At 39.5% G+C, this 288,358-nt stretch overlaps 2 protein-coding genes, 1 long non-coding RNA gene and 1 other non-coding gene across 6 annotated transcripts; all 4 read left to right on the top strand.

Moving 5' to 3' along the window:
* Positions 1–41,988: 41,988 nt before the first annotated feature.
* TRNAR-CCG (transfer RNA arginine (anticodon CCG)) lies at positions 41,989–42,061 on the top strand. The gene has a single exon. It is a non-coding gene; the product is annotated as a tRNA-Arg (tRNA).
* Positions 42,062–87,193: 45,132 nt separating this feature from the next.
* On the top strand, positions 87,194–124,148 carry API5 (apoptosis inhibitor 5). Of its 2 annotated transcripts, none has more exons than XM_067749345.1 (14): positions 87,194–87,416; positions 101,292–101,453; positions 102,545–102,638; positions 103,136–103,201; positions 103,714–103,865; positions 105,097–105,303; positions 106,238–106,342; positions 107,460–107,549; positions 112,009–112,190; positions 113,474–113,567; positions 114,394–114,450; positions 116,781–116,857; positions 117,381–117,517; positions 122,004–124,148. In XM_067749345.1, exons 1-14 carry the CDS (start codon positions 87,348–87,350, stop codon positions 122,024–122,026), a joined length of 1,515 nt encoding a protein of 504 aa, XP_067605446.1. In that variant the 5' UTR covers positions 87,194–87,347; the 3' UTR covers positions 122,027–124,148. The 2 variants fall into 2 exon arrangements, with proteins under 2 accessions (XP_067605446.1, XP_067605445.1); XM_067749344.1 differs by having other exon boundaries at positions 121,999–124,148.
* An 8,127-nt stretch (positions 124,149–132,275) lies between these two features.
* TTC17 (tetratricopeptide repeat domain 17) lies at positions 132,276–287,490 on the top strand. Of its 2 annotated transcripts, XM_067749342.1 has the most exons (25): positions 132,276–132,452; positions 158,983–159,072; positions 170,381–170,550; positions 171,669–171,780; positions 172,014–172,145; positions 181,815–181,924; positions 182,503–182,647; positions 183,090–183,229; positions 184,671–184,831; positions 186,536–186,648; positions 190,726–190,872; positions 192,222–192,337; positions 192,494–192,659; positions 193,823–193,900; positions 194,038–194,262; positions 201,650–201,836; positions 226,073–226,243; positions 239,887–240,146; positions 240,628–240,781; positions 245,487–245,607; positions 247,489–247,648; positions 248,568–248,651; positions 283,271–283,390; positions 284,609–284,752; positions 286,351–287,490. In XM_067749342.1, the coding sequence occupies exons 1-25, from the start codon at positions 132,294–132,296 to the stop codon at positions 286,480–286,482; spliced, it is 3,597 nt and encodes a 1,198-aa protein (XP_067605443.1). In that variant the 5' UTR covers positions 132,276–132,293; the 3' UTR covers positions 286,483–287,490. The 2 variants fall into 2 exon arrangements, with proteins under 2 accessions (XP_067605443.1, XP_067605444.1); XM_067749343.1 differs by lacking the exon at positions 226,073–226,243.
* Positions 231,091–236,978, top strand: LOC137230274 (uncharacterized). The gene is made up of 2 exons (XR_010946071.1): positions 231,091–234,979; positions 235,018–236,978. It is a non-coding gene; the product is annotated as an uncharacterized lncRNA (long non-coding RNA).
* Positions 287,491–288,358: the final 868 nt, after the last annotated feature.

Below are 288,358 nucleotides of genomic sequence, written 5' to 3'. Positions count from 1 at the left end.
ACAAGCACTGAAATTGAAACTGTGATTAAAAATCTTCCAACAAACAAAAGCCCAGGACCAGATGGCTACACAGGCGAATTCTATCAAACATTTAGAGAAGAGCTAACACCTACAAACATTTAGAGTAGAGCTAACACCTATCTTACTCAAACTCTTCCAAAATATAGCAGAGGGAGGAACACTCCCAAAATCATTCTACAAGGCCACGATCACCCTGATACCAAAACCAGACAAAGATATCAAAGAAAGAAAACAGCAGGCCAATATCACTGATGAACATAGATACAAAAATCCTCAACAAAATACTAGCAAATGGAATCCAACAGCACATTAAAATGATCATACACCATGATCAAGTGGGGTTCATCACAGAAATGCATGGATTCTTCAATATATGCAAATCAGTCAATGTGATACACCATATTAACAAATTGAAGGGGAAAAATCATGTGATCATCTCAATAGATGCAGAGAAAGCTTTCGACAAAATTCAACACCCATTTATGGTAAAAACACTGCAGAAAGTAGGCATAGAGGGAACTTACCTCAACATAATAAAGGCCATTTATGACAAACCCACAGCCAACATCGTCCTCAATGGTGAAAAACTGAAACCATTTCCACTAAGATCAGGAACAAGACAAGGTTGCCCACTCTGACCACTCTTATTCAACAAAGTTTTGGAAGTTTTAGCCACAGCAATCAGAGAAGAAAAAGAAATAAAAGGAATCCAAATCAGAAAAGAAGAAGTAAAGCTGTCACTGTTTGCAGATGACATGATACTATACATAGAGAATCCTAAAGATGCTACCAGAAAACTACTAGAGCTAATCAATGAATCTGGTAAAGTAGCAGGATACAAAATTAATGCACAGAAATCTCATGCATTTCTATACACTAATGATGAAAAATCTGAAAGTGATGTTAAGAAAACATTCCCATTTACCATTGAAACAAAAAGAATAAAATACCCAGGAATAAACCTACCTAAGGAGAAAAAAGACCTGTATGCAGAAAATTATAAGACACTGATGAAAGAAATTAAAGATGATACAAACACCTTTTGTATATATACAAAAGAGATATACCATGTTCTTGGATTGGAAGAATCAACGTTGTGAAAATGACTCTACTACCCAAAGCAATCTACAGATTCAGTGCAATCCCTATCAAACTACCAATGGCGTTTTTCACAGAACTAGAACAAAAAATTTCACAATTTGTATGGAAACACAAAAAACCCCGAATAGCCAAAGCAATCTTGAGAAAGAAAACCGGACCTAGAGAAATCAGGCTCCCTGACTTCAGACTATACTACAAAGCTACAGTAATCAAGACAGTATGGTACTGGCACAAAAACAGAAATACAGATCAATGGAACAGGATAGAAAGCTCAGAGATAAACCCACGTACATATGGTCACCTTATCTTTGAAAAAAGAGGCAAGAATACAAGGTGGAGAAAAGACAGCCTCTTCAATATGTGGTGCTGGGAAAACTGGACAGCTAAATGTAAAAGAATGAAATTAGAACATTCCCTAACACCACACACAAAAATAAACTCAAAATGGATTAAAGACCTATATGTAAGGCCAGACACTATCAAACTCTTAAAGGAAAACATAGGCAGAACACTCTATGACATAAATCACAGCAAGATCCTTTTGGACCCACCTTCTAGAGAAATGGAAATAAAAACAAAAATAAACAAATGGGACCTAATGAAACTTAAAATCTTTTGCACAGCAAAGGAAAACATAAACAAGACAAAAAGACAAACCTCAGCATGGGAGAAAATATTTGCAAATGAAGCAACTAACAAAGGATAAATCTCCAAAATTTACAAGCAGCTCATGCAGCTCAATATCAAAAAAACAAACAACCCAATCCAAAAATGGACAGAAGACCTAAAGAGACAGTTCTCAAAAGAAGATATACAGATAGCCATTAAACACATGAAAGAATGCTCAGCATCACTAATCATTAGAGAAAGGCAAATCAAAACTGCAATGAGATTTCACCTCACACCAGTCAGTATGGCCATCAACAAAAAATCTACAAACAATAAACCCTGGAGAGGGTGTGGAGAAAAGGGAACCCTCTTGCACTGTTGGTGGGAATGTAAATTGATACAGCCACTATGGAGAACAGTATGGAGGTTCCTTAAAAAACTAAAAATAGAACTACCATACAACCCAGCAATCCCATTACTGGGCATATACCCTGAGAAAACCACAATTCAAAAAGAGTCATGTACCACAGTGTTCATTGCAGCTCTATTTACAACAGCCAGGACATGGAAGCAACCTAAGTATCCTTTGACAGATGAATGGATAAAGAAGATGTGACACATATATACAATGGAATATTACTCACCCATATAAAGAAACGAAATTGCGTTATTTGTAAAGAGGTGGATGGACCTAAAGTCTATCATACAGAGTGAAGTAAGTCAGAAGGAGAAAAACAAATACCATATGCTAACATATATATATGCAATCGAAAGGGAGGGATGGTTCTGCTGAACATAGCGGCAGGACAGGAATAAAGATCCTGTCATAGAGAATGGACTTGAGGACACGGGAGGGGGAAGGGTAAGCTGGGATGAAGTGAGAGAGTGGCATTGACATGTACACACTACCAAGTGTGAAATAGATAGCTAGTGGGAAGTAGCTGCATAGCACAGGGAGAGCAGATCAGTCTTTGTGACCACCTAGAGGGGTGGGATAGAGAGGGGGAGAGAGAGACGCAAGAGAGAGGGGATATGCGGATATACGTGTGATTGTTAAGCATATCTGTAAACAAAAATAAAATTGTAAAAATAACCTAAAAATAAATAAATAAATAAAAGTCACTGGCATGTAGGACCATCACACAGAGCTGCACAAGCTGTGTACTACACAACCTTGGGGATGCTGTTCACATTTTAACTTATGTGAATGGCACTGCGTGGAGCTGTAGAGTGTGGCAACCCTGTTGACACCCCCTTGTTCAACCTTGCTTTCTTGCCATATTCCTCACACCTAACTGGTACTTGAAAAATATTTGAAATGCTCAGCCAAGTGGCTGGAAGCAACATAAAAGCTGAACATATTCATACACAGTGCATGTGCGTGCACACACACAGGTCCACGTGACCATAATGGCACAGTGATTGTATTTAACCATTTTCCTAGTTGTTAGTGGAAACTCAGTATACCTACATAAGATATGGAGAAAAGGCCATCTTTAGTGACATTACCATCTGGACTCAACACTCAAAAAAGGTGTCATTTAAAAACTTTCTCTAGGATCTCAAGATTATTCTGGTGTATTAGCAGTCAGGACAAATTCAGAAGTTTTCTCAGGAAGAGTCACGTAAAGCAGTAAGAGTTTTGACTCAATCTTGCAGCCAGTAATTGTGGTATATCAACTGCCAAGTTCATCTGTCACTTTACTAGATGTTTACTCTGTAAACAGGTATTGTGCTGAGTGCTTTACATACATTATTTTATTTAATATTTTCTGAATATGTGACATAAGCATATGATACTGATGGAAAATTTGAAACTCAAAAGAGGTAACAAATTATAACATAAACTGTTGGCTGTCTGTCTCTTCTAACACAGAAACAACTTTGTTCAGGTATCCACTCCTCCCTCAAATTTCTCAGTGTGATCCTTATCTCACGCTCCCAGACGGGAAAATTTTTAGCCTAAGTTCATCACAGTAATCTTGTTCCCCTGTCATGATTGGTTTAGAAATGGGCATATAAGCTTATTCTGTGGAATGAAAAGAGGAGTTCACTCTGAGGCTTTTAGGAAAGGTGTTATCGCTCCTACAGAAGAGATAGAGAAATAAACTAGTCTGCCTTTTTCTTCTGGAGATGATGTGGTACCCAGAATCACTTCTGCCATCTTTCTACCCTCTTGAAAATTAAGCCAACTGCTTGGGAAGGACAGAACAAAGAGATCACAGAGGTGGAGCCAGAGTCCTGACGTACTGGGCTTGCAGCCTACCTTGCCTCTGTATTTCTTGATGTGTGAGACGATAAATAGTCTTATCTAAAAATCCAATCTGAGGTGGATTTCCTATTAAGTGCATTTGACAAAACAAGTGGTAGAGCTGAGATGTGAACACCAGTCTGTCCATCTCCAGTGCTGGAGCCATTAACCATGACACTGTATTTCCTGTGAGTGCTGAAGATTTCTAGAATGTCTGAGGCATAAGCATATGCACTTGCTCACATCCTTCCAACACACCCCCACACAGGCGCGTTTGTCCCAGTCTGTGAAACTCAGCCTTGGACTTGCTGCTCCCCACCTCTGCCCAGCACCCATATTCCCAACTACTTGAGCTGCTCCAGAAATCAGCCTATTTGGTGGAGACAGAAACTGATTTAGGCCTAGTTCAAAGTGCAAGCTCCGTCTCAACCCTCTCAGTCACTGGAGTAGCTGCTTCTTAGAAACACCACCAATACCACCACCAGGGACTGACTGATCATTACAATCTCAGGTGCACTTACATTGTTGAGCGTATGCTGATGTCATTCAGCTCGTATCTGCCACCACTGTTTGACCTGCTATGTCTTTTTGCCTTTTTTTAAAATTTATTTTATTTTTGGCCGCACCACATGTGGCATACAGGATCTTAGTTCCCCGACCAGGGATCGAACTGGTGCCCCCTACAGTGGAAGCATGGAGTCCTAACCACTGGACCGCCAGGGAAGTCCTGACCTGCTGTCTTACCTTGTTTCTTAACCCAGATGATATAGAGCTTTTTCTCAAATAAAAATGTTCCCTCACTACTATATGCTTTCTTTAGAAAACCCAAATAGCAGATCTTAGATCTGCTGTAATTTGGAATAATTTCATTTAAAAAATACAAGAACCTAGACTCCTAACCTTGTAATCAAGAATTACCAATGTCTCTCAGGAGCATTAAGACAGCATCCACTGCTACTCAAAGAAGAGAAGGAAAACAGCATTAATTGAACATCTATGCCAGGCTCTGTGTTAAACTTTTCATGTTATCTCATATACTCAGAACAATCCTATGAGATAGCTATTGTTAGTCCCTCAAATGACAGATGAGCAAATCAAACTAAGATTAGGTAATTGCCTTTAGGCAATATAACTAGTAAATTTAGAGTGAGAATTGGAACCCATGTCCAGCTTAGGCTGGTCTCTGCAGAGAAGAAGGCCAACCATGAGCATTCTGAACCATCCCAGCATACTTCTCTGATTAAGTAAGAACACTTACTGGGTCTTAGCTATGCCCTTTGATGTTATTTTAGCCAGAGATACTGCCTGTACTTTTCCTGCCAAACACATTGCCCAGTGCATTGGTGAAGGGGAAGCATAAGAAGAAATTAGATGTGACTATTGTAAAAATTTTAGTAATAGTCATGACTGCAGTGAAAGAAGTAAACTGAGTCATTATCCACCTTAAAAGAAGGTGTGGAGGTCAGGAAATAGTTAAGGTTAAAAGTCTGGGTCTCATCATAATTCAGCACCATGGGCAGTGAAAGAGGGGCAATAAAACTGAAATATGAGACAGACAAGAGATAAAGGGAGAAGAAAGAAAATGCTTAACTCCCAGGTTCCTCCAAAGGAATTCAAACTGTCGAGGGTTTTATTCACCCATTCATTCAGGGCAATTTATCTTCCTTATGCCATCCAAGCTCCTTCCTGTGGGAAAGCCATTCTCTCTCTTCCTTGACAGTGCAGATTACTTCCTCCGTGAGGCCCAAACCAGTTTGTTTAAGTTCCTCGGCGGCTTTACTGGCACAGGAGTCAAGCATCTTTCTAAGAAGCATTTTGAGGAGCATGACGTAGGGGCTGACCACTTCCTCCTCTGGTAGAGTTCAAGCAGCACCTAAGACCGGGGAGGGTGTGGCACCAGATTCATCTGTATTAGTTATGCAAGCAACAACTGTTTCCATTTTACTAAAACCACAAGGAGTACTTTAAACCTAGTGAAGTTGAGACTCTGATAGAAAGCTCATTGTGACTCTCCATCCTTCATAAACTATAGAAACAGTTCATCAGGCCAGAGGAAGGAGCGCTGGGAACAAAAATGAGGTTAAATAAGGGTACATTGTGAAGACAGGCAGGGATACAGACGAAAAACAAAGATGACATTTTTTGGAAAAGGATAATGCTTTATATGAATTCACCAAGTGATCTGTAAATACATTCAACCTATTGTGAAGCCAAGCTACAAATGTGTAAGAACATACCCAGAGCAGTCTTAAAGAATTTCTCTAGTGTTCACATGCTAATGGATCCCCAGCTCCACTATAACCAGCCAACCTTCACTGGGTCATCACGTCCTGTGCTTATACTATTCCTTGAGAATTGTACCATGATTATCTTTTAACTATACCATTATACTATATTATATGATATTATTATACTGTATATACTATTATAGTATATATTTTGTAGTATAATAGTATAACATATACTATTATGTTATATGTTATAATATACTAATCTTTGACACTTATTGGGCAAGGGTATCACAACAATTCATTCCTAACAAGCTTATGAACAAATGTCAGAATCAAAGTTCCATGTTTCTCCCAAAATGAGCCTAATAACATATTTGGATTTTAGCAGGAAAAGAGAACAATTTTATGCTTTTTTCCAAAGAAATGTTTTCTTCTAAGAAAGTTGTCCTCCTCAGTGGAATAGAAAGTTGTACCTGAAGCATTGCAGAAAGAATAGAATATCTACATTAGCTATCAGACTAGTGAAACAAACCACAGTGGAAGTCATCCATAGGGTCACAGATATCATGAGCTGACATACACTCTCATTCCCAGAATTAAATCCCAAGCTGAGTTATGAGTATTAGGAGAACCTATATTCAATAGCTTGGACTAAAAGAGCAACTTCCATAGTGGGATACTATATGGTATTAATGAAAGTGGTTCAAAGGTCAACTTAGTTTAGGAAATCCTGGGTTAAAGAAATTATTTTTTTTTTTACTGAAGCACTTCTTGGAGACCAATCTGTTCACCTGTTATGAATTTCCAAGAGTGGTGGTAGCTTATGCAGAATTTTCCAAATAAAAACTTGTTTGGAAATTCCTTTAACATGGAGCAAGTTTCTATTCAATTGTTCTGAGGAAACACTGGGAAATAATTGTACATGATTCAAAGAGAAAATTATTATCTTGAAGCTTGCGTTTAATCGTAGATGTAATAACCAGATGATAAAAGGCATCTTTACTGACCAAAAAAGAAAAAAGAAAAAGAAAAGAAAGAAGAAAAGTGGGGAGGGGAGCTAAAAAGCCTCTCATACTTATGATTTCTATGACTCATAATGTTTGTTGATGTGTCAAGTGGAGATAGTATAATATTTAAACAGAAGATAATTTAACTGAGAACAGCCTCAAAGACTGTGACTATAATGTGAAATGATCTGAGATTGACTAAAAGGTTCAGACAATTAGAGCCCTTAATACAGATGAGGAACTTGGACTTCTTTTTGTAAAACTCACTAGAATGAAGGCCTCTTTGATGAGAGACTACTGCATGCAGTTCAAGAATTGGACAAAAGAGGTGATTTATCATAAAGTTACTTCTATGCAAATTATCCTTTCCTGGGGGAATGGAGGAACACTCATACCCTAAGCCCTACTTTTCTTCCCTAAAATTTCAAAACTCTACTTTTAAATTGGTGTTATAAAGTTACACGTCTGGCGTGAATGACCAATCCTGTGACAATTTATTACCGTTATTAGCAGAAAATAATATTCAGGGTAGTCACACTCAAATTAGTTGTCTTTTAGAAAAAAATAAAGAAGCAAATCAAACAGTAAATATATATATATTTACTAAACATTTATCTGTTTCATGTACATGCTGTCAATACAAAAAAAAAAAAAAGAAGAAATAAAAAACTTTCCCCAAAAGCCAATTTGGATCAAATCATGTAACAGATACAAAAGAAACAGTAAATTGTTCTTCAATGATAATCCCTCTGCAGAATAGGTCAGTTCTAATTTAGCTTCCTCCAGATACCCCTCTGTTCTACTACACCAGGTCCCTCTAGAAGAGATGGTAATTCTGCCACTATTTGCCAAAGAAGCTTTGAACACTTGAGCACTTCATTTATAAAATGACACAGTGAAGCATCTAAAGTCCTTCAGACCTAGAACAGGCTTTCATAACAGTCCATGGTTTCATTCCTCTTATGCCCAAGATAAAAAAATTAGGGGTCAGGAAATGAGTGAGGGTAGTCTCAGGTCTCTTCACTTAAGAGCCTCAAGGTAGCACAGACATCTGTTATCTCTTCATATGCTACTCTTCAAGCATGAATATGGCAGACATTAGTAAACATTGTGCTTCACCTTTGTTTTAAAATCATCTCTAGGACTTCCCTGGGGGCGCAGTGGTTAAGAACCCAACTGCCAATGCAGAGGACACGGGTTCCATCCCTGGTCCTGGAAGATCCCACATGCCGCGGAGCAACTAAGCCTGTGCACCACAACTACTGAGTCTGCTCTCTAGAGCCCGCAAACCACAGCTACTGAAGTCCATGCCCTCTAGGGCCCACGTGCTGCAACTACGAGCCCACGTGCTGCAACTACTGAAGCCCAAGCGCCTAGAGCCCGTGCTCTGCAACAAGAGAAGCCACCGCAATGAGAAGCCAGCACACTGCAACGAAGACTCAACACAGCCAAAATTAACTAATTAATTAATTTTAAAACATAATAAAGCATCTCTGCCTCCCTGGAAATTAAATCTTGTGTCTAGTCTAAAAGCAGCAAAAAGGTAGAGTTTTACAGTTATACTTTCCACCGTTCTGCATATTAGATCTCCAAATCTATCTGAAACTGTAACCTACTCTGAGGCCATCCTTAATTCTCAACAGCTCGGTTATTGTACATTGTAAGTGTCGTTTAGCAGTGCCTAGCACAGTGTCTGGCACATAGTAAGTACTCAATATATTTTTGTGTAATAAGGGACAATAGCAGAAATGGGGAAGTTTCACCAAAACTAACTAGAATGGCACCAACATTTTCACTCATTCCTTCTTTCATTCATTCATTTAAGAAATATTTGTCAATCATGGCACAGTGCTAGGCACTAGAAATACAACAGTAAAGAAAACACAGAGGATGACGGGAAGATGGCGGAAGAGTAAGAGGCGGAGATCACCTTTCTCCCCACAGATACAACAGAAGTACATCTACACGTGGAACAACTCCTACAGAACACCTACTGAACGCTGGCAGAAGACCTCAGACCTCCCAAAAGGCAAGAAACTCCCCACGTACCTGGGTAGGGCAAAAGGAAAAAGAATAAACAGAGACAAAAGAATAGGGACGGGACCTGCACCAGTGGGAGGGAGATGTGAAGGAGGAAAGGCTTCCCACACCCTAGGAAGCTCCTTCGTGGGCGGTGACTGCGGGTGGCGGAGGGGGGAAGCTTCGGAGCCACGGAGGAGAGCACAGCAGCAGGGGTGCGGAGGGCAAAGCAGAGAGATTCCCGCACAGAGCGACCGGCACTCACCAGCTGGAGAGGCTTGTCTGCTCACTCGCCGGGTAGGGCGGGGCTGGGGGCTGAGACTGGGGCTTCCGTCGGATCCCAGGAAGAGGACTGGGGTTGGCAGCGTGAACACAGCCTGCAGGGGGTTAGTGCGCCACGGCTGGCCGGGAGGAAGTCCGGAGGAAAGTCTGGACCTGCTGAAGAGGCAAGAGACATTTTCTTCCCTCTTTGTTTCCTGGTGCGCGAGGAAAGGGGACTAACAGCGCCGCTTAAAGGAGCTCCAGAGACGAGCGCGAGCCGCGACTAAAAGCGCGGACCCCAGAGACGGGCATGAGATGCTAAGGCTGCTGCTGCCGCCGCCAAGAAGCCTGTGTGCGAGCACAGGTCACTCTCCACACCCCCCTTCTGGGGAACCTGTGCAGCCCGCCACTGTCAGGGTCCCGGGATCTAGGGACAAGTTCCCCGGGAGCACGCACGGCGCGCCTCAGGCTGGTGCAACGTCATGCCGGCCTCTGCCGCCGCAGGCCCGCCCCGCACTCCATGCCCCTCCCTCCCCCCCGCCCCCCCCACCCGAGTGAGCCAGAGTCCGCGAATCAGCGGCTCCTTTAACTCCGTCCTGTCTGAGCAAACAACAGACGCCCTCCAGCAACCTACACGCAGAGGCGGGGCCAAATCCAAAGCTGAGCCCCGGGAGCTGTGAGAACAAAGAAGAGAAAGGGAAATCTCTCCCAGCTGCCTCAGAAGCAGCGGATTAAACCTCCACAATCAACTTGATGTACCCTGCATCTGTGGAATACATGAATAAACAACGAATCATCCCACATAGAGGAGGTGGACTTTGAGAGCAAGATTTATGATTTTTTCCCCTTTTCCACTTTTTGTGAGTGTGTATGTGTATGCTTCTGTGTGAGATTTTGTCTTTATAGCTTTGCTTCCACCATTTGTCCTAGGGTTCTATCCGTCCTTTTTTTAAAAAAAATTTTTTTTGTAATAATTATTTTTTATTTTAATTATTTTATTTTATCTTACCTTATTTTATTTTACTTTATCTTCTTTCTTTCATTCTTTTTTTCTCCCTTCCCTCCTTCCTTCCGTCTTTCCTCCCTCCCTCCTTCCCTCCTTTCTTTCTTTCTTTCTTTCTACTTCTACTAATTCTTTCTTTCTACTTTTTCTCCCTTTTATTCTGACCCGTGTGGATGAAAGGCTCTTGGTGCTGCAGCCAGGAGTCAGTGCTGTGTCTCTGAGGTGGGAGAGCAAACTTCAGGACACTGGTCCACAAGAGACATCCCAGCTCCACATAATATCAAATGGCGAAAATCTCCCAGAGATCTCCATCTCAACACCAGCACCCAGCTTCACTCAACGACCAGCAAGCTACAGTGCTGAACACCCTATGCCAAACAACTAGCAAGACAGGAACACAACCCCACCCATTAGCAGAGAGGCTGCCTAAAATCATAAAAAGTCCACAGACACCCCAAAACACACCACCAGACGTGGACCTGCCCACCAGAAAGAAAAGATCCAGCCTCATCCACCAGAATACAGGCACTAGTCCCCTCCACCAAAAGCCTACACAGCCCACTGAACCAACCTTAGCCACTGGGGACAGACACCAAAAACAACGGGAACTACAAACCTGCAGCCTGCGAAAAGGAGACCCCAAACACAGTAAGATAAGCAAAATGAGAAGACAGAAAAACACACAGCAGATGACCAGACCTAACAAATGAAGAGGAAATAGGCAGTCTACCTGAAAAAGAATTCAGAGTAATGATAGTAAAGATGATCCAAAATCTTGGAAATAGAATAGACAAAATGCAAGAAACATTTAACAAGGACCTAGAAGAACTAAAGATGAAACAAGCAATGACAAACAACACAATAAATGAAATTAAAAATACTCTAGATGGGATCAATAGCAGAGTAACTGAGGCAGAAGAACAGATAAGTGACCTGGAAGATAACATAGTGGAAATAACTACTGCAGAGCAGAATAAAGGAAAAAGAATGAAAAGAACTGAGGACAGTCTCAGAGACCTCTGGGACAACATTAAATGCACCAACATTCGAATTATAAGGGTCCCAGAAGAAGAAGAGAACAAGAAAGGGACTGAGAAAATATTTGAAGAGATTATAGTTGAAAACTTCCCTAATATGGGAAAGGAAATAGTTAATCAAGTCCAGGAAGCACAGAGAGTCCCATACAGGATAAATCCAAGGAGAAATACGCCAAGACACATATTAATCAAACTGTCAAAAATTAAACACAAAGAAAGCATATTAAAAGCAGCAAGGAAAAAACAACAAATAACACACAAGGGAATCCCCATAAGGTTAGCAGCTGATCTCTCAGCAGAAATTCTGCAAGCCAGAAGGGAGTGGCATACTGAAAGTGATGAAGGAGAAAAACCTGCAACCAAGATTACTCTACCCAGCAAATATCTCATTCAGATTTGATGGAGAAATTAAAACCTTTACAGAAAAGCAAAAGCTGAGAGAGTTCAGCACCACCAAACCGGCTTTACAACAAATGCTAAAGGAACTTCTCTAGGCAGGAAACACAAGAGAAGGAAAAGACCTACAATAATGAACCCCAAACAATTTAGAAAATGGGAATAGGAACATACATATCGATAATTACCTTAAAAGTAAATGGACTAAATGCTCCCACCAAAAGACACAGATTGGCTGAATGGATACAAAAACAAGACCCATATATATGCTGTCTACAAGAGACCCACTTCAGACCTAGAGACACATACAGACTGAAAGTAAGGGGATGGAAAAAGATATGCCTTGCAAAAAGAAACGAAAAGAAAGCTGAAATAGCAATTCTCATATCAGACAAAATAGACTTGAAAATAAAGACTATTAAAAGAGACAAAGAAGGACACTACATAATGATCAAGGGATCGATCCAAGAAGAAGATATAACAATTGTAAATATTTATGCACCCAACATAGGAGCACCTTAATACATAAGGCAAATACTAACAGCCATAAAAGGGGAAATCGACAGTAACACATTCATAGTAGGGGACTTTAACACCCCACTTTCACCAATGGACAGATCATCCAAAATGAAAATAAATAAGGAAACACAAGCTTTAAATGATACATTAAACAAGATGGACTTAATTGATATTTATAGGACATTCCATCCAAAAACAACAGAATACACATTTTTCTCCAGTGCTCATGGAACATTCTCCAGGATAGATCATATCTTGGGTCACAAATGAAGCCTTGGTAAATTTAAGAAAATTGAAATTGTATCAAGTATCTTTTCCGACCACAACGCCATGAGACTAGATATCAATTACAGGAAAAGAGCTGTAAAAAATACAAACACATGGAGGCTAAATAATACACCACTTAATAACGAAGTGATCACTGAAGAAATCAAAGAGGAAATAAAAAAATACCTAGAAGCAAATGACAATGGAGACACGATGACCCAAAACCTATGGGATGCAGCAAAAGCAGTTCTAAGAGGGAAGTTTATAGCAATACAAGCCCACCTTAAGAAACAGAAAACATCTTGAATAAACAACCTAACCTTGCCCCTAAAGCAATTAGAGAAAGAAGAAGAAAAAAACCCCAAAGTTAGCAGAAGGAAAGAAATCATAAAAATCAGATCAGAAATAAATGAAAAAGAAATGAAGGAAACGATAGCAAAGATCAATAAAACTAAAAGCTGGTTCTTTGAGAAGATAAACAAAATAGATAAACCATTAGCCAGACTCATCAAGAAAAAAAGGGAGAAGACTCAAATCTATAGAATTAGAAATGAAAAAGGAGAAGTAACAACTGACACTGCAGAAATACAAAAGATCATGAGAGATTACTACAAGCAACTCTATGCCAATAAAATGGACAACCTGGAAGAAATGGACAAATTCTTAGAAAGGCACAACCTGCCAAGACTGAATCAGGAAGAAATAGAAAATATGAACATACCAATCACAAGCACTGAAATTGAAACTGTGATTAAAAATCTTACAACAAACAAAAGCCCAGGACCAGATGGCTTCACAGGCGAATTCTATCAAACATTTAGAGAAGAGCTAACACCTATCCTTGTCAAACTCTTCCAAAATATAGCAGAGGAAGGAACACTCCCAAATTCATTCTACAAGGCCACCATCACCTTGATACCAAAACCAGACAAGGATGTCACAAAGAAAGAAAACTACAGGCCAATATCACTGATGAACATAGATGCAAAAATCCTCAACAAATTACTAGGAAACAGAATCCAACAGCACATTAAAAGGATCATACACCATGATCAAGTGGGGTTTATTCCAGGAATGCAAGGATTCTTCAATATACACAAATCAATCAATGTGATAAACCGTATGAACAAATTGAAGGAGAAAAACCATATGATCATCTCAATAGATGCAGAGAGAGCTTTTGACAAAATTCAACACCCATTTATGATAAAAACACTGCAGAAAGTAGGCATAGAGGGAACTTTCCTCAACATAATAAAGGCCATATATGACAAATCCACAGCAAACATCATCCTCAATGGTGAAAAACTGAAACCATTTCCACTAAGATCAGGAACAAGACAAGGTTGCCCACTCTCACCACTCTTATTCAACATAGTTTTGGAAGTTTTAGCCACAGTAATCAGAGAAGAAAAAGAAATAAAAGGAATCCAAATCAGAAAAGAAGTAAAGCTGTCACTGTTTGCAGATGACATGATACTATACATAGAAAATCCTAAAGATGCTATGAGAAAACTACTAGAGCTAATCAATGAGTTTGGTAAAGTAGCAGGATACAAAATTAATGCACAGAAATCTCTTGCATTCCTATACACTAATGATGAAAAATCGAAAGAGAAATTGAGGAAACACTCCCATTTACCATTGCAACAAAAAGAATAAAGTTCCTAGGAATAAACCTACCTAAGGAGACAAAAAACCTTTATGCAGAAAGTTATAAGACACTGATGAAAGAAATTAAAGATGATACAAATAGATTGAGAGATATACCATGTTCTTGGATTGGAAGAATCAACATTGTGAAAATGACTCTACTACCCAAAGCAATCTACAGATTCAGTGCAATCCCTATCAAACTACCACTGGTATTTTTCACAGAACTAGAACAAAAAATTCACAATTTGTATGGAAACACAAAAGACCCCGAATAGCCAAAGCAATCTTGAGAACGATAAATGGAGCTGGAGGAATCAGGCTCCCTGACTTCAGACAATACTACAAAGCTACAGTAATCAAGACAGTATGGTACTAGCACAAAAACAGAAAGATAGATCAATTGAAGAGGATAGAAAGCCCAGAAATTAACCCCCATACATATGGTCACCTTAACTTTGATAAAGGAGGCAGGAATGTACAGTGGAGAAAGGACAGCCTCTTCAATAAGTGGTGCTGGGATAACTGGACAGGTACATGTAAAAGTATGAGATTAGATCACTGCCAAACACCATACACAAAAATAAGCTCAAAATGGATTAAAGACCTAAATATAAGGCCAGAAACTGTCAAACTCTTAGAGGAAAACATAGGCAGAACACTCTAAGACATAAATCACAGCAAGATCCTTTTTGACCCACCTTCTACAGAAATGGATATAAAAACAAAAATAAACAAATGGGGCCTAATGAAACTTAAAAGCTTTTGCACGGCAAAGGAAACCATAAACAAGGCCAAAAGACAACCCTCAGAATGGGAGAAAATATTTGCAAATGAAGCAACTGACAAAGGATTAATCTCCAAAATTTACAAGCAGCTCATGCAGCTCAATAACAAAAATACAAACAACCCAATCCAAAAATGGGCAGAAGACCTAAATAGACATTTCTCCAAAGAAGATATACAGACTGCCAAAAAACACATGAATGAATGCTCAACATCATTAATCATTAGAGAAATGCAAATCAAAACTACAATGAGATATCATCTCACACCAGTCAGAATGGCCATTATCAAAAAATCTAGAAACAATAAATGCTGGAGAGGGTGTGGAGAAAAGGGAGCACTCTTGCACTGCTGGTGGGAATGTGAATTGGTACAGCCACTATGGAGAACAGTACGCAGGTTCCTTAAAAAACTACAAATAGAACTACCATATGACCCAGCAATCCCAGTACTGGGTATATACCCTGAGAAAACCAAAATTCAAAAAGAGTCATGTACCAAAATGTTCATTGCAGCTCTATTTACAATAGCCCAGAAATGGAAACAACCTAAGTGTCCATCATCAGATTAATGGATAAAGAAGATGTGGCACATATATACAGTGGAATATTACTCAGCCATAAAAGGAAATGAAATTGAGCTATTTGTAATGAGGTAGATAGACCTAGAGTCTGTCATACAGAGTGAAGTAAGTCAGAAAGAGAAAGACAATACTGTATGCTAACACATATATATGGAATTTAAGGGAAAAAAGTGTTATGAAGAACCTAGGGGTAAGACAGGAATAAAGACACAGACCTACTAGAGAATGGACTTGAGGATATGGGGAGGGGGAAGGGTAAGCTGTGAGAAAGCGAGATAGAGGCATGGACGTATATACACTACCAAACGTAAGGTAGATAGCTAGTGGGAAGCAGCCACATAGCACAGGGAGATCAGCTGGGTGCTTTGTGACCACCTGGAGGGGTGGGATAGGGAGCGTGGAAGGGAGGGAGACGTAAGAGGGAAGAGATATGGGAACATATGTATATGTATAACTGATTCACTTTGTTATGAAGCAGAAACTAACACACCATTGTAAAGAAATTATACTCCAATAAAGATGTAAAAAATATAAATAAATAAATGAAACATAATCTCTACCATCCTGGAATTTCCAAAAAACTAAAACAAGGCCAGTGTTTCTGGACTGCAGAGTTTAGAGAGTAGTACGCAGAGGCTACGTTATTACAGAGCCTTGTAAGCCATATTACCACCCTCTGTGTTTTTCCTGAGAGTAAAAGAAAGCATTGAACAGTTTTAACTAGGTGAGAGAATTAAATATGAATTGTATTTTTAAAAGCTTCCTCTGGCTCACTGTAACATAGAGTGTTGGGAAGGCAAGAGGGGGTGCAGACTCCAGCCATTACTAGATTTTCTAAAGATTAGCTCAAAAATTTCCATATCATAACTGAGATGCTCTTAGCAAGTCAACTGAATGACTTCATGGGCACCAAGATAATCCTCTTGCTCAGAAAACCCCTAATCTGTAGTTTCTGCAATCGTGTTAAACACAAAAAGGTCTTTAATTCCATAATTCAAGGGAATCTTTCAAATTCAAAACAAACCTGGGCGGGCTGGCTTCATAAAAGGGAGAGAAGAGAATTGAGGATGGTTTTCTCCACTATTGGAGAAAAAAGGTGAATAAAGTAGAGGTATTAAAACACACTTCTCACCCTGGTGCCTTTAACCATGTACATTTCTCTGTCTTAGAAGAGAATGGCACCAAAAGTGGTCTGAGAACAAAAAGCAAGCACCTTGACATGCCAAAACTCTCATCTCTTCTAAGGTTCAAAATATGTTTTCTCCGATCCCATTTCTGTTTGCTTCCTTTTATGAGTTAAGACACTTTCACTACTTCTGAAATTACATTGTTCTAAACACAATAAAACACATTTCTACATGAAAGGACAATTAATAAGCCAACTTTCGTGTAAGTTAATTTCTTATTTTTTCTTCAGCTTTTCAACGTTTCTACTGCATTCATAAAAATAATGTGAAGAGCCCTCCAAAGGATAATTAAATACATTACTTTCATTTTACCCAGTGACTATGTAGCCTACAAATAATTTCTCTTTAGTATCTTGTGAATTATACTGGTCTGTTCACCGCGTATATGGAGTATTACTGATAGTCTTCTCTCTTTCACATCTTAAACTACAAAAACATCCTCTTAATACAGGAAAATCTATTTGATACAGGCGCATTTAAACCTGGAATTTGTCTTAAATGAGTTATGAGCACTTCAGGCAATTGATCCTTTGGTTTTGATCCTGTGGCTTCTGCTCTTGGCAACAGAACAAGACTGCTTCAATACCATGGATAGAACCTGGCTCCCACCTTTGGTTGTATATCCATATCTATAGCTTTCTTAGGCTGCCACAACTTCTAGCAATAAATACAGAAACTTGGGCTTCCCTGGTGGTGCAGTGGTTGAGAGTCCGCCTGCCGATGCAGGGGACAGGGGTTCGTGCCCCGGTCCGGGAAGATCGCGTGCCGCAAAAATAAATAAATACAGAAACTCAATACTAAGTGTAAACTCAATACTAAGTGTAAGAATAATATTTAGGTGTGAGTAAGAAGTTTAAGAGTCAAGAGAGTACTTGATTTGCCTTTTTTAATAACAAATGCAGCTTTTCTAAAATAAAAAAAAAGAGAGAGACCAAAAGCTGAGCCAAATATGTAAAAGCCTTGCAGAAATTATACTCTCTTGAAAAGATGTCCAATTGAAAGATATTCCCAGAAGCTGAGAATCTATTAAATTTCATTCGTCCAACTACTGTCATAGTATCATAAGGTTCATGCATATTTTTTGGAATTTAAACTCTTCTCAATAATGTTTATTAACCAACTACTATAGGTAATGTGAATTAACCAACTACTATAGGTAACAATGCCTTGTTAACTTAGTCAAACTAAACCAAAGTGTGGAATATTTTTTATCTTATCATAAGACTCGCTGGGTTCTAGGTATTAAGGTCTTTGTCAAATTTGACCTCTGATGTGGTTCTACTCATAAATCTTAGTTCAGATAATATGAAAATATTCCTTCAAACAATATAGGAAAAAATCCTAGAGATTATTTTACCAAAATGACCACATGTGATATTAACTAGAATAAGCCAATACAAAAATGTTTCCATATTCATTCATTCTGAAAGCAGGAAATAAATATAGGCCTAAAATCCCTTATCAGAAATCCTTGGGGCCATGTACATTTCAGAATTCAACAAATTTTAAATTTTAAAAAGATATTAAATTGTACATTATATACCCCCTAGAGTGGTCTGAGACAGCACAAATTATCAAACACTTATATTTATGCAGTAGAGTATATGAATATTCACCCCGAGTAAGGTAAAGACTGTAAATAGTTTCACATGATCAGGTAAAAATTTCTACCAAGTGAAATCAGATCAGACAGTTGAGGTTTTGCCACCAAGGGGGTTTCAAGAAAATAATTTTTACAACTTTTAGGTTGCAAAATTTTGAGTATGAAGCTGTGGACCTAGACTGTTTGAGCAGTAACCATCACCTGTATGTTAAAATTTAATATTTTCAAAAAACCTCTGAGGAGCATTTTATTATTTTCATTTTATAGATGAGAAAATGTAGGCTCAGAGAAATTAAATAACATGATTAAGCTCACACACCAGTAAGAGGGGTAATCAAGAACCTAAGGAAGTCTTTCTGCATCTACCACCTGTGCATTTCCTACCACACCTCCTCAAAACCGCTGTGGCGCCTAACTGGACAGTCATTATTCTGTCTACATTCCATTCAGGCTCCGAGAGTAAAGGAAAGGAGTGCAATATTATTTTTATAAGCCAGAATTGTAACTGGAGATTTTTTTATACTTCACTGAACATGTTTGTGGCAGAGAACTTAATTTCACTTTATTCCACTTCACACATGAGAAATGGGGTCCAGTTCCTCACCTCCTATCATTTTGATGTTTTTACTAAAAGTCAGCTTCCCTCCTGATGTCAGTTTGTCATGAATATTACCTGACACTCATCAATTGATGAAAATCACAAATTCCACTCTCTGCAGCTGGCAGGAAATGAACTAGCAACATTTCCTGGAATACACCCAAATTTGCTGAAAAAAAAAATTGTTAATGTGATCCCAGGTCCTGAAATTTCTTCCACTGTTGTGACTAATGGAAAGTTTAAGAAACCTGAGAGATGGAAAAGTCTTCAGTTATCATCTAACCTAACCCATAATATTATGGATGAAGGGGCTGAGACCCTGACATGTATATTCTCCATCACTTTATAGGGCTTACTCTGAACTTAATTGTAAACTAAAAAGAGAAGTAAACCAATATTTACCAAGGAAACTAATGTGATGATGTATTTATGCAGGCATCATCTTAAAGTATGATTCTCAACAAAGCAAGCAAACACCCCCATCAGCAGAAATAGAGCTTGGGGAAACACAAGTAAAGGAGGTGGTGACCTTGGACCTCCCCTGGCCGAACAGTATACCAAAAATTTACTAATTTGCATATAATATGACAGCATTGCCATCAAGCTAAACATACATTTTCAGATCACTAGATAGTCTCTGAAAGGAGACAGTTTATCACGTATCATTCCATTTGCCTCACTGGCTTCTCCAGTTACATTTGCTATCATGAAGATGTTACTACTATCCCCCAATACTACTACTATTGGCTGCCTATTTGGCCAAGAGAAGTTCCATACTGTTAACCTATGTTAAAGACAGATGGAACTGTGCAAAACAAACAAATGCCCTGGACTGAGATGTGCCAGTATGTTAAATAACAATGAATTTGACCCCGTATGTGAATCAGCCAAAGGAGACCAACATAGGGAAATGGTTTCAGACAAAACTGTGGCTGAGAGCACAGATTCTCAGGGAAGGTTAAGCCTTGACTGTGCCACTTATTAGACCAGCCTGACCTTAGGCAAGTCACAAATCTGCTGTTTCAAAATTTCATATATTGATTATGTATTACTTTCATAGTAAGAAATAATTAAATGTGTCAACTGAAAAAAGCTTCCTTTATTATCTATGACTGAGGTATGCTTCATACACATGTTTAGGGCATCCAGAGGTCAGAAAAAAAGATCAAACTAATATACTGGAGAAAATTGTGTCAGAGAAAGAGCATGAACTAGCACTGGCTTTTATAAGTCTCTCATTACTGTGCATTTCAGTTTCCTCATATTTCCTCATCAGAATATTTATCCAGCAAGATAGCTAAAATATCTGTATTTTTAAAAATCCAGCCTGGTACTTAGTGTCTGTTCAAAAAAAATGATAGCTCTCATTTTTATGATGCACATAAAGCCTATATATTTTCTTTAAATCTAATCCAAATAAGTTCACAAAGATTGTTAGGAGTAATATTTTCTTTTCATCCAATCTATTTTTCTGAACACCTTAAACCCCCAACTCTCTCCTCCTGTAGGGAACACCATCTGTTAACTTTGGATTCAATTGAATTGAAACAGTCTGTATCCAGGTGATATCCAGGATGTCTACTCAGGAGGAACCCAGACACCGAGGAAAGCCCAATCTGGTGCTTGGAAATAACTTGGCAAGCACAGTGATATATAGAAAGGAAAAGAACTACAGACAAAAGCAGCTTAGTGTCCAGCTGTAGGAGAAAGCTGCTGAAGGAACAGGGGCAAGAATTAGATGATGGTGATGAGGGGGGTGAGGATTATGGTGATGATGGAGAAGATGTCAACAATGGTGATGAGAAAACGGAATCACAGAGCGGTTAAGGGAATTGGCCAAGTTAATACAGCAGGTAAGAGGTAGAATTTAGGGCTTCCCTGTCCCTGCTGGCGCAGTGGTTGAGAGTCCGCCTGCCGATGCAGGGGACACGGGTTCGTGCCCCGGTCTGGGAGGATCCCGCATGCCGCGGAGCGGCTGGGCCCGTGAGCCACGGCCGCTGAGCCTGCACGTCCGGAGCCTGTGCTCCGCAACGGGAGAGGCCACAGCAGTGAGAGGCCCGCGTACCGCAAAAAAAAAAAAAAAAAAGAGGTAGAATTTAAATTCGAATCTTAGAAATCTAGCTCCAAAGCCCTTGCTTTTAACTGCAAAGCAATGAGTTAAGTACAATTCCGAGTTCACACAAGTGGAAGGCAGCCCACTTCACTGCCATGGGAGCAAATCCAGCTGTTTCTGTAACAAACCTGCCTCATGTCTACCACTCAGAGGTTGGCTTTCAGACTCAAACGCTGTTTCTGACTCCAAGCCATTTTTTTCTGACCCTGTGCAAAGTAATCCACCCTGTTTGTAATGATTTAGGTAGAGCACTTCCTAGAGGTGGAATAACCTGTCAAGGCTCTCTACGTCCCTATAATCCTAAGATTTGGACAACATTAAAATGGGAGTGTAAACCAGGCCTGCTTTTACTTCATTGATAGTTACTCATTCTGAAGTGCTTTAGGTGGACAACAACCTTGGCTTGTTTCCAGTATAACTACAGCCCACAGCGTTGATGAAACAAAATTTGAGGAACAAAATGAGTTTTTCTTAATGATTGACATTTTTCTTAATGTGCCTGTAACCACACAAATGCACAAGATCTTTTGGGTATGTCTGCTTGTGCATGTAGAAAGATAGAGGGAGAGAGGTTTTCACTGAAGATATGCCTTGAAAACTGAAATTGGGCCACTGTTAGCCCCTAAGTTTCCATTGTGTGAATTCGAAAAGGCGCCCCTTTTGGGTGATTGCAGCCACAAGGGAACATGGCTTGACTGACATAAGTTGTTTCTGGCTAAATTAGAAAAGGACATCTCTTTCCCCAGATGGACACTGCTCGATGACAGGGAACATGGCTTGGCAAGTAAACCAGAGAGTGAAGTTTAGTTCCCACTTGACCCTTGGTTAGGTCTCCTTGTGTGTGGTACAATCTGCACGGCATACATGGTGCCCCTGACTGGGGACATTTAATTGTCCTGGAGATTAGAGGAAGAAAGAGTGAACTAAGGAAATGGCATGGCACTCTGGGAAACAAGTGGGGTCATTCAGACAATGAGTGTTGACAGATAGAGCTTAAGAGTTACAAGCACTACATAGTTCAAAGAAATACGCCAGCCCTCACCTTGGTGTCAGAGACATAATTACCAAGAGTTTATGAAAAAAAGACTGGACATCCAGAAGTAAGGATATCATATAAGAAATACTAGAAGCCACTCATGGTTCCTCCTCACTTCCTCTATCAACCCAGAGAGACCTCCTTAGTTACACTTCTAACCTTTATTTTTAAGTTTGAATCATGGGAACATAGGATCATTATTAGACTTACAGAGAACCAGATGATGCCCAGACCCCGCACAGATTCAAAGGTCTAAAGAGACATTGCTGAAGCCAAGTTAAAAGTTAGAAAGATGACTGTAAAATAAAGTCGATTTTTTTTTTTCTCTTCTTGATGTTTAAATGTCTTCTGGCATCCTACCATGTTCCTGGGAGCCTTCAACTTTTTACCTCAGATCCATTCATTGGCTCTCACTTGCCAGGTAGTATAGCCTTCACCTTTGGAAGAGCTACTCAAAACCCCTCTCCTAGGTTGGCCTTTCCCACTAGCAGTTCTGGCAGTGATGTGCATGGCATGATTCACAGGACTCCAAGAAGGTCTTTGCACCAAAACCATCTTCCTAATTGACATCTGAAATGCCATTATTTACATTTTATTTCTACGAGTTGAAGATTTCCTTCTCCCCAGTTCTCAAGCAAAGATAATAGAGTACCTTCCCCAAGATATCTGCACAACTCTCTTCTTCACCTCCTGATCTTTGCTCAAATGTCAGTGATACTGTCCCTGATGACCCTATTTAAAATTCAACTCTACCACAACCCCCTTTCTTGCTTTATATTTTTCCATAGCACTTACCAACATCTGACACATGTGCACCTTTTTTATATATTTCATTATTTTTCTAACTCCTTCTCCCCACTTCCAACTTGAATATAAATTCCATGAAGGCATAAATCTTTATATATTTTGGTTATACTTATATTCTCAGAGCTGGAACTGTGCCTAGCACATAGTAAGCATTCAATAAGTATTTGTTGCATGCATAAATTAATCATCAACCAATAATAAATTAATGAATGATATATTCGGTATAATTTTTTTTAGTGGAGAAGATCAGGCAGATTAAGAATCTGGAAACCTGGGGAAAGTAATCTGAAAAAGAATTTGAAAAATAGAGAGAAGAGAACTGAAAAGCCCATCTCACATCTTTTGTTGTGAGATTTTTTCCAACATTGTATAGGACTGCTTAAAAATCACAGTTTTTGTAAATCAGGAAAAAGATATGACTATCTTCAATAGATATGACACATTATAATTGAATTGTCCCCCATCAAGTGTGGATCCCAATGAATGTATTTTAACATTGCTTTCTTCAATGATGAATATATTAATTATCGTATCTCCTCACTACTTCCTGTACGTTTGTATGTGTGACTATGAACGTGTCCCCTTGTGCATTTAAGGTTGCATTTTTATTTCTTTCTTCTACTGCCCTGTGTCTTCCTTTCAACCTCTCAAGCCAAAGCCACCTATCCAGACCTAAAATTCTGGAGGTTCCACAGACAGCCCAAACAGAAGAACCCATAAATAAAAGAGGTCTGTGTATTCCATCTTATGGACTGTTGAGATGAGGGTCTATTAGAAGTTTAGAAGCATAAAAAACATTTAATCTAATATTATTATTATTTTCAACAAAGCTGTCACTGTTTTGAAATTAAGTCCAAAATTAAAAGCACTTAATATTTTGCAGAGTTGTATATAAATTAATATTATTTAGGTCAACTTTCAAGTTTTTAAATCATAATTAGTAAATCCTTTTATGTGTGTTTTTTAAAGATTTCCCTATTATTTAATATGACTTCATTATAACTTTGAGCCATCTGTTTCCCATAGGTGTTCCAGATTCAGGCTCAGCCCTCTTCTCTGTATTTACACGAAGGAGAGACTCATTGTATTAGAAAACGTTTATATGCTAAAATCAAATGCTGGAATGATGGTCACCAGGAGTTGAGGGGGAGGGGGGAATAGGGAGCTATTAATCAACAGGCATAAAATTTCAGCTAAGATGAATAAGTTCTAGAGACCTGCTGTACAACATTGTACCTATAGTCAACAAGAATGGATTGTAGACTTAAAGTTTGCTAAAAGAATAGATCCCATGTTAGATGTTCTTATCATAATAATTTTTTAATTGAAGTATAGTTGATTTACAATGTTGTGTTAGTTTTGGTTGTACAGCAAAGTGATTCAGTTATACATATATATATATTCTTCATATTCTTTTCCATTATAGGTTATTACAAGGTATTGAATATAGTTCCCTATGCTATACAGTAGGACCTTGCTATTTATCTCTTTTATATATAGTAGTGTGTATCTATTAATCCCAAACTCTTAATTTATGTCTCCCTCCCCCTCATAATAATTTTTTTAAAAGATGGTATCTATATGCTGCTAATTCCCTAATATTTATTTACCCCTAAATCTCATCTTCCTCCTGAGTGCCAGGCTCACAGATTCACTTGCTCCCTGGACATCTCCACTCAGATATATATTAAGCAATTCAAATGTAACAGGTCCAAAATGGAGCTCTGGATTTCTTACCAGTATTAAACAGTTTATCAGGTATGTGAAGTGCAGCATTTTTCCAAGCCCTTCATAAGCTAGAATATGGTGTTATTTTTCAAGAGTTTTCCAGACTTGGGACTACAGTTGAGAAATGATGCTCTGGAACACCCTTGGGAAATGTCGTTCCGGACCCAAACAGCTTTGACGCAAAACCTATGATTTTCAACGAGAACTAAACTACAGAAGCCAAGTTTGTGCCTCTCGAGTGAAGGCATTCCTAGAAGCATTAGCATGGCAGAGAGAAGCTGGACTGCCTACATTGGGCTGATATTGTTACCAAACACAAGTGTGCCTGACACACAGTGAGGCCAAACAAACAGAAACGACGGACTTTGGAGCAAAGAAAGATTTACTGCAGGGCCATGCGAGGAGAACGGGTGACTGATGTCCCAGAAAACGCTGAACTCCCTGAAGGGTTTCAGCAATTCATTTTTAAAGGGAAGGTGAGGAGGGATGCCCCAGGGTATGTGATCCCCTCATGCACGATTCTCTCATTGATTGATGTTGAGGTAACAAGGCAATTAACATTGTCAATCCTTAGGCGCCAGAAGGTCTTGGGGCTACTACGTGCTCATAATCATCAAGTATTTAATTTCGTTAGAGCAGGCAGATAGCTAGATATGAGCAGAGAGCGGAGGGCATGGGCCAAATGGCAGGAAACCATATGTCTTGTAAACAATGAGGGGCCTTGGGCAGACAAAAGCAGGAACCTCTGGACTGACAGGGAACCACACATTTTGGGGTGACAAGTGTCCTGGAGGCAAAGAAAGGTGGGAAAATGAGGGAATCTCCATTATCTTAATGTAACCTTTTGCTCATTATGCTCTCATTACAATAAAATTAGCCTTGCAAATAAGAAGTAACCATCAGGCGCTGACGCCATGACATTTCCAATCAAGGCTAAATAAGGACCAAAATCCCTCCTCCTCTAGGGAAATTGCACCCTTCCAAGATTAACAGAGAAGCGCCTTTCTGATTCTTCCTACCCACTTCATATCCCTCACTTGGTCAGTGCCTTTCCCCCAAGTGTATGCAATGTCTATCATTCCAATCTCATGTGAGTTTTTAGAAGATGACTTCTATCTTGTAGCCATGCCATGAAATCATAATGATGGGGAAGTGAGGGCATCAATATCCCTACTGCTTCCAGGAGAAAGTAGTACATTCCTTCCAAATGATAGTAGCAGTGACTCAGCAGTCAAAGGCCATTATCACATTAAGAATCCCATTGTATTATGCAAAGAACTAGCTCTGTAGTCGGGCTGACCTTGGTCCCCAGTCTGGTTTAGTGGCATAATGATTCCATGCTCTTCTAAGTAAGTTACTTAACTGCTATGAGTCTTAGTTTCCTCATATATGAAATAGGAATGATCAAACTACATGGAAGGGTTACAGTGAGAAAAATTTATTTATGTGTTCATGTATTTAAAGTGCCGTGGAAGTGCCTGTCTCATAGTAGGCTCTTATTATTAGAAGATTAACTCTTAAGCCCCACAGTATATTTTTAGGGAATTACCATTTTAATACTGGCTACATTTTGAGTCTTATAGGAAGCTGCCTCCAAAAATGAGAAGAGAAGATTTATAATCTGAGTAGATTAGAGTTTCATAAAGCACAATGAAGGATTCAAGGGGCTCTATCAAAACCCATAAATATGCAAACATGCATGAACTATGCAGTCAACTCTCAAAATTCATGTAAGGAAAGAAAGTAGATGGGGACATTCCAAAAGAGTGAGTAATCTAGAAAAATCATCGAGGTTTGTCTTGACATTTGCAGTAAATTCAGATGCATGTGGTGTTTGGGGAAAGGGATTTTTAATGTGTCTTCCATACGAAATCCTGACTCAGGACAATCAGCCTGACCATGGCATTTTCCTACATCTCTAAGAACTAAACAGATCTTCAATGAAGCTGATTCAAAAAGAGCAGTGTAAGCCAGGCTTCACTGACTCAGACTTCCCCAACAATAGAGATAGCTTCATTCCCTGCATAACATCTGTATGTACGATAAGGGCAAGTGGAACTGTTAAAGAGAAAAGGCCCAAAATGGGATCACTTGTGCTGAATACCAGGACAACAAACCTACAGTTAAAAACACCTAACCTAACTGCAGTTTCAAACATCCCCAGAAACGTAATCTTAATCAACCAGTTTGGAATTTTCTGGCCAGCACCAATGAGATAACATCAATTGAGCCTTCTCCATCCCCCCAGAAGAAGAGGTAATCTGCATGATAAAACCCTTGCTTTCCCTTTCCCAAAAAAGATGTCCTGGCCTTCAAAGAGCCCTTTCTTTCCTTTTGCTAACAGCTCCCTTGCGCTCCCCTTCTTCCTATAAACCTTTCCGTTTTCATACAACCCCTCAAGTACCCTACTAATTGCTATATGGAAGCTGCCCGATTCATGAATCATTCATAAAGCCAATTAGATCTTCGGATGAATTTTGTTTTTTAACAGAGCGAATATGGAAATACCAACAGAGCAAGCACTTGAGTTACCACAGATAAATCAAAACATGTAATCAAAACACAGGTAATGAAGATTTGGGTGTGTTGTCCTTTGGCAATATTTCACAGTATTAGTTGTGGGTTGAGAGAAGCAACAGAAATGATATTAGAACTAAAGAGAACATCCATGGGAACACAGCTCCATAAGCACTTGCATTGGGCATTGCATTGGTAATTGGTGACAAAATGGGCACTTCCCTCAGTACCATGGAGACTGGTAAACTCTAAAGCTATATTTTGAAATTCTAAAAAATGAAGTCTAGTGTTTTTCCCAGGCTCACAGAGACCCAGCCTCCACTGGCTTGAAAAACTGTCCCAAGACTTCTCCAGTCTGTGGAATACTGCTTGAAAAACATGGTCTCAATTACTCCCCTCTCTGTATCCACACTCCTTGCATTGTGACTTTGTAGATTCTTCTGTCAAAAGGTAGATTCTATTTCCCCACCTCTCGAATCAGGGCTGGCCTTGAAACTTGCTTTGATCAATAGAATGCCACAGAACAGACTGTGTAAGTTCTAGAGCCTAAACCTTAAGAATCCTTGCCGCTGCCAGACTCTCAGAATCTTACCCAGAGGCCTGGTGAGTTAGCCTGGGCTAATCTGCTGTAGGATGACAGTCCACAAGGAGCAGAGATAAGCTCTCCCCACTGAGGCCATCCTAATTAAGCAGCCACAGGACATTCTGGCAGTTAAGATAAATGAGTGAGACCAGCGGGGAATAGAAAAGCCACCTAGATGAGCCCAGCCCAAATTTCCAACCAATAGAATTATAAGGTAAATAAATGGTTGTTGTTTTAAGCCACTGTGTATTGGGGGTAATTTGTTACATAGCAGAAGCTAACTGACACACCATCTCAGGAAGTGATGTTTGAAGAACAAGCTTCAATATGCACCAAGGATAATGGCTTCCTGAGTCCACTGCCTGCCTCTGTCAAGAGCAGCTATTGCCATCCAGGAGATCATGATAGGAGCACTTGCTAAAAGGTAGTACATCTTGCTCAAGGTCTCATTAGCTCTTCTGATCACAAAGTCCAGAGCCGGAATTCACATGTATCCTATCTTCCTAATGCCCACCAGTCTCCTGTGAGGGCATTACCAACAGGTGCTCCAAATGGAGTCTCGACCATTCAGTGGTCAAGTGTGCCTGTCTGGAATCAGTCACCCCTGGATTAAAATAGCAATTCCACCTTTGGGCAGGCTCCTTTATCTCACTAACCTCAGTTTCCTCACATGTAAAAGAGGAAAAATCACATTGCCCCACCTCCCATAGGATAGTTTTGGATGATTAAAGGAAATAATAGAGATGAAGTGCTTTGCTGGCATAGCACCTGACACTGAGGTTCAGTAGATGGAAATCAGGTATGTTGGCACTGGAGATATGGAGCAACATTTTCACACAGTGAAAATCAGATGTACAGAAAAAAATAATTAGTTTGCTTTCCTTTATTGGACATTAAGTAGCATCATATTAGGTGACCCCATGCCATTAATGATTGAGGAAGTAGTGGAGTAGAGGAGTTTCTGTCCTCTCTGCTCTGTCCCCTCTAATCTCTACAAGAAAGACTTCTACCTCCCCTTCTTATTGGGTAGAAATTACTCGTACATCATACCTTCCTTCATTCTTACTTTGTGGACATTGCTGCCCAGGCAGCCCTTCCTCTCTTCTCTCACGTGACACCAACTCTCACAGCTTAGGCTAAATGGCAGACAGGACGTAAGGAAAGAAGTGGGAGTACCAATAAAGCTATCAAGATTAAAGGGTACTTTATAACCAAACTCCTTAATTTAAGACATTCCATATTAGAATGGAGATGAGAACCATCTCATATTTATCAGATTTGAAAAATTATATAGTCTAGGTAACACCAGCATTACAGAAGCTATAGGAACTCCTTCATGTGACTGAAAAAAATTACAAATTGGTATAATCACCTTGAAGAGCCACCATCTACCATGTGATTCTGATCTACCTCTTTCCCAACTCTGTTCGAGAATCACTGATATATATACAGAATATACAGAATGATATATATACAGAATATATACAGATATATATACAGAATATACACATATACACACCTATATATGCATATATATACATATATACACATATATACATATATATGTACATATAGATACACATATATACGCATATATATATATTGCTTCATTGACCTTCACAGATACTGTGTTTCGTACAAATTAAAAGTCTGTGGCAACCCTGCACTGAGCAAGTCTAAGGCACCATTTTCCCAACAGCATTACTTTTAATTAAGGGATGTCTATTTTTTTTAGACATAATGCTATTGCACACTTAATATACTACAGTATAGTGTAAACATAACTTTTACATGCACTGGAAAACCAAAAACTTCTCACTTTATTGTGATATTCACTTTATTGCAGTGGTCTGGAACTGAATCCACAGTCTCTCCAAGGTATGCCTATATATATATACATATATACTTTCTACTATTTTCTCTATCCCACAATTCTTATCTATTGTAATCCAGTGGCGTATCCAATGTAATGCAATGGAAAAACACAAATTTAATCCAAAATTGGATTACAAGTGTAATCTAAAATTACATTTAATTTTTAAACTTTAGTTCGTAAGAAGTTTGATGCTTAATTTTTAAAGCCAAAAATGATTAGCCTTTTTAGAAATAACTTCTAATACACATTAATGAGGATTCAAAGGAGATGAACTAATTTCTTAACACAATGTCTATATTTTCTCATAAAATCAGATACTATCACCTATAAGAAACTCTATACATTTGAGCATTTCTCAACTAACCCTCCTCTTTGGTTCTTTGCTAAATGTTAGTGTTTTTGACAGAATAACTTCAATTTATATAAAATATAACGTTCTATATTTTATAGAACAGAGTCGATGAAGTGGATTCTAGCAAAAGACATATTCTCTCACGACCCTCTCCCAGACTCAGGAGAACTGTCCAGTAGGGTTATCATTTAATACAAAATGACAAAATGAGCAATACTAAACACACTTTTTCACCCAGGCAGTATAATATTTAAGAGAGCGGGCTCTGGAGTCTGACAGCCTGAGTTCAAACGCTGACTTACACCACTTACTAGCTGTGTGACCCTGTAAATTAGTTAACTTCCCTGTGCACATATCTCAAAATGGAGATATTAACGGTACCTGCTGTAAGGCCAACTGGCCCGAGGCAGGGGAACGCAATCAGACTCACAGGTTGCATCAGACCGAAACTTTCCGGACCACCCAGTTCCAGAAACTGACCTGGAGACTTTCCGGACCACGCAGTTCCAGGAACTGACCTGGGGACTTTCCACCCGGCCCAGCCTTCCCGCCTTTCGAGGGGCGGGACTAACGGTCCCAAGACTGATGCAACCGGCACCGGATATTGCCACGATACCCGAAGAGATCACCAAATAAGGAATAACCCGCGCCCTCCCGGATTCACCACACCCCTTTCCCTTCTTCCCCTATAAATTCTGCCCAAACCCTCGCCCGGGCGCGACTTCTCTGTTCCCTTTCTCTCGCACCAGTGAACCTCGCCCGGGAGCGCTCCCTAATAAAGCTCACTTGAAGCTTTCCTCTGTTTCGCAGTGCCGTTTGTTAAGATCCGACCTTACACCTGCGTCACAGGATCTTTAAGAATCAATTAGGATAACCACAGAAAGCATTCAGAGCCTGGCTGGCTCTCAATAAATGGTAGCTATATTTAGAATCATACCTTCCTCCTACTGTTTTTCTGAGGAGGGAGGCTGCTTATGCAACAGGCTGGCCTCAAACCAGAGCCTACGGAAGGGAAAGAACTGAGCACTTGCTCAAGAAAACTTTCAGGAAATATATCACTGCATTTAAGTGGGCATGTTTAATCATTTGGGTGATTAATTTCATTGATACATACTGTGAACTTTAATATACTGGCAATTGAAATCTAGTAAAGTAAAATTCTGCAATACTGCTCCAGTTTGCAAAATCCTAGACACGTGGTTCCAGGACTCTGAATGAGGTCAAATTAGAAAGAACACTGGACTGAGAGCTCCAGAGACAAGATTCTGGTTCTAGCTCTACCGTTGCCTTTTGGATGGCCTTGAGTAAAGTGCTTCACCTCTTGTAATCTCAGTTGTCTCATCTAGTGTTAGACCTGCGCGGTCTCCTAGGAGTTTCGACTCGCCCAGGAAACAACAAGAGTCGGAAGTCGATGCAAAACGCAAGAGGTTTATTGAAGGCCGGTGCACCGGGGTTCCTTGGTCCTCACGCAGGAGGTCGAAGAAGGAACCCCTTTTGGGCGCGAGTATGTCAGTTTTATAGGTTCCCACTTCCCCGTATGTAAATTATAGAGTTGGTTGTGTTTTCCTGCTGATTGGTCCCGGCTTAGGCTCGGACCAGAGAGGGAACTTGTCCCCAGCTTCCTGATTGGTCTTTGACAGATACCTTTTTTACATTTTGTTTATCTCCCTCCTTCTCGGAAGGGGGCCGGACATCCTGGAAATTCACCCATTGTCTAAGAAGCCCCTATTGTCTGGAGAGTTCTTAATCATTAGCTGGAACAATGTCCCTCGAGTCCCACATTTCCCCCTTTTTCTTGTGACTATTGATTCCAATCATGGAATCTCAACCTTCTGTTCGTAAACTTTAGTACTGTTGTCTTAACATTAGAACTTGTACAGTACTGATACGTTCTCTAATAAATGCTATCAAGCGATTTAGAATACATGGTCCAAAAGTTAAAATCAACAATAAAACAATAAGAGGTCCCAACAGAGTAGAGATTAAGGTGGTAAACCAGGGGGACTTATCAAACCATGATTGAAACCATCCTTTTTCGTTCTCTCTCTCCCTTTGCCTTTTATCTAAGCGTTCCCTTAGTTTATCCATGGTTTTGGTAATGGTTCCTGAATGATCAATATAAAAGCAACATTCTTCTTTTAGAGCGGCGCATAATCCCCCTTCCTTAAGAAACAGCAAATCTAGGCCTCTTCTATTCTGCAACACCATTTCTGAAAGTGAGGTGAGTGATTTCTTGAGTTATGGAACTTTCTAATGCTCGAAGGTCGATGTCTACAGCCTGTCTTAAACTTGCATAATACTGGGGTTGTTGTATGAGGGCTGTGGTTCCTGTTCCTATCCCGGCAGATATTCCTAGTCCTAGAAGGACAGCCAATGTGAGGGTTACAGGTTCTTTTTTGTTTTTCCTACATATTCATCTAAAAAGGATGAGTCTGAATGGTAGATAAGTCTAGGGACTAATTGCACTAACACACAAAAGTCAGCTGAAGTATTAAGAACCTCTAAAGAGACACAAAGGGTGAGCCCCGTGTTACATGTCCACCATCCATCTTGAGGAGGTACAAGATATCCTGAGCCTGAAGGGAGGCTAAAATCATGACAAAGGTGTCTATGGGACTGGGGAGGTGTTCCTATACAAGTACCATTTCCAAAAACCGAGGACAGGGTTAATTTACTGTTCCCTTCTTGCTTCCATCGACATTGGTCTGAGGAGGTAGAATTAGTATAGTTGGAGCTATATCCTGTAGCATCATAATAAGGGGGAGGGGCAGCATAGCAAAGCCAACATGATTTTGTAGCCTCTGGGTTTATAGCATTGAGAACCGTAAAGGCTGCCTGCACCAAAGAAAGCATCCTATCCTGAGGAGTCCCAGGCTTAACTGTGGGTTCTTTGGATCCAGAGGTTTCATTAGTCTCATTCTTTGTTGACGTAGTTGAAGGGGCCGGGGGAAGCAAAGGGGGGCCAAGTACGGGATTTGGGCCTATTGATATAGGAGCAGGAGTCTCAATCTTTAGCTTAAGGGTCGTTAATATTCCTAAATCATATCCCCTCATGTAAAATCTAACGCCCCAAGAATGACCATTTATCCATTTTTTATCTCTTTTTCCGGGATTACTAAAGGAAATTTTAAGGGGATGACACCATCCTGAACATTTACTCCGGTGTCCGGTATCCTCATTATGAGAATAATTAGTCGTTACAGTAATAAAATCCCAAGTTGAGGTGGGTTTCCAATTAGTATCCCCGGTAGTTTCACATCCCCAGCTTTTGCAATAAAAGTTTTCAGTTCCACCACATTTATAATTCAGAGATCGAGGGCGGTGGAACCCGGGGCATACGTAGAAAGTGAGGATACCAAGCATCATTCTTTTGCCTGCATTTTTGCAACCCGGCCCAAACCAATCAGTTTCCGAAACTTTGGAAGGGGCAGTGTTCATATCATGAGAATCTTCTGTATCCCAATAAGGTGCTCCTATAGCCAATTTACAAACATCAGGAAAAAGGTCTGGCCACCAGGTCCAGGGGGGTGCAGTATGACTAATGGACCAGGTTACATCTCCAGTCTGGGAAATTACCTGCCAAGTTAAACGTTGGGGGAGGTGAGGGCTAAAATCACTTACAGTCAGTAAAGGCAGTAAAACCAAAATTATAAGTCTTAGGTTCGTAGAAGCTTGAGTTTGAGCGGGTTGTCGGTTCTTTGGGCCCGCCATCCTGATGATGCCGTCTCTGGTGCAGCCTTTACATGTGAAGCATGGATCCAGGCAGCGATGCCGTCCACTTTTATGGCCGTTGGGGTGGTGAGGAGGACGGTGTATGGTCCTTTCCATCGAGGTTCCAACGTCTGGGTTCGATGCCGACGGACGTATACGGAGTCTCCGACTTGGAAAGGATGAGTTTCTCCCGGTGTTCCCGGTTGGTAGGCCTCGGCGAGTTGGGACCATATTTCTTTCTGGACCAATTGGAGTCCCAGTAGCCTAGCATATAAGTCAGTGTGATTTTGACAATCAGGTTTTATTTCTTTTCCTAAAGTGAGGAGGGGAGGCGGGGCACCATATAATATTTCAAAAGGAGTAAGATGGTATCGGGAGGGTGTATTTCTAACCCGGAATAGGGCCAAAGGAAGGAGCACCGTCCAATCGGTACCGCCAGTCTCCAAGGACAATTTAGTTAGGGTCTCTTTTAGAGTCCTATTCATTCTTTCTACCTGACCTGAACTTTGGGGTCTATAGGCACAATGTAATTTCCAATCAGTCCCCAAATATCTGGTCACATCCTGACTTACCTGGGCGACGAAGGCTGGACCATTATCAGACCCTATTACCTTTGGTGCTCCAAATCGAGGAAAAATTTCTTCTAAAATCTTCTTGGCTACTACAGCAGCTGTTTCTTTCTTTGTTGGGAAAGCCTCTATCCATCCTGAAAAAGTGTCTACAAAAACTAAAAGGTATTTATTACCGTACCTTCCAGGACGCACTTCGGTAAAGTCCACTTCCCAGTAAGTTCCTGGGCGGTCCCCCCTGAGTCTCTTTCCAGTTTCAAGTTTCCCTTTGTGAGCATTTACCTGTTGACATGGGACGCATTCCTGCACAATTTGTTCAGCTAATTTTGTCATTCCAGGGGTTTCGTACCCGGCTTTTTGTAACAAGGCTACCATCTTTTTAGTCCCCAAATGTGTCCATCTGTGCATCTGTTGTAACATGGATTCTGCTTGCTGAGGGGACAAAGTTCCTTTTGTTGTGGCCGGGATGATTTCTTCATCGCGGCCTGGTTTTTCAGGAACTTTATCTGACAGTCCTAGAATGACTTCTCCCGATGCTATTTCTCGGGCCACTTGGTCAGCCATATTATTTCCCCTAATTATTGGGGTATTTCCTTTTTGATGTCCAGGGCAGTGGATGATACTGACTTTAGTAGGAAGCATGAGTGCAGTCAACAAAGCCACGATTTCGTCTTTGTTTTTAATTTCTTTGCCACCTGAAGTTAGTAGCCCTCTCTGTTGGTAAATGGCACCGTGGATATGAGCGGTAGCAAACGCATATTTACTGTCTGTGTAGATGTTTATTTTTTTATTCTCTGCCATCTCTAATGCCCTCGTCAGGGCAATTAATTCAGCTCGTTGGGCTGAGGTCCCTTGTGGTAGCGCCGCTGCCCATATGACTTGTTTTCCGTCTACCATGGCTGCCCCAGTTCGACGCTTACCTTCCTCCAGGAAACTGCTCCCATCCGTGAACCAGGTGAAATCAGCATCAGGGAGGGGAAAGTCCATCAGATCTGGCCTACTGCCGTGTGCTGCGGCTAGTACTTCCTGACAATCATGTATGATGGTGGAGCCTTCCAAGTCAGGATCAGGTAGCAAGGTGGCTGGATTGAGTCCTGTGGCTGGAGCAAACTTGATGCGATCTGAGTTTAGCAACAGGGTTTGGTAATGGGTCATCCTGGCATTAGTTAGCCACCTATCCGGTGGTTGACGGACTACATTTTCCAGGGCATGAGGAGCTGTTATCGTTAGATTTTGTCCTAAAGTTAGTTTGTCAGCATCTTTGACTAGAACGGCTACTGCAGCGATTATCTTTAAACAGGTGGGCCATCCTGATGCCACAGGGTCCAATTTTTTTGACAAATAAGCAACTGGGCGATTCCAGGGCCCCAATTTCTGCGTCAATACTCCTTTTGCAATGCCCTTATTTTCGGCCACATATAAATGAAAAGGTTTGGTTACATCTGGCAGTCCTAGGGCTGGAGCTGAAAGTAAAGCTCGTTTGATTTGGTCAAAAGCCCGTTGTTCCTTATCGCCCCAAACGAAAGGAGTGCTGTTTTTGGTTAGGGGGTACAATGGGGCTGCCAGCTCAGCAAACTCTGGAATCCATAGTCTACAGAATCCGGCCGTCCCCAAAAATTCTCTAACCTGCCTGGCGTTTTTGGGAGCCGGAATTTGGGCCACTGTATCCTTTCTGCTCTCCGTGAGCCATCTTTGCCCCCCTTTTAATAGATACCCCAGGTAACTGACCTGTTGTTGGCATATTTGTGCTTTCTTGGCTGAGGCTCTATATCCCAGGGTTCCAAGTTCCGTTAACAGTTTTTCAGTACCCTTGATACAATCTTCTTGGGTCTCAGCAGCTAATAAAATATCATCAACGTATTGGAGTAATGTTACCTGGGGATTTGATTCTCTATATAATGCCAAATCCTGATGGAGGGCTTCATCAAAGATGGTCGGGGAGTTCTTAAATCCCTGAGGTAGCCGTGTCCATGTCAGCTGACCAGACATTCCCGATGTTGGATCTTTCCATTCGAAGGCAAAGTAGGGTTGGCTCAGGGGAGAGAGTCTTAAACAGAAAAAAGCATCTTTAAGGTCCAAAACAGTATACCACGTATGTTGAGGTGGAAGAGTGCTCAGGAGGTTGTAAGGGTTTGGAACTGTGGGGTGGAGGTCTGCCACCCGTTTGTTTACCTCTCGTAGATCCTGCACCGGCCGATAATCATTTGTTCCTGGTTTCTTTACCGGTAGGAGAGGGGTGTTCCATGCTGATTGACATCTTATTAAGATGCCCAAGTCTAGTAGCCTCTGTATATGGGGACGGATACCGTCTTTGGCTTCTCTACTCATGGGGTATTGACGGACCGTTATTGGGGTGGCAGTTGTCTTGAGTTCCACTAGCACCGGGGGCCGATTTTTGGCCATCCCCATACCGGCAGTTTCTGCCCAGGCTTGAGGGAACCGAGTTACCCAATCAGTAACATTAACTCGTGAGGATGAAGGCTGCTCGTATAATTTATATTCATCTTCTAATTTCATTGTCAATATTTGAAGTAACCTTCCCTTATTATCAGTTATGGTGGGACCTTCTGGCTGAAAGTGGATTTGAGCCCCTACTTTGGAGAGTAAATCTCTTCCCAGCAAAGGATAGGGGCATTCCGGAATAATCAAAAATGAATGGGTTACTCGTCCAATCCCAAGATCTACTGTCCTTCGTGTGGTCCATGAATATTGTTTATTCCCAGTGGCTCCTTGTACCCATGACCTTTTAGCTGAGATAGGACCTTTTGAGTGGAGAAGGACGGAGTGCTGGGGTCCGGTATCTACCAAAAATTGAACAGGTTCCCCCTCCACTTTAAGAGTTACCCGGGGCTCGGGGAGAGGGTTCGAGCCCTGACTTTCCTAGTCTTCTTCTTCCAATGTTAAGATTTTGTTTCTGGTTGGCCTTCCTCCATTCTTTTTCTTAGGGCATTCTCTCGCCCAATGTCCTTTTTCTTTACAGTAGGCACATTGGTCCTTGTCTAATGGCCGCCTTCTGTCTGCCGTTCGCCCTTCCTGCGTATTTCTATCCTCTATATTTTTTCCTCCAACCACAGTGGCCAGTATCTTACTTAAATTCCTCTCCTGTCTCTTATCCCATCTTATTTCACGGGCTTCCTGCTCTTTCTGCTTTCTTTCTTCCTTCTCTTCCTCTGTTTCTCTTTTGTTATATACTTTATCTGCCTCTTTTACTAACTCCTGAAGCGAAAATCCCTGCAAGCCATCTAGCCTCTGTAATTTCTTCTTAATATCAGGGGCCGCTTGATCTATGAAATCCATTGCTATAGTAGCCCTATGTCCCTCCGAAGTTGGATCATAAGGGGTAAAGCGTCTAAAGGCTTCCATTAAACGTTCCAGGAACACAGTTGGCGATTCCTGGGGCCCCTGAGTTACTTCCCTTACCTTAGCCAAATTAGTGGGCCGTCTGGCCGCTCCGTGGAGACCTGCCACCAGAGCCTGGCGATACATTTTCAGGCGCTCCCTACCTTCCGGGGCATTGAAATCCCAGTTTGGCCTGACGAGTGGGAAACCAGCATCAATCTCGTTAGGCAGCTGGGTAGGTTGCCCACTGGCGCCTAATACATTTTTTCTGGCTTCTAAAAGAACCCGTTGCCTCTCCTCAGTCGTTAGGAGAGTCTGGAGCAGCTGCTGACAATCATCCCACGTGGGCTGGTGGGAGAAAACAAGAGATTCTATTAAAGCGGTAAGGGCCTGTGGATTTTCGGAAAAAGTTGGGTTATGCATTTTCCAATTATAAAGATCTGCAGAGGAAAAGGGCCAATATTGGAGAGGTCTATTCCCTTGGCCGTCGGGGGGGCCATATTCTCTAAGAGGTAGGGCAGTGGAGTCCGGGGAGATAGCCCTCCGGCTCCTAGTGCCCGCTGAGGGACCCCTTTTTTCTTCCATCATGGATGGTTCCCTTGGTGCCGAGGGCAGTGGAGCTGGGGGTCCTCTAGGTGGTAGGGGATTCGGGGCCGGAGGATAAGGGGGTGGGGAATCCAAAAGAAGCAAATCGGACTGCGGGTCAGGATAAATCGCCTTCGGTGGATCCGGGGCGTCGGGTAGCTTCTCTGTGTTGGGTTTTTTTTTTAAGGCTAATATCTCCGACGCTGCTGATGTACGCGCGGACGTACCTGTTGAGGAAACAAAGGGCCGGACCCACGGAGGTGGGGAGAGAATTAAATCTTCCCAGACCAAGACATATGGTACTTGGTCTGGATGTCCGTGGGGATCTATATTAAATATCTTAGACTTCAGCAGCTTAATCTTGTCTAATAAAAAGGATCCTTTGGGGGGCCATCCTATCTGAAATGTTGGCCATTCAGAGGCACACAAAGTCTGCCACTTTCCTTTTTTTACCTCTACCGAAAAATTATGGGCTCTGGCCCGAACTTCGGTCCAATGGCTTAGGGTAAGGGAAAGAGGAGTCGTCATAGTTTGTCCCATTGTCGTCCGTCAGAGAAGAAGAATAGACCACAATACAGAAACAGTTAAAACTCCACGAAACACATATACGCATGGGCCACCGCGAGCTTGCTTCAAAACCGAAACTTCTTCAGATGGCAGTTATCACCAAGGGAACTGCTGAAACCGAGTGAAGGGGAGACAGAGTTTGCCTCTCCTTCCAAATGAGCCACCAGGGCGTCCCCTAGGGCTCATGAACGCCGGCTATTAGCACGTCTGCCTAGCCAGAGGTCCGATACAGATTCCATAATAAGCCGATTCTTACGGCTTTCCTCCGATAATGGCCCACAAAGAACAAGGGACAAACAGACAATCAAGCTCGAGCTTACCTGGTACCTCCAACTCCCGATGTTCTTGTGGTCCGGGGCGAGTGGAATCCCGGACGAGCCCCCAAATGTTAGACCTGCGCGGTCTCCTAGGAGTTTCGACTCGCCCAGGAAACAACAAGAGTCGGAAGTCGATGCAAAGCGCAAGAGGTTTATTGAAGGCCGGTGCACCGGGGTTCCTTGGTCCTCACGCAGGAGGTCGAAGAAGGAACCCCTTTTGGGCGCGAATATGTCAGTTTTATAGGTTCCCACTTCCCCGTATGTAAATTATAGATTTGGTTGTGTTTTCCTGCTGATTGGTCCCGGCTTAGGCTCGGACCAGAGAGGGAACTTGTCCCCAGCTTCCTGATTGGTCTTTGACAGATACGTTTTTTACATTTTGTTTATCTCCCTCCTTCTCGGAAGGGGGCCGGACATCCTGGAAATTCACCCATTGTCTAAGAAGCCCCTATTGTCTGGAGAGTTCTTAATCATTAGCTGGAACAATGTCCCTCGAGTCCCACACTAGGACATGAGAACCATAATAATCCATGTCCTACATCCCACACATGTATGCATATGTATGTATAATTCGTTGCTTTGCAGCTACAAGGGGTATTGTGTGGAAAAGCTTAGTGGATTGTAAAATGCTATGCAAATTTGAGTTATTCGTTATTATTACTCTTAGAACCTTTCTTTGTGTGAGTTGCCCCATGAAAGCGCCTAAAGCAAAGTTTTATTACCTGTGTATAGTTTATTTGGAAACATTATCCCTAAGAGCAGGAAGAAGTAAGGGACAGGGGAAGTGAAATAATAGGAAAAAAGGGAAGACCAACACAAAGATGTGTTTTGAGTTGGCCACCACGATGCGCTACTGGTTACTAGCTTCCCCAGAACCTTCCTGGACACATACCAAAGTGCCTATCAGAACCATCCTCCGGGAAAGTAAAGGAGGAGTATTTTATTTATCAGTTTCTGTCTCGAATTCATCATGAGGGGCACCATGGGAACATTGACTCCTCTGCATTTGAGGGTTGCATCCTTCCATAGGAGGCTGACATCATTAAGTCAGAGGGGTCCATGACAAGAAGTACGAGAGGGGAGCACTTGGGTTGCCCTTACATGAAGCAGGTCTCAGCCTGCAGAACAGGTTGTCACACAATGGCTGGAATAAAAGGCTTGAGATGATTTGAAGTGGTTAGTAGACAAGGGATGTCCTACAGAGCCCTACTGAAAGATCACAACCTTTACTATCCCTCTCTTGGGATAACAAAGAAATGCAAGCACAAAGTCATTACAATTTGGAGAAGGACAGAGTTCTAGATCACCTTTTTTCTTATCTTGCAGGCAAACAGATGGTCACATGATCCCATTTTAACAAACCTCTGCATCTTCCCTCACTCCTTCCTCTCCCATTGCCCCACCCTTCAGTTACAAGATGTAGCTTTAATGTAAAATCCACAGTTCAAAGATTTTTGAAGAGAGCTCAAGGCTGACTGGATTTTTTTTTTCTTTTTTTTTGTGGAATGAAGTGAAAAAATATAATTGAAAGGCTAGATGGCTGCATGAGCACAATTTCCTGTCTTCCCAACTATAGCAGGGAGGTAATTCAGCCATTTTGAACTGCCATTCTGATGCAGTGGGTCCTGATCTGTAATCAGATAAGTGATGCACAAATTAGCATTTGGATGGCTTTGTTAGCCACATTTGAGAAAAAAGTCTCAATGGACAGTGTTGCACAGAAGAATCAAATTCCTTTGCTGTCAGACGCACAGGATTCCTTTTCATGCTCTGGCACACGCAGCTGGGTGATATTAAACACCTCCCCCCCAACAAGTCTCTATTTTCCCATCTGTAAACAGAAACCCATATCACAGAGTCATAGTGAAGATGAGAAATTAAGAGATATGTGTTCTCACCTAAAACGATGCCTAAAAGGAAGCATTCAATAAATCTCATTATCATCATCACCACCACTATTATTTTTGTTAGCTTTTAAACTTCTGATGCTTCTTACAAGAAAATATAAGCTAATGTTCCCAGCTCCAAATTTGAGATCAGTGACAAGCCAGAGAGGAAAGTCAGATCTACTAAACAAAGAGACCCTCCAGCTCAGTGGTATGTTTGCCAGGCATAGGAACTCAGTCTATTCAAGAAACATTTATTGAGCACCTATTGTATGCAAGGCACCACGCTAGGTACCGTGGAGAATACAGACATGGTGAAGGCTCACAATTTGATGGGCAGACATGTACTCTCATCTCTATTACTGTTCAATTTTTTCTTTAAATTTACCCTCTTTTAGTTATCTATTTTTGCTACCTTCTAAGAAATGACAATCGTGAAATTCTAAATTTGATGTGATAGTTCTACAATTTTCTAACACAGTTAATACCCTGTTAGTAAATAATGTTCAGCTTAGTGCTATGTTAAAAAAAGAGTTATACAAACCACATATTTGGAAGCATTAACCTAGTACAATGCCAAGGACACAAACTTGCCAATTTGTAAAACAAGTGAATAAATGTATGAGTATATCAGTCAATCAGCCCTGAGCCTGACTCTAATAAGAACCAAGCTGGGAGATGGAGGGTCTCATACTGACTTCTGAAATTCCTTCCTGAGCTAATAAATTATTGTCCATTAAATGAATCCATTAATCAATCAATCCCATGCCTAAAGCTGGAGGCTGGAAGAAAAGGAGGGAACCGGCTTCTGAAATTCCTGACTTGGTCACACAGACAAAGTGTGTTTTAAAAGAAAGACATTTCGGGACTTCCCTAGTGGTCCAATGGTTAGGACTCCCTGCTTCCGCTGCAGAGGGCACGGGTTCGATCCCCGTTCAGGGAACTAAGATCCCACATGCCATGCGGCACAACCTAAAATAAAATAAAATAATAAAAGAAAGACATTTGTAATCGTCGAGCAGCAGATAAGAGCACCTTCTTTGGCTGCGTCTAGAGTTATGTGAACATCCTTCCTGTCGTGGTCCATTAGCTTCCAGGAAACAAGTGAAGTGTCCCGCAACTGTCTTTCACTTGATCTTCGCTTCCCACAAAGGAAGGAAAGTGTTTTCAGGCTGAGTGCTAATGAAATTGGAATCCATCTTTTCCTGAGCATTTTTGTTAACACCCCTTAACCCTCCCAAATCCAACCACGGCCTTACCTCTGAGTGAGCATTCATGTGGGAGGAGGGGGCATGAGTAAGGAACAAAGAGGGCATTTCGATTTATTTCTTCCTGCACAGCACACTCCATGTCTGTGTTGAGCGAGTCTCAGCGTTAAATTTAAATGGCCTTTTTTCTCTTTTGCTCACAATTTGTACTTATTAGTTAGAGCCAGACCTGAAAGCTATATGCTCTGGTACAATGGAAATATCATGACTGTTAGTATCAGAAAATCCCCAATTTTTAATCCACATTTTGCTACTTACTCCCTGTGGGATCTCGGGTAAACAAGGAACCAGAGAACTTCAATTTTAGTTCCATAAAAGGAACACAGCAGGATACGACCACCCAAAGCGTTTCACTATGAAAACCCAACTTTGGGAACTTTCCTTCCTTCATTTTTGTTTCATTCATAGTGGCACAACATAGTCATGAGAAAAGAGCAATCTGTTCTCTCCCTAACTGCTCCCTATTTATTTCCTCCGGAAGGAAATAAATATTTTTCTTCTAGGAGAGAAGAGAATGGTCTTAGGTTAGTTTAGTTTTTATTTTGTTTTTAAGATTGAGGGGTTTTCCCCCAGGTGCTAATGATTTGGGATGTTCACAATTGTGCGTGAGATTGCAAGAGAGAGAGAATGTGTGTGTTTTTCCCTTTGGGGCACCGTGAGGACTTGGAGGGAGGCGAGAAATGGAACACGCTCAATCTGGAGTGGTTTGCTGTGGTTTGGTCTGATACTGGAGAGTTTTCCAGAAAGCCTCTCTTCCATCCCCACTACCCATCCCAATATACATGCAAGGAGTGTGGTCTGAGAGCCCAGTGGCCATGTTGGACTGAAGTCTTTGCCAGGCAACTGGCCCACTTTTACTCAACAGAGAACTCATACTAGGCATATGAGTCCTGCCATCAAAGCCAGTCTCTAAGAAAGGGGAAAACTGTTCCCTCTGTAGCAGCCTTGCCTGGTGACCTCCCAACAGGAATGATGGATGACTATTTCCACAAGGACTTACTCAGGTGTCCACGTAGCCTGTGCAGGTAGGTGTCTCCCTACAAAGTTTTAATGCAGCCAATTCTGTTAGAAGGAAACTCGCCCGGGTGTGAGAATGGTTAGTAAATGTTGCTGTCAAAAGAGAATTACGTCCCTTCACCTTTTTGCTGTGTTTGTTGTTGTTGTGTTGTTTTTTGGCCACACTGCATGGCCTGCAGGATCCTAGTTCCCTGACCAGGGATCGAACCTGGGCCCCCAGCAGTGGAAGCACGGAGTCCCAACCACTGGACCGCCAGGGGATTCCCATCACCTTAAAAGTGCCTTTTTAAGACCTCCTCCTAAAGACCCTCTTAAAAGGGTCTTTTTAAGATTTGAATAAGCTAGTGGACAAAGAGACAAGATCTGTTTGATGGTTCACATCTTCTTCCTTTATCTGTACATTACCTACCCTGAGTTTTGCCATGACCAAGGAAACTACTAAATTCAGCAGACCTACCCCCTGATAGTAAGTGATGCCATCTATAACTAAACGCATATCTTTTTCTTTTTGAGTTGGAGAAAAGGCAACCCTGGTTGTCCCAGGAGTGAAACAGGATAGCTTGTTCACAAACTTGAAAACAAAGAATGTCCAAAGAAATGTTTTATTCCATTTTTTGATTCCTTTATTAGGATATATTAGCATTAACACATTAGAAACTGTGCGATGTTAGCACTGAGAACATCCTTAAGCAGGGAAAAAAGGAACAATATTTCAATACTCATTGAAATCTTCCCAACCTACCCTTGAATTTCTTCATTGTGAAGGGGATGGGGGAAGTGTAGAGGTTTGGGAGATGGCTCAAAGGAGAAAAATGGCACATTAGACTCTGGAATTTTCTGGATTTAATATTTGAGGGCAATCCAGAAGGTCCAGAATGTAGAATAACTCTTAGGGCCATTCAGCCGGAACTTGAATCATGGGTCACAAAGCTGGTGTTCTGGCTCAAGTCATTTAGTGGGTGAGCCTAATGGATCATCTAGCTCAGCCTCTCAAGGCCACCGCTTCTGCTCTGTATTCAGTAACTCTCACGGAGTTAGAAAAGAAAAATACTGCCTAGTAACAAGAAAGCCAACTACTAGTGCTGATGCTGTAAACAAAGAGATCTAAGAAAGCAATGACTTCATCAGAAAACAGAACTTGTGGATAAATTAAAGAGCAGAGAAAGCTGGGATCAATTGCAAACCAGAAACTCAGGTATGCTAGAAATGTGATTTTAAATTTAATTTCTATTTCAATCTTCAATTCCAATTAATGGTAAAAACAATATTGTGGATATATTGAGTTAAAAAAATACTATTAAAATTAATTTCACCTGTCTCTTTTTACATTTTTAATGTGGCTGCTGGAAAACTTAAAATTACACATGTGGCTCACATTATATTTCTGCTGGATAGTGCTGGTCTATATTATTGGGAAGACTTTGTTGCTGTAGCGCTCAAACGAATTATTCAGTGAGCCTTAAAAACTGGTGAATCGTGAGATGTTCTAGTATATGTCAAAGTTTAAAAAAATTTAATTTTAGCCAGTTTGGGATCCGTGCCTCCCCAGCCCCCTAGCTAACCACACGCACATGCACATGTACACATCCTCTTTTCTAGAGAGTACATCTGAGTTCCAGAAAGTTGTCATAGTGCCAAGGCTTTGGAGCAAGAGGGCAACCAGTCTTTGGTTGTCATACAATCATATGGGCACACATTGTGACTATCCTCATTCCATGAGGTCCTCATCCCTTAATTCAGTGAGTCATTACAAGGTTATAACCACTGAATAGTCTCTTTGTGTCACATCCATGCTATGGCCAAAATCACAGAAAATATTCCTATGGGGTATGAGTAAATTGTAAAACTATTTAAAGCCTATCCATCTTCTAGACAAATAATACAACTACTTGCTCCCGTGACATGCTGAGGTCTTGCCCTCTCTTTGGGTTCTACTCACAAAAGGGGAATACTGTCAAGCTGCATGACTGACCCAATTCTTCATATCTCCCAGTAGTCACATCTTTTGCCAAGTGACTTTGCAGTTCCTTTAGTCAATCATATTTCTCTGTACTTTATTTGTGATTTGGTCCCATGACTTTCCTTGAATTGAATGAGATAAAAAGGACAGTGTGTCAGTTCCAAGCATAGGCTTAAAGAGGCTGTGGGTGTTTCCACTCACTCTCTTACACTCTGAGAAGAATATACCCAGGCTAGACCACTGGCCTGAGGAGGATGAGAAACATATGGGGCAGAGCCAAGCTTCTCCACTGACTCCAGGTTAGATCATCTGATCCCCAGCCAACACCCAGACATGTGAGGAAACATGCCCAGCTGAGATCAGCAGAACCACCAAGCTAAGACAAATCAGCTTCATCCAGTTCCCAGCCAACCCACGGATGCCTGAGTTAAGTAAATGCTCATAGTTTGGGGTACTTTGTTATGCAACATTAGTTAACCAATATAACACTATAGTTCATCTCTCTGGGCAGAACTCCAAACTTATCTATAGGACTTTTTTGCCCCCAGAGCTCAGTAAAGTGTGAACAAGGTGCAGAGCTCAAAGAAATGTTATTTTCTAAATTTTCCTCTCTTCTCTCCAACTGTCTTCCTCTCTCCTGTTCTAAAAGGTCTTGTCCAGGCTGTGGCTAGATATTTTGCCCTCACTCATTATTTAGGCCCCTAAGACCTAGACTCCTTGTTTTAACTGAATTCTGATGGGTTCCCCGTTCACTAAAGCAACAAGCATGAAATGCCTTATCTGAATGAATGGGAGGATGGGGGTGACTAGGAATATAAGGAATAAGAGATGAAGGGGGAAATCTCCCTTAACATTTCAAAATAGTTTTGAATATATGATTTCCCCAAATCATATTTGCTATGGTAGAATTTGCCAGTATGGGACTTCTATAATGGCTTAGAACCCTCAAAGTATTGGTGCATATTGAACTTCTGAAAAGATGGCCCCTCTTTCACAACCGGCAGATTTGGGTACTCTCTCATTTAAAGAGATCCCCTCTTCTCCCGGCAGAATAGGAGAGAGTGGACAGAGCTTAATTTGAGAGAGATTGGAGGTCTCCTCACTCCATAAATGTCTTCTCTGCTTGTCTATATTTGGAACCTGAAATTTCTTGATTATACTTTCATCCTTTTGCACCTCTATTATTTTTTTCACTTGTAAATTTATTAACATTTTTTTTTTCTGTCTAGCAACAAGCAGTGACTATTGTTGGGTTGGTGGACATAGTAGAGATGGCCATTCAGAAAATCACAAATTTTAGGAACTCTAGCATTCATGTAGCTCAGAACTGTAAGAAGAGACCAGAGGAAGATCAACATGCTTTAAAGTATATTACAAATCAATATTGAAATAGAGCTTAACATATAATTCATCTGGAAAGAAGCTCAGAACATGATTGCCAGTTTTTTCTTTGTTTTTTTTTTTCATTTTAACATCTTTATTGGAGTATAATTGCTTTACAATGGTATGTTAGCTTCAGCTTCACAACAAAATGAATCAGTTATATATATACATATGTTCCCATATCTCTTCCCGCTTGCGTCTCCCTTCCTCCCACCCTCCCTATCCCACCCTCCCTATCCCACCCCTCCAGGCAGTCACAAAGCACCGAGCTGATCTCCCTGTGCTATGCGGCTGCTTCCCACTAGCTATCTACCTTACGTTTGGTAGTGTATATATGTCCATGCCTCTCTCTCGCTTTGTCACAGTTTACCCTTCCCCCTCCCCATAGCCTCAAGTCCATTCTCTAGTAAGTCTGTGTCTTTATTCCTGTTTCACCCCTAGGTTTTTCATGACATTTTTTTCCCTTAAATTCCATATATATGTGTTAGCATACGGTATTTGTCTCTCTCTGACTTACTTCACTCTGTATGACAGACTCTAGGTCTATCCACCTCATTACAAATAGCTCAATTTCGTTTCTTTTTATGGCTGAGTAATATTCCATTGTATATATGTGCCACATCTTCTTTATCCATTCATCCGATGATGGACGCTTAGGTTGTTTCCATCTCTGGGCTATTGTAAATAGAGCTGCAATGAACATTTTGGTACATGACTCTTTTTGAATTATGGTTTTATCAGGGTATATGCCCAGTACTGGGATTGCTGGGTCATATGGTAGTTCTATTTGTAGTTTTTTAAGGAACCTCCATACTGTTCTCCATAGTGGCTCTATCAATTTACATTCCCACCAACAGTGTAAGAGGGTTCCCTTTTCTCCACACCCTCTCCAGCATTTACTGTTTCTAGATTTTTTGATGATGGCCATTCTGACTGGTGTGAGATGATATCTCATTGTAGTTTTGATTTGCATTTCTCTAATGATTAGTGATGTTGAGCATTCTTTCATGTGTTTGTTGGCAGTCTGTATATCTTCTTTGGAGAAATGTCTATTTAGGTCTTCTGCCCATTTTTGGATTGGGTTGTTTGTATTTTTGTTATTAAGCTGCATGAGCTGCTTATAAATTTTGGAGATTAATCCTTTGTCAGTTGCTTCATTTGCAAATATTTTCTCCCATTCTGAGGTTTGTCTTTTGGTCTTGTTTATGGTTTCCTTTGCTGCGCAAAAGCTTTTAAGTTTCATTAAGTCCCATTTGTCTATTTTTGTTTTTATTTCCATTTCTCTAGGATGCACCTCTATTATTATGTTTTTTTCTTCAGGAGTCTCAGGGTGATGATAATGTCTCAAGCCTTTAACAGAGATTAATTCCCACTCGGGTACTGGAAAGAGCATCATCTGAGGTCAAGAGACCCAGTCCTGGGTCTGTGACCAGCTGGGCAATGTAATTGAAGTCAGTCCATTTTGGGGTCTCAGATTCCCTATCTATAAAATGAAGGGTCTGGACTGCTGGTCCTTATAACTCTGAAACACCATCGAGTCCTAAGATACTGTGACTTATAAGACAACTGATAGACCAGTGCCTTTGAGAGAAGAAAGTAGGATAGATTGGAAGGAGGATGAGAATGGAGTGAGTATGGAAACAAGAGAAGGCAGGATTCAGGAAGCTTTGTAAAAGGGCAGGCCAGAGGGCTTCCATATTTCCTAATTAAGTCCCTAGTTGCTTCACCTCTCCCCTCCCCATCCCCTTGTCTCCCTCTGCAAAAACAGGTGTGCAACCAAGAGACCCAGATGGATAAGTTTACACATGCCACATATTCTGATAGCAGCTCCAACTCCCCTGACCCTGCCTTTTCACCAAACCCTGGCCACTCTCCATCCTCTGTGGCCTGTATATCATCTTTATAGGCTCAGGTACTAAAAACAAGGAAGTTATTAAAGCCCAGGTCTGGCAATTTCACTGAACTTGACAGATCATTAAGAAGATTCATTCTAAATACATTCAGACCAGCTCTGGTACTTTCCCCAGGCCTGAAAGATAGGCTCTCATCACACAGGGCAGAAGAAAGCTAGCTTTCTGATATGAGCCTCCCTTTGCCTCTAAGACTGTCAGGGATTCCTTTGGCACACAATTCCCAGAGCAAGAACTGGAAATGTAGATCCTGGTGGCCAGTTTTCTCATCCTGGGGAAGCTCTTCTGCCACAGATAGTTTTGAGCTACCTGTATTTGCATAGGGTTTCCTTTTTGGGGGGACATAATTGACATTTATTTGTTGCCAGTTCTTTGTCACTTCTCAAATTGATCTTTTGGTACTATTTTTCCTATGAGATTGTGTCTTGATTTTATTTCTTATATTCTATATATATAAATATATATATATATTTATATATATGACCATAAACGCCTTTACATCAAATGTAAAGAGTAGAAGTCAAGAAGATAAGCAAAGCCAACAGATTTTAAAATCCACCTATTCCAGTGGTGTTCTGTGTGGTACATATAGGGTACTCAGTGTATATTTAAATGAATGAATGAATGAATAAATAAATGAATGAATAAATCCTTACTCCAAATGAGATCTTAGCTAGATGTGTGTATCAGTCAGTTGCTACTGCATTATAAATAACCATAAACATATCAGGGTCACACAATAATATGTGTTTCTTATTAACATGTGTCTGGCTATACCTCACGCCTCTCATTCTGGGCATCAGGCTGGAGGAGCTGCAGCTTCCTGGAGCATATTCTTCTTGTAGCTGAATTTGAAAGCTCTCAGGAGGGGTGAGTAGAAAGAGCAATGCCTCTTTAAGGCTTAGGTTCAGAAAAGGTATCTTGTCACTTCTACTCACATTTCATTGGCCAATGCATGTCATAGAGCCAGGCCCAACATCAATGTGTGGGTAAATCTTCTTCTCCCAAGAAGCAGAGGTGGTAAGGGAATGAATATTTGCTCCCCAAAAATCTAATCTATCAGTCTCCAAATATAAAATAGGAGCTATAGCTGCCCTGGTTGATGGTTGGGACAAGCCAGCCCAGAATCTTCTCTAGATACCTGGTTTCTCTCTCCTGCCTTCTATGGTGTTTCCTGAGATGCTTCATCAGAAACCAGGACCTTGCAGGACACAATTTAAAAATAAAAGCAGTGCTTAGATTTGTCCTGGATACAATATCAAAGTACCAGTTTCATGAGTGGGGAGGGAATTCTAGGCTGAGAGAACAGGATAAACAAAGACAGTTATTGCTGTTGTTTTTACATTTTATTCCTAACACCAAGTACCATCCTTAGTACATTGTGGGTACTCATTAATCAATGTTTGACAAAAACAAATAAAAATCATAGTGAAAACACAGACTCCTGGGCTTCCCTGGTGGAGCAGTGGTTGAGAGTCCACCTGCCAATGCAGGGGACACAGGTTCATGCCCCGGTCTGGGAAGATCCCACATGCCGCGGAGCGGCTGGGCCCGTGAGCCATGGCCGCTGAGCCTGCGCGTTCGGAGCCTGTGCTATGCAACAGGAGAGGCCACAACAGTGAGAGGCCCGCGTACCGCCATAAAAAAACAACCACAGACTCCCTGGCTGAACAGAACAGTGTCTAAAATGTTCAGTTAGGGGGATTTCCCTGGTGGCTCAGTGGATAAGAATCTGCCTGCCAATGCAGGAGACAAGGGTTCGAGCCCTGTTCAATGAAGATTCCACATGCCGTGAAGCAACTAAGCCCATGCGCCACAACTACTGAGCCTGTGCGCTAGAACCTGCGAGCCACAACTACTGAGCCCGTGTGCCACAACTACTGAAGCCCACGCTCCTAGAACCCATGCTCCGCAACAAGAGAAGCCATCACAATGAGAAGCCTGTGCACTGCAACAAAGAGTAACCCCTGCGTGCTGCAACTAGAGAAAGCCCGTGAGCAGCAACAAAGACCCAATGCAGCCAAAAATAAATTAATTAACTAATTAATTAATTTTTTAAAAATTTAAAAACAAATTTTCAACTAGGTTTGCAATTTAAATTTAGCATCAAACACCCTTGGTACTTCATCCAAAAGGCTGTCAATGGAGTCAGTGTATCAATAACTAGGGCTCTCAAGATGCAAGTAGTCTTGTGCAGGACTCATGACCCTAAAGGCAAGAACCTCACACTTGGTTTGTTGGGAAGAGCAGAGCTAGTTTGCAGGATCCTAAAATACACTGAGAAATCACTAAGATGTTGAGGCACAAGTGAAAGATGTAGACATACCCATTAGGCAAATTATCCTCATGGAGCAACTGACCCAGACCCAAACCTTAATCCAACTATTTGGCCATTCCAGATCTTGCCTCAGGATCCCTGGGCTGGCTGACCCACTTTCCAAACTATTTAGCAACTGCTCAGGGAAGTGTTCGTGCAGTCAGACCAAAGGGCCATAAACTTCATGACCAGCCCACTCATCCTAGGTATAATAACTAGCAGCACAGAGGCCGGCTGTACTTATTACTATTGAGATAATTTCCAGGTAAGAGAATCCATTGCTGTAGAAGTTCCCTCCCAGCTGCACCAGTGCAGCTTTTAAAATCTGGACTATTTCCCCACATGCAAATGGGGCCAACTATAGTTTTATCATCCACCGATAGGAAAAGTTATCTGCACAGCTGTGGAGCCACATTATTTAAGCTCTGAGCAGGACAACACTGTAAATTATTTGCCATGTGCTGGAACTCAACATGGACTGAGTCTATAAACATGATATTAAACTCTTAAGAGGGAGTTGCAAACCTTTATAAAGCCATCAATTTTTAAAATGGTTTAGAAGTACCAACTAGCAGCTGGATATGGGTGTCATCTTCCAAAAACAGACGGCATTGGCTTTTCTAAAAGGAACAAGATCCTGAGATCAAACGGGAAGATCAGGATTTGGATGCTTTTTGGAAATCTACTTCAAAGCCCAGAATAATGAGTAAGATTCAAAGTTCTTTTCCTGGAGGCTTCCCTGACCACCCCAGTCCATGGTCTGAATTTCCCTCTGAACACCTATTACCTTGCTGCATGCTGTACTCATTTTTAAACCTAATGACACACACTTTGCATTATACACACAATTTCAGTTCTCTTATTCATAACCTAATATTTTCCCCGACTGAACACTAAAGCACTAAATGACTAAAATACTTCTGCTTTCTACAACATCTTCTAGAAATACATTACATAGAAAGAAAAAGTCCCCCATAATCTGACCTCACAAAGGTGACCACTTGCTGCAGAGTTCTTCAGATACTATTTTTGGTCCATGGACTGATTTATACATACCTTTAAACAGAAATTATACCACTTCTACTATCTTTTTTTCTGTTTCCCCAATGTACATGGTAAGTTCTTTAAAGGCAGGGATTTTAGATCAATAAATTATTTATTCCAATATCTACTATGTATTAGGTGCTACCAGATATGAAAATAAATAAAGCAAAAGCCTCAGTCTGAAGAGCTTACCTACCTGGCAAGGAAAAAAACATGAAAAATAATTATTATAAAACAAGGTGACACAGGCTGTAATGCAGGTTTATAAAAAGTGCCATGAAGAAGCCTTTCAGTGGGCCTGCAAGGAGAAAGGACATACGTCTGTCTGACTTAATCAGCCACAGAGGGACCGGTTTGGATTAAGTCTCAGCTCTTAACTCCTCTCTCCACATTCTCATACCGTGAAAATATTGGCTCTACATGATTTATTGGAGGCAGTTGACGTGAAGCGTATTAAAAACTCTTGTTCTCTCCCTCTTAGCTGACCACACTGACATGAAGATGTAATAATACACTGTGATGTCTAACTTTGGGGATCTCTGCACTCTCTCTGTAGGATTCCAGGGTTCTGAAAATGAATCTGTTTCAACAAGATGGATATCACTGAAACCACCTCCTGCTCTGTCCCCATCACCAATACCACCACCCAGCCCTTCCTTGATATGCAATCTGGTCAAGTTACTTCACATCTCTAAGTCCTGGTTTCCTCTCTGTAAAGTAAGAAGAATCATGCAACTTCAAATACTAGGAGAAAAACATGTGCTTTATTCAATTCTGTTGATTAAATAAGATAACATTTAGGACAGCCCCAGCTTTTACAGTGGCTATTCAGTAACTGTTAAGGTAACGGGTATATAAAACAAGCAGGGCCCAGGGAATGTAATCAGCAACTTTATTTTATTTTTCACCCCTCTATCCTTTTATAATGCTCTGCATAAATTGTCAAGTAGATCTCAAGATATTTCTGCTCAGTGGAGCAGGGCAGTTAGGAGATGTTAGGGGGCTAAGAATGTTCCTACATGACTGGCATGCATCTCAGGTGGTTCTGTGCTCTCTGAGCCTAGCACATGTTTAAAGCTGGCTTTCTCTCATAGCGCTTTTTCTTCATTCCTCAGAGACCCCCAATATCACCTTGACCTAAGCCAGCATTCTCAACCTTAGCACTAGTGATATTTGGGTCGAATAATTCTTTGTTGTGGAGAACTTTCCTATGCATTGGAGAATGTTAAGCAGCATCCTTGCCCTCTACCCACTAGATGCCAGTAACATCTCCCCCAGCTCTAACCAAAAACATCTCCAGACATTGCTAAATGTCTCCTGCAGGGCAAAATTGCCCCTGTTGAGAACCACTGACCTAGCAATTATATTCTATTAAGAGTGAAGAAAAAGCAATGATCTGAGTACTCTTTACTGAGTAGATTTGGGTTAGGAAGAGAGTAATGTGGGGAGGGGAAGTATCATTCTCTGCCTATACTTTGTAAACATATTCATTCATCGAGAAGCTGCTACTCTTCTTATCTGATGAATCCACATCATGAATCTTTAACCTTTGCCTGAAGTACTTTGGATTATGACTGCTAGGGCTGCAAAGCACCTGCACGTTGAAATTCTGATGTCACAAGGCACTGATGGAACGTCTGTCACTCACTATACTTCCCTCCCAGCTGGAATCTCTGAAAATGCTGAGGGATGGTGGAAACTGACTTGAAGAGTGATCAAAGAGATCTTGCAAATTAAGAGGGATGTCATTACTGAACTTTAAAGGAGACTGGCAACTAAAAAGGAGAATCATTTTGCTCCTCTCTTTTTAAAATATTCAAAGAACTCCTAGTTTAAAACCTTGAACAAGGGCTACAAGGCCCTGAATGATCTGGTCATCTCTCTGCCCACTTGTTTCCTCCTTTCCTTGCTCCTCCCTCCCTGGCATCCTCCCTGTCTCTCTACTGCACTCAGTTTCCTTTAGGACTTCTCTTTTCCTGGATGGCTTTCTCTAGATTCTCTGCCTAAGTCCTATTCATATTTCAGATCACAGCTGTCAGTTCCTCAGGGAAATCTTCCTTGAACCCTCAGACTAGGATAGAGACCTCTTTTACTTTCTCACAGGAACCTTCATAGCACTACAACAATTATAACTAACAAATATTTCTTTAATGTTGAGTACTAGACTAACAGTCCCTTGAGGCCAAGAACTGTGTCTCCTTTGTGGACTGCTGTATCCCAGCACATAACACAGTACAGTAGACCCTCAATAATCATTGAATGAAGGAACACATAAATAGATGAATGAAGGAGTGGTATCAGGGAGAGAAAGAAAGGGGAGAGAGACAGACAGACATGGAAAAAAGGCAGGCAGAGAGCATCTGCTTGCCTTCTGATAGAGTGATTTGCGTGTCAATGAGATCCTGGGGGCAAACACCTCCATGCCCCTGATCCCCAGAAGACACAAACAACACCTCCTCTCCATGTCTGACTAGTAATTTCAGATGTCAGCCAACTCTCTCTGTTCTCCTTGGAGAGACACAGCCCTGAGGAATCGGAATACACTCCCTGCACATTCCCTTGTAATAGCAGACACGGTGAATTCAATCAGCAGCCTGGGCTTAGGGACAAATTGCATTTGGAAATTGTATTTATGTATCAAAAAACTAATTACTGACAAGTTCCACCTCAGTAGTACTTGATGATTTCATTATTAGATCTAATTGCACTTCTATTTAGGATAAGAGTTTACTGTCTTTTCATTGATAATGGAAATTGAAGATACAAAAACGTGAATGGCTGTGAAGCCTCTTTCCTTAGATGATTTCTGGCCCGTGCAAAACAAAGTAGCCTTCACCACTTTCAGGCCAAAAATGCAAATGTTTGTTTTATGTTTGCCTGTGTTTTGTGGCCTTTTGGTTTCTGCTGACCTCCAAAGATGAGACCCAACAGTTTGTAGCCACTTTTAGGAATACACCAAAAAATATAAGCTTTCACGTCTGAAGTACTCACTTTCACAAAACCACAAATGGCTTATTCCTACGAATATCCTCCATTCTTCCTCTGACGTGAGAGGCAGAGCAATGGGAGGTACATTTCTTCATAACCATTTGGAGAGCGGGCTGATGCCACTGTCCCCAGAATCGGGGCAGCTCTGTCTCCAGCTGGGATGGAAGGAGCTTTGGGCTAGTGTCATGGAGTCACCAGCAGGACAGTTGAGGCAGGATGTTTTTCCCACTCACCGAACCTGGGAGCAGCAGGGCCTTCCATACCACTGGGTCCTGCCACGTTTTAATGAAGTCAAGCACTAGATTTTCCCTGTGAGCGTTTCTGATTTGTCATTTTTATTGAGTGGCGAAAAGGGCAGCCAGTTAGCAGCTGAAGCAGAAGAAAGAATCTGAACTCCCAAAATCTAACAGGAAGATCCCCATCCTGACCTATGCCCAGAAAGAAGGAAACTCTCTGCCTTAATAGTGGGTGTTAATTTAAAAAGAAATTCAGGGAAACATCACACAGGGCTCTGGAGGTATTTTCACAGCTGTGGACTTCCTGCCACCTCATCAAAGGAGCAGATGTTGGCTGGCTGGGTGGACGGGTGGCTTGTGTGTTTCCTTCTTATGAGCAAGGTCCCGGCTCCCTGGCTTCTCACACCTTCACCTCTTTCAAGTGCCTCTATTTGGCTTGCGGCTCTTTAGCCTGGGTCTACGCAGTCAGTCAGCTGGAGGATGACAGCATGTAACCACGGTGTGCAGAGATCCGAGGGCCAACGGGCAGCTAGAGGACAAGGACACAACCTCTTTAGGAGATGAAGTTTGGCGGGGCTCCCACTGTTTAATCAAGTTCTTAATAGGCTTCACTTCCTGGTTCCATCACATCCTGCTCTCATCAGAGAAGCGACGTCCTCTCTGACACTCCTTGTGTCTCTTTGTCTCAGTCTTTGTTGTGTTTGGTTTCTTTTTCTGTCTTTCTTTTATTCTCATCCTCTCTCTGTCTCTCCCTCCCTCCCTCCCCCCACTCCTTTTGTCTCTTTCTCTCTCTCTTGGTCTCTCTTGGTCATCTCTTGCTCTCTGTCCTCTTTGTGTCCCTACCTCTCCACATGTTTCTAATTTCCTCTGTGTCCACTTTTCTCTCTCATTAGAAAAGCAAAGCCCAAGCCTGGATGGGGGGTGGGTGGGTGGAGTCTGGGAGAGAATGGATACATGTATATGTATGGCTGAGTCACTTTGCTGTACCTGAAACTAGCACAACATTGTTAATCGGCTATACTCCAATATGAAAAAAAAATAGATATAGATATATTTTGCCTTGAAAAAAATCTAAAAATTAAAGAAAAAATTTTAATAAAATATATAGAAAAAAGAAGAAAAATTCTCTATTTTATTAGTGATTAAAAAACAAATTACAGGCTTCCCTGGTGGCGCAGTGGTTGAGAGTACGCCTGCCGATGCAGGGGACACGGGTTCCTGCCCCGGCCCGGGAAGATCCCACATGCCGCAGAGCGGCTGGGCCCGTGAGCCATGGCCGCTGAGCCTGCGCGTCCGGAGCCTGTGCTCCGCAACGGGAGAGGCCACAACAGTGAGAGGCCCGCATACCACCAAAAAAAAAAAAAAAAAAAAAAAAAATTACAGAAAAAAAACGAAAGAAAGAAAAGCAAAGACCAGACCTTGCCTCCTGTTGGGGCTGAGCCGCCTTTCCATCGGCCCCCCAACACCTCCACAAGTTCATCCTTTCTGACCCCTCCTCTCCCTTCTCCCTAGAAATCCAGAACCAGCTCCTGGCTTCCTGGGGCCCACACCGACCTGCTCCTCGACCTTGCTCCCCTTCTCAGGCTCCACAGCTTTCCAGCCTTGATTTTCCTGCAGCCTTGATTAGCCCCTCCTGACAACGGTTCTCCAGGGTCTCAGGCTTCCTCCAGCCCTCCTCCTCCAGTCACTCCAGTATTTCTTTCACCTGCCTCATGGAGCAACCCATCGAGGCACCCAATGCTTCTCCTTTCCCAAGAATCCTGAGTAAACCACAGAGCAACATTAAACCATTCCAGTGCAAAGCCAATATGTGCATTTCTTTTTTTGTTTGTTTGTTTTTTTTGCGGTATGGGGGCCTCTCACTGTTGTGGCCTCTCCCATTGCGGAGCACAGGCTCCGGACGCGCAGGCTCAGCGGCCATGGCTCACAGGCCCAGCCGCTCCGCGGCATGTGGGATCTTCCCGGACCGGGTCACAAACCCGTGTCCCCTGCATCGGCAGGCGTACTCTCAACCACTGCGCCACCAGGGAAGCCCCAATATGTGCATTTCTAACGTTCATTTTTAATAATATTGCTTCTGGCCAATTCAAATAAGGAAATGCCCAAAGCCATATCCATTTTGAAGATGAGAGATGGTACCATGCAATCTCTGCAATGTCTATTTGAAAATATTTCCCCTGCCGTTCTGTGAAACGAATGTGTTTATTCATTCTACAAACATTTACCGAAGGCCTACTACATGCTAGCACCCAGGGCCACTGATATAAAAACGGAAAGTCATATTCCCTGACATGCTCAACAGGCCATGATCCAGCACACTCCTCCCCTGCGTAACGACTCTCATTTACTCCTGAAAATCCTGCCTCTATGTGAAAAACTATTAAATAAAACAATATTTTCATTAGTTTTAATGGAAAAAAAATAGAACATACGGCATCCTAACCAATGATAACCAATTTGCACAGATAGAATGATACATCAGTTGAACAGCGAAAGCAAGTTTCTACAAGTAATAAACAATAATTGGAAAGTAAATGCAGTCAGCACATGAAACATGGTGCAATCGAGATTCATTACGTGTCACCCGGGATGAAGAGCAAGTGGCAGGCGATGGGTGAGAGGGGGTGAGTGGGATCCCAGTCGGGGAAAGGTGAATTCTCCTTTCTGCACCACTGGCTCCATTGAAATGCACTCAAAATAAAGTTATAGCACAGAAAAATACATTTAGGAGAAAATGAAGTCCAAACAGAAGAAGGCTTCTAAACATGGGGAAATGATGCTCCTACGTAACGCACTGAAAACTCCTCATGGATGTGACCTCCTCCTCTTTTTCTTTCTAAAATGGACCGGTACAAAAAAGCGTGCAGGTTAACATTGTTTGCAATGACAACAACTATTTTTAAAAATGATTTAAAAAAAAATAACTCTGACCATCACCTAAATGCCCTTTGATAAGGAATGGAAGTAAATCAAGGTACATCCGTGCACAGCAATCATTTGTAATCATTTTTTAATGAACAAGGTAAATCTATAGTTAATGATATAGAACAATGCCCAAGATATAGCGTTAAGTTAAAAAAAACAAGCTGTGGAAATATGTGAGTATGATTTATACACTCATAAATATATGCTGTTTTTTTTAATGATCTTAGATGGATAACACAAGAAACGATTTACAGGTGTTAGTCCTAAAGGGTGTGAAGGAAGAACAAGGGGTAAGAAGGGAGTCTTTCACTTCTTTTTTTTTTTTTGCAGTTCGCGGGCCTCTCATTGTTGTGGCCTCTCCCGTTGCGGAGCACAGGCTCCGGACGCGCAGGCTCAGCGGCCATGGCTCACGGGCCTAGCCGCTCTGCTTTATGTGGGATCTTCCCGGACCGGGGCATGAACCGGTGTCCCCTGTGCTAGTTTCAGGCAGGTAGACTCTCAGCCACTGCGCCACCAGGGAAGCCCTCACTTTTATTTTATATCCCCTATAACTGTTTGAATTTTATCATAAGCATTGATTATTGTTAGAATAAAAAGTAGATAAGAATTTTTGAATTAAGATCAAAATATAGAGAAAATTTTGTTAACTCTGAAAATTTCACATTGTTATCTAGATGTCTGGTTATTCCAGGGTCCGCAGCAGTGCTGAGAACATTCCCATTGGTGTCGTCTTTACGTTTTGGATTTTCCCGAAATGCTTTCTCCTCCAGCCTCCAGCTCAGTCCGTCCTCCTCAGCCTCTCCTGGTAGAAGGGTAGGTACTTCACAGCATCCTCATTTACCTAATTTACCCTTTCCATGAAATTGCTTGAGGGATTTTCCAAAGTAACAATACCCTCTTCTAGATATTAATTAAGGAGTCCTGTTGCCACTTCACTTACTATCCTAAGGTCCAAACAGAAAAGTCTAACTTCTCTGACTCCACAGAGGCCAATAAAATGGCTCTCTGAGGAGACTTCATATAAGCAAAGAAAATTCATTTGAAAAGGTGAAGCCCATTAGTCAGCAGGAAGCTCCCAATCCTGCAGCAGGTACATGCCGCGTGCTTACCTCCACTGTAATAATATCTGTTTCTGTGGAGAGGGAACTAAATTCCATCATGCTGGGCTCTCAGGGCCCCAGTTCACGATGCGGTGACCTGTGCTGATGCCTCCCGAGATGAATCTGTTCTTTTGTTTGTTAGTTTGTTAAAGCAGCTTGGGTACTCTTTCTTTCTTTCTTTCTTTCTTCCTTTCTGTCTTCCTTTCTTTCTTTCGGCTGTGTTAGGCCTTCATTGCTGCACGCTTTCTCTAGTTGCAGCGAGCGGGGGCTACTCTTCGTTGCAGTGTGCAGGCTTCTCATTGCCGTGGCTTCTCTTGTTTCAGAGCACGGGCTCTAGGCGCACAGGCTTCAGTAGTTGTGGCACGCAGGCTCAGTAGTTGTGGCACATGGGCTTAGTTGCTCCGCGGCATGTGGGATCTTCCCAGACCAGGGCTCAAACCCACGTCCCCTTCATTGGCAGGCGGATTCTTATCCACTGCGTCACCAAGGAAGTCCGTGAATCTGTTTTTTCCATTCTAGTTTCCCCATCTCTTAAATAGAGGTGCCTATTATTCTTGCCTCTGCTGCTTTTTTGGGGGGAAGAAATCAGTCAGGGATGACCAAAACACTACATAAGTGTCTATAAAATACGATAAAATAATCGCAGCTCTTATAACTTAAAAACCCACCAGGGCCTCCAAATCACTTGGGGAAAGCATTTTATGTGTGACTATAAATCATACCATCTGCTGCACTCCCCTGATTTTTAAATCAGATCACTGCCAAATCCAAACATCAAAGAAAGAAGAAAATAAGATCTTTTTGAGCTTTCTCATCCCTTTGGGCCTCTGCACCCCACAGCAGCTCAGTTCTTCCTTCTAAGACCTGGGTCTTCCGTAAGGATATTTATTCAGATCAACTTCACAACTGACTGACTTTTTAAAAAAATGTATTCATCACACACACATGTGCCACTGGAAGGCACTCTCCAAATACTGGAAAGAATTGGTATTGGATTATCACGTAGGAAGGAAAGAAGAATTTTTTTTAGAAATTAACCAAACTAGGGATCTAATTCTGAAGAAGTTGGTGGAAAAGACTAGAAAGTAAAAGATCATCTACACATGCAAAAATGTGTGGCCTCCTCCAACCTCATTCGATAAATTTTTATTAGTCACCAACTGGGAAGGAGTGGGGAGGCCTGGAAGAACACAGGCTTTGGGAAAAGAATGAACCTGGGCTCTATGACTTACTACTTCTATGGCTTTGGGCAAGTTGCTTCACCTCTCTGATCCATAGTTTTCTCTTCTATTAAGTGAGGATTTTAATATCTCCTTTACAGAATTGTTTGGGGAATTAATAACAAAACATATGTAAAATATTTAGCACAGTCCTGGCATATGGGAGACCCTCAATGTTTGTTATCTATTCTCATTCTCTGTCCCGAGAAACGGTGACAGGAGAGACAAATAAAGACACTTCTGATCCTCAAAGTGCTCACGAAGAGAAACGTTCCTCCCAAATCCTTTCTTGTTTAGGGAAATACTGAGTCACACCTAGATTGGGGATGTTAACATCTCATCTGCTTCCAGGTCACAAACACAGCTGAATTGCACACACAAGGGAAGATCAAGCAAGAAACCCTTTCCTGAGGAAAACTGGGGCCAACCCTGAAAGGCAAAACTGCATCACACCAATTATTCTAATCCAGGCAGAGGTGTCTGGACGCAGCAGATAATTAGTGGCTGCCCCAGTCTTTGCAGTGACATGACTGGTGCTGTTTACTGTAATTACATTACAGTAAAATGATGAGTTTTCCCATAATTGATAGTTACAGCATAATTGTGACTACACAGAATATTAACACCTTAGTTGCCAGAGCCTTCCAAAAATATTAGCTAAGTAAATATTTCCCTTCTCTCTGGGCAGCAAAATGAGGGAACTGGAACTTTCTAGGACAGCCTTTCACATCTGCCCTTCTCGTACTTCATACACCAATCTCCTCAGATTTTTCAAGGGATCCCACTTTGATCTCTGCAAGGACCCAATGTCATGGACTTTCCACCTTCCTTCCCTATTAAACCTGTGGTGACAACCAGCAAGCATCTGACAGATTCATTTTATTAGCAAGTATGATAGCAAGCACTACGCTGAGAGTGAGGCAGGCGTGGTTCAAATCCTGACTTGCCCACTTTATTTCCCTGTGACTTTGGCAATCATGTAACCTAGCTAAGCCTTCTTTTCCTCACTAAAATGGAGATTATACCACCCACCTCGTGGTGGTACTAACGCTTTCAACGAGCATTTTGTTTGCCTTATATTTTTGCCAACTTCTATTATCTTATATTTGGAAAGGTACTTGGCAATACTAAAAACACAGAAATTTGTGTCTTAAATTGTGACATCTCAGAATCTCCATAGAGATGAGCATCAAGGTGAAACAGAATTCATTAAATGAGAGGGGACAGGTTTATGCTTTACAGTGGAATGGCTATCATTCTGTCTACCCAGCTTTTGCTTTCTGGTGGGAATGTCATTCCCTGCCCACCCTCCCCACATACAAACTGTAACCATGAGGTTTATATGGGAGTAGCCACATTCTTACAGATCACAACCCTAAGACCACTAATGATTAGTCTTAGATTGGGCCCCAGACTCAAACAGAGCCATGATGATATCCTAACCACCTGGCTGCAATTGATTGGCTCAAGGGAAGCCACCTGACTCCTCCTATCACCCCCAGCCAACCAGGCGCTTTCCAAGGATTGAGCCATAGATTGTGTGATTAAGTTGTTTCCAGCGGTAGGAGCTGTAAGACATAAAACTTAGAACCACTGGCAGCAATGCTTCCCCTCCCTTTGTAAAAAAAGAAAAAGAAACAAAAGAAAAAGAAGCAGTTTCTAGTGAGAAAGAATGCAGGTGACACAGTGACAAAGAGAGGACTAGTGATGCTCCAGCCCTTGTTCTAATCTTTTCTATTCCCCATATTTCTAGGATTTGATTAACCAGCCTCCCTTAGATTTCATGGGCTAATCAATTCTCCTTTCTGATAAGTTTTATTTCCATCTCTTGCAACCAAACGAGCTCTCTTTAGATTGCTCCTAAATCCTGAGAAGAAGCATAATGTCATCTTTAAAAATCATATGTAGGTGGGTTTTGACACCTTCACCAAAAACTTTCTCAATTGCTTTCACCGAGGGAAAGAAGAGACGGGCTGTGTGGTTCGGTGAATAAAGCAGGAAAGAGGAAGAGTGTCAGGCCTTGGGCTGGAGAACTACCTCCACCGTTCTCCAGCTAGTAACATGGGCAGGCCCTTTAGCCTATTTAAGTTAGGGTTTCCGCATTTATAAAATAAAAGGATTAGATTACAAGACTTCTAAGACTCCTTCAAGCTCCTAACTTTCAGTTTCACTTCTCTAAGTCAACTGCTTCTGGGGTATCAGGATTCACAGGTGTCTGTCTAGCAGAAGTTGTTTTTCAAAACTTCTTCCCATTCTCCTCTGGTTAGTCTGGAAGCTTGTGTTAGCATTTGAGCACTAATTTTCTCACTCATCCTTTCTTCAGTTAAATCCAGCACTTCCTGGAAACTGGCTGGAAGGCTACAGCTTGGATGACGGAGAAAGAGGATTAACAAGAGCAGCTCATTGGCGAAGTAAGACTAATGAAGAAACAGCGTGTGGGGATCGCCTCTCTGGAGAGGAGTTTAACCTTGGGAAGGATTTCACCTGTGGTGGTTGAGGATGCTGGTACCTTTGAGAGAGGGTTGCTGAAATTAGCCTAGGGTTACACTCAGCGAGGCAGAGGGCTTTAAGGAAAGGCACTTGGAATTTGTTCAGGTCCATCTGTGGGGAGCAGATGTCACCAGGAGCTTGAGGCCAGGATGTGAGCCAAGGTCGAGGAAGAAGTCAGGAAAACCCTAGTGACAGATCTGCAGAGCCAGCGGCCACGTGCCTTATAAAAATGAACCACTTGCTTCCAACACTTGCAGCCAGCTTCGCGGTATCTGGGAACGAAGATGAAAAGATGAACGGTGCCTGCCAAGCAGATCACAGCCTTGCCTGCGACATCGGAAACGGCATGTTTAATCACTGCAGCGCACTTTCTCTAGCCTCCTAAGGGCAGAAGGAAGTCCCTAATGAAATTATTGCTCTGCTGGCTGAATTAATGATTTCCGGGTAGGGTGCTGGTAAACACACTGCGCTACGTGTTCACAGGTTAACGGAGGCCACATTGTGGAGACCCTGACCCCACGGCTAACTCGTCACAGGTAGCTAAGTGTTGGGAAGAGAAAGGGCTAACCAAGGGGAACCAGCTGTGGGTACCATAACACTGAGTCTGGAAGAGAGCTTCCCATTAGGAAAAGGGGGAAAGGGAGAGAAGAGGATGAGAACTGTATCTAAAGATGGGAAGGAAGGCGCCAGAGGACAGATAAAGCCACTCCTGTCCTTCATGGGCAGCCTCTGCCATCTCCTCCACCCAACTTCCTACCCACTCTTTTTTTTTTTTAATTGGCGTATACTTGATTTACAATGTTGTGTGAGTTTCTGCTGTACAGCAAAGTGACTCAGCTATATATATACACATATGTCCACTCTTTTTTAGATTTCCTTCCCATTTAGGTCCCCACAGAGTACTGAGTGGAGTTCCCTGTGCTATTCAGCAGGTTCTCATTAGTTATCTAGTTTATACATAGTAGTATCTATAGTTATCTAGTTTATACATGGTAGTGTCTATATTATCTAGTTTATACATGGTAGTGTCTATATTATCTAGTTTATACATAGTAGTGTCTATAGTTATCTAGTTTATACACAGTAGTGTCTATAGTTATCTAGTTTATACATAGTAGTGTCTATAGTTATCTAGTTTATACATGATAGTGTCTATATGTCAATCCCAATCTCCCAATTCGTCCCATGCCTCCTCCCACCCTTTTCACACCCACTCTTGCAGACTTCACCCTTCCCACCTTCAGCCCCTCTCTCTCATCCCACAACACACAGTTTGAAGCCACACTGAGTAGATTTGCCCCATGGTGAGCCTCATACCAGGATCCAACATGTTGGAGAGAAAGAAAACAAATTTTTTCCCCCTGAATGTGTTTTTTAAAGCCATCAGGAGCCCATCCATCTTTAGAAGTGACAAGCTCACCTGTGGCCTCACAGGGTCCACAGCGAGGATGACACACACGAGCCAGCCTCAGAGGTGACAGGCTGCATCCCATTTCCTGTGGCTGCTGCTGCTACCATCTGCATCTGAGTCAGTCAGGGACGGAGGTGCAGCAGGCCAGCCACAGGGACTGCCAAATGACAGAGGGAGCAGCACGAGAGCGGCGGGGGGGGGGGAGGGAAAGAGGAAGCCCACTAATAGCTCGCAAGCATGTCTTCTAAAAAGCGTGTTAACCAAACAAGCTGCCATCCCTCAATCCCTCCCGCTCCTTCCCCAATGTACACTAATTGAAAATTAAGTTTTCAGTTTGAAGCCATTTTCTAATTCTGTCTCATTCAGGAACAGTGAGAGCCCCGGTGTTTTGCTGAATTCCCAATGTGCTTTTCACGAGCTCCCTCAGGAAGCCGACAAAAGAGCTTTGTCAACATGTCCCTGACAGCAGCAGGTGGGGTCGGGACAAGGCTAAAGATTCTGCAGATCTCGACTGGAAGTGGCAAAGGGAACCCTCTCGCTCATCACTGCCCTGTCCCCAGTGTGTTAGGGAAGGCTTGCCAGTTAGACCATAAGCTCCCTGTGGGCAGGGACTCTGGTACCTAGATGGCCCTTGATCTCCTAGGGTAACAGACTCCAGGGAATGGCTCTACTTAAAGGAGAACAAAATGTCATAGTAAATAGTGAAAAACAGGTTTATCGGAGGCTCTGTATTAAAAACTGAAATCGAAAGTTATAATAATTGATTTATTTTGGCTTATATTTGATAAAATTTAGGTCATTTTTATTCCAGAACCAAGAATAAATCATGTGCTGATTCCTCTGGCATAATTTTTTCACACAATTGTATGACTGCACAGTAGGGCATTCTTGATTTTGTATTTAACTTTCACAGCAAGAGCAAATGAGAGAATCATTTTTGAAAAATATTTAAAGTCTTCCTCATTTTTCCCGAGGGACTCTCTTAAGCACTGGATATTCTAATCACTGTCTATTGCAGAAGCTCAGATGTCCTTATCCTTGTCGACTGCTTTAATTTTTAAGGGTTCTTCCCAGTCTTGTTTTGCCAAACAGCATATATGCAACTCAGATGTCCTTCCAACCTCAATTCCACTGACTTCATCAAATCCTACACCTTTTTTTTTTTTTTTTGCAGTACACGGGCCTCTCACTGTTGTGGCCTCTCCCGTTGTGGGGCACAGGCTCTGGACGCGCAGGCTCAGCGGCCATGGCTCACGGGCCCAGCCGCTCCCTGGCCTGTGGGATCTTCCCGGACCGGGGCACGAACCCGCGTCCCCTGCATCGGCAGGCGGACTCTCAACCACTGCGCCACCAGGGAAGCCCATATCCTACGCCTTTTACGGTATTTCCAGTTTCACTTTGCAATCGACTTACATTGAATTTGCTTTGCAGTTATCAGATATTCACCCTTCATAAAACATCAAGAGCCTGACACCCACCCACAAAGACATTGGGTAATACAAGAGGAAGGAGACCAGAGCGGATCTGGAAAGGCTGTCTGATGGGAACTGTTGTAATTGGCAGGTTCATTAGTGAGTATTTTCATTTGCAAAACCTTTCCTGTGTGATTTCATAGGATTCCTGTGATTTGTTAAGTAACTCAGATATCCACCACAGGTTGTTACCAAGGGGTGATTTCAAAATAATCTAATTCTAATGAATGGTTGGGCTACCAGGAAGGAGAAGGAAGGAGGCTTTGTTTGGGAACTTAATTAATGAAGCCTTCCCAAGGCATCATTATAAATAAACTACGATAAATGACATGGCCACTGTAACCCCCTTTTCAATGTCTATGACAAGCAAGAACCTCATGTGCTTGGACTGAAATGTAGGTCTGAAATGCAGATTTTATGATTAATGGAACTTGAGTGACATAAGTGGAATGCTAGAGAAACTGAAATCTTGGGGACGAAAGGAAATGGGTAAATAATATGTGTGAATTTTCCTGGGGCTTGAGGAATCGGAGGGGGAGCAGCGGTGGTGGTGCATAAGCTTAAAGAAGCTTCAGATGGCAGGTAGAAGTAAAAAGATTGGAGGAAACTCCAAGATCAGGCTGGAGAGGAAAGGAAAAGAAAGATCCAAGGAGTTAAAATATCAATTCACCTTGCTGGAAGGGGACTAGGACACCAGCTATTAAAAGTGCAATTCAGGGCTTCCCTGGTGGCGCAGTGGTTGAGAGTCTGCCTGCCGATGCAGGGGACCCGGGTTCGTGCCCCGGTCCGGGAAGATCCCACATGCCACGGAGCGGCTGGGCCCGTGAGCCATGGCCGCTGAGCCTGCGCATCCGGAGCCTGTGCTCCGCAACGGGAGAGGCCACAACAGTGAGAGGCCCGCGTACCGCAAAAAAAAAGTGCAATTCAACTATATCTGAATAAAAAAAGAAACAAAAATAGGTACAATTCACAGAGACAAAAGCAGCGGGTTCCTGGCTTGAGGGCTTACAGCGAATGTAGTTTCAACGAGGAACCTGAGAGTTGCACTTGGTTCCCTCACATGACTGTGCTTCAAAGTCTGACTCAACCGTTGTGTGACCACAGGTAAGTGACCTAACTTCTCTGACCTTCTGCTCCTCATTAATAAAACGAGATGTCACTCTCCAAAGAGATTTTGAGGGTTAGAACTAGTATCCATGTTATTGTGATACACAAATAAGTCCCCTACATACGAAGAGTTCTGTTCCAAGAGTGCGTATGTAAGTCCAGTTTGTTCGTGAGTCCAACAAAGTTAGCCTAGGTACCCAACTAACACAATCAGCTATATGGTACTGTACTGTAATAGGTTGATAATACTTTGCACACAAATAATACATAAAATACAAACAAACCAAAAAAAAACCGTTTTTAATCTTACAGTACAGTACCTTGAAAAGTACAGTAGTCCAGTACAACAGCTGGCATACAGGGGCTGGCATCAAGTGAACAGGCAAGAAGAGTTACTGACTGGAGGAGGGAGAAGAGGTGGGAGATGGTAGAGCTGAAGGATCGTCAGCAATAGGAGGTGGAGGGCAGGCTGCAATTTCACTCATGCCTGACGTGGATGGCACAGATGCTGGTTCCTTGCTGGATTCAGTTCTACCATCTTGAAAAAACGATCCAGTGATAGCTGGGTAGTAGCTCTTTTTTTCTCATCATAGATGACACAGTAGCACTGGATTGCATTCTGAACAGCAGCTGCAACGTTCGTGTACCATTCTACATTCGGGTCCTGTGCCTCAAAAACTATCAGTGCCTCCTCAAATAAAGAAAAATCCCCTTGCCTGTGTTGTGAATCTTTTCGGTTCTTCGGTTACTTCTTCTTCCTCTTGTCTCTCTTCTTCCTTTCTCTGGGCCTCCAATTCCATCAGGTCTTGATTAGTAAGCTACACGTTCACATCTTTGAAAGTTTGCAACTTGAATGTCCGTATGTAGGGGACTTACTGGATACTATATCCTGACTGGCACAGTCATTCTCTAAGTGGTAGCTGTGAATATAATGATGATGATAATGTGGGCAGGGCTAACATGTACCCAGCCAACCTGGGGACAGACAGGTAGAACAGTGTTAGCCTGAACCAACAACAGTTACTAATCCTGATCCCACTACAAAACAGACTTTGTTCTCTATACAAATGTCAGAGGAGTGAACACTAAGGAATAGGCTGTCATAGTGAAGAAGAGCCTGTAGCAATCCAGCATTGAGATAAAGTGAAGAGAAGCACTCCACTCTCAGAGGTGGCCAGGAGCCGTGAAGAAGCAGCCTCCCCTGCGTGTAGCTGGGACAATCTCAGCCCAGAAATCAGTCAGTGTGTGTGGAAAGTTTTGCCATCCTCGGCATTACAAGATAAATGGCAGGAAAAATAAGACATAATCGCAGTACGAAATCATGGAAAAGGCAGGAAGACTGGGAGGTGAAGTCCTGGGTCCTTGAAAATGATAATAACGACATCAATCTAATGCTTTCATCCTGGGTACTTGGGTCAAGTTGGGTTCCCTAGAAGCAGAGCCTGAGGCAGGGACTCAGATGCATGTGACTTGTTGTGCTCAGGAAGGACCTGTATGGGAGTGAGGCAATAGGAAAAAGCTGAGCAAGGATGTGGTCTCAGATGAAGTCTAGGCTTGGTCAGTAAACTGGGGAGGGGGGAAGGGAGAGAGGTCAACCTCCCAGGCATCTCCAACAAGGTGGTTCCTGTCAGAACAGGAACCAAAGACAATTCTCCACAGGAGTTCACATGTTGGAGTTGTTGGCCATGGATCAGAACGGATGCACAACCTAGTGAAGGATCTGGGAGGGGCACCAGTGCTTTATACTACGACACCTTTCTAGGCAGGTGCTTTAGGTGTATGAATTCATGACAATCCCATGAGATTCTCCTGACTTACAGAGGGGAAAATGAAGCTCAGATAGTCTAAGTAACTTACTATCACCCAGCTTATGTGACAGAGCCAGGTTACGAACCTGGCACTCTGGTTCTGGAACCCACACACCTGGCCACTGTTCTACTTTACGAGGTACTGTTATAGGTTGAATTGTGTCCCTTCCAAAAAAGATTTTGAAGTCCTAACCCCCAGTACCTCAAAAAGTGACCTTTCTTGGGTATAGGGTCATTGTAGATATAATGAGTTAAAATGAGGTCATTGTAGAGTAGGAAGTTCTCTTAATCCAACATGACTGATGTCCTTAAAAAAAGACACACGAGGAAAGAACACCACGTGAAGACAGAGACAGAGATTATGCTGCAGCAAGCCACAGAACTCCAAGGACTACCGGCAAATCACTGGAGGCGAGGAAGAAGCGAGCGAGGATCCTCCCCTACAGATTTCAGAGGGAGCATGGCACTGCAGATGTCTTAATTGCATACTTCTAGCCCCCAGAACTGGGAGAGAATATACCTCTGTTGTTTTAAGCCATCCAGTTCATGGCACTTTGTTACGGCTGCCCTAGGAAACTAATATAGGTGCTAAAAGAAGGAACTAAATATTGGGGAAGAAACTGTTCTGGTATAGTTATTAATTTTAAGTTCAAAATAATGATTTACTCAAATGTACATTATAATCATAGGCAAGTGTTTCAAAATGACATATATACAAGGAATTCACAGAACCCTCAGGGAGATTATAAACTGCATGTTTAAGCTCTGGGGCTTGGAGTCATACTGGCTTCTAAATCAGTTCTTTCTTTAGCAGCTGTGTGGCCTTGGGCCAGTGTATTGACCTCTCTTCAGTTTTTCATTCGTGAAATGGTGATAATAATAGTACCCTCTCCTTAGAATTGCCAGGAGGATTATATGAAATAACGCACTTAGCATTTATCATACAGCCTGGTACATAGTGAGCACTAAAGGTGAGCTATTATTTCTATTACTGCTTTGAAATCCAATCACTATGGACTTTGAGAAACCTGAGCTCACTTCTCATTTCTACCCCTGGGTATCCTTGCACCTCTGAGCCTCCTTTCCTCAGCTATCAGTGGGATTGAGCTAAAGTATTGCTGCAATCAAACAGGACAATATATGTGTATAAATATACTCTAGGAATAATAACGCTCTTTGTAAATATGACACATGATAACGATGAGAGCTTTTCACTCTCCACTGAATTAAAGAGAACTAATTATGGGGCTGGCAGGAGGAATCGTTTCCTTCTGAGGTCTATAGGCCAGAACTTCTCAAATTTTAAGGAGTATATGTGTCAGCTGGGTTGCTGGTTAAACTGCAGATTCTGATTCAACAGGTCTGGGATGAAGCCTGACATTCTGCATTTCTAAGAAGCTCCCAACTGATAACCACACTGTGGGCCCAAAATGCACTGAGACATGAGATTTACCAGTCAGATGGGGTTCACATCTTGACCCTTAGGACTGCATCCCTTCTGGAATTTAGGGAGATAATGTATCCTCGTTCTGGGAACAAAATAGAAGGCCTTTTGTTACAAATTTTGTATCTGTGCTTACTGTGTTGGGGATAAACACTAACAGAAGAGCTCTAGAGAAGTCCCCCTGGAAATGAATGCCTATTTGTGCCCTGAGGGGCGCTGAATTTTTCCCAAGGGAGCCCCCTCAATCTCAATTGTTTCCACTGCTCCCGGTGGTCCCATGAACAACACAGCCCGCCTCAGGGCTGAAGAGTAAATGCTGGATGAAGAAAAATGATGGAGACTTATCGCCACCTACTGGATGAGGAAAGAAAAGTAAGGGTATGTATAGTAAAATATTTCACGGATCCCAGCTCTTAAATCTGAGAAGGGCCAGGAAAAGGAGGGGAATTATAAAACCAGAAAAGACCTTGGAGACTGTAGGTTCAACCCTCCAATCATTGAGTTCATCCCAGAACATAAACCATCTAGGCCTGATGCCATCTCTTTCCTCAGTCTTTTTGCCAATTCTGGGAAGAATAACAGCTATAATTCACTGAGGGCTTACTATGGGTACCCGGGGACATAATTTGTATTATCTCATTTAATCCTCATAGCATCTCTCAAGTTAAAGAATACTGTTATCACCACCTTTGCAGAGAAGGAAACAGAGGCTTAGAGAAGTTAAAAAATTTAAGTTCACCAGGCATTAGGTATTTGCTCCAAAGTCTGAACCTAACAGATAACTAAGGGCAGGCACAGACCAACCGGCTCTCTGCCTTCCTGGTTGTGTGGGGAAAGCACAGTCACTAAAGTGCGGAGTCAGGAACCCCCTTTTATTCTCTTACCTCTTCCCCCATCATCACCAAATTATATCCTTAACCTTAGTTTTTGGAAACACTCCAAAGTTGAGGCTTCTTTCGTCAGCAAGCTACAGAATAGTACCTTCTCCATCCTGGAATGTATATCCCACTGCACTCGTTTTCTAGGGCTGCTGTAACAAAATACCACAAACTGAGTGACTTAGAACTTTATTCTGTCAGAGTTCTGGAGGCTAGAAGTATGAAATCAAGGCATCAGCAGGGCCATGCTCCCTATGAAAGATCTAGGGGAGGATACTTCCTTGCCTTGTCCTAGCTTCGTGTTTGCCAGAAATCCTTGCATTCCTTTGTTTGTATTGGGTTGGCCAAAAAGTTCGTTCGGGCTTTAGTAACATGGAACACCTGAATGAACTTTTTGGCCAACCCAGTAGATGCATCACTCCATCTGCCTGCGTCATCACATGACTGTCTTCCCTGGGTGTCTGTGTGTCTCTTCTCTTCTTATAAGATTACCAGTCACATTGGATTAAGCCCCCCTGCCACTCCAGTTTAACCTCATCTTAACCAATTACATCTGCAACAACTCTATTTCTAAATAAGGTTACATTCTGAGGTTCTGGGAAGGACTTGAATGGGGATGTGGGGCAGGGGGGTATCATTCAACCCAGTAGATCCACCCTAGTGGCACTGAGAGTGACCACTGAAGTCCAACTACCTAGGTTCAAATCCTGGCCCCAGCCCTAACCTACTGTATAATTTGGGACAAGCTACCTAACTTTGTTAAACATCAGTTTCCTCACCTATAAAACGGGTATGATAATAATTATGCCCATCTCATAGGCTTACTGTGAAGATTAAAAGAGTTAATACATATAAGGTAGGGCTTCCCTGGTGGCACAGTGGTTGAGAGTCCGCCTGCCGATGCAGGGGACGCGGATTCGTGCCCCGGTCTGGGAGGATCCCACATGCCGCGGAGCAGCTGGGCCCGTGAGCCATGGCCGCTGAGCCTGCACGTCTGGAACCTGTGCTCCGCAACAGGAGAGGCCAAAGCAGTGAGAGGCCCGCGTACCGCAAAAAAAAAAAAAAAAAAATACGTATAAGGTAACTCTCAGAACCTGGCGGTATGATGTCATTTCTAAAGCCCAGTTGCCTGGGGTTTGAGTCCCAGCTGTGTTGCTTACTAGCTTTACAGTCTTGGGCAAGCTACTCCACAATCCTAGGTCACAGGATCCTAATTTGTAAATTGAGGAATGATGAGGATGATAATTACACCTACCCATGGGGAGCAGGGCGGTTGTGAACATTTGAAGAGTTAGAGCAGAGCTTGGCACATAATAAATGGCCAATAAGTGTTACCTAATGTTACCTAAGATCATCTCTCTCAGAGCTCTGTTGAAGGATTAACTGATGGAATCCATTGAGACCATGGGTCTCAGTACCTGCTCACTAAATATTGATGATGATGATGAATTTACACGAGGCCTGTAAGAGAAAGAGAGAAACAGCTGGAGCCTTAGGCCAGAGAGACTCCATAGGCAGGAAAATAAAGAGTCAGTATTCTCGGTTCTCCGATTTTAACTTCAAAGTAGGGATTATGACGGTAACTGAGTTGGATGAGTCTCCAGACTGTTAACGCCCCAGGGTGACACCTCTGTTCCCTTCCTTCCTGCACAAGCCCAAAGGCCCTGTCGTCTTCCTGCCTTCTGGTCTACCTCCTGGGGTCTCTTTCGCTCAGGGTTGCTGTGATGAGTGATACAGTCTCTCCAGTTCCTTCCTTCCTTCCTTGGGGTCTCTGCCATCAAGCCCACAGTTTCCTTTCCACTTTCAGGGCTTGATTCCTAATCTCTGAAGGAGAAGTAAAATACAACAAACTGGAGAGGAGATAAGTGTTCCTCAACTTCCCCCAGACATAGACCACAGTCTGTTGTTTCAGACTCTCTCCCTTAGAGGATGCCTGAAAATCTTGGGGTTTTTTAAAAAATTTATTTATTTATTTATTTTTGGCTGTGTTGGGTCTTCGTTGCTGCACGCGGGCTTTCTCTAGTTGCAGCGAGCGGGAGCTACTCTTCATGTGTGCAGTCTTCTCATTGTGGTGGCTTCTCTTGTTGCGGAGCACGGGCTCTAGGCGCTCGGGCTTCAGTAGTTGTGGCACGCAGGCTCAGTAGTTGTGGCACATGGGCTTAGTTGCTCCGCGGCATGTGGGATCTTCCTGGACCAGGGCTCAATCCTGTGTCCCCTGCATTGGCAGGAGGATTCTTAACCACTGTGTTACCAGGGAAGTCCAATGCCTGCAAATCTGATGGTCTCCTCTTCTTCTCTGTCTTTCCTGAAAATGGTGTTCACCAGTCCTCTGGCTATCACAGACGCCAAGCCTTCCTACACGCACAGGAATTTCTTCCTACTGGTGTAGTTTAGGAAGATTCAAAGTGAATTATCCGCATTCATTCATTTGAAAGATATTTATCCAATATTTTCTAAGGGCACATGCTATGCCAGCCTCTGGGCAGTGCAGCAGTGAACTCTGCACCCTCTAGAGCTTTGCTGTCCAATCCGGTAGCCACTAGCTACATGTGGCTATTTCTATGTAAAGTAACTGAAACCAAATAAAAGTTAAAATGTATTTCCTCACTTTAACTAGCCACAAGCCAAGTACTCAAAAGACACTTGTGACTCTTGGCCACTGCATTGGGCAGTGCAGGTATAGCACATTGCCATTATTGCAGAATGTTCTATTGGAGGATGCTGGTCTAGGAGAGAGAGGCAGTGAGCAAATCCACAAATAAATGGATTCAAGAATTGCTTCTCTCAGCATCTCCAGAAAGGGTGGTGTCAATCTTAAAGGGCCTCTAACCCTGACCTACTTAGGAAAAGTCGTGCCCGATTCTCCTCCTGGGCCTCCTTACACATGGGGGCTCTGAGAGGGAGGGGAAGGGGACACCATTTCTTGAAAGCCCCTTTCCCACCTGGACTCTGGATTCAGAGCAACACTTCAGGACTGGAACTGTGATACCTGCACTTTTACAGCTGAGGGAGCAGAAGCGGAAAGAAGTTGTGCCAAAGGGAAGTTGACATCACACAGAGCCAGGAGTTGAGGCTGGATTTGACTCAAAGCCTGGGCTGCCTCCCAGCAGTGTAAGCCCACCGAGAAGAGCTCTCTTCCAAGAGGCAGAAGGTGACAACAGAGAGAATCTTCAGTGGCTCCTGAATCCTAGGGCCCCACTGAATCCGAGTGGACCAATATTCTCATTTTTCATCATCCCTCAGAAGGTAAGCCTTCTTGGGATTCATAGCCTGGGAAATCTGCATTCTAGTCTGACTCCCACTATATATTAGCTGCAACTTGGCAATAATTTAGCCTTTCTGTCCCTCAATCTTCTCACTTTTAAAGTGAGGGAGAATAATCGTACTTACCTCCTAGGGTCTTAAGAGGTTGTTTTTTTTATAGGGATAATTGACAAATAAAACGGTAAGATATTTAAAGCGTACTGTGTTACGATTTGTATACATATATAGTGTGAAAGTGAAACCACATAGCTCAGATTTGGGACTTGAACCCACAGTCTTTTTTTTTTTTTAATTTTTATTTATTTTTGGCTGCATTGGGTCTTTGTTGCTGCTCATGGGCTTTCTCTAGTTGCGGCGAGCCGGGGGCTACTCTTCGTTGCAGTGCGCGGGCTTCTCATTGTGGTGGCTTCTCTTGTTGTGGAGCATGGGCTCTAGGCGTGTGGGCTTCAGTAGTTGTGGCACACAGGCTCTAGAGCGCAGGTTCAGTAGTTGTGGCTCATGGGCTTAGTTACTCTGAGGCATGTGAGATCTTCCTGGGCCAGGGCTTGAACCCGTATAGCCTGCATTGACAAGCGGATTCTTAACCACTGTGCCAAACCCACAGTCTTTTAACTGAGATCACACACCTGGTCTCAGGACTTAATGAAGCTCAGGTTCTTTATGTCTCATCGCAGAAGGAATTCAGGGAGAGACAAAGTGATAGGTAAGGAGTGGATTTATTTAGAGAGATACACATTCCATAGACAGAATGCGGGGTCCGTCTCAAAAGGTAAGAACGGCCCTGGGAGAAACACACTCCACAGACACAGTGTGGGCCATCTCAAAAGGTGAGAGGGGGCTTCCCTGGTGGCGCAGTAGTTGAGAGTCCACCTGCTGATTCAGGGGACACGGGTTTGTACCCCGGTCTGGGAAGATCCCACATGCCGCAGAGCGGCTGGGCCCGTGAGCCATGGCCGCTGAGCCTGCACGTCCAGAGCCTGTGCTACGCAACGGGAGAGGCCACAACACTGAGAGGCCCGTGTACCGCAAAAAAAAAAAAAAAAAGGTGAGAGACCCCAGAGTATGGCGTGGTTAGTTTTTATGGGCTGGGTAATTTCCTAGGCTACCCAGTGGGAGGATTATTCCAACCATTTTGGGGAAGGGGTGGAGATTTCCAGGGACTGGGCCACCACGCACTTTTTGACCTTTGATGGTTAGCCTCAGAACTGTTGTGGTGCCTGTGGGTGTGACATTTAGCATATGCTAATGTATTACAATGAGCATATAACGGGGATCAAGGTCCACTGGAAGTCTAAGCTCCCACCATCTTGGACCTAGTTGGTTCTAACCAGTTTCTGTCATGTCCTATGTCTGTCACTCTTTTAAAGGTTGTGCCCTGCCCCCTTCCCTCCTGTTTCATAAGGATTCCCACCACTGAAATGTGGATTCCTTCACATTCATCACCTCATGTATTTATCTTTTTTTTTTTTTTTGGTGAGAACATTATGAGTTTCAAATGAAGCAAACTTTATGAACCACTTACCACAATGTCTAACCCATAGTAAGCACTCAGTCATCATCATTATGGGATGGCTGGGGAGACAGTAGGATGGGTAGAGGTTAGAAGGGAACAAAACCTGCCACCCCAAAATGTGTCTCTTTGGCTTGAGGATTAATTTAGACTGATAGTTTTTAAGAAACAAAGGCTCAGCAAGCCCTTTTACCTCCTCCCCTTAACCGTTCAGAAGAATTTAGATAAAGGGCCTGTTTCAGGAAAAAGAAGTATCACCGTGGGTAACTAAAGCATAATATGAACCAGGTGTGGTCATCCGGGGGAAAGTTAGCAAGGCCTGTGGCATCAAAGTCCTCTCCACCTCATGGTCTCCGCATGGCCCAGCAAACATTTGCTCTTGTTCATTTTCCTGTAACTTGCCTTCCTTCCCTTTGCAGTCCTAACCTCTACCCGCTTTCCTTCCCTCAGATGGCATACCAGCTTCAATTGACTAACTTGTTCTTAGGACCCATATTCTTATGGAACTCCTGTATGTATGTAATTAAATTTGATTTTCCCTCCTGTTAATCTGTCTCATGTCAATTTAATTCTTAGGCCATCCGGAAGAACCGAGAAGGGGAGAGGAAGTGTTTTTCCTCCCCGACAAAGTCAAAGCTCTAAGTCAGCTGACCTAGTTTAAATCCTGCCTTGACCCAGCCAGCACTAGCTTCGTTTCTTGGGCAAGTTATATATCCTCATTTGTAAGTTAAGGATAACAACGCCTACCTTAGAGTCCTAGTAAGGATTAAATGAGACAATTTCTGTAAAGCGCTTAGCATAGTAACTTGTTAGGCACAGAGTAACTTCTCAATAACAGTTAAAACCAGGCAGGATCCTGTGGGGAACTCCAGGGCATAAAAACCTTTCCCGGTTCCTGGTTTCTTGTTTGCAGGAAGAAGGTTTTCAGTCTCCTAGACGTTCCCTGAGTCCCAAAGGGCAGATTCAAACAGCTACAGGGGCCTGGGCCTGGTTCCTCCTCTGGGGTTGTACCTAACACTTTGATACTTATCTCTGAGTTCTTCCTTAGGAGCTAAGGCCCCCCACCCGGATGGAGGAGGCTAAGTTCAGGCTGAGCCCAAGCCCCCAGACCTCAGACTGGTTGGAACCAGAAGGCTGACATGGAAATTCCTGGAGCACCACCCTGTTACCTCACTGTCAGCCTATCACAGGAGAGTTACAAGCCCCGCAGCCCTCCCCATAAGTTTTGCCTATAAAATCTTCTTCCCTGAAACCCATTGGAGTTTGTGTCTTTTCATGAGCCACCTGCTCTCCTTGTATGGTCCTTTCTCTGCTCCAGACTCCGACATTTCGGTCTGTTTGGCCTCGCTGTGCATTGGGCACGTGAATAACACTGTTAGCTATCAATAGGGTTACTAAAGTGCAGAGGGAAGGGAGGAAGATAAGCCCCTGGCAGACAGAAGTTTCAGGAATGGAGGGTGAGCGCCATCTAGTGGCCTCCAACTGAAGGCCAAGTACAGCAAACAGTACAGTCAAAGGCACAGGACTTCATTTCTAATTTAATATTCCCAAGAAAGAAGATCTTCTAGCCTCTTCCTGCCCACTTCTTCATGTCCAGGCTCTAGAGGCTGATGTAGGAGTAGAAGAAGAGGAAAAAAGCAAAACAGACAGGTAGTTTTCTAAAGCCTTCTCGGCCAGCCCTACTAAAATGCTCAAAACCCATAAACTGCTACTATCAGGAAATGTCTCGAAGGTCCTTGAAGCATTAGGGACAGAGTTAATGGAGCTCCGAGAAGTTAAGCTTCATCTGAGCTGTTTTCTTCCCCACGTCATGGTCTTTCTCGTCTCTCCCAGTGTACAACTTGGTGCCTGGGAAATATCGTCTCACACCTGAGTTCAAGCCCGAACTCTCCCCTCCACTAGCTCTGAACTTCATGGAAGTCATTTAACTTCATTAAACCGCAACTGCCCCATCAGTAAAATTTGCCTGTACTGCCCGGTGTGGGCGGAGCGCCAGCTCCCATGTGAGAGAGCTGGGTTCATGTCTTGAGCACCAATTTGGCTTTTCTGAACTCCTGATTTCTCTTCCACCAGATGCAACAAATAACTCCAACCTTGATGAGTTGTTAAGAAAATGGCATGAATGAAAGTTTGTAAACCACCTGGCATATAGAAACCACGAAACATATCATAGCTTTCCTCATTAGTTACTCTGCCGGTTTGCTGTCAGGTTTGAATGTATGTGAAAGCTCATCGCACAGTGCCTGGTCCACAGTAGAAGCTGTATGTTGTGGATGCTCTGGGGTGCCAACCAGATCCCCCCAAAACCATCAGCACTGAGTGGTGATAACTGAGAGCTCACAGCTGAGTCTCCCTCTGGAAATTGTTCTAGACTGAAGACAGCAGCCTTGACCAAGGTCACCTCCCTTACCAGGGTGGTCCACACCCAACGAATGGTCAGTTTGTGGGTTAAACTGACGTTTAAAAGGTCCAAACCACTCGCCTCATTTGGGTCCACTCTGCAGGGTTATTCCAGCTTCAGAACTCCCCGTGGGATGACTGAGGGGGCTGAATCACACCCCAACTCCCCCCTCTGCCCATTTCTGCTTCCTACACTTCCCCACAGCTGTCATTCAGAAAGCACTTCCCAATGAACTTGCTTCATGCAAATCTTCTCAGAGTCCGCTTCCTGCGGAATTGCTCCGTGACACTTCAGTGTTAGTTCTTTCTTACAGTCCCCCAACTCCCTGCCTCTTTCTTCCCCATCTGTAAACTGGAACAAGTACACTTGTCTCTTACCAGCTTCATTGGGCAAGAATAAAGATAACTGGGACAAAAACAAACCAAAAAACCTAACGCCTCAATCTCACTTTCCTCCCCTTTAAATTGACATTAATTATTACTGTGCTATATATATTTTTAGGCACATCAATGAGATATAGAAGTGAGAACACTTTATGTAAAAATATAAATAATCTATAAAAATCGAAGGAATTAAGAAACTACAGAATTGACTGACAGTGAGTTAATAATAGCAACAATTTGCTGAATATTTAGTATGTGCCAGGCACTGTGGTACTTTACATGGTTTGTCATTCAATTGTCACAAAAATCATAAAGGTGAACGCTATTATTATCACCCTTTTATAATTGAGGAAACTTGGGCTTAGAGTATTAAGTGGTTTGCCCAAGGGCTTCATCCAAATGGTGGGAGTGGACGGGAGGCAGGATTTGCTTCTCGGCAGCTTGATTCCAGAATCGGCACCCTTCTCCACCAGGTAACAGGGCAGGGCTCTCTACTTCCTTGATGATTATGCAATCATTCTTTTTTTCTTATCTATAGATTTATTTATTTTTGGCTGTGTTGGGTCTGCATTGCTGCATGTGGGCTTCCTCTAGTTGTGGAGCACAGGCTTTAGGCACGCAGGCTTCGGTAGTTGTGGCGCGTGGGCTCAGTAGTTGTGGTTCGCAGGCTCTAGAGTGCAGGCTCAGTAGTTGTGGTGCACGGGCTTAGTTGCTCCGTGGCATGTGAGATCTTCCCGGACCAGGGATCAAACCCAGGCCACCTGCGTTGGCAGGCGGATTCTTTTTTTTTTTTTAATTTTATTAATTTATTTATTTATTTATGGCTGTGTTGGCTCTTCGTTTCTGTGCGAGGCTTTCTCCAGTTGCGGCAAGTGGGGGCCCCTCCTCATCGCGGTGCGCGGGCCTCTCACTATCGCGGCCTCTCTTGTTGCGGAGCACAGGCTCCAGACGCGCAGGCTCAGTAATTATGGCTCACGGGGCTAGTTGCTCCACGGTATGTGGGATCTTCCCAGACCAGGGCTCGAACCCGTGTCCCCTGCATTGGCAGGCAGATTCTCAACCACTGCGCCACCAGGGAATTCCCTTATGCAATCATTCTGATTTTTGAAGACCATTACTTAAGAGTTCTAGGAATTCTGGTCGAAATCCCAGGAAATCTGAGACTTCTGGGCAATAATATGTGGATGGGTCGGTCAGAAGCCACCGTTGTATGGGGACAGCTGAGCCTTTCTAGTGATATAATAAGACTATCAGGCTAGGAGTCTTCCGTTTTACCACCTTCACTGCCCCTTACCCAGTGTGAAGCCGTCCTGCTCAGACTCCATGGAGCCTCAGGGTCCCAGGGCAGGAGGAGAGAGTGGCCCCCACTCACCCGAAACTTAGGAGTAGGCACCCTTCACTCCCAGGGAAAGGAGCACTTCCACAACCATTTCTTTCTGGCCCTTCTAGAACCTTTTGATGAGAAGCTAAAAACACACGCTGATGACTTTCTAATTTTCCTAGGGCCAGGTCTGAGAAAGGAGGGCATTCCACCTCAGGGAGCCATTGGGAATGAAGTCACACGGTGGAATGTTCTCGGGAATGAGGATGCCTGGAACTCAGAAGAGACAATGGCAGGTCGTTTCCATTATTTACTGCAACAAAACAAACTGTCCCCAAAACTTAGTGTCCTAAAACAGGGCCAGAAAACCTCAGCGCGTGGACCAATTCAGCTCGCCACCTGTTTTTGAAAATAAAGTTTGTTTGGAAGACAGCCACACCTATTCGTTTCTATGTCATCTACGGCCGCTTTCACACGATAATGGCAGAATTGAGTCATTGTGATAGAAACTGTATGACCCAAGAAACCTAAAATAATTACTATCTGGCCTTTTCCAGAAAAAAGTCGGATGACCCCTGGTCTGACAACAATTTTTCATATCTCACAATAACGCAGTCTGTGCTGGTTTCTCCCATTTCACTTGGGTAACCACATTCAGCTGAAGGGATAGCTGGAAGAGGAGCTCAGCTGAGACGGCTGGGAACACTGAGCCTCGGTCTCCCGGGGGTCTCCATCTTCAAGGAGACCAGACCAAGTTCCCCCACGTGGTGGTGGCACAAGCCCCAGCACACAAGTGCTTATCAAGCCTCTGCCTGCGTCATGCTTGTTGATGTTCCACTGGGCAAAGCAAGTCACCTGAGGAAGCCCAGGGTTAAAGTGGAAGGGTATGAACACTGCGATCATGAACCCTGGAAGGGGTGGGTCATCAGGAGACACCAAGGCACCATGTACCACATTGGCTTTCAATATTTTTTGGTTGAATAAATAAGTGCAATAGGTCTGGCTGAAGAGTAGTGTTTATTCATTCACTCATTCAGCAAAGATTTAATGAGCCCCTACCCTACACCGGGCCTGATCTGAACGATTGCATTGGTCCAACGATTTATCTGAAAGTGAGTCGGTGATATATTTTCCACAAAAGCTAAATTTGTATTGATTCTCTTGCAGTGAAGACATATTGCGCTTTGATGTTTTACCTAGTATGTAAACATTTTAATGTATTCTAAGAACATTCAGTTCAATGCGAATGACATGCCTCCCAAAAAGGAACCAAAAGTAATTGTATCTTTATTGTGTCCAGTTTATGAAATGAAAACACGTGTGAAAGAAGTGGGAGCTTCTCCATTTGTTACCACGATGCCGTTTTGCCGAAAGTTTTACTTTCGTTACAGGTTCGAAGGACTCGTTAACAAAAAGACACCACTCATCACACCAGTAGACAATTTCAACTTAACTTTAATAGAAAATCATTAAAAAGAAAGAAATAGAAATGAAAAGGGAAAGAAAAGTAAAAGCATGTACACCCTCAGATTGGGCCGACACCTACAGCCAGACTTAGCGCGGAGAAGTCCCGAAAACAGCAATCTGGAGTCCCAATTGGGAAAGGTCCTGGGCGGTGCGTACACTCTGCGGGAGAGACTTCAAATTGCAGTTTAGGGGAGTCCCGCTTATAATACCAGGCTGCAGACTGATATCATCCATTTGCGTGCAAACGTGCAGCTCTGGGTTTCTTCAACAATGCTATTTATCTCATTTTGTGTATCATAAGAATTTCTAGGCCCCCGGGAACTCGCCAGGTCCCCGAGGCTCAAGAAATTCCACAGTCCACTCCCTTCTTCATCTTAAGTGCTGCCGGTCTTGCTGGCGGCAGCTCACAAGCAGGCACATAGTCCAGGCAAGGTCACGAGTCAGTTAGAGGCCTAATATTGCCTCTGAAGCCTAAACAAGACTGCTTCCATTTCAATCCTCCTAACAGATGTGTAGCATGGGTGGTGTTGATTTCAGTCGTGCTTCAGACCTCAAGCTCTTAATAGGCATTTAGTTGTCCTTATAGTAGTGCCACCTCCAGAGGGAAGGGTCCTGGACTCGAGGGCCAGAGTTCTAGATTCTCATCCTGGCTCTACCAGTACCTCACTTTGTGTCAATGTACTGAGGTCAAGATCAATTTTTCACTATTCACACGTTTTGCTAACATCCTGTTTCCCTCTCTTTTGGGGCACAAGGAAAGTTTGTACTTCTCTGCCACTTGTAGTTAAGTGTAGCCGTATAACTCGCTCTGGCCAATGAACTATGAGTAGAAGAGACCAGGTGGAAGTATGAAATTGCCAGTGCTCAACACTACTCCTCACTCTTCACGTTTACCTTCTTGGGGTTTTTTTGCGGTACGCGGGCCTCTCAGTGTTGTGGCCTCTCCTGTTGCGGAGCACAGGCTCCAGACGCGCAGGCTCAGCGGCCATGGCTCACAGGCCCAGCTGCTCCGCGGCATGTGGGATCTTCCCGGACCGGGGCACGAACCCATGCCACCTGCATCGGCAGGCGGACTCTCAACCACTGCGCCACCAGGGAAGCCCTCACTCTTCACTTTTGACAGCACATGTAGATAAAAAGTGCAACCTGAGGCATCACATGCAGGATGGCTGCCCTAAAAAGTCACCCAAACCTACAAAAAACTTAGTATGGGCAAGAAATCAAGCTTTCTTGTTTTATCCACTGAGATTATGGAGATGTTTGTTACTGCAGCATAACAAAACCCAGCCTAACAAAACCAGATTTCTTAGAAACAGCACTGCATCTGTTTGGGTAAAGTACCCTGACATGCTCTCAGTGCAAAGAAGGAGCCTTTCTGACACGCTCAAGCAACAAAAGATAAGCTAAACATCTATGTGTCCGATGGGGAAAGAAACTCCAGAGAGAGAGATACAGAAAAGAAAGGGAAGGGGGAACCCACAGGATGCTGGGGATGTGCATATGCTAATGTGACTCCTCCTCCTGCGACCTCTACAAGTCTTCAGTAAAGTGGACTTCAAACGTTTAGGAATGCTTAGAGAGAACGGAATTGTTTTGATCATTTATGAATATGCTTTTGTTTCTTGTTCACTTGTTTGCTGTGGTTTTTGTGGCTTTTCAAAAATTTTGTTTGTTTCGGTGGAAGCTGGGTCTTAAGAGGCTGAATTGCAAGACACGGGTTGACACTGGGAGGAGTAGAGACAGCTCGTGCCACCGCAGGCAAGGATCGGGGGCGGGCAGAGAGCGCCATAAAGGAGAACTGCAAGCCCATGGGAATTTGTAGGCCTCACCAGCCCCAGCCTCAGCCCCACTGCAACAGCAGCTGACACTTCCAAAGTAACCACCATGTAGCACTTTACACAATGAGCGCGTTAAATCCTTATAATATTACCTTTAAATTCTGTACTCTTATTTTCATCTTGCAGATGAATGAACTGAGGCATCGAGGAGTTAAGTTGGCCATGCAAACAGCTCCCCCTTGTGGACCCCTCTTCCAATGACCGGTTCCCTCTCCTTCAGGTCCTAACACAAATATTTTGTCTTCACAGAGACTCTCCCCAGGCACTGTTATCCATCTCTGTCATGCTAGGTCACAGCACCTATCACAATCCATGGCAAGTTGCTAATACTTTTAACTTTTGTATTGTTTTCCTCGGTTTATGTGATCGTCAGCTCCAGGACCACAGGAGCAGCGCTTGCCGTGTTTACTGTTTTATATCCCCCCCACCCCCAGTGCCTAGTGCAGCCATGAATGAACCAACATGTTGAGGAGCATGAACTGAGGTAACAGTGGTTGGATCTGTTAGGTGGGAAATCAGAACGCTTTCAGCCGCCAGTCACAAACGACCTGATTAAATGACATTAAAAAAGTTAGGATGATTATTTTTTTTCTTTTCACATAGCAAAAAATCCAGTGTTTTATATAAACTAGAATTTGTATGTTTACCTATAAATAAGAAAAAAAAATTCTTTTTCAGCAAACATACCAAAATGTTAACAGAGTTTGTCTCTCAGGGCAGGCTAGTAGGAGAATTTTATTTCCTTCTTTGTGCTTTTCTTTGCAGTTCCCATTTTCTTCAGTGAACATCTATTACATTTGTAATAAAAAATAAACATAAAAACCATTGGTACTTTTTTTAAACATCTCTTTGCCTTTGAGGTTGTGAATGAATTCTGGGGTCATTCTCTTCCACTGCTTCTCCTTCTCTGGACAAAATTAAGCCAATATCAACTGTATCACTTTGCACACAGTAGTCATTTCTACCTGTTTTGATTAATGAATGGGGAACATGGAGGGAATAAAGAAGCACAGAATCTGTTCATTGTCCGTGAAGGGAAAGCTAATGGAGGGAAGACTTTTCTTCACGGGCTTCAGCTGGTTGCTGCAGTGGAGGATGGTGGGAAAGATATATAAAGCTGTAGAGTCCAAGAGCTCAGGTTTTGAAGTCAGATGGGTCTGGGTTCAAGTCCCACTTCTGTTACCAATCTGGCTGAGCAACTCTGGGAAATGTATGTAACCTCCTGACCTCTCTGATGTGACACAGAATTAAACCTTTTCTTCACAAGCCAGAAGGGAGAGAGGGAGATCCCACAAGGAAAAGCAGAGAGAAAGTGCTCAATATGTTAGCTATCACTTTTGTGGCTCTCATTACCATTATCGTCAGCCGTGACTGCTACATCATCTCAGCTGCTCTCTCCCTCCCTCCCTCCCTCCTGGGCTCTCCACCCACGGAAACCCTAAAGGGTTGGCAATCAATCCAAGCTGGGAAGGTGGGACCAGCTTCAGCCTCCACTGCACCTTTATCACTGCTATTCACAAACTCGTAAACGTCCTGATGATTAAGGGTGGACTGTATTTATGAAACATTTTTGCACTGGATAGAGTGCATACAAAGCTTTTTGCAGGAGGTGCTATACTTCAGATGAAACAGACTTTCTTTAGTTTAGGGAGGCATTCTCAATTATTTCTTTCAGTCTTACAGACTCCCTAGTTAGTTAAGAAATCTAGAGCCTCACTTCCTGCCCCAGATCACTTCCCCATTTTTTTAAAATTAATTAATTTATTTATTTATGGCTGTGTTGGGTCTTTGTTTCTGTGCGAGGGCTTTCTCTAGTTGTGGCAAGTGGGGGCCACTCTTCATCGCGGTGCACGGGCCTCTCACTATCGCGGCCTCTCCTGTTGCAGAGCACAGGCTCCAGACGTGCAGGCTCAGTAGCTGTGGCTCACGGGCCTCGTTGCTCCGCGGCATGTGGGATCCTCCCAGACCAGGGCTCGAACCTGTGTCCCCTGCATTAGCAGGCAGATTCTCAACCACTTCACCACCAGGGAAGGCCCACTTCCCCATTTTTACACATACACCTAACACTTCATTGAATACCTAACTTAGCGGATGTGATCCAAATACACCTTTGTTATTTGTCTTTGCCTTTGTTATTTGTCTTTCACTATCTCTTTAAAATTTATTGAAGTAGAGGAATCTCATTCGGATCCTAGAGAGAAATTCTGGCAGATCCATAACTTTTCTGCTTGCTCTTAGTTAAAAAATAGTCCTCAATTCAGAAATTAAAATGTCCATTCTCACATGTGAACCCAAACTCTAAACTTGAGTTACAATCATATCTTCTCTGCTCCATCTGAGACCTGCTTCCCATCCTGCCTTTCTGCTCTCTATTCCCCACCCCACCTGGTAAGCAGTTTCTAAGCCCTCCTGGGCATATGCTTTGAGAGGGGGATGTGAGAAGAGAGGATACGTTAGTACATGTGCAGTACTACATGCCTTCTCAGGTTGGTAGAGACTAGGTCTTTTCCATAGGCCACTCTGTGGGGCCTTCAGAGGTGACCCCCATGAGGTGCTCATGTGCTGCCCTCAAACGTCACACAGTTTCTGTTGCCACTGATTCTTGTCGTGGGGGATTTCTCATGCTCAGACAGATGCCCCCTGAAGCAGGACTCGGAATGGATCCAGAATCTCTCCCTCTCTCTCTCTTTTACAAGCCTATCTCTGGTACAAGGGAATCCCTCTGACCCCCTTGTTTCCAGGAAAAATCTGGGATGGCAGGTAGATCCCAACATGGCCACCTCCACTCTGCTGCCACAGGTAACTCAAGCTCTTTCAGGCATACGTCAGGCACCAGCCCTTCGTGTCTTCCAACTACAGGGATTACATTTCAGGCTCCTCAGTATGGTCCCAGGCTTGAGGGAACGAGGCCACAGTTGCCCCAAGCTGCTCACAAGCACAAGATCTCTCTCCAAAAACACCCTCACCAATCCCTCTCCTTCTACCACCTAATTTTTTTAATACCCTTAATCTAAACGAGGAGTACAAGACCCAAGGAACTGGTTTGTAACCATTGCCTGCATATATTCTGCACGAGTGAATCTGGCTTTGAAATTTACCATCTATTACAGTTGATGTTTCAATCTTGACATTTCAATATGAACACACATGCACATAACTTTGTTTTGTACGCTTTGGGGTTTTTTTATAATAAAAATGTAATCTTTTTACACCTCTTTTCCAACTTCCATTTTTTTCATCTAAACTTGTATCTTGCAGACTCTTATCAGTAAGTATATATGGTTTCAGTTATTTATTACCCTCTTGGTTATTAGACACAATCAGGTAGCCCAAACTCTACTCTGGCAGCAAGCAAAGATAAACTTTTCCAGTAGGGCAAATTTCACTCCTAGACCTGTTTAGCCTGGTGGACAGAAGTTTTTTTTTGTTTTTTGGGTTTTTCTGTTTTGTTTGGACGTTGAGTTTTGTTTGTTTGTTTGTTTAATGACAACTGAGTGATTTTTGCTCAAAAAAACCACAAAACCCAAAATAAAAAATAATAAAAGCAACACTGAACCAATTGCCACAGATTTGTGTTACCTTCCTTGAGTCAGTTGTAAATAGAGTTTATGACTTCCCATACAGCTTGCACTCTCACTCTTCATTCTGTTTTTCTCCCCGTAAAATCACTTTTCTGGCCAACGTGAGGTCTTTTAAGGGCAGAAACGCAATTAGCTTTGTATTTTCCTCCAACCCGCACCAAGATCTCCTAGCCAGGCACAGTCCTTCCAAAAAAAAAAAAAGGCACGAACTAGTTCAATCGTCCTTGCCGCTTTTTGCACCTCCCACCGCTAGAGGGCAATAAAACAGCAGGTGGCGCATTGGCAGTCAAAGAAGGCCGCTCCCGACGCGCCCGTCTTTACGTGGACGTTGGGGGAGGAGCTGTCCCGTGCGCGGTGACTGGCGGCGGCACTGGCGGCAGCTGGAGCCGTAATAGTGCGGGTCGCAGGCTAGGAGAACTTCAGAGGCGGCGGTGGCACTAGCGACGACGAAGACAGCAGTAACAGGCCCTGGGCTTGTCGTTCACCATGCCGACCGTAGAGGAGCTTTACCGCAACTATGGCATCTTAGCCGATGCCACGGAGCAAGTGGGCCAAGTGAGTTCCCTAGCGGCCTGCGGGGCCCGGCGCTCTGCGGCCTTTCGAAAGCGCTCCCCGGGCCGGCGGGGGCTACTGCTTCGCCCTCCCGCGAGCTCCCAGCCGCCCCGGCTGTATCGTCGGGGTGGGCCCCTCGCCGGGAGTGCAGACTCGGGCTTCACCAGGGAGAGCGCGGTCCCCGGGTTCCAGGCTCCTCTGCCTCCCTTGATTAGCCTTTTCTCACCGTGGCGTTTCCCAACTCAGCCTCTTCAGCCCCCCCGTCCCCGCCCCGTTCAGTCTCTTTCCAAGCCTTGTCCTCCAGATTCCACTGAAGTTTTTCTCCTTTTCGGTGGCGCTCAGTCCCTTGGAAGATTAGAATGAGAGTCCTCGAGAGGTCAAAAATGTCTTTCTCGAGGCAAAAATCTGCAATTAATTTACGAAGAGAATTTGGGAGACAGAAGTTTGTGAAATACAGAAAGGCCCTTTCGTCCAGACTTAACGAGGGCTTATGATTTCATTATTCAGTACATTTTTTGAGCGCCTGTCATGGACCAGGCTCTGCGCCGGGCGCTGGAGGTACGAGACAGAAAAACACATGCGCTCCCAGAAAGCACCTTTAGTGAGGGAGACTAGTGATAAATAAGAAAGAGAGATGCTTCCCCCCTTTCCCCCAATGGAGTGTCGTGAAGAAAATATAACAGGGCCGTAGAGGGGGTTGGGGGAGAGTGCAGTTTTAAATAGAGTTGTCTGGCAAGTGTTGAATTGGCTGTACGAGCCATTGCTTCTTTGTGAATTTTCAAGTACTGGAGTCCTTTGAAGTTGAGGAATTGACAAGTGGTCGTGTGTTTTCTTGGGAAAAGAACCAGGCTCTCCCCGCGGTAATCTTGACCATTGTTGTTGGAAATCCCATGCTGTATCTTTTCAGTGCCTAGAACGTCATGTGATTCTTCTGCTTACCCATCTCTTGGAGTAGTGAGTGGCAGATCCCAGAGTCTGATAACATGAGCAAAACTGGGCTTTACCTCTCCCATCCCCTTTTCCAGACATTCAGGTAGAACCTTTCTTAGCCGAACAAAAAAAAATTTTGATGTTGGGACCTTATTTTAGCTTAATCTAGAATTGCGAATATACCATTTTCAGATATCAGTTGGTTTTCCTTCCCTGCACGTTTTCATTTCAGTAGGAAATTTTGACATCATCAATGAGAAATATATACTGACAGTCAGTCTGTTGTAGATGTATGTAGGGTGTGTGTGTTAAGTTGGCTGGGAAGGAGACATTTTCTGCCGATTAAGGCAAGGTGGGAAAAACTTATGGTCACTCAGTTTGAGTTTGTTGTCCTTGTTCCTATAGAGAACTAGTAGTGAAGATAGTTTCATTCATTATGACTGAGTTGGGGGAGATTGTAGCTAATTGTTCTCCCTGAAATTGACTTTGTTGCGCATCAGCAGAGGGGATGGAATAAAAGGTACAACAGTGATTCTCAAGTCAATTTGTATATGGTGCTCTCCCAAAGAGGTGATTCAGGAATCTTCTAGGGAAACTTTGAAACTGTATGCAGAGTGCTGTCCCATAACCCCACCCTCATTTTTTGCTGAAGTAGGATAAAGGTTGACAGCCACCTACTTACAGTATGTTAGAGCAAATAGAAGCCAAATGGGATTTTTATATTCTATGAATAATGGAGAGTTGCTCTCATTTCCCTCTTATATTGTCTTTAATTATAAATACCAGTTTAGATTCAGAGTTCTCTCTCAAGAGGTCAGTAGTGTTTCTCAAGGCAAAAATCTGCTTTTAATTTAGGAAGAGTGCTTAGGAGACAGAATTTTGTGAAAAACAGGAGGGACCCTTTTATGCAGACTTTCATGAGGACCCACAATTTCATTTATTCAGTATGTTTTCTTGAGTGCCTACCATGTACCAGACTGCTGGGCAGTAAAATTTTAGCACGGTTCCCTTAGGTGATGGGAGATCAGTACCTTCATGACACTGTAATGACAATTGTCAAGCAACTAAATAAGGAAAAAAAATCTTTGGGTGATGAAAGGTTGTGATTTGCTCAGCCTCAAACAGTGAATTCTGGGAGAACTGAAGCTAGACTAAACCGTAATGCCAACTAATTCTGCTCTATTGTGTAATACTTCTTTCCTTTTAGAGAAAATTCCTAAAACCGCTCACCCAAAAAGGTGTATTGAGCTTCAAGATACTGCATGTGAATTTAATTAACAAAAGCAAGAGCCAACTTAACGGAAGGGACACCATTCACGTTTTTTTAAGGAGAGAAAAAAATATTTACATTCATAGTGTAGCACAGCCAGATTTTCATGTCACCTTGTTAAGATTTACAGTCAAGACTTTACATTTCCTGGCCGGTACCTATCTGGACACTTCTGAAACCATATTTCTTAGTCTAGAACTTACTTCTAACTTTATTTTGATTTTCGCCCTTTTTAAAAGAGATGAGTACAGCAGATGCTGCTCACAGAGCCACCACTGAAGGGAGTGCCCTCTCTGCTACTGTCAGTACCCCTTTTATTTTATTTTATTTTATTTTTTTAATTAGGAATATCTGCTTGCTTTTTTATATAGCCTATTGAAGAACATTTTTTTTACATTTTTATTGGAGTATAATTGCTTTAAAATGGTGTGTTAGTTTCTGCTTTATAACAGAGTGAATCAGTTATACATATACATATGTTCCCATATCTCTTTCCTCTTGCGTCTCCCTCCCTCCCACCCTCCCTATCCCACCCCTCCAGGCAGTTACAAAGCACCGAGCTGATCTCCCTGTGCTATGCGACTGCTTCCCACTAGCTCTCTATTTTACGTTTGGTAATGTATATATGTCCATATATACACTACCACTCTCTCACTTTGACCCAGCTTACCCTTCCCCCTCCCTGTGTCCTCAAGTCCATTCTCTACTACGTCTGTGTCTTTATTCACGTCTTGCCCCTAAGTTCTTCATGACCTTTTTCTTTTTTTTTAGATCCCATATATATGTGTTAGCATACGGTATTTGTTTTTCTCTTTCTGACTTACTTCACTCTGTATGACAGACTCTAGGTTCATCATCCTCACTACAGATAACTCAATTTCATTTCTTTTTATGGCTGAGTAATATTCCATTGTATATATGTGCTACATCTTCTTCATCCATTCATCCGATGATGGACACTTAGGTTGTTTCCATGTGCTGGCTATTGTAAATAGAGCTGCAATGAACATTTTGGTACATGACTCTTTTTGAATTATGGTTTTCTCAGGGTATATGCCCAGTAGTGGGATTGCTGGGTCATATGGTAGTTCTATTTGTAGTTTTTTAAGGAACCTCCATACTATTCTCCATAGTGGCTGTATCAATTTACATTCCCACCAACAGTGCAAGAGTGTTCCCTTTTCTCCACACCCTCTCCAGAATTTATTGTTCGTAGATTTTTTGATGATGGCCATTCTGACTGGTGTGACATGATATCTCTTTGTAGTTTTGATTTGCATTTCTCTAATGATTAATGATGTTGAGCATTCTTTCATGTGTTTGTTGGCAGTCTGTATATCTTCTTTGGAGAAATGTCTATTTAGGTCTTCTGCCCATTTTTGGATTGGGTTGTTTGTTTTTTTGATGTTGAGCTGCATGAGCTGCTTGTAAATTTTGGAGATTAATCCTTTGTCAGTTGCTTCATTTGCAAATATTTTCTCCCATTCTGAGGGTTGTCTTTTCGTCTTGTTTGTGTTTTCCTTTGCTGTGCAAAAGCTTTTAAGTTTCATTAGGTCCCATTTGTTTATTTTTGTTTTTATTTCCATTTCTCTAGGAGGTTGGTCAAAGAAGATCTTGCTGCGATTTATGTCATAGAGTGTTCTGCGTATGTTTTCCTCTAAGAGTTTTTTAAATTTTTATTTATTTATTTATGGCTGTGTTGGCTCTTCGTTTCTGTGTGAGGGCTTTCTCTAGCTGCGGCAAGTGGGGGGCACTCTTCATCGCGGTGCGCAGGCCTCTCACTATCGCGGCCTCTCTTGTTGCGGAGCACAGGCTCCAGACGCGCAGGCTCAGTAATTGTGGCTCACGGGGCTAGTTGCTCCGCGGCATGTGGGATCTTCCCAGACCAGGGCTCAAACCCGTGTCATCTGCATTGGCAGACAGATTCTCAACCACTGCGCCACCAGGGAAGCCCTCCTCTAAGAGTTTGATAGTGTCTGGCGTTACATTTAGGTATTTAATCCATTTTGAGTTTATTTTTGAGTATGGTGTTAGGAAGTGTTCTAATTTCATATTTTTACACGTAGCTGTCCAGTTTTCCCAGCACCACTTATTGAAAAGGCTGTCTTTTCTCCACTGGATATTCTTGCCTCCTTTATCAAAGATAAGGCGAGCATATGTGCGTGGGTTTATCTCTGTGCTTTCTATCCTGTTGCGTTGATCTGTATTTCTGTTTTTGTGCCAGTACCATACTGTCTTGATTACTGTAGCTTTGTAGTATTGTCTGAAGTCAGGGTGCCTGATTCCTCCAGCTCCGTTTTTCTTTCTCAAGATTGATTTGGCTATTTGGGGTCTTTGTGTTTCCATACAAATTGAGAAATTTTTTGTTCTAGTTCTGTGAAAAATGCCAGTGGTAGTTTGATACGGATTGCATTGAATCTGTAGATTGCTTTGGGTAGTAGAGTCATTTTCACAATGTTGATTCTTCCAATCCAAGAACATGGTATATCTCTCCATCTATTTGTATCATCTTTAATTTCTTTCATCAGTGTCTTATAATTTTTTTCTTTTTGCATACAGGTCTTTTGTCTCCTTAAGTAGGTTTATTCTAGATATTTTATTCTTTTTGTTGCAGTGGTAAATGGGAGTGTTTTCTTAATTTCACTTTCAAATTTTTTCATCATTAGTGTATAGGAATGCAAGAGATTTCTGTGCATTAATTTTGTATTCTGCAACTTTACCAAATTCATTGATTAGATCTAGTAGTTTTCTGGTAGCATCTTTAGGATTCTCTAATGTATAGTATCATGTCATCTGCAAACAGTGACAGCTTTACTACTTCTTTTCCGATTTGGATTCTTTTTATTTCTTTTTCTTCTCTGACTTCTGTGGCTAAAACTTCCAAAACTATGTTAAATAATTGTGGTGAGAGTGGGCAACCTTGTCTTGTTCCTGATCTTAGTGGAGATGGTTTCAGTTTTTCACCATTGAGGACGATGTTGGCTGTGGGTTTGTCATATATGGCCTTATTCTGTTGAGGTAAGTTCCCTCTATGCCTACTTTCTTGAGGGTTTTTATCATAAATGGGTGTTGAATTTTGTTGAAAGCTTTCTCTGCCTCTATTTAGTTGATCATATGATTTTTCTCCTTGAATTTTTTAATATGCTGTATCACATTGATTGATTTGCATATATCGAAGAATCCTTGCATTCCTGGGATAAACCCCACTTGATCATGGTGTATGAACCTTTTAATGTGCTGTTGGATTCTGTTTGCCAGTATTTTGTTGATGATTTTTGCATCTATGTTCATCAGTGATATTGGTCTGTAGTTTGCTTTCTTCATGTCACCTTTGTCTGGTTTTGGTATCAGGGTGACAGTGGCCTCGTAGAGTGAGTTTGGGAGTGTTCCTCCCTCTGCTATATTTTGGAAGTGTTTGAGAAGGATAGGTGTTCGCTCTTCTCTAAATGTTTGATAGAATTCACCTGTGAAGCCATCTGGTCCTGGGCTTTTGTTTGTTGGAAGATTTTTAATCACAGTTTCAATTTTAGTGCTTGTGATTGGTCTGTTCATATTTTCTATTTCTTCCTGGTTCAGTCTCGGAAGGTTGTGCATTTCTAAGAATTTGTCCATTTCATCCAGGTTGTCCATTTTGTTGGCATATAGTTGCTTGTATTAATCTCTCATGATCCTTTGTATTTCTGCAGTGTCAGTTGTTACTTCTCCTTTTTCATTTCTAATTCTGTTGATTTGAGTCTTCTCCCTTTTTTTCTTGATGAGTCTGGCTAACGGTTTATCAATTTTGTTTATCTTCTCAAAGAACCAGCTTTTAGTTTTATTGATGTTTGCTATCATTTCCTTCATTTCTTTTTCATTTATTTCTGATCTGATCTTTATGATTTCTTTTCTTTTGGTAACTTTGGGGCTTTTTTGTTCTTTCTTTACTTGCTTTAGGTGTAAGGTTAAGTTGTTTATTTGAGATGTTTGTTGTTTCTTGAGGTAGGATTGTATTGCTCTAAACTTCCCTTCTAGAACTGCTTTTGCTGCATCCCATGGGTTTTGGGTCGTTGTGTTTTCATTGTCATTTGTTTCTAGGTATTTTTTATTTCCTCTTTGATTTCTTCAGTGGTCTCTTGGTTATTAACTAGTGTATTGTTTAGCCTCCATGTGTTTGTATTTTTTTACAGATTTTTTCCTGTAATTTGTATCTAGTCTCATAGCGTTGTGGTCGGAAAAGATACTTGATACGATTTCAATTTTCTTAAATTTACCAAGGCTTGATTTGTGACCCAAGATATGATCTATCCTGGAGAATGTTCCATGAGCACTTGAGAAGAAAGTGTATTCTGTTCCTTTTGGATAGAATGTCCTATAAATATCAATTAAGTCCATCTTGTTTAATGCATCATTTGAAGCTTGTGTTTCCTTATTTATTTTCATTTTGGGTCTGTCTATTGTTGAAAGTGGGGTGTAAAAGTCCCCTACTATTGTTGTGTTACTGTCGATTTCCCCTTTTATGGCTGTTAGTATTTGCCTTATGTATTGAGATGCTCCTGTGTTGGGTGCATAAATATTTACAACTGTTATATCTTCTTCTTGGATTGATCCTTTGATCATTATATAGTCTCCTTCTTTGTCTCTTGTAATAGTCTTTGTTTTAAAGTCTTTTTTGTCTGATATGAGAATTGCTACTCCAGCTTTCTTTTGATTTCCATTTGCATGGAATATCTTTTTCTATCCCCTGACTTTCAGTCTGTGTGTGTCCCTAGGTCTGAAGTGGGTCTCTTGTAGACAGCATATAGACAGGTCTTGTTTTTGTATCCATTCAGGCAGTCTGTATCTTTTGGTTGGAGCGTTTAATCCATTTACATTTAAGGTAATTATCAATATGTATGTTCCTATTACCATATTCTTAATTGTTTTGGGTTTGTTATTGTAAGTCTTTTCCTTCTCTTGTGTTTCTTGCCTAGAGAAATTCCTTTAGCATTTGTTGTAGAGCTGGTTTGGTGGTGCTGAATTCTCTTAGCTTTTGGTTGTCTGTAGAAGTTTTAATTTCTCCGTCAAATCTGAATGAGATCCTTGCTGGGTAGAGTAATCTTGGTTGTAGGTTTTTCCCCTTCATCACTTTAAATATGTCCTGCCACTTCCTTCTGGCTTGGAGAGTTTATGCTGAAAGATCAGCTGTTAACCTTATGGGGTTCCCTTGTATGTTATTTGTTGTTTTTCCCTTGCTGCTTTTAATATTTTTTCTTTGTATTTAATTTTTGATAGTTTGATTAGTATGTGTCTTGGCGTGTTTCTCCTTGGATTTATCCTGTATGGGACTTTCTGTGCTTCCTGGACTTCTCCTTGGATTTATCCTGTATGGGACTTTCTGTGCTTCCTGTGCTTCCTGGACTGCTTAACTATTTCCTTTCCTATATTAGGGAAGTTTTCAACTATAATCTCTTCAAATATTTTCTCAGTTTCTTTGCTCATCTTTTCTTCTTCTGGGACCCCTATAATTCGAATGTTGGTGCGTTTAATGTTCTCCCAGAGTTCTCTGAGACTGTCCTCAATTCTTTTCATTTTTTTTTCTTTATTCTGCTCTGCAGTAGTTATTTCCACTATTTTATCTTCCAGGTCACTTATCCGTTCTTCTGCCTCAGTTATTCTGCTATTGATCCCTTCTAGAGCATTTTTAATTTCATTTATTGTGTTGTTCACCACTGTTTGCTCTTTAGTTCTTCTAGTTCCCTGTTAAACATTTCTTGTATTTTCCCCATTCTATTTCCAAGATTTTGGATCATCTTTACTATCATTATTCTGAATCCTTTTTCAGGCATACTATTTCCTCTTCATTTGTTTGTTCTGGTGGGTTTTTTCCTTGCTCCTTCATCTGCTGTGTGTTTCTCTCTCTTCTCATTTTGCTTAACTTTCTGTGTTTGGGGGTCTCCTTTGCACAGACTGCAGGTTCATAGTTCCCGTTGTTTTTGGTGTCTGCTCCCAGTGGCTAAGGTTGGTTCAGTGGGTTGTGTGTGCTTTCTGGTGGAGGGGATTCGTGCCTGTGTTCTGGTGCATGAGGCTGGATCTTGTCTTTCTGGTGGGCAGGTCCACGTCTGGTGTGTGTTTTGGGTTGTCTGTGGCCTTATTATTTTAGGCAGCCTCTCTGCTAATGGGTGGGGCTGTGTTCCTGTCTTGCTAGTTGTTTGGCATAGCATGTCCAGCACTGGAGCTTTCTGGTCGTTGAGTGGATCTGGGTCTTGGCATTGAGGTGGCAATCTCTGGGAGATTTTCGCCATTTGATATTACGTGGAGCTGGGAGGTCTCTTGTGGACCAATGTCCTAAACTTGGCTGTCCCACCTCAGAGGCACAGCCCTAACGCCTGGCTGGAGCACCAAGAGCCTGTCATCCACACGGCTCAGAATAAAAGGGAGAAAAAAGAAAGAAGAAGATAAAATAAAATAAAGTTATTAAAATATAAAATAATTATTAAAAAAGATTTTTTAAGTAATTAAAAAAAAAAGAAAGAAAGAAGAGAGCAGCCAAGCCAAAAAACAAAGTCAGCAATGATAAGCACTAAAAAGTATACTAAAAAAAAGCACAAAAAATGGACAGACAGAACCCTAGGATAAATGGTAAAAGCAAAGCTATACAGACAAAATCACACACAGAAGCATACACATACACAGTCACAAAAAAAGAAAAAGGGAAAAAAATATATATATTGTTGCTCCCAAAGTCCACTTCCTCAATTTGGGATGATTCGTTGTCTATTCAGGTATTCCACAGATGCAGGGTACATCAAGTTGACTGTGGAAATTTAATCCGCTGCTCCTGAGGCTGCTGGGAGACATTTCCCTTTCTCTTTGTTTTCACAGTTCCTGGGGTTCAGCTTTGAATTTGCCCCTGCCTCTGCTTGTAGGTCACCTGAGGGTGTCTGTTCCCGCCCAGACAGGATGGGGTTAAAGGAGCAGCTGATTCGGGGGCTCGGGCTCACTTGGGCTGGGAGGAGGGAGGGGTACGGAGTTCGGGGTGAGCCTGCGGCGGCAGAGGCCAGTGTGTTGCATCAGCCTTAGGTTCGCCATGTGTTCTCCCAGGGAAGTTGTCCCTGGATCACGGGACCCCTGGCAGTGGCGGGCTGCACAGGCTCCCGGAAGGGGGGTGTGGATAGTGACCTGTGCTCACACACAGGCTTCTTGGTGGCAGCAGCAGCAGCCTTAGCGTCTCATGCCCATCTCTGGGGTCCACGCTGTTAGCCGCGGCTTGCGCGCCCACCTCTGGAGCTCCGTTCAGCTGTGCTGTTAATTCCCTCACCTCGCGCACCAGGAAACAAAGAGGCAAGAAAAAGTCCCTTGCCTTTTCGGCAGGTCCAGACTTTTCCCCAGACTCCCCCCCAGCTAGCCGTGGTGCATTAGCCCCCTTCAGGCTGTGATCACGCCGCCAACCCCAGTCCTCTCCCTGCATCCGACCGAAGCCCAAGCCTCAGCTCGCAGCCGCGCCCGCCCCGGCGGGTGAGCAGACAAGCCTCTCAGGCTGGTGAGTGCCGGTTGGCACCGATCCTCTGTGCGGGAATCTCTCCGCTTTGCCCTCCACACCCCTGTGGCTGCGCTCTCCTCTGTGGCTCTGAAGCTCCCCCACTCCGCCACCCGCAGTCTCCGACCGCAAAGGGGCTTCTAGTGTGTGGAAACCTTTCCTCCTTCACAGCTCCCTCCCACTGGTGCAGGTCCCGTCCCTATTCTTTTGGGTCTGTTTTTCCGTTTTTCTTTTGCCCTACCCAGGTACATGGGGAGTTTCTTGCCTTTTCGAGGTCTGAGGTCTTCTGCCAGCATTCAGTAGGTGTTCTGTAGGAGTTGTTCCACATGTAGATGTATTTCTGATGTATTTATGGGGAGGAAGGTGATCTCCACGTCTTACTCTTCTGCCATCTTGAAGCTCCTCCTTCCTGCTGTGTTCTCTTATACAGGAGTATATTGGCTCCTAAGTGTGGAAGAGTGTAAGCTTTACTGACTTATATTTCATGAAATAGCATTCTTTTGGTACTTTTTTTTGGTATGCTTAAGCTAAAATCACAGACCAACCAAGTTCATAATCACTCAAAAATAATGTAGAAGTGTTAACAGTTTAACACTTATATTAAATTCAAACTAAGTCTATTAATTGAGTCTGAGGAAGGAAGTAGTATAGCTTAGCTTACCCATTTTCTTTTTATGTCATACTTGAGAAATTTGTTGAAGCTACATCCTGTCTTCTCTTTCTTCTCATCCTCTCTTCTTCTGCTTTATTTCATGAAGGCTGCATCCTGGACCCAAACGTCGCTTACCTGGCACGTCAGTGACCACTTATGCATGTCAGTTGTGATTTGACAATCATAATTGCAAGGTTTTTCTTTTAGAATGTGTCTGCTGAATGTGGATCAAATTGTAACTGACTTTTTTACTTGAAAATATCTTAGAGATTGCTCTAGAGTTTTCTCCTTTAATTGGAAATTAAAATCACACATAAATACACAGCTTTAGAAATCCATTAAAAGTATTTACAATTAAAGCTTCTTGGGCTTCCCTGGTGGCGCAGTGGTTGAGAGTCCGCCTGCTGATGCAGGCGACACGGGCTCGTGCCCCGGTCTGGGAAGATCCCACGTGGTGCGGAGCAGCTGGGCCCGTGAGCCATGGCCACTGAGCCTGTGCGTCCGGAGCCTGTGCTCCGCAATGGGAGAGGCCACAACAGTGAGAGGCCCGCGTACCGCAAAAAAAGAAAAACAACAAAAAAAGCTTCTAATTAGGATCATTAATTTATCCAGCTAAAATATAAATACAACTATTGGAAAAGCAAAGATACACAGTGCTGTGTAGTATTTGAAACATTTTATTATGGTTACATTCCTACTTGTTACTAAATCACTATGATCACTGCAAATATCACTTATATCTTGTTTCCTACTTTGAAAAGCAGAAGTAGTAATTACTTTAAGGAGATTTCTGTTAAAAAGTCCTGTCCCTGTACTACAGTTAAAGGACATAATTCAAAAAGCTGGCAAGGAAGAATATAATTTTATTTTGCATTTCATAAAGGATAATTAGTTGAAGTCTATTGTAATGTCTGTGAAATTATTTGATAGAACTGATGCCTATTAATGATAAAAACTTTGATTTCTATTATGACTATGTTAAAATGTCTTAACTTTCCAAAGGTCTTGCTGTTTAATATACTACATTTCAATTTATATGCCTGTGTGGAGACTGTATTTAGGACTCAAATTTTACCTTTGACAATCCTCCATCTGGCAAGCTTTTCTTTCTCTCCTCCTTTGTTAATTAAGATCTCAGGACACTAATTTGAAAGATTCCAATTAAAGAAGCTTGGTATTAGGCACAGATCTTGACTTAAAAGGCCATCAGAACCACGTTCAGGTCCTGGATCTGCTACTTAACTAACTATATGTGGTTCTGGACAAATTATTTCACTTCTCTAAGACTTGGTTTTCTCATCTGAAAAACAAGCATAGTAACACCTAATTCAGGATTATTGTGAGGCATGTACAGAAGGCATTCCACAGTTCCATGTAGGCTTTCAGTAAGTGTTACTAATAATCCCTTTTTATTCTATTCCACATTTTTTTCCCTTGGTAGGGGGATGGTTGTTTTAAGCAGGGATCCTTCATTTAATTTTAGACAGTGAATTTTAGACAATTCAAAGGGATTTATAAGTAAAGTCTGAAGTTTGAGTTAAAGAAAATTGGATTGTGATACTCTGCAAAAACTAAGGATGTCAGACTGCTCAATACTTCAGTTTTATGAAGTCTACTAGAAGCTATGAATCAAGCCACAGGAGTGTACATTGGTAGAGAAGTCAGCCATGATTTTTTTGAACCTTTGCACTAAAAAGTGTATAATACACTTTTTAAAATATAAACTTATTTATTTTTGGCTGCGTTGTGTCTTCATTGCTGCGTGTGGGCTTTCTCTAGTTGCGGCAGATGGGGGCTACTCTTCGTTGTGGTGCGTGGGCTTCTCATTGCCGTGGCTTCTCTTGTTGCAGAGCATGGGCTCTACGCGCACGGGCTTCAGTAGTTGTGGCTTGTGGGCTCTAGAGCGCAGACTAAGTAGTTGTGGCGCACAGGCTTAGTTGCTCCGAGGCATGTGGGATCTTCCCGGCCCAGGGCTTGAACCCATGTCCCCTGCATTGGCAGGTGGATTCTTAACCAATGCGCCACCAGGGAAGCCCAAAAGTGTATAATACACTTTTGAAGTAGTAACTCCTGAAGACTGATTTTGTGTCTGCATTTCATGAGGAAGCTAACCTTATTCACAGAAATTTCTGTTATTTAGGGGGTGGTATTAATGTTTAAGATAGTAGAAGGAGTTGTCATTAATCGGTTTGATGGAATTTGTTTATTAGAAATAATTTTTAGAATTTGTTTTTTTAGATAGGTTGGCAATATATGAACTTTTAAAGTAATCTAGTAATTATGCAGATTATATTAAAATGTGTACCTTTAGAAGATCTAATTGTGATCATAGCCTTTTGATACATGGAGCACTTTATTTCTGATTATTTTTTTAAAATAATGTCCTTGGGACTTCCCTGGTGGTCCAGTGGTCAAGGCTTTGAGCTTCCACTGCAGGGGGCACGGGTTCGATCCCTGGTTGGGGAACTAAGATCTTGCATGCCGTGTAGGGTGGCCAAAAATAATGATAATAATGTCCTTAATTGAGATCCCACTGAACCTAAATAACTTTTCATCATGCTATATATTTTTTCACTTAACACAGTATATTGTCCATGAGAAGAATTATCACAAAACTAAATTTGTGGTAATTCTCTAATCCATTTTCTGTTCTTTAGTTTTACGCTCTTGATGGCATAAAGCAAGCTCACTTATCTAAAGCATTTAGAGAATTTCTTTATACAGAGTAAATACATATTTGGTATTTGTATTATGTTTAAGGTTTTCCAGGAATTAAAAGTATTGTGTAACTGTGATATTTGTTACTTTGTTTGCCAGCTTGATCCATTTAATAAAAGGACTGGTTTGGAGGCAAGTGTGTAGGGGGGATTGGGAACTTGTTGATTCTTCACATTATGAGTATCTGAGGGACAGCACTTCTGAAATTTTTTTTTAAAGGAAACAAATGAGCTTTGAATGTATTATTTTAATGAAAAGTTAAATATGTGATATTAGCATCTATCTTCATCAAAATTGGTTGGCCATATAGAATGAATTACTGTTTTTATATCCTAAGATGTGAGGCAAAATAAAGCTTCCTAACCTTCCTCGTATTGCTTAATTTCAAGAGTGTATTCTCTCTACCTTCTGCAAGGTGGTAATTGGAAACAGATAAATATATTTAAGTAAATGTAACACAATTCTTTGAGAATTCCATTATATTCATTACAAATTTTTAAAGCATGATACAATCACAAGGCTAGGGTCAGTAATCAATAGAATAAAGAAGTGTTGGTACATAACAAACTTACTTGCTTTTTCCACTTAATATTAGAGTCATTCTTCTCCTTTCCCAACTCACAAATAATAACATGGGGGACAGGGAGCAGATAGTAGGAAGGTAGCTGTCAAATTTAAGCAGTAAAACTCCAAAAATAAGCCCATTTCTTAGCCTATGTAAAATTTAACTAATTTAAAGGAGACTCAAAGAAGTTTGTTTAGCTTCCCATCCTTCAAAATTGTGTTTCTTTTCTACTTCATTCTTTCTTTCAGCATAAAGATGCTTATCAAGTGATATTGGATGGTGTCAAAGGTGGTACCAAGGAAAAAAGATTAGCAGCTCAGTTTATTCCAAAATTCTTTAAGCATTTTCCAGAATTGGCTGATTCTGCTATCAATGCACAGTTAGACCTCTGTGAGGATGAAGACGTATCAGTAAGTTTATGTTTGACACTTTTCAACAAGTTTTCAGATGTTGCTTTTGCCATTTTCAAATATTTTCTGCGTGTACCTAATATAACTGAAGTACCAATCATATCAGTGAACAATAAAATACTGCAGTGTGGCCTGGTGTGACAACATACCAAGGCTTAAACCTACATGTAAGAAAATATATTAGTTCTTTCAACTGTGAAAAATCTGTAGAATCACATAATACTTTGTTTTGCTTATTTGTTATCCACTGTTGAAAATGGTTGTGGCTCACATCTTTTCCTTAGATTATTACGCATTGTGCATATGAAATCAGACTAGTGTTAGTTTGTAGTCAATTTATGCTTGCTTGGATATTTAAAATAATAATAGTATTGCAGCATAAAATATAGTTTTAACACCCCTAAATATTTTGCATAGCAGAAAAATAATTGACCTGTGAAAAAATTGTATGTGATTACTAGACTAAAAAGAAATAGTTTTTGCTTGGAACAGAATTAACCATTAGCATTTCTGGCTGCTGATACAGGTTCCTAAGAATTTTCAACTATTAGCCCCTGGCTTTTCAAATAAAATCATTGAATCATGATTTCATGCATAATTTGTTAGATTTAACTCCCTTGCACTTTTATGTTAAACTAGATAAGCCACGATCGCATATTTGGAATGAAGTTCACAGAATGTATTCACAAATGTATTAAGTAGTCAATACTGAAAATTCTAAAGTAAATAGTTATTAGATATGACATTGACACTGTAGCCATTCTTGAGGGATACAGTATTACGTACCCACAGGTAGTAAAAACCCAACAGTTGTGTATAATCAGTATATAAACTGTTGTTTATAATCTCAAATCTGCCTACTCCAGATAATTGTATTTAATGTCCCTTTCCACCACATTTTGTTTTAGTATTCTGTGAAGCTTTGAATATTAAATTGGAGTAAATTATTTCTAAAACTGCTAAAAATCTCATATTTTTGTGACTCATATGCCCCTATATGGTTTGTCTGTGGGTTTTGTTTTCTTTAAATGTTGAGGTTGTTTTTATTTATGATAGTATTTGGTTAATTTTTTGTTTGAAATTATGTTCAGATTCGACGGCAAGCAATTAAAGAGCTGCCTCAATTTGCCACTGGAGAAAATCTTCCCCGAGTGGCAGATATACTAACCCAACTTTTGCAGACAGGTAAGGAATTTTATTAATACCCTTTTATCTAAATATAAATTCTCTCTGAAATAATGACTCTGTTTTTCTTAGCTTTTTTTTTTTTTTTTCTGAAGGTGCTACCTCTGATAGAAATTTAAATTCTCTTTTTTATTCAGTAGTTTGAAGCTTACTGACTTGTGATTATCTAATTTCTGGTTTTGTTTTGAATTCTGTTTATAAAGGTATAATGACTGGATTCTTTGGGGAATTTTTATTCACCACCATCCCCCCCGCCCCCTAATTTCCTGTAGTTTCTCAATTGTACCATCTTAACATAAGAGCTTTACAGGTACACTAGATCAGGTTCTCTACCCTTACAAGAAAGATGTATTTTCTTGGTACTTGAGAGAAATGCTTAGTTATATGTCTCCTCTCAATGTAATCTGTGAGAAACTATGTTGAGTCTTAAGTTTGAAAATGAAGCAGATGATATTTTTCATTTATTTTATACATTGTACCACTTTTTTTCTATCCAGATGACTCTGCAGAATTTAACTTAGTGAACAATGCCCTATTAAGTATATTTAAGATGGATGCAAAAGGTAAGGCCACTTCTTGTTCTGAATTGTGTTTGATGTCCTAAAAAATTGGGGAGTTTGGCAGTACTCATTAAGGGTAAAGTCTGGGATTCACCCAGACGTCTGTTTCATAAAAATTCTAAGTACTCTCCAAAAAAAGCTTAGCTCAAGATGTTTGTGACTCGAAAAACCAGCAGAAATAATTGCAAAAACAGATCAAACTTTTCCCTTAGAAGTCTGTTGGAAAAACTCCCTTTGCCACTTTAAAGAAATTCTTCCAAAATACCTGAGTTTATTTATTATTAATAGTGATAGAAAAGGAAAGTCATGCTCAAGCTGATTCTGAATCTGTGAACAAAGCATATGGTCACTCTTATGGTTGGGGCTTTAGAAATTTCAGACAGTTTAACCAGTATCAGTGATATTCAGGAAGTTTATTAATTCACTTGAAAAGAAATACTGTAATTCAAATTAACTTGAAAAATTTCATTCCTATATAGAATTGACTTGCTACATGCAACTGTTTTGTTTTGCAGGGACTTTAGGTGGCTTGTTCAGCCAAATTCTTCAAGGAGAGGACATTGTTAGAGAAAGAGCAATTAAATTCCTTTCTACAAAACTTAAGACTTTACCAGATGAAGTCTTAACAAAGGAAGTAGAGGAACTTATACTAACTGAATCCAAGAAGGTAAGCTTCGGTTATCTTTTAGTGAACTTCTCTAATGCACAAGAACATATTTGAAATTAGCCGTATTCATCAGTGCTGTATGTAGCTTGTGTATAAGGTGATATATCCCATAAGAACCACCGTAGAACTTCAAGATTTTCTTATGTTGTGCTTTGCACTTTGGTCACTTGTAATGATGAATCAATGTGTTAATTTAAAGGGTTTGATCACATTTAAATCCTTTGTGGTGTTATCCTTAAAATTTATGCATTCATCAGGAAGGAATCATTTCCTTCAGGAATTTTTACCTAATTCCCACCCTTCCTCCCTGATTTTAGGATATTCTCCCATAGTATTCTGGATCATTTCAGAATGAAACTGAAGTCACCTTGAAATGACCTGTTGTTTCATCCTATCCCATGACACTATAAGCTCTAGAGACCATGCTTATTTGTGCTCCCAGCGCTGGCATAGTTACAGTTGCTAAGATTTGAAAGGTGCGTCACAATTAACTTTTCATTCATACAGTGCCAACGTTTGGGAATAATTTATTTTTATGTGTTGAGGAAAATTCAAAATTTTCTCTAATAGCACCACTCACTTGCTTATTGATAAGATTTCTTTAGTGAGAGAGAAAGGAGCAGCATATTTCACCTATGCCCCAGCTAGTTATCTGGTGGGATATGTCATGATTGCTTGCTCCTTTGGTCAGTGAACAGAAAGGCTTAGACCTACTGATATGGAGCGCTTAAAATTTGCATGGTCTCCTGTTTTGTATACAATTACCATATTAATGTGAATGAGGCTGCTTTTAAATATAGGGAACTGAGTCTGATTTAACAGTTTATTGCCACATTTTCTCCATCTTTTTTTGGCTATCACCCCCTGAAGAGCCTTTTTAGATATTTTTTCCCTTAGCCACTATCCCATGAAACTTTAATACCACAGATATACTGTATATCTGTTTATGTACTGTATGTATATCTGAGCTTTATATGTAAAAGAAGAGTAAAATTTTCCAAGAACCAAATTTTGTTCCATTGGAAACAGTGTAGCGCACCATTGAAAATACATGGCTTATTCTGAAGCTAACTTGACTGAAGCTTGAAGTTGTCCTCTCTTCAGTATTTCAGGAACATTAGCAGCAAACTGACTTTGCAAAACAAATTTGCTGTGCTGTTTCAGTATTGATGTTTCTTTCCCATTCAAATGATAAAGATACTAATAACTGTTCTGAATCGTCTCTTTCCAGGTCCTAGAAGACGTGACTGGTGAGGAATTTGTCCTGTTTATGAAGATACTATCTGGGTTAAAAAGCTTACAGACAGTGAGTGGAAGGCAACAACTGGTAGAGTTGGTGGCTGAACAGGCTGATCTGGAACAAACCTTCAACCCCTCGGATCCTGACTGTGTGGACAGGCTTTTACAGTGCACTCGGCAGGCGGTACCCCTCTTCTCTGTGAGCTCTTTGTTTTATATACCTGGTATTTTGATTACTCTATTAGCTTAAAATTCTATAGATATACACTTGAGCATTCTTCTCAAACCTTTGTATAAAAGTATTAACCCAATGGAGCTATTATTTATTTTATGGAGGCCTAGGTGAAGAGCCCAAAGCAGCAAGAAATTTCTATATAGTCTTGCTTAGGGACTTTTTAAAAGTCTTGAGATTTTGCATCATACTTTATAGTTTCACTGAGTTTTTAAAGCACTTAGTTTAGTAATTTAACTTTTTTTTTCCTTAAATTTTTTAGATTGTTGTTGTAGGTGTATTTGCTCTTTATCTCTGGCTTTGTGCTTCCTCTGGCCATGAATCTTCTGAGATGTGCATAGCACAGTTTGAAAAACACAATTTAAAGGAGCTGTCCTGGTACTTCCCTGGTGGTACAGTCGTTAAGACTCAGCACTCCCAACGCAGGGGACCTGGGTTCGATCCCTGGTCAGGGAACTAGATCCCACGTGCATACCACAACCAAGGAGCCTGTGAGGTGCAACTAAGGAGCCCGTCTGCCGCAACTAAGACCCGGCACAGCCAAATAGATAAATAAATGTTTTTTAAATAAATAAATAAAGGAGCTGTCCTTCTAAAGGGAGAATGTACAGTCTAAAATTCAACACTAAAGTTTCCCCTGAAATTTGACCTGAGAATCAAATAAGAGTTGAAAGATGTATAAAAGTCCCAATGCTCCAGATTACTTTGCAACAAAGTATATATTGTCTATTGAGGTTACTCCTGGGGTGCTTTGGGGTATGCACTCTGTTGTATTTTAGCCACAGTACTTGATGCTTTGGTACTGAGCATTTGTCTATTGACATTCTACTGTTTGGGAGAATATAATATATGTATATCTATATATTTTTTTGACAATTCAGTGTTCTTTGGATTTTTACAGAAAAATGTTCATTCCACAAGGTTTGTGACTTATTTCTGTGAGCAAGTTCTCCCTAACCTCAGTTCCTTGACTACCCCAGTGGAGGGTCTTGATATACAGTTGGAGGTAAGAGAAAATTTCTGCTTTTAGCACTGAAAAGTCATTCCCGTATTTCAACATAAATGTAAACCACTAACTTTGATCTGATTTCTAAGAGATTTAAGGCCTAGTGGTGGCTAGCTAGTAACCTCTCCCAGGATTAATTACATAGGAATGCTTTATGGATTCTTTGAGAGTTTGCTACAGTAGGAAAGCACCGCCTATAGTTTTCACTATAGTCTAAGTCTCTGCCTTTGTAGCCTTAATACTTTTAAATACGTTGTTCAATTATGACAGTTCCTATCTCTATGACTGATAGAGCCAGATTTAACTGATTAACACAAAACGTCCTTTATCCGTTCTGCAATAGAATTGACTACTCTCTATCCCCTTTATATCTCAACTGTGATGTACATATACATTTTTTTTGCAGCATATAAAATACTCACATTTTTCTCCCCAATTTAACCTTATTCCTCTCTGAATCCTCAGAATCTAATGTAGAATTCTGAAAAGCACCTAGTAATGATGATTGAATTGAAATATGGAAATGTATGTGCCATTTCCTTCATGGGTCTGTAGGATAGAGAAGAGTCTCACTGTGCACTTACACTGTGGTTTCCTTCACATGTCCTGGGTTTGGCTTATCAGACTGGAATTGAGTAAAGCAGAGATGAACCTAAAACATAGTGGCAATTACTGATACTTTGAGTTAGTATCCAGAGACTAAGTTTGATAGCAAAGGAGGCCCATCCTAAATGTTAGTAAATAATTCTTTGCTGTTAAGAGTTCTTGCTCATTGTCTCTTTCTTATACATTGTTAACCTGTAGCAGAAAGTGTATATTCTTTTCCTTACCAATTCTCACAGATATATTGAGAGTCATGAGAACTGGGTTTTAGAGTCTACCCTGCCACTCACATACGTTGTGACTTTGCCAAGTCACATAATCTCTCTGACCTTCAGTTTCCTCAACAGTAAAATAGGGCTGCATCTCTAAATTTTTTTTCCAGTTCAAATGTTATGATTCTGTAAAAGCCTAACTGAAAAATAAGCAGTATTAAATAGTTATGTAGAATAAGTATTATTTTATAACCCTTGCTCATTCAAAAAGAATGCTAATAACAGTGAATTGTGTGTTTTAGGTATTGAAACTGTTGGCTGAAATGAGTTCATTTTGTGGTGACATGGAAAAGCTAGAAACAAATTTAAGGAAACTGTTTGATAAGTTATTGGTAAGAACTTTTTTCTTTCCTTATGGCATAGTCAGTATAGAGCCCCAAAGTCTAATAGTGTAGTATTAATTTCTAGATTATAGAGAACCAGATTTTGAAATGATTTAGATAATAATTGTAGTGTTGTTAGCTGCTCAGACCACACGTTGTCTACTTTAAAAATAAAATCTGTTTTAATCTTAGGCATTTCTTCTGTTGTTGATGCTTTAGACAAAATATAATACAGGATTTATATAGTAAGTCTTTCTGCTATTCCTTTATCAAAATATTTTAAATGTTTGCACCAGATCACCATCAAGGTTGCTGCTCAAGGCCAAATGGCTTTAGCAACCTGGAAATAAAGTCATTAATCATAATTGTGGAGAAAATAAGCCATCTTTTTTAGTTTTTAATTGGAGTATAATCGCTTTACAATGTTGTGTTCGTTTCCACTGTACAATGAAGTGAATAAGCTATATGTATACATAAAACCCCTCGCTCTTGGACCTTCCTGCCAACGCCCCCCATCCCACCTGTTTAAGTCATCACAGAGCACTGAGCTGAGCTCCCTGTGCTATACAGCAGGTTCCCACTAGCTATCTCTTTTACACATGGTAGTGTTATTTATGTCAAACCTAATCTCCCAATTCGTCCCACCCTTCCCTTAGCCACCATGTCCACATGTCCGTTCTCTACCTCTTCATCTCTATTCCTGCCCTACAAATAGGTTCATCTGTACCATTTTTCTGGATTCCACATACATGCGTTAGTATGTGATATTTGTTTTTCTCTTTCTGGCTAACTTCACTTTGTATGACAGACTCTATCTAGGTCCATCCACCTCAGTACAAGTAACTCAATTTCGTTTATTTTTATGGCTGAGTAATATCCCATTGTATATATGTGCCACACCTTTATCCATTCATCTGTTGATGGACACTTAGGTTGCTTCCATGTCCCGGCTGTTGTAAATAGTGCTGCAGTGAACATTGTGATACATGACTCTTTTTGAATTATGGTTTTCTCAGGGTATACGCCCAGGAGTGGGATTGCTGGGTGGTATGGTAGTTCTATTTTTAGTTTTTTAAGGAACCTCCATAATGTTCTCCATAGTGGCTGTATCAATTTACCTTCCCACCAGCAGTGCAAGAGAGTTCCCTTTTCTCCACACCCTCTCCAGCATTTATTATTTGTAGATTTTTTTGATGATGGCCATTCTGACAGATGTGAGGTGATACCTCATTGTGGTTTTGATTTGCATTTCTCTAATGATTAGTGATGTTGAGCATTCTGTCATGTGTTTGTTGGCAATCTGTATATCTTTGGAGAAATGTCTATTTAGTTCTTCTGCCCATTTTTGGAAGGGTTGTTTGTTTTTTTGATGTTGAGCTGCATGAGCTGCTTGTATATTTTGGAGATTAATCCTTTGTCATTTGATTTGTTTGCAAATATTTTCTTCCATTCTGAGGGGTGTCTTTTCATCTTGCTTATGTTTTCCTTTGCTGTGCAAAAGCTTTTAAGCTTTTAAGTTTCATTAGGTCCCATTTGTTTATTTTCATTTCTATTTCCATTACTCTAGGAGGTGGGTCAAAAAGGATCTTGCTGTGATTTATGTCATAGACTGTTCTGCCTGTGTTTTCCTCTAAGTTTTATAGTATCATTTAGGTCTTTAATCCATTTTGAGTTTATTTTTGTGTATAGTATTAGGAAGTGTTCTGATTTCATTGTTTTACATGTAGCTGTCCAGTTTTCCCAGCACCACTTATTGAAGAGGCTGTCTTTTCTCTGTTGTATATTTTTGCCTCCTTTGTCAAAGATAAGGGGACCATATGTGTTTGGGTTTATCTCTGGGCTTTCTGTACTGTTCCATTGATCTGTATTTCTGTTTTTGTGCCAGTACCATACTGTCTTGATTACTGTCGCTTTGTAGTTTAGTCTGAAGTCAGGGAGCCTGATTCCTCCAGCTCCATTTTTCTTTCTCAAGATTGCTTTGGCTATTCAGTGTCTTTTGCATTTCCATACAAATTGTAAAGTTTTTTGTTCTAGTTCTGTGAACAATGCCATTGGTAGTTTGATAGGGATTGCATTGAACCTGTAGATTGCTTTGGGTAGTAGAGTCATTTTCACAATGTTGATTCTTTCAATCCAAGAACATGGTATATCTCTCCATCTGTTTGTATCATCTTTGATTTCTTTCATCAGTGTCTTATAGTTTTCTGCATACAGGTCTTTTGTCTCCTTAGGTAGATTCATTCCTAGGTATTTTGTTCTTTTTGTTGCAGTGGTAAATGAGAATGTTTCCTTAATTTCTTTTTCAGATTTTTTTGTTTTTAGTGTTTGGAATGCAAGAGATTTCTGTGCATTAATTTTGTATCCTGCTACTTTATGAAATTCATTGATTAGATCTAGTAGTTTTCTGGTAGCATCTTTAGGATTCTCTATGTACAGTATCATGTCATCTGCAGACAGTGAAAGTTTTACTTTTTCTTTTCTGATTTGGATCCCTTTTATTTCTTTTCCTTCTCTGATTGCCTTGGCTAAAACTTCCAAAACTGCCCCTATCTCTTGTCTTTTTGATGATGGCCATGCTAACAGGTATGAGCCAATATCTCATTGTGGTTTTAATTTGCATTTCCCTAATGACTAGTGATGTTGAGCATCTTTTCATGTGCTTGTTGACCTTTCGTATATCTTCTTTGGAGAAATGTCTGTTAAAGTTCTTTTGTCCATTTTTTGATTGGATTATTTGGTTTTTTGCTGTTGGGCTGTATGTGTATTTATATATTTTGGATATTAACCCTTTGTCAGATACATAGTTTGCAAATATATTTTTCTATTTCACAGGTTATCTTTTCACTTTGCTATATAGAAGCTTTTTAGTTTGATGTAGTCCCATTTGTTTTTTTTTATTTTGTGGCTTGTGATTTAGGTGTCATATCCAAAAAATCATTACCATGACCCACATCAAGGAGCTTTATTCCTATGTTTTCTTCTAGGAATTTCATGGTTTCAGGTCTTACACTTAAGTCTTTAATCCATTTCAAGTTAATTTTTGTGAGTGGTGTAAGATATGGGTCCAGTTTCATTCTTTTACATGTACATATCTAGTTTCCCAGCACCATCTACTGAAGAGACTGTCTTTTCTCCATTGAATATTCTTGGCTCCCTTGTCAAATATTAGTTGACCATCTATGCTTGGGTGTATTTCTGGGCTCTTGATTCTGTTCCATTGGTCTGTTTCTCTTTTTTTATGCCAGTACTATACTGTTTTGATGACTGTAACTTTATAGCCTAGCTTGAAATCAGGAAGTGTGATGCCTGTTGCTTTGTTCTTTCTCAGGATTTCTTTGGCTATTTGGGGTCTTTTCTGGTTCCATATAACTTTTAGGAGTATTTTTCCTAGGAGCATCAACTTTTTTGTTGTTTTAAGTATAGTTGATTTACAATGTTGTATTAGTTTCTGGTGTACAGCAGAGTGATCCAGTTATATATATTCTTTTTCATATTCTTTTCCATTATGGTTTATTATAAGATATTGAATATACTTCCCTGTGCTATATGGTAGGATCTTGCTGTTTATCTTAATTTTATATATAGTAGTTTGTATCTGCTAATCCCAAACTCCTTTTTATCCCTCCCCCTCCTTTCCCCTTTGGTAACCATAAGTTTATTTTCTATGCCTGTGAGTCTGTTTCTGTTTTGTAACTAGTTCATTTGTATCATATTTTAGATTCCATATATAAGTGACGTAAGATATTTGTTTTTCTGTCTGACATACTTCATGTGGTATGATTATCTCTAGGTCCATCCATGTTGCTGCAAATGGCATTATTGCATCCATTTTTATGGCTGAGTCGTATTCCATTGTGTTTGTGTGTATGTGTGTGTGTGTACATATATATATATATATACCACATCTTTGCCCATTCATCTGTTGATGGACATTAAGGTTGCTTCCATATCTTGGCTATTGTAAATAGTGCTGCTGTGAACATTGGGGTGCATGTATCTTTTTGAATTAGATTTTTCTCTGGATATATGCCCAGGAGTGGGATTGTTGGATCATATGGTAACTCTATTTTTAGTTTTTTAAGGAACCTCCATACTCTTTTAAGAACATCAGCTTTTGATGTCAAACCCAGGTTGAATCCTGCCTCTTCAGCTTATTAACTGTGGGAAACTTACCTAAGCTCTCAGAACTTCAGTTTGTTCATCTGCCTAGTACCTAATAAATATTAGTCACTTTCACTGTCATTAGTAGTGGTAGTAGTAGTAGCAGCTATACTATAGGTTAATATGGAATGTTGACAGGCTGGGTTATTGATCCAATATGTAAAAGGGATATCTTACTTAAATTTCTGATCTTGGCAGTTTTTAATGCTTCATGTCTTCAAAGCGTGCCTTACAATTACGTGAGTATATGCTTATAATTAGAGTGTCTAGAGCAGATTGCATACATCTCTCTATTTTCATCTCTTAGGAGTATATGCCTCTCCCTCCAGAAGAAGCGGAAAACGGGGAGAACGCTGGTAATGAAGAACCCAAGCTGCAGTTCAGTTATGTGGAATGTTTGTTGTATAGCTTTCACCAGTTGGGCCGAAAACTTCCAGATTTCTTAACAGCCAAGCTGAATGCAGAAAAGCTCAAAGATTTCAAAATAAGGTGATGTATGGTTGAAGTGGCCAGTCTTTGACAAAGGTGAAAGCTATCTTGAAGCTCCCTAGATTTTGTTTTCATTTTATAAGAGCTTTTTCCCCACCCTGCCTTACTGCAGTGCAGAAGAATGGAAGATCTACAAAACAGGAGTGTATATAAACATACAACTATTGTGGCATAGCAAATGCATGGGAGAAGATGACCTTTTTCAAAAATGGACTCTGGCTCTCCCTACTTGCTTCATGATCTTGGGCAGGTTCCCTAACCTCTCTAACACCCCAAATTGTCCTCAGTTGTTAAATTTATTGATAATAGTACCTGCCTTATAGAGTTGTGAGAATTAAATGAGACAATGGATGAAAAGCTTTAAGCACAATGCCTGGCACATAGTGGGTATTCAGTAAACTGTATCTGCTATTACTATCTTATAGTGTTATTAATATCTTACAGTGCAGCTGGAGGAGCAGCACTGGAGAAATCAATATAAGTCGTTTTCCTGAAGATACTTTGTATTAAATCATTGCATGAACAAATTCACATCTTAAGTTTTGAGATGCTTGGCCACTGTATCATCTGTTATTGTCCTCTATGCTTTGGTAAGGCAGAGGTTTAATACTTGGTGAAACGTTTGACCAGAAGCAGGCATCTTAGGAAATTACTCTGAAAGTGAAAAAAACAGCGATGCCACGTTGTTAAGTAGAGTTCCTAGAAGTCGGCAGGATGGAGTTACGGTACCACCTTTCTTCACATGTTACCTGGGAACAAATTTGAAAAAGAGATTACTCAACATCCTTCGCAAAATCTGCAGTTTTGTTTTATTTTTAAACTGGACCCTTAGGTGCAAATGGGTCAAACACTGTCCCTCCTTAGCAGGTAAACATAGAGATTAAGTGACTTGTCTGTGTCACTTGACCTTCATTTGGCTAGTGGAAGAGAAGAACCCAGGCCACCTGATTCTAGTCCCTGGCTCCTGGTTGTTTCTAATTTAGACACATACCTTGCAGGTTAACATAACAAGCTTCCTTAGCACAGTGCCAGAAGTGTTTCCCTTGCCAGGTTGAGTGTGGATCTATTCCAATTTTTGACGAAGAAAAACTGCTTTTATTTTACTTATTTGTGTATCTCTTATGATCATACATTGATAATTAAAAGAAAGTCCCCCTCAAAATTTACTCTTTATTGGTAAAGGCCATTTAGCTATAGTATTCTTTGAATTTAAAAACACAGTTGAGGTATAAAAGCAAAGTTGAAGTGATGATTTCTTAATTAGCAAATACTTCTTCATTTAGGCTGCAGTACTTTGCACGAGGCCTGCAGGTGTATATCAGACAACTTCGCTTGGCTCTCCAGGGTAAAACAGGCGAGGCCTTAAAAACAGAAGAGGTAAGAATACTCAGTTACATCTTGTTGGGAAATTTTTATGATAGCCACCATTTATTACAAATTCAGACTGAATTCATATATTGAAATGTAACATTCGACTTTATTTGAAGGATGATACAACTCTAAGTTGAAGATACAATGTTAGAAGACTACATTTTTAGTTATATGCTAAGTTATATAGGAAACTTTATCATTGTTGAAATGTCTTGAATGTTTCCAATGTTTGTGAACAATGTTATCAAATGTTGATGCATACCAGTCTTTCACTAGGGTCTCATTAGCAGCATATTTTGTTTAAATATTTGATTGGCAATTGTGATATTTTTAATTTCACCTTTTTGAAGCCCAAATATTAGTTTACATTAGAAAAAAATATTAAACTTCCAATTCTATACCAAACTATATGTGTTTATGTTGGGATTTTTGGTTTTCTCTGATCTCATCTATTTTGATCAATCTTCATCTTGGTCCTAATGAAATATTTTAAGTTTTCATTGTGTCTTCCTGTAACATAAACTGATATTTTTTTAAAACAACTGCTATGTGCCCATGATCTGTCCCCTACTCGTTTTTCAAGTAAATTGTAGATATAACACTTCTAACCTGTCAAGGGAAATAAAGATTATTTGCTTTCTTTGCCATCTCTACACTTGTTTTAGAGTCAAGAAATAGGATTGAGCATTATCAGTAAATATAAACCAAGGAATTCTCTAACTGTAGAAATGATTCTGAAAGAGAAGTGGAATTATTCAAGTTCTATATGGGAATGAAATATACATCATGAAAGTTATTGGCATTTTAATTTAATTTTGTTTTCCTTTTGCAGAACAAGATTAAAGTTGTTGCATTGAAAATAACAAATAATATCAATGTTTTAATCAAGGTAAGTCTTCCTTTCTTATCAAGTCATCCCAGCCAGTTAGAAAGTTAGTGCAAGAGATTTTCCGTATGTCTTTATGTCTGCAATGGTACTGGTTAAGGAGAGACGCCATTACATTCCAGACGTTTGGCCTTTTAAAGCTTTATGCCTTTTATAACACCGAGTGATGTTTTTGTAGCTATTATAGAATAATACATTGTTTTATTTATTTAAAAGTTATTGCAGAAGATACTGCAAACAAAGGGAGGCATGCAGAGTTTTTCTGACCCAGAGCATTGAAGCAGATACATTTAGACTCAGAAATTTCACTGACTTAAGTTCTTGTAGTCTTAATACTATCGGATCCTTTTGAATGATCAATAATACCCTGCTTTGCTTACACTAAGAATGAACAGTCTTATGTGGCACATGAAATGTTGTCCTGTGGTCTTTTCTGTTAACTTGTCTATGTAATAAATTGAGAGTTTTCTATACTTACCATTAAGCCATAAATATCCTTCAGTTCTGTTTACCCTCCCCAAGTATCTGTTAGCCTAAACAAAAAACTAATAACCTGAGAGAACAAAAAAGGAATCACAACAAAGTACACATCATTTGATACTGTAAGTTAACAGTACTGTTATAAGTTGATAGTATTGTAGCCAGATGGGAGAAAGAAATATTTGTAACACTTATAGCACAAAGCTTAACAGCAACAAAATCAGGGCTAGTGATATGCCTTAAAACTAATCTGGTAAAAATCCCATGGAATACTTACTTTTTATCAGAAGAGAAAGGGAAGCTTTTCAGAGAAAACAGTGAGACATTGAGGGATGAGTATCATTGCCAACAGGAGAAGTGAAAAGGCATTAAAAACAGAAGAGGTAAGAATACTGACTCACATCTCAAAGAAAATTTTTATCATAGCCACCATTTATTTCAAATCTTAAATATAAATAATTTCAAATGGTGGATTAATACATTAAAATGTGAGATTTGACTTTATTTGAACTGATGCTATAAGTCAAAGTTGAAGATATACTATGATGTTAAGAACATTTTAAACTTAGCAAATACTATGACCCAACACATGGAGATGAGACAGTTTCCTGTTCAGGAAACCATAGTGATTTAAAGATGACTGCAGTAGGAAGTTGCATGGGGAAGAATGATGAATAGGGTCAGCAACCAATGTGTAGGGTACCTGACCAAAAAATTCTGAAATATTTTTTTAATATGACATAATTCTTTGTTTTAGGGAAATCACAAGAAAAACTGGTATGCTTTGGTCCATCCATGGCATCTGCTTGCCATCTTTAGTTCCTACCTAACCAGACGCATCTAATTCCAAAATTTACCTTCACTTCTATTTCAGTGAATCCACAAACTATACTCCAGTTTCCCATTGTCACCTGAGATTTAACATGTTTAAAATTGAAGACTTCCCCCTTCTTCTTCCCGTTGACACTTTCTTAATAAATAACATTATTATATGCTAAATCACTCCAGCTAGAAACCTCAAGCATTTTTGTTTCAAAGGACTTTATATTGGCTAATTCCCTGCATTTATCTGGTACCCTGGACTTAAGTTTTATATAGTAGGAGGTGATTTTTATTCACATATTCATTTTAACTGTGAAAGAAACTTAGTTTACTTTTATCAGGTTTTGCCTGTATATAAAAATTAGAGTAAAACTGGTAAGAAATGTTAGGTAAAATACCAAGAATAAATATATTTAGAAATTCATTCATAGTTTTGAGGGTATTAGATTATTTCAGTTCTAGATTATGTTAACATTTAAATTCAGCAAATATTTGCATTACCTTATATTAATAATTTAGTACTTAAATCTTGTGGGTTTTTTCCTTATTGGTAATATATAGATATTTGAGGGGAAGAAAAACATGATTAGCCAGACCTTTAGTTTTGTTCTAGTTTTGAACCACTTAAAAACCTGCAAAAGCAAATGCAGAGTGCACCATTGTATCTTCCTTAAAGCACGTCAGTGACTGCTCCTGTGCAAAAGAAACTACTTGTGGATTTGATTAAAGTTGATAAATATTGATATTTTTGTCCTATAACTTGAAATGACATTTGAAAAAAGCTGCAGTTTCTTAAGTGATGTGTGCAAAATAACATTGAAGTAGTAGATGTAATTTGTAAACAAAATTGTCCTTGTTTACTTTTCTCTTGCAGTTTATTTTTTAGGTTATTATTTTAGTCATCAGCACAAAAGCAAGAAGGATAAATTAGTTTCCCGTCCTAAAATTAAAATGTGTCTCCCTGTTTCCTACCCTTACACCACTGCCCGCACCACCAAACACATTAGAAATCTCTAATTTTGTCTCTTCAGGATCTCTTCCACATTCCTCCTTCTTATAAGAGCACAGTAACATTATCCTGGAAACCTGTACAGAAGGTTGAAATTGGGTAAGAAACATATGTAAAGGGATTAAAGTGTTCTAATATTTGATTTACAAATACAGAAAAATCTGAATTCAGATTTTACATTTCCTGTACAAAATGGTACGTTATTAGTTAAATGATTCTTAGTAAGATGTTAAACTATGATTATTAAAAGCATGACTTAAAATATAAAATCTAATCTAGTATTTATAAAATAAACTGGTAGAATACAACTCTGGAATTTTCAAGCCTTTGTCCGTATTGCTGTAACTTAATAAGACTTTCCTGACAAGTTTTATAAAATGAGTCACTTGTGTATAATCTCTGAAGCTACATATTTCAGATTGTTGTAAAGCCTTGTAAATGCCCCTCTGACAATGTCTGCATAACTAAAGCACAGTTAATTTGATGACATCAGAATGTTATTTCCTTTTTTCTGATGTGACTGTCATCTTTTGGATATCTTTTGTAACAGATATAATAAATATATTGATAGCCTCTGGTATAAAAGAATTTTTTTTAATTGCTGTTCTTCCTACCATTATAGGCAAAAGAGAGCCAATGAAGATACAACTTCAGGCTCACCACCCAAGAAATCTTCAGCAGGACCAAAAAGGGATGCCAGGCAGATTTATAATCCTCCTAGTGGGAAATATAGCAGCAATTTGGGCAACTTTAATTATGGTGAGCGTTTCCGTTTGGGTACAAGCAATATGAGAGATTAGGCAGAAATTGTGTTGTACTTGATTTTAATTACTAATTAAATAGACTATCATAGTTCTTTCAGGTGACTTTTCGAGTTAGTTTGGGGAACCTGAACTGTTGGGGAAACAACTTAACCCATTCCTTTCTGACTCACCCTTGTGGGCTCACTGAATTGAGCATGTAACACTGAGAACCTGAAAAATGTGCCTCTTGTATTCAGAGGAGCCAACAGAAAAAAAAAGGAAGGAAGATGGCATGAACCATCTATTCCTGGTTTTCCCTGTTTTAGCTTCAAGGCAAGACATTTTGTGCATTCTCCCTCAAGAATGTATATAGCTTCCATTCTTGGCAGATGTGGTATTAATGATCCTTCTTGGCCTTAGTCAGCCTACTGCTTGTCCTCCCATCTTCTGCACTACTTCAAAAGGAGAAGTTCTAGAAGGTAGAGTGAGATGTTAAAGCATCATCTAGCAAAGAAGATGTGTCCTGTTGCAGTCTCCCCCACTGCCCAGAGTGCAGTCCTCCTTTCAACTTTAGACATTAGTGCAAGGAGAGCTTCCCACTAGTCCAGTCTCTCCCAGGACCGTTGAATCAGAAGTGAAGTTTGTCTCACTGGCTTATAAAGAAAAATGGACAAAAATTTCACTGACTCGGATCCTAAATCTTGCTTAAGAAGACCAAGTTTAATATTCAAAACCAAACATACTTGTGATTGGTCTTGGTTACCAAGCAGAATTGATTCTGTAGTAATTATTACCAAAAAAGTACATTCTGAAGAATATGCTCTCTATAATTGTTTCCAGGGTGAGATGATTGTGACGTTAAGTAAATTCCTCCTACGATAGCTAAATTCCTCTAATATCTGAGCAATCAGATTATAGAAAGGCAATTTTAGATTGTGAAATGAACCCTTCTACTCCAGTCAGACTCTTTGAGGCAACTTTAGTGTAGAAAAGATCACTGAACTCTTTTACTTATATAATAATAAGTAAATGTGCATCTCTTAGCTTCTTTTCCTACCTGAAATAAAGGGATAACATAGAGCTTAAAAACTTCAAAAAATATTTGCAAAAGCATTTTTTAAATGGAAACGATGCTGTTACTTCATTGCACGAAATATTGTCCTCTGTCATTTGTATGATTTAATGTGGTGTTTATCAAAACCATTCTTAAAATCAACTGTTCTCTCAGATACTATCTTCATTTGATATAGATGAAAGTAATCAAGAGGTATGGCAATACATAGAGAATTAAATTGTATTTATTTTCACTAAGGCAAGTCAGTTACTCTGAATTTCCGTAAGCATTTTGCCCTGTGAAATTCATTACCTGCCTGATAGGGAGAATCAGATGATGTGATGCATGTGGAAAAGAGATGTGGAAAATGCAAAGCCTTAGGTTGTATGTGATTTTTAAAAAATTATCAATGTGAAAAAAATAAGCAGTTTTACTCAGGACAAATATCCAGGGAATTCCCTGGCAGTCCAGTGGTTAGGATTCCACACTTTCACTGCCGGGGGGTTCGATCCCTGGTCAGGGAACTAAGATCCCACAAGCTGCACAGTGCAGCCAAGAAAAAAAAAATCCAGGAGTCACAACCTGAGTTGTTCCATAGTCCTCAAAGTAACGGAATGGCAGAACAGACAAAACCATTGTCTTTTGTGTCTGGTATTCTTGTACTTTAATATTCCTATAGGGGTGAACCTTGTAATTGGAGTGCTTGTCATAAATTGAATTACAAAGCAAACTAAACTCTGATTGTTCTTATTGGAAAGTAGGAACAAAATTTCTGCTAGTACTTTTATTTTGGGGAGTTGAATGTGTCAGATTGTAAGTATTCTCATATTAACAATTCAGAGAGTTTCCCTGGATTTCTTTCACCCATTCGGTTGAAAATCGTTCTTGGTACTATAGATGAGAATTGGTGGACCAATCTACCTCAAATTTTTTCTACCTTTTTTATGTCCTTTCCTTAGGGAGCTGACAGTGGGTCAGGAAGAAGGAGAAACTGTTGGATTTTTTTTCCTGGGATGTCAGAGTTGTCTCAAAGTTGGAGGGAAAAAATGTTTTGTGTTCTTGAGTCTTTAATACATAGATTTTATTACCCACATTTGGCAAAAACATCATAATTCCACTTCTCTATATCAGCCAAGCTCAATTTTATTTTTCCAAGGAAGACTTGGTTGCATGGGGGGTTTTTTGGTTTTGTTTTTGAAGAGTCATACACACTGAAGGGTTGGGAAATTTACTCCTTTTGTGTTATAGGGAACCAGGTAGTACTAATATCGCTCTTATTACAGTGAACAAGTCTACTGCAAAGAAAATAGATTGTGCCAGTGTCATGGGCCTGAACTTGTTCACTACAGAGAAGGAGCCAGAATTTGTGATTGTTCTTTGAGTCCATGTAGGCATACTTAGACTTCTTTCCTTATCCAAGTTTATCACTTTACTAACCAATGTCTCTGTTATTTGCTTTATCAAATGGCGTTTGTTCCCATAACTTAGTTCAGCTTCCTGGTGCATTTTCAGTCAAATGATTTGCAAACATATACCCATGTTTAGTTTTCCTTCGTGCAGAACAGAGTTCCCTGGTAACCCACAAGTACTAATTCTACGTTTTGTGACTTGTATCCTTCAACTTTTACCTTTTTAGAATATAAAAATAATTTTTAAAGTATAATTTTAACTGTAAGCAGTGTTAGTAAGCTTGAAACCATTGAAAAGATCATTAAAGTGCAGAATAGTCCCTCAGGATGAAGAAAAAAGAAAGTTTGGTGACTCCCTGTACTGTAGAAATGGCTGCCTCGGTTGCAGATCAGAAAGAAATAGCCAATATAGAAAAGATAATCACAGCAAATAATACCTTCATACTATGTATTTAATATACTTATTAGATATACTGAACAATTGAGGGTAACTGAGTTCTTCATATTAAAATTGATTGAAAAACAATTGAAAGGGTAGATTTTAGTAGTCTGTTAGCTTATAGCTAATAATGATAGCTATGGGGGTGTTGATTTGTTAAGTGTGTCGATGTAAACTGAGAAATGAAGGTTATATGAGTATGATAGGGGGAAAATATGCAGACATCTGCATGGGTAAAGCCAAGTCTTAAACAGTCAAAAATGCAGGAGTTACAGCATCAAGAAGTTGCTGTATTAAGGTTGCTATGCTCCCAGAATGCACCACAGTCATTGCATCTATCACTGGGAGTATCTTACCCACAGACGACCTCTGATTTTCTGAACGTGTTGGCTCACGATGGTTTAGTTTAAACAGTTTGCATACCAATCAACTTAGAAAAATGTGTCATGACATGAGAGGTGACTTTGAATCAGATTCTGTTCTGTTACACAGGTAAATGTTGGCTAAGCTGGGGAAAGGTCTAGTTAGTTTTCTAACTCAAGAGTTTCTGGAGGGAAAAAAAAAAAAAGAAGAAATCAAAACATCACCCAAATACAGTAACTATATTTCTAGCCATAATGGCAAAAAATGGATTGCAACACTGACTTGATAGGAATTTTTCAAGCCTCCAGTATTATGGATCAAAAATGGCAACACCAGATTCTTTTTATTGCTCCTAACAAGATTGCTGCAATGAGGAAGTTTGAAAAGTTCCAATGAGGAGATTCTATCTCCAGAATTAGAAGTTTGAGACTAACTTATACATGATGAAAAGTCCTGCCTTGCTGATAACTTCAATCAGTTTTCTTCACTGGAAAGACTCCTTTGAGGAATATTTCTCTGGAGCTATAAAACAGACTGACCAATAAATCAAGGACTCAATCTACCATATGACACAAGTAACTTGATTTTTCAGCAAAAGATATCCTTAATTTACATCAGTAACCCAAACACTGTAATATATACATATCACCTTTTTGGCAGCACTCTGAGCAGCTCACACATAGCTGAAAAAGCAGTGAGGAAAGCCGTCGGAATTTGTATCAACATTATTTTGAAATATGGTGAGCAAAACAAATTGCCTATTTGTTGCATTTGAAAGGTACATTTTTCATTCTAGCCTGATTTTTCAGAATTGATCATTGATAGTCTAAGATATTTTACATATATGGCACTAACTTTTGAAGGCCACTGGCTTTAATTCCAATATAAGTATAGAAATTTTTCTAGTTTTGTTAATTATCTTTGGTAGTGATAGACCCCAAAATAAAGAACTAACAATGTAGTTATAACATTGTCACCTTGAAATATCTTTATTAATGGGATACATTTAATTGAGTACCTACTGTGAATATAGGCACCTTGCAATATGTGCTTTGGCATATATGATGCCCTGGTTTTATGTGAAGATTGAATTTGGAGATGGACTAGCAGAATACCGATGCTGTTTGTATAGAGCCTACTGCTGCATTCAGAGCTGCGAGCTACATTACTTCTGTGTGTGCTGTCCCGTGAAGTCCTGAACAAGACCTAAACCCTTGTTCGCTTTTTCGTAGAGCAGAGAGGAGCCTTCAGGGGAAGTAGAGGTGGCCGAGGTTGGGGAGCACGAGGAAATCGTAGTCGGGGAAGACTCTACTGAATGAGAAGTCACAGTCTTCAGCATTGTCTTGAGCTTAATACACTTAAATTCTACTACTCTACTCATTGGATTGCCGGGGATGTCCCTTTAAAAAGACTGCTGCCTTCAGCTAAAAACTTAATGTTCTTTATACCTTTGTATGTATGATCTACTTTTGTAATAGACCATGGTTGTGTCCAAGGTAAAACCACAGCGATATTTTTGGATGCTTTGTCTGCAATCTTGACTTGTTTTTGCAATATCACCATTATTCAGACTTCATATTGTGAATCTTTTAAACATCTTGATAATTTGTTATTGAGAGCTATTCAAATCTAAAATGTAATAAAATTCAGTCTAGTTCTGATAACTGGTAAAGATCATCAGTTCTGAAAGGTTACTGACTTTCCTGTCCTCTCTGTCTTGCCCCCAGCCAACATATGGAGAAGAGTAATGGTCAGTCTTAACATTTTATTTTCATTGTTATTTAATAAAGCCGCTAGGCAATGGTGCAGCATTCCTGGCTTCTGTCAGTAAAGCAAAATACTTACCAGCTTTCTTAAAATGTAGAAATGACATTACATTTTTAGGAGGAAGTAAGTTGCTTTGCACTGCTTACTTAACTCTTCTCCATATGTTGTGATATAAATTTTTGAATATGGGATCTTACTATTTGCATAGAAATGTGTATGTATAATATACATACATACATGAGCATATATCTGTGTATGTGTGTGTGTGTGTGTATATATATATATATATGCATGCTGCGAAACTTGACTACACAACATAAGTCATTTTTTAAAATTCCAGGAACGGGTAGTCTTTGACACGGTGATTATCCTTTTGAGGCTGAATCCATTATTAACTTGTTATCTAGGTTTTCCTTCCAGTAGTGAGGCCTTTTGAGTCAGTTGCACTTACATGATTATTGTTATTTAAAACTAAAAATAAACAAAGGCTGCATTTTCAAAGATAAATTTGGAGATCCCTGTTGGAGAAATACAGCCAGAATATTGAATCTGATGTACATATAGGTTTCTACAGGATGAGATAGAATAATTTAGAATTTGGGGATTTGATAACCAGGGCAGCCCAGAAAAAGTGACTTGGTAACATGGTATACCAGTAAGTAAGGGATGCTCTCTCAGTTTGCTTTTGCCACTTTCAAGATTTTAACTTCTCAGGTTATTAATCAAAATTATTGTATAAGTTAGTCAATAGAGTCTTTAGGTTAAAACAACAGATGGGGGGTTTGTGGAGTGTTTAACGTCATGGGCATTTTTAGTAGCATAGGCCCTTTGCTCTGCATTTGAATGTTTCATATATTTTTGTTCCACAGTTAATTTTCCCTCCCCAAGTTTGCTATTCAAATCCAATGCCTGAGTGACATTTTCTAGTAGTTTGACCTTTTTTTTGAGGCATAGTTTGTGATTCCAATACAGGTGTCTTCATTACTGTTACCTCTATACTGGGGGTATAGGCAAAACCCCTTTGTTAGAATTACTGCACATGTATATGGGGAAAATATTTTTTGAAGACTAGAATGATACAAGTGAGCAAAAGAAGTTGGTCAGCTTGACTATGGAGTGGTGGCAATAATCTCTAAACATTCCAAAAGACAGTGAGCTGAACCTAAGCTCCCTTGGAATCTGAGCAGACACAGGAACATGGAATTTCCATTTGAAAACTGTGACCAGGTAGCCTGGACCTCAACGGCAGATTAGCCAGTGGCCTAAAGCCATTTCAAGTATAGATGCTGTTTTGGGACAGTTATATAAATTTGAACATTAAGTGTAATTTTTCCTCTTTTTCTTTTTAATATTTGTAAACTCAAAGCTGAGCAGAAGTGACTTTACTTTCTAAAGTTTGATATTAAGTTGACTGTGTTCCTTCCTTTACCGCCTCATTGTTCCCCTTCCCTTTCCTAAGGCAATAGTGCACAACTTAGGTTATTTCTGCTTCAAAACTTTGAACGAAAAACTTCATGCCACGAATTTTTTTTCTTTTGCAAGACACCTGTATATCCCCTTGTTCAAATGTAAATGTTCCCTTATGCTTTTGAAATAAATTTCCTTTTGTAATTTTGTTTTGTGTCTTGTGTTACGATTATAGCTTCAGATTCTTGGATATTCATTAAACATTTATTCATTGCTTCTCATGTGCCAGTGTGTTAGACCATGAAAATATAAAGATGGAAAAAATACTGCTCTGCTTTCAAGGGTTCAGTATTACAAGTTATCTTTCATTTTCAACCTTTTGGATTTATTTTTAGAAGCTAATACCCTTCTGAAAAAAGGATTTGGTTCTTTCTGTCAAAGCAAAACATCAGATACTTGCCAAATCATTATGAAATAATTTCTTCCCTCAAGTTATTATGTAAAGCAACTTCTTATTTTGACTCCCAGCCTTTATTTGTTTTCCTGAAGTAGCACCAAGGATGGATCAGAAAAAGTTACCTAAATTCTCTTGGTGATCACATCCAGTCCTATGCCTGTAATACCATCTACATGCTGAGGACTGCCAAATGTCTATGTCCATCCTTTCTTGCCTGGAGTTTCATAATAGCCTCCTGATTGATCTCCCAGCTATTACACTTGACTATAGCCTGTTCTAAACACAGCAGCAAAGAAACATACACTCTTCTACTTGAAGCTGTTCAATGACTCCTCGTTTTAGAATAAAAATCAAAAACACTGCCATGGCTTAAAAGTTTCTGACCTCAGCTGCTGCTCTGCCCCAGTCAGTCAGCTTCATGCAGCTAGGCAAAGACACACTCCTACCTTAGAATCTGCACTGGCTGTTCCTTCTAGCCACATATCTGCCTGTCTGACTCCACCCCTTCGATTCCTCAAAGATCACCTTCTCAAGAATCCTGTTTAATACCGCAATGCCCCTTTCTACCCTGCCAAGACTTCAGAACCCACTTACCCTACTCAATGTTCTCTGGAGCATTTGCCAACTTCTAACATACTATCCTAATTATACTGTATATTGGGTTAGCCAAAAATTGCTTTCAGTTTTTAAGTAAAAATAAAAGGCATTTTTCATTTTCACGAACTTTATTGAACAATGTATTCACCCTTTTATTCCACTACCTTCTGCCATTTTTCAGGCAACTTCATAATTCCATCTTCCCAAAACTTTTTATCTTTTTGAAACAAAGAATTGTTCCAGGTGCCTTATACAGCCTTCCAGGGAATTGAAATTTTTTCCATTAAGAGAATTTTGTAAAGACCGAAATAAGTGGAAAGCCGAACGTGCAATGGCTGGTGAATACAGCGGACGAATCAGAACTTCCCAGCCAAGCTGTAACAGTTTTTGCCTGGTCATCAAACATGCAGACTTACGTTATCCTGATGGAAGTTTATGCGTTTTCTGTTGACTAGCTCTGGATGCTTTTTGTCAGGTGCTGCTTTCAGTTGGTCTAATTGGGAGCGGTACTTGTTGGAATTAATCACTTGGTTTTCCAGAAGGAGCTCATAATAGAGGACTCCCAATCCCACCATATACACAACATCACCTTTGGATAAAGACCGGCCTTTGGTGTGGTTGGTGGTGGTTTATTTCGCTTGCCCCACGATCTCTTCCGTTCCACATTATTGTACAGTATCCACTTTTCATCGCCCATCACAGTTTGTTTTAAAAACGGAACATTTTCATTACGTTTCAGTAGAGAATCACATGCGGAAATACGGTCCAGAAGGTTTTGCTTATGTGGAATCCAAACATCAAAGCGATTCACGTAACCAAGCTGGTGCAAATGATTTTCAACACTTGATTTGGATTTTTTGAGTATGTCAGCTATCTCCTGCATGGTTTAACGTTAATTGTTCTCAATTAATGTCTCGATTTGATCACTATCAACTGTAACTGGTCTACCTGACCATGGAGCATCGTCCAGCCAGAAATCTCCAGCACGAAACGTTGCAAACCACTTTTGACACGTTCAATCAGTCACAGCACCTTCTCCATACACTGCACGAATCTTTGTTGGCGTTTCGATTGCATTTTTTCCTTTATTGACATAATAAAGCATGATATGCCAAAAATGTTGCTTTTTTTCTTCCAACTTCAATATTAAAATGGCTACACAAAAATTCACCAATTTTGATAAGTCTTTTTTTAAATGCTGACATGACAGCTGTCACATATAATCTAACAAAATTGTTTCGAATGAAGCTAAAGACAACTAAGTGCTACTAGAGCCATCTTACGGAAAAAAATGGACGAGCCTTTTGGCCAACCCAATAATTTACCATATTTTTAGTGTCTCCCCCTGGTAGAATGTAACATGGCTAAAATGCCACAAAGGTAAGGATTTTTGCATTTTATTCATTGATAATCCCATACATGTAAAACAATGCTTAGTACATAGTAAGCTTTCAATAAATAAAAGTAGAAGGCAGTGTTTTATGCTGAGGATATAGTGGTAAACAAGATAGGCAAACTCTCATGGAGTTTACATTCTATTATGCAGAGGCTAATTAATAAGCTGATTTCAGAGAGTAGTGTTATGAGGACACTGAAGCATTCTAAGGTGATCATTTGTAAGAGCTCACATAGAATGGTTAGAAAAAGTCTCTGAGGAATTCATTTGAGCTGAGTCCTGGACGATGATTTGGAGCCAGCCTAGTGAAGATCTCAAGGAAAGGCATTTGAAATGGAGGCAACAAAACGTGCAGAACCCTTGGCTTTAAGAATACCAGGCTGTGCTAAAGAATGAGTTCTCAAAGTGCTTAGGTTCCTAATCTCGACCCCAGAACTCCTAAACTCACCTTCGATGAACTACTTTCAGTAACTCAAAGGGGACATGCTCTTTCTGATCCTGGGGCATGTTTCCTGTCTGGAAAATCTTTGTTCCCTGACTCTCCCTCTCCCATTCATCAGACTAACATTCCTTCTTCAGGTCAGACTAGATTTCACTCTCCCTGGGAAGCCTTTCCGCCCATGCTGGGCACAGGACCATGTACAGGGTGCTCCTTCAACTCACTATCCTTCCTCCCCATTTTGGAAACCATAGGAGGAACTCAAATCAGTTCTGATGGGTAGAAAACAGCAAGTGGGATTTAATTCTAGCAAGTGTGATGGAAACTAAAACAAATGAAATCTAATTTATCAAAATCCTAAGAAACTGTAGATTTATTCCTAGAAGTTGTACATTTAAAATTAATATAGCCACAAATAAGAAAGTAAAATTCTGGTCATCATAAAGAGTTGATAAAAGAAACAAGATCTGAGACAAAGCCTAGACAGACTACTACATACAGTTCCAGTCTGTATTCTTCAAGAAATACGTAAGAATAGGAAACAAGAGCAAATAAAAGATGAAGGAATGGTATTTCTAGAAGGAAAAACTAAAACTTGGTATGCTATAAAGTGATGGATAAGATCAAAAAGCACAAACGCACTAAAAGGTTTGAATAGAATGAACTTGGATTTAATCATAAAATCAGGATACTGAAAGTTGGGTGTATGTGAGGGAGTAAAAGCTGGGGGTGGGGCGGGTATGACCTGTAGCTACTTACAGACTGAACAGTCACAATACAATTACTCCATAGAAACTGTTGCCCCCAAATGTATTAACAGCTGCAAAGATTTGGATAAATTAATGGCTGGTAAGTCTGTATCAGGAAAAGTCTTTTGAGGCTGACCATCATGTTATCCTCAGAGCAGCCCTAGTGTCACTGTGAGTTAGAATCCTGGGCTGATTTGACACTTGGTCTCATCCAAAGTAGTCCTCACGCTTCAGACTGCCACACTACTGGCGAACTATTTCTAAATGAAATTACTACGTTTCATAATTTCTAATGAAATTAATATTTAGGTATCCCCTGTCTCTTCTTTGAAAACCCTCTTCACTTTGTGTATGGCTGCTGGGGAGATACACCTGGATAGCCCCTCCTGCCATAACCAGCCTCCCTCCCTATCCACCCTTTCAACCTCCACCAGTTCAAAATCACTGAAGGATATGTAGCAGGCTGCCAATAATTCCTTCTATTCCCAATCAAACACGCTGCTTCACTTATCAAGATGAGTGTTTCCATTTCCCCTTAAATCTGGGCCAACCTTGTTACTTTCTTTGATCAACAGAATGCAGAAGTGACACTTTTCTGGGCCTGGCCCTCAAGGAGCCTGACAGCTTCTACTTTCACTCTTTTGGAGCCCTGAGCCACCACGTAAGAAACCTCTGTAACTAACTACTGGGACTGAGAGAGAGAGGCCCAGCCACCCCTAGCCATTTCAGCCACTCCTGGTAAGCACTAGGCATGAGTGAAGCCATTTGGGAACATTCCAAACCCAGCCAGGGTCCCAGCTGTGTGAAGCCTTATGAGTGACCCCAGCTAACAGCAGGAGGGGCAGAACCACCAGCTGAGTCCAGCCAAAAAATATATAATAAATCATGGTTTAAAGCTTAAAATTTAAGCCACAAAGATTTACGTTGGTTTACTATGAAGCAAAAGATAATCATTTAACAGAATTTAAACCAGGGTGTTAACTCTCTCAGGAATATTTATATCTTAAGTATTTTCTCTAAGAAATAAACAGTATAGAGATCCTTCACAACATTCAGATAAAGTGGCCCAAGAGAGGAAATTAATAATCCAGAAAGATCATTCTATCATTGTCCAATTCCCAACTTCAAAAAAAATCTATAATTTATAATGATAGTGATAAATTAAAGGACCTATGTGTAAAATACTTTATGCTGAAAGACCAGATTACATGCAGTTATGGGTTTTCCTATCATTTGTTCAACTAAGAATTGAATCACAATTTAGAGATTATCAGCAATTTTGGTAACTACCATCTTATATTTCTACAGGTTTTACGTAAGCATGAAGAGAAAATATGTACTTAAAATGGAAAAAATATCAGGTCTTAGAACAACAGAATAAAGGGTAACAGGTGATCTATTTGGATGTAGAAAATTGGTAGCAACAATTTTATTTGGATTAGAAGTTTTCATTGTTTTATTCACATAAAATGGGAAAGCTACCTTTTGGGGGTATAAAATACTAAACAAACTAACCACTTAAGTATGGAAGCTTTATGGAAGATAAAAATACATTAGTATAGGAAATGCTTCCTGCCCTCAGATGCTAACAGTCTAACTAGTTAAACAAAGAGCTACTCAAGAGTTTAGCTGTTCAAAATGTACAAAGTAATATCACAAAGCAACATGGTATTAATTGTCATATTAGTGTTACAGAATTCAGAGGAGGCAAATAGAAGTTGACAGATTTTTTTTTACAATCTGGGATTTAAGCTATACCTTAAATAATATATTTTAAAAGAGCAAGAGAGGGATTTTAGGCAAGGAACAAGACGAGCAAGAGCACTTCTAAGTGTTACTGTGTGATGCTTAAAACATAGTTCAGTAAGACTAGAGGTGTGGAACTAGGCAGTCAGGATCTGTGGCAGGCAGGATTCTAAGATGACCCCCCAATGATCCTTGCCCTCATAAAATCTTCTCCCTTGAAAGTGGGGAAAATGCGTGAATATGATATCATTCCTCAGTTTTATGTTATATGGCAAAGGGAATTTTTGCAGATGTCACTAAGGTTACTAATCAGTTCATATGGGGCTACTCAAAAGAGAGGTTATCCAGGTAGACCTTATCTAATCACATGCATGCTTAAAATCTGGGCCTAGAGATCAGAGATGGAAGAATTCAGAGATATAAGTGATGGAGACATTTCCCTGCTTGCCTTGAAGAAACATCTGCCGTGCTGAGAAAGCCACATGGCAAGGCATGGTGGGTGACCTAGGAGTTGAGAATGAGGACAGTCAGTAGCCAGCAAGAAAACTGGGACCTCGGTCCTATAACAGCAAAGAACTGAACTCTGTAAAAACTTGAAAGCATTTGGGAAAAGCTCCTGAGCCTCAGGTGAGATTGCAACCTTGGTATAAGCCATGTGAGACACTGAGCAGAGAACCCACACACGCCATGCCAGACTCTTGACCCATGGAAACTGAGATAATAACTATGTTAAGCTGCTAAATTTTGTGGTAATTTGTTACATAGCAACAGAAAACTAACACAGGATCCCAAAGGACAAGGGTTATCATTTAAGGAAAACGAAGGTGGGTGGTACGTTAAAGCTATAGAAGTTACTATTCCGCCCCTTTGCAAGTTAACTTGTGCATGTCAAAGAAATTGCTGATGGCCAAAAGAGGTGATGCCGGAGCTTCTTTCAAACTCCTCACCATCCTTCATCCATGCTCAGGCTCTAAAGTTAGGTAGACCTGAATGCAAATCTGAGTTCTGCTGCTTATTAGCTGTATGATCTTGGCCAAATTACTTAACTAGCCTACGCCTGGTAAGTTAGTGAAGATTAATTAGAACTATGTGTGTACAGTGCCCAGTATGTATTAAACACTCAACCAATGTTAGATGATGGTGACTGTCATTATTTAGTAGCTTTATACACAAGTAGGGTTTACTTCTATGCCTAAAAATAAGATGCTGAGAACATACAAGAAACCTTTACAATTTGTCACCAATTTCACCTTTTCATGCTTAGCGCTTATTCTGCCTAAAACTGCACCTTTGCTCTAAGACTTTCACTTGGTTGGTCTGTCTCTTCTACACATGAGCCCTTACACACCCCCAATATCCTATATGTAAATTGTTACCTTGCCAATATCCCACCAGACTGCACACTGCTCAGTGGTCAGATTTTCATACCCAGGGTCTAGCAGAGTATCAGGCAAAAAAAGCAGGTAAGCCATACATTTTTAATGAAAGTAATGCTCATCACTTCAGTACTCCTAAGAAAAGCTGCTCTAAGAAGACATAAAAAGCCAGTACTGTGGTAATGGCTTCCATAGCATGAAGTGATGTTTAAACACTTGGCAATTATTTGTTTTCTTGCAATACACCTGAGTAGGGAAGTGGTCAGGCATAATTCTCATCTTCCTTTTCCCAAAGAAAAAACCCCAAAGCATAATGAATCTAAACATAAAATGACACATATAGCTAGAAGGCAGCCCTGACGCACCTAAAACGACATAGCTAGCTGGAACCTAGAAGCCAGGCTAGTCCGCTTGGCCTGCGTGTTGATGCACTAGAAGGAAGTGCTTCTCAAACTTTAATGGACATACCAGTCACCCGGGGCTCTTGTTAAAAGGTAGAATCTGATGGGAAGAGACAGAAGAGCCAAGAATGTGCCTTTTTTTTTTTTTTTTGCGGTACGCGGGCCTCTCACTGTTGTGGCTTCTCCCACTGCGGAGCACAGCCTCCGGACACGCAGGCCCAGCGGCCGTGGCTCACGGGCCCAGCCGCTCCGCAGCATGTAGGATCCTCCCGGACCGCGGCGCGAACCCGTGTTCCCTGCAGCGGCGGCAGGCAGATTCTCAACCACTGCGCCACCAGGGAAGCCCAAGAATGTGCTTTTTTAATGAGCTCCCAGGTGATGCCAATGCTGCTGGTCTCCAGATCTAGACCTATGATGTTCAGTAAGGTAGCCACTAGCCACACGTGGCTATTTAGCCCCTGAAATCTGGCTAGTCCGAATTTAGATGAGCTATAAGCGTAAAATGCAAACGGATTTCGAAAACTTGGTACAAAAATAAATATCTCAGTAATTTCTAATAATAATTAGATATGTTAATAATAATCTAATAGATTTCACACTGAACTAATAATATACTGTATATAATGGGTTAAATAAGATGTTATTTCATTTTTTTTTTTAATTGTGGTTCACGGCTCGCGTTACGTTTCTACTGGACGGCGCTGCCCTAGACTAACACCACTTCCAATTCTGAAGCTCCCCCTATTGTGAGGTTTTAAGAATAAAAGAGAACCTATCCCTTCCCTAAGATGTTTCGAAAGCACACCTTTTATTTTCCACAATCAGAAATAAAAATAATTTTTTTTTAAACCAAAGAGTTGCATGTATATACTCTGAGCCCTCTCATTTTGGCTTAGGCTCCAACTGGAACACTACTTTTCTCTCCCTCTGGTTCCCACGCTCCGAGATCGTATCGCGCACAGGAAAACAATAATGAGAAAGCGGTCTCCGACCTGAAGCCAAATTGGGCCAGCGTCAGAGGCCGCGCTTCCCCGCCGCCTAAACCGAGCCCGAGGCCGAGGAAGCCGGTAGTCGGCGGGCAGCGCCCCCTCGGCTCCTCCTCCTCCTCCTCCAGCGTCGACCTCCCCAAGATGGCGAACGGCGGGGGTCCATTTCCGCTTCCGGTGTGAGCGCCCGGGCTAGGGGGGGCAAGATGGCGGCGGCAGTAGGGGTCCGCGGACGGTGCGAGCTGCCGCCGTGCTCCAGTCCGGGCTGGTTCCTCAGCCTTTCCGCCTTGCTGAGTGTGGCAGCTCGAGGGGCCTTCGCCACCACGCACTGGGTCGTCACGGAGGACGGGAAGATCCAGCAGCAGGTAGCGGCCAGGGTGTCCCTCTCCGCCCGCGCCCGCCCTCGCCCGGGGGGGATTCCCCGGCCCGGCCCGGCCCCTGGCTGTTTGGCTCCGCGCGGCCCCGCCCCCAGCCTGCAGTCCCACGGTCCCGGTGTCGCGGTGTGGGCGACCTCCGCCCTCGGACCGGTCCCCTTCCCACTTGTGTCCTGGACTTGGCCTCGGCTGCCTGCAAGTTCTCAGGCTTCCACCCCTGGGGCCGGGCGACTCTCCCCGGGAGTTCGGGTCCTGGGGACATTATCTGGCTCCCTAGCTTTAAAACCCGGATCATTATCCCTCCTCTGGTGCCTCTCTGGCCCACGCGTCACCAGCCTTCCCCGAGGAAGTAGAAAGCAGGTGGCAGCGCCCGGGTGTGCGCGAGTCCTAGGGAGGTGACAGCTTCGGCACCCCTAGGCAGTGTGTCACCTAATGCTACTTCCCCCAGTCTCCTGTCCCACATGCTGGCGTTCGTGTCAAGCTGTGGTGGTTTCAGCTGGTACCGTTACCCAGGTCAGCAGGGGCTCATTAGACACAACACGCACACTCTCTTTGCGAAGGAATGCTTGAGGATGCCTCTGGTGGCGTTGCCTGCATCTTTTCAGCAGTCAACCGCCCTAGTATCCCAGTGTTCTTTGCATTGTTTCTTTACCTAGTTGCTCTGACCCAGCCCCTCAGGGAGGATATGCGATTTCCCGGATTCTTGTCAGGTTGAATTAATTCCTCAGAGGAGAGGCTGCTTTTCTTACATAACTTTCCGATGGCCTGTATTTTGTGAATGCTGCTGATGCCTAAAGAATGCGTGAGTGTGTATTCTGCTACAGAAACTTGATAAACTTAATGACTTCCAACACCTGAGAACAATCCTATAAAGTCCAGCAAACATTTAGAAAGTGATCTGTGTGCCCCATGCAATTTAATTGAGCCCACCGATCTGAAATGTATTAACCATTGTCCTGTGAAAGTACTGGGTTGTATGTAATGAATGGTGATAGGAACACAATGCTAGGCTTACCTTTGTGTAAAGTGAGGTTCACATTTAGATTCACCATGTGATGGCAAATTTTGTCTTAAATATAATGAATGAGTAAAGCAATTTAAAAGTCAGCGTTGGTTTTGGTGAGTGGTTTTCAGTGTATATCTGAGAAAAGACTGACTCTGTGGGGTGGCATTTCTCTATACCTAAGTTACATTAGAAAAAAATTTCTTTTTCATGGCCATACCAGCTGAGATTTAAAATATACATGTGTGTTTCAGAAACCCTAGACAACACTTACAAATTCACCTCTAACAAAAGATTGGAAATCTTGTGTGAATCCTGGTTGCTTCTGTCCATCTTCTCTCTCCAGATGATGGTTTTCCCTGAGGCCCTTATGAAGGGAGATGTGGCGTTAAGTCCTGCTGCATTTTGGGGAGCCCTTCTCCTATTGGCTCTTTTGCAGTATTGTTTTGGGTCACAGCTATTTATATTCCCTGACGTTGACTTCTTCTCATTTTGATGTCCAGCTACTCAGCTGAGAAAGTAGCCCACCTGAAAAGTGGTAGAAAGCTGGTAGAAATGTATTTATATGCTGAACATTGCAAAGGGAAAGTAGAATGTGATTTGGTTTTTGTTTTTTAACACATTCCTTCTTTTTGCACATTGGGTACATATGTTTTGGTGGGGGAAAGGTAGGGGTTACTAAAAACTTGCTTGAGAAAGGGAGAAATCTACAGAATCTTCTGGATCTCTTCCAAGTCACTCCTACAGTAGGTAGTTAGGCTTAGAGTTAGGAAAGCAAGATTTCTTTCCTACATGCCTTTTTAGTGATCCTCTTTGGTGAATTTTCCAGTACTTTGCTACATAACATTTACAGTGTTAAGTCCAGGCAACTACAAAATTTTATACCAGAAGAAATAAAGTTGGTGACTACAGTGTAACAAGAGGCCAGGGGAGGGAAGTTGGATTTAATCTGAGGGGAAAAGCGCATGTAAATAAAGTAAGAGAGTTGGACCTCACAGTCAGCTTCTGAGTTCCACTCTGATAGCTCTGCATACATTACCCATGCAGCCCTTCCTGGCAGTAATTTGACTGCAGGCAGAATCCAAACCTTAATTTACATTGTGCTTAATTATCACATTTGGGTATACTTATTAAAGAATTGAAAGGTCTCTTTAGTATGTGGATTTGGGTGTACTGCAGATCTATTCATGCTTTCAGAAACATAACTAATTAAAATTTAGTATAGGAACTTCCCTGGCGGTCCAGTGGTTAGACCTTTGCTGTCCAATGCATGGGGAGCGGGTTCGATCCCTGGTCAGGGAGCTAAGATCCCACATGCCTCACCGCCAAAAAACCAAAACATAAAACAGAAGCAATATTGTAACAAATTCAATAAAGACTTAAAAAATGGTCCACATCAAAAAAAATAAAGTAAAATTTAGTATATGTACTGTGTCTTACCAGGCGTACCAAATCCCTTGCTCCTTGTTTTTAGTTATAACTTCTGAGTGAGAACAGAAGTATTTCATTCTTTTGGCTGTGCCGCACGGCTTGCAGGATCTCAGTTCCCTGACCAGGGATTGAACCTGGGCCACGGCAATGAGAGCCTGGAATCGTAACCACTAGGCCACCAGGGAGCTCCCTGATTTCATTTTTAAAAATTTTTTTTTTATTTTATACGTTTATTTATATATTTATTTTTGGCTAATTGGGTCTTCGTTGCTGCGCGCGGGCTTTCTCTAGTTGTGTTGAGCAGGGGCTACTCTTCGTTGGGGTGTGCGGGCTTCTCATTGCAGTGGCTTCTCTTGTTGCAGAGCACGGGCTCTACACACGCGGGCTTCAGTAGTTGTGGCGCACGGGCTTGGTTGCTCCGCGGCATGTGGGATCTTCCCAGACCAGGGCTCAAACCCGTGTCCCCTACAATGGCAGGCAGAGTCTTAACCACTGCGCCACTAGGGAAATCCCCCGATTTCATTTTTAAAGTTGCCTAATATTAGGGAAAGGGTTAAGGGCAAACTGAAATAGCAGGTCTTAGAAAATAGCTTTTGAAACTCTTCACTCGATATTTATTTTAATTTTTTTTTAACTTTTATCTTAATTAATTAATTTATTTTTGGCTGTGCTGGGTCTTCGTTGCTGTGTGCGGGCTTTCTTTAGTGTGGTGAGCGGGGGCTGCTCTTTGTTGCGGTGCATGGGCTTCTCATTGTGGTGGCTTCTCGTTACGGAGCATGGACTCAAGGCACTTGGGCTTCGGTAGTTGTGGCGCGTGGGGTCAGTGGTTGTGGCTCGTGGGCTCTAGAGCGTAGGCCCAGTAGTTATGGCACACAGGCTAGTTGCTCCGTGGTATGTGGGATCTTCCCGGACCAGGGCTCGAACCCGTGTTCCCTGCATTGGCAGGCGGATTCTTAACCACTGCGCCACCAGGGACGTCCTTCACTTGATATTTAAACCTATCCAAATTAAGTGTAATAGATCATTGTTTTCCAGAGTGAATGTGGGTAAGTACTTATGAATTAAAAATCTGAATTGCCCAAAATACAGACTTAGATAGGGACATTTTCCATCATAATAGTTAAAGTTTTAAGTACAGTAAGCAGTCCTTCCCAGAAGAAGAGAACATTCGTTTGGCTTTTCTATTTCAAGCCTTAGCAGATGATAAAGATAGGCACCCACAAGTTACAGACTGCAGACTTGTGAACACGCATATATATTGGAAGCCTTAGATCTTTGGGGGGTTGAAATGGGCCTTTCAGTCAGAGCAGGGAAGCAGACATTGCTCCAGGCAGCCTCCTCGCAGTCCAAGCTGAGCTGCTTCTGGCAGTAGCAGGTGTCCAGTACTTGGTGTGGCGACTCAGGGAGTTAGTTGTTCCTTTCCACAGTCCCGGCTCCATCTAGGAAGCATGCCATCCATGTTTTTAGGCTCTGTGTTTACTGAGCTGCCACTGAACTCCCAGGAGTGTTGTACAGGGAATACTGGAGCTGGGATGTGAAGAGAATGCTCCAGTCACTAAGTTCATTTCCCACTGCAGTCAGAGGACGTCTAAGAAAAGCCCCTCCTCTCTTTCTCCTCTCCAGCTCTGTGCCGTTCTCCCAGCTTTGGGCTTTGGCATACTTCTGAACCCCTAATGTCCCTGTACCTGAAAACTAGTAAGATCCTCCCACCTTATTTAAGCAAGAGTCCTTAACTTGGAGTCCATGGACTTGAGGTATGAGCTTTTATAATCTAGTTGCTAGGAAGATCTACAGTAACTAGATCTTTTGTTTGACTTCAAGATAAATTTTTGTTTGTTTCATTTTGACATTGTTTTTGCTTAATTACTCTTGTGGCAACACCTGTTTTCTATTTTAATCACAAGTGCCTAGCAGTTTTCTTGCACTGAAGGTTAAATAAACTTTTGTGAATTAGCCTAAGAGCCTATCTGTCACATCATTTCTTTGGAAAAATGTACGCTTCATGTTACAGCTTACCAGCTAACAGATGAACTCTTGAAAAATGTTAGTTAGGTCTAAAACTTGAAAATTTAGATTATCAACTCTCTCATAACATTATATTATTTATTTTCTTTGCTGCTGTTTCCCTCTCCTCCAATCTTAGAACCATGGCATTTTAGATTTGGAAAAAATTCTTAAAGAATATATGGTGCGACTCATAGGAGAGAGGGTCACCCAAAGACACAACTAATGAATGGCATTTAGTGGTAACAATAAGTAAAAATGTATTTGTCTGCAGTAATGTGTAAGCCAGCACTTTATACTAAGTTTGAAGTGCGTTTTTTTATCTGCTTAACACCTACAAAGGAAGGAACAGAAAGAAAAACAAAACCAAATGAAGTAGATGTCTTCTCTTTTCCAGTTTGCTTTACTTTTGCAGAATGTTTTGTGATAACTTTAAATTGGGGGTGGGTGGATGGGGGAGGGTCCCAAATAGGTGTGAATTAATTTGGGGGTCACTTAATCATTTTGCCTCCTGTCAAGCAGATGTCTTCGGAGTACAGATCTGTTTAACTGCTCAGAACAAATGAGATTTCTGACAAAACTAATGTTCTGAAGCTTAGCAAACTTGGCAAAAACTGTTTGATAAGCAACTATTTCAGCAACTATGACCTAGGGAACAGCTATCATATTTAGTTGGACAAACTGGCTAAATCTTTATTTGTTGATTTTTAACAGCTTATAAGTGAAGGAGTGGTTTAATTTTGGTCTCATGTTAAGTGATTTGGTTAATCTGGGAGAGAGCCTCCATATTGTACTGTGAAGCTGACAGCTTCATTTTGGTGCTTTTCAAAACTGAACCCATCTTTTGACATAGAGCATGTTTCTATGTTTATACACTTAAGGGATTTACTTGGACCTGGAGGTCATATTGGTTATTCAGTAGCTAGGCACCTGCAGTTCATACTAGACGTTGACATCAAAAGTGATTCTCATTCAATCCATTTTTTAAGATATTTCCCACTATTATTTTTCTTCTTATAAATTACCCAGGTATTAAGTTTGTTTATATGGTAGAGTAGTAATAGGAGTTTGGAACTATACAGAGATAAATTGTAACTTTAAATACTTTTCCCAATTATTTATTGAACACATATCTATTGATGGCTTCCTTTTCACCAACCCACAGTGCTTTGAAGGGTATGTTCTTTTCCACTGGCTACTGTGACACAAAATTCTCATTTTTCTTTAGGGGTGAGCAGAGCACAGCTCCTTCTTAACCTTCTGGGTCTTTTTGTCTTTTGTTTTGGCTCTTCCACCTCTGCTTATCTTCTAGATCAGTGGTTCTCAAACTTTGCACAAAAATAATCTGGGATGCCTGCTTAAAATTCAGATTCCCAGGTCACTGAGAGTGATTCAGTAGGTTGATGGTGGAGCCAAGGTTTCCACATTTTTATCAAACTCCTCAGGAGAGTGTGATGCAGATGGGTCACAGATCATTATGAGAAATTCAGTTTTAGATCTTGCTCTTCCTCCAGCCTTTGTTGCAGGCTTCTATTCTTACTCTCTTTGTATACCTGGGAAATGTCATCCTTTCCCAAAACTTAAGTTACCATATGTATGCTGGGAATACCTACATTTCTTTCTACAACTCAGTTTTTTTTCTCCACGAGTTATAAATTCAAGACTTCCGTGTTAACTTTTAACTCCATGTGAATGTCCTCTAGGTACTTCAAGCTTAATATGACCAAATCTAAACTCAGTTTTACACCTATACCTATGTCATGCCCTGTTTTCCCAAACTTAATGAAAGACACCACTATACATCATCTGCTTATTGGTCCACATCAGAAGTCTGGTTGTCCTTTTTAATTTCTCCCTCTTCCTTACCAACAGCTTTCAGTTTTACTTTCTAATTATATCTTGCTTCTTTCAGTAGCCACTACCATTACTCATAATTCCAACCACCTAATTAATTGCCGTAGCTTCTTAACTGCACTCCCTGCTTCTAGTCTTGTCCTACTTCTAGTCCATTTTTTCCACAGTGCAGAGTAATCTTTTAAAACCTTCTGTGTTTTTTTGTTTAATTAAAAAATTTGAATTACAAAAGTGATGCGTGGCACTGTAAAAATAAATACCTAACACTATGGTAGTATTTGAAGTAACAAAATGAAGTCATCCTACCTCTACCCATTCTTACTCCCCAGGAAAAACTACCTTTAACAGATTGGTACATATCCCAGAATATGGTCCAAATTCATTAACATGTCTTGAGATCTGGCCCTTCCTTCTCTCTAGTCTGTCTCTGCTCATTCTTGAGTGCCCCACTCTCACCTCAGAATATACACACGTAATATACTTAGTCATACTTAACTTTTGTCAGTGTCCCCAAATATGCTCTGTTCGCACTTATTTCTGGGCCTTTGTACATGTTCTTCCCCCAAAACATCTTAATCTGGCTAACTCATACTCTTCATAACTTAAACATCACTTTCTCAGGGAAGCTTCTATGATGCACAGATTTGAATAAGCTGTTCTTTCAATGTGCCTTCAGAGCATCCTGCATTCCCTTATGAAAGCATTTGCCATACCATGTTGTGTCTGTTTACTTATGTAAATGCCCTACTAGACTACATTATGCTCTATGAAAGGAGCAGCTGTGTCCATCTTCTCTGCAACTCCAACATCTCTCACATTGCTTAATCACATAGGCTACAGTAATATCTGTTGAATGGATGATATAAGGAAGTATGAGAAATGATTCCTATTGATACCTTTTAGGAATTTACCATTGTCTGAATGAAGCCTTACGATACTCACCAATGTGGTTGTCATCAGGGACTAGCCTAAAGGAACCCTCAGACCTTCCAGGAGATCTTCAAATCTCCGAGTAACCCATCAGTGAGTCAGCCCTGAGGCCTTCAGAAACCATGCTGTACACAGGTGACAGCCATAATTTCAGAGATTACTCTTGCCTCTCTGTTGTGATCAGGTTGTGCCTGCCAGGGAAGTCATCGTGTCGCTGCTGACATTATATATCTAAAGGTCAGCTCTTGCTCAGACATAAAATGTATGGAGAAGAGACAGGAAAATGATAAACAAGAGAAACAGAAAAAGGATCGGAAAGGGCTGAGGCAAGGTAGGTGGGAGCTGGCAGCTGCACTGTTGAGGAGGGATTAGGATCAGCTGTGGGCTTCAGCAGTTGTTGCAGTTTAGAAGCAGCTCTGGTGGAAGTGAACAGAAGGCGCTCTGACAGTCAGGAATAAGAGGGCTTGCCAGCAGGTCGGGTCAAAAATTAGAACAGCTTTGCACTCGGAAATGTAGGGAGCTGGGTGTGAGCAGTGCCTGCATCTCAGCTGTGCTCCATGATGGCAAGAGCGAAAGGAATTCCTCTACCCTATGGCTCTTTTATAGCCAGACACCTCAGCAGAGTTGTCTGTGCTCACAGACTCTCCTTCCTCTCTTCATATAGGTCTATTTTAAACCCATTGCAATCAGTCCGGCATCCCCACAACTCTTGTCAAGATACCCTGGGCCTTCCACATTGCTGAATTCAGTGCTCAGTTCTCAGTCATCTTACTTAACCTCTTAGCAGCCCAGCATTTGTCTTCATACTCTATTGAACTATTTTTTTACATGACTTCCTGAACATATACTCCTGGTTTTCCTTCTAAATCCCCTGCCTCTCATTCTCTTCTGCTGAATTCCTTTTTGATTCGTGAGTCTTAAATATTGATGTGCCCCTTTTCTTCCCTCTGTACATGTGGCTCACCAGACAATCTTATGCAGTTTCATGGCATAAAATATATAAATCTGCAGTCTCTCCCTGAACTCTAGATTCATATATCCAACTGCCTACTCAACCTCTCCACCTAACTGCCTAATAGACACCACGAGTACATCATGTGCTAAACTGACTCTTGATTTCCCACTCCACCACACCTGTTACCAAGTTTTTCAGGCCCCACATCTTGGTATCTTCCTTGACTCTTCCTTCTCTCACATCTCATACCCAGTCTCTCAGCAACCTGTCAACTTAACTTCCAAAAGGTATTCTGAATCTCGCCATGTCTTTCCGCCTGTACTTTTACAACCCTGGTCCAGACTATCTTCATCTCTCTCCTGAACCTATGCAGTAGCCCCCTAACTGGTCTCTTTGCTTTTACGTTTGCTCCACAGGGTCTGTTCTCCCCAGATTAGCCAAAGCAGTCTTTTAAAAAACATAAGTTTTGGTCATGCCACTTCTTGAGGGGTCTTGGGGGAAGGGAAGCAAAGAGTATCAGAAAACCTTCAGTGGTTTCCCATCACACTTAAATAATAAAACCTAGTTTTCACCATGGCCTGTAAGGCCCTGCAGGATCTGGGACCTGGCTCCTGGCCACCTCTCTGCGCTGATACTACTTTCCTTCTTGTGTGCTGTGTTTCAGCCATACGGGCCTTCGGGTGGTTTTTAAAGCACCAAGTTCACTTGTTTTTGGTTCACCAAGACCTTTGCTTTTGCTCCTTCATCTGCCTGAAGCACTTTTTTGCAGACATCAACATGGCTCAGCCCTTCTCTTCTTTCAGGCCTCTGTTCTCATGTCACCCATTTTCTGACCAAGCTGTCTAAAACAGCATCTCTTTCCATCACTCTGTCTTCTCACTCTGTTTTTCTTCATGTTATTTATTACTGGCACTGTATTGTAAGGTATACTTTATTGCCTGTCCTTCTACAAGAACATAAGCTTATGAAGGCAACAACTTTGTTTTGTTCAGTGAAGTAACCCTAGTGCCTAAAACAGTGCCTGACACATGATGCACACTCAGTAAATAGTGAATAAGTGAGAGAGTATATGAATGTCTGTGTGTGCAAGCAGTAATTACTCCTGTATTAGCTCTTGTATCTCATATCAGCATACTGAAGGGCCACCGTTGTTTTTTTGTTTTTGTCGGGCTTAGTTGCTCCGCAGCATGTGGGATCTTCCCGGACCAGGGCTCGAACCCGTGTCTCCTGCATTGGCAGGTGGATTCTTAACCACTGTGCCACCAGGGAAGCCCCCACCATTGTTTTAATAGTCTGCAGGAGGGAGGTGCATTTACTTGAAAGGGGGCAAGCTGATTCATTCATTCTCCCTGTTACCAATAAAAGGTCTAGACAGCCTAAGACTTTTCTAAGAACATGGTATCTCTAACCAGAGTTGTAAAATGGTGCCTAAGATAATCTACTTTCCTACTGGCTGTTTTGGATATTTTACCTCTACAGCGTGCCTTTTATGGTATGTTCAAAGAACTCATGTTTGAGATTGTGACCTTATTTGAATTAATTGAATATTGTATAAATTTAGGTTGTCACTTTATATTTTGCTTTCAAGACATACTATTAGGAATTCACACTGTTGTGCTTCCCATATTTATTTAGTCAGTAGTAAAATCAGTTAGTAATGAGTCTAACTTTTTTTTTAATTAATTTATTTTATTTTTGGCTGCGTTGGGTCTTCGTTGCTGCGTGCAGGGACTACTCTTCGTTGTGGTGCGTGTGCTTCTCACTGAGGTGGCTTCTCTTGTTGTGGAGCACGGGCTCTAGGAGCACGGGCTTCAGTAGTTGTGGCTTGTGGCTCTAGCACGGGCTCAGTAGTTGTGGCGCACGGGCTTAGTTGCTCCGCGGCATGTAGGTTCTTCCCGGACCAAGGCTCGAACCCGTGTCCCCTGCATTGGCAGGCGGATTCTTAACCACTGTGCCACCAGGGAAGTCCCATGAGTCTAACTTTTGAAAAGAACTCATTTATGTATTTTTAACTAACGTTTTCAGTCTTCATTTTCCCTCTGAGGAACTTGGTTATTTCAGTTGAAATCAGGTGACTGGCAAGAGGTCCTGTCTCCAAAGGTCAGGCCTTTCCACCTTCAGTCTAATTGCTTGGTGGGGAGTTGAGATGGGTAATTAATCTTTAGTAGAACCCAAGAGAATAGTATCAACACATGACAAAAGTGGTCAAATGGAGTCAGGAACGTTTTTATTAGAGCAAGTATTTGCTGAGTGCTTTTTGTGTGCCTATTACTGCATTGGGTAAGCTTAGCTCACTCCTTCAGTACATACTTGGATGCTTTCTGTGTTAGGTACTTGAAATACAGCTGTGAGGGAGATATAGTCCCTGCCTTAGTAGAGTTTGTGTTTTATACAGTCATACATGGAAGTGACTCTAATTTAGGATATCAACAGGTAACTTTTATTGTAATAAAAACAATTTAATGTCTGTAATTCGCTGAACACTTTATCCAGTGTTTTCATGTTCATTATCTCATTTGGTCATCATACAGACTCAGTAAGATGTGGGTATTGATCTTCTATCAAATAAATTTGGGCAGAATGTAGTTAAACTCCTTGCCCAAGCCATGCAAGTAGGAAGTGGCAGAGTGTGAACTCAAGCTGAGGTCTGATTCTGAACCCTGTTCTCTTCTCTGCAGTGCTAAACATTGCTACTAACATAAAGAAAAATATTTCTGTAGTTTTATTTGTAAAACAAATACTAATCAAAAATTAAAATTTTTATTTTAAAAATGTTTTTTTAATTTTAAAATTGAATTAAACTATAAAATATATGATAATAGTTGAAAAAAATTTTCACACTATTTAGTATGTTATAAAATGAAAAGTGAAAGTTTCATAACTACCCACAGCCCTTCTTCCTGGAAACAACTAGAATTATTTGTGTATTCTTCCCAAAAGTGTCTATGCATTTGCAAATACATAGTTCTTTATTTCATTTTTTTTGCGGTACACGAGCCTCTCACTGCTTTGGCCTCTCGCGTTGTGGAGCACAGGCTCTGGACGCGCAGGGTCAGCGACCGTGGCTCACAGGCCCAGCCGTTCCGCGGCATGTGGGATCTTCCTGGATCGGGGCACGAACCCGTGTCCCCTGCATCGGCAGGCGGACTCTCAGCCACTGCGCCATCAGGGAAGCCCCCATAGTTCTTTATTTTTAAACGCACAACTGGAAACATTTTGTCTCACCGTTATCTTCTATCCACTTCATAAAACTTAGACATCTGTCCATATCGGAAATAAGAAAGCTACCCTCTTCTCCCTTAAGATTGCATAGTATTGGGTTGTATGGGTGTTCTGTAGTTTATTTAACCAGTTCCCTAGTGGCAGACATTTAGATTGTTTCTCTGTTTTTGCTATCGCAAACATTGTTGCAGAGAGTAAACGTGCTAATACATTCATCTTTGCATGCTTCTATGCCTATATTGAGTGTAAGATGAATTCTTTGAATTGGAATTTCCTGTTTCTAAAAATGCATATATTTAATTTTCTTAGGTTTACTAAATTGTTGTCCTAAAGGACTGCATCAGGAGTGTTTGAAAATGCTCAGCATTGCTTGGAATGTGCAAAAAGTTTTTCATAATCCAATTCTAGTAAAAGACCTCTGTTCCATCAGTTGCCCTTAGCTAAACAGTGTTGTGATTATCAGTAGAAATATGAACAGAAAGGAAGCTTCAGTTAAGTTTTTTTATCTTCATAGAAAAAAATTAAACCTTTGTCATTAACATTTATTTCACACTTGTTGGGACTGCAATAAAAGAGATTAGTCAAGCTGATTTCTTTTCCCCCACAGTTGATACTACCAGTGTTTTGATGACTAATCAAGTTGAACTTTATTCAGTTGTCTCTTGTAGAGCAGCGATTTCCAGTACGAAATAGCAGAGTAATTTACTGGCTGTTGAGTTTGCCATCATCTGAATAATGATAAAGTTACTAAGGTTTAATTCCTGGCACTAATTTTAGTGTTCCTTTTCCAACATTTGATTGACAAATCTGTCTTAGCTTGGGCTGCCGTAACAAAATGCCGTAAACTGGTGATTTAAAGAACCGATGTTTATTTTCTCACAGTTCTGGAGGCTGGAAATACAAGATCAGAGTGCCAGCATGGTCGGGTTCTAGTGAGGGCTCTCTTTTTGGCTTGCAGACAACTGCATCTTGCTGTGTCCTCACATGGTAGAGAAAAAGAGAAAGCAAGCTCTCTGGTATCTTCTCTTACAGGAGCACCAATCCCATCAGGAGGGCCCCAACCTCATGACCTCATCTAAATCTATTTACTTCCCAAAGGTCCAGTCTCCAGCTACCTAATTCCCTTTTGCCATGTAACCTAACATGTTCACATGTTCTGGAGTTTAGGACATAGACGTCTTTGTCGGGCCATTGTTCTGTGTTCAGTATTTGCTGCTGGAATGAAAATTACTTCTGAGTTACATATAAATCCACTTTAACTGTACAGCTACATTTTTTCTGTGTATGTTTACAAGAATATGATAAGTACACAAATGAGAAATATTCATGACTCTGGTGTCCTGTTTCATTTTCTTTCCTTGTAAAGTTGTAAACTGTTTGCTTTATTCATTATGTTATTTGTATATTTCTTGGCAACATAAATCATAAAATGTAGACTGATAACACTTTTATAAGAACTTGTTCCTTAGTTATTCATGTTGAAAATGGTTACTTATTTGCTAATCAGTTGGGGAAATGGTGATTATTTGACATGAATGTTCTAATAAAATTGGCTGCAACACTGTACGTGTTCAAATCTAGATTATAGCTATATAATATACTTCAGATTCCTGGATTATTTTATGTGAGTTTAAGTATTTACAACTATGTCTTCCAAGAACTGAAAATGAGAAAGTAAAATCTAATTGAGGGTGACTTTAGAAAATATATAAGGACATTAAAAATTCATGTGGTGGTCAGGATTCAACATTTTTGTTTATTTAAAGTTTAATTTTAGTTTGGTAACTTGGTATTCTATAAAATTGAGACTGGTTTTTAACTTTTCACTAAAATACTATACAAGTGCTCTAAGAGTGAAAAAGTCATCTTTAATAAAAATATTTCCAAATCTTGACAGTTCATAACAATAGTGTTTTATTGATCTGATACAATTAAATTTTTCTAGTAAAAGGTCTGTTTAAGTTACATATTAAAGCTTTGGCAATTATTACAGCCAGCAACCTAAGTTCCTCTTAAGAGCTGAGGCTGAATTGGTATTTTGTGAACTTAACACTTCTCTAAACCTGGAAGAAGGTGCAAGTCCATGATAGTTAGACTTGAATCCTGAAGAGAGAGTTGCATGCGAAGTCAAGGCCACAGACTTTTCTGCCCCTCTCATTCTGTTCCTCTAAAACTCATCTTGCTCGCCACTGTATTAGGCTGACAGGGGTCACAAAGGTAAGGGCTCCTTAGACAATCATTTGAAAATGGCAGTGAACTAGATTTGCGATAAGGGTAAAAATTTGAGGTGAGAAAGGAACAAGAAAATACAATAGATGTTGCCTTTTTGAGTGTTTGCCTGGACCCATATCTGTGAGAGGAATTTTTTTCTCTATGAGTATATAAGGAAAAGCTGCAGGATTGTTTCTCAGATCTGAGCTTATACTTGTCAGTTTGTTTATTTGTTTTTAAATACAATAAAGCATGTTGCATAGCACTCTAAAGTTTCATTTTAACAAGGTGACCTGTTCATAGCACTTTAAAAAAAATACTTTGTAAATTTAAGTGTACGTTCGCTGCAGAAGAAGTCAGAAAACACAAACCAGAAGAGAATAATCATCTGGAGTCCCACCAACTAGAAACCACCATTCGTAAAATATGATGTATAAACTGTCAGATGGATTTAAAAAGAGAAAGATTTTCTTATAAGTACACAAAAGAGGGCTTCCTTGGTGGCGCAGTGGTTGAGAGTCCGCCTGCTGATGCAGCGGACACGGGTTCATGCCCCAGTCCGGGAAGATCCCACATGCCACGGAGCGGCTGTGCCCGTGAGCCGTGGCCGCTGAGCCTGTGCTCCGCAACGGGAGAGGCCACAACAGTGAGAGGCCCGCATACCGCAAAAAAAAAAAAAAAAAAAGTACACAAAAGAAGAAATATGTATGACCAACAAAGAGATTAAAATATATTCACGCTCTTCTGTTTCCCTAAGAGTGTATAGAAACTCAGTGATTGTTGTTAGGAATTTCAGTTGATTCAACTATTCTGGAGAAAAGCTAGTAAAAAATATAAATTTAAAAAAGTTCAGTCCCTTTAACCTAACAGTTCTTGTTCTGGGAAGGAAATAATTTGACGGCTGTCAAAAAAATTAAGTGTAAGGATATTCATCACAATATCGTTAAAAAGAGAGCATAAGTTTTAGTAGGAACCTGGGTAAATGACTTTAATATAATATTACCTACTAAATATGATCATGTAAATCTGTATTTACTGGTAACTAAGGCTGATAAAATTTAGGGAAGAATGGAGAGGGGAAGGATACAACACAGTAGATATATTATCTGATTTTTATAAAAATATTTATCTACATAGCTATATATGTATATATTGATAAATACAGAGAAGTTATCCTAACATGATATATGTATATGACAGCAGATATATCTGAAAGTGAGATTTCAAGTAATTTAACTTGCTTCTTTATATTGTCTATAATGTGTTTGTTTTTATAGTAACATATATTTAGCTTGTAAATCAGAAAAAAAGATTATTTTTAAGTTGAACTTTCTTGGAATTAAGCAATGAAAGGACAGAGAGGGCTAACTTTGTCTATGATACAATGAACAACTTAACTCTCAGAAATAAGTAGCCACTGCTAATTGGAGCCTTGGTTTAATTTGACAGATTGTTTAAAAGAAGCTTTTAACTGTAGCTTTGGAAATAGTCCCTTGCCTAAAGTGAGTACAAGTTTATATGGGCAAATTGAAAGAATGATAAATTCATTCATTTGAATATCACATTACTTCAGTGTCATAGGTTAGGCTGGTTAAAAGTGATACTTTTATAATAGTGTTAAATCTTTTATAGAGGTAGGATTTGAAAAGTATAAGGAATTTTTAGAGGTCATTAGGTTGGGTGCCCTCAGTTTATAGATGAGGAAACAGAAGCCCTGACAGGGAAGGTGATTTGCTTAAGGTCACACAGCTGGTCATAGTCCTGTCAAGGACTTATTTTTTCCTGATTCCTCGTGGCTTAGCCTCTTTACCTCCTTTCCAGATAGTCATTAGTGAGCCATAATGCCCTAGGAGATAGAGAATCTAACAGTGTGATATCAGACACTTTCATCAAACAATCATCAATGTTTTATGTACCTAACTTGTACCTGAAAGCACATTAAGTACTGAGGGTAGAAAGAGGAATGCAAAAAAAAAAAATTTTTTTTTTTTTTCCGGTACATGGGGCTCTCACTGTTGTGGCCTCTCCCATTGCGGAGCACAGGCTCTGGACGTGCAGGCTCAGCAACCATGGCTCACGGGCAGAGCTGCTCCGCAGCATGTGGGATCGTCCCAGACCGGGGCACGAACCCGTGTCCCCTGCATCGGCAGGCGGACTCTCAACAACTGCACCACCAGGGAAGCCCCCAATTTTTTTTTTTTGGAAAGATGGCCATACAATAATTAAACACTGTAATAAATGCTAATACTGAAATATGTATAAAATACTATGGGAGCTCAAGAGAAGGATGGTTTCAGAAAAGAAATGTCATTTGAGCCAAGTCACTTGGCTTTCATCAAAAACATAAGAAGAGAAATGCATTCCAAGTAGAGGAATTAGCATGTGCAAAGGCACAGAGGCTCATACAAGAGCCAAAAGGATAAGATACCCTAAACAGGGACTTCCCTGGTGGTCCAGTGGTTAAAAATCCATCTTGCAATGCAGGGGATGCCAGTTCGATCCTTGTCAGGGAACTAAGATCCCATATGCCATGGGGCAACTAAGCCCGCGAGCTGCAACTACAGAGTCCACACGCTCTGGAGCCCGCGCGCCACAACTGAGACCCGACACAGCCAAAAAATAAATTATTCAATTAATGAATTAATTAAAAAAAGGAAGATACCCTAGACAGGGGGCCTCAAAAAAATTAGGCAGAGGTTTATCAATACCATTAAGACTTTCAGTTTTGAAAATTTTCATTGGAATGTTTGGACAAATTCTTTTTTTTTTTTTAACGTCTTTATTGGAGTATAATTGCTTTACAATGGTGTGTTAGTTTCTGCTTTATAACAAAGTGAAATCAGTTATACATATACATGTGTTCCCATATCTCTGCCCTCTTGCGTCTCCCTCCCTCCCACCCTCCCTATCCCACTCCTCTAGGTGGTCACAAACCACCTAGCTGATCTCCCTGTGCTATGCAGCTACGTCTCACTAGCTATCTATTTTATGTTTGGTAGTGTACATATGTCCATGCCACTCTGTCACTTTCTCACAACTTACTCTTCCCCCTCCCCATATCCTCAATTCCATGCTCTAGTAGGTCTGTGTCTTTATTCCCATCTTACCCCTAGGTTCTTTATGACCTTTTTTTTAATTTTTATTTTTTTCTTAGATTCCATAGATATGTGTTAGCATACGGTATTTGTTTTTCTCTTTGTGACTTAACTTCACTCTGTATGACAGACTCACTACAAATAACTACAAAAAACTCAATTTTGTTTCTTTTTATGGCTGAGTAATATTCCATTGTATATATGTGCCACATCTTCTTTATCCATTCATCTGTTGATGGACACTTAGGTTGCTTCCATGTCCTGGCTATTGTAAATAGAGCTGCAATGAACATTTTGGTACATGACTCTTTCTGAATTATGGTTTTCTCAGGGTATATGCCCAGTAGTGGGATTGCTGGGTTGTATGGTAGTTCTGTTTGTAGTTTTTTAAGGAACCTCCATACTGTTCTCCATAGTGGCTGTATCAATTTACATTCCCACCAACACTGCAAGAGTGTTCCCTTTTCGCCACACCTTCTCCAGCATTTATTGTTTCTAGATGTTTTGGTGATGGCCATTCTGACCGGTGTGAGATGATACCTCATTGTAGTTTTGATTCGCATTTCTCTGATGATTAATGATGTTGAGCATTCTTTCATGTGTTTGTTGGCAATCTGTATATCTCCTTTGGAGAAATGTCTGTTTAGGTCTTCTGCCCATTTTTGGATTGGGTTCTTTGTTATTGAGCTGCATGAGCTGCTTGTAAATTTTGGAGATTAATCCTTTGTCAGTCGCTTCATTTGCAATTATTTTCTCCCATTCTGAGGGTTGTCTTTTGGTCTTGTTTATGGATTCCTTTGCTGTGCAAAAGCTTTTAAGTTTCATTAGGTCCCTTTTGTTTATTTTTGTTTTTATTTCCATTTCTCTAGGAGGTGGGTCAAAAAGGATCTTGCTGTGATTTATGTCATAGAGTGTTCTGCCTATGTTTTCCTCTAAGAGTTTGATCGTTTCTGGCCTTATATTTAGGTCTTTAATCCATTTTGAGTTTATTTTTGTGTATGGTGTTAGGGAGTGTTCTAATTTCATACTTTTACATGTAGCTGTCCAGTTTTCCCAGCACCACTTATTGAAGAGGCTGTCCTTTCTCCACTGTACATTCCTGCCTCCTTTATCAAAGTTAAGGTGACCATATGTATGGGGGTTAATTTCTGGGCTTTCTATCCTCTTCAATTGATCTATCTTTCTGTTTTTGTGCTAGTACCATACTGTCTTGATTACTGTAGCTTTGTAGTATAGTCTGAAGTCAGGGTGCCTGATTCCTCCAGCTCCATTTTTCATTGTCAAGATTGCTTTGGCTATTCGGGGTCTTTTGTGTTTCCATACAAATTGAGAAATTTTTTGTTCTAGTTCTGTGAAAAATGCCAGTGGTAGTTTGATAGGGATTGCATTGAATCTGTAGATTGCTTTGGGAAGTAGAGTCATTTTCACAATGTTGATTCTTCCAATCCAAGAACATGGTATATCTCTCCATCTATTTGTATCATCTTTAATTGCTTTCATCAGTGTCTTATAATTTTCTGCATACAGGTCTTTTGTCTCCTTAGGTAGGTTTATTCCTAGATATTTTATTATTTTTGTTGCAGTGGTAAATGGGAGTGTTTTCTTAATTTCACTTTCAGATTTTTCATCATTAGTGTTTAAGAATGCCAGAGATTTCTGTGCATTAATTTTGTATCCTGTTACTTTACCAAATTCTTTGATTAGCTCTAGTAGTTTTCTGGTAGCATCTTTAGGATTCTCTATGTATAGTATCATGTCTCTGCAAACAGTGACAGCTTTACTTCTTCTTTTCCGATTTGGATTCCTTTTATTTCTTTTTCTTCTCTGATTGCTAAGGCTAAAACTTCCAAAACTATGTTGAATAAGAGTGGTGAGAGTGGGCAACCTTGTCTTGTTCCTGATCTTAGTGGAAATGGTTTCAGTTTTTCACAACTGAGGACGATGTTGGCTGTGGGTTTGTCAAATATGGCCTGTATTATGTTGAGGTAAGTTCCCTCTATGCCTACTTTCTGGAGAGTTTTTATCATAAATGGGTGTTGAATTTTGTTGAAAGCTTTCTCTGCATCTATTGAGATGATCATATGGTTTTTCTCCTTCAATTTGTTAATATGGTGTATCACGTTGATTGATTTGCATATATTGAAGAATCCTTGCATTCCTGGAATAAACCCCACTTGATCATGGTGTATGATCCTTTTAATGTCCTGTTAGATTCTGTTTGCTAGTATTTTGTTGAGGAGTTTTGCATCTATGTTCATCAGTGATATTGGCCTGTAGTTTTCTTTCTTTGTGACATCTTTGTCTGGTTTTGATATCACGGTGATGGTGGCCTTGTAGAATGAGTTTGGGAGTGTTCCTCCCTCTGCTATATTTTGGAAGAGTTTGAGAAGCATAGGTGTTAGCTCTTCTCTAAATGTTTGATAGAATTCGCTTGTGGAGCCATCTGGTCCTGGACTTTTGTTTGTTGGAAGATTTTTAATCACAGTTTCAATTTCAGTGCTTGTGATTGGTATGTTCAGATTTTCTGTTTCTTCCTGGTTCAGTCTTGGCCGATTGTGCATTTCTAAGAATTTGTCCATTTCTTCCAGGTTGTCCATTTTATTGGCATAGAGTTGCTTGTATTAATCTCTCATGATCCTTTGTATTTCTGCAGTGTCAGTTGTTACTTCTCCTTTTTCATTTCTAATACCGTTGATTTGAGTCTTCTCCCTTTTTTTCTTGATGAGTCTGGCTAATGGTTTGTCAATTTTGTTTATCTTCTCAAACAACCATCTTTTAGTTTTATTGATCTTTGCTATCATTTCCTTCATTTCTTTTTCATTTATTTTTGATATGATCTTTACGATATTTTTCCTTCTGCTAACTTTGGGTTTTTTTTGTTCTTCTTTCTCTAATTGCTTTAGGTGCAGGTTAGGTTGTTTATTTGAAATGTTTCCTGTTTCTTAAGGTAGGATTGTATTGCTATAAACTTCCCTCTTAGAACTGCTTTTGCTGCATCCCGTAGGTTTTGGTTTGTCGTGTCTCCATTGTCATTTGTTTCTAGGTATTTTTTGATTTCCTCTGATTTCTTCAGTGATCACTTCGTTATTAAGTAGTGTATTGTTTAGCCTCCATGTGTTTGTATTTTTTACAGATCTTTTCCTGTAATTGATATCTAGCTAGTCTCACAGCGTTCTGGGCAGAAAAGATACTTGATATGATTTCAATTTTCTTAAATTTACCAAGGCTAGATTTGTGACCCAAGATATGTTCTATCCTGGAGTATGTTCCCTGAGCACTTGAGAAAAATGTGTATTCTGTTGTTTTGGATGGAATATCCTATAAATATTGATTAAGTCCATCTTGTTTAATGTATCATTTAAAGCTTGTGTTTCCTTATTTATTTTCATTTTGGATGATCTGTCCATTGGTGAAAGTGTGGTGTTAAAGTCCCCTACTATGATTGTATTACTGTCAATTTCTTATCGCTGTTAGTATTTATTTGCCTTATGTATTGAGGTGCTCCTGTTGTTGGGTGCATAAATATTTACAATTGTTATATCTTTTTGGATCGATCCCTTGATCATTACGTAGTGTCCTTTTTTGTCTCTTGTAGTAGTCTTTATTTTAAAGTCTATTTTGTCTGATATGAGGAGTCCTACTCCAGCTTTCTGTTGATTTCCATTTGCATGGAATATCTTTTTCCATCCCCTCACTTTCAGTCTGTATGTGTCCCTAGGTCTGAAGTGGGTCTCTTGTAGACAGCATATGTATGGGTCTTGTTTTTGTATCCATCCAGCCAGTGTGTTTTTTGGTGGGAGCGTTTAATCCATTTACATTTAAGGTAATTATTGATATATATGTTCCTATTCCCATTTTCTTAATTATTTTGGGTTTGTTATTGTAGATCTTTTCCTTCTCTTGTGTTTCTTGCCTAGAGAAGTTCCTTTAGCATTTGTTGTAAAGCTGGTTTGGTGGTGCTGAACTCTCTCAGCTTTTGTTTGTCTGTAAAGGTTTTAATTTCTCCATCAAATCTGAATGAGATCCTTGCTGGGTAGAGTAATCTTGGTTGTAGGTTTTTCTCCTTCATCACTTTAAATATGTACTGCCACTCCCTTCTGGCTTGCAGAGTTTCTGCTGAAAGATTAGCTGTTAACCTTATGGGGATTCCCTTGTGTGTTATTTGTTGTTTTTCCCTTGCTGCTTTTAATATGTTTTCTTTGTATTTAATTTTTGATAGTTCGATTAATATGTGTCTCGGCATGTTTCTCCTTGGATTTATCCTGTATGGGACTCTCTGTGCTTCTTGGACTTGATTAACTATTTCCTTTCCCATACTAGGGAAGTTTTCAACTATAATCTCTTCAAATATTTTCTCTGTCCCTTTCTTTTTCTCTTCTTCTTCTGGGACCCCTATAATTCGAATGTTGGTGTGTTTAATATTGTCCCAGTCGTCTCTGAGACTGCCCTCAGTTCTTTTCATTCTTTTTTCTTTATTCTGCTCTGCAGTAGTTATTTCCACTATTTTATCTTCCAGGTCACTTATCCGTTCTTCTGCCTCAGTTATTCTGCTATTGATCCCTTTTAGAGTATTTTTAATTTCATTTATTGTGTTGTTCGTCATTGCTTGTTTCCTCCTTAGTCCTTCTAGGTCCTTGTTAAATGTTTCTTTCATTTTGTCTATTCTATTTCCAAGATTTTGGATCATCTTTACTATCATTATTCTGAATTCTTTTTCAGGTAGACTGCCTATTTCCTCTTCATTTGTTAGGTCTGGTGGGTTTTTACCTTGCTCCTTCATCTGCTGTGTGCTTTTCTGTCTTTTCATTTTGCTTATCTTACTTTTTGGGGGGTCTCCTTTTTACAGACTGCAGGTTTGTAGTTCCCGTTGTTTTTGGTGTCTGTCCCCAGTGGCTAAGGTTGGTCCAGTGGGTTGTGTAGGTTTCCTTGGAGGGCACTCAGTGAGCGCAGGGTCCAGGCGCTGCTCCTCCCCTCTGGACAAATTCTAAGTGCTACAGATACAGCTTGATACAGGGCTCAAACAGTATAACCAGGATAGGTTTTTCTCTGTCTTCATTTGTTTACTTCTTTTACCCCATTCTCAGGCCCACTGTGGGTACAGGATGGCTATTCCCCAATAGCTCAAACAAAAGTTCTCGATTAGGGACTCTTTAGTATAAGCTAACTACTTGGTTAATGTCCCTTCTCAGAAATAATCACCAAGATACCAAGGGGAAGCAATCCACTGATCAGGCTTCCCATGTGGGGAAGGATGCTTCCAGCCAAGCAAAGCAGGTATTTTGCCACAAGAAGGAGATTGCTGATACTGGATAGGAAAAACTGTAAATACTAAGTGGGGTCATTTAAGGTAGAGGTGAAATCTTGGTTGCTTTGAATATTTTTATTTATGTTTTCCATCGTATTGTCTCAATATTTAAATAAACTAAAACTCTGAATAAAATATTTAAATATTCCATCACATTTTTAACCTAAGGGAAATTCTTTTTTAATGATTATGGCATAATATAAGATTTCATTAGTCAGTTTCAAACTGCTGATGGGAATAGAGTGAGTTCCCCATTAACAGTGCTTTCATGTACTCATTTGGATACCATTTTTTTAAAATAACATAAAAATATTCATCATATGTGAAGAATAAGTTGCATATGAAGGGTAGAACTAATGTTACAATAGAAAAGTTCAGTTTCTTATCATGAAGGACCAGTGGAAAGTGATTGATTTTGTAGAACTCAAAAATGTGTATTTCGTTAGATTGATTATTTTATATTTGGTGTGGGTTTTTTGGCCGCACTGTGTGGCTTGTGGGATGTTAGTTCCCCGACCGGGGATCGAACCCATGCCCTCGGCAATGAAAGCTCAGAGTCTTAACCTCTGGACTGCTGGGGAATTCCCTAGATTGGTTTTTTAAATTTAATTTGTTCAGCCTTTGTTTAACTTGGCAGTGAAATCATTACCTTTATATAGTGACATTTCCATCCATTACCATGTGATTTTACTGAATTCACAGAGGTAGAACTCCAGATTAGAAGTGCAGGAACTACCAATATCTTGGTTAGAGATGACAGCATATGAAAATGAACTTGATATGAGTAAGATATTTACTGTTATATACAATTGGGTACATGTGCTTATATAATATATTAAAAGGAAAATAAAATTGAATTGTCTTACATAATTTGCCATTTTCTTTATTAAAATAAATTGCTATGATAACAGTGAAACTTTGTTTACCTGGAAGTCTTAAGAAAATGAATCATTTTGAATAGTTGAATTCCATTATAGCTAATTTCCAAATACATGGTCAGTTTTTCCCTGCAGTTTAAATTTTGCTCTAAAATGTATTTCATGCTTTCTCTCCTTAAGTACAGCAAATTGAAAATAATTTCACTTTTTCTTTTTTATTCAGATCATTATAAGCACCATTTATTGTGCTGTGCAGCAATGGAAGTTTGTTTGTCCTTTGTGAAAAAGCCATATAGTGCTTTGAGATCTTGTGTATGCATTATATCATTTTTAACCTACCTCTCTGTAATTTCTATCACTCTTTGCCCTTGGACTTACAGCAGCCACTTCTAAATGCTAACGGTTTTGAAGGGATATTACCATTCCTTCTCACATTGTATATAAAATAGGAGTACATACACTCCAGATATGGACTCCTAGTGTGCCTGGTTCATAGAGGCTTAATAAATTTTTATTAGTTGAATGGATGTGGTAGTATTTACAGAGTTGTCAAACATCTTAGCAGACATGTCAAACATCTTTCGTAATCTTCTAAGGAGGAGAGGTATTTGAAAGGAGAGAAATTCAAGCTGATTGGCATTTGCCAAAGATAATTAGCATAAAGTCTTGAAATTTAAGAACTTGAAAGTATCTCAATAAAAATATGTGAATGCTATAAATCTTCTGTAACCAACCCTAATCTGGCAGAGATCCATGCCATTTGCTGCCAAGTCAAAAAGAGAAACACAGCTGTTAAACTGTCAGTGGAATCCCTTCCTTCTGTTAATAATTTTATCTTTATACCTTCTCTAGCTACTGTATCTTTGTTGAACTAAACGCTTCAAGGAAATGAAAAAGTACTTTCTCACAATTGAATATGGGCCAGACCCATGCTGGTTATGTAGTATCTTTTTAATCTAAAGCTAAGATTAAGTATTTATCTAATGTAAATCTTCATTTGTCTCATTCTGTCATTCCTCTTGCAGTTCTCCAAATGTTAGGTAATCAGACTGGTTGGGTATTTTGGAATGGGAATGTCATACTCCCACATTCCTTCTCCCTCCCCCAATTTTGTTCTAAAAACCTCATTTAAGTATAGAGAGATGAGGCTTCCCTGGTGGCGCAGTGGTTGAGAGTCCACCTGCCGATGCAGGGGACACGGGTTCGTGCCCTGGTGTAGATCCCACATGCTGCGGAGCAGCTAGGAGCCTGTGCTCTGCAATGGGAGAGGCCACAATGGTGAGAGGCCCGCGTACCGCAAAAAATAATAATAAATAAATAAATAAAGAGAGATGTATTAAATCACTACCTCTCGATGTCTGAGATACAATGAAAAGAGAAGCAAAAGCTTCCACACCTCATTGAGGAACACCTAGCGTTTTGCTTGTAGGCCTTTGCCAGGTTTGACTGTTTGATAGAGGAGATTCACAGCTCAAGTGGTCAACTATAGGCCTTGCTATTATATTTTTAGCGCCTTTTAAGTTCAGACTGCAGTTTTAATGTTAATTCCAGTATAGTAGGAAGGCCAGGGGAAGCACTGAAGGGATTTTGTCATAAAAGAGAGACCACGGGAGATTGTAATTATCCATAACTGCATAATGATGATTATGTAGTTCAGACAATTGCAATGAAAGTATGAGTGGAAGTTAGTCCAGACTAGCATCTCTTTTTCTTGTGGCATCTCTGAGATGATAGAATGAGGAAAGGCAGATGAGTTTTATATGCAGTCACCCAACATCGCCCAGTGTTATTGTGCATATTATTAAAGCAACCATTGAACTTATTTCATGTTGTTTTTATTCCCTCTTTTTAAATATTTATTTATGTATTCTCTTGGCCATGCCGCACAGCTTGTAGGATCTTAGTTCCCCAACCAGGGATTGAACCTGCACCCTGGAAGTGAAAGCACCAAGTCCTACCCACTGGACCATCAGGGAATTCCCATTCCTTCTTTTTAAATTTTTGTTTTTTAAATAGACTTGCATTCACCAAGGTCTAAGCAAGGCTATCTTTTGCACTTAAAAAGCTAGTTCTAAAATTAATTGAGCTGATGTCAAGGTCTTAGAGATTATAGAAAGATTCTTAGAGATGTTATGGAAAACCCCGAATGAACTTTTTGGCCAACCCAATAGTTTCTTCTCAAAGTAGGACTTCTTGAAGAGCTAGTTTATAATTTGACAGTCTAACACTAAGGGATAGCAGGAACTTCATTTCATCTCTTAGACTCCAAGGCCACTGTCTTAGATTTTCTTGAAATTCAGAAAACCCCGTGTGTGTTGTTTTTTCCTTATTATAAACATATTATGTGTGTATTATAGACAATTTAAAAATATACAAGTTTATAGGGCTTCCCTGGTGGCGCAGTGGTTGAGAGTCCGCCTGCCAATGTAGGGGACATGGGTTCGTGCCCCGGTCCGGGAGGATCCCACGTGCCGCGGAGTGGCTGGGCCTGTGGGCCATGGCCGCTGAGCCTGCACGTCGGGAGCCTGTGCTCCACAATGCGAGAGGCCACAACAGTGAGAAGCCCGTGTACCGCAAAATAAATAAGTAAATACAAGTGTATAAAGTAAAAGATATAAATGTGTCTCTCTTCTTAATCCCACTTCCCCAAAGAAATCACTGTAAACCAACTTAGTTTTGTGCATATACAGACATGTATATGTTTATATCTATAAAAATGTAATTTCTTAAAAAAAGTATAGCATACTTATTATTCTTCATTACTTTTAGTTAATTATACATTGTGAACATCTTTCCATGATAGTAGATCTCATTTTTCTGTATCCCATTCCACTGGACAGTGGCTTTCTCTGTTCCCTCATTGCTGGACTTAGGTTTGTTGGGTCTTTTGTTTGTTTGTTTTTTGCAGCTAAAGGTAATACAGTGAGCAGCCTTGTATATATCTTTGCCCATTTAAAGAACGCCTATAGGATAGCTTCCTAGAATTTATATTCCTAGGTCAGAGGATATGTACTTTAAAAATTTTGATATATGTTGTCAAAGAACCCTCCAAATAATAAGTTTATAAGCCTGCTACCAGCATATGAGGGTTCATTTTTCCTACATATTCAACAACATAGTTGCTTGTTTATGATTCAGAAACAGGAATTGTAAACTGTAAGTCTCAAGGTTATTTTATATTATCTCTGATTTACGGCTTCTGCAAATAGCCTGAAAAATAGATGCTTTTCGTATTTTTCTTTTTATTGCCGCCAGACCTGTTCAGATATGGAATGTGCTATCAAGACAAAGCAATCTATTTTTATTAGTATAGATATAAAATATATTTTAAGGAATTTACTTTATCATTCATTTCCAAATACTTCTCTTCTTGAATATTTCTTACATGACTAGTCAAATCAGAATATTCACTTTGAAAGCTTGCTCTTTCAAGTTGGAGTTCAAGGGACAGCTATTGAACCTCTCATTCTCTTTGCCGAAATTTACATGTCATCACTTTTGAAATAAATACCCCTTGAGTTTACTGAGCACCTAACACTGATTATAATGGTGATCGAACAATAATTTAAGGCATATCCAAAGAAACGTTAATGAAATCTGAGCTTTATTTATCTATTGTTTGCTTGCTTGCAGGTGGATTCACCTATGAACTTGAAGCATCCCCATGACTTAGTCATATTAATGAGACAAGAAACAACAGTTAACTACCTCAAAGAACTGGAGGTGAGGCAACTGGACATGTCATATGCAGCTGATACTTGTTGCATTTCACAGGAGCTGTTGTGTTCAAAGAACAAGTAAAGCATGCTATTTCTTAAATCTTCTGACTTTTACAGGAATATTCAACTTGTAGATTGTCCTTTTTTTTTTTTTTTTTTAAAATCAGAATGCCATTTGAGCAATAGTAAGAGAAACAGACTACCAGAGCCTGGGTTTTATGTCTCGTTTTTGTTTTATTTTTTTATGATTACCTTTTGTTTATTTTTTTAATACAGCAGGTTCGTATTAGTTATCTATTTTATACATATTAATATATACATGTCAATCCCAATCGCCCAATTCATCCCACCACCACCAACCCCCCTCCGCCCCACTTTCCCCCCTTGGTGTCCATACGTTTGTTCTCTACATCTGTCTCTATTTCTTCCTTGTAAACCGGTTCATCTGAACCATTTTTCTAGATTCCACATGTATGTGTTAATATACGGTATTTGTTTTTCTCTTTTATGCCTCGTTCTTGACTCACTATATCCTTGAACAAAGTTTCCATGTATAAATTTTACCATCAAGTATGAAAAGGCATTATCTCAGGATATACTTGGAAGGAGAATTTGCGTAAAATATCAAAAGGAAGAATGGTTTGAATACCTCATAAAAATATAATTTTGGTAATTCCCAGGTAGTAAAAACTAGGGTCTTGGTATTTTGTGTTCTTATGATTGAGGTGAAGAGCATTCATCAATTTGCATCTTGAAAACTTTTTTTTTTCATTTTTATTTTATATTGGAGTATAGTTGATTAACAATGTTGTGTTAGTTTCAGGTGTACAGCAGAGTGATTCAGTTATACATATACATATAGCTGTTCTTTTTCAAATTCTTTACCCACACCTTGAAAACTTGATATTTATTAGTGCTAATAAAATCTGACCTTTTTGTTTCTATCATTGACCTTTTTGTTTCTTTGTTTCTTTTTGTTTCTATCATCTGACCTTTTTGTTTCTATCATTGATTTTCATAAACTGAAAAGAGTATTAACAAAAGTAGCAAAGAGTATTAACTATTTAAAAAATATTTTCTTTTTTCTCTCATAAAACCTGTTCTTAAAAGTTACAGTGTAAATTGAATCCAAATTTTAAGGAAACTTTAAGTTGCAGAAAAAGTAACCCAATTTGCAAAATAAGATTTAGAAAATTATTGGGAATTATAAGAGTCAGAGTCTTTGAGCGCTAGAAGGAATCATAAAGGTGATCCTCATTTTAGAAGCAAGGAAACAATTAGACCTAAAGACAGTGAATTGCCTGATTTTCACAAAACAAGTTATGGCAGAACCAGAGGCAAACGCCTTATCTCTTGACTTAAACCAAAGGTAAAACCAGGTAGCCTTTCATTTTCTAGTTAATGTAAAAGTTCTGAATTTCACTTACATAAATTCAAACTGGTACATTTATCAACAGCAGTAGTTATAATTGTATATTTTTTAAATTTCTGTAAATTAAGAAGGAGGAGCTTTTAGCACATACTAACCAGCTGTGTATAGGTAGTAGCACTTTAGGAATATTTATAAAACTTGAACACCTCACCATTTTTTAAATAGTATCTCACCTTGTTCCTACCAGTTTTGTCACTTATAAATTTGGAAATGTTGATTTTTATGAATACTAGGAAAAAGACAATAGATATATTTATTGGGCTTCATGCTTGGAAGCTTAAACACAGTGTTCAGAAAGATGCAGTGGTGCAGAAAGTAGTTTTTATTTTCAGATGCATAGACACCATTATATATGTTTACTGTTATCTCTCTAAGCAGGAGTATTATTTAATCTAAAGAAAGGAGTCTTAAATTAGAGTATGTGTAGGGGGAAAATGCCATTTACCAAGTCATTGAAAATGCAAATGAAAAATATTGACTCCACCAATTTTTGGTTAAGGTAGTGTAATGAGTCTATACTTAGTACTTAGTTTTTATTTCTGCTCCATATACATAGCAATGACAGATAAAAAACAAAACAGAAATCAAAATAAAATATAGTCAGGCCTAAACACAACATAAATATCTCCATAGATCAGAAATAGAACAAAACACTAAGTTGAGAATGTAGCTGAAACTGTAAACCTGCTGGTCTCAAAGGCCAGGAACAGGCTCTGGTGTCTGGTTGTTCATTTCTATGGAATAAAGGAGATGACAATATTTCGTGCAAGATAAAGGAAGATAACCAAATTCACTACTGCTCGAAGACTAGGATGGAGCTTGAAAAGAGTCTGGTGGGGAAAAAAAAAAAAGCAGGAAGAAAAAACAAAACCTAATGACCAAAAAACAAACCAAACCATCCAGTGGTTCAATAATTGCATCTTCAATTTACTGAACACCATTTCAGGGTAGAATATTACTTTGGAGTAGAAACTCTAAACTAAAATTATGTGATGTGATTTTGGGCTTGGGATCTGGATAGAACCTGGAAGCAACTACAAAACTGTTAGACACAGGAGATGATCATGGAGTAGTTGGGAAGAGACAGACAGATAGGGAGAGGGGGTGAAGGTTGATTCCAAGATTTTTGACCTGAGCGACTGATGTTGGATGGAGTTGGTGTTAGCTGAGATATAGAAGACTGAAGGAGGTGTAGACTGGGGAGGAGTTTAGCTTTGGTATATTAAGTTTGAGATACCTATTAGGCATCTAAGTGGAGACACTGAGTGAGGAGTTGGTTCTTCTAGTGTGGACTCCTGGGTAAAGGTCTGAGCTAGAGAGATAAATTTGTTATGCCTTGACATAGACATAAAGCCATTAGACTAGGTAATACAGTTTGTCTACAAAGTAGTGACAACTGGATGACTTCTTAGATACCAAAAGACAGTGGAGGAATAGCATCAAAGTGTTAAGTCTAGAATTTTATATTCTTTTAAATATAATATTTATATTCTCTTAAACCATCATTCAAGAGTGAGGACAAAGCAGTTTTCTGACATACACAGACAGTTTACTAACCACAGACCCTCACTTAAAAAAAAAAAATTAAAGAAGTCCTTCTGCAAGAAGAAAAGTAAATCCAGTGGAAGTGCATAGGATGTGTAATGGTGAGTAAAAACATTGATGAAAAAGTTGCTAAATTTATTTATTTATTTTCTGTGTTTAAAAGGTAAAACTAAATAAAATTACCAGTCTATAGGTAGGTTGGGGCATGCTCAATGATTACTTAAAGCATATTAACTCTTTTGTTATATTCAGGAGGCAAAAATAACTGAATAAATTAAAATCCTGTTGGAAAATGTATAGGCATACATATTAAAAATTTAAGAATATCGCCACCTTTCAGAAGTCTTGCCAAAAGAAATATAAATCTAATCAAACCACAGTATGATTTGCTTTTCACTATAATTGGTTTCTTTTGTCATTTTATATATTCTGTGTATTTAAAAGATTATTCTAAGAAAGGGTTTGTAGGCTTCATCAGACTGCCAAAGAAGTCCATGACATGAAAAAGTTAAGAATCCCTGGATTCTGGTGTCAGTATTCAGGAAATACAGAGGACAGAGGAACATGTTAAACCTGTGGGATGCAGTCAGTAAAATCTTGTAGAGTAATAAACTCTACAGGATAAGTGACCCAATTTCTTTCTCAAATAAATTACAGGAATTTAAAAAAATGAAATAGAGGGGTAACCGGAAGATTAAAAGAGACTTAAAAGACAAATCAACCAATTGCAGTGTGTGTGTACCTTACTGAATTTTGACTCAAACAAATTGTATTTTAAAATAAAGAGGGAAGAAACAGTTGGGAATGAACACAGACTGGATATGTAATATTAAGGAATTACTATTTTTTGCATGTGATAATGGTGTTGTGGTATTATTTTTTTTAAAGAGAATCTTTCAGAATCATACTGAAATATTTACTGATGAAAAACTTAACCAAAAAAAGAGTAAGGACAGTAACCAAAATAATGGAAATGCAATCTATAGTTTTCAAACCTTACAAACAAAGAGAAGATACAGGAGGAGGGGAGGGAATGTAGAAAGTATATCAAAACTGTATCAGGGGCTTCCCTGGTGGCACAGTTGTTGAGAGTCTGCCTGCCGATGCAGGGGACACGGGTTCATGCCCTGGTCTGGGAAGATCCCACATGCCGCGGAGCGGCTAGGCCCATGAGCCATGGCCGCTGAGCCTGCACATCCGGAGCCAGTGCTCCACAACAGGAGAGGCCACAACAGTGAGAGGCCTGCATACTGCAAAAAAAAAAAAAAAAAAAAAAAGTGTATCAGGCAGGAAATGAGAAAAAAGCAGCAAAGAAAAAGTAAGATAAACAGAAAACGCAAAATAATATGGTGAAAATAAATCCATAAGATCAGCAATCACAATAAATATAAACAGATTAAACAAACTGATTAAAACGTGGAATATCAGATTGGATTTCTTATTTAGTTTAGCTGTATAGTACATATGAGAAATATACCTACAACAGCCTCGATATTGCCATTCTCAGTACCTGAGGGAAAAGAAAGAACATGGTGAAGCATACACTGGCTCTAAAAATGCTTCCCTCTAGAAGGCTCAGATGATGCTTCTCATGTTACATTGACCAAAGGAAGTCATATTGGTCACATTGGAGTCTAGCAGAACAGTGATGTAGAATTCTCTTGTAAGGAGGGGCACAAATTTGTTAATAGTAATACAGTCTACCCCAATAATTATAACAGGATAACATTTCATACCCATGAGATTGACATAAATTAAAAAGTAGGACACAGAGGGCAGACAGCAGAAGCAAGAAGAACTACAGTCCTGCAGCCTGTGGAACAAAAACCACATTCACAAAAAGATGGACAAGATGAAAAGGCAGAGGGGCTGTGTACCAGATGAAGGAACAAGATAAAACCCCAGAAAAACAACTAAAAGAAGTGGAGATAGGCAAACTTCTAGAAAAAGAATTCAGAATAATGATAGTGAAGATGACCCAGGACCTCGGGAAAAGAATAGAGGCAAAGCGAGAGGATGGAAGAAATGTTTAACAAAGACCTAGAAGAATTAAAGAACAAACAAACATAGATGAAAAATACAATAACTGAAACGAATACTACATTAGAAGAATCAATAGCAGAATAACTGAGGCAGAAGAACAGATAAGTGACCTGGAAGACAAAATGGTGGAATTCACTGCTGTGGAACAGAATAAAGAAAAAAGAATGAAAAGAAATGAAGACAGACTAAGAGACCTCTGGGACAACATTAAATGCAACAACATTCGCATTATAGGGGTCCCAGAAGGAGAAGAGAGGGAGAAAGGACGAGAGAAAATATTTGAAGAGATTACAGTCGAAAACTTTCCTAACATGGGAAAAGAAATAGCCACCCAAGTGCAGGAAGCGCAGCGAATTCCATACAGGATAAACCCAAGGAGAAACATGCCGAGACGCATAGTAATCAAATTGGCAAAAATTAAAGACAAAGAAAAATTACTGAAAGCATCAATGGAAAAATGACAAATAGCATACAAGGGAACTCCCATAAGATTAACAGCTGATTTCTCAGCAGAAAGTCTACAAGCCAGAAGGGAGTGGCATAATATACTTAAAGTGATGAAAGGGAAGAAACTACAACCAAGATTACTCTACCCAGCGAGGATCTCATTCATATTCGATGGAGAAATCAGAAGGTTTACAGACAAGCAAAAGCTAAGAAAATTCAGCACCACCAAACCAGCTCTACAACAAATGCTAAAGGAACTTCTCTAAGTGGGAAACACAAGAGAAGAAAAGGACCTACAAAAACAAACCCGAAACAATTAAGAAAATGGTCATAGGAACAAACATACCGATAATTACCTTAAACATGAATGGTTAAATGCTCCAACCAAAAGTCACAGGCTTGCTGAATGGATACAAAACAAGACCCATATATATGCTGTCTACAAGAGACCCACTTCAGACCTAGGGACACATACAGACTGAAAGTGAGTGGATGGAAAAAGATATTCTATGCAAATGGAAATCAAAAGAAAGCTGGAGTAGCAATACTCATATCAGGTAAAATAGACTTTAAAATAATGTTACAAGAGACAAGAAAGGGTACTACATACTGATCAAGGGATCAATCTAAGAAGATATTACAATTATAAATATATATGCACCCAACATAGGACCACCTCAATACATAAGGCAACTCCTAAAAGCTATAAAAGAGGAAATCGACAGTAACACAATAATAGTGGAGGACTTTAACACCTCACTTACACCAACGGACAGATCATCCAAAATGAAAATAAATAAAGAAACAGAAGCTTTAAATGACACAATAGACCAGATAGATTTAATTGATATTTATAGGACATTCCATCCAAAGACAGCAGATTATACTTTCTTCTAGAGTACGCATGGAACATTCTCCAGGATAGATCACATCTTCAGGCACAAATCAAGCCTCAGTAAATTTAAGAAAATCGAAATCATATCACGCATCTTTTCTGACCACAACGCTATGAGATTAGAAATCAACATGGAAAAAAATAGAAAACACACAAATACACAGAGGCTAAACAATATGTTACTAAATGACCAAGAGATCACTGAAGAAATCAAAGAGGAAATCAAAAAATACCTAGAGACAAATGGCAATGAAAACAAGATGATCCAAAACCTAGAGGATGCAGCAAAAGCAGTTCTAAGAGGGAAGTTTATAGCTACACAAGCCTACCTCAAGAAACAAGAAAAATCTCAAGTAAACAATCTAACCTTACACCTAAAGGAACTAGAGAAAAAGGAACAAACAAAACCCAAAGTTAGCAGAAGGAAAGAAATCATATAGATCAGAGCAGAAATAAATGAAATAGAAACAAAACACTAGCAAAGATCAATAAAACTAAAAGCTGGTTCTTTGAGAAGGTAAACAAAATTGATAAACCATTAGCCAGACTCATCAAGAAAAAGAGGGAGAGGACTCAAATCAATAAAATTAGATAAAAAAGAAAAGTTACAACAGACACCACAGAAATACAAACCATCCTAAGAGACTACTAAAGCAACTCTATGCCGATAAAATGGACAACCTGGAAGAAATGGACAAATTCTTAGAAAGGTGTAACCTTCCAAGACTGAACCAGGAAGAAATAGAAAATAATCACAAGTAATGATATTGAAATCACAAGTAATGAAATTGAAACTGTGATTACAAATCTTCCAACAAACAAAAATCCAGGACCAGATGGCTTCACAGGTGAATTCTGTTAAACATTTAGACAAGAGCTAACACCCATCCTTCTAAAACTCTTCCAAAAAATTGCAGAGGAAGGAACACTCCCAAACTTATTCTATGAGGCCACCATCACTCTGATATCAAAACCAGACAAAGATACTACAAAAAAAGAGAATTACAGACCAATATCACTGATGAATGTAGAGGCAAAAATCCTCAACAAAATACTGGCAAACAGAATCCAAAAACGTATTAAAAGGATCATACACCATGATCAAGTGGGATTTATCCCAGGGATGCAAGGATTCTTCAATATATGCAAATCAATCAATGTGATACACCATATTAACAAATTGAAGAATAAGAACCATATGATCATCTCAATAGACACAGAAAAAGCTTTTGACAAAATTCAGCACCCATTTATGATAAAAACTCTCCAGAAAGTGGACATAGTGGGAACCTACCTCAACATAATGAAGGCCATATATGACAAACCCACAGCAAACATCATTCTCAATGGTGAAAAACTGAAAGCATTTCCTCTAAGCTCAGGAACAAGACAAGGATGTCCATTTTCACCACAATTATTCAACATAGTCATGGAAGTCCTAGCCACAGCAATCAGACAAGAAAAAGAAATAAAACGAATACTAATTGGAAAAGAAGAAATAAAAGTGTCACTCTTTGCAGATGACATGATACTATACATAGAGAATCCTAAAGATGCCACCAGAAGACTACTAGAGCTAATCAGTGAATTTGGTAAAGTTGCAGGATACAAAATTAATGCACAGAAATCTCTTGCATTCCTATACACTAATGATGAAAAATCTGAAAGAGAAATTAAGGAAATGCTCCCATTTACCATTGCAACAGAAAGTATAAAATACCAAGGAATAAACCTACCTAGGGAGACAAAAGACCTCTATGCAGAAAACTATAAGACACTGATGAAAGAAATTAAAGATGATACCAACAGATGGAGAGATATATCATGTTCTTGGATTGGAAGAATCAATACTGTGAAAATGACTATACTGCCCAAAGCAACCTATAGATTCAATGCAATCCCTATCAAATTACCAATGGCATTTTTTACAGAACTAGAACAAATCATCTTAAAATTTGTATGGAGACACAAAAAACCCCGAAGAGCCAAAGCAGTCTTGAGGGAAAAAAACGGAGCTGGAGGCATCAGACTCCCTGACTTTAGACTATACTACAAAGCTACAGCAATCAAGACAGTTTGGTGTTGGCAAAAAACAGAAACATAGATCAATGGAACAAGATAGAAAGCCCAGAGATAAAGCCACGCACCTATGGTCAACTAATCTATGACAAAGGAGACAAAGACATACAATGGAGAAAAGACAGTCTCTTCAATAAGTGGTTTTGGGATAACTGGACAGCTACAAGTAAAAGAATGAAATCAGAATACTCCCTAACACCATAGAAAAAAAAGAAACTAAAAATGCATTCGATACCTAAGTGTAAGACCAGACACTGTAAAACTCTTAGAGGTAAACATAGGAAGAACACTCTTTGACATAAATCACAGCAAGATCTTTTTTGATCCACCTCCTTGATTAATGGAAATAAAAACAAAAATAAACCAATGGGACCTAATGAAACTTCAAAGCTTTTGCACAGGAAAGGAAACCATAAACAAGACGAAAAGAGAACCCTGAGAATGGGAGAAAATATTTGCAAACGAATCAACGGACAAAGGATTAATCTCCAAAATAGATAAACCGCTCCTGCAGCTCAATATTAAAAAAACAAACAACCCAATCCAAAAATGGGCAGAAGACCTAAATAGACATTTCTTCAAAGAAGACATACAGATGGCCAAGAAGCACATGAAAAGCTGCTCAACATCACTAATAGTTAGAGAAATGCGAATCAAAACTACAAGGAGGTATCACCTCACACCAGTTAGAATGGGCATCATCAGAAAATCTACAAACAACAAATGCTGGAGAGGGTGTGGAGAAAAGGGAACCCTCTTGTACTGTTGGTGGCAATGTAAATTGATACAGCCACTGTGGAGAACAGTATGGAGCTTCTTTAAAAAAGTAAAAATAGGATTACCATATGACCCAGCAATCCCACTACTGGGCACATACCCAGAGAAAACTATGATTCAAAAAGACACATGCACTCCAGTGTTCCTTGCAGCACTGTTTACGATAGCCAGGTCATAGAAGCAACCTAAATGCCCATTGACAGACTAATGGATAAAGAAGTTGTGGTACATATATACAGTGGAATATTACTCAGCCATAAAAAGGAATGGAATTGAGTCATTTGTTGAGACGTGGATGGATCTAGAGACTGTCATACAGAGTGAAGTAAGTCAGAAAGAGAAAAATATTGTATATTAACGCTTGTATGTGGAACCTAGAAAAATGGTACAGATGAACCAGTTTGCAGGGCAGAAGTTGAGACACAGATGTAGAGAACAACGTATGGACACCAAGGGGTGAAAACTGCAGGTGGGTGGCGGTGGTGGTGTGCTGAATTGGGCAATTGGGATTGACATGTATACACTGATATGTATAAAATTGATGACTAATAAGAACTTGCTGTATAAAAGAAATTCAAAATGTTTTTTAAAAAGTAGGACAAAACCAAATGTTGGTAAGTTCATGGGGAGATGGATATTATCCTAATCTGTTGGTAGAATTCTAGTTTTTATAACCACTTTGAAGAGCAGATTGACGGTGACTAAATAAACTGAAAATGTATCCCATACAGCCCCATATTTTTCTCCTACTGGAACTCTTACACAATGACAGTTTTATAAGAATACCGTAGCACATTTAATACCAAAAAATATTTAAAAAGAAGCAACCTAATGGTTTACAGGAAAATAAATACTTTTTTTTTTTTTTTTTTTGAGGTACGCAGGCCTCTCACTGTTGTGGCCTCTCCTGTTGCGGAGCACAGGCTCCGGACGTGCAGGCTCAGCAGCCATGGCTCACGGGACTAGCCGCTCCGCGGCATGTGGGATCCTCCCGTACCAGGGCACGAACCCGTGTCCCCTGCATCGGCAGGTGGACTCTCAACCACTGCGCCACCAGGGAAGCCCCAAATAAATACATTTTTATACATCCGGTAGAATGAAAAATTTAGAGCTTTACCAACCAATGTAGATAAATGTCAAAAACATAATATTAAGTTAAAAAAAAAAGTTGTAGAATAATACATACAGTATGATAGTATTTACATAAAATTTCAAAATTTGCAAAACAATGCTGTATGTTGATTTTGGAGATATAGCTGTAAATATATCTATGTATAAAGTAATATTTTAAGAAAAGTAGGCCAATATAGTAATATTTTATGAAAATATACATGAAAATGATGCATAAAACATTCAGGATAGTGGTAACTTTTGTTCTTTTAATTAATTAATTATTTATTTATTTATTTATTCTCTTGGCTGCACCGCACAGCTTGTGGGGTCTTAGTTCCCCAACCAGGGACTGAACCCAGGCCATGGAAGTGAAAGCTCCAAGTCCTAACCACTGGACCACAGGGGCATTCCTTGGATAGTGGTAACTTTTGGAAGTGAGAGAGGGATCTCAAAGGCAGTTAAGAGGGGCTTCAACTATTTTTTTTTTCTTGTAGAAAAATCTGGAGTATGGCCAAATGTTAAGATAGATAGGGTGGTGGAAACATGGCTGTTAATAATTCCTCTGTATGTTTGGGGGAAAAATGTCAGTGGCAGGAATTCCCCTGGAACACTAGTTACTTCAGGTAGCACTATCAATGCGCTAGATGTCTTCAAGGACTGAAATATGATGTGTTTGGACAATTCAAGGTACTTCTAATTGCTGAGCTATTCTGTGCCAGTTAAGTTGATAGATGTAGCTTTATCGATAGTCAGAGATCATATCATAAGGCACTCATGTGCCAGTATTATAAATGTCATGTTCTGTTACTTTCTGTATATGGACACCTGTTTCGAGAAGCTTATTTATGTCAGCTAGCGTAACCCAGGGCATATTTTGATTTCTCTGACTTGTTCAACACATAAAATTCTCCTTTCTCTTACATGGTATGTAGGTTGAAATATTAGAAAAATCCTTTTGTGTTCTTATTTTCTTCTCAACAGAAGCAGTTAGTTGCTCAAAAAATTCATATAGAAGAGAATGAGGACAGAGATACAGGACTGGAACAGAGACATAATAAAGAGGATCCAGACTGCATCAAAGCCAAGGTACCCTTAGGGGACCTAGATCTGTATGATGGCACATACATAACTTTGGAGAGCAAAGATATCAGGTAAAGAAATTCTCTTTCCAAAAATAAAGTATGTCTTCCTGAACACACCTTTCTCGAATCAATTAGAAATTATTTCTCTAATGAGAAAAAGCTTCAATCACTGTTGACTTCATTGAAATTTGAAAGTTCAAAATGTGTAGTATGTACAGAATTCTTACAAATCAATTAAAAGTATTTAATACCACAGTGGAAAATTGAACAATTTATGGTAAAAAAATGCAAATGGCCAATAAACACGTGGAAAAAATATTTCTCAGTAATGATCAGATAAGTGCATACTAAGACGTATTTTTCTTCTCTCAAACTGAAAAAAATGTTTAAAAATCAATAACTGGTAAAAATGTAGAAAGACTATATAGAAGTGTAAACTGGTTTAACATTTCTAGAAAGAGTTAAGCAGTGTTATATTAGCTTTTGAAAAGTCCACAGTCTTTTTTTAAAATTAATTAATGTGTTTGTTTTTGGCTGCGTTGGGTCTTCATTGCTGTGCGTGGGCTTTCTCTAGTTGTGGCGAGCGGGGGCTACTCTTCATTGCAGTGCGCGGGCTTCTTGTTGCAGAGCACAGGCTCTAGGCATGCGGGCTTCAGTAGTTGTGGCTCACGAGTTCTAGAGCACAGGCTCAGTAGTTGTGGCGCACAGGCTTAGTTGCTCCGTGGCATCCCGGACCAGGGCTCGAACCCATGTCCTCTGCACTGGCAGGCAGATTCTTAACCACTGTGCCACCGGGGAAGTCCAGAGTCCAGTCTTAACGGTTTGTGACTTACCTATTTTCTCCGTAACCATTTTTTTTTTTAAATTTATTTGGCTGCTCTGGGTCTTAGTTGTGGCACGCGGGATCTTTGTTGCAGCGTGCAGGATCTTTTAGTTGCGGCATGCATGTGGGATCTTGTTCCCTGACCAGGGATCGAACCCCGGGCCCTCCCTAACTCTTGATATATCTCCTTTAAGTTGAGCTCTCAGAAAATTTTGCTCTAACAACAGCTCTATGAAAAAAGTATGCATGTTGACTAATATTGGTTGTAAAGTGAGATGCTTTGAGAATATGATTTAATTAGGGAAAAATTGGACATATCTTCACTTTTCATTCATTCATTACTTCTTGCCTCTTGATATTTTAGCCCTGAAGATTATATAGACACAGAATCTCCTGTCCCTTCAGACCCTGAGCAGCCTGATTGTACTAAAATTCTAGAACTTCCATATAGTATACATGCTTTTCAGCACTTGCGAGTAAGTAGAGAAATTTGGGGGGTTTTGTTTGTTTTCATTTTTTTCTTTAATCTCTTGCTTATACATACTCTTTTTCTTTCTTCTCTTCTTCCAAACAGCTTTATAATTTAACAAACATCTCCTATTTCTTAAAATTCCTTCAAATTAAATGCCATAAGATACCAAATTATTTGTGATTTCTATTGTCTTATAATCTCCTTTTTCTGTTTTTTTCTATTTTTTCTTCTCTTCAGGGTGTACAAGAGAGAGTTAATCTTTCTGCACCTCTACTACCTAAAGAAGATCCAATCTTCACATATCTATCTAAACGGTTAGGAAGGAGTATAGATGACATAGGTCACCTCATTCATGAAGGCCTACAGAAGGTAAGTCGTAAATGACTTAAAGAGCCCGGAGGCCCTGTGTGAACAGAAGATATTTTTCTCTCAGAAAATACCTACCTAGCTTGTTTTTGTCTAGAGAGTGATTTTAAATCATGATTACAGTAATATAAACTGTATAGTTCAAAGTTAGAGAGAAGCATTGATAATCCAGTCCCCTTTACCAGGACAAGATGCTGAAAAGTTTTATTTAAACTAATTCACAAAACAACAAATTATAAACTAATATAAGCAACAGGGCTTATAAGCTAGATTATATATTTTGAGTGTGAAAGAACATTAACATTAGTGTCTTCGATACATGTCTACACACAGGAAATACATAGATTATCACTGTTCTCTGAACAGGTAAAAGAATCACCACTAACAATAAAATCTTCATGTAATTTTAAGGGAACATCTACTTTAAAATGATGAAATGGGGAATTATATAACAGGACCCAAGAATTTAAAGGTATCATTCAGGATAACATATGGGAATTCAGAAAATAGTTTTTGCTCTTCTCTGTGCCTAAGGAGATTTGTAAAATGCAGGCTAGTTTCTAAGCACTATTATAGTGGTACTAAGTAAAATGTGTAATTGTAACATTTATATACAGTTTACTCAAATATATACTTACATGTTTATTCAAATGCATTATATATTATAGGATTATTTTTGTAGCTAAGTTACCTTCTTCATATTGTTTTTCTGAAGGTAATGTAAAATATTGTATCCCCAGAATTGATAAGTAATAAGGAAAAACTGGCCTGGGATTTAAGATGTCGTTCAGAGAATTGTTAGTTGAAAGTAGATCATCGTGGTAAATGCTCTATAGAAAATTAAAATAGAGGGTAATTGAGCGGCTTCTTTAGGTTGAGCAGTTGGGGTTATCCTCTCTGGAAAGATGAAATTTAAGCTGATACTTGAATGACAAGAAGGAACCAAAAGTCAAAGATCAAGGAAGAACATTCTAGGCTGAAGAGTGAACAAAGGCCCTGAAGCCTTAATGAGCTTGGTAGTATATTAGTTAGCTCAGGCTGCCATCACAAAATACCACAGACTGTGTGGCTTAAACAACAGAAATCTATTTCTCACAGTCTGGAGGCTGGAAAGTCCAAGATCATGTTGCTGGCTGATTTGGTTCCTGGTGAGGACTCACCTTCTGGCTGTGTCCTCACATGGCTTCTTCTCAGTGTGTACATGGGGAGGGAGGGAGGGAGAGATAGAGAGATAAATCTTCCTCTTATAAGGGGACTGGCCCTATTGGATTTTTAACCTTTATCACCTCTTCAGAGGCCCTATCTTCACATATAGTCACGTTGAGGGTTAGGGCGTCCATATATGAATGGTTAGAAGCACATTCAGTATATAACAAGTGTTATGTAATTAAATTCAGGTCAGTATGGCTGGAGCTTGGTGAGAAAAGGGAGGATGATAGGGAATGAAGCCAAAGAAGTAGACCAGGGCCAGACTATGTGGGGCTCTGAAAGCCAAAGTTAGGACTTTGAATTTTATTACAAGTGTGCTGAGAAGCTGGAGCAGACGAGTAACATAATTTAATTAGTACTTTTTAAGGTGCACTCTCAAACTTATATGGAGAAAGGACTAAAGGAGGCCAAAATTCGAAATAGACCATTAGAAGGCTAGTGCAGTAACTCGAGAGAGATGAAGATGGTTTGGACTAGAAGGATTGGTAGTGGAAATGGAGGAAGTTAAACTATTTCAGGAAATGTTTAGAAGTTTAGAAGCTGATTAATTAGATATGGGGAATGAGAGAAAAAGAGGAATCAAGGGTAATTCCTTAATTTTTGGCTTGAGCAACTTGGAGGAGCAGGGTTGGGGTGAGAGAAGATGAGATAGAGTTCTGTTTTGGTCAAGTTAAATCTGAAATACCTATATGAGTCTGGAGTTCCAGTAGAGGTCAGAGCTGGGTATGTAGATAGAGAATAATTGTTAAGTAGGGAGTATCTGTAGCCGTGGGATTACATATGGTCATCTGGAGAAGAGTGAAGTTTGAGAAGAAGTCCTGGGTCCTCCTACATTATCTGTCAAGCAGAGGGTGAAGGGCCAGCAGAAAAGATCCAAAGGATGTCCAGAAGGATGTGATATCCTAAGAGCCAAGGGAAAAAATGTGTTCAAAAGAGAGAGAATAATTAATAGTGACATTTGAACATTTATAGATTAGAGTGTAGATTTTATGAGAAATCTTTTTTTTATTTTGAATTTTATTTTATTTTTTATACAGCAGGTTCTTATTAGTTATCTATTTTATACATATTAGTGTATACACGTCAATCCCAATCTCCCAATTCATCACACCCCCACCCCCACCGCCACTTTCCCCCTTGGTGTACATATGTTTGTTCTCTACGTCTGTGTCTCTCTTTGTGCCCTGCAAACTGGTTCATGTGTACCATTTTTCTAGATGCCACATATATACGTTAATTAATATACGATACTTGTTTTTCTCTTTCTGACTTACGTCACTCTATATGACAGTCTCTAGATCCATCCATGTCTCTAAAAATGACCCAATTTCGTTCATTTTATGGCTGAGTAATATTCCATTGTATATACGTACCACATCTTCTTTATCCATTCATCTGTTGATGGGCATTCAGGTTGCTTCCATGACCTGCCTATTGTAAATAGTGCTGCAAGGAACATTGGGGTGCATGTGTCTTTTTGAATTATAGTTTTCTGTGGGTATATGCCCAGTAGTGGGATCACTGGATCATATGGTAATTCTATTTTTAGTTTTTTAAGGAACCTCCATACTGTTCTCCACAGTGGCTGTATCAATTTACATTGCCACCAACAGTGCAAGAGGGTTCCCTTTTCTCCACACCCTCTCCAGCATTTGTTGTTTGTAGATTTTCTGATGATGCCCATTCTAACTGGTGTGAGGTGATACCTCATTGTAGTTTTGATATGCATTTCTCTAATAATTAGTGATGTTGAGCAGCTTTTTGTGTGCTTCTCGGCCATCTGTATGTCTTCTTTGGAGAAATGTCTATTTAGGTCTTCTGCCCACTTTTTCATTCGGTTGTTTGTTTTTTTAATATTGAGCTGCATGAGCTGTTTAAATATTTTGGAGATTAATCCTTTGTTCATTGATTCGTTTGCAAATATTTTCTCCCATTCTGAGGGTTGTCTTTTCGTCTTGTTTGTAGTTTCCTTTGCTTTGCAAAAGCTTTGAAGTTTCATTAGGTCCCATTTGTTTATTTTTGTTTTTATTTCCATTACTCTAGGAGGTGGGTCAAAAAAGATCTTGCTGTGATTTATGTCAGAGTGTTCTTCCTATGTTTTCCTCTAAGAGTTTTATAGTGTCTGGTCTTATATTTAGGTCTCTAATCCATTTTGAGTTTATCTCTGTGTATGGTGTTAGGGAGTGTTCTAATTTCATTCCTTTACATGTAGCTGTCCAGTTTTCCCAGCACCACTTACTGAAGAGAGTGTCTTTTCTCCATTGTATATCCTTGCCTCCTTTGTCATAGATTAGTTGACCATAGATGTATGGGTTTATCTCTGGGCATTCTATCCTGTTCCATTGATCTGTATTTGTTTTTGTACCAGTACCATATTATCTTGATTACTGTAGCCTTGTAGTATTGTCTGTAGTCAGGGAGTCTGATTCCTCCAGCTCCGTTTTTTTCCCTCAAGACTGCTTTGGCTATTCAGGGTCTTTTGTTCCTCCATACAAATTTTAAGGGTTTTTTTTCTAGTTCTGTAAAAAATACCACTGGTAATTTGATAGGGATTGCATTGAATCTGTAGGTTGCTTTGGGTAGTATAGTCATCTTCACAATATTGAGTCTTCCAATTCAAGAACATGGTATATTTCTCCATCTGTTTTTGTCATCGTTGATTTCTTTCATCAGTGTCTTATAGTTTTCTGAGTACAGGTCTTTTACCTCCTTAGGTAGGTTTAGTCCTGGGTATTTTATTCTTTTTCTTGCAGTGGTGATTGGAATTGTTTCCTTAATTCCTCTTTCTGATCTTTCGTTGTTAGTGTGTAGGAATGCAAGAGATTTCTGTGTATTAATTATGTATCCTGCAACTTTACCAAGTTCATTGATTAGCTCTAGTAGTTTTCTGGTGGCATCTTTAAGATTCTCTACATATAGTATCATGTCATCTGCAAACAATGACAGTTTTACTTCATTCCCAATTTGTATTCCATTTATTTCTTTTTCTTCTCTGATTGCCATGGCTAGGACTTCCAAAACTATGTTGAATAGTAGTGGTGAGAGTGGACATCCATGTCTTGTTCCTGATCTTAGAGGAAATGCTTTCAGTTTTTCACCATTGAGAATGATGTTTGCTGTGGGTTTGTCATATATGGCCTTTATTATGTTGAGGTAGGTTCCCTTTGTGCCCACTTTCTGGAGAGTTTTTATCATAAATAGGTGCTGAATTTTGTCATAAGCTTTTTCTGCATCTGTTAAGATGATCATATGGTTCTTATTCTTCAATTTGTTAATATGGTATATCACATTGATTTGCGTATATTGAAGAATCCTTGCATCCCTGGGATAAATCCCACTTGATCATGGTGTATGATCGTTTTATTGTGTTCTTGGATTTTGTTTGCTAGTATTTTGTTGTGGATTTTTGCATCTATATTCACCAGTGATATTGGTCTGTAATTTTCTTTTTTTGTGGTATCTTTGTCTGGTTTTGGTATCAGGGTGATGGTGGCCTCATAGAATGAGTTTGGGAGTGTTCCTTCCTCTGCAGTTTTTTGGAAGAGTTTGAGAAGGATGGTTGTTAGTTCTTCTCTAAATGTTTGATAGAATTCAACTGTGAAGCCATCTGGTCCTGGATTTTTGTTTGTTGGAAGATTTTTAATCAGTTTCAATTTCATTACTTGTGACTGGTCTCTTCATATTTTCTGTTTCTTCCTGGTTCCGTCTTGGAAGGTTACACCTTTCTAAGAATTTGTCCATTTCTTCCAGGTTGTCCATTTTATTGGCATAGAGTTGCTTGTAGTAGTCTCTTAGGATGGTTTGTATTTCTGTGGTGTCTGTTGTAACTTCTCTTCTTTCATTTCTAATTTTATTGATTTGAGTCCTCTCCCGATTTTTCTTGATGAGTCTGGATAATGGCTTATCAATTTTGTTTATCTTCTCAAAGAACCAACTTTTAGTTTTATTGATCTTTGCTATTGTTTGCTTTATTTCTATTTCATTTATTTCTGTTCTGATCTTTATGATTTCTTTCCTTCTACTAGCTTTTGGTTTTGTTTGTTCTTCTTTCTCTAGTTCCTTTGGGTGTAAGGTTAGATTCTTTATTTGAGATTTTTCTTGTTTCTTGAGGTAGGCTTGTATTGCTATAAACTTCCCTCTTAGAACTGCTTTTACTGCATCCCGTAGATTTTGGATCATCATGTTTTCATTGTCATTTGTCTTTAGGTATTTTTTGGTTTACTCTTTGATTTCTTCAGTGATCTCTTGGTTATTTAGTAGTGTATTGTTTAGCTTCTATGTGTTTGTGTTTTTTACGTTTTTTTCCCCTGTAACTGATTTCTAATTTGATAGCGTTGTTGTCAGAAACGATGCTTGATATGATTTCAGTTTTCTTAAATTTACCAAGGCTTGATTTGTGACCCAAGATGTGATCTATCCTGGAGAATGTTCCATATGCACTTGAGAAGAAAGTGTAATCTGCTGTTTTTGGATGGAAAGTCCTATAAATATCAATTAAATCTATCTGTTCCATTGTGTCATTTAAAGCTTGTGTTTCCTTATTAATTTTTTGTTTGGTTGATCTGTCCATTGGTGTAAGTGAGGTTTTAAAATCCCCCACTATTATTGTGTTACTGTCGGGTTACTTTTTTATAACTGTTAGCAGTTGCCTTATGTATTGAGGTGCTACCATGTTGGGTGCATATATATTTGTTATTGTTATATCTTCTTCTTGGATTGATCCCTTGATCATTATGTAGTATCCTTCCTTGTCTCTTGTGACAATCTTTTTTTTTAAAGTCTATTTTACCTGATATGAGTATTGCTACTCCAGCTTTCTTTTGATTTCCATTTGCATGGAATATCTATTTCTATCCCCTCACTTTCAGTCTGTATGTGTCCCTAGGTCTGACATGGGTCTCTTGTAGACATTATATATATGGGTCTTGTTTTTGTATCTGTTAAGTGAGCCTGTGTCTTTTGATTGGAGCATTTAATCCATTCACGTTTAAGGTAATTATCAATATGTTTGTTCCTGTTACCATTTTCTTAATTGTTACGGGTTTGTTTTTGTATGTCCTTTTCTTCTGCTGTGTTTCCCACTTAGAGAAGTTCCTTTAGCGTTTGTTGTTGAGCTGGTTTGTTGGTGTTGAATTCTCGTAGCTTCTACTTGTCTGTAGAGCTTTTGATTTCTCCGTTGAATCTGAATGAGATCCTTGCTGGGGAGAGTAACCTTGGTTTTAGGTTCTTCTCTTTCATCACTTTAAATAAGTCATGCCACTCCCTTCTGGCTTGTAGAGTTTCTCCTGAGAGATCAGCTGTTAACCTTACGGGAGTTCCTTTGTATGTTATTTGTCATTTTTCCCTTGAGGCTTTCAATAATTTTTCTTTGTCTTTAAATTTTGTCAGTTTGATTACTGTGTGTCCCGGTGTGTTTCTTCTTGGGTTTAACCTGTCTGGGGCTCTCTGTGCTTCCTGGACTTGGGTGTCTATTTCTTTTCCCATGTTAGGGAAGTTTTCAACTATAATCTCTTCAGATATTTTCTCGGTCCTTTCTCTCTTCTCCTTCTGAGACCCCTATAATGCGAATGTTGTTGCGTTTAATATTGTCCCCAAGATCTCTTATGGTGTCTTCATTTCTTTTCATTCTGTTTTCTTTATTCTGTTCCGCAGCAGTGAATTCCACCATTCTATCTTCCAGGTCACTTATCCATTCTTCTGCCTCAGTTATTCTGCTATTGATTCCTTCTAGTGTATTTTTCATTTCAGTTATTGTATTGTTCATTTCTGTTTGTTTGTTCTTTAATTCTTCTAGGTGTTTCTTCTTTAATTCTTGTAGTCTTCGTTAAACATTTCTTGCATCTTCTCAATCTTTGCCTCCATTCTTTTTTGAGATCCTGGATCATCTTGACTATCATTATTCTGAATTCTTTTTCTGGAAGGTTGCCTATCTCCACTTCATTTAGTTTTTTTCCTATGGTTTTATCTTATTCCTTCATCTGGTACAAAGTCCTCTGTCTTTTCATTCTGTCTATCCTTCTATGAATGTGGTTTTCCTTCCACAGGCTGCAGAATTGTAGTTCTTCTTGCTTCTGCTGTCTGCCCTCTCTTTAAATTAATCTAGGGACTTCCCTGGTGGTGCAGTGCTTTAGAATCCACCTGCCAAGGCAGGGGACACAGGTTTGATCCCTGGTCCAGGGGCAAGAAATCTTATAGATTTTTATTTAAAGATTTATTTTTCTCTTTGAATATACTATGATGAGTAGAGTATTCTGCTTATCATGATGCTTTTAGTAGTTCATGTAGAATTTTTAATTTTTATATATGTATTTTTAAAAATAAAGTTATTTATTTATTTTTAGCTGCGTTGGGTCTTCGTTGCTGCGCGTGCGCTTTCTCTAGTTGCAGTGAGTGGGAGCTACTCTTCAATGCAGCGCCTGGGCTTCTTATTGCAGTGGCTTCTCTTTGTTGTGGAACACAGGCTCTAGGCACGCAGGCTTCAGTAGTTGTAGCTTGCAGGCTCTAGAGTGCATGCTCAGTCGTTGTGGTGCACGGGCTTTGTTGCTCTGAAGCACGTGGGATCTTCCCAGACCATGGGTCAAACCCATGCCCCCTGCATTGGCAGGGAAATCATGTAGAATTTTTAATTGATCTTTTTGTCCCAATTCACAATATAAGGTTTAAAAATAAGAGATTAAAAATCATTTGTTGATTTAAAGGAAAACTTTCTCAAAAGGCTACTAAAAAGGCGACTGAAGCCTAAGTCATAAGTCAAGTGTGAAAGAATATAGTATTCTGTAACCAGCTACACTTAGTGCTAAAGTCTTTCATTGCAGCACTCAAGAATCATATTTTTTCCTTGAAGATAGAATACTTAAGGATGCTTAGTAAAGAATTATACTAGTTTTAATCTTTTTTTCTTAATATTTATTTATTTGGTTGTGCCAAGTCTTAGTTGCAGCTGGTGGGCTCCTTAGTTGCGGCCCCAGGGCTTCTTAGTTGTGGCTCCAGGGCTCCTTAATTGTGGCATACAAAGTTTTAGTTGCGGCATGCATGTGGGATCTAGTTCCCTGACCAGGGATCGAACCCAGGCCCCCTGCGTTGGGACCTCAGCGTCTTATCCACTGCACCACCAGAGAATCCCATACTAGTTTTAGTCTTAAAGATAACTTTTTAAAATAAAATAATTGGTCCTTGAAAAAAAAAAAAAAGCTATATAAAAATGTAAAAGGAAATTAAAAATTATAATTTAAAAAGTCAGAGATAATTGCTGTTTTATATATTTTTGGAGTTTTATTTTTACATATCTTTATAGTTAAAACTTTATTCTCGTAGGATAAATTTTTTAGTGAAATTTTGGGATGAAAGGATAATCACATTTTTAAGCCTTTTCAAATACATATTGTCAAATTGTCCCCCAGCGATGCTGTACTAACCCAATATTTCTACACTTAATATCTGAAGTTAGTATACACTGTAGCCAATAGTGAATACTGGCATTCTTTCTAATCTTTGCTAATTTTTAAAAGGAAAACTTGTAGCTCTTTATTTCCTTTGTTGTTGTTGTTAAGTTTTTCGCCTGCTAAGTAGTCATTGTTTCATATTTTTGAATTGTCCATGTTTTTGGCCCTTGTTCTTTTGGTTTTTGGTTTCTCTGTTTAGATTTTTTATGAGGTAGCTACACATTAAGTGTTGGCTGTCATATGTTTTTCCCATTTTATCTTAAACTTTATGACTTTTTTTCCATGCTGAATTTGATATTTCTTTCTTGGGTTTACACTTACATTGAGTTTTTGACATGATTCAGTTTAGTCTTATGACCTCTGTGTGGTTGAAATTTAGTATATGTTAGGGGACAAAAAATGCAAGCCACAAAAGGAGAAAACCTGTCTGAACTTCTGTTTAATTTGACTAAATAATGCACTTATTACTACATACTAAAGACTTACTTTTTAGCAGTGTGAAGGTCTGAGTTAGTTTCTGAACACACACGAGGAAATGACAAACGTTTACCTTTCACAAAAGCATAAGCCTTTCATTTGTTTACATACATGCCTTCATTCAGATGTTAAATAAATAGGAAATTTTGCAATATGTTAATTTCAGGAATTTCATGTTAGAACAACTAGCATTTCTAAGTAGGTTAGATCCTGACTTCTAAAGTCCTGAAACAGGGCCCAAGTTGTGACCACTTGGTGGGATTTTTCGGCTTTATTTCCCCTTTGGAAGATAGTCTGGGGTTGGACTGTCCCTGTGTTTAGATCACACCTTAATACACCTGATCAACTAATGATCAGAATGCTGTCTTGACAGGGATAGTTTATTTGTACTTTGTCCTCTGCTTTGTCGCTACCGTAATGAGTCTTGATTTTCTTCATCAGTTTCAGACCAGACAGAGTGTAAAGGTGCTCATTTTGAACATTCTGAGTTGAAGAAACTATCTTGAGTTATATTTGGTTGTCATTTTATTTGTTTAACTTCTAGAACTCTTCCTCGTGGGTGCTATATAACATGGCTTCATTTTACTGGAGAATAAAGAATGAGCCGTATCAAGTAGTGGAATGTGCTATGCGAGCCCTTCACTTCTCATCCAGGTAGGATTCCTCCTCTTCTGGACCTCCTGATTTTCCATGTAACTCAGGACTGTTAAAATACATAAAAAAACAAGAAGAGGAAGCATTGTGTTGTACTTGCATTCTCCTCCATCCCTGTTGCAATTAGTCCCATCACAAAAATGTTAGATGTCAAAGAGTTCAAAGTGATGATGGCATAACATACTTCTGATTTCTGTTAAGGAAAAATATATAATGTAGATGCCCTCTGATTCACTTGAGACTTGAAACTAGGGAAATTGGTTGGAGGAACTATCAGAAATTAAATTATTCTCAAAGCAAATATAAGCCCTAAATACATTTTAAAAGCATAAAATCTCTGCCAGACCTTATTTTTGTGGCAAAATTTGTAGTTATCAGATTGAGTAAGCACCGTCAATTATGTAAAATTAAACATTAGGATTTTCTTAAATTATTTTCCCCATCTGTAAGTAAACTCAAAGTTATTTTCCTAAGCTCAATAACTTTGAATGTAATTTGCCCTTGTCAGGTAGTTATAGGCAATTGTGGAGCACATGCTTCTTTCCTGACATCTAATTACATCTTCCCTTCTCTTTTAGGCACAATAAAGACATTGCCCTGGTCAACTTGGCGAATGTTCTGCACAGAGCACACTTCTCTGCTGATGCTGCTGTCGTGGTCCACGCAGCTCTGGACGACAGTGACTTCTTCACTAGCTATTACACTTTAGGAAATATATATGCAGTAAATACAACTTTTTTTTTACGTGAACCAATCCAGTTGCTGTTTTCTTTCTTTCTTTCTTTTTTTCCAATAAAAAATACCCTTTTCCCTTCTTTTGGTCCAAACAAGGGGATAGAAAGGAAGAAATTAAGGGAAAAAAACTTCATAGCAATAATGAATCATAAGTGTTTTAGCCTCTTCACAAAAAAGAAAATAATCGAATTGATACGAATATTATTTTCCTTTAGCATACTCTTCTTAAAATAGCAGTACTTCCAATTGAACCATCCTGTATAGCATTGCTGCATGTTATGGAGATTTGACTACTGATCGAAATAATCTTCACTGTATGAGATTTAGTGTGATCTCATAAATCATAAGGGGATTTGGACGGATACAACCAGGCTAACCATTTCCCCCCCTTTGTTTGTGTATGTGTGTGTGTTTGTTTTTGTCTCTTCAGATGCTTGGGGAGTATAACCACTCAGTGCTCTGTTATGACCATGCTTTACAGGCTAAACCTGGGTTTGAGCAAGCTATAAAGAGGAAGCATGCTGTCCTGTGTCAGCAAAAACTCGAGCAGAAACTGGAAGCTCAACATAGGTAACTAGGAGAAAAAATTACTGAAGCACCAACACTGTAGAACCTTAGGTTAGACTTGTGTAGGGTGATATCAGTGTTAATTTGTTCATTAGAATTAAGAAAAACACCTTTTCACTAATGCTAGTCCTGTCCTTTTTCTCCAATCAGGAGGTTTAGCACAAGTCAGTGGTTGTATAAAGGATTCCAGGAACTAGAGAATATTTACAGTAAATGCTGTCATCTAAATCTTAACAATATTGACAGTCAATTACTTGTATGAAGTCAGATGGAGGAGGGGGTGCTGCCAGATGCTCAGTAATTCTACTGATTACATTTTTATTTCCATAGAATACACCGTCAGTAAAATCACTTGCACATGCTACATTTGAGCTTTCTCTCCTTTGACTTCTAAGGTTGGGCTATTGTTATGTTGGTTAAGTGATGTTGAGAGAGATTATTTGGCCCACATTTTAATCAGATTTGTGGAAGTTGTACAGTAATGGAATTCTGTTGTACTTGGTCCTTGTAGTATACTTAAAAAATATCCTGTATTTAATTCTATAAATAATAGGGCCAGTAAAGGAACTTGACATAACTCAGAAGTGAATTGTTCATCTCTTATAGAATTAGCCTTAATGTTTTGAGTGTACTTTGATTATTATAGAATTAAGTGGGGATTTGGATTTTATTAAACTTTTGCCTATTTTCCAATCTGTTTAAAAGCCTAATGTAGTAAAAAAGAAAGAATGACAGCTTGTTTATACCTGGCTTTGTTATACCTGGTCAGAACTTGCCCTGGCTGAGTTTCTTCCAATATTATGCTCTTCTTATACAATCTGTGCAGCTATTAAACCTCCATATGTTAACAGTATAATAGGCAATAAGATTTTTGTGACTAAATATAATCAAGCAGCTGATTTATTGATACCAGGTGGTAGGGAATATTCCTTTATAAGCAGTTTCTGTGGTTTTTTCCCCAAAATCTGTAAACCAAGAAGCTACAGTGCAAGAGCAAGGCATTGTGGCCTCTTCTCTTAACCTTGTCTTTAGGTAGAATCAAAGGAAAAGGTGAAAAGGAAGATTCTAGAAAGGCTTTGAATGTCCATGGAACTGACAGTCTTTGTGGAGGGAAATAGACTTGTTAAATGTATAAAGCTTTATAGTAGTATTTATTGCTATGTATCTTTTCTGGCACCTGAAGCGTCTAATACACCTTTTAATGTCATTAATTGTTGTGTTTATGGGAAGAATTTCACATCCATCTTTTTTCCCCCAAATTTTAATAAAACAATCGTATTTATTTAGCCCCATTGTTCTTGAACTTGTGATATAGTGATTGTATGTTAAAAGTCAAAATCTAGCAATTTTTGCTGAGAACCAGAAAATCTATGTATTTCAGTGGGTTTAAAAATCCATAATTTTAAAGCTCTGTAACTTTTTCCTGTTATTAAAAAATGTTAAGATCCCTCCAGCGAACACTGAATGAGTTGAAAGAATATCAAAAGCAACATGACCACTACCTGAGACAACAAGAGATCCTAGAAAAACATAAGCTGATTCAGGAAGAGCAAATCTTAAGAAATATCATCCATGAGACACAGATGGCAAAAGAGGCACAATTAGGTAAGTACTGATTCCAAGTAATTGAAGACAGGTTAGGAAATTCACTTCTAGTGTGCTTTACTTTCATAACTTTCATGTAGCCATAAAGCAGTATAAAATTGTGCTTATGACTTCTCTCAGTCTTAAAATGAAATCGTTACTATGGGTATACCAGCAGGCCTGAGGAGCTGGTTTGATCCTTCTAACTTTTTTTTAGCAAAAAGTAAAAACCAAATTTTTAAACTAAAAACCAAATTTTAAAGTAAAAACCAAATCTTTTGTATCCTAAGAGTCTTAACAGTTCGTTTGTCCTCTATGGCCTACATTGATGCTTCTCTAACTTTGGTATGCGTATCAATCTCTTGTTAAAATGGAGATCTTGTTAAAATGCAGATTCTGATTTAGTAGGTCTGGGTTGGGGCCTGAGATTCTGTTATTCTAACAAGTTCCTATTTGATGCCTGTTGTTGCTAGTCTGAAAACACACTGTAACATGGCCCTACACCAATTTAACGCAAGCTAGACACACCCTAGAATCAAAACATCCACACTTTTCAGCCAACAGTGGCAATAAGGCTAAATGTTCTCCTCTTTTTTTTGCCCCATTAAAAACAAATGTTTTATTTTAGAAGTAAGATTTTAGACTAGACTTTGTCTCAAGTAGGAAAGTAATCAATGGAATACTTGCGGGGGTTCTGAAATCCTCCCCCAAATTATACACAGTATTGTGTATATGCACATTTTTTTTTCCTGGTAAAATGGTATGTAGCTCTTATTAGATCTTTTACAGTCTCTGACCCCAAAGTAGAACCACTGGTCTAAAGGAAATTGGGTTGACAGGATATCAGTGATTTGATTGTATCCAGAATGTTTCATTTCTGATTAAACCCTGTGGGAGCAGATATGACAACTTGACACCAAAGAATAAATGAATTGAATCCCTTATATTACATCCTTCTCCCTTGGTAAATATATTGGTCTGTACAGCCTCTTGATCTTTGACCCTTAGCTGTGAACGTTTACAGTCCATTTTACAATCCACCTGACAAGTTTTCTTTGCTTTTTTTTTTTTTTTCTTTGCGGTACGCGGACCTCTCACTCTTGTGGCCTCTCCCGTTGCGGAGCACAGGCTCCAGACGCGCAGGCTCAGCGGCCATGGGTCACGGGCCTAGCCGCTCCGCGGCATTTGGGATCTTCCCAGACCAGGGCACGAACCCATATCCTTTGCATCGGCAGGTGGACTCTCAACCACTGCGCCACCAGGGAAGCCCTTCTTTGCTATTTTGAGTGTAAAGAGTATGTTCAGTACTTGGGATTATTTGCTGCTCAATCTGTACTGAAGTGCAACCAGAGCGCTTACATATATATATTTATATATTTGAAAAAGAGTCATGAAGTATATAAAGCAAATTCTCTCCAGAGAGATGGGCAAAGTCTTAAAACAATTTAATCAATAGATTTTACAATCGTAGAATGCAATTGCCAGAAGGAACGTCAGTGATTATTTAGTGGAGCCCATTTGTTTTATAGGTGGAGAAACAGGCTTCTTAAGAATGATTTAATTTAATTAACCGTTAATGAGATTTCCCCTGGATAAGTATCCCCTCTGTAAGTACTCTGCCAGGCTCTGAAGAGTACAGGGTTGAAAGTACATGACTTAGACTAAGAAAATCATGTTGGCATTGCTGATCTTTTTCATCAATTTAAATTTCCTTTCTTATTCCAGGAAATCATCAGATATGCCGTCTGGTCAACCAGCAGCATAGTTTACATTGCCAGTGGGACCAACCTGTGCGCTACCATCGTGGTGATATCTTTGAAAATGTGGACTATGTTCAGGTCTTTTTCTTAGTCTCTTCTAGTTCTTATAAACTTGCACATATCTAAGAGTAATATCACTCCCCCCCTTAATTCCTTATATAATTGATCTCTAAAATGTGTGACCATCATTTAAGGTGTTGAGTATCTGTTATGTTTATGAAGTCAGATTTTATAGAGAGTACTCAGTTACTCCATGAATGACATTTTTATTTCCCAAAGTACTGGCTGTATTTTCTTTTCATATGTGTTTAATTCTTTTCTTCTTTACCAAGAGAGCTAGAATTAAAGCCTTTACCTCCCCTTTTAACTTACTTTAGTAAGACATATAATTTAAAATTTGGGAAAGAGTAGCCATGCTCTTTCCTGAAGTCATCAGTCCAGTTATGTTGCTTCAACCAAAAACGTCATCAAAATGATCATCTACAAAAAACGTTTATTAAGCACATTGCTGTGTGCATGTTTTTTCTTTCTTTCTGTCTCTGTATATGTCCACACAGGTACATACACATATACACACAGTCATACACATACATAAAATCCTAGCCTATCTAGTTGGGAAGAAATAATACATAAATATAATGATACCAGATAGCATGTAACTGATGCTGATATAGACAGTAAACACAATCAGAGTCCAATTTTCATCCAAAAGGATACTGGAAATAAAATAACATTTATCCTGTCCCATAGAAAACCCGTCATGTTCCTTAATCATAGATACAGAAATTTCTAGCAATAAGCAGTTAAAATAAGAGATCAGGAAAACTTCTATAGGAAGACAAACCATGGAAAATTAGAACTCTTTAATTTAGAAAAACCCAGATTACATTGGGAAAGAGTAAGAAATAAAAATTAAGAGGCCATTTAGGAGGAGAAGTAGTAATAGAGACCAAAAGCTTCCTATGATTTTTGTGAGCCAGCTCCTAGCAATATCGCATGTTTGGTTTTCAAGAGTAGTAAAGGAAGAACAGACTTACACCCTCTGGGACTCTAGCTCCCTGTCTTAAATCCAAGCATTTTAAGGGGAAAAAGGGAATATTTAGAAATGAAATATACCGAAACCCAGTGTAACTTTTAGATATCATAATGGTCTCAAGACAGACCATTTGGAAGACTGCCATGTGTGAGTGTAGCTTCCAACATTATATATCCATAAATTTCATCACCGCTATATAGTGAAAGAATCTGTTCCTGTTATTAAAGGCATAGAGCTACAAATTCATTATATTCATTCCTTTTTCTCATCGCTTTCCTACTCCATCCCATCCTAGTCCCATTCTCTTATCTAACAAGGTTTCAGAAATACACAGGAACTATATGGTATCTTGTGAGAATATCAAATATTGTTGTACCTTGGTTTGGAGGTAGGCTATACATATATATTTTTTAACATCTTTATTGGAGTATAATTGCTTTACAATGTTGTGTTAGTTTCTGCTGTATAACAAAGTGAATCAGCTATATGTATACATATGTCCCCATATCCCCTCCCTCTTACATCTCCCTCCCACCCTGCCTATCCCCCCCGCAGGTGGTCACAAAGCACTGAGCCGATCTTCCTGTGCAATGCAGCTGCTTCCCACTAGCTATCTCTGTTTTATATTTGGTAGTGTATATATGTCTGTGCTACTCTCTCACTTTGTTCCAGCTTACCCTTCCCCCCACCCCGTGTCCTCAAATCCATTCTCTTTGTTTACGTCTTTATTCCTGTCCTGCCCCTAGGTTCATCAGAACCTTTTTTTTATTCCATATATATGTATTAGCATACAGTATTTGTTTTTATCTTTCTGACTTACTTCACGCTGTATGACGACTCTAAATCCATTTACCTCACTACAAATAAATCAATTTCATTTCTTTTTATGGCTGAGTAATATTCCATTGAATATATGAGCCACATCTTCTTTATCCATTCATCTGTTGATAGACACTTAGGTTGCTTCCATGTCCTGGCTATTATAGATAGTGCTGCAGTGAACATTGTGGTACATGACCCTTTTTGAATTATGGATTTCTCAGGGTATATGCCCAGTAGTGGGATTGCTGGGTCATATGGTAGTTCTATTTTTAGTTTTCTAAGGAACCTCCATACTGTTCTCCATAGTGGCTGTACCAATTTACATTCCCACCAACAGTGCAAGAGGGTTTCCTTTTCTCCATACCCTCTCCAGCATTTATTGTTTGTAGATTTTTGATGATGGCCATTCTGACTGGTGTGAAGTGATACCTCATTGTGGTTTTGATTTGCATTGCTCTAATGATTAGTGATGTGGAGCATCCTTTCACGTGTTTGTTGGCAATCTGTATGTCTTCTTTGGAGAAATGTCTATTTAGGTCTTCCACCCATTTTTGGATTGGGCTGTTTGTTTTTTTGATATTGAGCTGCATGTGCTGCTTATATATTTCGGAGATTAATCCTTTGTCATTTGCTTCATTTGCAAATATTTTCTCCCATTCTGAGGGTTGCCTTTTCATTTCGTTTATGGTTTCCTTTGCTGTGCAAAAACTTTTTAAGTTCCATTAGGTCCCATTTGTTTATTTTCATTTTTATTTCCGTTTCTCTAGGAGGTGGGTCAAAAAGGATCTTGCTGGGATTTATGTCACAGAGTGTTCTGCCTATGTTTTCCTCTAAGAGTTTTATAGTGTCTGGCCTTACATTTAGGTATTTAATCCATTTTGAGTTTATTTTTGTGTATGTGTTAGGAAGTGTTCTAATTTCATTCTTTTACATGTAGCTGTCCAGTTTTTCCAGCACCATTTACTGAAGAGGCTGTCTTTTCTCCATCGTATATTCTTGCCTCCTTTATCAAAGATAAGGTGACGATATATGTGTGGTTTATCTCTGGGTTTTCTATCCTGTTCCATGACCTATAGTTCTGTTTTGGGGCCAGTACCATACTATCTTGATTACTGTAGCTTTGTATTATAGTCTAGTCAGGGAGCCTGATTCCTCCAGCTCCGTGTTTCTTTCTTAAGATTTCTTTGGCTATTCTGGGTCTTTTGTGTTTCCATACAAATTGTAAAATTTTCTGTTCTAATTCTGTGAAAAATGCCATTGGTAGTTGGATAGGTATTGCATTGAATCTGTAGATTGCTTTGGGTAGTATAGTCATTTTCACAGTGTTGATTCTTCCAATCCAAGAACATGGTATATCTCTTCATCTGTTTGTATTGTCTTTAATTTCTTTCATCAGTGTCTTATAGTTTTTTGCATACAGGTCTTTTGTCTCCTTAGGTAGATTTATTCCTAGGTATTTTATTCTTTTTTGTTGTAATGGTAAATGAGAGTGTCTCCTTAATTTCTCTTTCAGATTTTTCATTGTTAGTGTATAGGAATGCAAGAGATTTCTGTGAATTAATTTTGCATCCTGCTACTTTACCAAATTCATTGATTAGCTCTAGTAGTTTTCTGGTAGCATCTTTAGGATTCTGTATGTATAGTATCATGTCATCTGCAAACAGTGACAGTTTTACTTCTTTTCCAATTTGTATTCCTTTTATTTCTTTTTCTTCTCTGATTGCTGTGGCTAAAACTTCCAAAACTATGTTGAATAAGAGTGGTGAGAGTGGGCAACCTTGTCTTGTTCCTGATCTTAGAGGAGGAAATCATTTTAATTTTTCACCATTGAAGGCTATACATATTTGAAATTGACTGTCCAGTGGCTTTTAATGCCTAAATGATAGCTATATTAAACTCTTAAGAACCCTTAAGCACACTAATTTTATAGAATAGTGATCATTTTAGTCTAGGTAGGGGAGAGGAATAATGAATCAAACATCTAAATCAGCTAATCACTAAACCTATAAGAGACTAAATCATAGAAAGGAAGTAGTGGGACAGGAAAACAACCCACACTAGTTTTCTCACACATCAATGGCATAGTTGATTGAAAGTTGCTAGCTATGCATTATCTGTGAGAGAATACTGTTGGGGCATAGTTCTGAAAATTAAAGATCTGATTGCCTTTTAACTGACCTACTTTGTGATTTTCTTCTAATTTTGAGTATTCATTAACATTTTTGGGTTGAGTTAAATCTTATTTACAACTCCTTTTCTGCTTTCAATTTGATTGAACTTTTCTTTTCATTTTCTAGTTTGGTGAGGATTCATCAACCTCCAGTATGATGTCTGTGAACTTTGATGTTCAAGCAAATCAGAGTGATATCAGTGATTTGGTCAAGTCTTCTCCCATAGCCCATTCTGTTCTCTGGATCTGGGGCAGGGACTCTGATGCATATAGGGTAAGTTAGTAGAGGATGATTAAGGCGTTTTCTCTAACAGACAAGATTTCTTAAAGCAGTGGCCCTCAACCCCACTGATTAATATGGCCCCAGTCACTGTTCAGCTTAGTTCAGCAAGCATTTGTTAAGCTTATATTAAATGGAAGGCATTCTGCTAGGTGGTAAGACACAGGGTCTGTCTTGAGTTCTTGGCAGTCAGGTGGGGCAGATGGACACCCTGATTTCAGTTCAAAGCTCTGAGTATAATCACCAACCCTCACGAGTTTCTAAACTTGACCTAAGTGAGTGCTTGTATGTACTTCACTTATTTAATCAGCATTCTTTTATTGAGCTTCCAACTGTATACCAGGCTGATACTATGAATATAGTACACAAGTTCCTTGCTCTGCTGGAGCTCACATTCTAGCAGAAGATACAGATAATAAACAAGTAAATAAATATGTATTTCTAACCTACCTAAGAAATAATTGTGTGTTAGCCAATGGGGATAGCAACATATGAAGACAGAAAACATGTATTTTTTATTCAACATTAAATTTTCAGAATTTAATTGTGTTTTTATTCTAACAAAATTAATATGGCCACTTATTATTTAATTATGTCTAATATAAATTCCCAAGTTTGAAAGCTTCAGGCTATAAGTTTAGTAAACCTCTGGTACGTGTTATTTATATTTAGAAAGATGAAATTTTACAAATAAAATAATAATTGTTAAACTTCAGCATTGGCAAAGAAAAGTCTTAGTTAAGGGAAAAATAGTTTTCTGTTCCAGTTTTTTAAGTGCATGTATGCTTCCAGGTAAAAGTCACAAACTCCACCTCAAATTGACTTAAACAAAAGAAAATTCACCTCATATTATGGGAAATCCAAAGATAGAGCAAACTTTGGCTTTGGTTGATTCAGTGGCCCAGTGACCCATTCCTTTCCTTTTCTTTAATTTGCCATCCACTGTATTGGTTCCATCCTAAAGCCTGTCTTCCTCATGGTACTGAGGCGACAGCCAGCAGTAGCTGGAGCAACATGGTTTTTGCTCCTATGGGGCATAAGAGACTAAGACTGGCTTTTCTTTCTTGGAAGCCCCAGGCAGACCTCTCCTTGTGTCTTACTGGCTCAGCTGAGTTAGGCCTGCCCAACCCTGAACCAGTCTGTGGTAAAGCAGGTAGAAATACTGACTTAGACTAATAATCTGCAGTAGAAAGAATATTATAGAGTCTACCACAATGTCTATATCTTAAAATACTAAACTGTTTTTAGGTTATCCTAGTATATTTATGTTCTTTTAAAAGTTCATTTAGCATATTGAAGCATTGAATCTGAAGAAATTTATGATAAACTTTCTTTTTTATTAGGACAAACAGCATATTCTGTGGCCTAAAAGAGCAGATTGTGCAGAAAGCTATCCTAGAGTCCCTGTTGGCGGGGAATTGCCAACGTATTTTCTGCCTCCGGAAAACAAAGGACTCAGGCAAGTGCTGATGGATTTGGCAAAGCACTTGATTCTGCATGATTATCATCTGGCGGTTCTTTGAGAGCACCAGCCTTGGACTTGAAAGGTTAAGTCTTTATTTTGAAGTCGCCCAAACTTTGAAAATATGAATTTTGTTCCTTTTTCTTGTGCCAGGATCCACGAACTCAACAGTGATGATTATGCTTCAGAAGAAGAGGCCCAAACCCCTGACTGTTCCATAACTGACATCAGAAAAAGCCAGACTCTGTCCTACTTAGTCAAAGAATTAGAGGTCCGCATGGATCTGAAAGCCAAAATGCCAGATGACCATGCACGAAAAGTAAGGCTCACTTAGGCTGGTGTTTATTGCCGTCCATTCTGGTTGACTTCGCAAGCCTCATAGGTGGAGCAAAAATTTGATAGAAGGCAGTTGTTGAGCTTTAAGTTTATAAAACTGAAAGATGAGTTAAAGATTTGGTGAAATAATTAAGAAGTCAGTCATGCTATTGAAGGAATGCCGGTAAAGTGTTCCCCTGGGTTGCTATATACATAGACCACCCAAGCAGTGTTCCTCTAAGAGGGCTGCAAAGATGAGTAACACAGAACTCTGTTTACCTAGTGGAGGCCATTCTGACCACTGCAGTGTAGCTTTACATTCTCCAAGCTTCCAGAAGTTTGTATTTGAAAGCTTGAAGATTCTCTTTCCTTGGCCTTATCAACCCTGTTTTGCGCTCATATGAGGTCCTTAGGAATTTGTTTGAATTTGATAACTACTTTGCAAACATTATAAATATGTTCTGTTACGCTGTTTTCTTTAGTTCCTATTAGCTATGTATAACTAGGAATGTTTTATTACTGAATATAAATCCTATATTAGTTACCATTCCGTAGGTACAAATGAAAAAATTTACTTTTTACAGAGAAAACAGACCATCACCATGACCTTTTTTTAACTTAATTTTAAAACTATGAGCAGTTACTACTTACATTCAGCATTTACTGAGGCAAAAAACATTATGTTCCAGGCACAGTTTGGAGTGCTAGGAATACAAAGAAAAATAGACCATGATCCCTAACTTAGAGTTGCTCACAGTTATATAAATGCTGCAAGAATATAAAGTAGACTAATTGAGGATCTGGTGCTTTTCCAGCTAGGAAGGGTAGCAGATTTTCATTGCATCAGGTGTTGCATGCTTTGCTCTCTGAATAATTTCTCATTTGGTTCTGGACACTTAGGTTGACTTGAACGGGGGAATGATAGATCACCTTAATATGTATGTGGTGTATATGTTTTTAACTTTTTTTAATTAAAGGAAACAAAGGCATACATGAGCAGGGTAACACCTGTTGTAATGTCAGTGACTGCATGTTATGTATATAATTATAAATATCTCTTCAAGTTAGCTGTTCCTGAGGAGCTCAAGACTGTTGTCTATAGAAATTCTTTTCAAATGTCTTCCCTGTTATTTTCAATTGATTCAATCTTCCTTTTGATGTTTTCAGATTTTGCTTTCCCGTATTAATAACTATACTATCCCAGAAGAAGAAATTGGGTCTTTCTTATTTCATGCTATTAACAAGGTGAGTTGCCTACCTCAGATATCTGAAATTTAAATGCTTAGTAATTGTAATTAAAAGTTAAAATGCATGTATTAAAAAATCCTTTTTAGAATGAGTACTGTATTCTTGTATTAACTGAAGTATTTGGGGTTTTTCAGCCAAATGCTCCTGTCTGGCTGATACTCAATGAAGCTGGACTCTACTGGAGAGCAGTAGGAAATAGCACCTTTGCTATTGCTTGTCTTCAGAGGGCTTTGAATTTGGCTCCGCTTCAATACCAGGATGTTCCTCTTGTGAACTTGGCCAACCTTTTGATTCACTATGGCCTTCATCTTGATGCCACTAAACTGCTGCTTCAAGCTTTGGCCATCAATAGCTCTGAGGTGAGGTTTTATGTTTCTTTGTAGCAATATATACTAAGTAGTGATAACTCAAATTCAGAGTATAATATGTATTTTTATAGAGAGGGCATAAAAAAAAACTCGTTTTATTTTTTAGTAGAATTTGCATATTGTAAGACGGCTTTGTTTTATTTTTGATGTGTTCATCTATTTTAAATGAATGAAGTTTATAAATTATACAGTTATTTTTTAGAAACTTACATTTACATAAGAATGACATAGCTGCTAAAAATATACTGCCACATCTTTATGTCTGAAACATCTGCTTCTCACTTTATCCTGCTCATTACAGCATGCACATTGCATAATGTTATACTGTTTTACAGCGTTAATTTATAGATACCTTTATACCAACCAAGCCAGAGCACAGTTTAAAGGTTGTTTTGATAAGGATAGATAAGTAGGTTGATATTCATGCCCTGAATCTCCCACATGCAATCCATGGAGTTGTATCACTGCTTTGTAGTTAAATACTTTATTTCATTGTTTCTAAAGTACCACTTACTTTTTTTTTTCATATTTTAACATCTCTGAAATAAGGATGCATGTTATAATTGATGACATCTTAGGTTTGATGAATGCAGTTATCATAAATGTACAGTTAAATTGCCTTTATACTTAGCGTCTAAATGTTTCTGAGTTTTATATGCAAAGAAACTTTTAGAAGAAGTGTGCATGAATGGCCTAGGTTTGTTCGAGGTGTCCCAAAACTGATTTTTTCGGTACTAGAAGAGAATGTTGCCTGTTAAGAGTTTCCTTTGAAATACACCAATTCACAACTGGATTTTAAGTAAAACTTTATAATCACTGTTATACAACAGGCCAAGTTGCCAGAGAAGTACATCAAATATTAATCAAATGTTTACTGTGTGCCAGGTGTGGCTATAGTAGAACAGATGGTCTATATGAGATGTGATAAAATGAACACCCAAATGGAAGGTTCAGCACAGCTGCATTCCCTTGATACTTCTCATGGTTCACTTTTTTCTGCCATCAGCCAAGGCAATTAGGCAGTTTTCTTCTGGGGGAAAAAAAAAAAAAAAAAAGCTCCTTTAGAGATTAGCTGCCTTTTCATTTTTTTTTTGCAGTACGCGGGCCTCTCACTGTTGTGGCCTCTCCCGTTGTGGAGCACAGGCTCCGGATGCGCAGGCTCAATGGCCATGGCTCACGGGCGTAGCTGCTCCGCGGCATGTGGGATCTTCCCGGACCGGGGCACAAACCCAGGTCCCCTGCATCGGCAGGCGGACTGTCAACCACTGCGCCACTGGGGAAGCCCTGCCTTTTCATATTTGAAAATTATACTAAAATTTTAGCTAAATACTGTAGTACTGCAACAAGAATAAAAATACAAATCAGTGAATCAGGGTAGATACCCCAAAATACACCTTAATCAGACCCTACCCCCAGCTGTCAACATTTGGAAATATTTCCTTATAAGCTTTCCTTCTATGTAAATATTTCATAGTGTTGCAACTTTACTGTACTGGTGATCTTTAAAACTTATATAAAAAAAAATTTTTACTACCTAGTTTTTATAGCCATAAATTTAAGTGGTTGTATAAAGGTTTGATGAATTGATATGTTAGAACTTACTCCTCTCTGTTGCTGGATGTTTAGGTTGCTAATATCAGTAATGATTTTCTGGATACGACCTTTTCTGTTTTCCAGATAATTTTCTTAGGAAAGACTGCTAGTAGCAGTGAAATTACTAAGTCAGTAAGAGAATGAATATTTTGATGGCTTTGATACAAAATACCAAACAATCCACAAAAAGATTTGGGCCAATATATATTGCCATAATCAAGATCTATAAATATTCATTTTGCTTGTATTATCACCAGAATCAGTTGAAGTAACTGCTAACTTTTATTGATTGTTTACTAGAGCCAGGCATCATACTAAGCACTTTACATGTAATAACTCATTTAATCCTCAAAACAACCCTATGAGATAAGATTTACCCATTTGATAGAAAAAGAATGCCAAAGGGATTTACAGAAAGTCATAGAGCTTGGATTTGAACTCAGGGAGAGTGGCCATTAGAGTTCACACCTTTATAGTCAAGTCACACTGCTTCTGTATTAACGTTTGTAAAATAGATTTACTTTAAAAAATTCCATTTCTCTGTTGTAACATAAATTTCTTAATCTTATTTTAAGGATATTGTATTTTTTAAAAATGTTTATTTATTTGGCTATGCCGGGTCTTAGTTGCGGCACACAGGATCTTCGCAGCATGTGGGATCTTTTTTTTTTTAGTTGCAGCGTGTGGGATCTTTTTATTTTTTACTTTTTAGGTGGGGCATGTGGGATCTTTAGTTGCGGCATGCAGGCTCTTAGTTGCGGCATGTAGGATCTATTTCCCTGACCAGGGATTGAACCCGGGCTTTCTGCATTGGAGTTTTGTTTTTGTTTTTTTGCGGTACGCGGGCCTCTCACTGCTGTGGCCTCTCCCATTGCGGAGCACAGGCTCCGGACGCGCAGGCTCAGCGGCCATGGCTCACGGGCCCAGCCGCTCCGCAGCATGTGGGATCTTCCTGGTCCGGGGCACGAACCCGTGTCCCCTGCATCAGCAGGCGGACTCTCAACCACTGCGCCACCAGGGAAGCCCCCGGACTTTCTGCATTGGGAGCTCAAAGCCTTAACCACTGGACCACCAGGGAAGTCCCTGTTTTATTGTTTATTGTTTGTTTGTTTGTGTTTCTGGCTGCGTTGGGTTTTCGTTGCTGTGCGCGGGCTTCTCATTGTAGTGGCTTCTCTTGTTGCGGAGCACAGGCTCTAGGCACATGGGCTTCAGTAGTTGCTGCGTGTGGGCTCAGTAGTTTTGGCTCGCAGGCTCTGGAGCGCAGGCTCAGTAGTTGTGGTGCACGGGCTTAGTTGCTCCATGGCATGTGGGATCTTCCCAGGCCAGGGCTCAAACCCATGTCCCCTGCATTGGCAGGTGGATTCTTAACAACTGTGCCACCAGGAAAGTCCCCTATTTTATTGTATTTTTAAAGTAAAAGTTTATGTAGGCATTTTGCTCATTTTGTTAGAATTTGTTTTTTTTTTAATTTTGCATGAACTCTTTATACAATAAAGTCTTTAACTCCATCTATCATATGTTAAAAATATTTTCTCTCTTTGCCTTTTTATCTTAGCTTTTAAAACTTACCTTAATTTTCCATCTTTTCCCTTTTGATTTCTATTGTTAGATTTAAGGTGTCCTCATAAGAAGTCTGAAAAAAAAATAGTTCTATTTTGTTTTCTCTGGTTTGTCTTTAAATAGTTGACTCTCAGATATACAAAGGTCTTTTCCTATGTTGTCTTCTAGATGTTTTACAGTTTCAGGTTTCACATTTAGGCCTATGATCCATTTCAACTTAAATTTTCTTTGCAGTGTGAGGTAGGGATCAAAGTTCATTCATCAAAGTTCATATCCAAATGGATATCTGATTGTTCCAGGACCATATCTCAAGAACATTACACTTTCCTTATTGAGTCACTTATCACCTTTGCTCTGAACTCCAGACTCCTTTATCCAACAGCTAACATGACACCTCCACTTGAATGTCTAAAACACGGTCTAAAACTACAGGCCAAAACTAAGCTCCTTAACATTGTTCTAATTTGTTCTCAGTCTTTCCCATTTCAGGAAACAGTAAAGCCAGTATCTCAGGACAAAAACTTAGAGCCATCCTTCGTACCTTTCTCCTTCTCTCAGGGCAGATTCAATCTATTAAGTAATCTTGCTGATTCTGTTTTTAAAATATACCCAGAATTTCACTATTTACCATCATCTCCACTGCTATCTTATCCACACCATCATTGTCTTTTATCTAGATTATTTCAGTAGCCTCCTAACTAGCTTCTTGGCTTTCTGCCTTTGTCACCCTACACTCTATTCACAGTACAGCAGTCAATGAAATTCTTATTAAAAGTCAGATGTTGTCAGGGACTTCCCTGTTGGTCCAGTGGTTAAGACTCCACACTTCCACTGCAGGGGCACGGGTCCAATCCCTGGTTAGGGAACTAAGATCCCACGTGCCGCGCAGCGCAGCCAAAAAAAAAAAAAGAAAGAAAGAAATTGCATTATGAATAAATACAATGCCAGTAGTGCTCAGCATATGCTAAACTTACATGCTGTTCCTTAGCTTTAGGAAGCTGTAGAGTATTGCTTAAAGGGAGCCGCTTCCCCTCTCCTTTCACCTAAATTCTCTCCATTCCCATAGCCAGAGTTGAAAAATTACCTTCTACATTGAAAAAATACAAGAAACAAAGTTAGTAATTTTTTTTTCAATGTCAGATGTTGTTATTTGTTCATATCTCTGCGGTGACTCTCCATGTAACTCACAGTAAGAAACAAGAATTTATAATGATGTAGAAGGTCCTACATGACCTTGTTACTTTTCTGACCATATCTCCATGAGATCGTTCCTTTGGTCATTCTATTCTAGCCTCACTTGGCCGCCTTGCAGTTCCTTGAACATGCTAGCTGTGCTCCCTCCTCAGGACCTTTGCATTTTCTATTCTCTCTGCTTGGAATGCTTCATCCCACTAAGATTCTTCATAGCTTGCTCCTCATCTCCTTAAAATCTTTTACAAATACTAACTTCTCAGGGAGTCTTTCCCTTACTACTCTGTTTGTAACGGCACTCTCTTCCCTATGGTTAGTACTATTTATGTCTCTTCCCTGCTGTCCTTCATCACATTTTACTCACAATTGTGTGACACGAGACTATGAGATCCACTAAGGCAAGGATTTATCTTTCTTATTTTCTGCTGTATCCCCAGTGTCAAAACCAGTATTTGAAACATGGTAAACACTCAGTAATTATTTTCAGAATGAATTCACGAAAATTATTCTTTTTTTCCAAAATGCTAACCAGTTCGTCTCAATACAAGATATTTGCACAACTATCATTCTAGTCATAGGGATAATCATGATACTTCGTTTCCTTCATTCTAGTTGTAAGGATAATTACGATACTTCGTTTCCTTATGGAAAATATAAAGACATTTTTGAAATCTATGTATGGAATTTAATTGTATATCTTAGTGTGAACCACTAAGTAATACTTTAAATGTAACCTGAGTGCTACCTAGATTAGGCCTCTTTAATCTGGAATATTTTGTACACCTTGGTTTGGTTATAGTGAGATATTTCTGATGACCTAACAGCCTGATTCAAAAGCAAGTAGCTGATAAATTATAGGAGATAATTGCTTTTCACGGGGATATACTGTGCAATTTGAGAATAAAACATTCTTAGATCTTTTAAAATATTTTTAATGATAAAGTAAATAGATGGTTTGTAGAATAAATGGTTTGTATGCAGCAAATACTAAGCATAGGTATATTTCTGCTAAAATGACCTAAACCGAATACTTCGGGCTGCGTATAAAAACAAAGTCTCAACAAACAATTGGAAAATAGAATTTTAAGACTATTTACAATAGCATCCAAAAAAATCAGATATCTAGAAGTAAATCTAAAGGAAGATGCACAAGATTTCTATCGTGATTACAAAACATTGCTAAGAGAAAGAAAACCTAAATAAATGGTGATATACATCATGTTCATGGATTGAAAGATTCAATATTGTTAAGATGTAAGTTATCTTCAGATTGATTTATAGATTCAATGTGATCCCAAACTCCCAGCAATTGCATGTATATGTGTGTGTAAATTGATAAGGAGAGTCAAAAATCTACATAAAAATGGATCTAGAATAGCTCAAAAATTGGGGTGTGAGGGGAAGAAAAAAACAGAGTTGGAAGGTTTATATTACCAGATTTCAAGACTTAACTGTAGTTAAATCAGTATGGTACTGGCACAAAGATACTCAAATATATCAATGGAACACAATAGAGAAATTAAAAATAGGCCCCTGCATATATGGTCACCTGATTTATGACAAGGCACACTAGTTCAGTGTGTGTGGGAGCTTTTGGTTTTTCAGTAGGTAGTAATGGACTACTTGGATATCCCCTATGGAAAAAGAAATGAACCCTGACTCCTACTCCATATCATACACAAGATGAATTTGAGGTGGATCATGTACCAAAATGTGAAAGATAAAACAATAAAGCTTCTTGATGAAAACATAGGAGGAAGTCTTTGTTACCTCATAGCTGGCAAAGATTTCAAAAAGCACTAACTATAAAAGAAAAAAATGTATAACTGAACTTCATTAAAATTAAGAATTTCTGTTTATCAGAAGATACCATTAAGAGAATAAAAAGGCAAACAACAGACTTGGAGAAGATATTTGCAATAAATATTTCCAGCAAAGGTCTCATGTCTAGTGTATATATAAAGAACTCCTTCAAATCAATAAGAAAAAGGCAACCCAATTTTTTTTTAATGGGGAAAACAACAGCACTTCAGCAATAAGGGTACCCAAAGGGCCAGTAAGCACATGAAAAAATATTCAACATTATTACTAATCAAGGAAATGCACATTAAAATCACAGTGAGATGCCACTTCAGCATCTCACTAAAACAGCTAAATTTAAAAAACTGACAATAACAAGTCAGTGAATTCTCACAGTTGTTGGTAGGAGTGCAAGTCTGTATGTCCAATGGGAAATGGTTTCGTTGTATCTCATAAAACTAAATGTATGCCTACCTTAAGAACCACTGCTAAGTGTATACCCAAGGAAAATGAGTGCATATGTCTATCAAAAGACATTTACATGACTGTTCACAGTAGCTTTATTTATAGTAACCCAAAACTGCAAACAATCCAAAAACTCCCTATCAGTAGGAGAATGGATGAATAAATTGTGGTGTATTCACATGATGAAACATTACACATCAATTTTTTTTAAGAAGAATGAACAAATAGTACACAAAAAACATCTGGTTTCTTGAATATTAGATGTTGCGTTGAGTGAAAGCAGGTACAAAAGGGTACATATTATACACGTAAGAGAACAGACTGTTTGATTCCATTTATATGGAGTTCAAGAACAGGCAAGGCAGAGCTGATCTATGGTGATAGTCACAACATCACATCAAGTGGTTACCTCTGGGGTTGGGGTTGGGTTGCCCAGGGGAACCTCTTGGGGCACCAGAAATGTTCCAAATGTTTTGTATCTTTAGATGAGTGGTGGTTACAGGGGTATATACATATATAAAAACTCATTGAGCTGTAAGCTTAAGACTAGTACATGTTACATACTTTATGTATTTTTTATCTTAGTAAAAAGGTAAAAAATAAATTTATATTAAACAGTTTAGCTGATGTAAATAAAATGGACAGTTGGGGTAAACTTTTATGAGGTAACCTAAAAAAAGCCAAAAGACATATACTGTAAAGGTTTTGTAACTCTCAGAAAATATTAATTCATTAACATTTTCTGATTTTTTTTTTTCTTTCTTTTCAGCCCCTGACCTTTTTGAGCCTGGGAAATGCTTACCTTGCTCTGAAGAATATCAGTGGGGCACTTGAGGCCTTTAGACAGGCTTTGAAATTAACTACCAAATGCCCAGAGTGTGAAAACAGCCTGAAGTTGATTCGCTGTATGCAGTTTTATCCTTTTCTGTACAACATCACCTCTTCTGTTTGCAGTGGTAAGCAGCTGTTAAATGCTGGCAAAACAATGAGTTCAATCAGGATTCCTGTTTTGATCAACAGAACACAGAAAATGATTTTATTTTTCCAAGGTTTTTACATAACCAGTGTAATACTAGATACATAGGAAAGAAATTAATTAATAACTGCTGTGTACATGCCTTGGAGCATTGGGCTTAATTCTCTCCCAGAACCCTAGTTTGAGAAAGGCTGATCAAAGTATATTCGACTGGGATTGATAAGCTGTGAGATTTCTTTCTCTCCCCCAAATCTCTGATGTTCTACAACAACTGATATTTATGGTAAAAGATTTTTTTTTCTGCCACAAATTCAAACGGTGTAATGAGATTTGAAGCAGTGTTTCTATCCTCATTCACCGAAGTACAGCCCCTTGTCTTTGAGTGGAGGTGGTGTGGACCTTCACCGCACCTTTCAGGCAGTCGTCCGACGTGAAGCGGCTATCTACTTTGCATTCTTCCACTTCCTCCCACAGGCACCACGCACGTGTACATATGTGTATACATACACACGTGTGCAGCAGTGCGTCCACCTGGGTCAGAGCTACTTGAGTTAATGTCTCAACTATTGTAAATTTCTAAGAGTTCCATGATATTTTTTCTTCAATATTTTTTTATTGACGTATAGTTGATTTACAATGTTGTATTAATTTCTGCTGTACAGCAAAGGGATTCAGTTATACATATTTATACATTCTTTTTCTTTGAATTTTTATTTTTTTATACAGCAGGTTCTTGTTAGTCATCAGTTTTATACACATCAGTGTATACATGTCAATCCCAATCACCCAATTCATCACATCCTCACCCCCACCCCACCCCCCGTCACTTTCCCCCCTTGGTGTCCATACGTTTGTTCTCTACATCTGTGGCTCAGTTTCTGCCCTGCAAACTGGTTCATCTGTACCATTTTTCTAGATGCCACATATATGAGTTAATATACGATATTTGTTTTTCTCTTTCTGACTTACTTCACTCTGTATGACAGTCTCTAGATCCATCCAGGTCTCTACAAATGACCCAATTTCGTTCCTTTTTATGGCTGAGTAATATTCCATTTTATATATATTCCACATCTTCTTTATCCATTCGTCTGTTGGTGGGCATTTAGGTTGCTTCCATGACCTGGCTATTGTAAATAGTGCTGCAGTGAGCATTGGGGTGCATGTGTCTTTTTGAATTATGGTTTTCTCTGGGTATATGCCCAGTAATGGGATTGCTGGGTCATATGGTAATTTTATTTTTAGCTTTTAAAGGAACACATTGTATGAGCACATTGAATATAAGGAATACATTCTTTTTTAATATTTTTTATTTATGGTTTATCATAGGATATTGAATATAGTAGTTCCACGATATTTGATTATTATTTAACCTTCACTGGAAGAAAAAAAATGAGTTTAACTTGAATTATAAGTGGTTCAGTTTATATACATGTGAATCCTCAGTACCTTGCTTTTGTAGAGCACACAGTAGATGCTGTGTTTAATGTTCAAATTAGATTATAATGTTCAACCAGAAGACTAGCTCAGCTCCTTCACTTCAGGTATTTAGAAGAAGAAAAAAAGTGATACACACTTCATTAAGTGACTTGTCTAAAAGACGTCAGTAATTACTAGATTTGGCACCGAAACTGATTCACTATACCAGACTGCCTTAGGATTTTAATGGAAGGCAGGAAGTCATTTTAAATATCAGAGCCCTTCTTTTAGTGAAGAAACGAAAAATCTCTCAGACTCTATAGCTCAGTTGTAGATCATTGTTGAGCAGCATCTAAACTAGAATTCGTACATGAATGCTGAAGGCCTAACAGTGTTTTTTTAGCAAGGCAGTATAGTGGGGTGGCTAGTTCTAGAGTCATACAGATTCATGTTTGAGCCCTGGCTTTGCCATTACTATCTTTCTGTTCCCATTAAAGTAATTTGTGTCCTAATCTATAAAATGAAAGACAGTAAAATTTCATATACTTTTTGGGAGGATTAAATGAGATTATTGTCACAGAGTAGGTGTTATGTAAAAGTAAGCCATTAGAAATTCATAATGAATACAGAATATGACTCTAAAGTTAAGGATCTTTATCTTCTTATATAATACTAGAAAATATGTTGTGGTCTTTAAAGTTTTGTAGGTTATATCTAAGGACAGCCTTATAAACAGGATTTCATTTTTTTTCAATGAGCTGTTTATATTAATAGAATTTCTTATTTTCTTTACTGACTATCATCTCCCTCACTTCTCTTCTTTTCTGTTATTGGGAAGAAGGGTTTTGTATGTATATAGTGATCCTTTTCTAAAAGCCTTTTCTCTTGTATTTGTTTTACATGCTTTTGCTTAGTATTTTAGTTTCTTGAAATTTATTGTTATTTTATGTCACTGATGTTGAGAGAGGAAATTCAGTTGTCTTAAGCTCTTTTTCCCCTGGAACATAATCTCAACTAGCCCAGGGAACTATTAACTTGAAACAGATCTTTCTCAAAATTGTAGTATCTGATAGTCCAGGTTATTCCAAGAATATTTTTTTTTCCTGCTCACTTTTTTTTTTTAAATAATTTTTAAATTTTTGGCCGCATTGGGTCTTCATTGCTGCGCACAGGCTTTCTCTAGTTGCGGCGAGCGGGGGCTACCCTTCGTTGCAGAGTGTGGGCTTCTCATTACGGTGGCTTCTCTTGTTGCATAGCACGGGCTCTAGGCACGTGGGCTTCAGTAGTTGTGGTTCGCATGCTTAGTTGCTCTGTGGCATGTGGGATCTTCCTGGACCAGGGCTAGAACCCGTGTCCCCTGCATTGGCAGGCAGACTCTTAACCACTGCGCCACCAGGGAAGTCCCCAAGAATATTATTGAATCTGATACAATAACTGTAAAAGAAAATAATTTGACTTGGGAAGAGGGAATACCATTTTTGGTTCTTTCAGAGAGCTCATTTTTAAAATTTTTTTTTTAATGAAAAAACATTAGCCCTTTTTACATTGTAATTAATTAGTTTAGAAAAGAATCCAACGTCAGTAAATTTAAGAATATTGAAATCTTACCAAGCATCTTTTCGGACCATAACGCTATGAGATTAGAAATGAATTACAGGGAAAAAAACGTAAAAAACACAAACACATGGAAGCTAAACAATACGTTACTAAATAACCAAGAGATCAATAAAGAAATCAAAGAGGAAATTTAAAAATACCTAGAGACAAATGACAATGAAAACATGACGATCCAAAACCTATGGGATGCAGCAAAAGCAGTTCTAAGAGGGAAGTTTATAGCAATACAAGCCTACCTCAAGAAACAAGAAAAATCTCAAGTAAACAATCTAACATTACACCTAAAGCAACTAGAGGAAGAAGAACAAACAAAACCCAAAGTTAGCAGAAGGAAAGAAATCATAAAGATCAGAGCAGAAATAAATGAAATAGAAACAAAGAAAACAGTAGCAAAGAACAATAAAACTAAAAGCTGGTTCTTTGAGAAGATAAACAAAATTGATAAACCATTAGCCAGACTCATCAAGAAAAAAAGGGAGAAGACTCAAATCAATAGAATTAGATATGAAAAAGGAGAAGTAACAACTGACACTGCAGAAATACAAAGAGTCATGAGAGATTAATACAAGCAACTCTATGCCAATAAAATGGACAACCTGGAAGAAATGGACAAATTCTTAGAAAAGCACAACCTTCCGAGACTGAACCAGGAAGAAACAGAAAATATGAACAGACCAATCACAAGCATTGAAACTGAAACTGTGATTAAAAATCTTCCAACAAACAAAAGTCCAGGACCAGATGGCTTCACTGGTAAATTCTATCAAACATTTAGAGAAGAGCTAACACCCATCCTTCTCAAACTCTTCCAAATAATTGCAGAGGAAGGAACACTCCCAAACTCATTCTATGAGGCCACCATCACCCTGATACCAAAACCAGACAAAGATACTACAAAAAAAGGAAACTACAGACTAATACCACTGATGAATATAGAGGCAAAACTCCTCAACAAAATACTAGCAAACAAAATCCAACAACACATTAAAAGGATCATACACCATGATCAAGTGGGATTTATCCCAGGGATGCAAGGATTCTTCAATATATGCAAATCAATCAATGTGATACACCATATTAACAAATTGAAGAGTAAAAACCATATGATCATTCAACAGATGCAGAAAAAGCTTTTGACAAAATTCAACACCCATTTATGATAAAAACTCTCCAGAAAGTGGGCATAGAGGGGACCTACCTCAACATAATAAAGGCCATACACGACAAACCCACAGCAAACATCATTCTCAATGATGAAAACTGATAGCATTTCCTCTAAGATCAGGAACGAGACAAGGATGTCCACTGTCACACTATTATTCAACATAGTTTTGAAAGTCCTAGCCATGGCAATCACAGAAGAAAAAGAAATAAAAGGAATACAAATTGGAAAAGAAGAAGTAAAAGTGTCACTGTTTGCAGATGACATGATACTATACATAGAGAATCCTAAAAATGCCACCAGAAAACTACTAGAGCTAATCAATGAATTCGGTAAAGTTGCAGGATACAAAATTAATGCACAGAAATCTCTTGCATTCCTATACACTAACGATGAAAATCTGAAAAGAAATTATGGAAACACTCCCATTTACCATTGCAACAAAAAGAATAAAATACCTAGGAATAAACCTACCTAGGGAGACAAAAGACCTGTATGCAGAAAACTATAAGACACTGGTGAAAGAAATTAAAGACGATACCAACAGATGGAGAGATATACCATGTTTTTGGATTGGAAGAATCAATATTGTGAAAATGACTATACTACCCAAAGCAATCTACAGATTCAGTGCAATCCCTATCAAATTACCAATGGCATATTTTATGGAATTAGAACAAATCATCTTAAAATTTGTATGGAAACACAAAAGACCCCAAAAAGCCAAAGCAGTCTTGAGGGGAAAAAACGGAGCTGGAGAAATCAGACTCCCTGACTTCAGACTATACTACAAAGCTACAGTAATCAAGACAATATGGTGCTGGCACAAAAACAGAAACATAGATCAATGGAACAAGATAGAAAGCCCAGAGATAAACCCACGCACCTATGGTCAACTAATCTGTGACAAAGGAAGCGAAGATATACAATGGAGAAAAGACAGTCTCTTCAGTAAGTGGTGCTGGGAAAACTGGACAGCTACATGTAAAGGAATGACGTTAGAATACTCCCTAACACCATACACAAAAATAATCTCAAAATGGATTTGAGACCTAAATGTAAGACCGGACACTATAAAACTCTTAGAGGAAACATAGGAAGAACACTCTTGACATAAATCACAGAAAGATCTTTTTGATCCACCTCCTAGAGTAATGGAAATAAAAACAAAAATAAACAAATGGGACCTAGTGAAACTTCAGAGCTTTTGCACAGCAAAGGAAACTTTAAACAAGACGAAAAGAGAACACTCAGAATAGGACAAAATATTTACAAACAAATCAACAGATAAAAGATTAATCTCCAAAATATATAAACAGCTCATGCAGCTCAATATTAAAGAAACAAACAACCCAATCCAAAAATGGGCAGAAGGCCTAAGTAGACGTTTCTCCAAAGAAGACAGATGGCCAAGAAGCACATGAAAAGCTCTTCAACATCACTAATTATTAGAGAAATGCAAATCACAACTATAATGAGGTATCACCTCACACCAGTTAGAATGGGCATCATCAGAAAATCTACTTACAACAAATGCTGGAGAGGATGTGGAGAAAAGGGAACCCTCTTGCACTGTTGGTGGGAATGTAAATTGATACAGCCACTATGGAGAACAGTATGGAGGTTCCTTCAAAAACTAAAAATAGATTTACCATATGATCCAGCAATCCCACTACTGGGCATATACCCAGAGAAAACCATAATTCAAAAAGACACATGCACCCCAGTGTTCGTTGCAGCACTGTTTACAATAGCCAGGTCATGGAAGCAACCTAAATGCCCATCGACAGACAAATGGATAAAGAAATTGTGGTACATATATACAATGGAATATTATTACTCAGCCATAAAAAGGAACGGAAGTGGGTCATTTGCTGAGACGTGGATGGATCTAAAGACTGTCATACAGAGTGAAGTAAGTCAGAAAGAGAAAAACAAATATCGTATATTAACACATGTATGTGGAACCTAGAAAAATGGTACAGATGAGCCAGTTTGCAGGGCAGAAGTTGAGACATAGATGTAGAGAACAGACATATGGACACCAAGGGGGGAAAAGTGTGGTGGGGTGGTGATGGTGGTGTGCTGAATTGGGTGATTGGGATTGACATGTATACACTGATGTGTATAAAATTGATGACTAATAAGAACCTGCAGTATAAAAAAACAAAAAACATTATCCCTTTTTACATTGTAATTAATTAGTTTAGAAAAGAATCCAATGTCAGCTAACTCCTAAATAAATAGTTACCCCTAATGGAAATATGTGCATTTTCTAGGTTTAAAAACTCATTGATAATACTGAACTCATTTCAGTATTAAATTTTTCTTTAACAGTGTTTTTGCATTACTTGTTTCCACAATAATCCTATTTATTGACGGTTGTTTTGCTGAGTTCCAGCTTTGAAAAGCTGAAACTTGAAAGAAGCAGACACCTCTGTCAAAACCATGAACTTCTTACATTTTAAAACCTAACAGTTGCATTTACTCCAGTTATCTCTGAGCTTTACTAAACGGTTGATGAAGAAGGAGACAAAACCTCTGAGTAATGATTAGCATTTCTGTACCTTCAGATGATTCTGTCTGCCCTTTACTTTTTCATTTTTGCAATATTGAAAGAAGCTTCATAAGTTATCTTGTTTGACATATCTTTCTAAAGTTTTTATTATGACTTTAGAAAGGTTTCAAGAAGCAAGGCTTGTGATTCTATTTCCAATAATCAAGGAATTCATATTTGTTTTGTAATACTCATAGTTACAGTTTATTACAGGGAAAAGATACTCGTTAAAATCAGCCAAGGCAGAGTCCTTGAGGGGTACAAATACAGAACCTCCGGTTGTCCTCTTCCCATGGAGTCATGGACAACATTACCTCCTCCCAGCTATGATGTGTGACAGTACACGTGGAGTATTGCCAACCAAGGGAGCACACCCCAGCCTTTGGTGTCCAGAGGGTCTTTTTTTAAATTTTTATTGGAGTATAATTGCTTTACAGTGTAGTGTTAGTTTCTGCTGTACAGCAAAGTGAATGAGCTATACATATACATATGTGCACTCTTTTTTGGATTTCCTTCACATTTAGGTCACCACAGAGCATTGAGTTGAGTTCCCTATGCTATACAGTAGGTTCTCATTAGTTATCTATTTTATACACAGTATCAATAGTGTATATATGTCAGTCCCAATCTCCCAGTTCATCCCAGTGCCCCCTTTCCCCCTTGGTATCCATACATTTGTTCTCTATGTCTGTGTCTCTATTTCTGCTTTGTAAATAAGATTGTCTATACCAATTTTTTCAGATTCCACCATATATACATTAATATGCGATATTTGGTTTTCTCTTTCTGACTTACTTCACTCTGTATGACAGTCTCTAGGTCCATCCACATCTCTACAAATGACCCAGTTTTGTTCCTTTTTTATGGCTGAGTGATATTTTAAGGAATTAATATTGTAATTGGGTTTTTTTGGACAAGATTTAAGCTGCCCTTATACACCCTTTTTCCAACCTAAAAAATTCTCTTATGAAAGCCTGTTTGAAAAGCTACCAATTTAAAAGCTTTTCAGGTAAGCTTTTCAAGATCAAAAATAGTTAAATACTCTTGGAAAACATTTTAAAAACAACTTTTCTCACCACTATTGTTAACCTTCCCTAAATTATTTTCTTTAAAGATCCACATTAGACACTGTTTTTATAGCAACTGTAATATAGTGTAATGTCTTGGATAGTATGAACTGAATGGTAAAATTATCAGTAGTCTTTTAACATCAGTAAGTATTGCTTTTCATATATAATCTTGGAAATTTTTCACACAGATTTTTAGTTTATGTTTCTTGGAGTATATGCACAGGTAATGTATTTAGCTGTGAATACTGATTCATTCAGCTTAGAAGTACATAATCATTATGCTCACAAACTTTTCTTACTTGAAAGACTTTATAGCTAAAAATGTGTCAATTAGTGCAGAATCATTTATCTGACAGTTTTCCCAAACTTTGATTAATCTAGATAATCCTCTTATTTACTACCATTTATTAGTTGCATTTGTTCTTACAGAAACTGCTTATCATCATCTCTCTCTCTCCTTTGAATAGTACTTAATAAATTCTTTTCTTTTATAGGTATTTTTATATCAGCATTACAGTTTCAAGGATGCTGGGAAGGAAAACATAATAGATTTTTTAATTGCCAGCTCTCAAGTTGACTGTGAAAGAGAAGCTAGTGCTTCCAGTTTTGATTAAACATTTTATTTTGGCAGTTTTTAAATACATACTTTTTGTCCACATTTATTGGCTTGTTATTTTACAATTCAACTTAAATAGAACTGAATTGGCCACTTGAACAAACTCATTTTTCAATAACAACATACTTGGCCTTTTGTAAAGTAAAATGGAACCTGTTAAATAAACTTACAATGCTTTTGAGTATAAGTAAGGTCTCTTGAGTGCTCGACACTAAAAAAGGACTTTTTAAAAATTGAAAATAATAGGGTGTCACAGAAAATGGGATTTCATGAAGCAATAATGATTATATTCTCTAATGATGAAAAATGGAAAATAATTTATAATAAGCAAAACGTGGATATTAAATCTGTAATATTCATGATAGTGGATTTTCCAAGTGTTTATTACTTAAGAGTATTTTCTACATACTTTCATTCTTCAGTTTCACTGATTTGAAAATTAAAAAGTTACATCTAAAAAAGATGCTTTCTACTACTTAAGCAATATACATTGTTCTATTATTATGTCTCTGATATGCATAATTTTACTTTTAGTATTCTTCACTCAGTATTACTTTTCTTACATTAGAAAAGATAAGACCAACGGAAGGTTATATTTGTTAGACTTCATTGCATGTGTATAGGTATGCTGCTGACAATGGCATTGTTATTAACTGAGTATAATTAAGCATCAGCCCCACAATCGCTGAACATTGGTCTTTTCTTAATCCGCTGAGGCACCTACCCACTTAAAATTATTGGCCCAGATCTTTAGAAATTATGAATAAATGTTATACAGAACTCAGACTTTAACTAGGTATGGTTAGAATTTTATATACATTTCTCTATAAAGTGTATTTCAAAGCTTTCACCACCATAGAAAAAAATAGAATTTCCAAATCGCATACATGAGCTTTAATACCTGTTCCAATGTGCAGAAGAATTATCCTGTGTTGTCTTTTGTTTGTTTGTTTTGTTTTTTGTTTTTTTGTTGTTGTTGTTGTTGTTTGCAGTACGCGGGCCTCTCACTGCTGTGGCCTCTCCGGTTGCGGAGCACAGGCTCCAGACGCGCAGGCCCAGCAGCCATGTCTCACGGGCCCAGCTGCTCCGCGGCACGTGGGATCTTCCCGGACCGGGGCACGAACCCGTGTCCCCTGCATCAGCAGGCGGACTCTCGACCACTGCACCACCAGGGAAGCCCCTGTGTTGTCTTTATAATGTTTCTGTATTTATAGCATCTACGTACTATTTACCTAAATCTTATCTCGTTTTATAACTTGTTTCTTGCCTGTGGTTTTAGTCTGTGTTCTTCCACCCAAATTTCTGTAGATTTATAGCTTGTAGCTTAAAGCAATTTTACATGGAGTTCAGATTTTGAAGGAAAAGAAATCCTGCATTTTGCTGCCCTCCTGTGGACTATCCAACACATTCTACCTGCAGTTAAGGACCTGCTTTATCACATTCTTGATGAGAATTAGTGAAGATACCTGCTTTACAAAAAAAGAAAGAGGGCTTCCCTGGTGACGCAGTGGTTGAGAGTCCGCCTGCCAATGCAGGGGACACGGGTTTGTGCCCCGGTCTGGGAGGATCCCACGTGCCGCGGAGCGGCTGGGCCCGTGAGCCATGGCCGCTGAGCCTGTGCATCCGGAACCTGTGCTCCGCAGCGGGAGAGGCCACAATAGTGAGAGGCCCACGTACCGCAAAAAAAAAAGAAAGAAAATACAGTCTGAAAGACACAGTTTTTAATAGCATTTTTAATATGCTACTAGTTAGCTTACCTCCATTTATTTTTGTTGGAAGAATGAAAACTGGTTAACTTTCTACAGGCTCAGAATCCTGTAGGTGCAGGTGCATCCTGCAACAAAGCTAGATGTACCTCTCTATATGTAATATGTATAAATTTTTATACTTCTTTACTTAAAGGGCTTTAATTATTGGTTAACAAACAATCCTTTGATAAGCATCTATATGACGGTGAGAGAAGGGATAAGAAAAGTGCCTTTTTTATGAACCTAGAAGCAAAAGTTATGATTTACTCAAGTCACAGAGTCAGTCATTGGTAGCACAGAGACTGAAATCTGAGTCCTCTGTCTTCTAAGGCCAGTGTGGCTCTCATGCGTAATTCTTTTATTCTCAAGCCATAAACTATTCCACTGCCAAGACTGAAAGAATTCATATTTGTAGATTCTTGAGTCATTTTATGAAAGTAGTATAATCGCTGCACTTCGTATATCATCCCTCAAAAGAGATACATACATCCCTATATAAAACATGCCTCTGAACTGTATGATGGGGGACAGTCATAATAAACCCTAAAAGCACACCTAAAATGGTCCCTTTCAGTTTAGCGTGTCACTTTGATCTCTTCTGTATTTGCATCATTAGATTGCTGTAAAGCATTGGATTTTACACAGAAGATCTGGTAGCCGTACTTGTAATATTCACTCAGTAGGTAATATTTGTCTTTTGGGATTCCCAGCATTTTGGTTTCATGAGCAAAATGGTTACCTTTTGTTTTCATAAGAAGTTAAGACATTTAGGCAGGTTTTGTTAACCAGTGGTTTTACACTTCAGCCTCCGAAAGACATTTAATATATATATAAATACTTCTTGGTTTTTAACATGAATTTTTTGTCCAGCATGCAAAAAAAATTGTTTTCTTTTGAGGAATGAGCCTGTTGGCCCCTGCTTAAGGTCTTTCTACAGTTGTCCTCCAGTCATTATAGATTGTTAACCTGGCCAAATAATATTTAAGAAAAATGAAATTTGATAGTGGATATAACCTTCTAAAGCAATAGAGTATTTGTTTTCTTTCAAGCAAAGGGACCTGAGTATGGCTTATTTATTCATTCATTTATTCAACTAATGTCTACTATTCTAGGAACTAGAAACCAAACAAGCAAGCAAAAAACTCCAAGTCTTACGGAGCTCCATTCTAGTAAAGAGAAACAGAGCAGATGATAAACATACGAAAGAAGTTATTTAGTATGTTAGCAAATAAGTGCTCTGGGGAAAAATAAATAGAGCAGGAGGGTTGGTGTGATATTTAAATTGGATTGTTAAGGGAGGCCCCATTGAGAAAGTGACACTTGAGCAAAGATTTGAAGGAGGTAAAGGGTTGGACCATGCAGACATACAGCATAAGAGCATTTCAGGCAGAGAAAGTAGTTGTTGCAAAAGCTTATGCAAGGAGAGCTTTTCTGTGGTTTGGTGGTGTTGGAGGAAATGAAAGCACAGACGAACGGGAGGAGGGTAGAACCGCATCTTTACTGCCTTGCAGACCATTCTAATAATTTGGGCTTTTATTCTAAGAGAAAGATGTATGATTTGGAAGGTTTTGAGCATTAGAGGAAAATTATCTGATTTACGTTTTAACAGGATTCTTCTGGCTGCTCTGTTGAAGATAGATTGTAGTCAGGTAATGGCACAAGCAGGAAGACCAGTTAGGATGCTGTTGCAAAAATGTAGGTGGGGCTTCCCTGGTGGCGCAGTGGTTGAGAGTCCGCCTGCCGAGGCAGGGGACACGGGTTCGTGCCCCGGTCTGGGAAGATCCCACATGCCGCGGAGCGGCTGGGCCCGTGAGCCATGGCCGCTGAGCCTGCGCGTCCGGAGCCTGTGCTCTGCAACGGGAGAGGCCACAACAGTGAGAGGCCCGCATAACACACACACACACACACAAAAACATGTAGGTGAAGGATGATGTTGCCTTGGACCAGTGGGGTGAGAGGGGAGAAGGTGAGAAGTGATCATCATATTTGGGGTATATTTTTGAAGGTGGAACCAATAAGACACTACCAGAGGAAGTATGGGAAATGAAAGAAGCAGGGGTCAGGGTGACTCCTAAATATGGGACCTAATCAACTAGGTGCTATTTAATGAGATTTTTAATAACCAGTGGTGCTATTTAATGAGAGAAAGTCTGAGGAAGGAACAGATTTAGGGAGAAAAACAAGTTTTAAACAAGTTTCAGTTGCCTTCTAAATGTTTAAGTGATGGTATTGGGTAGGCAGTTGGGTATATATGAATGTCATTATGGTCAAGGAAGAGCCCCAGGCTAGAGATGAAAATTTGTGAACCATGGACATATGAATGTCTTTTAAAAATCACAAAATTGGATGAACTTACCTCAGTGATTAGTATAAAAAGAAAAGAGGTCAGCGATTAATTACTAGGGCATTCCAGTCAACATTTAGTGATTGGGAAGAGGAAGAACATTACAGGAGTAGCCAGTAAGACAGTAGGGAAACCAGGCAAGTGTTCTGTTCCAGAAGCCAAGCGAAGAAAGTGTTCCAAGGAGTGGTCAGTTATATCGTTATTCTTATGCTACGTGGATATATCCTAAGCTTGAGTTGGATGAGGACAGAGAATAAAGCATCGGATTTCTGAACATGGAGGTTGTTGGCAGTCTTCTAAAAGTTTGTATTAAATGGCTTGTGAAGTAGGTGAAGTGGAGATGGCCAGCAGCTCTTTCAAGGAGTTTTGCTGTAGTGAGGAGCAGAAAAATGGGATTGTAGTTGTGGGGGAATGTGGGATCGAAGATATTTGGTTTTGGCTTTATTGTTCTAAAAATAAGAGGTATTGCAGTGTGTTCCTGTAGGAAATATCCAGTAAAGAGGAGGAAACTGAGGATGCAGAAAAAATTGTAGAAGCAAAACTCTTGAATAAACAGAAGGGGATGGGCTCCAAGGCACAAGTGTAGTGTAGAGGTTGTCCTTGAATAGGAGAAGGTACAATTTATAGGTATAGATGTAGGTATGTTGGTGCGACTTTTGATTACTTCTCAGTGAAGTAAGAGGCCAGTTGTCAGATGAGTGTGAAGAGGGGCAGAGGAGGTTAGAAATACAATGAGAGAGGAAGGGCTGAAAACAATGGACTCAGAAGGTGAATTGAATAGAGAGGTTTCTAATTTTGGTAACTGGATCATGTCAATGTCATTAATTTAGAGAAGGAATATGGAAAAGAAATTACCTATGCCTTCATGTGTGGCTGGAAAATAAGTTCAGTGATAGACATGTTCATACAGAGATGCCACTGGTTCCCTCAGATTGTTCAGGGTGAGAAGAAAAGTCCTAGAATGGAATCTTAGAAAATACTAGCATTTAAGGAGCAGAGGCAGTGAAAGTGAGTAAAGAGAGGTATTGGGAGAACCAAGAGGGAGCTGGGTCTTGAAGGTCAGAAGAACAGAGAGTTTGAGAAGGAAAAAGAAATCAACAGTAGCATGTCCTATATTGGTTCCTAAAGTAGGGTACAAATATCACCAGAGGCACACAAGCTTCTAGGTGGTACTTAGAGTAACATTTTTTGATTTTAGTATTTGTGGCTTATTCTAATGGGCATTAGAAGAAATAAATAACCAGCACATCAAATCTGTAATTCATGAAAAGTGGTACTGATTTTCCCTTTTAACATAAATTAATGTAAGATTACACAGTGACTCCATTTAAAGAAGAACATTGCATAAATAATGGTACTGGTACCTATGGGAAAATCACGACAGTAGTGGACGAATGAATAGTGTGGGAAGCTCTGGGTTTAACAGTTTAGAAAATCATTTGGTGACCTCATTTCATCAAAAGTATTTTCTGTAAAATGGGGAAATATCTATACTAAAACAAGAATAAATTTTAGGAAAATAGAACTATTAAAGTGAGCTCTCTATGTATAGTTGAATTACTTTTAGAGTTTCTGGCATAGATTCTAAACTATATAACTTTTGTTTCATCCTGTCACTGTGTAACTAAAATAACCTTAAAGCAAATAGTTAATGATACCAGGAATCATTCTTTAGATAATATATAATAGGACACAAATAAGGAAGACTTTAAAAAAATCCACTTATTAGAAACATGAAAAAGTAATTTGTGTTTGGAATAAAATAGTAGAAAACTTTGGCAGCTGAGTGAAGAAGTAAGGCATTTATTAGGCCCAGCATGTAATACACACGGAGCAAGTGGTTTTATTCTGTCTCTGGGACTCTTGGAACTGATTCACTGCAGCTTGGTTGTGATGCTGCAAGAGGACTGTGTCCAAGGGCAGCAACTAAGCAGTCACTCTAGATATTTGAGTAGCACTTCTTGAAGTCAGCTAGGAGGTTAGCACTGCAGCTTGTTACTCAGTTATGGAATTCTTTTGTTCATTACCTTAAAAAGAAGAAGTTGCAAATTTATAATCTGAGTTACAGAGCTTAACACTTCAGGTGTGCGAATGGTCTTTGCCAGTGTTAGGGTTACTATCTTGAGTCTCCAGTAGGAAGTGAGTTATACTTTTGAGTTTGTAAATTAAGATCATGGTTCTGCTTCCTTTATGCTCTGTATGTAGTGCGGGACACCCACTGGAAGGCATCGTTAATCATATTTTGTGAACACTTACCTACAGATAGGGTTGGAAAGTTATACTGAGACATCTTTCTTTGTGTGTAGGCGCCATTCTGCGTCAGGAACTTACTGTGGTTTCCTGCATTCACATCACTGAGGTCACAGTGATTGTACACACCAGCAAGAAAAATGAAGGATGAGCAAGATGGGGTCTGTTTTATCTAGCCCCCACTAATTATTGAGCAAGATATTTTAAATATGGTTTGTCACTGCAGTAGTACATGTCTCCTGATAGGAACTGAAGGGGGCTAACTTCTAGTTATAAATACTTTGTGTGTAGTAAGTTAGGCAAGTTCATTGGATGCTATCTTTTTACATCTTCAGTTTCCATTCATTGTTGCAGATGTTTTTGGAGATATTTCAGTTTGTGATGTTAAGCTTTGCTATCTCATATAGCAAGCATTTGCATGACTCCTTCCCATTCAAAAAGATTATTCTAATTGGCAGAACTCTCCCTCCCTCCCTCCCTCCCTCCCTCCCTCTCTCCCTCCCTCCCTCTCTCCCTCTCTCCCTCTCTCCCTCTCTCTCTCTCTCTCTCTCCCCCTCTCTCCCTCTCTCTCTCTCTCTCTCTCCCTCTCTCCCTCTCTCTCTCTCTCCCTCTCTCCCTCTCTCTCTCTCTCTCTCTCTCTCTTTCTCTCTCTCTCTCTCTCACACACACACACACACACACACACACACACAAATCCATGGTACATTAGAGTGGGCTCTTTTTTAAGTGACCTATGCCTCAGAAAATTCTTTACGTGCACTGCAAACCAACTAGTTGAAATGAATTCCCAGTTTTGGAGTTCTTGTTTGAAACAGTGAGTACCAGCAGTTCCCTGGCAGTCCAGTGGTTAGGACGTGGTGCTTTCATTGCCGTGGGCCCAGCTTCAGTCCCTGGTCAGGGATCTAAAATCCCACAAGCTGCAAGGTGCAGCCAAAATAAACGGAAAACAAACCAAGAAAATAGGGGCTTCCCTGGTGGTGCAGTGGTTAAGAATCCGCCTGCCAATGCAGGGGACACGGGTTCGATCCCAGGTCCAGGACGATCCCACATACCCCAGAGCAAATAAGCCTATGCACCACAACTACTGAGCCTGCGCTCTAGAGCCAGTGATCCACAACTACTGAGCCCGTGTGCCACAACTACTGAAGCCCACACCCCTAGAGCCCATGCTCTGCAACAAGAGAAGCTACCGCAGTGAGAAGCCCGTGCACCTCAACGAAAGAGTAGCCCCTGCTCGCCGCAACTAAAAGCCCGCACGCAGCAATGAAGACCCAACTTAGCCAAAAGTAAATAAGTAAGATAAATTTATTAAAGAAAAACAAAAAACAGTGAGCACCAAGTATTTCAACCCTTTTACAGATTTAATCATTGAATGATTTTTTTTTAAAACTCAGTTCCATGGGCTGATGGAAATAAAGCAGTTGAGCCTGATAATCAGTAGAAAAGAGCATTAGTGAGATTTAAAATACATATGGCTGAGGATACCTGGCATGTATCTGTGTGTCCGTGTATATGCTGGTTTTGGGTTTTCCCCCCCTTTTTTCTTTCAGTGTTGGTTGTTACAATAGTCGGATTTATTTCATACTAAACTATTGTGATCTTTGACCAAGAAAATCTCAGTAGTCTGTTACTTTTTCTTAACCACCAAAGTTTATTTAGTTAGGATCTTGAAAATACAGGAGAAATTTAAATCATATTTCATAGCTGTTGAAAAGAACACAGCTTCGGATTTCTCTTCTCATTTAGTTTGTTTTTATTGATATAACAACAAATCTAAATTTGCCATTCAAAATTTGCCACTCTGAAAGCAGTTTAACTGCTTTAGCTGTCAGGCATTACTTAATAACCCAGTCAAATCACAAATATCTAAAATGATAATTATTTTAAAAAATAATAAAACAAGCATATCAAATTTCAGGAGAAGGAACTAGAGGTCAGTAGCAGCTCATAGGGTATGTGGTGTTGATCAAGTCTTCTGAGTCCTGGTATACCTGTAGTAATATAGCCAATTTCCCTTGATGATGTGAAATACAGCTAGAGGAAAACCTAACATGAACAAAACAATTCACCACCTCCCTCACCGTACACTGCCTAAGTACCATAAATGTTAAAAACTGGGAGAGAGCAAGAAACCATGTTATTTATTACGTGCAAAGTGGCCACTGAGGTGAATGCCTCCAGGCAACTTTGGTGATATAAAGCAAAAGGAAACAGTATGATACTATCATTTATTTTTCTATGCTTTTCACTTGATTTAGTGCACTGATAATATGTACTTAGATTTAGGTAGATATACTCAAATCAAAGTTCCTGTCTTAATCCCAAACCCCTAAAGTGGGTCTGATATCAGGCAGCTAGGGAACTTTCTTACTGAAAGCCACAAGGCCTTGCTCAAAACGTTCTGTGGTAGAGGGACTTCAGTGGCCTTTTTTGTTAACCTTTGTTTAAATATCATACTTATTACCCAACCAGTGTAAAGGACAATGCCTAACCCTCTTTGTCCTCATATCTAAGTCCTATGAGATATTACTGGGCTCAAGTCCTTAACAATCATGGAATAACTAGGCTCTTGTGTTCTCATTTAAAGGTACTGTTCTTATAATCCACTTAGTCTGAGGAGTAAAAAAGACCAAGTAGCCTTTGACGTTTTATTAGCCTTGGCCTTGCATTAGGAAATTGCATTTAGGAAAAAGCGCAAGCCTAATGGCAGTAAATGCTTCTGATGGAAGGTCCCTTCCCCATTATGCATATCTCTGGGCCTCCATTTATAGTTTGAGGAGGGGGAGCAGAGTTAAATCTATTGATTTTTCTACCAGATTTTTTTCCTTGACATCAGCAGGTGACCAATCACTTGCAGCAAGAGAAAGGAGAGGTAAATATAAACTCCAGAGGTTGTGAGTAGCTAGGAAATCTAAGCCCTCCCCTGTTGCCTCATCCCAACCCTCTGTTTATAGGCTTATTCTAGGTATTAAGAATTGAATGAAGCCAACTCACTGCAAGAATATGTGGTTGATGCGAATAGACATGCTTAATTTAAGCTCACTGACCACATAAGGACTTTAATATCATTCTGTCTTTTGCAAAGTCAATGGAAATTATACCAAACCATGACATATGATGATGCTATTGTGGAATACTTGTTTTCTTTACCACATACACCCTGCTTTCCTGGTTCCTTGTGTCGGCTTATATTGTTTTCAGTAGCTCTTCCCCATAACCCTCCCTCCTGCCCTCCCCCCACACAAAAATTCTAATCTTGCCCATCCTTCAAGGCCCACTTCTGCTATATGCCTTACTGATCCCTTAATTATAAGTAATGCATAACCAGTCATGCCACCTGCGCCTCTCCTTCAGCTCCTGTGACTTGCCATTACAGTTACTTGTGTACAAGACACTACTCTCCTACAGGACTTCTCTAGCTCATTGAGAGCAGGGACCAATCCTTTTTTTCATCTTCATACCATGGCCCACTATGCATTCCACACCATCCTCCCAATATTTAGCCCATAGAATGTACTTAAACTGCAAATTAGCTAATGGCATTTCAGGTTTGAACTACTGAAAATACTTAGTAATAGAGGGTAATTAACTCATACCCACCCACTGTTTATCCAGAATGCTTTATACCAGACCCCCACTCAACATACATATATAGATATAGATCTTCTTTTGAGGTCTGCAGCTCCCGCACAATAGGAGGGGGAATAGAAAAGGAATTATCTCATTTGTGTCCACTAGAAGATGACACATCTAATAGATAGCCTGTATTTTCTCCTGTCTGCTCTGTTTTTAATGAAAGTTACAAATGTCCTTGTTGACCCTCATTGAAAAACTGACATTTATGGGTAAATCAGTAAGTGTGAGAATCTATTGGATTTGTTTCCCCAACATTCTTGCTTGAAACAAATTTCCCTAGGCTGAAGTAAGATATTTAAATTTAATAATAACAATAACAATAATAACAAAATATTCAACAGCAGCTATGGCAGTTAATTTTCTTTCTTTCTCAATATTGTTTCTACATGAGAAAATCTTTCCTAGTAAAACTTCCAGTAAATGTTTAAATTCCCTTGTTTAGACATCTAGCCCGATCTTTCACATTTCTGGAGGAAGTTACAGCTGTGGAGAGCTTGAATTCCATCACTGGAGTCATGTCTTCCACAGTCTCCATGTCATGGTGTCTGTGTCTCAACTGGTGCTGACTCTGCTCCCTGTGCTTTAGTCACTTAAGTGATGGCCACGTGGCAAGACAAAGAGGCCAGATTTATTGGTGGTTCTCTTTTTTCTTCTCTAAAAGAAGGCAGGGAGTACAGGTCTATAGAAACCAATGCACCTCTGAACTCTTGGGCAAATCACATTCCCCCACCATGTGTGAAGAGAGTGTTACCCAGGATAGAATTTAACTCTAGAATATGTAGTAAAAGGGAATCAATCCCTCTCTCTCTCTCTCCCTCCCCCTCTCTCTCTTTTCTTTTGAGGTCACACACTTTTCTTTCTTAGTTTTTCCTTTTTAAGCTCACTTGTGGCTCATTCACCTCACCGTGAGGGAACACCTGTATAATCCTGAGGTTGCTGATTTCAAGTCTTTAATATGGTGTTTTCTGTCTGGCATTGCCGTACTTTTAAGGTCAGCCAGTACATAACCATTACTTTTAAACCTCCTGCAAAGAATTCCATTCAGCACTAATTGCTGAATGAGAACAAGTCTGAGCCGTTACTTCCGTCAAAATGATTTCTCTCGTCTAAGTGGAGGACGGCACAGGACAGAGGAAGTGAGGCAGTTTCCCTTGTCTCAGGTGCAGCCATCAGCAACCTCGGTTCGCCTAGATTCAAGGAGTTCTGTATGTTTATGTTCACCGTGGTTTCAGCAATAGTGTTTCCTACAGCTCCTCTTACTGTAGGACAGTAGCTTCTCTCTCCATTTCAGATAAAGAACCTAGACACAGAGAAGGGAATTGATTTGCCAAGGTTCATATGGTAAGGCTGCAGCTAAGGCAGGATTTAAATTCATACCATGGAATCCTCCTCTTAGAACAAGGTCTACAAGACTTTGTCACAGCCCGTGGAGGTGGAAATCATAAAGGAATCTGTTCCCAGTGAGGTTTCTTACTGCTTCACGTATACCTATTTCTCTGTGTAGTACCAGGCCCCACATGCCACCCACAGTTAAAGTTTCCTCGTAATAATTTAAAGCAATCTTGCATAACAATGGTGCACAACTGAAAGATACACTTTTGTTCACTTCACAATTTATATTACTATTTTTCCTAAAAGATACATATCCTACTAGAGAAATAAATATGAAATTAGTTGCTTGGCTCTTACAAAGTTCTGAGGCCTCTCAATTTTGTGGCATTCCTTTCTTATAACTAACCCTAAAGGATTCCTAACCCAACCAGGAATTTCTTACCAACTTATGAGATTCAGAAGAGAAGAATTCTTAAAAAAAGAAGAGAATAATTCTTTTTAACAAGTAAGTGGTTACCCAACTCCAGTTAGAAAATAAATATTCTTCTAGGACCTTTGTAAACAGGGTTTATATGAGAAGATAGGAGATTTCTTTAACCTTAGTCACGGTAGGAGTTCCTGAGAACTTAGTTTACTCTGAAAATCTGTTTAGCCACAGAATAATTGTGCCTTTCTCCCTTAGGAGACTTATGCTTTGACAAGGTATATTAAATATTTAGTTGTTTTCCAGAACACCCTTGTAGGGGAGGTTAATATTAATAACCCAACTTATGCAGTCAATACTCTAACCACAGAAAAGGATGTTGATATGTCTAAGATCTCATAGCAGTTCCAGAATCAGAAATACCCTCTTTGGAGTTTCATGCTCAGTTGGTTTTGCCTTGTACTCTCTTACCTCTAAGAAAAATCAGACTGCCAGGATTTGAATTGCTAAATGCTTTGCAAGCAAGTATAGAGCATTAAGCAGAGAAAAGTGTTTCCATTTTCACCTGGAACCTTGTTGTCTAAGGCATTTCATTTAAATCATGTAGTTCCCAAAACAACAACAACAACAACATACCTCTCAAGGTTAGTCCAAGCCATAGAATCTCCTCATTTTTGCATTAACAAAAAATAATAGCCTTATGCACGGAAGATGACTTTTTACTTTTTAGGTGTCTTTCCATTTTTCCTTCTCCATTTTCTTGTGTTTCTTTAATAAGAACATCATCTCTGCCTTTGCTGGGAAGACAAGCAATATTTTTCTACATAGGCAACTTTTTTTTAGTTCCCCTTTGAGCTAGAGTAGACCTATACTATACGTGCTTTTTTTTTTTTTTTGCGGTACGCGGGCCTCTCACTGTTGTGGCCTCTCCCGTTGCGGAGCACAGGCTCCAACGTGCAGGCTCAGCGGCCATGGCTCACGGGCCCAGCCGCTCCGCGGCATGTGGGATCTTCCCGGACCGGGGCGCAAACCCGTGTCCCCTGCATCGGCAGGCGGACTCTCAACCACTGCGCCACCAGGGAAGCCCTGGACCTGTACTATAGTCCAAAGAATAGAAACTTATTTTTTCTGAAATTCTTCAGTTCTCCCTCAGGCAACTGGAAGGAGTAATTCAAAAATTAGGCAGTATGACTTTCTATGATTAGCCTAGATAATCATGGAAATCACACCAGAATGCTAAACCAGTCTCTTTTTAACTGTCAGCCTAAGAAAATTCATATTAATAGTTCTCATTTTAAAGCATGTAGTTTTTACATGATCATTTTGACCCTGTCTATTTCCAAGAAATATCCTAACATAAACTTCTTATGCTTCCTTTAATTCCCCCAGTTCTCCCTGATCCCCTTTCCTGCCCTCTCCCTCAGAGGTATTGGCCCCAATTTCCTGAGCTGGAGGGCAAGACATTCTTAGAATGCAGAAGGCTTGCTTCAAGAGGGTGTCTGGGCTTGAGGTCATGCAAGAGGACTAATTTTAGCTTCCGGATCTTATGCACATCGTATCTTATAAGTTACCTATGAAGCATTTTAAAATATTGCAGACATTTTAAAAGATGAAACCAATTAAATTTTTATAATAGAAAGGGTGGGAGAGAAAAATAAGAGATGGCAAGGGTTGGAGGAGGAAATCAACTGCAGGAAACACAGCTAGAATTTCACTGGGTTCCAGTGTTAAAGGTTTATCTTTTTGCTTTACTTGACCTGTGTCAAGATAAAAAATGCTTTAGAGGCAAATTCACCAAAGCTGAAGGCAGAGAGGATATTCACTAGGAAAACATGTTTAAAATTATCAGTATCATTGTCAGCTTTTTTTCCTCTCTGCTTTTAATAGTCATGCTTATTTATTTCCCAATTCAGAATTGCCTCTGAAAAGCATGCTGTTCTTCATAGTGAATTTTAGTCGGTCGGGTGTGTAGAGTAGTTGTTGTCATTGCTCTGTTTTATTTTAATGCTCTTATGCTTGGTTTCCCCGTACTTAATTGCACGTACTAGGTGGTGAAGACAGAATTAGAGGCAAATCGGCAACCTCTGTCCTCTCAGGAGAATCTGGAGAAAGAAAGCAACTACCATTGCTCATGGCTTCTTTTCTTAGCCCTCCAGGGCCCACACACTCCACACCTTCCGTCTCTGTCAAATCGTACTTCTTGTTGTCTCCCAAACACAAATGAGAATTCCTGTTCCTATTGCTTTGCTCAACACATTATTCCTCCCTGCCTAGAATGCCACCTTCTCTACTTTTTCTACTAAAGAGGTAGTATTGACTAGGGGAAAGCCAAGAAGCTTTGTGGTAAAATAGAATTAATTCAAATCCCAGATCTACCACTTACTTATTGTTTGACCATAGGCAAGTTACTTAGTTTCACTGATAATCAGTTTCCTTATCTGTGAAATTAATAATATTTCACAAGGTGTGTTTGAGGAGTAAGTGGAAGAAAAAATACAGAAGTACTCAATAAATATTGATTCCCTTCCTTGTAATTCCCCCTTTTGAAGTTCTGTGTTTTTAAGTCCTACGTATTCTTCAAAATTCAAGTTCTACCTACTCAAAACTTATTCTCTGAAGCACTTACTTGGCACAGTAGACTACGTCATTATTGTTTGTTGTCTTGCGTTCATTGTCTTGTAAGCTTCCTGAGAGCTAAAGCTTCTGACATAGCCTTGTTGAAAATGGTAGCCTCAGATGTGTGATAGTGTATAACTGGAAAACGGTAGCCTCAGATGTGTGGTAGTATAGAACTGGAAAATGGGAAGTAAATCCCTAAGTAGGCAGTCCCCTTTCTCTCACCTAGGAAGTTGGGAAAGGTTTTGAGTCCATTGTGTTTTCTTGGCACAATAAGGAAAATGGCCTGAGAAATGCTTTCCAAAATTATGGAATCTGAAAGGGAGTCATCAGATCCAGAAAGAGACTTCTTGTATTTCCATTGCCGCAGAGACAGCCTGATTGGGTACATACATCTCTTTGGGGCAACATTCTCTTAAAAAATAAAAAAAACTTGTAGAGAATGTTTGGACGTTTTGATAAAGAAGGAAAGTTACTTTTACACTCTTACCCAGAGAATTGTCCTATAATGTGAATGTAGGCTTCCACTGAACATGCACCTTCAGTAGCAACGCACATGGAACATGAGGAGACCTGTTCAGCCAGCCAGATTCCCACTGCAGCATACACAACAGCCTAGTAACACATTCTCCTACCCAGAGAACGTCCATCAGGTGGAGCTGGGTAGTGGCTCTTTATCCCTGTTAACATACAATCCCCAATAAGGTCGAAGCTCTTCGACTCCTGGGCAAAACTGTAGCAAAAGGTCATGCTCACCATACATATCAGAAGGTATCACAGAGTGCTATGATTACATTCAAGATGTGACATTTTATGCTTAGGTAAATCTTTATTACATGATCAGAACTTGTGTTTCAAAAGAAAAAAACAGGCACCTGTGTGATCTGACAGTCTTAAATGTGGATTCTCTGCCACCACTATCCCCCTCTAAGTCCTTGGTTTTTAATTTATAGTCCTTTACCTTTTGGTATATCTTTCATTTTAAACTATGATGCAAGAATGGTATATTTTTCAGCTATAATTCATCTATCTCCAGACTTATTCAGGTACTAATCTGTCATTTCTCACCTTCAAAAGGCAAATAGAAGGAAAACCACTTTTTTATGATGTTTCTGACTTTCAGAGAAGTGTTTCACAATCATTCATTATGAATGGAAGGAGATCTTGGGACTTGAACTTTGTTGTTACAGTTTTTTCCCCAAATACTTAAAATAGCCTAACAGGTGAAACTTGAACTTCAGTGCAAAACCTTGAATCACAATTATGGTCTGCCTTTGGGCACTCCACCTCACTGATTTGTGCATGTTCTGCTGGAGAAAAACCGACAGTCACCTTTTTGCTCTTCTTGATAGTTGGGGACCTTGAGCTATGGGACTACACAAGAGAGGTTTCTAATGTGCTCTATCTGTGTCTCTTGTCATTGAGGTAATTGTCATGCGAAAACCCTGGACAACAGCCATGACAAACAGAAATATTTTGACAACTCACAGTCACTGGATGCTGCTGAAGAAGAGCCCTCTGAGACAGGAACAGAGGAAGACCCTGTGCTCTCTGTTGAGAATTCAGGGAGGGACTCAGATGTCCTTAGACTTGAAAGTAAGTTGATTTGACCTGAGCTGTGCTTCTGGAGTAAAATCAACTCTCAGACTTGAAGCTTAGGCTTTCTCTACTCTCAAGCGTTTGTTCTTTCTTTTAACAGTCACTTACTATATTGTAGATCATGAAGGTGACCCTCAAGATTGGGAGGCAGAAGGCAAGCTATAAAGTGAAAATGCTCTGCACACTTCTTTCTGTTTTCTCCACCTCAACATCTTCATTTGCTAGAACAAATTTGATTTATGTACTAGTCTTTCTTCTTAATGTCATTAGTCTATTGAGTAAGTCATTGGAAAAAAAAGCAAGTTGTATTTATACTAACCCAATAAAATTTAAAGATTTGAAATAACGGGCATGCCTACCAGGCCCTTTCCTAAAATTCCATTTTATGACCACATTTTGAGCTATGCTGTTCTAAAAAGTTTTAAGATTATCAATTTATAATTGCCAAAATGAGTGACTTCTATTTTTTGTTTGTTTGTTTTTTTGCGGTACACGGGCCTCTCACTGTCATGGCCTCTTCCATTGCGGAGCACAGGCTCCGGACGCGCAGGCTCAGCAGCCATGGCTCACGGCCCTAGCCGGCATGTGGGATCTTCCCGGACCGGGGCACGAACCCATGTCCCCTGCATCGGCAGGTGGACTCTCAACCACTGTGCCACCAGGGAAGCCCAGTGACTTCTTTTAAGTACTCATCCTGCTTAACCTCTTTTCTGCCTTTGGAACTGTGCACGACTCCTTGCTTGAAACTTTCTCCTTCTTCTCCTCTTGGCTTCTGGGATATCACTTGTTCTTGGTTCTTTTCCTTGTCCTCAGAATATCTTTCTTCAATTTCATTCACTTATTCTTTACTTTGCCCTTTATTTTTTTTACCCAGGATCTTAACCTTGGTCTTCTTTTCTTAGTCCTCCATGTGTTATCTCTTGGTGTTTCAGATACTTTGGAGTATACCAATGACTCTAAATCTGTATTTTCAGCTAAGACATTCTTTGTGACTCCAGATCTTATTTCTACCTTTTTAGTGGTCTCTTTATCTGGACGTGCCACAGCCATTTCAAACTTAACATATCTAAAATTGAACTTGTCTTCGTTTTGCCCTACTTCCTGAACTGTTTCTAGTTCCTATATTCCTGCTCCCTGTTAATGGCACAACTCATCCAGTCATCACTATGTCCAATCAATCCCTAAGACCTGTTAAATATATCATCTCTTCATCTAATCTATTATTTGTGGCACTGTCTGAATTTAGACTTTCTTCATTTCTGCCAGGGCTGTTGTAGTAGGTTCACGATTGGCTTCCCTATATCTAGTCCTTTACTTCAGTCTATGTATGGAGAGTGCGAGAGAGGCAGGGGTTGTGTATGTGTGTAGGGGAGAAAAAGAGAGATAATACATAGAAATTGGTATACAATTTAAAAAGCAGAAACAACCCCTGTTACCACTTTCTTGTGTGTCCAAAGAGTTGTTTCTGAAATCAGACCTGATCTGGTAAGTTGCCTACGTTTGAAGTTTTCAGTAGCTGTTACCTATCGGAAGAGTCCAAATGTCTTAATGTGGGATATGAGGCAATTTAGCCCTTGATTCTGTCTCCAGCTGAACTGTACCATCTACTAGTACTCTGCATAGCAGGAAGTACAGACCTTTCACTATTTCCCTCACGTGCCATGCTGCTTTGAGCCTCCGTGTCTTTGCATAGGCTGAGAAGGACCCCTGCATGTTCTGTGCTTTTTATAGACAACTCCCATGCATCTCCAAGATCCAGCTCAAATGTCATCTCCTCTGTGAAGCATTCACAAAGGTCTCCAAGCATTTAGTTGCTCCATTTGCTGTCTTGTTCCTACTTTTTGTCAAGGCATATTTTATACAATATTAATTGCTTGTATGTCTTATGTTGCATCAGACTGTGAGCTTCTTATATATTGTGTCCTTTATAACGTTATATTCCTGTGTATAGTAAATATTTGTTAGAGTAATGAAATGTGTCCTTTGCCCTCCTGTGTAGATTGGATTAACATATTTAGCAATTACAAAATTTTGTGTTTCCTTCTAAGTGGTATTGTGTATGAAAAACAATGTCTAAGAGAAGCAAGCTAGACCTCAAAGGAGGAAGTTGTGACCTTCACTTTTGCAGGTTTAGGGAATTAGTTTCATCAGTTCTACCAGAAATCATTGGGCTTTAAGGAAATTAATTTTCCATTTACCAACTCAAAAGAAATTGACTTTTAAACCAGATGGCCACTTTGTTCATTCACAGTGGGTCTACTCCTCTCTAGTGCCTGGCAGCCTCATGTCTCTTACTGACATCAGGTACCCACACAACCAAATGAACATCATAAGGGAGGCTGATACTGAGTAATGTTAAGGGGTTTTCGGGTTTTTTGGTTTGGTTTTTTTTTTTTTGGCCACGCCACGGGGCATGCGGGATCTTAGCTCCTCGACCAGGGATCAGACCCATGGCCCCTGCAGTGGAAGCATGGAGTCTTAACCACTGAACCACCAGGGAAGTCCTGGGGTATTTTTTTCAGTTTACAGAAACTTCCTATTCCAATACAACTCCTTAATGAGTGGAATACTCATGGCTACCATATTAGAGTCTTTTCCTACGACAATTCAGAATAAAACCCAACCAAAATCTTATTCTTTGTCTCTTCATTTTCCAAATACATCATTGCTTGAGGCAGATAACCTAGTGTTTAAGTTTCTTTAGTTTCATGTTTCCCACATAGTTCCATTCCATCCCCATACTGGGAACACTGAATGGTTGCCCTGGCTAGGGCTAGGTGTTTGCCAAGTCCCTTCAACATTATGCAAATTGTCTCTTAGGGTGCATTCCTTTTCACATTGCTAATTTAATTATAGTATAATGATGACTCTTACTAGTTTTACTCTTAGCTACTAACTTTTTTTTTTTTTTTTTACTGTGTGTAAATTCTGGGATACTGACAAGTCCACAGGGACCACAGTCATGGTATGTGGTTAGGAGTCAGAAAGACTCTGTTTTTTAATATAAAGAGTATGGTATAATAAAAGTCAAGCATAGACATTAAAGAATTTTTAAAAACTCTATTTTTATAGGAAATTTTAAAGAAATACAAATAGTTAAGCCCGCTCCAGTAACCATAAATTATTATGATAATCACTACCTTTTGTGGTATTTTATACCTTACAAAGTTATGAATTGTGTATTAACCTTGTGAAATAGATATTAACCCCATCTTGTAGCTGAGAAAATTGAGACTCAGAGTAGTTAGGTACCTTGCCTCACATCTTCAGTAGGTGACGTATAACTAAAACTCATCCTCAGGCCTTCAGCTTCCGTACACTGTGTGTCATTTGCCTGTGGTTCTCAGAAATAGGGGTTTGACCTATGGGATGCAGCAAAAGCAGTTCTAAGAGGGAAGTTTATAGCAATACAAGCCTACCTCAAGAAACAAGAAAAATCTCAAATAAAGAATCTAACCTTACACCTAAAGGAACTAGAGAAAGAAGAACAAACAAAACCAAAAACTAGTAGAAGGAAAGAAATCATAAAGATCGGAGCAGAAATAAATAAAATAGAAACAAAGAAAACAATAGCAAAGATCAATAAAACTAAAAGCTGGTTCTTTGAGAAGATAAACAAAATTGATAAGCCATTAGCCAGACTCATCAAGAAACAGGGAGAGGACTCAAATCAATAAAATTAGAAAAGAAAAAGGAGAAGTTACAACAGACACCACAGAAATACAAACCATCCTAAGAGACTACTGCTACAAGCAGCTCTATGCCAATAAAATTGACAACCTGGAAGAAATGGAAAAATTCTTAGAAAGATATAACTTTCCAAGACTGAACCAGGAAGAAATAGAAAATATGAAGAGACCAGTCACAAGTAATGAAATTGAAACTGTGATTAAAAATCTTCCAACAAACAAAAGTCCAGGACCAGATGGCTTCACAGGTGAATTCTATCAAACATTTAGAGAAGAGCTAACACCCATCCTTCTCAAACTCTTCCAAAAAATTGCAGAGGAAGGAACACTCCCAAACTCATTCTATGAGGCCACCATCACCCTGATACCAAAACCAGACAAAGATACTACAAAAAAAGAAAATTACAGACCAATATCACTCAACAAAATACTAGCAAACAAAATCCAACAGCACATTAAAAGGATCATACACCATGATCAGGTGGGGTTTACTCCAGGGATGCAAGGATTCTTCAATATATGCAAATCAATCAGTGTGATACACCATATTCACAAATTGAAGAATAAAAACCATATGATCATCTCAATAGATGCAGAAAAGGCTTTAGACAAAATTCAACACCCATTTATGATAAAAACTCTCCAGAAAGTGGGCATAAAGGGAACCTACCTCAAGATAATAAAGGCCATATATGACAAACCCAAAGGCAACATCATTCTCATTGGTGAAAAAGTGAAACCATTTCGTCTAGATCAGGGACAAGACAAGGATGTCCACTCTCGCCACTATTATTCAATATAGTTTTGGAAGTCCTAGCCACGACAATCAGAGAAGAAACAGAAATAAGAGGAATACAAATTGTCACTGTTTGCAGATGACACGATACTATACATAGAGAATCTGAAAGATGCCACCAGAAAACTACTAGAGCTAATAAATGAATTTGGTAAAGTTGCAGGATACAAAATTAATGCACAGAAATCTCTTGCATTCCTATACACTAATGATGAAAAATCTGAAAGATAAATTAAGGAAACACTCCCATTTACCATTGCAACAGAAAGTATAAAATACCTAGGAATAAACCTACTTAGGGAGACAAAAGACCTGTATGCAAAACACTATAAGACACTGATGAAAGAAATTAAAGATGATACAAACAGATGGAGAGATATACCATGTTCTTGGATTGGAAGAATCAACATTGTGAAAATGACTCTACTACCCAAAGCAATCTACAGATTCAGTGCAATCCCTATCAAAATACCACGGGCATTTTTTACAGAACTAGAGGGAGACACAAAAGACCCCGAATAGCCAAAGCAGTCTTGAGGGAGAACACTGGAGTGGGAGGAATCAGACTCCCTGACTTCAGACTATATACTACAAAACTAAAGTAATCAAGACAATATGGTACTGGCACAAAAGCAGAAATATAGATCAATGGAACAGGATAGAAAGCCCAGAGATAAGTCCACGCACCTATGATCAACTAATCTATGACAAAGGAGGCAAGGATATACAGTGGAGAAAAGAGTCTCAATAAGTGGTTCTGGGAAAACTGGACAGCTGCATGTAAAAGAATAAAATTAGAACACTCCCTAACACCATACACAAAAATAAACTCAAAATGGATTAGAGACCTAAATGTAAGACCGGACACTATAAAACTCTTAGAGGTAAACATAGGAAGAACACGCTTTGACATAAATCACAGCAAGATCTTTTTTGATCCACCTCCTAGAGTAATGGAAATAAAAATAAACAAATGGGACCTAATGATACTTAAAAGCTTTTGCAAAGCAAAGGAAACTACAAACAAGAGAAAAAGACAGCTCTCAGAATGGGAGAATATATTTGCAAATGAAGCAACGGACAAAGGATTAATCTCCAAAATATATAAACAGCTCATGCAGCTCAATATTAAAAAAACAAACAACCCAATCAAAAAATGGGCAGAAGATGTAAATAGACATTTCTCCAAAGAAGACGTACAGATGGCCGAGAAACACATGAAGAACTGCTCAGCATCACTAATTATTAGAGAAATAGAAATCAAAACTACAATGAGGTATCACCTCACACCAGTTAGAATGGGCATCAGAAAATCTACAAACAACAAATTCTGGAGAGGGTGTGAAGAAAAGGGAACCCACTTGCACTGTTGGTGGGAATGTAAATTGATACAGCCACTATGTAGAACAGTATGAAGATCCCTTAAAAAACTAAAAATAGATTTACCATATGACACAGGAGTCCCACTACTGGGCATATACCCTGAGAAAACCATAATTCAAAAAGACACATGCACCACATTGTTCATTGCAGCACTATTTTCAATAGCCAGGTCATGGAAGCAACCTGAATGCCCATCGACAGACAAATGGATAAAGAATATGTGGTACATGTATACAATGGAATATTACTCAGCCACAAAAAGGAACGAAATTGGGTCATTTGCAGAGATATGGATGGATCTAGAGACTGTCATACAGAGTGAAGAAGTAAGTCAGAAAGAGAAAAACAAGTATCGTCTCTAATGTATATATGTGGAACCTAGAAAAATGGTACAGATGAACCAGTTTGCAGGGCAGAAATAGAGACACAGATGTAGAGAACAAACGTATAGACACTAAGAGGGGAAATTGGCGGGGGTTGGTGGTGGTGGTGTGATGAAGTGGACGATTGGGATTGACATAAACACACTAATATGTGTAAAATGGATAACTAATAAGAACCTGCTGTATAAAAAAATAAAGTAAAATTTTTTTAAAAAAAAATAGGGGTTTGATAGATGAGAACTTTAGTTTTTAATTTGTAAGGTAATTTTTAAAGAAAACCAGCATCTGCTATTACCATTATTTTATAAAACAACAATTTAATATCAAAAAAGTACAAAGGCAATCTTAGAATAAAGGTCAGTCTTTCTCAAAAATGGACAGTTGGCAACTTTACACCAACAAGTGTGTATCTGGATGGACATAAGTTGTGTGTGTGTATTATAACTTTAGATACATGTTCTTGTTTTGCTTCTCACTTTGCTAAGGATTGGTGAAAATTGTGTAGCTGATTAACATTTTAAAAACCACTGCTTTAATAGCTCATCATATACTCCAGAATTTCTGCCCCAGAAACCTGATCTGTGGAGCGTAGGTTTTGTAGTCAGAGATATTGTTATCATGTCCTGGCTCCGCCACCTACTTAGTTGTTAAATCTTGGGCAAGCTGAGCCTTCCTTACCTCAAAAAAAAAAAAAGCCTCAGAGTGCTCTTGAATATTTAAATGAAAAAACTTAGGGAAACATTTCTACCAGTACAGAGATGGACTAGCACACAGATGGAACTCAGGAAATGTTCATTTCTATCAATGCAAACACAGGTGTGACTCTGCTGCTTCCCGACCTAGAGGCTGCTTGTGAGCTAAAGTCCTCACAAATACATACACACAGTATCTGCTCAATGAACGTCAGTAAAGGGGGCCCTGACATTTTTGCTCAAGAGTTATTACAGGAACAATTCCCTATTTGCTTTTCTAGGTTATTTTCTCCAAATTCTCAGTCTTCTCTTAACTATCCTAACCCAGATAAAAGAAGGAAGAGCACCACTGGTGCAAATGAAAACTCATGATTGTTGTTTTCTTCTCAGAAGTGAATCATTTCCCTGCCTACCTTAGTCTGAGTAATTTAATCTAAGCCTTTTGTGCCTTCTGATTACTGGCTTGAAATTTTATGCCATTGTTTATGCATTAAGTCTTCAGTCCACAGGTTTATACTCTGACTTCAAAGGAGAGATCACTGCCTTTTTTTTAATTGAAGTATAGTTGCTGTACAATGTTATGTGTTACAGGTGTACGATATAGTGATTCTTAAAGGTTATCCTCCATTTATAGTTGTTATAAAATATTGGCCATTCTCCGTGTTGTACAATATATCCTTGTAGCTTATTTTATACTTAATAGTTTGTACCTCTCAATCCCCTACTCCTATATTGCCCCTCCCTCCTTCCCTCTCCCCACTGGTAACCTCTAGTATGTTCTCTATATCTGTAAGTCTGCTTCTTTTTTGTTATATTCACTAGTTTGTTATATTTTTTAGATTCCATATATAACTGATATCATACAATATTTGCCTTTTCTGACTGACTTATTTCACTTAGCATAAAGCTCTCCACGTCTATCCATGTTGCTGCAGAGAAGGCACTAGAACTCCAGGCAGAATTGCCCAAGGTCCTATGGTGGTGGAGTCCTAATTTGAAACCAACTTTGTCTAATTCCATAGTATACTTTCTATTTTGTGAGACAAAGGAACATATCCTTAAAGGTAGAATGTGCCTGCTTGCCTTCAGAAACCACAGTCTAATAGTAAATGGATATTAATCATGTAAGACTTTCTGGAGGAGATGTTTTGAGTCCAAACTTTGAAGGAAGGATTTTGTCTTGCTGGTCATTTCTTTGAAGGTGTGACTTTTACCTCTGTTTATTCTCGATCTATTTCATTTTGGATGTAGCACTTATCTTTTCAGACTCTACTCCCTAAAACTCTTCTTGAAACCTCTCTTCCGAGATTATTAATACTGCTTCTTATCAAACACAGTCACCTTTTTTAATCACCTTCTGAGGGTCCTCTCCCTCTCAGTAGTGTTCCCAGCATAGTCTGGCTTCTGCTTCTCCTCCAGGCATGGGCAGCTCAGGCTCTCCCTGGGTAGCCCATTCCAGTTCTGACCATTCATAAGTCTTTCCTAATATTGAGCTAAAATATGACTTCTCGTTTCTAGTCCTGCCCTCTGAGGCTAACAAAGTCTTGCCTCTCACTAATGTCACATTTCCTTAGATATTTGAAGATGAGTATTGTTCCTGTCTACCCACCCCCCATGTTTTTGTTTCTTTTAGCTAAATGTCTGCACTTTCTTCAATAATTTCTCTTTATTATAGTTTTTAGTCCCTTCAGCATCCTTGAAGTACTCACTCTGGAATTTTTTTTTTAATCTTTCTAGCAAAATATTTTTCAAGTCTGATTGTGTGTGTGTGTGTGTGTGTGTGTGTGTGTGTGTGTGTGTGTGTGTGTGCGCGCGCGCGCGCGCACAGTATATCAGCTACTCTTCCTACTACGGAAACACCCTTGATTTCTTCAGTCCTTCTTCATTTAACATGGTTTTGAGTACTTTCACCAAGTCACTTTTCTATGAATATGGTCCACTTTGAAAATCTCTTAAACTGTGATACCCAGACCATGAATTTCCAGGTGTGTCTAGAATGTTGCAAAGTTATAGTGGACTTCTTTTTTTTTTTTTTTTTTTTTTTTGCGGTACGTGGGCCTCTCACTGTTGTGGCCTCTCCCGTTGCGGAGCACAGGCTCTGGACGCGCAGGCTCAGCGGCCATGGCTCACGGGCCCAGCCGCTCCGCGGCATGTGGGATTTTCCTGGACCGGGGCACGAACCCATGTCCCCTGCATCGGCAGGTGGACTCTCAACCACTGCGCCACCAGGGAAGCCCTGGACTTCTTTTTTTCTTCCTTTTTTTTTCTTTCTTTTTTCTCTCTGATTTTTGTTTGTTTTTTTCTTTTTCTAATCAGAACTACATACGCTTCTCTCCATCTCTCAACACTTCTCCTTGTCCCTGTGATTCTTGCCAGATTACCTCACAGACTCAGCTGTGAGTTTTCCCAGTACCCTGAGATAAGATTCATCAAAGTGAAAAAACGTGAACTCATACAAGCCTCACTGCGAGTGCTCAGTCTCTTCACTTCACAATATTTATTCTCCTTTTTCCAGTTTGAAAATGGTACATGTTGAAGAAGATAAAGAAAAAATAAAGATATGGGTCTCAGTCTCTCTGTTTCCAGTTTTCATCATAGCATCTGCCCCGCAAGCAGCAGTCTAATATTTACTTTTTCTTCCTACTTCAAGTATAACTTAAAATCTTCTGAGATCCCTCTCTAGTCCAGACCTTTCTCCAGACCTGACTTCTGTATTTCCAGCTGCTTATTGGACAATGTCTGGAGATATGTTCCTCCATCCATTCTAGCCTAGACCATAGCTCCATGGGTCGTTATATCCTGAGCCCTCAGCATATTCTTAAGCACATAACAACAGGTGTTTAAATGAATTAATGAATGAATAAGCTTCTGAAATCCCAACACTATCCTATTGTCCTCTACCAGTTCCATCATCTTTGTAAATAATATTATGTTTTCATATTCACAGATGCTAAAATTTCACATAGTAAAAAAATCTTGACATCATCTTTGGATTTATTCTGTTTGCCATTATATCCATATAATTACCAAATTCTATTAATTTTTCTTCATTGAAATTTCTTCATACCTCTTTCCCTCCCCTTCTAAAATCTCCCATTTACCCCCAGCCTGTCACCTTCTCTTTATATAACTCCTATAGAGATTGTTGAAGCACCTTTATAATTGTCCTGTGTTCTGTCTTCCTTCTGTCCTCCACCCCCTAACTCCTAAATCACCAGCTGATTTACTAATCTAACCGTTATAAATATTGTGGCTCTCATCTTGTTATTCTTTGCTTAACATACTAGAGGCTCCCTTTACAATGAATCTTCTTCCTGACTTTCCCAGATACTCTCAGTGTCACCCACCTTCCCCAAATATCTTATTTGCTGATATACTCTGTATATGTTTTTTGTTCTAGTTAATTTAAAATTAGTAGTGCCTTCACATATACCTTCCTTATGCCTGTATCTATATGGGTGTATATGGGTATGTGAGTATATACATACCTGCTTTTTTAGTTTCATCACTCGGGGAGTGCCCTCCCTGAACCTCTATTCTGTCTGAATCCTGCCTCAGGTAGTCTACTCTCCTGTAAGAAGCATTTTGTGACCACATTCAATTGTGTTTTTCCTTTAGAGAAAAAAAATTAATGTAATTGTTCTCTCATTGTTTAATGTATTGATGTATAGTTTTGTGTCTCCAGCTTGATTATCTTTAATTCCTTGGGACCAGATTCCTGTTGCTCCCAGCATGGAGATGGGCATGTAATAGGGTCTCAATAAATAAAGACTGGTTTATGTTTTCTCACTCGTAGCACATTTATGATCTCCCCATTCCTCACCTTTATTTGGTGGTGTTCTCTAAGAATTGCTATCACCCCGACCCCAGCAGCCTTGGAAAAGGCCGAATGGCTGCCAGCGCAGCAGACTGCAGCAAGTTCCATAGTCTCTCAGTTGAATGCTGATTTTCATCAATGAAAGGCCCCTTCTCTAAGAACTTTTTGGTAATGATATCTATTACCATATGGTAAGGGCACGGGGAAGTATCAACCTTTGGGACCTCTCTGCAACTAAAAAACATGAATGCTTTCTAGATAGTAGTAGTTACTGAATGGAAATAAGGCTTCCACACACAGCATCCCTATGCAGCTCTAACTATACACTGGGGAATTAGTTACCTGCTGTCTACCTTTGACCAAAAGCCACTTTTCTTTAAACCCGTATTCTTGGCTATGGCCAAATCTATCAAAAATCCTCTTCTGTCTCAGGACCAGGTGCAAGGAACCCCATGGCCATAGGAGAAAGAAGGAGAAGAAGCTAAAATAACATGAGGAGTACTTAGAGAGAGCTCAGTTGCCAGGCAATTCTAATTAAGTTCCTGTTTGGGATCCCTACAGCAATCCTTTTCAGCTGCTTTCCGGGATTAGCTACTGAGACGTTTGTAAGTCACGTAGTATGCCAGACACTATGCTGAAAACATGGTGCCTGGCTTTCTGTTTGCTTACCTTTCATCTGGGTTGACAGTGCTTTAACAGATGACACTTTTTAGAGTTTAAAACGTCTTGAATTTCCAGCAGGACAGGGCAGAAAGAGGAACAGCAGATCCTCAAGGATCTCACAAAGCAAAGTATTCCTGAGTTCCCATTAATTGATTCTACAGCTATTTGTGCCTGCTGTGTGCCAGGTGCAATGTTGGACATTTGGAATATAGTAGCAAACAAGATAGAAACTAAAAATAAAAACTCTTTGTCCAGCCTACTTATACTACTGGCCACATAATTTTGGCAAGTAATCAACCATTTTTATCTAAATACCCTAAAGAAAAAGACTTTACACACCCCTATTTTACTTTATTCTTGTTTCAGAACATTAATGACAATGTTAAGCAATAGAATCTAGCAGATTGGCTCAGAAAACCTAAAAGAAACTTACTTGAAAGGGCAGCAGTACATTTTGTAGTCACCTGTTAACAAACGGAAGAGCCCTATAGCTTTTTCAAGAATGACAAGAGATTTCTTGCAGGACTCTCAGCCTGGCAATGACCTTCCCACATTCTGGAATAGAAAGTGGGATAGGAGATAAGAGATGCCACCAGAGAGCTAAGGGTGATGCTGCAGACCTTCTGTGACAGGGGCTCAAAGCTTTGTTTTTAGCCATGGTAATCAGCCATCTTTCTTACCCCAAGCCTCCTCAGAAACTAAAACTATGCATTTCTAAAATGGGTTACTCACTATGGCTATAGGTCTGGTGATATGGTTATGAGATTCCTGACGTTGGCCTTATTAATGCCATGTTCTACATCACTGAACGAGCCAGAATTACCAACTGAAGATTATTGGGATAACGTAGACTGGCATTTTGTGAACAGTCAACCCCAAGCTCTCAGGTTGTCCAGTGGGTACATATTACAGAAGGAGGCATTCCATTTTGTTGTTTGTTTTTATACCCTGTACACTTCCAAAAAGGATTGAAGATAACTTTCACAGAACACACAATATAAGATTGAGCCATTAATTCAAAATAGCAAAAGTTAAATAGTAAAGAATTTTTTTAAGAAAGGAAGGCATTCTATTAAGAAACTTAGACTAATTTTGCCTTAAGCTTTCTAGGTAAGCATAGAGAGGAGCTTGTAAGGTTGTGTAACCTGCAGTGTATAATAATGGAAACATATTGACTTCTCAAGAGAGAATTTTTACTAGGCCATTGCACTGAGAAACATCCATGAGAGTCTTTATATAAGAAGCATGAGCAATGTAATAAATATCTTGATAACCATTTTAGAAAAAAATTACACTAGTATATTGCTATTTCTTATATTAGCCATTAGTGAAAATGGGAGCCTTCATGTGGAATTAGGATAATTTTCCACTAAACAAATCATTGTTCAGTTGAGGCAGACTGTATGGTCTGAACAGCTATGATATTTCATATGCTATTTGAATAAACTTGAAGAATCCTATATATATATTAAGTAAATAATATTTCATAATAAACTTCATCTTTGCCATCTCTGTCTCATGTCTAGAGCAAGTTGGGTTTTTTCCCAAAAAAATACACATATAAAATAACCATCTTCAGGACTTCCCTGGTGGCGCATTGGTTAAGAATCTGCCTGCCAACGCAGGGGACACGGGTGCGAGCCCTGGTCCGGGAAGACCCCACATGCTGCGGAGCAGCTAAGCCCATGCGCCACAACTACTGAGCCTGCACTCTAGAGCCCACGAGCCACAACTACTGAGCCCATGTGCCACAACTACTGAAGGCCGCACACCTAGAGCCTGTGCTCTGCAACAAGGGAAGCCACCTCAACGAGAAGCCCGCGCACCACAACGAAGAGTAGCCCCCGGTCGCTGCAACTAGAGAAAGCCTGCGTGTAGCAATGAAGACCCAACACAGCCCAAATAAATAAATAAATAAATTTATTTTAAAAATAATTTTTTAAAAAATGGCCATCTTCGTGCTCACTAGTGACATAATCTATGACCTCCTGCCATCTAGCTGCTGCCATTGTGCTCAGCCAGGCTTTTTACAAAAGCTAGATGACAAAGATGATATTATATTATGAATTTTGAGGATGTTGAATGGTATTTTTATGAAGATGGACTATAGAAGTGCCTCTGAACAGAGCCAGAACTTCTCTCAGAAAGCATGCTTGGAGTCCCTCAAGTACTTGAATGATTGTAATTTTTAATAACATGCTGGCACTTGAATTGCAGGTACAGTGGTTGAGGAAAGCAATGGTTCTGATGAGATGGAGAATTCAGATGAAACAAAAATGTCAGAAGAGATTTTAGCTTTGGTGGATGAATTTCAACAGGCATGGCCTCTGGAAGGCTTTGGGGGAGCACTAGAGATGAAAGGACGGCGTCTGGACTTACAGGGGATACGAGTACTGAAGAAAGGTCCCCAGGATGGAGTGGCCAGAAGCTCTTGCTATGGAGACTGCAGAAGTGAAGATGATGAAGCAACAGAGTGGGTAAGTGTTTGCTAACTCAATTCTTATCAAACTGTAGCCCAGGTCTTTGGGGGTATGGGAGGTGCTTCTAGTTTGCAAAGTGTAAGGGTTCTATTGGGTGAGTGGCTCTACTTTACTCCACGTTCCAGTCAGCCTTCACATGGGAATTGTACTGCCAGAAGCATTTCATGTTACTTAGGTATCGCTGGCTCTTCCAGGAGGCAAAGGAAGTGGGATGGGTGTGAAACCACACTCAAAGCCTGCAGACTTGGGAACAGTCCAGTTCAGACATCTTACTTTTCAGTTTCCTCTATACCCTTCAAGGCTAGGTTATTTTATTTATTTCACTAAACATTTTTCATCTAGATCTTTAAGAATTAAACTGAAGGAAAGAACTTAACCCTAGCACAAGGCTGATTATTCTTAAAGCCACCAATACCCACAGCCATGGACAGAAGTGATAACTGGTCTCATTTGTCCCTAACATGTTTTCATTTCCCAGATCACATTCCAAGTCAAACGTGTAAAGAAACCCAAAGGAGATCATAAGAAAACTCCTGGGAAAAAGGTAGAATTGAATCAGGCAGAAAATGTACATCGTAACCAAGCAAACCTGGAGATCACTGGCCCAAAGGTGGCATCTCCTGGGCCACAAGGTAAATTTGAATATTTAATATGCCAGTTTCTTCTTTCAGATTTCACTGTTTCAGTTCTCACAAAGGGTGTGTTTGCAGCTTGAAGTAAATCAGATGTGAACGTAATTGAACCAAGTGAGCAAGAAATCAGTCATCGATATAAAAAGTTTTGTTTGACATATACTTGATTTTTTTTTTACCATTGGCCATTTGACTTACAGTCTTACCATCTTGAACTTAAATATCCTATTAATTCCTAACAGTCTAGTTTAATATGTAAAACTGTAAGTTTGAGACAGACTCCCTGGCTTCACACACCAGTTTTGCCATTTAGTTCTCTGTGCCTCATTTTCCTTATCTATAAAATGGCGATAATTGCATCTGTCTTATAGGGTGGTTGTGAGTATTATATGAGTTTATACATGTAAAGTGCTTTAAATGAACTGGGCACATAGGACTCGGTAAGTATTAACTATTTAGTAACATTTTGTTTGTCAGATGTCTCTTTAAGTATTGGATAAATGCTTTGGAACTACTCCCCAGGAAAAAAAAATGCATTTACATCAAAATTTGGCATGTACTTTCAGGGTTCATAGTTGTCCCGAAGTCTATCTTTGGACTCCAGGTTCCGGGCCATTGCCATGAGTCCAGTTGACTTTCTTTTCCAACAATGAAATAATGGTGATAGAATTCCTTTTTTTAAAAGAAGTCTCCTTTTTTAAAAGGATATTTTCACTGTTTAGACTTCAAAAATTCAAGGTAAGTTCATGAAAATGTGTCTTATTTAAGTTGTATTTACCAAAGCTGAAAGCAAAGGACACATAATAAAATGTAAAGAATGAGGTCAGGGCTTCCCTGGTGGCGCAGTGGTTGAGAATCTGCCTGCTAATGCAGGGGACACGGGTTCGAGCCCTGGTCTGGGAGGATCCCACATGCCGTGGAGCAACTAGGCCCGTGAGCCACAACTACTGAGCCTGCATGTCTGGAGCCTGTGCTCCACAACAAGAGAGGCCCACGCACTGCGATGAAGAGTGGCCCCCGCTTGCCACAACTAGAGAAAGCCCTCGCACAGAAACGAAGACCCAACACAGCAAAAATAAATAAATTAATTTAAAAAAAAAAAAAAAAGAATGAGGTCAACTTGGCTAAATCCCAGAATGATCTGTGATTTGAGAAATGTACTAAGGACACCAAAAAGGATACTTTGTCATGACTAGAGTTGAAAGTATGAAGTAGCTTTACTGTTTAAGAAAAAGAGCATGTGCTAACATGTTATGGAAAGAAAGCAACACTTCCTCTAGTAGGTCTGTCTGCAGTAGCAAGGAAGAAGATATTCAAACTATAAAACATGATTATAGCAATGAAACTTTCAATGGATTAAGTAGTAAATGTAATAAAAACATAAAAGAGGAAAATTCAAATGGATATTTATATACTTTTAAGGTGAAAAAGGACTTTTTAAAGCAGAGAGAAAAAGAAAAATAAAATAATTCTGGCATCAGAAAACACTACAAAATAGAAAGACAAAGGATTGAAACAGTATTTTTGCAGAATGTTTATATATATTTACAGAATATATGGTAAGCAAAGGATATCAACATCATTTAAAGAACACCTACAAATTGATAGAAAAAAATACAGCATTTCAATAAAATATGTACAAAGTACATAGGCAATTCACCACATACACACTCACACATACACACACACACACACACACACACACACAGCCACTAAACGTGATAAAATGTTCAGCCTCGCTAGCAGTCAAGGAAGTGCAAACATAAAATGTGATCCGCCAGTTTTTCTTGTCAAATTATTTGTGTAATACACAGTGAGAGTTAATAAAGTGAATTTTGGGATAGTTTGACTAGATGTATCAGAAAATTTTTAAAAATGCCAACAGTTCTACTTCTAGTAATTTACCCTAAATAAATTATCTTACAAGTGTGAAAGATAGAAGTACAGAGATTGATCATCATGCTGCTTATCATAATAAAAATTTGAAAAATGCCTAAATGATGATAGTTGCCTAAGTAAATGACAGCATGTTCTTGCCATGTACTGTGCAGCCAAGATGTTTATAATTTAGTAGGTGAACAAACGCAGCTTATAGACTAGCATATAGAGAGAATACTTCAATTTTTGTAAAATAGTAAATATACTATATTTTGACTACTTTTTTTTCCACATTTCAGTATCTCTGAAATTGAGATCTTACAATTGATAGTATCTTAACTAATAATTGGCAACATTTTTCTTTCTTAAATCATGTAAAATAATGTGTACCTTACAGTTGATGACATCTTAGATTTGATGAAATATGCTAAAATAAACAAGCACATAGAAACGAGTGTAGGAGAGAACACACTAAAATGTCATAAATTATCATCTCTGGGTGCTCATAGGGCTGCAGGTGATTTTCTGTTTTCTTCTACATTCTTTTCCGTTTTCTAAATGTTTTGTAATAAGCCTATATTACTTTAACAAACAAAAACTAAAAATTTCTTGTAAAAGTGAAAATTAAAGCTCAGGGTAGTTGAGATGACAGGAGAGCACTTAGACAATTTTAAATGGATTCAAGGAGGTGGGCCTGGGTAGGGCACTGAATATACTTGCAAATGAGATCATGGAACTAAAGTGTCACTGTCACTAAAGTGAAAAGTTCTAAAGCAAGAGAAGACTGGAGAGGTTCAGTATCCCAATTTTCCAATAAGTATGGATTCTGTCCACTACCAAATGATAAGGAGTTTGTGATAAATTCTGACAAAGTTCTAAAGCAAATTATTAAACCAGTACTTTGTGAGCCCATGGGGGAAGAGTAGGGATCATTAAGGGCCATTGTAGATTTTCTAAGAATTAATAAAATTAATAATGCCTAACTAATTTCATTTCCTACTTTGGTGAGGGCTAGTAGACTGGAAGGCCAGGAAAGTGTCATAGACATAATGTAACTAGATTAAAGCAAAGCATTTAACAGAGTGTCTTATGATATCCTTGTGAACAAGGTGGAGAGTGGTGTGCTCAAAGGCTCCCCAGTGCCTGCAGCATAAAGGCCAAACTTTCTAGTGTGGTGCATAAGACTGTTTACAGCCCAGCCTTTCTCTCCCCTTCAGTACCATTCTCTGAACCAACCCTGCTCTTGTTTTACCTCCTTGTCTTTGCACATGCTGTTCCCTCTGCCTGGAATGCCCTTCTGCCACCTCAGCGGTGCTAAAATGTCACTCATCTTTACACTTCAAATTCCAATGCCATCTCTTCCTTGGTACCTTCAGGCAGCATTAGTTGCTGTCTCCTCTATGCAGCTGTTCTGTACCTTCACTCTAGCACTTAACCCTATTGTGTTCTAATAATTTGTTTGTTTACCTTCCTCAGTAGACTGTGAGCTCAAGGGCAGGGCCTTTTATTATTCCTCTCTGTATCCCTAGTGTCTTAACACAGTTCCCAGTCTCTTATAACAGATGCTCAATAAACATTTTTCAAGTGAATTTCTTAAACATAAAAGAAAAATAATCCTTATTGTGAAACCTATGGTTCAACTCTTTAACTTATTCATTTAAACAGGGTTCATTTGAAACTCTTCCAAACTGTTTTTTTCTATTCTGTTCTAAAGCCCTGCCTGTGTCTTAAACAGTTTTCTATCATTGGTAAATTCCTACAGTATAAAAAGAGCTATACAGAACCAAAGTTCTCCTTCCTGTCCATTCCAGTCGAATTTCTTCAGAAGAATCCTTCCTAGATAGGACTTAATTCTGCTCTTTTCTTGGGGACTTGATTTAAGTAAAGGGCCTACACCCAAAAGGTAGTACCTTTGAAGGGTACCATAAACAGAGCTTTCAAAGCCCAGTAAAGCCTTAAATAGCATGATTGGGAATGTGCACGTTAGAGTCAAACAGACCTGGATCTGAATCCCATTTCTGCCACCTAGTAGGCAGGTGACCCTGGGCAAGTCAATTGATTTCTCTGAGCCTCTGTTTTCTCATCTGAGAAATGAGGATTAAAATCTGCCTCATGAGGATACAGATATAAAGCCCTTAGCACAGGACCTGAACACATGGTAAGTACTCTGGAAATAAATGATAACCTTTCATTATCATCATTATTCTCTAACCTACTGCTTTTCTTTACAGCAGGGGCTCTCTACCAGGAGTGACGTCGCCCTCCCAGGGAGCATTTGACAGTATCTGGAGGCATTTTTGGTTGTCCTATGTCAGGGAGGGTGCTGCTGACATCTGTTGGGTAGAGGCCAGGGATGCTGCCAAACTTCCTCCAGTGCACAGGACAGCTCTCACAGTGTCAGTAGTACCAGCTTAAGAAACCCTGCTTTAGAGATATATGTTTCTCGTGACTTAAGAGTTGTCTCTATAAAATCAAAATGTATTGATTTTGAATAGAAAGCAATAGAAAGGTAAAAATTAAGGTTGGTAAAATGTTAACATTGAACAGTATTTTGACCCTTATCTCAGTCTGAAATCCATAAAGGGCACATTTATTTTTACTTCATCATCTGTCTTTGAAAACAAGGCTTTACTCAAAGATGATTGTTATTCCCATAGCTGTGAATGACAAGATTTTAGTTAGTTCTCTAGGTGGTAGAAATTCTAGACTAGAAGAATGACTGGCACCTCCAATACACCAATCTGGATGAAGTAATCACCAGGGCATAAGACACTATACGTTCTGTTCCTTTGCAGTCGTGTCGATTGATGACATACTTTCCTTCCAGGAAAAAAGCGTGACTACCAGAGTCTGGGATGGCCCAGCCCGGACGAGTGCCTCAAACTCCGCTGGGTAGAGCTGACGGCCATCGTGAGTACCTGGCTTGCAGTTTCTTCAAAAAACATTGAGTGAGTATCTTAAACCTCTCCCTCCTTCATGGCATTTGTGACCAGTGACCCCACTGGGCCCCAGCTGACCTCATGGCTGCCCTTCTTTGTCAACAGCTACTAGAAGAGTCGTCCTCTCTAGGGTTGGTGGTTCAGAGGATACCACAGTTGGACTCAGCCCATTGTACTGAAACAGTTGATGTGCCCCCTTCTCAGTGCCTTCACCCATACTTTCTAAGCTATCTAGAAGTCACGGCTAACTTACTTAGTTTGAATTAAAGACTGGATCTCTCTCAATCAAAGCACAAAACCTCCCTGACATGGTGTGCTTACAACGGGAGCCAGAGCAAATCCAGATTTACAAGCACCTCCCGGGACCCAGGCGAGCAAGGTTGCCTCTCTTGTAGCTGCTTTTTCCTGCCTGGATGCTCAGTCTCTTTTCTTGGCCCCTTTTCTACCTTTTAAGCATTGGAGTTCCCCAAGATTTACCACTAAGCCTTCTTATTTTACAATCACTCCTAGTCAGACTGCTCTACTCCCAGAACTTTTGAATATTTTTCAAAACCACCTGCTTTTCTTCATCCCCATTGCGGCCTCCTTAAACCAGAGTACCGTCATCTCCGCTTAGATTCATTCAGTGGCCTCCTAGCTGGTCCTTTTGGTTTATTCATTCTTGCATCTCTTCAGTCCATGCTGTCCACAGTACTCAGCGTTATTCCTCAAATATAAGTCAAATAATTCTTAAAATACTCTAGTAACATAAATATCGCTGTTCACAGTGGCCCACAGAGCCCTTCATGATTTGCTCCCTGCATGTCTTTCCGTCTTCAGCTCTGCCCTCCCCGCTCCCTCCCTTCACATGTAGTATCTCCTTTGCCTGTGTTCTCAGCACCTTCTCCCTTCCTGGTTAATTCATACTTCTCCTTCTGGTCTCCACTTAAACCTCTTCTGCAGGAAGTCCTTCATTAACCACCTTCTTCCTCCATCAGCATGGAGGAAATATATACCCTCCTGTAGTAAACTGACATTGCACTGTGTTTTTATCTTTTACAATTCATCACACCTGTAATAACCGACTATCACAAGACTATGAGCATCATAACTGTGGGAACTGGGTATGTTTTGTTAATTATTATAACCCTGATATCTGACGTGTAATAGGCTGTGAATAAATAATGAATGAATGAATGTTTGCATAATATGTGTTAAACTTTTTAAGTAGCTATAACAAAATTTGGCAGTGCCAATTTGCCACATCAGTATATATGATAGGGTATAACATTTAGCCTGTCTATAGCAGGAAAATGACCCCTTTGGAACCATGAAGGGAAGTACTTATATCTTATACATAGATACAGTGAATAGCTGGATCTGTATAACATTTACTGTCTAAACTTTAGCTAACTTTTTCTGTGGGGACAAGTGTACTTGTGCATAGAGGGAAAGTAAAAGATAAGAACCACCTGTGGGTATTTATCACTATCTGTACCCTGGAAGAAGAAGTCCTAGAAGAAAACCCACCTGGTTTAAAACCTCCCCGGTGAGAAAAAGTGGCCAAGCAGCAGTAAGGAAATCAGACATCACGGTGCATAGAAAGGAGGCAGCTTGAGGAGACTGAGAAAATACTGAGTTCAAGACTCAGATCCCAACACTGCTGCTTTGACCCGGGGTACGATGTCTATTCATACATTCAACAGATGGTCATTACCAGGCACTGGAGTCCTTGTGCCTGTAAAATGAGAGATCAGGCTAAATAACTTCTGAAGTCTCATCCATTGTGAGATTCTGTGGTTCCAGACACTTCTAAGCATATGTTGAAGTTATGGTCAGCTGATTATTAATACTCTTTCTCCCCACCCACTCAATTTTTCCACGGCTAAGGTGGTCCTCTCCATTTTTCAGCATCACAGAGCACATAGACTTTGCCACCCCAATACAGCAGCCAGCTATGGAACCTGTTTGCAATGGCAATCTCCCCACGAGCATGCACACCCTGGACCACTTGCAGGGGGTTTCCAACCGAGCCAGCCTCCATTACACGGGCGAGAGCCAGTTAACAGAGGTGAGTGCTCGGCGTTATTCAGCCTCTCTGTGGTTTTTAGTCCCACAGTCATGATGCAACTGATAGCAGAAAGCACAAGCAGCCAGGCCGTATTTTTTTGCCTGTTTTCAGATGGCTGTCATCTAGGTGGCTTAGGCAAAGCCTGATTTCTTTCAGGCCCTGTGACTGAGCTTATGCTTTTTTTTATGAGCAGGAAATTTTAATTCTGATTTATTCCTTGAGGTGGGTAGCATTCTGCTTGCCATCAGACAGAGACTCTTCGTGAGAAATATTTGGGGCAGTTAATCCTCCTATTGACATTCTTAAGAAGGAAGGGAAAGAGGACAGACCCAGCATATACATAGAAGAATAATTGGAAAACATGCCACAGCAGAGGCATGTTAAATAAGTAGAGGATTTGTTAACTAAGTTTTGGTATAGATGTGAGATAGTGTACAATAAGAGCCATTAAGAAAGATGTAGTAGAAATATATGTATTGGCATGAAGAAACTTTTAGAATATATTATGTGAAAATGTAGGTAATAGTTTACAGTGTGATCCCATGGTATACAGTCTGTGAGAGAAATAATATATGTGTATATAGGAAAATATCTGAAAGATACATAAGAGATATCAACAGTGGTTGTGTCTGGGTGACAGGATTACAAGTGCTTTTTATTTTACTTACTCTATATTCTGTAATACTGTAATGAATGTGTTTTACATGTCCATAATTTTTGTTAAGTGAGAGAAGGCTGAGGGGATGGTAAAATGGCCTTCAGTGTATCTTCCACAAAATGCTTTACCAACAGGACCACAGCAGGTACCCCAGAGAAGCAGTCTGCACCTGTGGTACAGTGCCCAACTCAGCATCAGCAGTGTCACCAGACCTCCCCTCATTTTCATTCCTCTAATCTACCATCTTTCTCCCCATACCAGGTATTGCAAAATCTTGGCAAAGACCAATATCCACAACAGTCACTTGAACAAATTGGCACCCGAATTGCCAAAGTTTTGGAAAAGGTAAGTCACTCTGTAGGAAAGCTCTAAACTATTGCCCACTTTCTAACTTTTCCCGATTATTTGCCACTCTGTGGCTCTGACCTGTTCTGTTAGTTACTTAATACTTGGTACCGAAGGGATGACATGGAATGTTTCAATCACTTTTCCATTACTTTTTCCATCAGTTGGTTAGTATTCTTTTTTGCTGCTTTGTTGACCTTCTGTGCTTAAACTTTACATGGTCAGTTTTCTCTTTTATAGTCCAGCGTGGATATATTCAGGTGATGCCACTGTGAACTATGGAATCTAGGTATGGGAAATAAGTCAGGTGTTCCTTTTTTGGTGATAAAGAATATTTGGTATTTTGGATGGTGGGTGGGAATCACATCTTGAAATATCTTTTTTTCTTTGAAATCATGAAAAATATTTGCAAAACTATATTTTCATACAGCCTACAGAAAATATAATTAAGAGTCTCTAAGACTTCATCTGCCTCTGTGTGATATTTGTATAAAGAGGAAGTTTTTAAATTTTAATTTAATTATTTTATGGTTAAGAATCTCTCCACTTTATTATTATAATGATATTGAAGAGGTAACATAAAATAGTGATTAAAAGGGTCGACTCCACTTCTAGTAGGTAGGGATAGGATAATCGCATCAGTTTAAAAGAGAGGAAGTGGAAGGCACTCAGCAATCACTATTCCATGAGAATTCTGAAATTCATCTGGCCATATGTCACCGGTTCCCCCAATTCCAGGGTAGGATATATTCCTTTTTAATTAATTAATTAATTTATTTATTTATTGCTGCATTGGGTCTTCGTTGCTGTGAGAGGTTTTCTCTAGTTGCGGCAAGCGGGGGCTACTCTTCATTGCAGTGCGCGGGCTTCTCATTGCGGTGGCTTCTCTTGTTGCAGAGCACGGGCTCTAGGCATGCAGGCTTCAGTAGTTGTGACTCGCGGGCTCTAGAGCGCAGACTCAGTAGTTATGGCACACGGGCTTAGTAGCTCCGCGGCATGTGGGATCTTCCCAGACCGGGGCTCTAACCTGTGTCCCCTGCATTGGCAGGCAGATTCTTAACCACTGCGCCACCAGGGAAGCCCAAGGATATATTCCTTGAATAGGGCCTGTTTTGGTTCCCTGGGGTTGGTTTCCTAATCTGTTTCTCAGCTTTCAGCTCTTCTCTCTGAGCTGTCTTTCCTTTTCCTTAGGAGTGTCCTGTATTTGTAGCTGAATAGCTTACTCAGCTTGCTGCCTGTCTCTATCCTTGGCACAACTTCTTGGAAAAACTTTGTGGACTTTCAAATTATAAGCCATCCCATCAGACAAAAGCCACACCCACAGATCTCTTCAAGAAGGCCCCTGTCTCCTTTGAACATGAGTCCAGGGCAATACCTTTAAGATTCTTAGACACCTTTGGTCTAACGGAGAGTCTCTGAGGCTTAAATCTAGACTCAGATCTTTCTGAGGTGGTAGTAACAAAGTGTCTTACTGCCGTGCTTTTGATTTGATCTTAATCCTGAGGCCATAGTTTTACTGGTAGCACCTGGATTTGACTTTTTGTCGAAACCTTGTGCTGACTAGAGAAGCTGGCAATTGAGAAAGTTTCATTTTCTAACCCTGCAAGTCCCAGGTTGGAAGCATTTTCTCTAAATTTTGCTTGAAAACTGCATAGTTCCTTGTTTAGGTCTCCTCTCTCTTTTAATACCTAAAAAAATTATAGGTGATTTTTAAAAAACCATTTGTCACTTTTAGCGCTCTTCCTAGAGGTCTTCCTGGCCAGATCCACAGCTTTGTTAGGTATTTTCCTATATTCCAAGATACAGCCGCACTATTTGTTTTGCCAATAGATTATAATGCCGCTTCTCCAGGGTCCAGTAGCAGTATCCCCAGTGCTCTTCCAACCTTCATTAATGGTCTCGTTGCTGCTCCTTCGTCAAGTGTCCTCAACCCGTTCCCCAGACTTATGTCACATGCTTTAAGTTTCTGTTGCGGCCACACTCCATTCTTGATGCCAAATACTATTTCCAGTTATCTTTTTGCCTAATAAATCATGCCAGGATTTACTGGCTTAAAACAAAACTATTATTTGCTCAAGATTCTACAACCTGAGCTGGACTATCTTCTGATCTGACTTGGAATCATTCATGCAACTATAGACATGGGGAGACCTAAGTGGGGCTGGTCACCAAAGAAGGCTGGAGCAATTGGAATAGCTGGGACACAGTTGGATATCGTCTCTCTCCAAGTAGTCTCTCTAGCAGAGAAGCTGGACCTTTTTACATGGTGGCTCAGGGCTCCAAGAGGGTGAAAGCAGAAGCTTAGAGTCCATGCACAGAGGTGGAACAGCACCACTTTCACCCCTTCTATCTGTCAAAGCAAAGTCCCAGGGCAGGGGAAGTATCCTCCGCCTGCTGGCAGTGCAAAGACTATGGCCTATCTTTTATCTACCGCAGTGCCTTTAAAAGGAGCAACAATAAAACTGACAGCTTCTCAGTGGAAATGATGGAAACTAGAAGCCAATGTAATGACATCTTTAAAGTACTAAAGAAGAAAACTGCAAGCCTAAAATTCTATACCAGCAAAAATACTGTTCAAAAATTAAGGTGAAGTAAAGATGTGTTTAAACCAATAAAATTCAGAGACTTAGGCATCAGTAGGCCTGCACTGAAATAAAAATTAAAGGGAGTTCTTCAGAAAAACGATCCCAGATAGAAATATGGACATGCCAGAGGGAAAGAAGAACACTGGAAAGAAAATATAAATGAAGAGTAATTGTACAAAATGATAACTGTACTGCCCTGAGGAGCTTCACCTTTATATATAACTAAAATTCATGGTAACAGTAACATAAATGATGGGAGGGAAATAAATGTAGTTTAAAAGTTCTAAGGTTTAATTGGTATCAGCCAAGTAGTAAAAGAAATAATTTGCATTGGACTGTAATGAGTAAGAATGTATGTTTTAAGCTCTAGGCTAACTACTAAAAATGGTTTTACAATATAATTCAGTGGAAAGAAAATGGAGTAATGTGAAACATTTGATTAATCCAAAGAAAATCGAGAAAGGTAGAGTCACATAAAAATAGAACACAAATAGTAAAATAGTAAATAAAGTATATCAGTAGTTAACTACAAAAAAGATTTATAATTTAAGCATTTTGTATAGAATGGATTTTTTTAATCCAACTATATGCTGCTTATAAGAGAAATTCTTCAAATATTAGGATACAGAAGGGTTGAAAGTACAAAGATGGAAAATAATATACCATGCAAACAATAAAAAAGGCAGATATGGCTACACTCTTTTTTAAAAAAAAAACAACTTTGAAGCAAGAAACATTATGAGAGTTAGAAGGGCTAAAATGAAAAAGATTGATGATACAGATGTTCAAGATGATATGGAGAAACCAGAACTCTGATACATTGCTGGTGAGAGTATAAAATGGTACAGTCATTTTGGAAGACAGTCTGGTAGTCTATTAAAAAGTTAAGCATATATGACCCAGTAATTTTACTGCTAGGTATTTATCAAAGAGACATGAAAACTATGTCCACAAAATACTTGTTAAAAAATGTTCACAGTAGGGGCTTCCCTGGTGGCGCAGTGGTTGAGAGTCCGCCTGCCAATGCAGGGGACGCGGGTTCGTACCCTGATCCGGGAAGATCCCACATGCCACGGAGCGGCTGGGCCCGTGAGCCATGGCTGCTGAGCCTGCGCGTCCAGAGCCTGTGCTCTGCAATGGGAGAGGCCACAGCAGTGAGAGGCCCGTGTACCGCAAAAAAAAAAAAAAGTTCACAGCAGATTTATTCGTAACATCCAAAAATCTGGAAACAGTAAGATGCCCATCAGTAGAAGAAGGGATAAACAGTGTTATATTTATACACTGGATACTATTCTGCAAGAAGGACCCTATATCCATATTGATGAATCTCAAAAATATTATTGCTAATAAAAGTCGTTGGACACAAAAAAAGTGTATAGTGTATGATCTCAACTATATGAAATTCTAGAACAGGCAAAACTAACCTATGGTGATAGAAATCAGAACAGTGATTGCTTTGTGGGGGGAAGCGGTTGACTGGGAAGCAACTTGAAAGGACTTTCTGGAGTGTTGGAAGTTTTCTGTGTCTTTAAGCAGTAGTCAAAATGGAATGTTATACCTAAGGTCTGAGCGTTTCTCTGTATTTAAATTATACCTTGATTTTTTTAAAATGAAGTTTAGATAACGGTTTTAGACCACAAGAAACTGAAAGATATATGTTATCAACAGACTTGCATTAAAAAATCACTAAAGGGATTTTTTCAGGCAGAAGGAAAACTATGCCAGGTAGAAACTCAGAAATACAAGAAAGAGTGAAGAGCAACAGAAAGAGAAAATATTAGAGTATATGTAAATGAGTATGACAGTACAAAATAATAAGTAGTGTCTTCTGAGGTTACAGGTCATGACAAAAGCAACACAAAAGGCAGAAAGGAATTGCACTGATCACTGTAGATGGTCTCAGGTCCAGTTAGACATTTCACACTCATGTAATTGGCCTCACTTAGAGTGGGCTTCACCCAGAAGGATAAGGGGCTAGGACACCACAGCAGCATCAGTCATATACCTCCAGAATGAGCACTCACTTAGGCCAGGGACCATTCTCTGCCCACCCTTCTTTCCTGCCAAGTGACTGTTCACATGCTTGGGAACAAATCAAATGATTAAGTGTGGGAACTACCCTGGCTTAGATGCTCCAAGTTCCATATGAGAACCAGTATCTTTTATAATAGCCACATGGGCATAGAGTGCTAGAAAGGGACACGGCTAGCTACAAGAACCATGGCACTTAGAGGCTCCAAGCTTCCTACCTGGTGTTTATAGTTTTTTCCCAGTCTTATCAGTCCAGATACAGTTTACCAACCAAGGCCATTTTTACTGTAAGTTGTCTTGCCTAGTGACAGCTAACATTCCCCCTTTATTAGGTCTTCAGGGAAATAGGGCTAGAAGGTAATCCAACATCAGTTTCCATTGTGGGCTCACAGACTGACCTCCATGACCTTGAGTTATTAACTTTAGTACAGTAGTTCTCAGACTTTAGGGTACACCACAGTCACCTGGAGGACTTGTTAAAACAGATTGCTAGGCTTCTATGACAGGACTTACTGATTTAGTAGGTCTAGGGCCGGGCTTGAGAATTTGCATTTCTAGTAAGTTCACAGCTGATACTGAGTGATGCTGCTGATCTGAGGACCACACTTAGAAAATGGCAGTGATAACAAAGCAGAAGCAGCCCTTCCCATTTACCTTTCAGAAAACAAGGATCTCCATATCCTCTCTGCTCCAACTTTTAAAATGCTCAGTCGTTATCCTTTATTATTTCTTGAAGAGCCCATCTGTAGTTGTCTCTTTAGGGAGTTTTTAGTTTGCATTACCATAATTATCACTAAGTGTCAGCAGATGACATTGGTCAGACTCCATTTCAGGGTTAAATCATTATGCACTACCAGAACCCTCAGAAAGCTGCCCAGGTTGCAGCTGAGGTTACTCTCCACACGTGGTAGCCTCTGCAGAGGTCTCACCTCTGGCCCCAGATGCACACCATGCTGCCACCATTGACCCCGCAGCTGGTTTGTATGCCAGGTTGCCACGTTGTCCTGTTTGACCTTGTGGGCTAGTGCAGAAATAGTTCTCCCATTTTTGTCTCCCCAGGTCTTCAGGTGGTGGCTTGTGGGCACTACTTTGTGCTGGTTAGATCTACAGCCAACCCAACTTGGGTCAGAACCAAGCTGCTCCACCTCCTTTTCTGATCCAGACCTAGTTACAAACATGGAGTCTTAAGCTCATGTGCTTGTCTCCTCCCCGCCCCCTGTCAGGCATCAATGCCTACTTTGGCTCAAATGCATCAACTACACCAAGGCAATATCATTCTTGCCAGTCAGCCCATTTGTAACTAGGTTTCTGGTCAGCTCCATTTCATGGACAGTGGGGCATTTTCTCTCGGCATAAGTTTGTCTCCAGCTTTCATCCATTCCTACAAGGGGAAGCTTTATCCCCTGTCACACAGTGTCAAGCTTCTGCCATCAGACTGGGGGCAAGTTGGCCCCCACTGAGGCTTCAGTCTTATCAGCATCTTCCTCTCCATCATTCCCTTTGTGTCCTGGTGCCTTGGCCATATTGAACCAAGGATATGAAAGTCTGTTTCATTGCTACTGCTGCTCTGCAGTGCCCACTGTTTGTGGTTTTAAGACCAGCTCGATAGATATTTCATACTTGCACACCTCAGTAGGGCACCTTTCTTGCCTTCACTCAGGAGGATATAGAACAGGACATACAGCAGGCCAGCAGGGAAGCTTTTCATGTATTTCTCCAGGAGTCCCCATAGCTCTCTGGCAGCAGTCTTGGGGACTGTTCTCTGCTCCAACCACCCAATTGATAGCTCAGGGATAAAGGATCAAGACCACATGGATGAGTGTGGGAACCATCCTGGCCTGGAAGTCTCAAGTTCCATGTAAGAACCAGTGCCTCTTTACCAGTCCTATGGGCCTAGAGCCCAAGAGTTCCAACAAGGGACAAGAAACATCACACTGGGGAAAGCTCAGAGCTGTGGCTTCCTACCAGATCATCACAGTCCACTAGCAGTTTACAGTCAGGTCATCTTTACCATAAACAATGTTGCCTAGTAATGTGGGTGACATTCCACCTTTATTATGTTTCCAGGGCAACTTAGCTGAAAAGTTAACATGAGATTAATTTCCCAGGAATACACATAGACAAAGTGTTAGGCTTTAACATTTCAGGAAAGTAATAAAATTAAAGTAATAATTTATATTTTTTGTCTGTAATAATTCAAAGATGCATGTTATACTTTTAGGCTAACCACTAAAAGAACAGTTAAAGTATAATTAAGGGAAAATGGAATAATAAAAAACATTTGATTAATTCATAAAGGAGGCAAGGAAGACAAAGGATTATAAAACAGGTGGGTGAAATAGAATACAAATGGTAAGATGATAGTGATAAACCCAGTATATCAGTAATCACAATAAATATAAAAGGACTAGGTACCCCAATTAGAGTGCTAACATTATCAGACTAGGTTAAAATCTTGAACCCAATTATGTGCTGTTTAAAGTAACACATCTTAATATAAGATACAAAACAGTCGAAATTAAACTGATGGAAAAAAGATACATCATACAAACATTAATCAAAAGAACCTGGTGTAACTATACTAATATCAGACAATGTGGAATTTAAAGCAAGAAGCATTACTACAGATAAAGACAATTCATAATGATAAAGTGGTCAGTCCACCAGGATATTGAAAGTTGTAAATCTATATGAAACCAATGCCATAGTTCCACATTATATAGACAAGCATTAAACATTGACATGTAAAAGGAGAAATAGATGAATCCACAATCAAAATAGACTTTAACTTACCTCTTAATAGGTGATAGAACTAAGCAGACAAAAAATTAAGATATAGAAGATCTTACTAATAAACTTGACATAACTGATATTTATATAATGCCACATTCAACTGTGAGGATATTCTTATTTTTAAAATGCATATGGAACATTCACCATATTGATCATAAGCTGAATCATAAATTAAACCTCAATTAAATATTAAACCACTGAAGCAATTTAGAGTTTACTTTCTGACGATGGTGGAATTAACCTAGAAAAAAAATCCGAAAAAAAAGGATAGAAAATTCCCAATGATTTTGATGAGATTATACTACACCTCTGAATGACTCCGGGTTCAGTGAAGAAAGCAAAATTAGAAAATATTTTGAAATGAATGACAATAAAGATTTGGCATATCAAAACTTATGGGATGCAACTAAAGCAATGCTTGAGGGAAGTTTATAGCCCTAAATGGATATGTTAGTTAAAAAAAAAAAATGACTGAAACGTAGTGATCTGTGCTTCTACCTCAAAAAGCTAAAAAAAAGAACAAAATTACACTGAGCTATTTCCTGCCCATATCATTGGCAAAAATTTAGAAGTTTGATAGGCTAGGATACCCTTGGTGAGACCATGGGAAAACTGGCAGTGTCATACACTGCTGGTAGAAATGCAAAATGGAATAATCTCTATGGAGAGAAAATTGACAATATCTAGCAAAATTATACATTCATTTACCCATCCAGCCAGCAATCCTGCTTTTAGGAATCTTTCCTGTAAATACAATGGCAAAAAAAATTACCTGACAAAAATACCTGTGAATAAGGCTGTTGATTATAACCTGATTTGTAATAGTAAACTAAAACAATCCAAATGCCCAGTAGTAGGGGGTTGATTGAATAAAAAGTCCCATGTGGCTGCTCATTGTGTGTGAACATCCACACAATGGAGACTTCTGAAGCTGTCAAAATGAATGAGGACCATCTCTATAAACTTATATGGAGTAATCTCCAGGATATAGCAAATAAAAAAAAGAACAGTAGAAAAATATTATGTCTTAGGTTACTCTTTATCTCTTTAAAATAGCAACTTGTGGGGAGGGGAATTATATGTAGAGAGAAATAGATATTTTAAAATGAAAGACTAAATTTGAAAAAAAAAATTTAAATGGTGTCCCATGGAAGGAAGACAGAAATAGGATAGAAAAGCACGGAATTAAGCTAGATTTCCTTGAATCTTCATTGGTTTTTTGTTGTTGTTGTTTGACTTTGGAACCAAATAAATATTTTGCATAATTACAAAGAATTTTTAAATAAGAGAATTCCTAATTAAAAGTAAAATTAAATGAGCCTAACTTTGCATTCCATTGGTAGTATAACCATATCAAGAGGAAGAATTCCAAGTGACTTTAAAACACAGTTATTTGGCTGTACATCCTTAATGGAATTTACCCTAAGAACAAAAGAAAACCTTATACTGTTTTCAGTAATACTATTGTATTAATAATATTGATGTTATTCTTTTGAGATTGTAGGTGTATGTATTGCAAAATAAATGAGTAATTTTGTTGGTGATGTTGAAAACCGGAATTTTGAGTATGGGTAAAAGGACATAGAGATGTGAGAATGATGATAAGTAAACATCTCTAGTCTTGAATTGGAAGTATTAGTAAGAATTCTTGAACTATTTTATTGATATATTTACACATGTCCTAGCTTTATTTTACTGAAAAGACTAGAATCTATGACTAGCCCACTATTAGTAGGCACCCTTAGTACCCAGATTGTGATCTTTAGATACTGTTTTCCACTTTAAAACAAAGTCTGTAATAAAAGACAAAGAAGGGCATTATATAATGATAAAAGAATCAACACAAGAAGAGGATATAGCATTAATAAACATATATGCACCTAATACAGGAGCACTTAAATATATAAAGCAAATATTAAAAGACCTAAAGGTTGACAGTAATACAATAATAGTAGGGGACTTTAATACCCCAGTTACATCAGTGGACAAATCATCCAGACAGAAAATCAATAAGGAAACAGTGGTCTTAAATGACATGTTAGACCACTTGGCCTTAATAGATGTCTACAGGACGTTCCATCCAAAAACAGCAGAATACACATTCTTTTCAGACAGATCACATGCTAGGCCACAAAACAACTCCCAATAAATTTAAGAGGACAGAAATTACATCAAGCATCTTTTCCGACCACAACAGTATGAAACTAGAGATCAGTTACAAAAGAAAAATGGGAAGAACACAAACACGTGGAGACTAAACAACATGATGCTTAAAAACCAATGCGTCAATGAAAAAGTCAAAGACGAAATCAGACAATACCTTGAGACAAATGAAAACAAAAAACTTTCCAAAATCTATAGGGCACAGCAAAAACAGTTCTAAGAGGGAAGTTGGTAGCAATTCAGGCATACCTCAAGTAACAAGAAAAATCTCAAATAACCTAACCTACCCCCTAAAGGAATTAGAAAAAGAAAAATAAAGCTTAAAATTAGAAGAAGTTAGGAAATAGTAAAGATATGAAAGGAAGTAAAATAGAGACCAAACAAGACAAAACAAAACAGTAGAAAAGATCAGTGAGGGCTTCCCTGGTGGCGCAGTGGTTGAGAGTCCGCCTGCCGATGCGGGGGACATGGGTTCGTGCCCCGGTCCGGGAGGATCCCGCATGCCGCGGAGCGGCTTGGCCCGTGCGCCATGGACGCTGGGCCTGCGCGTCTGGAGCCTGTGCTCCGCGGCGGGAGAGGCCACAGCAGTGGGAGGCCCGCACACCGTAAAAAAAAAAAAAGATCAGTGAAACCAAGAGCTGGTTTTTTGAAAAGATAAACAGAATTGATAAGACTTTAGTCAGGCTCATTAAGAATGAAAGAGAGAGGACCCAAATAAAATAAGAAATGAAAGAGGAAAGGGACCTCTCTGGTGGTCCAGTGGCTAAGACTCCACACTCCCAGTGTAGGGGGCCTGGATGTGATCCCTGGTCGGGGAACTAGATCCCATATGCCGTGACTAAGAGTTTGCATGCTGCAACTAAAGATTCTGCATGCTGTAAATAAAGATCCCGCATGCCACAACTAAAGACCTGGCACAGCCAAATAAATAAATAAATATTTTTTAAAAAAAGAAATGAAAGAGGAGAAATTAAAACATATCACAGAAATACAGTCATAAGAGAATACTATGAACAGTTATATGCCAACAAATTGGACAAACTACAAGAAATGGATAAATTTCCAGAAACATATAATCTTCTAAGACTGAATCAGGAAGAAATAGATAATCTGAACAGACAAGATACTTTTATTAAAATTAAATCAATAATAAAAAAAACGCCCAACAAACAGAAGTCCAGGACTGGATGGCTTCATGGGGGAATTCTACCAAACATATAAAGAAAAGTTAATACTTACCCCTCTCAAACTATGACAAAAACTTGAAGAGAAGGCAGTACTCCCAAATTCATTCTGTGGGACCATCATTATCCTGATACCCAAATCAGACAAAGATACTACAAAGAAAAAGAAAATTACAGGCTAATATCTGTGATGAATACAAATGCAAAGAACCTCAATGAAATATTAGCAAGTCCAGAAACTAACACACCATTGTAAAGCAATTATACTCCAATAAAGATGTTAATTTAAAAAAAAAAGATGTGGCACAGCCTAAATAAATATTTAAAATATATATATATATATTAGCAAGTCAGATTCAACAATATACAAAAAGGTCATACACTGTGATCAAGTGAGATTTATTCCAGAGATGTAAGAATCGTTCAGTATCTGCAAATCAATCAATGTGATACACCACATTAACAAAACAAAGGATAAAAATCACACAATCATCTCAATAGATGCAGAAAATGCATTTAACAAAATTCAACACCCATTCATGATAAATATTCTCAACAAAGTTGGTATAGAGGGAACAGATCTCAACATAATAAAGGCCATTTATGACAAACCCAGCTAACATCATACTCAGTGGTGAAAAACTGAAAGCTTTTCATTTAAAATTGGAATAAGACAAGGATGTCCACGCTCACCATTTCTGTTTAACATAGTATTAGGAGACCTGGCCATAGCAATCAGACAAGAAACAGAAAAGGCATCCAAGGATGAAGTAAAATGGTCACTATGTGCAGATGACATGATACTACATATAGAAAACCCTGAAGTCTCCACCAAAAAACTATTAGAACTAACGAATGAATTCAGTAAATTTGCAGGATACAAGATTAATATACAGAAATCTGTTGCTTTTCTATACACTAGTAACTATCAGAAAGAGGAAGCAAGGAAACAGTTGCATCAAAAATAATAAAATACTTAATAATTTTAACCAAGGAAATGAAAGATCTATACTCTGAAAACTGTAAGATGCTGATGAACAAAATTGAAGATGATACAAATAAATGGAAAGATATCCCATGTTCATGGTTTGGAAGAATTAATATTGTTGAAATGTCTATACTACTTAAAGCAATCTAGAGATTTAGTGTAACCCTTATCAAAATATCCATGACATTTTTCACAGAACTAGAACAAATAGTTCTAAATTTTGTATGGAACCACAAAAGACCCCAAATTGCCAAAGCAATCTTGAGAAAAAAGAGCAAAGCTGGAGGTATCATGTTCCCTAACTTCAGACTATACTACAAAGCTATAGTCATCAAAACAGCATGGTACTGGCACAAAAACAGACACATAGATCAATGGAATAGAATAGAGAGCCTGGAAATAAACCCACACACATATTGTCAATTTATGACAAAGGAGGCAGATATATACAATGGGGAAAAGACAGTCTCTTCAGTAAGTGGTGTTGGGAAAACTGGACAGCTACATGAAAAGAATGAAATTAGAACATATTATCACATCATATATAAAAATAACTCAATGGATTAAAGATCTAAATGGAAAATTGGAAACCATAAAACTCCTAGAAGAAAACACAGGCAGTATATTCTATGACATAATTCTTAGCAATATATTTTTGGATCTGTCTTCTCAGGCAAGGAAAACAAAAGCAAAACTAAACAAATGAGGCCTAAATAAACTTTAAAACTTTTGCACAACAAAGGAAACCCTCAACAAAACAAAAAGGCAACCTACTGAATGGGAAAATGTATTTGCAAATGATATGTCTGATAAGGGATTAATATCCAAAATTTATAAAAAGCTCATTCAACTCAATATTAGAAAAACAAATAACCTTATTTAAAAATGGGCAGAAGATCTGAATGGGCATTTTTCCAAAGAAGACATACAAATGGCCAACAGGCATATGTAAAGATGCTCAACATCATTAATCATCAGGGAAATGCAAATCAGAACCACAATGAGCTATCACCTCACACCTGGCTATCTACAAAAAGTTAACAAATAAGTGTTGGCAAGGATGTGGAGAAAGGGGAAACCCTAGTTCACTGTTGGTGGGAATGTAAATTGGCACAGCTGTCATGGAAAACATTATAGAGGTTCCTCAAAAAATTAGAAATAGAACTACCATATGATCCAGCAATTCTACTCCTGGGTATATATCCAAAGAAAATGGAAACACTAATTCAAGATATGGAAGCAACCTAAGTGTCTATCAACAGATGAATGGTTAAAGAAGACACACACACACACACACACACACACACACACACAATGGAATATTACTCGGTCATAAAAAAGAATGAAATTTTGCCATTTGCAACAACATGGATGGACTTGGAGGGTATTATACTTAGTGTCATAAATCAGAGAAAAACAAATACTGCATGTTTTCACTTACATGTGGAATCTAAAAAAGTAAGTGAATGAATATAACAAAACAGAAGCAGTTGTATAGATACAAAGAATCAACTAGTGGTTACGAGGGAGGTGAGGGGTGGGCAGAGGGGCAGCACGAGGAAGGGGATTAAGAGGTACAGACTACTAGGTATAAAATAAATAAGACACGACATTTTAATGTACAGCACAAGGAATATAGCCAATATTTTATAATATTGGGTTGGCCAAAAAGTTCCTTCGTTTTTAAAGTAAAAATAAAAGACACATTTTTCATTTTCACCAAGAACTTTATTGAACAACATATTCACCCTTTTGTTCCACTACCTTCTGCCATTTTTCAGGCAACTTCAAAATTCCATCTTCCCAAAACTTTTTATCTTTTTGAGCAAAGAACTGTTCCAGGTACCTTTTACAGTCTTCCAGGGAATTGAAATTTTTTCCACTAAGAGAATTTTGTAAAGACCAAAATAAATGGGAGTCCGAATGTGCAATGTCTGGTGAACACAGCGGATGAATCAGAACTTCCCAGCCAAGCTGTAACAGTTTTCGCCTGGTCATCAAGGAAACATACGGTCTTGCGGTATCCTGATGGGAGATTATGCATTTTCTGTTGACTAATTTTGGTCGCTTCTCATCAGGTGCTGCTTTCAGTTGGTCTAATTGGGAGCAGTACTTGTTGGAATTAATCGTATGGTTTTTCGGAAGGAACTCATAATAAAGGACTCCCTTCCAATCCCACCATATACACAACATCACCTTCTTTGGATGAAGACCGGCCTTTGGTGTGGTTGGTGGTGGTACATTTCATTTGCCCCACGATCTCTTCCATTCCACATTATTGTACAGTATCCACTTTTCATCGCCCGTCACAATTTGTTTTAAAAACAATGTTTTTGTTACGTTTAAGTAGAGAATTGCATGGTCAAGTAGGTTTTTTGCGCTTAACTTACGTGGAACCCAAACATCAAAGCGATTAAATAACCAAGCTGGTGCAAATGATTTTCAGCACTTGATTTGGATATTTTGAGTATGTCGGCTATCTCCTGTATGATAACTTTGATTTTTCTCAATTAATGTCTCAATTTGATTGCTATAACTTCAGCTGGTCTACACAACAGTGGAGCATCGTCCAGCGAAAAATCTCCAGCACAAAACTTCGCAAACCACTTTTGACACGTTCAATCAGTCACAGCACCTTCTCCATACACTGCACAAATCTTTTTTTGCATTTCAGTTGCATTTGTACCTTTCTGGAAATAATAAAGCATAATTGGGACTTTCCTGGTGGTGCAGTGGTTAAGAATCCACCTGCCAATGCAGGGGACACGGGTTCGAACCCTGGTCTGGGAAGATCCCACATGCCATGGTGCAACTAAGCCTGTGCGCCACAACTACTGAGCCTGCGCTCTAGAGCCTGCAAGCCACCACTACAGAGCCCGCCTGCCACAACTGCTGAAGCCCATGCACACTAGGGCCCGTGCCCCACAACAAGAGAAGCCACCGCAATGAGAAGCCCACGCATCGCAAGGAAGAGTAGCCCCCGCTTGCCACAACTAGAGAAAAGCCCACACGCAGCAACAAAGACCCAACGCAGCCAAAAATAAATAAGTAAATAAATAAATAAATTTATTTTTAAAAAAGCATAATAGGCCAAAAATGTTGCTTTTTTCTTCCATCTTCAGTATTAAAATGGCTACACAAAAATTCACCAATTTTGATGTTTTTTTAAAAATGCACGCTGATATGACAGCTGTCACAATACAATCTAACAAAATTGTTTCGAATGAGGTTAAAGGCAACTAAGTGCTGCTAAAGCCATCTTACGGAAAAAACTGAACATTTTGGCCAACTGAATAACTATATTTCTTTTTATGTTTATTTATTCATTTATGGCTGTGTTGGGTCTTTGTTGCTGTGCGGGCTTTCTCTAGTTGCGGCAAGTGAGAGCTGCTCTTCATTGCGGTGCGCAGGCTTCTCACTGTGGTGGCTTCTCGTTACGGAGCACAGGATCTAGGCACGCAGGCTTCAGTAGTTGTGGCACACGCGCTCAGTAGTTGTGGCTCGTGGGCTCTGGAGCTCAGCCTCAGTAGTTGTGGCGCACGGGCTTAGTTGCTCTGTGGCATGTGGGATCTTCCTGGACTAGGGCTCAAACCCATGTCCCCTGCACTGGCAGGCGAATTCTTAACCACTGCGCCACCAGGGAAGTCCCCCAATAACTTTAAATAGAGTGTGATCTGTAAAAACATCTAATCACTGTGTTGTATATCTGAAACTAATATAACATTGTAAATCAACTGTACTTCAATTTTTTTTCTTTTTCTGGGAAATAATGCTTTAATTTTATGTCTTAACTGATTTTTACTACATTGCAGCAAGTTGAACCATGAGGAAACCCATGGAATATGACCATAACAGCTCTATTAAAAGCTGTCAGCTTTTTTCTGTAGTGTTTTTTTTTTCACATCTTTATTGGAGTATAAATGCTTTACAAAGTTGTGTTAGTTTCTACTGTACAACAGAGTGAATCAGCTATACGTATACATATATCCCTATATCGCCTCCCTCCCACCCTCCCTATCCCATCCCTCTAGCTCATCACAAAGCACCGAACTGATATCCCTGTGCTCTGCAGCAGCTTCCCACTAGCCATCCATTTTACATTTGGTAGTGTATATATGTCAGTGCTACTCTCTCACTTCATCCCAGCTTCCCCTTCCCCACCATGCCCTCAAGTCCATTCTCTACGTCTGCGTCTTTATTCCTGCCCTGCCACTAGGTTCATCAGTACCGCTTTTTAAAATCTATATGTATGCGTTAGCATACAGTATTTGTTTTTCTCTTTCTAACTTACTTCACTCTGTATGACAGATTCTAGGTCCATCCACCTCACTACACATAACTCAATTTCGTTCCTTTCTATGGCTGAGTAATATTCCATTGTATATATGTGCCACATCTTCTTTATCCATTCATCTGTTGATGGACATTTAGGTTGCTTCCATGTCCTGGCTATTGTAAACGGTGCTGCAGTGAACATTGTGGTACATGACTCTTTTTGAATTACGGTGTTCTCAGGGTATACGCCCAGTAGTGGGATTGCTGGGTCGTATGATAGTTCTATTTTTAGTTTTTTAAGGAACCTCCATACTGTTCTCCATAGTGGCTGTTATCAATTGACATTCCCACCAACAGTGCAAGAGGGTTCTCTTTTCTCCACACCCTCTCCAGCATTATTGTTTGTAGATTTTTTGATGATGACCACTCTGACTGGTGTGAGATGATGCCTCATTGTAGTTTTGATTTGCATTTCTCTAATGATTAGTGATGTTGAGCATCTTTTCATGTATTTGTTGGCCATCTGTATATCTTCTTTGGAGAAATGTCTATTTAGGTCTTGCGCCCATTTTTGGATTGGGTTGTTTGTTTTTGTGGTATTGAATTGCATGAGCTGCTTGTATATTTTGGAGATTAATCTTTGTCATTTGCTTTGTTTGCAAATATTTTCTCCCATTCTGAGGGTTGTCTTTTCATATTATTTATGGGTTCCTTTGCTGTGCAAAAGCTTTTAAGTTTCATTAAGTCCCATTTGTTTATTTTTGTTTTTTATTTCCCTTACTCTAGGAGGTGGGTCAAAAAGGATCTTGCTGTAATGCATGTCATGGAGTGTTCTGCCTGTGTTTTCCTCTAAGAGTTTTATGGTGTCTGACCTTACATTTAGATCTTTAATCCATTTACTTCATTTTTGTATATGGTGGTAGGGTGTGTTCTAATTTCATTCTTTTACATGTAGCTCTCCAGTTTTCCCAGCACCACTTATTGAAGAGACTATCTTTTCTCTGTTGTATATTTTTGCCTCCTTTGTTAAAGATAAGGTGACCATATGTGCGTGGGTTTATCTCTGGGCTTTTTATCCTGTTCCATTGATCTATATTTCTATTTTTGTGCCAGTACCATACTGCCTTGATAACTGTAGCTTTGTAGTATAGTCTAAAATCAGGGAGCATGATTCCTCCAGCTCTGTTTTCATTTCCTAAGATTGGCTATTTGGGGTCTTTTCTGTCTCCATACAAATTGTAAAATTTCTTGTTCTAGTTCTGTGAAAAATGCCATTGGTAATTAGATAGGGATTGCATTGAACCTGTAGATTGCTTTGGGTAGTATAGTCATTTACACAATATTGATTCTTCTAATCCAGGAGCATGGTATATCTCTCCATCTGTTTATGTTATCTTTGATTTATTTCATCAGTGTTTTATAGTTTTCTGAGTACAAGTCTTTTGCCTCTTTAGGTAGGTTTATTCCTAGGTATTTTATTCTTTTTGTTGCGATGGTAAATGGGATTGTTTCCTTTATTTCTCTTTCTGATCTTTCGTTGTTAGTGTATAGGAATGCAAGAGATTTCAGTGCATTAATTTTGTATCCTGCAACCTTACCAAATTCGTTGATTAGTTCCAGTAGTTTTCTGGTGGCATCTTTAGGATTCTCTATGTATAGTATCATGTCATCTACAAACAGTGACACTTTTACTTCTTCTTTCCCAATTTGTGTTCCTTTTATTTCTTTTTCTTCTCTGATTGATGTGGCTAAGACTTCCAATACTCTGTTGAGTAATAGTGATGAGAGTGGACATCCTTATCTTGTTCCTGATCTTAGAGGAAATGCATTCAGTTTTTCACCATTGAGAGTGGTGTTTGCTGTGGGTTGGTCATATATGGCTTTTATTATGTTGAGGTAGTTTCCCTCGGTGCCCACTTTCTGGAGAGTTTTTATCATAAATGGGTGTTGAATTTTGTCAAAAGCTTTTTCCTCACCTATTGAGATGATCATATGTTTTTTTTTTTTTTTAGGCATCAAATAAGTCATTTATTCTGACTCTCTTTTCTCCAGGTTCCTTCTAACAGCCAAGAGTCTATGATTTCACTGGGTGGTGAATCTGTTTTCCTAACAATAGCACAGATCATATGTTTTTTATTTTTCAGTTTGTTAATATGGTGTGTCACATTGATTGTTTTACGTATATTGAAGAATCCCAGCATCCCTGGGATAAATCCCACTTGATCATGGTGTATGATCCTTTTAATGCATTGTTGGATTCTGTTTGCTAGTATTTTGTTGAGGATTTTTGCATCTATGTTCATTAGTGATATTGGTCTATAATTTTCTTTTTTTGTGATATCTTTGTCCAGTTTAGTGTCAGGGTGATGGTGGCCTCGTAGAACAAGTTTGGGTGTGCTCCTCCCTCTCCAATTTTGGAAGAGTTTAAGAAGGATAGATGTTAACTCTTCTCTAAATGTTTGATAGAATTCACCTGTGAAGCCATCTGGTCCTGGAGTTTTATTTTTTGGAAGATTTTTAACATCTTTCTTTGTTTCTATTTCATTTATTTCTGCTCTGATCTTTATGATTTCTTTCCTTCTACTAACTTTGGGTTTTCTTTCTTCTTCTTTTTCTAGTTTAAGTGTAAGGTTAGATTGTTTATTTGAGATTTGTCTTGTTTCTTGAGGTAGGATTGTATTGCTATAAATTTCCCTCTTAGAACTGATTTGCTGCATCCCACAGGTTTTGGATCCTGGTATTTTCGTTGTCATTTGTTTCTAGGTATTTTTTTATTTCCTCTTTGATTTCTTCAGTGATCTCTTGGTTATTTAGCAGTGCACTGTTTAGCCTCCATGTGTTTGTGTTTTTTACTGTTTTCCTGTAACTGATTTCTAATCTCATAGCATTGTGGTCAGAAGATGCTTGATACGATTTCAGTTTTCTTAAATTTTCCAAGGCTTGATTTTTTTTTATATACATTTATTCTTTTATTTATATTTATTTTTGGCTGCGTTGGGTCTTTGTTGCTGTGCGTGGGCTTTCTCTAGTTGCAGCGAGCAGGGGCTACTCTTTGTTGCGGTGTGCAGGCTTCTCACTGCAGTGGCTTCTGTTGTTGCAGAGCATGGGTCTCTAGGCACATGGGCTTCAGTAATTGTGGCATGCAGGCTCAGTAGTTGTGACTCTCAGGCTCAAGAGCACAGGCTCAGTAGTTGTGGTGCACGGGCTTAGTTGCTCTGCAGCATGTGGGATCTTCCTGGACCAGGGCTGGAACCCATGTCCCCTGCATTGGCAGGCAGATTCTTAACCACTGTGCCACCAGGGAAGTCCTCCAAGGCTTGATTTGTGACCCAAGATGTGATCTGTTCTGGAGAATGTTCCATGTGCACTTGAGAAGAAAGTGTATTCTTCTGCTTTGGGTGGAATGTCCTAAAAATATCAATTAAGTTGATTTGGTCTATTGTGTCATTTAAAGCTTATGTTTCCTTATTTATTTTCTCTCTGGATTATCTGTTGGTGTAAGTGGGCTGTTAAAGTCCCCCACTATTATTGTGTTACTGTTGATTTCTCCTTTCATAGCTGTTAGCATTTGTCTTATGTATCGAGGTGCTCCTATGTTGGGTGCATAAATATTTATGATAGTTATGTTTTCTTCTTGGATTGATCCCTTGATCATTATGTAGTGTCCTTACTTTTCTTTTGTAACTGTCTTTATTTTAAAGTCTATTTTATCTAATATGAGAATTGCTACTCCAGCTTTCTTGTGATTTCCATTTGCACGGAATATTTATTTCCATCCCCTCACTTTCAGTCTGTATATGTCCCTAGTTCTGAAGTGGGTTTCTTATAGACAGCATATATATGGGTCTTGTTTTTGTATCCATTCAGCCAGTCTTTGTCTTTTGGTGGGAGCATTTAATCTATTTACCTTCAAGGTGATTATTGATATGTATGTTCCTATTATCATTTTCTTAATTGAGTTTGTTTTTATGGGTCTTTTTCTCCTCTTGTGTTTCCCACTTAAAGAAGTTCCTTTTGCATTTGTTGTAAAGCTGGTCTGGTGGTGTTGAATTCTTGTAGCTTTTGCTTGTCTGTAAAGCTTTTGATTTCTCCATCGAATCTGAATGATATCCTTGTAGGGTAGAGTAATCTTGATTGTAGCTTTTTCCCTTTCATCATTTTAAATTTGTCCTGCCACTCAACAACAAGGTAAAACAGAACCCCAAGAGGAAAACAGAAAAGCCTTGTCTGTGGTGGCGAGAGTTTAGGTGGAGGTGGAACTTACGCAGGGGCCAGGTTTAGGGTGGGGCGAGACCTATGCAGGGGGGTGGGGGTGCAGGTGATGTTTGAGCATGGGACAGGGCCTGGTTCAGGACCCGCACCTGGTTCAGGACCCTCGCAGGCAGAAAAGGCCTTGGGGGCAGGCCCTAAGTGTGTGTGTGGGGGGGGGAGTCGACATTCAAGTGTGGGGCGGAGCCTCTGCTTAGGACCTGCCCAGAAGCAGAGAGGCAGCACGTCCAAAGGGGTGCCTCTGGAGTATGGAGTTCCAGAGTTTGGAGTTCCAGAGTTTGGAGGTAAGTCCCTGGGTGAGGGTGTATGGGTGGGGTTTTCGCCCAGCACGGTTGGAGGTGGTCTCCCACTATAGAGGTAGGGCCCTGGGTGTAGGGGTGGGGCTTGGGCTCTGCGTGGCAGGAGGGAGACTCCAAGGGCAGAGGATTAGGCCCCAGAGCCCAATAGGCTCTCTGGTGCTTAAGTGGACAGGGAAAGTGCTGGCTGCGTTCCTCTCCATTCCTCTGTGCCCTGCCCCCCGCCCTCTCCCCCAGGGTCTCCCCCATCCCCACTGGACCCCTAACCGTGGGTGGGTCCCGCTGGGTGTAGGAAGTCCTCCCCTACCCCAGCCGCCCCTCAGGGAGGCCGGACCCATAGATCCAGCCTTTACTTTTGCTCCCCCTTCCCTCCCTCCCACTCCCTCAGGACCCGCATGGCTGGAAGGGGCCTCGGTGGGCAGAGGATCAGGCCCGGATCTCAGCAGGCTCCCGGGCGCCCACGTGGGCAGGGGAAACCTGGCCACTCTCCCTTCTGGTTCTCTGTCCTCCCAGTTGTCCCCCAGTTTCCCCCTTCGGGTGTAGGATCACTTCCCCTCCCCCAGCCACCCCTCAGGGGCGCCAGTCCTGTCCCGCCTCCAGTTCTTCTCCCCCCTCCCTCCCCCACACCCCACTTTCTACCCGGTCGCTGGGGGTTCCTCCCATCCCTTTAGGTGTCCATGGTCCCCCACCAGTGCCTGGTAGGTGCCCTAGTTGTGCGGAGACACAAATTCCTCATCCTTCTAGTCTGCCGTCTTGACTCTGCCTCCTTTCCAGGCTTTAGGCTTGATTTATTTATTTAATTCGAGTGTCCTTCCTTGACTCTGTTCCCATATGGAATGGATCTTGATCTCATATATCCTTGCCAAAACCTTTGTGCAGTTTACCACAGAGTAAAGGGTTGAAAGGTTGATCTCTGTACTACAATTTTTAAAAATGACCTTCTAGATCCTTCTAGGAAAGACGAAGATGGTAATAAACATGTATCCTTCCTTTCTAAATGAACAGTACTTTAGGATAAATAATTGATGAGAAAAGTCTCTTTATAGGAGTATTCCAACTAATAAACTAGGAATGATCATTGCAGCCCCTAATTAAGTTATGGCAGTGATTACCACTGGCTGCTACCATCACAAATAGAGAGACAGTATGTGTGTACTCTTGGAAGTTCTCACTACCACCTATGAAATAGTTTTGCCCCCAATCCTCCCCAAAAAAGTCAATCCTGAATCCAGTCAAGCCCCTAACTAACTACCAACTTACAGGAAATACAGGGGACAGAGGAACATGTCAGATGGTTCCATGAGGATGCAGTAAGCAGAGTCCAGTCAGTGTGAAACTACAGGATAAATACCCTGTATTTCTAGTACAGAAATAAATTTTAAAAATTAGGTGGTGGACTCTAGAGATCAAAAGAGACTTAAGGAATACATTAGCCATTTGCAATGTATGAACTTTAGTTAGATTATGATTAAAACTGTAAAAGGAAAGCAAAGTTTTATAAGACAGTTGGGGGAAATAGGCACACCAGATGAATACTTGATGGTATTAAAGAGTAATTTTCAATATTTTAGGCCAAAGTTTTTCAAGTTTATCTTTTAAACATGAGGTTGTATCTTTTAGAGGTAACACTGAAAAACTTACTTGTGAAATTATATAGAGTCTGGGATTTGCTTCAGATTAGCATGGATGAGGGTTTAGATGAAATAGGATTGGCCATGAGTTGTTGATAAATGTTGAATCTAGGTGATGAGCACATGGAGTTCATTATACTGTTCCCTTTATTTGTATATGTATTTGAAATTTTTCATTATAAAATACCTCAGAGATGTAATCACAAAAGTGAGCAAAGAAATGACATAGAAAATGAGTAGGTAAATTTTTTTAATTGATATGTCTTAAACTAAAAATATATTTCTTTAAGTAATTAAGTCAGATACCCCGTGGATGAGTTAGATAGATTCAGACACAGTTAAATAATTAGTGAATTGCAAGCTTTGTGTAAAAAATTACCTGGAGTATTATAGAGACAAGGAGGTAAAGGAATCAACAGATTCAGGAAGTACCATGTATCCCAAGCTGGGTAAATAAAAAGAAATCCACGCCAAGATACATTATAACAAAGACAAAGATATCTTAAAAGCATCTGTTTCAGTCAGGGTACTGTCAGGAAAACAGAAACAACACTAGGTATTTCAGAAGAGCACACTGAATTTAGAGAACTGAGTACAGGCGTACCTAGTTTATTGTGCTTCGCTTTATTGCGCTTGGCAGATGCTGCATTTTTTGCAAATTGAAGGTTTGCAGCAACCCTGTCTTGAGCACGTCTGTTGGCGCCATTTTTCCAGTAGTATTTGCCCACTTCGTCTCTTTGTGTCACATTTTGGTAATTCTCACAATATTTCGAACTTTTTCATTATTATCATTTGTGTTACGGTGATTCTGTAGCCAGTGATCTTTGATGTTACTACTGCCACTCACTGAAGACTCAGGTGATTGTTAGCATTTTTTAGCAAGAAAGTATTTTTAATTAAGATATGTACATTGTTTTTTAGACATAATGCTATTGCACACTTGACAGACTACAGTATAGTGTAAACATAACTTTTATATGCACTGGGAAACCAAAAAGTTGGTGTGACTCGCTTTATTGCAATATTCCCTTTATTGTGGTAGTCTGTAACTGAACCCGCAGTATCTCTGAGGCATGACAGTACCTTGTGGTGGAGGGCTGAAAAAGAAAAAAGGAAACAGGTAAACCAGAGATATTAATTGTAGGGAATGAGAAGGTAAGCATTTGAGATTTTCAAAATCTAGAGTCCACAGGAGAGAGCTCTGAGCGAGCTAGACTTCCTGCTTCTGAGGAGGGAGCATGGGCTGGCTGCTGGGTCTGGGAGTGCTGGAAGAAGCTGGAGACCAGAGTGCTGCCCACAAAGTGCTGTTGCCACAATGACAGTGACAGGAGCAGCATGCAAACGGGCAGAAAAAGTCCCTTTCCCTCTTACCTTCCAATCCCCTAGCACATATGTTTGCAGAACCTAAAAAGAAGCCAGCTAGCAAAGGAGAAATGTGGTTTGCAGAGTTCCAGCCACAGTATCACAAAGCAGATTATAGAATTTTGAATTTGCATCTGAGAGAAAATAGCTTAAGAAATATGACAGCAGCCTTTCATTCATTTATTCAGTCATTCAACAAATATGTAGCAAAGTATTGTGCCAAATACTTTTCAGGTGCTTGGCATCAATCAGTGAAAAACTTTAGACCTAGATCTCTGCCCTCATGGGGACAGAAAGGACAGATCACCTATAGAGAAGAGATGACTCAAATGACAGCCTGTTTTTCATAGCAGCTATCTAAGCCAGATGACAGTTTTGGAAGTATACTGGGCCCGCTAGAATTCTGCACCCTACAAGGAGGGAAGAATAAAGGCACTTAAAGATAAAGAACTGGAAAAAGTTTACCAGGAGCCCCATCCTAAAGGAACTTTTCTATATGACAGCTAGAGAAGGATTGTCTGAGACAAAGGAAGATTCACTAAGCAAATAAAATTATACAGGTGTACAAACCCAAACAAACACTGTCTGTAGAAAACAATTTGTGGGTTTTTTAAATTTATTTATTGTTAATGTTTTATTTTTTTAACATCTTTATTGGAGTATAATTGCTTTACAATGGTGTGTTAGTTCCTGCTTTATAACAAAGTGTATCAGCTATACATATACATATATTCCCACATCTCCCCCCTCTTGTGTCTCCCTCCCACCCTCCCTATCCCACCCCTCTAGGTGGTCACAAAGCACCGAGCTGATCTCCCTGTGCTATGTGGCTGCTTCCCACTAGCTATCTATTTTACATCTGGTAGTGTATATATGTCCATGCCACTTTCTCACTTTGTCCCAGCTTACCCTTCCCCCTCCCCATGTCCTCCAGTACATTCTATACATCTGTGGCTTTATTCCTGTCCTGTCCCTAGGTTCTTCAGAACCTTTTTTTTTTTTTTTAGATTCCATATATATGTGTTAGCATATGGTATTTGTTTTTCTATTCCTGACTTACTTCACTCTGTATGACAGACTCTAGGTCCATCCACCTCACTACAAATAACTCAATTTTGTTTCCTTTTATGCCTGAGTTATATTCCATTGTATATATGTGCCACATCTTCTTTATCCATTCATCTGTCGATGGACACTTAGGTTGCTTCCATGTCCTGGCTGTTGTAAATAGAGCTGCAATGAACATTGTGGTACATGACTCTTCTTGAATTATGGTTTTCTCAGGGTATATGCCCAGTAGTGGGATTGCTGGGTAGTATGGTAGTTCTATTTTTAGTTCCTAAGGAACCGCCATACTGTTCTCCATAGTGGCTGTATCAATTTACATTCCAACCAACAGTGCAAGAGGGTTCTCTTTTCTCCACACCCTCTTCAGCATTATTGTTTGTAGGTTTTTTGATGATGGCCATTCTGACTGGTGTGAGATGATACCTCATTGTAGTTTTGATTTGCATTTCTCTAATGATTAGTGATGTTGAGCATCCTTTCATTTGCTTGTTGTCAATCTCTATATCTTCTTTGGAGAAATGTCTATTTAGGTCTTCTGCCCACTTTTGGATTGGGTTGTTTTTCTGTTTGATATTGAGCTGCATGAGCTGCTTGTAAATTTTGGAGATTAATCCTTTATTACTTCATTTGCAAATATTTTCTCCCATTCTGAGGGTTGTCTTTTTGTCTTATGGTTTCCTTTTCTGTGCAAAAGCTTTTAAGCTTCATTAGGTCCCATTTGTTTATTTTTGTTTTTATTTCCATTTCTCTAGGAGGTGGGTCAAAAAAGATCTTGCTGTGATGTATGTCACAGAGTGTTCTGCCTATGTTTTCCTCTAGTGTCTGGCCTTACATTTAGGTCTTCAATCCATTTTGAGTTTATTTTTGTGTGTGGTGTTAGGAAGTGTTCTAATTTCATTTTTTTACATGTAGCCGTCCGGTTTTCCCTGCACCACTTATTGAAGAGGCTGTCTTTTCTCCATTGTATATTCTTGCCTCCTTTATCTAATATAAGGTGACCATATGTGCGTGAGATTATCTCTGGGCTTTCTGTACTGTTCCATTTATCTATATTTCTGTTTTTGTGCCAGTACCATACTGTCTTGACTACTGTAGCTTTGTAGTATAGTCTGAAGTCCGGGAGCCTGATTCCTCCAGCTCCATTTTTCTTTCTCAAGATTGCTTTGGTTATTCGGGGTCTTTTGTGTTTCCTTACAATTGGTGAAATTTGTTGTTTTAGTTCTGGGAAAAATGCCATTGAAAGTTTGATAGGATTGCACTGAATCTGTAGATTGCTTTGGGTAGTATAGTCATTTTCACAATATTGATTCTTCCAATCCAAGAACATGGTATATCTCTCCATCTATTTGTATCATCTTTAATTTCTTTTATCAGTGTCTTTCTTACAGTTTTCTGCATACAGGTCTTTTGTCTCCTTAGGTAGGTTTATTCCTAGGTATTTTATTCTTCTTGTTGCAGTGGTAAATGGGAGTGTTTCCTTAATTTCTCTTTCAGATTTTTCATCATTAGAGTATAGGAATGCAAGAGATTTCTGTGCATTAATTTTCTATCCTACTACTTTACCAAATTCATTGATTATCTCTAGTAGTTTTCTGGTAGCATCTTTAGGATTCTCTATGTATAGTATCATGTCATCTGCAAACAGTGACACTTTTACTTCTTTTCCAACTTGGATTCCTTTTATTTCTTTTTCTTCTCTCATTGCTGTGGCTAAAACTTCCAAAATTTTGTTGAATAATGGTGGTGAGAGTGGACAACCTTGTGTTTTTTCCTGATCTTAGAGGAAATGGTTTCTGTTTTTCACCATTGAGAACCTTGTTGGCTGTGGGTTTGTCATATATGGGCTTTATTATGTTGAGGTAAGTTCCCTCTATGCCTGCTTTCTGGAGAGTTTTTATCATAAATGGGTGTTGAATTTTGTCAAAAGCTTTCTCTGCATCTATTGAGATGATCATATGGTTTTTATTCTTCAGTTTGTTAATATGGTGTGTCACATTGATTGATTGATTTGCGTACATTGAAGAATCCTTGCATTTCTGGGGTAAACCCCACTTGATCATGGTGTATGATCCTTTTAATGTGCTGCTGGATTCTGTTTGCTAGTATTTTGTTGAGGATTTTTGCATCTGTATTCATCAGTGATATTGGCCTGTAGTTTTCTTTCTTTGTGATATCTTTGTCTGCTTTTGGTATCAGGGTGATGGTGGCCTTGTAGAATGAGTTTGGGAGTGTTCCTCCCTCTGCTATATTTTGGAAGAGTTTGAGAAGGATAGTTGTTAGCTCTTCTCTAAGTGTTTGATAGAATTTGCCTGTGAAGACATCTGGTCCTAGGCTTTTGTTTGTTGGAAGAGTTTTAATCACAGTCTTAATTTCAGTGCTTGTGATTGGTCTGTTTATGTTTTCTATCTTTTTCTGGTTCAGTCTCAGGAGTGGCTAAACCGAAATACTGGAGAAATGTACATTTGAGAGTGGGATGATCATAGTTAAGGTATTCAGATGCTCTTTTAATGTTCAGGAGGAGTGAGTTAATATATTACTTGGACTTCGTTAAGTTAAACATTAAGTAGAGATTTAAGGGTAACCTTTAAAAAAAATGTGCAACTCCCAAACCTCTGAGGGTAAAATAATGAAGTAAGAACAGGAGGACCAAAAAAAAAACAATCCAAAAAAGAAAAAAGAAATCAATCCAAGAAATGGCACAAAAAAAAAAAAAGAGGAAAAAATGTATTCAAGAATCAGGATAAAAAGAAACCAAGAAATATGATAAACAGTCTTTAAACAAATCTGTAATATAACAGTCATAATAATGTCAAATTGGAAACTTTTTAAAGGAGCTACGTGTTTTTAAGTCATACCTAAAGCATAGTAGAAATGTTAATGGGAAAATACTAATCAAAAAGGAACATACTATCAAAAGGAAGTAGCTATAGTTATATTAATTACCTGGAACTATATACTTCAAAGCAGAAAAAATTATTAGGGTCAGAGAGAATGAGCACATAATGATAAAGCTTTAATTCACCAGAAAAACAATATATACTGCTTCTAACCTTATACATATGCAATAAAAATAACCTCAAAATATATAAAGCAGAAAATGATTGATTTAATGAGAAATTGACAAACCAACACACACACCTTTCTCTACCGCTGATAAGCCATTCAGTCTGTCTGAATTTATATTCATAAGTATATTAGTCTGTGATTTTCTTGTAATATTTTGTCTAGTTTTGGTATCAGGATAATAATGACTGTGTAATATGTTGGGAAGTGTTCCCTACCCTTATTTTTCTGGAAAAGATTGTAGAGGATTGGTATTATATCTTCCTTAAATGTTTGATAGAAAATTCACCTTAGAGGCCATCTGAACAGGGAGTTTTCTTTGTGAGAGGTTTTTAACTATAAACTCAATTTCTTTAATGAGAGTATTCAAATTGTCTTTCTTCTTCTTTTTTTTTTTTTTTTTGGCGGTACACGGGCCTCTCACTGTTGTGGCCTCTCCCGTTGCGGAGCACAGGGTCCGGACGCGTAGGCTCAGCGGCCATGGCTCACGGGCCCAGCTGCTCCGTGGCATGTGGGATCTTCCTGGACCGGGGCACGAACCCGTGTCCCCTGCATCGGCAGGCGAACTCTCAACCACTGCACCACCAGGGAAGCCCTTTCTTCTTGAGTGAGCTTTGTTAGTTGTGTCTTTAATTTGTCTAGTTTATCTAAGTCATTGAATTTATTGGCATAAAGTTGTTCATAATAGTTCCTTATCATTCCATTAATATCTGTAGGATTTGTAGTAATGTACCTTCTCAATTCTTATCTTGGGACTTTGTATCTTTTCTCCCCCCCCCATCACATTGACTAATAAAAGTTTATCAGTTTTTATTGAGCTTCCCAAAGAATGAGTTTTTGGATCCATGGATTTTTCTCTATTGTTTTTCTGTTTTCTCTTTCATTGGCATCTGCTCTTATCTTTGTTACCTCCTGTATTCTGCTTGCTTAGGATTTCATTTGACAAGTTTTTTGTTTGTTTTGTTTTTAGTTTCTCAGTATGGAAGTTTAGGTTACTAATTTGATCCCTTGCTTTTCTAATGTAGGGGTTTAGTGCTAAAAGTTCCCTCTAAATTCTGTGTCAGCTGCATATCACATGTTTTATTTGTCATATTTTCATTTTCATTCAGTTTAAAATGATTTATAATTTTCCTTCTAATCTCCTCTTTGACCCATAAATTATTTAGAAGTGTGTTATGTGGTTTCAAACTATTGGGTATTTTCCAGATGTCTTGCTTTAATTGATTTCTAATTTAATTACACTGTGGTAAATCAGTATACTTTGTATGATTTGAATTATTTTAAACTTATTCAGACTTGTTTTATGCCCCAGAATATGATCTGTCTTGATAAATGTTCCATAAGCACCAGAAAAGAATGCATCTTCTGCTGTTGTTAGACTGTTCTAGAAATGTCATTTAAGTCAAGTTGGTTGATAATACTCTCTATATGTTCTTTATATTTACCGATTTTTTTTTGTCTACTTCTATCAATTATTGAGAGGTATGTTGAAATCTACAGCTGTAATTTTGAATTTTTTATATCTTATTTATATATGTGTGTGTGTGTATATATATATATATACATATGTATATATATAAAAGATGCACCTTGGGCTTCCCTGGTGGCGCAGTGGTTGAGAGTCCGCTTGCCGATGCAGGGGACGCAGGTTCGTGCCCCGGTCCGGGAAGATCCCACATGCCGCAGAGCAGCTGGGCCCGTGAGCCATGGCCGCTGAGCCTGCGCGTCCGGAGCCTGTGCGTCCGGAGCCTGTGTTCCGCAACGGGAGAGGCCACAACAGTGAGAGGCCCGCGTACCGCAAAAAAAAAAAAAAAAAGATGCACCTTGACCAGTTGGGTTTATCCCAGAAATACAAATGTAAACAGTCTAACTTTAGGAAAATCTTAAATTTCATCAGCCAAATTAAAGGAGAAAAATTATGAAATCATTTTAGTAGATTGCATCTGATAAAATTCAGTACATTCATGATATAAACCTAATGCAAATTAAGAATAGTATTATTCTTAATAGTATTTCCTTAATCTGATGAGAAGAATCAACAAAACACCTTCATCAAAGATAATTGTTAATGGGGGAAATATTTAAAATAATTCTTTGAAATCAGGAAAAAGAATGCCCACCACTACCACTTCTTTTCAGCATTGTACTAAAAGTCCTAACAAGTATAGTAAATCAAGAAAAAGAAAGTAATGGCATAAGTATTAGGAAGAAAAAAAAGTTATTCAGAAATGATGTGATTATCTACATAGCAAACCTAAAACAATCTACAGACAAATATTTAGAAATAACAATGTTTCTATCGAGGTGGCTGCCTGTAAAGTCAATAAATAAAAATAAGTTACATTTCTATACAGCAGCAATAAATATTAGAAAACATAATTTTTAACATGTATTTACTTTGTTACAAAAATATAAAGTTCCCAGTACTAAATCTAACAAAAAAGTTGTGAGACTTAGGTGCAGAAAGTGATAAAACTTTATTGAAAGACATTTTAAAAGACCTAAATAAACAAAGATATGTAATGTTCATGGATAAGAAGACACACACCATAAACATGTCAGTTTTCCCCAATTAGATTTATAGAGTCAATCCTATTGTAATCAAAATAGCAACAGGGTTTTTTTTATGGCACTTAAAAAGCAGATCTTTACATTAATATGGAAGGGTAAAGAACAGACAAAACACTCTTGAAAAGAAGAATAGGTTGTGAGAACTGCCTTACTTTTATGAAAAATTATAAGACATTATGCCATTTGCTCAAGGAATAAGCAAAAGTAATGAGGGGGACTAAATAGGAAGCCCAGAAAGTCTCTAGTGTACACAGAGCTGTGGAAGATCAATGGGGAGACAGGGGACTATTCAGAAAGCTTGCTGGGGCAATTAGTTAATTTCAATCCTCACCTCACATCATACACAAAAAATGAACTGCATTAAGGAAGTCCTGAATTAAGGACTCAAGTATCAAAAACAAAACTTTAAAAATTAAAATAAACTGTGGGAGATGATCTCTCTGGCCTTGAAGTACAAAAAGATTTCGTAAAGAAGATATACAAGCATAAGCTAGAGAAGAGAACGTTATTAAGTTCAACTATATTAAAGGTTAAAAGTTCTTAATTAAAGACATTTTTTAAATGAAAGTAACCAGAGTGAGAGAAAATTCATTTAACACATTTAACCTACAAGGATTAATATGCAGAGCATGTAAGTAAAGTGATGAGAAAGATAAATAATAAAATAGAAAAATGTATAAAAGATATTAACAGACATTTCACAGAAAAAAGATATGTATGACCAATAAACACAAGAAACAATTCTCAGTCTCACTAATAATCAGGAAATGCAAATAAAGGCTACAGTAAGATGCTGTTTTATCCCCACTGATAATAACAAGAGTTAGAAAGGATATAGAGCAAGAGGCACTTTTAAACATTTCTGATAGCACTGAAACTTGTCATAACACCTTTAGGAAGCAATTTGGCTTTCTCTTGTTATGTTGGACATTTGCGCATCCTCTGACCCAGCAGTTCCACTCCTAGGTATCTAGACTAGAGAACCTCTTTGTACATCTATTGGCAACGGGAAGCTAACTTAAAAACAAGAAATAACTCAAACCCTCCCATTTACAGAAAATGTATAAATATGTTATAGTATATTCACTTAATGGACATTTAATTGTGCAGCAAGGAAATTTAATGAACTGAAACGACATATAGCAACATGGATGAATCTTAGAGGGCCGAATAAAAACACCAAGTCCCAGAAGACTGCTTACACCATGTTTATAATGCACAGGAAGAAGTAAACTAAGTATTGTATTGTTGGAGCCAATATGTGTGTGTAAGTGATAGAACGGTGTTTAAAAAGAGCAATGGAGGGCTTCCCTGGTGGCACAGTGGTTGGGAGTCCGCCTGCCGATGCAGGGGATGCGGGTTCGTGCCCCGGTCCGGGAGGATCCCACGTGCTGTGGAGAGGCTGGGCCCATGAGCCATGGCCACTGAGCCTGCGTGTCCGGAGCCTGTGCTCCACAACGGGAGAGGCCACAACGGTGAGAGGCCCGCATACCGCAAAAAAAAAAAAAAAAAAAAAGCAATGGAATAATAAACACAACACTTGGGATAGCGTGTGCCTCTGGAGAAAAGACAAGAGGATGGCATAGTGTTAAGAACATACAGGAGAAGCAGGTTCATTCTTTAGTAGGGTAGCGGTTTCTGGAATATTCATTATTTTATGCTTTACAGCATACCTGTATATTTTATATAATTACATATTTGTTGTATGTGTATATATATAAATATGTTCTTCAGTATGTGTCAGATATTGGCATTAAAGAAAGGTAATTTTATTTTCTTAAAAAAAGGATCCTTGTGGGAAGCCAGTCAGAAGAATCAAGTCATAAAGAAGGAGGAACACATCAGGCTAGCTTCAGATTTCTGTGCAGCCCCCATTCAAACCAAGAGGCAATGGAGCAATACCAGCAAATTGTTCAAGGAAAGAAAGAATGAGCCATGGTTTTACATCCAGCCAGCTGTGCTTCAGGCATAAAGGCTAGAGACAAAGTTTTGAACTTACATGATTGTATTTGTTTGCTAGGGGTGCCATAACAAAATACTATAGACGGCGTGGCTTAAACAACAGAAATTTATTTTCTCACAGTTCTGGAGGCTACAAGTTGGGGATCCAGGTGCCGGCAGGGATGTTTTCCTCTGAGGCCTCGCTCCTAGGTTTGCAGTTGGCCACCCTGTTGGCACCTCTCGCCGTCATCCCTCTGCACACATGACCCTGATGTATCTCTTCCTCTTCTATAAATCCTTCACATAAATCCAGTTATATTAAATTAGGGCCCCACAATAATGGCCTCATTTTAACTTAATCAGCTCCTTAAATACTTTATTTCTAAATAGTTACATTCTGAGGAACTAGAGATTTGAGACTTCAACATATGAATTTGGGGAGACACAGTTCAGCCCATAACAACAATCTCAGAGAATAATTTTCCCATCAGCCCTTCTTAAGAAAAGTACTAGAAGATAAACTTCAGCCAACCAGGAGGTGACTAGGGAAGCCGCACAAAAGTAATGTCAGTGATCAAGGGCTATATTTAACTGTAGAACCAATACAAAAACAAAGGCAGGAAACTGGGTGATAGAACAGAATATAAATGCTATGTGCCCTGACAATGAAAAATGATAAAATTACCCAAAAAACAGATTGGAAGACAGAAAGAAGATAGGAAGCAGGGTAAGTTTTCTGATTGCCTCATCTGTAATGGCTGGGAGTTAGAGACCACCCATCAGAATGAAATAGACAGGAAAATGCAAAATTAAACCTAAATTAACCCAATATTCGACCTAAATTAAGTACTAAAGTTTTGTATATGATAAAGGTAGCATCACAGTGGGGGAGAGAGGAATTAACTCATTAACTATTATCGAGACAACTTAGTAGCCATCTGGAGAAAAATTAAATTGGAGCCATATCTTTTACTTTACAGCAAGTTAAATTTTAAGTGGATCAAAGGTTAAAATGTGAAAAATGAAACTACAAATGTTCTGGGGGAAAAAAACATGGTAAAAATTCTTAATAACCTTGGAGTAAACAAGACCTTCCTAACTGAAAATCCAGAAGCCATCAGAAATAGATTAATGAACTGAACTATGCAGAAATTAAAACCTTTATATCACACAAAGCAACATACGTCCAAAGGCAGACTTGAGAAGCCTGGGGGAATGTATCTGTAATTCATATACAGGCAAGGGACTAATCTCCCTTATACCTAAAGAGCTTTCTCATATAGATAAGCTAAAGACCTCACAGAAAAATTAACAGTATAAGAACAGGTCGTTCACAGAAAAGAAATCAAAAGGCTGTCAAACATGAAAGGATGGTCAGCTCCATTCATAAGAAGGGAAATGTAGATTTAAACCGCATTTTCACCTATCAAAGATCCCAGAGTTTAATAACAGACCCCTTGGTGAGGCAATAAAGAAACAGGGACATATGTATATTTCTGGTGGGATATTAAATTGCTATAGTCCTATGGAAGGCAGTGTGATGATTTCTATCAAACTAACGTGTATCCCCTTGATATAGCATGTCCACACTGAAAGTGTATCCTACAGATGCGCTGCACAGACACAAAATTACACCTATACAAAGTCATGTTTGCAGCATTGTTTTTAATAGTGAAGAATTGGAGGAGAGAGGAATATTCATTAATAAGGACCTAGTTAAATAAATAATGGTACTTCCAAACAATGAAATACTATGCAGCTGATAACAAGGGAATGAAGAGGCTTTCTACACACTGATGTAGAAAGATCTCTAAGGTGTACTGTTTAGTGAAAAAAGCAAGGTGCAGATGAATGTTATCTCATATAAGTAATAGGCTTATAAAGCAGGAGAGATAAGTCTGTATTCGTATTTGCTTAGATAAAGCATAAAGAAATCCTAGAAGGTCACATAAGAAACTAAAAATAGTGTTTACTTGTATATAATAGTGACAAGGATGGCAGGGAGGTTTTTCATTGTATAACTTTATATAATTTCTGGTTTTTGAAACGTGAATGAATTACCTGTTCAAAAAGCTAAGTAAATTTAAATATAAAAGAACATGGGCATGAAATATAGTTCTGCTACTTAGTAATTGAGTGGATTTGGACAAGATATTTAACCTCTCTGGATCATAGTTTTCTTATCTATAAAAAGACTGTAATAGTAGAATCAAGCTTATAGGGTTGCTATTAGGATTAATAAGAGGATGAACATGAGTGTATAGCAGACCGCCGGGACCAGGTAAGTACTCAGTTAATTGGTCATTAACTTGTGTTACTTGTGTTACTGTTCTTAATCTTGGTGGTAAATTAGTGTGTTACTTAAGAAGCATCAGCCTTAGCTGACCATTCCTTTGTAGAACCAGACGTCCTGGGTCCTTTCCAGCATGGCAGCCCTCTACTGGAGAGTGAAAGGCCAAGGGAAGAAGGCGATTGACTGCCTACGCCAAGCCCTGCACTATGCTCCACACCAAATGAAGGTGAGTGGAACTCAGAGGTGTGAATTTCCATCCCTCAGTCCTTTCCTTTGCCCACAGTGGTTTATTCTAAGGTTTCAACAACCTTCCTCATGCTCAGCCTATAAGAAAATGGCAAAAGGCTAAGATAGGGTGGAAAAACTTATGACCCCACTTGTGCCACCACAAGCCTGTGAATTACACCCACTGTTGTGCCTTCCCTACCTCAGCAAGATGGAACGTCAGGGAGGGGCTTCAAGATCACTGCAAAACATTATATCAGGCGCAGGCATTGCCGAGTTCTAAATGCAGCTCTGCCTCTCACTGGGTTTGTGATCTTAGGCAAATTCTTAAACCTCTGTGACCCTATTAATGACATGCACTCTGTGGGTGTCCAGCAAGGACAAAGATGGGTCATTTCTTCTGTTTCTTCTGTATCTCCTATAGAAGAACCCAGTGATGCAGAACAATGCAATATAGATAGCAGTTGCTCAGGTAACACATTTAAAGGGAATAAATATTTGTGATATTAATAAATATTTGTGATAATAATACTGCTACTTGATCAACCCATCATTCTGTGCCCTGTACTGCTAGGCGATAGGGAAGGGCGAAGACTCTGGATCAGGGGGTCAGGGAACTTTTTCTGTAAAGGGCCAGGTGGTACAAATTTAGGGTCTGAGGCCAGACAGGCTCTGTTGCAGCCACTCAGTTCTGCCATGATAGCGTGAAAACAGCCACAGAAATACCTAAGGGAATGGGAATGGTGTGGTCCAATAAAAAGTTACAAAAGCAGGCAGCAGGCTGGACTGGCCTGTGGGCCACAGCTTGCCAGCCCCTGCCTCAGGCAGTGCGGCGGTCCTTGCAGAAAACCCGTTGGCTCTGTGACGGCATGCCCCAGAGCGTGGGCTGTGCAGAGCATCGGGCCACCGACTTCCCTTACCAAGCTGCAGCGCAACTAGGAGCTTGCACCAGGATGGAAGCCAACAACCGCACTCAGCAGGTTTTTACGCAGCTGACATGTTTGTTTGTTTGTTGAGGCAAGTCTCACTCCGTGAAAGAAGTACTGCATGGATAGGCTGGTGCGTGCTCCTTCCCTATCACAGACCCGTAGCAAACAGCAGCCTCCCGCGCTGAGTTGCACGACCCTGCCATTCACCAGGAAACGCTGACCACATTACTTACGATCACCAGATCGTAAGTGATCACCAGATCACCATCGCCTTCTCCTTCCTCCCACAGGACGTGCCCCTCATTAGCCTAGCCAACATCCTGCACAACGCCAAGCTCTGGAACGACGCCGTCATTGTGGCCACCATGGCAGTGGAGATCGCGCCACACTTTGCTGTGAACCACTTCACACTGGGCAACGTCTACGTGGCGATGGTGAGGTTGGCCTGTGAGCGGAGCACACCAGCTCTGCCACCTTCTCTCGGGCACATCTTTGATTTCAAACCCTCTTTGACTGTGTCAGTGTCCTCCAGTTTCCTGTAAGTTTTGCGTCTAAAATTGTTAGCTCTCCACCAAAGGTATATTTTATAGGTAAGGGGTTTGTGAGTTTTTAAAGTAATACAGGAAATTCATCCACGTATTTGCAACTATGTAGTTCCGCACCTTAAGTTTTCAACAGTAATAGAGTCAGATTTACCTGCAGTTTTCTAGAGACGTCACCTGTTCCAGAAAACCTTAGCTAACCCTCCACGTGGACGGACACACTCTCGTGCTTTCTTACTGCAAGGTTGGGCTAGGTCCCTACGGTTGCACTCATGATGCCCTGTGCAGATTTCTCTTGTACTTTCACCTTGTTTTATAATTTTTGTTTCAAGTATAGTCTCTCCCCCTAGACCAGGAGCTCCTTAGAAAGAGACTCCTCTTCATCTCCCTGTTCCTAGCACTTCACAGGGTTTGGCATATAGTAGGTGCTCACCAAAGCTTTGATGAATGATGGAATGCCACTAGTTTCATGGGATACCATTTACAGATAAAATGGCAAAGCCATCTTGTTCAGAACGAGGACCGATTTCAGAACTTAAAGTCCCAGGGGTCCCCCAGAATCTGTCATAGCCGAATTTAACAGGAATTGTGCCATGCACTTTCATCCAAAGCTTGGGGTCCCACATGGGGCTCTTCCCACGGTACTCTCAGTAAAGGTTAATAGAATGAGCAGCTTCAGGCTCTAAGTTTTATGTGTTACCCGTGACTTCAAAGGCAGGAAATATAATTTTGGCCAGGTAGGTCTTGCTGAATGTGCAGATTTCCCTCTCTGCTTCTTAAAATTGAAGAATCTATTTTCATCCCCAGTAAATGCAAAATTTGCTGCTGTGAATGAGGAATTCTGCCTCTCGTTTGGCCAGAAGGAGCCATTTAAGCAGTAGATTTGCGCTCTTCTTTGAGAGTATTAGTCTAAGTAAAAGATTAACGCCTTCACTATGGCAGTGATCATTTCCAAACCGTGTTCGTATTTTCAAGTGTTAGGGAGAAGAAGAAACTGTTTCAGAATTTCCAAGTCTAATTGAGATACCTGACATGACTTCCATCTTTCCAGTTAACAGTAGAAAATTCAGACAGATGCACAATAAGCTTTTGCCAGACATAGTTCTAGAGGTTTCTGTGAGGATTAAAGGAAGGGATTCCATAAAGCACCTAGCACTGTGCCTGGCACACAGCAGGTACTCAGTAATGTTGGTTCTTACTGTTGCCACCACAGTTACTCCTATTGTTGGGCCAAACCTCTATAAACTTGATATCCCCTTTCCCTCTGGTTCTTGGGCTCTGCCATAATTCTCTTTGTTATTTCATACCTTGGGGATGGAGGTAGTTGTTTCCTCCAGACCTTAGAGTTTTCCTCAGAGATTTAGATCCACTGAGAAAATACTGCAGGACTGTCACTACCACAGATGTGCTTTTCACAGAAAAAGAAGTCACCATATATATTTAGTCTGGTGGTAGTACCCCTCTCACTTTTGTCCCTCTGCCCCTCACAGGAAGAGTTTGAAAAGGCACTGGTGTGGTACGAATCTACACTGAAGCTGCAGCCCGAGTTTGTCCCGGCCAAGAACCGAATCCAGACCATCCAGTGTCACTTAATCCTGAAGAAGGGCCGGCGCTCTCCTTAGCTCACTCCTCCCTTCTCTCCTGTCTCTCTTTTCTCATGCTCTTCAGAAAAGGAATAAGAAACCAATCATTGTCAGTATCTACTTCTAATGATGTGTATGACAGTAACTGAGTAAGACATATAACAGGACTTTTACATATGTGGGAATTGGTTTGTTTTGGTTTTTAAGTTCCTTCTTTCCCCCAGCCAACCTGAAACATAAATTTCTTAAAAGGAAAATGCAGCCTAAAGATATTGTGTAAATACTGAGCCAAGACATTTCTGGAGCTGTGCTCTGTCTCCAAAACCTCGATGCCTTTAGGGCTTTTCTCAGTGGTCCAGCCAACCTCCTCCGATTCGGAGGAGGGCGAAACCGCATCGCACATTCTCTGCTTCCCGTCGTAGCCTCTGTTGTCAGTGGAAATGCAGAAGCCCATCTGGTGCCAGTCAGTGAGAAGCAATGTTCCACGCTCTCCCCACTAGATCTCCATGCTGCCCCCAGCCTTGTCCGTTCCATGCTGCTCTGATCCAAACTCTCACAGGTAGTTTGCGGGGGAGGAAGGGGAAATGATTTTAAAAACAAAATATTTACAACAAAAGCTCTTAGGATCACCTGACCTTTGTGATGTTATTTATGTTGGGGAGGGAGGGGGGCTGAGAAGGGGAAATCAGCAGTGTACAACATCGATATCATTTGTACTTTAATTACAAATCACAAGGAAACCAATAAGTTGAACTCCTATATAACAGGTTTATATATATAGAATATGTATATTTGAAGCCCTCTACAGACTGAGTCTATGTTTTACTAATTCTTTGTTCACTGTGTTACCCATCTTGGAATGAGGCATGAGTGTCAGCTCCCTCTCTCTGAGGCCTTCAGACTTAGCCCCTCAGGAGAGTGGTGAGCCAAGGTTGAGTGTTCCGTACAATGCTTATGCCTCTGGTCCAAGGAGAGTCAGAAACTCCAGGCATTTGGGAGTCTTCAAGGGCACATACTGAGGACAAAAATAAAAGTTGTTTATGAGAATAGGTCTGTGGTGTGGTTCTTCTTTATGGAACCAGGCTCATTTGGACAGCTCTGAAGCCTAACTCTAACTCTGGGTCAGATTTTCTCAAGTCCTAGGTTGTCTTTATCTTTCTTTCTTTCCACCACAGCAAGGTGTGGGGAGAAACAATCCATCACTAGGTTTTATGGTTGATGAACTTCATTAACACAATACATTGGACCAGGAAAGATGCACAGTCAGCAGATGTTCAGAGTTGATAACTGACCTTCCTGGGAAAGGAAGAATAATCTAAACCACAAAGGCAGCCCTCCGGTGAGCCCTGATCCTAAAGTTCGTCGAAGTAAGCTTCGTGGAACTTTGGGGAGAGTTGTACCAGCGTGAAACTGAGCATTCCCTTTGGGACAGGACTCCACTGAACACAGGGTTTCCTAGAACATTATCAGACACCAATCATCTCAAATACTGGGTCACTAAACCTGGAGCATTTGGTTCTGGCAGAGACTGTAATTTCTTAGAAGCAGGTGAGCAATCAGACATGCCTGTCAACTCTCCTTCTGTCTTTTATTCAGCTAGAGTCCAGCTAATTTCAAACAGTTTCATATCAGATAGATGTATTTTGAGAAGCAGCTCATTCATTGCTGGATAAAGTGAACCTCTTTTCACTGAGAATCCTGTGTGTGTCTGATTGTATTTCCTGCTTCCCCAACCTCTCCACAATGTTGCATTTAGTTTTTCCTGAAACTTGCAACCGTTGTTTGTGATTTTGTTTTGCTTTTTTTAAAATTTACATACAGTGAAATTCATTCTTCAGTGTACAGTTCTGTGAATGTTGACAAATGCATAGTCTTACAGCCACCACAACAATCAAGGTACAAAACTTTCATCACC

Source organism: Pseudorca crassidens, chromosome 9 (genome assembly GCF_039906515.1).
Source record: "Pseudorca crassidens isolate mPseCra1 chromosome 9, mPseCra1.hap1, whole genome shotgun sequence".
NCBI lineage: Eukaryota > Metazoa > Chordata > Mammalia > Artiodactyla > Delphinidae > Pseudorca > Pseudorca crassidens.
Note: the sequence above shows the minus strand (reverse complement) of the source record. Positions and strands in the feature narration are given on the sequence as shown.

Coding starts and splice junctions, on each gene's coding strand:
- API5 (XM_067749344.1), top strand. CDS start 87,348: ATGCCGACCGTAGAGGAGCTTTACCGCAACTATGGCATCTTAGCCGAT. Junction 105,304..106,237: donor AGGCGGTACCCCTCTTCTCT/GTGAGCTCTTTG, acceptor GGATTTTTACAG/AAAAATGTTCATTCCACAAG. Junction 116,858..117,380: donor GTACAGAAGGTTGAAATTGG/GTAAGAAACATA, acceptor CTACCATTATAG/GCAAAAGAGAGCCAATGAAG.
- TTC17 (XM_067749342.1), top strand. CDS start 132,294: ATGGCGGCGGCAGTAGGGGTCCGCGGACGGTGCGAGCTGCCGCCGTGC. Junction 184,832..186,535: donor GGCAAAAGAGGCACAATTAG/GTAAGTACTGAT, acceptor TTCTTATTCCAG/GAAATCATCAGATATGCCGT. Junction 245,608..247,488: donor GTTTCTTCAAAAAACATTGA/GTGAGTATCTTA, acceptor TCCATTTTTCAG/CATCACAGAGCACATAGACT.